The sequence below is a fragment of the Cylas formicarius genome, unplaced genomic scaffold, assembly GCF_029955315.1.
Source record: "Cylas formicarius isolate icCylForm1 unplaced genomic scaffold, icCylForm1.1 PGA_scaffold_10__41_contigs__length_53128322, whole genome shotgun sequence".
Lineage (NCBI taxonomy): Eukaryota > Metazoa > Arthropoda > Insecta > Coleoptera > Brentidae > Cylas > Cylas formicarius.
Genome location: NW_026844214.1, coordinates 41,069,660 through 41,349,801, shown reverse-complemented (window position 1 = coordinate 41,349,801; position 280,142 = coordinate 41,069,660). Strand labels below are relative to the sequence as shown.

Sequence of the window (280,142 nt, the reverse complement as noted above, 5' to 3'; positions counted from 1 at the left end):
ATGATCCCGGAGAGGATTGTCGAAATCGAGTGATTTCAACCTCCGTCGTTGATAACAACGATATAAAAAGGTAACGAGTGTTACCGTATGACGTGGATCGCATGATCCCGAAGAGGATTGTCGAAATCGAGTGATTTCACCCTCCTTCGTTGATAACAACGATATAAAAAGGTAACGAGTGTTGCCGTATGCCGTGGATCGCATGATCCCGGGGAGCATTGTCGAAATCGAGTGATTTCACCCTCCTTCGTTGATAACAACGATATAAAATGGTAACGAGTGTTACCGTATGACGTGGATCGCATGATCCCGGAGAGCATTGTCGAAATCGAGTGATTTCACCCTCCTTCGTTGATAACAACGATATAAAAAGGTAACGAGTGTTACCGTATGGCGTGGATCGCATGATCCAGGAGAGCATTGTCGAAATGGAGTGATTTCACCCTCCTTCGTTGATAACAACTATATAAAAAGGTAACGAGTGTTACCGTATGGCGTGGATCGCATGATCCCGGAGAGCATTGTCGAAATCAAGTGATTTCACACTCCTTCGTTGATAACAACGATATAAAAAGTAACGAGTGTTACCGTATGGCGTGGATCGCATGATCCCGGAGAGCATTGTCGAAATCGAGTGATTTCACCCTCCTTCGTTGATAACAACGATATAAAAAGGTAACGAGTGTTACCGTATGCCGTGGATCGCATGATCCAGGAGAGCATTGTCGAAATCGAGTGATTTCACCATCCTTCGTTGATAACAACGATATGAAAAGGTAACGAGTGTTACCGTATGACGTGGATCGAATGATCCCGAAGAGGATTGTCGAAATCGAGTGATTTCACCCTCCTTCGTTGATAACAACGATATAAAAAGGTAACGAGTGTTACCGTATGCTGTGGATCGCATGATCCAGGAGAGCATTGTCGAAATCGAGTGATTTCACCCTCCTTCGTTGATAACAACGATATAAAAAGGTAACGAGTGTTACCGTATGCCGTGGATCGCATGATCCAGGAGAGCATTGTCGAAATCGAGTGATTTCACCATCCTTCGTTGATAACAACGATATGAAAAGGTAACGAGTGGTACCGTATGACGTGTATCGCATGATCCCGGAGAGGATTGTCGAAATCGAGTGATTTCACCCTCCTTCGTTGATAACAACGATATAAAAAGGTAACGAGTGTTACCGTATGGCGTGGATCGCATGATCCCGGAGAGCATTGTCGAAATCAAGTGATTTCACACTCCTTCGTTGATAACAACGATATAAAAAGTAACGAGTGTTACCGTATGGCGTGGATCGCATGATCCCGGAGAGCATTGTCGAAATCGAGTGATTTCACCCTCCTTCGTTGATAACAACGATATAAAAAGGTAACGAGTGTTACCGTATGGCGTGGATCGCATGATCCCGGAGAGCATTGTCGAAATCAAGTGATTTCACCCTACTTCGTTGATAACAACTATATAAAAAGGTAACGAGTGTTACCGTATGGCGTGGATCGCATAATCCCGGACAGCATTGTCGAAATCGAGTGATTTCACCCTCCTTCGTTGATAACAACGATATAAAAAGGTAACGAGTGTTACCGTATGACGTGGATCGAATGATCCCGAAGAGGATTGTCGAAATCGAGTGATTTCACCCTCCTTCGTTGATAACAACGATATAAAAAGGTAACGAGTGTTACCGTATGCTGTGGATCGCATGATCCAGGAGAGCATTGTCGAAATCGAGTGATTTCACCCTCCTTCGTTGATAACAACGATATAAAAAGGTAACGAGTGTTACCGTATGCCGTGGATCGCATGATCCAGGAGAGCATTGTCGAAATCGAGTGATTTCACCATCCTTCGTTGATAACAACGATATGAAAAGGTAACGAGTGGTACCGTATGACGTGTATCGCATGATCCCGGAGAGGATTGTCGAAATCGAGTGATTTCACCCTCCTTCGTTGATAACAACGATATAAAAAGGTAACGAGTGTTACCGTATGCCGTGGATCGCATGATCCCGGAGAGCATTGTCGAAATCGATTGATTTCACCCTTCTTCGTTGATAACAACTATATAAAAAGGTAACGAGGTGGATCGCATGATCCAGGAGAGCATTGTCGAAATCGAGTTATTTCACCCTCCTTCGTTGATAACAACGATATGAAAAGGTAACGAGTGTTGCCGTATGCCGTGGATCGCATGATCCCGGGAGCATTGTCGAAATCGAGTGATTTCACCCTCCTTCGTTGATAACAACAATATAAAAAGGTAACGAGTGTTACCGTATGACGTGGATCGCATGATCCCGGAGAGGATTGTCGAAATCGAGTGATTTCACCCTCCGTCGTTGATAACAACGATATAAAAAGGTAACGAGTGTTACCGTATGACGTGGATCGCATGATCCAGGAGGGTATTGTCGAAATCGAGTGATTTCACCCTCCTTCGTTGATAACAACGATATAAAAATGTAACGAGTGTTACCGTATGGCGTGGATCGCATGATCCAGGAGGGTATTGTCGAAATCGAGTGATTTCACCCTCCTTCGTTGATAACAACGATATAAAAATGTAACGAGTGTTACCGTATGGCGTGGATCGCATGATCCAGGAGAGCATTGTCGAAATCGAGTGATTTCACCCTCCTTCGTTAATAACAACGATATAAAAAGGTAACGAGTGTTACCGAAAGGCGCGGATCGCATGATCCAGGAGAGCATTGTCGAAATCGAGTGATTTCACCCTCCTTCCTTGATAACAACGATATAAAAAGGTTACGAGTGTTACCGTATGACGTGGATCGCATGATCCCGGAGAGGATTGTCGAAATCGAGTGATTTCACCCTCCGTCGTTGATAACAACGATATAAAAAGGTAACGAGTGTTACCGTATGACGTGGATCGCATGATCCCGAAGAGGATTGTCGAAATCGAGTGATTTCACCCTCCTTCGTTGATAACAACGATATAAAAAGGTAACGAGTGTTGCCGTATGCCGTGGATCGCATGATCCCGGGGAGCATTGTCGAAATCGAGTGATTTCACCCTCCTTCGTTGATAACAACAATATAAAAAGGTAACGAGTGTTACCGTATGACGTGGATCGCATGATCCCGGAGAGCATTGTCGAAATCGAGTGATTTCACCCTCCTTCGTTGAAAGCAACGATATAAAAAGGTAACGAGTGTTACCGTATGACGTGGATCGCATGATCCCGGAGAGGATTGTCGAAATCGAGTGATTTCACCCTCCTTCGTTGATAACAACGATATAAAAAGGTAACGAGTGTTGCCGTATGCCGTGGAACGCATGATCCAGGAGAGCATTGTCGAAATCGAGTGATTTCACCCTCCTTCGTTGATAACAACGATATAAAAAGGTAACGAGTGTTACCGTATGCCGTGGATCGCATGATCCAGGAGAGCATTGTCGAAATCGAGTGATTTCACCCTCCTTCGTTGATAACAACGATATAAAAAGGTAACGAGTGTTACCGTATGACGTGTATCGCATGATCCCGGAGAGGGTTGTCGAAATCGAGTGATTTCACCCTCCTTCGTTGATAACAACGATATAAGAAGGTAACGAGTGTTACCGTATGACGTGGATCGCATGATCCCGAAGAGGATTGTCGAAATCGAGTGATTTCACCCTCCTTCGTTGATAACAACGTTATAAAAAGGTAACGAGTGTTACCGTATGGCGTGGATCGCATGATCCAGGAGAGCATTGTCGAAATTGAGTGATTTCACCCTCCTTCGTTGATAACAACGATATAAAAAGGTAACGAGTGTTACCGTATGGCGTGGATCGCATGATCCAGGAGAGCATTGTCGAAATCGAGTGATTTCACCCTCCTTCGTTGATAACAACGATATAAAAAGGTAACCAGTGTTACCGTATGACGTGGATCGCATGATCCCGAAGAGGATTGTCGAAATCGAGTGATTTCACCCTCCTTCGTTGATAACAACGATATAAAAAGGTAACGAGTGTTACCGTATGGCGTGGATCGCATGATCCAGGAGAGCATTGTTGAAATCGAGTGATTTCACCCTCCTTCGTTGATAACAACGATATAAAAAGGTAACGAGTGTTACCGTATGGCGTGGATCGCATGATCCAGGAGAGGATTGTCGAAATCGAGTGATTTCACTCTCCTTCGTTGATAACAACGATATAAAAAGGTAACGAGTGTTACCGTATGACGTGTATCGCATGATCCCGGAGAGGGTTGTCGAAATCGAGTGATTTCACCCTCCTTCGTTGATAACAACGATATAAAAAGGTAACGAGTGTTACCGTATGACGTGGATCGCATGATCCCGAAGAGGATTGTCGATATGGAGTGGTTTCACCCTCCTTCGTTGATAACAACGATATAAAAAGGTAACGAGTGTTACCGTATGCCGTGGACCGCATGATCCAGGAGAGCATTGTCGAAATCGAGTGATTTCACCCTCCTTCGTTGATAACAATGATATAAAAAGGTAACGAGTGTTACCGTATGGCGTGGATCGCATGATCCAGGAGGGCATTGTCAAAATCGAGTGATTTCACCCTCCTTCGTTGATAACAACGATATAAAAAGGTAACGAGTGTTACCGTATGACGTGGATCGCATGATCCCGGAGAGCATTGTCGAAATCGAGTGATTTCACCCTCCTTCGTTGATAACAACGATATAAAAATGTAACGAGTGTTACCGTATGGCGTGGATCGCATGATCCAGGAGAGCATTGTCGAAATCGAGTGATTTCACCCTCCTTCGTTGATAACAACGATATAAAAAGGTAACGAGGGTTTCCGTATGGCGTGGATCGCATGATCCAGGAGGGCATTGTCGAAATCGAGTGATTTCACCCTCCTTCGTTGATAACAACGATATAAAAAGGTAACGAGTGTTACCGTATGACGTGGATCGCATGATCCCGGAGAGCATTGTCGAAATCGAGTGATTTCACCCTCCTTCGTTGATAACAACGATATAAAAATGTAACGAGTGTTACCGTATGGCGTGGATCGCATGATCCAGGAGAGCATTGTCGAAATCGAGTGATTTCACCCTCCTTCGTTGATAACAACGATATAAAAAGGTAACGAGGGTTTCCGTATGGCGTGGATCGCATGATCCAGGAGGGCATTGTCGAAATCGAGTGATTTCACCCTCCTTCGTTGATAACAACGATATAAAAAGGTAACAAGTGTTACCATATGCCGTGGAACGCATGATCCAGGAGAGCAATGTCGAAATCGAGTGATTTCACCCTCCTTCGTTGATAACAACGATATAAAAAGGTAACGAGTGTTACCGTATCCGGCGTGGATCGCATGATCCAGGAGGGCATTGTCAAAATCGAGTGATTTCACCCTCCTTCGTTGATAACAACGATATAAAAAGGTAACGAGTGGTACCGTATGACGTGGATCGCATGGTCCCGGAGAGCATTGTCGAAATCGAGTGATTTCACTCTCCTTCGTTGATAACAACGATAAAAAAAATAATTTCACTCTTCTGTATAAACATATGCCTGGCAATAACTAATAATTTGCGGATTCCTAAAAGGTAAGTGCTGCTCTGTATTAGGTAAGTTACCTGATGTCTCACTAGATGAGGGCACACTCTCGAATCGCTGGATTCCAAACATTGCGGTTAGCTCTGAATTTTCTGAAGTGGTTTCAACTCTCACATTTCTTACTATTGGTTATTTTGCGTTTTGGCATTTTTAAGGAGGCAAATTTATTTCGTCGATTTACAAGAACGCGACAAAACGGAATGATCCACAAGCCCCGCCAGCCGGCGTTCGGCGGAGACAAAAAGCGAAAAAAAAAACTCGTTTTTTGCTTTAATCGTCGTGATCGAAAACATGATTAACGGATACTACAGTGCGAAGCGAAGGGAAACTATTATTATTTTGAAATAAAAAAGCACGCTAGACTAGATCTCGACGAAACCCTATCTTGGGAAACTCATTGCCAATTACTTTCTTCAAAGTTGCATAGTTATTGTTTCCTAATAAAAAAAAAAATAACTGTTTTGACTGGAATGTGCGTGATAAATTTCTACTATGCTCACATCTATTCGAGATTACTCTATGCTATCTTCCTTTTAGGGAAATTCAAGTCATGCGACATCTCTTTTCAAATCCCAAAAAAAAGTCCTAAGGTGTATTGCTGGAGTGTCGCCAGATAGTTCGTACAGGTCCCTCTTCCGGGAGATTAAAATATTGCCTTTAGCGCGTATATATTATATTGTGTATATTAAAAGTTTGTTTATGGGTATATAAAAATAAAATTACCTTACAAAAAAACGGAGATTTTCACGACTGTTTCTCCATATAAAAAAATAGACACTAAATTTTGAAAAAAATATTTTAGGAACACCGGCATTAGAGTCTACAATAGACTGTCCCCAGAGCTAAAGAGCAGTAGTAATGTAAACATTTTTAAATCCAAACTAAAGTTTTTCCTCCTAGAAAACTATTTATATAATTTAAACAAATATTTTACCTATTAATGTTTGTCATCACTATATTGTTGTGCTCTGTCCTAAATTTTTATTATATAAAATTTAATATAATTTTCTGCCTCATTTGCATGATCTATATTGACCTACTTGACGCAATCCATAATACACTGATTGTATTCTAAATATGTGGGATAATAAATATATTATTATTATATTACTATTATTATTATTTTTCTTTTTATTATTATTATTATTGTTATTATTATTATTAATTTTCCACTCCATGCTCTAGATTATTTGATTATGCACTTTAAGAATTAAAACAATATAAAAATATACAAGTGCCTTTATTATAGCAGATACCATAGCTCCTCTTAAACACAATCATTTCACTGGATATAATTTCTACTTGAGACTTAATGTCTCTTAAATAGGGATGTTGATGGTAATTTCGTAGTACTGGCTCTGTGCTCTGGTACGTGGTTAGCACTTGAACGGGGGAAGACCTAAAAAGAACTAAGAGAACAATGAAGTAAACTCTTATCAGAGCGTTAAATTCAGAGTGGTCAGACTATAATTGTACTCGGTGAGGGGGGTGGGTGAAACATAAGCAAGTGTTTAGTTTTCATTTTATTATTTCTTCGTGTTTTTATGAATTTATATATATATATATATATATATATATATATATATATATATATATATATATATATATATATATATATATATATATATATATATATATATATATATATATATATATATATATATATATATATATATATATATATATATATATGATGACACTATATTCCGGGATGTCATCCGTTCGCTCGTTGAACTCCGACTGGAATCCTGCATCCGACTGGAATCCTGCAAATCTTGCATCCGACTGGTGTCCGAGTGTTCGAAGTGTTTTCGGAGCGCGAGCATTGAAGATGCCAAGTGAGATTTTGGCGAAACGTCTGCAGGATTCCAGTCGGATGCAAGATTTGCAGGATTCCAGTCGGATGCAGGATTCCAGTCGGAGTTCAACGAGCGAACGGATGACATCCCGGAATATAGTGTCATCACATTTTTCCATCCGTGAATCAATACGTGAGAATATATATATATATATATATATATATATATATATATATATATATATATATATATATATATATATATATATATATATATATATATATATATATATATATATATATATATATATATATATATATATATATATATAACCTATAAGTTATTTATTGGCCGCGAGTACAGCACCAAGAAGTTATTCTTCTACTTTTCTTCGCGGTATTAACTGGCCAACTGTAGCCGCCAGCGCCCTTAGGCGCATGCTTCACTAAAAATCAAGGTGAAGCGCTAAATCGGTCGCTCTCATCGTTTGGTTCAAAAAGCGCCGTTGAACGCATCAGGTCATACGCATGGTGATCAACAAATTTCCTCACGACCCAAGGCACAGAGGACGCAGCACGGGCCGGCCCCTCCGGAACGAAGAGCAAAAGCGAGGTAGGGTCAGTTAAGTTCCATAATCAAAAATCTTTTGACCTGTCTCGAATAATTTTTGCGACTTCTTGCTGTGCCAGCTGCGGCCAAAGTCCGTTTCCGCGCGGACAAATCACTGGTTGTCCGAACAATAGTACCCACTTGCATCATGGCACGCTAGAAGAGGCCACGTGATAGGAAAAAAAACTGAAATTTGAAGGTTTCTATAACTAGCTTACCAGGTTTTTAGCGGCCTTCCTCGCTAGTTACCCGGAGTTCTTTAAACTCGCTTTACCCAATATATTCAAACTCACACAACGTGATATCAGCTGAATCAACCTTCGAATATGGGTGCAAAACTCTGATAGGTTATATCCGCGTTAGCGTTTTAAATCGAAGAGCTCGGTGCAACAAAAAGACGTTATTGGTTGAGGATAACCATCTAACCGATTTGATATTCTTTGGCGATGACGGGCGGTTGCCGTGGTTACTTCCGGACAAATTGACCGTTTGTGATGGACATATCGATGCGATCGATCAAAATATTTTCGTGTTTGGAAGATGATTTTTATTGAGGAAAATGCCATTTCAAGTGGATCAAATAGGTAATTTGCTTCCCTTTACTTTATGAGAGAGTGCTTTGACTTGAAAGTTCTTACCCTAATTACTTTTCTTTGCAATGTAGCTGGGATAGGTTGGAAATAAATTGAGATTGCGATCGCTAGCCTATTTTCAAAGCACGACTAGTGATTCCGGGACAAGGTAATGCAACTAGTAATTAAAATTTCCGCCTTAGCGTAGTTAATGTTAAATATTTTAGCAATTTCGATTGGAAACCTCGATGTCGCCAGTGAAATTGAGCAAAACCAAATATTATTTATTAGAATGAACACTGTAGTGCGCCCGCGATAGTCGATGGAAGTTAAAACGGTAGCGCTGGAACGGACAGGTAGTATGTAGTTACTAGGTGAGGAGGTCGGTTCAACAAATTAGATTTTTCCATTTTTCACACACGGACACAGTCATACATATCAGCTCAAATTACCCTTATGCACTCAAAATGGCTTTTATACACAGACTTCGTAATACGCCACTCTCAACCGAAATTACAACAAAGAACTTAATATCATTAAACAAATTGCACTGAACAACGGCTGCAATCCGTCTATTATAGATAAAATTATAAATAAAAAACAAATCTAGACAACAGTAAACTCTACTCTTTCGAAACCTAATACAGAATATGAACAATTTAAAACAATTACATACATAGGAGAACCTAGTGAAAAAGTTTCAAAACATTTGTCAAAATGTGGTTTAAAAATAGCTTTCAGAACTAACAACACAATAGGAAATTTTTAAAAAACAAACAAACAAAATCTCAAAAATGCGGATCTTGTCCTAAAATTTATATTGGACAGGTAGATCCTTCAAGAAACGCATTAACGAACATAAAAGAGCGTTTAAAAACAATAGCCTAAATTCTAATTATGCTACACACTTAAACACAGAAAAACACATTTTTCACGAAAATTGATATTTTACATACAGCCACAAAAAGTAGAAAATTAAATTTATTGGAAGCCATGGAGATTAACAAAATGAGACATTCAAATGCATTGCTTAACGATCAATTAGGTTTAAATACCTCTCCTTTATTGAACTTAAATTCTCACAACAACATTAATTAAGGTTTTATGGTCATTTTTCGGTATATATAATAGCAGGTAGTTTGGAAATATTACATTTGATAAGACACGGTGTTGTCGAAACAATTGTCATGTCAAAATATATAATTTCGTGAAAATCTGAACTTTTGGTTCTTATTTATGTTGATAAATGGATTTTCATCAAGTAAAAGCCACCTCAGTTCGATTATAAATATGCTTTCTGTTTTTTTTTTTAATGTTTTACTGCCGCATGCACCATAGCTGAAATATAGAGGAACCGAAACTAATTATTATCTTTTCATATCTATGTGTATGCCTATTATTTGGTATACTGTGTTAATCTCCATCGTATTGGCCTTCGAAGGGCCATCCAAAATAAAACTTTAACCAAGTTATTACCTATTGTTAATGGGTAACGCTATTAGAGAAAACATTTTCTTACGTCAGTGACATGGCAGGGGTGGGCCAGGTATATTTCTTGAGTGTTGACGAATTGTAGCAGTGTTGAATAATTGTTTTTAGTGTGCGTTTCGAAAAAGGTATTTTACGAGATTATAACAATATCGCTTCGAAATCATTTGTTAAAACAAGTTGTGGAAAATGTGAATGAAACTTCAAGCAACTCACAAGAAGCCCTAAAAGAAAATATAAGCCGTGCCACCCTACATAGAGTTGTTTGCAAAATTGAATTTAACTAACGCAAAATAGACAACGGCAAGTAGTAATGGAATCACACAGATTACGCAATTGAAGATTTAATTACCTTCAAGAAATTAAAAGATATAGATTAGACAACAGATTCATAACTTACCTTGATGAAACATGGTTCGATACACACGACATTGTATCCAAACTGTCAGACGAAAGCACCTCCAAATAAAGGAAAACGAAATAATGAAAATTATACACGCTGGATCAGAGGAAGGATTTGTCCAAACTGCCTGCTGTTGTCTACAAAGAATATTAGGGATTCTAGCTTGGATTATTTTGGTTTTAAAACAATCTTTTAAACAATATTCCCAATAACAGTGTTATTGTCATAGATAACGCAAAGCACCAACCTCCAGAAATATTTGTTAGAAATCGATATTTATTTTGAGTTCAGTTACAAAAAAACGAACCTTTTGGAAGTCCTAAACTCATGCGCAATTTAAAAACCGTATACATTTCTACACAAAACAACATAAATGACGACTCAGATAGTGAAACAGAATTAGATTTAGACAGTTAGAATAAAAATGTAATTATATATAGATATTCCAAGCTTTGTATATTGTATTTATTTATTGTATATATTTAATGTCATTGTTTTTTCTTAGTGTAATTTAATAAGATTATAACCACCTAAATTAACAAAAAAAAATTATTACCAAAACTTTGAGTGTCCGTCTCTAATGTTCTGTCCTTTAATATCTACCAGAGCGGAGATTTATTGCCGTCGGCAAATGCCAGCACGATTAAGACTGAACCAGACTATACCTGTTAAAATTATGTTAATTGTAGATTAAACTTGGATATTTAACTAAAATGACAAAAAATAAAAATAATTTGTGATTTAATCAAATAACTAGAATCTAATTTATGAACGACATAATTGATGATTCGAACGAATTAGTAATCTTAAATAACAATAAAAACTATTTAAGAAACCTATAAAATGCCGCTTATTTTAATAAAAGCTGAAACGGCCGTCCTGCTATTTGACAGTGTCCTAAGCGATCTTATATACATTCCCGTGCGGTGTTTTGGACAGCATTCGTTGTTATAGATCGAATTTTGGCTCTGTTCCGCTCTTCAAGATGGTGGGTTTGATCTTGTAGCCTTGAGGTTACCCTAGAAAAAAAAATCTAAGCGATATAAATCGGGCAGTTGACTCGATGGTGTCTTCGTTCGATTTGGAAACATTTGGATCACTTACTTTGTTGAAACCATATGCGATAATCAATCATCCCTATTTCACTATTTCTGTTTTTCGGATATAGCAAAGCTAATTGACGGATAACTTTCGTCCTTATAATGTTTAATATTATAATTTAATATATAATATGTAATTAATAATATATAAATTATAATATGTCCTTATAATCTTTAATAACGAATAACGAAACCATTCAAAGAAAAATTCGCTCAATCCGAAAAAAATATAAAACTTGGAAAATTTTAAATTAAAATCAATTCATCAACACGACCACAAAATTACATCCGCCGATCTGGATCACCTTCAGAGGAATCCTGAAGGATATATAATGGGTGTTTTTTTTCGATGTATAGAACTTTAAGTTGGCATTACTGTTCAAGATGGCGACCGATTTCACAGCTGTCAAGTGATTTATTCTCAGTTTGGTTTGGCAATTCATCATGAATAGACTCACGCCTGAACAACGCTTGCAAATAGTGGAATTTTATTTCGAAAATAATGGTTCTGTGCGGAATACGTATCGCGCACTACGTCCATTTTATCGTCGACAAAATCGTCCGTCAGAGCAGTTAATTCGATTGAGCATGGAACGTTTTCGCACCACGTTTACTCTTATTGATAACTCGCACCCCCGAGACGCCGTACGGTGCATACAGAAGAAGCTATTGCTGCTGTAGAGCGTAGCATTGAGGAAGACCCGAATGAGTCCATTCGCCATCGAGCACAGGAATTGGATCTGTGTCCATCCACTTTATAGAAGATTTTGTGGAAGGATCTTGGTTTAGGTGGTTACAAAATCCAACTCGTCCAAGAATTGAAGCCAAACGATCATCAAGTAAGGCGTAGATTCGTCGAATGGGCCCAAAACGAGATTGCTGTTGTTCCCGATTTTCATAAGCGAATTTTGTTTAGCCATGAAGCACACTTCTGGTTGCATGGCTACGTCAACAAACAAAACTGCTGCATTTGGAGCGAAGCTAATCCTCAAGTATATGTCGAAACACCGTTACATCCAGAAAAACTGACTGTTTGGTGCGCTTTATGGGCTGGTGAAATCATTGGTCCGTACTTCTTCAAAAACGATGATGGCCAGAACGTTACAGTCAATGGTGATCGGTATAGAGCTATGATTACTAACTCTTTCATTCCTGAATTGAATAACCATGATGTCCAGGAGATGTGGTTTCAACAAGACGGCGCAACATGTCACACAGCTCGTGCCACAATCGATTTATTGAAAGACACGTTTGGTGACCGCCTAATTTCACGTTTTGGACCTGTGAATTGGCCTCCAGGATCTTGTGATTTGGAAGACAACATTTGCCGTGTTATTGCCGATATACGGCCACAAATATTGGAAAAAGTCATCGAAAACTGGACGTCCAGATTGGACTACATCCGCGCCAGCCGTGGCGGTCATATGCCAGAAATCATATTTAAAATGTAATGCCACAAGATTATCTTTCGGATAAATAAAATTCATGTCAATCGAATAATCCATCGTTGTTTTATTGCGACTTGTTCTATACATCGAAAAAAAAACACCTCTTATAAATAAGTATCCTTTCTCTTTATTTTTAAATAGTTTTATTGAGTGTTATTGAAATTTACCAATTCGTCCTATTCATTATGTCGTTCGAATTCAAATGTCGTTGAAATGAAATGAAATGGAAACACAGTTTTTCTATTTAAAATAAGAAAGTTTGGAAACTTAGGGAAAAAACCATAAATATGGTAATTTCATAAATTTAAGTCAAATAATTCCTGAGATATAAGGCCTTTGCCCGACTTTTGACTCACCCTGTATAGTCAAACTGTTTTGAATTGGAAATAAATAGAATGCAAGGAATTTTTGATCATCTGCAATCTTTTTTAATCTCGATGAAAGAGATGTCAGACGTTTCCGGTGTAGTATGTTTCAAAGTATAACGTCTTGGCTTTTCACTGCAATCATCACGTTAACAAACCGCCGGCAACCAACAACCAGTCGGTATTGTAGGACAGAGCTTTAAAATTTTAAGGTGTTTTAAAAATACAAAGACTAAATATTATATTTTGTTTATTTAGGTATAATAAGTTGACATTAGACCAATAGAAATTGTTGATAATTACCTAAGTAAATACATTTTTATTCAAAACCTAGTTTTGTTTTACTCTTAGAGTCGTTTATTGTCTTTTTTGTAGTATTTATTAAAATTTAAATGATACGACATAACGAACAAAATAGTGATATATTCGTCAGAAGTTGCTTCGAAACGCGGAATAACAGGTTATTCAACACTACCACTGATACCAGCCGGCGTGGTCGACATCTACAGGACTAGTTTTTTTTTTGTCCCTTATGGATGACTAAAGCAACAATAAAGCAACAATAGGTAAAAAGATTGTAATTAATTTTTGATGACATTTTGATGTTTGTCCGGTCTCATGGTCAAGTCAAATGACCCTTAGCGAATATATTCGGGCTGTTTTGGAAAAATGTACCCAAAAACTAACGGTTCGAGAAAAAGCAACGCGTCGATAAACTTTTTCAGACACTCATTAATTAAACACTCGCTCCGATCGCACCAAAACAAGCACGTGATTAAAATGCTATTTATCAAACTTGTTGCGTAATATACTATTCAGTTTTTTAGTGAGAAAAGAGTAAATAAATTAGCGTCACCTGAAAGAAAGTCTCGCCCACGGAACGACAACTATGCTAATCTCCTTAATCTACCTAGCGGTACCCAAACTGTGGCCGATCTACGCGTATGTTTATATATTAATTTAATATTTATATATGTATATATCCCTTCCACGAGCATACCGTTATCATTCGCAGAAAATTTACTGCATCAACCGCAACCGCTTAGACGTAAATCAATAACAGTGGATAATAGAATAACAGAAACAAAAAGCTTGGGCGTTGTGCCAGGGGATGAATAAAAGCAGTCGAGCTTTGGGATGCTAAGCGAGGAAACGTAGGTGACGTCATTGGTCCGGTTTACACGGACCTTTTCGACCGACCGACTGACTCGAGCTAAATAATAAATACCGGAAACCATAAGTAATAAAAATGTGTTTCCGCCACTGATTTAAACCTCCACTCAAAAAGTGAGCAAATTGAACTTTACCGGGTTCGAACAAAGGACTTGTCGACACGAAGCGTTTTACAAAATATTTTTGTGCATGCAAAAGTGAGCTTTATTAAAACAATTAGGTGTATCAAGACCCATCTCCATATCGATGATTCTGTTTTAACTGTGATTTTTTAGGTCTTGTACTGTTTGTTCTCACTGGCGATTAATTAATAATCTGATAATGAAATTTATGGATTAATTCGATGATCATGAATATATTTCATCCTATTTTTTTATATAATATAATTTATCATTCAGAGAAAACCTACAATATATCAGCTAAATGTCAGTACCGTGCCATGTCGATTTCTAAAATTTATCTATAAATTCTTATCTTATTTTATTAAAAATGGCCATAAAATCCTATGCATAAAAAAGTTTTAAAATCTAGTTTTAAAGTCTTACAAATTTTAAGTAAAAAAGTAACAGTTAGAACGAAACCACCCCCATAGCATTTTCGGTAAATTTGAAATTAACTATAAAAGACAGAAAAGTTTGAATTCCCAGTATAATGACTACATTTACGAATCTACGTTTCTATGAAATTTTTTTGAATGTCTGCTCTTAAATTTTCTTCTCATTATCAACATCAAGACATTTTGCGTAAGGGCATACTTATGCGCATTCTTTTGTGCATTCTTTTAATATATCCAAGAAGTCTAACCGCCTCGCTCACCATCAGAACCCACCACTTCGGGTTTCTATTTCTATTTAATTATTTTTATTATAGTATTATTTCTTACGGTCTCCGACATCAGAAGAGGGATCTGGACTTTTCAGTAACATTCGGAGAGTGAAAGTGATTATAATGACAGCGATTAGTGCAGTGCTAAATAGATACGCTATGCGCTACCGTTAGACAGACGAACTGAATTGTGCATTTATGAGCTCTACAAAGCAGAAGAAAAAACAATGGGATGCAGTTCTTAGCAGTCTTCGCAAATCTGGTAGATTTATCAGAATTAAGAGGAATATTTTGTCACTTTCAAAATTTTTGTTTTCTTTTGAAAGAAACTAATTCATGTAAATATGATGGCAAACCCTTTGCCCACTTTGAGAGGCAGTAGTAGCTCTTGAGGATGCAATAAGTAAATGTTGAGTTTTGTTGGAATTCAGCAAATTTTATTTTTTATGGATGATCGTCTTTATGACTACCGATATTATCTTAGAACAAATATTTAATCAAATTGGGTATCGCTTTTCTTTTTTGGGTTTAATTTTTAATTGATTTGAATTAAATTTAATTAGTTTGGAAAAAAAATATTAGTTTTTGTAACATGAATAAACAATTTTCATATCAGGAGTTCTACTTGTTAGTGTAAACTCGGGTAGTCTGCAAATTTGCTTAAAAGAGACAGCCGCACTGATTGATGGCGGCATTGGAAATTGGGAATTTTCGTAATTGAGGATTCACTTAAAGCCAACATAATAAAAACTGATTGTTTATCTTTCTTTTAATCTCAAAATTCTATTAAGGGAAAAGTATAGCACCGCACAAATTTTAAACCACTTAACGTTATTCGAAATATCGAATTACTGGCAGGAGCTCAACTACCCGAAAAAATCCTTTTAAACGTTATTGTCCCAATAAATGGAAATGAAAACCATATGATTCCAAACAATATTTTTTTCAGTAAAATGGAAGGAAATTATTCTTAGTGTTTTATCTCAATAATGACATTCGGCATTGGGGAAAACTTTATAGAAAATTTTTAAATGTCATTAATTGTGTATAGTGCAAGTGAGAAAATGTTTTGTTAATTGTTTAATTTATATAAAATAAATAATAAAATAAAATAATAAAAGTATCTCAATCCAGGTATACAATTCCCACTTACATTTACGGCAAATGAACTGGCAAAAGTCATATCAAAGAATTAACTGGAGAAATAGCTGTTAATTGTTTAAAAAAACTAACAATTTGTTTGGTGTTCTTTCTGGCATAATAAAGTTGCTATATGGCAAGTTTATAGTATATTATGCAACAACTGCGGTAAACGTCATTTGACTCACAAGTCTATTTGACACGAACGGAGCGCAGCGGAGCGAGTGTTTAATAAAAGAGTGAGTTAAAAAGTTCACCGAACGTCTGCATACTATACTTTTTCTACGACCGTTAGTTTTTGGTTACATTTTCGCAAAATAACACGAATACATTCACTGACATGACCGTCAGAAATGACAAACGTCAAAATTCAGAGCGTGTTAAATATCTCCGAAAACATCCGATTGCTCCCAAATCCGTGCGGTAAAATCCCGGAAATGTTCGAAGTGGCTCGGATTCCTGGGACGCTAGATCGGTGCGTAATTAGGTATTTTACAGACGGGAGTAGAAAAAAGTTAGTGCCCTTTTCAGTAGTCGATTTCATATTCGGTAAAATAAGTGAATCAATTATTTTCAAATTAGCCCATCAATGTCGAAGTCCAGCTGTAAGTGCAAAAGTACGTTTTCCGAATTTGCATTTCGTCAGTTTATTCGTGTCCCTGATGAGCAGCGTTTTGGTTTATTTGACGAATGCCAAGCAAGGGTTGGTGGCATATATTTCTGTTATTTTACTTATAGGGTCTGTGTGGTGGAGGCATATGTTTGCCTAATTTTGTTTACCCAGATGTGGGTGTGTCGCATTGATTTATTGGAGAGGCGTGGGTCGCCGTAGATGCAATCCCTATAAGCATTGCGTTATTACATGGGTGAAGATTTGTTGTTGGATGGTTAGATTTACATGAAAGTAGACAGTGTGACCAGCTGATGAGTGTGTCGCCGCAGTGCTCTGCTTTATTGGAGAGGCGTGTGTCGCCTAAGGTGATTATCCCGATAAGCATTGCTTGGTTGGAGAGGCTTGTGTCGAGAAGGTGATTATCCCGACAAGGATATTCCAGTGACTTACTGAATGATGGTAGTGGAACCGAATTGCAATGTTCTTGATAAGTTTGCAAGTTGCAAGTAAGTTGATTTTGGTTTCCTACTAAAAGAATTTGCATATTGATAATACTGATAATAATAACAATAACGGAGGATCGCATTGCGGTTTTTATTTTTCTTGGTTAGTTAGGATGGACTAGTGAAGATCAAGCTTTCAAGTTCTAAATGACTACCAGGTGCCCGAGGACGTGCACTAGTCAGTATGGCCGTATCGGCGCCCTTAAATTTAAGTGATCGATACTCTCCAATATTTATATTTCGGGTTAGGTGTTTCTTTGTTCGACTAAATAGTTATGATTTTGTCATTCGTAATATTGTGGACCCATGGGAACTCACTTTGGTATTTTTCCGAATCACTGATTAGATCGGATTTTGAGTAGCTCCGATGGTTTTTTCTATTTTGTGGTTGATCTAGCAGATCGCGGATTGTTGGATTAAGTTGAATTAAGTGATTTGATTATTCATTTGTTGGGAGCCCTGTACTGCATGTCCAAGAAATCTAACACTACGTCTCCTCGCTCACCATCAGAACCCACCCCTCTGAGTATATATATCTATCGGTTTTTAAAACGTCCTCCGACGTCGTCCGATTCCCAATCTCCATCGGTCTCCATTGTATTTCTCTATCGATGCCCTCTCTCCAGCTCTTTCTCGGTCTTCCCCTCTTCCTTCTTCCTGTAGGTGTCCAGGTGAGTATTTGTTTAGGCAGTTGCTGTTCTTCCATTCTTTGAACGTGACCGTACCACTTTAACTGTTTTGTTCTTATTTCATCTGAAATCGTGTGTCCCACCTTCATGGTTGTGCGAATTACTTCGTTTGGGACTCTTTCAGTTCTTAACCTTCCTGCCGCTCTTCTCCAAAAGTCCATCTCTGTTGCCTCCAGCGTTCTCATGGTTCTTTCTTTTAGTGGCCACACTTCACTGCTGTATGTGACTATGCTTTTAATGATCGTATTGTATGTTAGGTGTTTGTTTCGTATCGTGATTTTTTCGTCCCACAAGAGGGTGTTCAGCATAGTAATGGCCTTTCTTCCTTGATTATTGCGTTCTTTGATGGCGTAGTCTAACGTCCCACTGCTGGATATGTACATTGCCAGGTATTTGTAGGTTTCGCAGCTTTTGATAGCCTGACCATCCTCTAAGAGGAGGTCGCGTTGTGCTCCACCGATACACATATACTTTGTCTTTGGTAAGTTTACTTAAAACCCCCATTTCTTGTATTCTTCGATGAGTTTTCGCATCATGTATTCTACATGATCGTAGTCTTGCGCCATTATAACTTGGTCATCTACGAAGCTTAGGGTGTATATGTTTGCATTATTAAAACGAATGCCCATATTTCTGCATTTTTGCTTCCATTTCCATAACGCTTTTTGAAGATATATCTTCAACAGGTGGGGGATACAGAACACCCTTGTTTGAGTCCCTTGTTGGGTGTAAATCCATTGGATATTTTTTGGCCGACCTTGACTTTAATGTGGCAGTTTCTATACAGTTCTTTCACTGATCTTATTATGTTGACGCTTAGGTTTGTCTTGTCTAATGCCTCCCAAAGTTTTGTTAGCGGTATGCTATCGTATGCCTTCTTCAGATCCACGAACAGGAGACGTATGTAGATTATTGAAGGCTGACATTTTCTCGATAAGCTGGGTGACACAGGTCACCACAGATGGTCAACGACGGATCTTCCCGCGCGAAAGCCCGCTTGTTCTTCTGCTTCACTGTTTATGTATTCGCGTTCTATTTTGGCCTTTAATATTTTACCGTAAATCCGACCAATTGAGCTCGTAACTGCGATACCTCGATAGTTGTCGCAGTTTTCCTTGTTGCCCTTTTTGTGGATAGGGGTAAGCAAGGATAATTTCCATTCTTCTGAGATATCTCCGCCGTTAATACAATTTTGAAAGAGCTTTGCTAGATGTTCATACAGTTTGTGTGTTCCATATTTGATTAATTCTGCGGGAACATTACCTGACCCTGGTAATTTTTATTTTTTAAGTTTGTGCAAATATCTTCTACCTCATTAATGCTGATTCTGGTCGGTGAAGCCTAAACCTGTATTATGCTAGGGCTGTTGTCTTCAAGGAACTGTTCTCAGTCCTCTGTTAAAAGCTTACGGAAATATTCATCCCATTTATTCGTTGTGACGGGAGTTACTATCTCTCTCTTTGTGTTTTGGCGTAGAGATTTCAGAAGCTTCCAGCTTTCACTACTTTTTGTTCCGCCCAGGTAGGTATTTATTTGGTTGCATTTTTTTCCCACGATTTGTTTTTCTTCTGGGTTATTTTTCTTCTTACTTGGGTTTGTGCTTCTTGGAAGACTTATGGTAGCTTGATTTGCTGGATAGGTAGTGTTGGTACCTTTGTCTTTTATCTTCAATATCTTGTTTAATTTCCTCGTCCCACCAATAGGGTTTGTTAGATTTCCGGTCATCGCAGTATCCTATCTATTCTTGGGCTGCTTCTTTCAGGCATTGTTAAATATATTCGTAATGTTCTGTATTGTTATTAAAGTGTTGTGGCTGGAGTTTCTGGTCAAGCCTTTTTTTGTATAGGTCTTTCGTACTTTCCTGCTCAAAGCTCTCAAGATTATATCGGGGTTGTCTCATTTGAGTATCCTGGTCTTCTTTTAGTTGGGTCTCTTGTCTTTGTTTTCTATTTGATTTTGGTAGCGACAAGATTTTGGCCTTGAGTAAATTATGGTCGCTGCCACATGTTGTACTTCTAAGCACTCTAACGTCATACGTCCTCGTCGATGTAGTTTGTCAGACTTTTGTTCCCATGTATACTTACGGATCATTGGGTGCTGGAAGAATCCATTCGTTATTCTAAGTTCGTTTTGTTCGCACAGTTGGATTAGTCTGCGGCCGTTGTCGTTTGTTACATTCTTGCGGAATCTACCCACCACTTTGTCGCCTAGTGTGGATCCGGTTCTTCCGTTTAGGTCGCCAAGGATTGTGACCTCTCCCCAATGTTTGATATTTCTTGATGCAGCTGTTCGAAAAATTCGTCTTTTTTGTTCACTGGGGCGTCGTCGTTGACTGCGTGCACCCCGACCATCGTTAGCCTAAGTCCAAACAGTGTCAAGTTCATTTTGATAATGCGTTAACTAATGTCTTCCCATGATGTTATAAATCTTGGCAACTTTTTCGCAACTAGAATAGACACGCCTTGTTGTGCTCTCTTGTCTTTGGCCACGCCACTATAGAAATGATCGTAGTGTCCCAGATTTTCGGAGCCTTGTCCTTTCTTCTTTGTTTCCGTTACCACTGCCACCTGTATTTCTAGTCTCTGGAGTTCATAAATTACTTCGTTTGTTTTGTTGGAGATTCCTTGGATATTCCATGTACCAAAATTCGTTATCATTTTCCGTAGCTTGGGTCGTCTTAAGGGATTCCGTCCTTTCCGAGGCTGTCGATTGGGTTTTTTAACAGATTTAAGTTTTTACCAGTAACGGGGAGTTGGGCCGATATCTCAACCCCCTACCAGGAGGGCCAGGTGATTTGTACTCAAGGTTGTCTTCCTCTAGCCTTTCATGTACCATCATCCCACTAAAAGGCAGTAGTTTCTTCGCCGTACAGCACTTACATCCGAGCCAGATGAACCCTGGTTTTTTAACGAGGTTGTTACTCCTCCCCCTCCTCCTTTCCCAGAAGTGCAATGGGACCCCAGGCTTGGGACTGGCATAACGGAGTTCCACTCTGGGTTACTATTTCTATTTTATAGTTTTTATTATATTATTTATTATTTCTTTATCCAGAAGCTATATGATTGATTCCTATCGCCCGCTTCAAATCACTGTAAAGCACGTGCTCTATCGTAGTGGCAAGCACGTGGCTGTCATTTCTATAAGTTGTTGAACTCGAAGTCCTTGCATAGAACAGTTCACAGACAAACGGTGGAAGTTCCACTACAATTAACAATATCAATATCTGTATTGTATAGAAACCACATATTTAGCATAACTTAATAAGCACAGATTTTATTTTTACGTATGCATGATTAAGGACTCTTTATTAGGTTCTGTTGAGTTTGTAATGAAAATAGCATAAAAATAAAATTTAAACTTTTTCAAATTTGATGACTTTTTCCTACCTACGTTTTTAAAAATAAAATAATTAAATAAAAGGTTCATTAATGCACTCAATCAGTAATACTCTATTGTAAAAAATTTATAAATTCAACGATGAAATAAGCCAACACCCCGTATACATTACTCTCCTCCCGAGGGATAATCCCGTAAAACGCACAAAAAGAGTGTTTCTCTTCAGTCTTATCGCCTTATCCCATCTATCCTTAAAACCCGAACTGCTTGTATCCGTTTTCCTTAAAACGGGATAAGGTTCCCGCTGCCGCCGCCGGCTGTTTCCAAACTAAGCTTTTTGCATGGGGTAGGCTTATCTGCGAAGGCATACGTTTGTCTCTGGGTCCCTCGAGAACCGAAGAAGTTATAAAAGTGGGATTTTACGCTCCCCGGTAGCTTTAAAACGTTTTAGGGGGGACGCGTACGTGGCGACTTGCTCCCATGCCCGATTTAGTTCGCTTCGAGGCAATTAGAATAATTGATGTGGCATATCGGTGTCGCGAGAGATTTAAATGGCATTTAAAAACTTTGACTGGAGTTGTTATAAAATGTTCGATTGAAGTTAGCGAGAATTTTAAGAGCTGACGATGTGTATCGTTAAAGTTGTGGAGCCCCACACACGTGTTGTGTAGAGTTTTTCGCCCTACAAACAAGTTAGTCCTTTAAACCTGCCGAGTTGTGTATAATTATCACAGACGTCTATCTAAAAGAGACCGCATAAATTATTCATATGATTGCTGTTGCTGGAGTAAAAAATGTTGCCTAAATATGATTGGGTACTATGGTAGCCACGTAAGATGGGACAAAATAATAATAAAAGAAAACATAAGAGTTGGGGTACTTATTCCTAGAAGCACAGAGGATATTTTTTAACTAATTCCTCGGGTAGTACCTCAAATTTCTTAATTAATACAGCTAATACCTTGACAATTACTACTAACTGCTCGATTAATGTCAATAATTTCTTCTAATTTTAGTAATCCCTCTATTGATACTAGGAATTCCTCTACTCTTATCACTAATACCCAAGATTTGAACACCAAAATTCCACCAAGTTATGCATCTCGGTAGCTTGCGAATTTTCAAAGTTACTTTTCGTTAGCCCTGAACATGTTCGCAGCTTTTAATGTAACAATATTAAACTATTATAAAGGATAAATGGATAATGACAACCACATGCGGTGCCTTTGAAGGTTTTTGAAAAGTTTACACTAGATAATTCTACAGAAATTCCCAGAAGAATAAAAAGTACCATCGTCTATAAATCATGCCTTCGATTTGTTTATAAAAACATAAAATTATACTTCGGAATTCATAGCAATATCCAAAAACACCTTTTCACTTTCAAAATGTCACTTTTCCTCCCAAACATTAGTAAACGCACACCCCCATGATATGGAGGTGCCTTTTTAGATGTCAGTGTCCTGTTAGGATACCTACCAGGGTTCGTAGTAGCGCGCAACTGAGACTGAGAGATCACTTTCGATCCTCGTAGACGTAGACGGTCCCGCAATTAGAACCCTCAAATGCCTTAGTCCCTGTAAAGTGGACAGCAAACTATCTCCCGAACTATTGGGAATTGGTGTGCGCGCTGTGCTCGCCCTATGTGGTACTTTTCTTTTGTCTGAATGTTTAGCGTATTTAACTCATTCGGAGTGCAATTTAATTTATCAAAATTAGTGCGGAGTGTATAGTAACATTTTTCTCTTCGTATTAAGTGTTAGCAACAACCCCTGTTTTATCAGTAGGCTGTTTAAAGGTTGTGCACGTGTGTTGTCATTGCGCGGAGTCAGATTAGTTTTTGTCACCCCGGTGACGTTGATCTGTTGGGAACGGACTGTGCGCACGGAAGCTTTCGTCTATTTGATTGGTTTATTTGAGGCTGAAGACCGATAGTTGCTTTATCATTGAAAAATGAGTGAAAGTTTGGGAGTATGCAAAAGGTGCAAGAGCAGCTCCATTAAATCTGGTCTTAGGTGCGTTAGATGCGGTGTTTTGTCACACGTCAGTTGTCTAAAGCAGATAAAAACTGCGAAGTGGTCTGTTAATGGTAAATCGGTTACATGTTGTGAAGATGAGGTTGCCAAAACTGCAAAAACTGACGTCGTCTCACCAGTTGAAATTACTGTCGAGGAAGTTCATCAGGATGGCACAGATAAATTAAAAGTCTATTATTTGGAACAAATTATTAAACAGCAAGAACTAACGATTCAGAATCAAGCTATTGCAATCGAAGCTTTGACAGATCAGATACGATTGTTGAAGTCTGTCCAGCCTGCAGAAACCATTTCAGTGATGCATGATCAAAACGTGCCTGGTAAACTGGAGCAACCTAAAACACACCATAAACATAACCATAAACATCGAAATCAGCGCAACGATCCGCCTCACAATTCAAAATTTAGTCCTGAGGCTGTGGCAGTTGCGATACAACAAGCTGAAGCGACGACTATTTGTAACCAAGTACAAAATCTCGTTACCGGGGATAGTTCTAAGCAGTTTTCAAGGGCCCCTAGAGCCACGAGGTCCACAAATGTCTTGATCGGTGCAATGGAGAATCCAGTTTGTTCATTAAAAGCTGTCCAGAAGAGCCATCAGTATCACATTACCAAACTTGACCCTCAAACGTCCGAGGATGATCTCAGTGTCTATTTGAATCAACTATCTACCAATGCGTCGGTGTTCAAACTACAATCAAGATTTCCAACACAGTATTCTTCTTTTAAAGTCACCATCCCGGAGGTAGATTCGAGTAAGATTCTTGATCCGAATCTTTGGCCTGTGGGAGTGAAGATAAACAGATTTTTTCCATCTAAGAAGTTTGGGTCCGGAGCAAGTGAGGTTTGTGCCACCCAAGGGAATGAACAGTGTTAAGGCTTGGGGAAAAGTGCAGGAAATCCATTCTTTGTCAACTAATAATTTCTACAATATTTTACATATAAATATTCAAGCGCTACATAATAAAATTGATGAAGTTTCACTGTTTGCAAGATTAAATAATATTGATATTTTGTGCCTCTCTGAGCATTGGCTGGATGGCGGTGGGCTTGAGTCGGTTAAAATGAACGATTTTACTTTAATTTCGTCATTTTGTAGACCAAAACTTAAACATGGTGGCGTTGCTATTTTTTCAAGACCGCATATCAAATACAAATATCTAGATGTCGGCGGATTTGCTATTCAAACTCATGCAGAATTTTGTGCAGCGGAAATTATTGATAATAAGACTGTTTTACTTGCTCTTTACAGATCTTCTACTTCAGGCAATGTATCCATTTTTATTGATCATTTGAACAGAATGATAAGTTTTCTTCATAAACGTTATGACAACTTAATTATTGTTGGCGATTTTAACGTAGACTTAACACAAAAAACCTCACAATCAGAGGAGTTAAAAAATATATTCATTTCGTTTGGCTTAGAGTTCTTTGTAAAAGAACCTACCAGGAAGTCTAAATCAGTAGATTCCTGTTTGGACAATGTAATTTCCAATTTTCCTAGTGACCGGTTAAGTGTCCTAGTCTGTGACCCCGTTTTGTCAGATCATTTGGGACAATTAATAAAAGTTAATTCGTCAGTGCTTTGTCGTAATCATGATAAAATTAAAAGAAGGTTAATAAATAATAAACGTATAACTGCGTTAGGCAACAGTCTGGAGCACATTGAGTGGTCCAAACTTGTCAGTAACGAACAAAGTGGCGTTGAGTTTTGTTCTATGTTTATTGAACAACTTAGGGGAGCTGTCGACAGTTTCTTTCCCATTGTTAACTCTACCATCCATTGCTCGCCAATTAAATGGTTCAATGAAAACCTTAAACAAATGCGCCAGCATCTTTTATGCCTTAAAAAAAAATACCATAGTTCAAAAAGTAACCAAGACTTTCATGCTTACAAGCGGTTCCACAAAGAATATCGTCACACTATAAAGGTGGAGAAAAAGAAGACTTATGATGACATAATTCTGAGTTCAAATGATAAATCTAAAACGACATGGAATATTGTTAATTCGGAGAGACGGTCTAAGCACAGTAACTCTATTCAATCATCTATTACTCCGTTGGAGTTCAACAGATATTTTGCTTCTGTGTCAGCGGAGATAACGAAAACCATCACACCTTCAGTAGTAGATGCTATGACCTACATCTCCAGATCATCTAGACCCAATTTCTCGTTTTTTATGTCGGCAGTTGTGGAGAGTGATGTTAGGGAAGCGATTTTAAAACTAAAAAACTCTCGTTGTCTTGACTATTATGGTCTAAATGCCAATATTATTAAGCAATCAATATCTTCACTTCTGAAACCTATTACGTTACTAATAAACAATAGCATTGAAGAGGGATGTTTTCCGGATGAATTAAAAGTGACAAAAATTCTTCCACTCCATAAAAAAGGGGATACTAATATCTTAGATAATTTTAGACCAATAGCAATCGTTCCTATCATTGGAAAAATTTTTGAGTCGATAATAAAAGATAAACTTATTGCTTACTTTGAGGGAAGGAAATTGTTAACAGATTCCCAATTTGGTTTTCGGTCAGGTAGGTCCACCATCCGTGCCTTATACACAGTGATTGAGCATGTGATTGATGGGTTTGAGGAGGGCCTGTCGACTTCGGTAACGATGTGCGACCTCACCAAGGCATTCGACTGCGTGGATACTAATATACTTCTGTCTAAACTTGAGTACTACGGAATTCGTGAAAATACCTTAGCCCTTTTAAAATCTTATTTGACCGGAAGAAAGCAATATGTTGTCTGGAATAATCGGGAATCCACTCTGTTGGACATTACTAATGGAGTGCCTCAGGGTTCCATCCTTGGTCCACTTTTGTTTATAATATATGTCAATGATGTAGTATTTGCAACAAATGCTGCTCGCAGTATACTCTATGCGGATGACACATCATTGATTGAATCGGAGAAAGATCTAACTAATTTAAATAAAAAGGCTGTCGCTACACTCTCTATGATTGAGCACTGGTTCTCTGCAAATAAACTTAAATTAAATTCCGATAAAACAAAGACTCTAATTTTCAATACCAATCGAAGAAGTAAAAAATCTGAACCGGTCAAACTCCTTGGTGTTTACCTAGATGCGTTTTTAACGTGGTCGCCTCATATAGACTACCTGTGCGGTAAATTGTCATCTCAGGTTTTTGTTCTGAGACAACTGCGAGGTTCGATCTCGCAAAGCACTCTCCGTATAGTTTATTTTGCACTGTTTCATAGTATCTTATCTTATGGTCTACTACTGTGGGGGAACGCGACGGAGGCCGAGAGAGCCTTTAGATTGCAGAAGTCTGCGGTTCGGGTTCTTGGGGGTGTTCCGCCGTCCAGCCACTGCCGCCCAATATTCAAAGAATTGAAAATACTTACGTTACCATGTATGTTTATTCTCCAAACTTTAGTTGAAATCCACTCAAATTTGTCTGTTTTTCCGACTCATGGTGGATATCACAGTTACATGACGCGAACAGCTGACAATATCAAAACATTAAGATCGAGGTTGTGTACTACACAAAAAAATAAACTTAATCTAGAATTGTATAATATTTTTGCAAACACTATTTTTCGGTCCAAAAATATTGATATTAAACGACTTTCCATCAAAAAATTCAAACAATTATCAAAAAAGTTTTTTGAAGAGCATTGTTTCTATTCCATAAACGAATTTGTTACTTATCGGGCACAGTAGATCTAAATTATTTTAAGTTATTTTATAAATTGTTATTCTTTTGCTGACTTTAAAAATACGTTTTGTATTTGTAAATGGTCAATAAACGATATATATATATATTAGCCACATGAGCGGATACCAAAACCAGATGGACAGAATTACATTTCGCCAGTTTGGTCAGCGTTCTTTGACAGTCAAGTAGCAATCCCAAGTTCATCTTCATAGAGGTAAGAGCCTGAACAGCCACTCCCCACAAGCTTCCTGTTCCTGCGTCTGTTTTAGACCCGACCGTATAGCAGACTGTACCATGAGGCACAAGATAATTATGTCCCGCACAGATCCGTCCTTTGTAGGGATTTTCGCTCCGTCCAAACCTGTCCCTCTTCATTTTAGCTCCCGCCTGAGACAGATGGCAATTGTCTGTACTTACAAAGTAGTATAATTCGTAAATTGTAATTTAATCAGTTTTTACTAGTTTTCATTAATTTACAAATTGCAATAACTACAACTTTGTTAATTGATCGGCTACACGTGTAATGCACTTACTAAGCCCTACGAATTAACTATTAAAACTGGTCGAAAATTGTCGCTGAAGAAATTGGTCGTCTAGAATTGTGATATATACAAATTGAAAGCTCTACAACTGAGACTTAAAATTTCGCCTAAAGCTATTGAGCCCCATCACGAAGTATTTAAAGATTGCAAAAAGGTTCCTTACAAATTATTCTTTCAAAATTGTAGTGATTTCTGAATCTTACGACTTAATGATCAACCCTCACAGATTAAACGAAAGAATTGACTGGCGTATAAATTCAGACATTTGGGTCTGTCATTTAAGGTTGTAACTCCAACTGTATAAACTGGTGCTTACAAGTTAGTTTATTTATGTATTTAGTTAAGGTTTGGGTCGCTTACAGTACTTAGTACCAAAAAATAGCAGCCACAATGTTAGTTCAAATCGGTGGATTTATACAAAACAAACATAAGTCGGATGTAGAACATTGTACAAAAAGAGGAAGATATTTAACACTCATACACTGCTAAGTTACACTATAAGACCTAATAATGGAGTATTTGATATATCGTTTAAACTGCATCAAAGACATTGAAATGATGTCGATGCTAAAATTCGAGTTAAGTGTATTATACGAACTTTGCATTCTTAGCAAAGGGGAATGCTCTCCTGTGTTGGTTCTACTATATGGGATTTCAAAGAGATTAGCGTATCTTAAATCTCGAGCGGGAATTCTAAAGTTAAGTTTCGACAAAAGATATGGAGAATCAATTTGTGAGTTTGTTATTTTGTAAAGCATACACAAGTCTGCCACAGTCCGTCTATCTTCCAAACTATTTTTAATTGGGCGATAATCTCTTTCTTCTATACGAGTGTGGGTCTTAAGAGCTAGAAATTTTAAGAATTTATTTTGAGTGTTCTCGATTCTGTTGATATGAACTGCGTAGCGTGGATTCCAGATAACAGATGCGAAGGAAATCCTACTTTGAATAAAAGCATAATATAAGGAAATAAACGTTCTGGGATCATTAAAGTCCCGGGAATTTCTATTAATAAAACCAACCATTCTATTAGAATCATTTATTATTCTTTCTATATGGTGTTTAAATGACCACTTTGTGTCAAGTGTAACTCCCAGATCCCTTACTTCGTTTACTTTTACCAGGTCATTATTATTTATTTTATAAGTAAAATCTATTTTGTTGACTTTTTTGGTGAATGAAATATTGTGACATTTTGCAGGATTTAGAAAAAGCTGATTGTCACTGCAGTATCTTTCAAGCCTGATGAGATCCTGCTGCATTTTAAGGCAGCCCCTTCGGGTCGCTACGATACGAAGTAATTTCAGATCGTCTGCATAAATCAGTATATTGCAGTATTGAAAACAGTTTCTTATATTGTTGACATATGTATAATAAAAAATAGTGGGCCCAGGTGACTACCCCGAGGGATTCCAGACGTTGGATGAAACGGGTCTGACACATGTCCAGTAATCGACACAGCACTCTCTCTTTCTCTCAGAAATATATGATTGTGACCACTTTACAAGTGGGCTGCACACTCCCACCTCAGCAAGTCTCGTCAACAACAGTTAGTTGGTGGTTAATTTTGTCAAAAGCCTTGCGGAAGTCGGTGTACACAGCATCGATTTGAATTTCATTTGAAATTGGCCGTCTATATGGTTGGATATGTAATCGGAAAAGCGCAGCAAGTTTGTCTCTAAAGAACGTCTCGAGAAAAAACCGTGGGGCTCCTCAATGATAATATTTTTAACGGTAGGTAGTATACGACTGTAAACTATTTTTTCCAACGTTTTACCAAACACACATAATTTACGTATTGGTCTGCAATTTTCAACATTATTTTTTGATCCACTCTTAAGGATTGGAGTTACTTCCGAGATTTTCCACTTTTTCAGACAAATGCCTGCACTAAGGGATATGTTATAAATAACATTTAGGAGTTGGACAAGGTTAGAGGCACATTTTTTTATAAATATTGGGGGGAATACCGTCAGAACCCGCTGACTTATTTGTATTCAAGTGTTTAATTATTTAGAGAATGTCCTTGTTTGTAATACGCTCGATAATATCAGAATCATTGTGACCATTGTTACTGTTGTTATTTATAGAATTGGGCTGAACATAAATGCTGCGAAAATAATCAGCGAACAAGTTACTGACTTCCCTGCTTCCGGTAGCTGTTCTGCCGTTGTATATTTCTGTATTTGGTATTGACCCGTTGTTTTTTTTTTTTATTGGCAATAAATTTCCAAAACTTTTTGTAGTTTTGTGAAATTTCGTACTCAATATTATCAATGTAATTTCTGTAATCACTTTTTTTCAATTGTTTTGATAGAGACCAGAGTTCGCAAAATCGGTTATAGGCGGTTTGATCGTTAAACTTTTCTATATCTTTTATGGAATTTGTTTTTTTGTTGTATTATTTTTATGGTTTGGTATTGAAAGTATATTGGAAAACGGCCTTTAATTTTACGCACTGGGACAAACCGGTGTATGCTATCATTTATTATGTTATAAAATCTTTCGACCAATGTGTTGACTTCCCTATCAAGGAGCATTTGTTCCCAATTAATTTGTGCTAAATAATTATTAATCTCATCGAAATTAGTTTTATTAAAATTAAGTACCTGCACATTATTTTGAGAGGCTCCCTTAGAATAAGATGTATTCCATAAGAACTCCAGTGCGCTGTGATTGTGGTTTTCTTTAACTAAACAGTCATGAGATCGACCTACTTGGGTAACAAAATCGCTTTTATTGTTCAAAACTAAATCAAGAATTTTATTGTTATTATTGTAAACATTATTAAATTGCATTAAGCCCAAATAGGAAGAGGCATCAATAATGTCGGTAAAATTGTTTCCTGTTGGAACAGGTTCAAAAACGATTCCTTGGTAATAAGAAGCCAGTTCACAGTGCTAAGGTAAAAATCCCCCAGAAGCAGAGCAGCATTTTTTTGAAAAATGTTTTCAAGCAAATATAGGTTAGTTCTATAAAATTGTAGATGAATTCACAATATGATCGCCTTAACATTTCTAACTAGTGTAACTCTAGTCATTAAAAGTTGTAGAAAAGTTTTTCGAAGTCGTAGTCTAATTCTTTACGCCGTTTAATGTACCGGACGCTTCTCAAGACCAGTGTCGTCCCCTTAAATCGTTTAGCGCAAATTAATAACCGCTCGTCAGGGCGACCAAATCCCGCAAAACTTCAAACTCATCATGTCCATAGGGGTAAGATTACGAGCGTAATACCTCGACGAAACTTCCTCCAAATTACTCAACTTTGGCCCCACCGTTACTTCCGGGGGGGTGTTTAATGAAAATTTAAGCCGGCTGCCCGGTCGAACGAGCCCGCGTGTTTCGCAAGTCACTCCCTCTTTCGATGTTCAAGATCGGCCCGCGATGACGCGTTTTTTCTTTTCTGGTCTGAAAGGTAATTGGGTGGGGCAGAAGCTGGTGGAAATTCGCTTTGCCTTTTCAACGCTTTCGCAATTTTTTTAGCTAATCTCGTAAATCCTCAACAACCATTTTGGTGCCTGCGATTTTTTAACTGTTTCTGGCTAATTTTTGGGTACAGAATTCAAAAAAGCACCATTTTGTCTATCAAGTTTAGTTATGACGTCTAGTTACATTATAATTGTTATATTAGTATTGCCAGTCAAAAAACACAAGGATTTAAGTATTAATTACACAAACAAAAGTCTCGCTCCAGCAGTAGTTCAATGGGATAGCAGAGCAGATCATTATTATTAACATTATTAGGAAGCAATTTGTGAAAGCTTTGAATCCGTATTCGGAACCTTTTAGATATTTGAAAGAAATTTTTCCTATGTTATTTGAAGCTAAAGTTAAAGGGGGTATTTTAGTTGCATAACAAATAAAACTAAGTTTCTTAGTGCTTAGTGCAGAAATCAGAGCTGACAATTATGGGCTGCAGAATGTCTCATAAACTTCATATGCGACATCTTTGTTTAGAGGAATTTAAATATTACATAGGTGCCGACTTCGAAGAACAAGGAGAAGGTTTTCACCAAGATGTGATGGACTTACGGCGTTATAAAGGGCAGTACAACGAGAATATGATGGAAAATTACATTTGAGATTTAATCCGAGAGAGCCCATACGAGCATAGCTAAATACTAAAACCATTCATTTTTAGACACTTATTTCTTATTTTACATTTATATGCTAGTGTTTAGTAGAAATGTTGAATTAAAAAAAAAGGTTTTTTACCATAACTTAAAGTAAAACTACACAAGAAAGTGATTTTTGCGGAAAAAATGAAAAATTGCTCTAGTTTCTAGAAAAGCAAACTTTAATTTTGAAAAACAAGTCCTTGTTTTTAGTGTAAGAAAAACTGAAATATTAGTCCAGTCAGAGCAGTTACGTCGCGTATAATGACGCAATCAATGATCGTATGTCTTATGTATGTCATGTATATTTTATTTTGCAAGGGTTTTTGCAAAGTGGACGTTAGTCATCGTGTGATAAATGGTAGAACCTACTAGAAATGCACTCATAAAATCCAAAAAATGCCGTCTACTTAGGTATATATTATTATTTTGTTGAGATTGATGAGATTATGGCAACTTGGTTTAGTGGCGTATTTATGCGAACGGACAAAATCAATCCCATATAGGAGAAAACAAATATCGATTAGACTTTTGAAAAACTGTCCATGCTCCAACCATAACGCAAAGAGGAACAAAAACTAGTCATAATCGGAAAAGATATCTTCCACCAAGTCTGATTTATGCATATTGATAACAACTGGGAGAATATTAATAACAATGTCGTTAAATTAAAGCAATATTTTAATAAATGTGTTTTTATTATATTTTTATATATCGCAAAACGTAATATCTTAATTTTTAACGGAACATAATCAAAGAGTATCAGGTTAAGTCAGTAGGTAGACGACAATGTGGAGTTACCTGAGCTTTTCTGGTGATCATGTATATCAGAATGTAGAGTTAACAAATCTCTCATCCCATGAATCTCCAGAAAACTGTGGTAAATTGGTAGGAAGGGGCCTAAAAGAACGAAAAAACCTAATAGCTCTCTTTTGAAGGCGAAAGATAAAAAAAGGCCTCGCTGGAGCTCCCCCAAAAACTACCCCGTACGAGATGTGGCTGTAGAAAATAGCAAAGTATACCATTTCGAAGTAATTTGCGTTCAAACAGCCCTTCAATTATAGCATGGCAAAAACTAGACAACTTCGACTTCAAATTATCCATCCTCAATCGTAATCGTAATCGTAACTAGCAATAAAGATACTTTAGATGCATCAATCAACTTTTCCAATGAACTATTCTTCGTTATAATCGCCTTGTTTTCTGGAAAACGATCTGTGGAAGTAGTGAACTTTTATACTCATGTTACAACCAAGAATATTTAAATTTAAAAGCAATTCTATGTAATTATTTGCTTTATAATTACCAAAAACATTAACCACTTGTTTGATATTCATTTACATTAAACGTTAGATTCAGTTTCGCTCATTGATGTGGTATATTGTGGATCACGGACAAGTTGCTCTATTTGCGGGCCGTCCAATATACCCGCTTTTAGTGTTGGTACCAATCCTAAGAAATTTACGTGACAGGTAAGGTCTGTTCATAGGTATAGGTATACATTGTTACGACGAATGGCAGATTTCAGTTGGTGCCAAACATGTTCAGTGGAAACAGTGGTAAGGTGGAAGCCTTAAAACTGTGCGCCCTAGATTTTTTGCATAATTATCACAGTCGTATTCCTTTTGTAGGTTCAAGCTTTGCAGAACTTAAATTAATTGCTTTTTAGTATAATGTTCTTGAAAATAAATGTCGTTATTATACATGTAGTTTTGGATTGTTGCTTTTGAGTCACATGAGGAAGGGGTTTTAGTCAGTTGTCCACTGTGATAACTTGCATTGTCCATTAGGGGGTATGCTTGGAACTAGTTTGTTTTTAAACCAACTTTCAAATAAATCAGCGGTGGTGTCTTCATGGTAATCCAGAGAAGAATCTTCAATATTTTTCGCAGACAGAGAAAGTCCATTTGGAATCCAACCATCTTTAGAGCCAGCATGCAAAATAGTTATTCTTTTACCTCTTTTTGACGGCGCGTTTGTTTTACACTTATCAGTTGAGTCAACGCAACCATTTTCCGGGGTATCATAAGTGTCGAACCAGACTTCATCCAAGTAAATAATTGACCTTTGTTGTTCTCTGTAAATCCTAATGTTTTCTAGATATTCCAGGCACCACCAATGAGAATCAAATTAACATTGTTTATAACTTCCTTAGTCTCAATAGAATAGTGTTTCCTAAATTTGGGCGGGAGCATCTCCTGAGATCCTGAAATACACTAGACTCGCCCATATTTTGCATAATTCGCACACGATTCAACACACGCTGTATTACACACGAAATAAGAATGATTACTAATAAACTTAAACTAAGTAGTATACCAAACTAAAGAATATTAAACACAGGTAGGTATAAAGTTATTTTCTATTACAGACCACAATTTTACCTGAATTTAAATTCCGAAACTTTAGGTAATAATCTTGTTGCATTGTATGTTGAATAAACCCATTCAAAACAATTAGTCGCTTTCTTATATCTATGAATAGACCATACCCAAAACAATTTCCATATCGATTTAAATACTTCACAAATTGCTTCATCCACAGCTTGTTATGCAAAGGCGGAAGTAGGATTTTCTCTCTCGAAACCAATCTATGAAAGTCAATTTTTGTCCCAAAGGCATAAAAAACAGGCACCTTTTTGTATAAACCACTGTGCTGTTCAAGAAGTCGAGGCAAATTGCCCAGTGATGTTCTTCGTAAAATACGAGCCAGTTTCAGTCAAGCTCTGAAGAAGCCAACAGGATGATTGACGAAACGTCAGCAATTTCGACTCGACAAAAACCGACGCAGGAGGAATCCAGAAGTTTTGTAAAAAGATGTTCTTCCTATTTAACTTTTTTTTAAACTAGTACGACCGGTATCAATTAATCTGTACTATGAAAACTAAAAGCACAATAAAAACATTTAAAATCAGTTGTTGGGTTTTTGGCAACATTTTTTTAAACTTTGTTGCCGTGTGTAATAATTAGACGTGTATTATTTGCTAAAAAAATATCATGCTGGCAATTTATTTGGAGAGAAAACAAAAGGAACTATTTTTGTGAGTTAAATCCTTTTATTCATATTTTAGGTTAGGGTAAAGTTATTGAGTTGCGGTTTGCACCGGGTTGTTGGTCCCTTATTTGACTATCTAATAGCATAAAAAAGTCATATCTCTGCGTTTATGCTTTTTTTCAGAAAATTATTTTTTGCGATTATGTACAGAAAATCCCTTTCAGTTGCACGGTCAATCAATCGCAATCGCAATTAAAATGAGTTAGGCATTTATTTCCTTGAAGAGAGAGAAAACAGCATTAAACTAAAAATCATCTGAATTTGTCTCAGCTTTAAAATAATATTCACCTTAACCATGCTTAATTTTAGAAATTTTTGTAGAAACCATATTTTAAAATTGAAAATCACAATTACCCCCGCCTCTGGTGACTATTTCAGAAGCTCGAAAATAATTTCCAGCAAAATTATCAAATATTAATATCAAGAAAAAATTTTGGAGAGCCTCTTTGCATAGACGTAGTCAGTCATCCATTTGGGAAAACAAAGAGTAGCAATTTGTTGAAAATTTAGTCACTAAGGTTAATGACTCTCCTCTATCGATGTAAAATGCCGCTTGTGTCGAAACAATTTGTACAATATCTACCAGTAGCTATTACTTATGTTTTATTCTGGAAACAAAAACACTTAACTTCGACATATTGCAAAACTATTTACTTATTTGAAAAGAACTAAATTCTTTGCTCTGTTATACTTCTTACAACAAGTACCGTTTCCGCGGAACTTAGTACAGTTGCATCTTTGGTAAACTGGCATAGTATCAGAAGCAATTGCGGTTGCCTTCCTAAGAGAAGTTGTTATAGCCAAAAGCGTGTCGTGTTAGTGGTGCTTCTTAATTTCTGACAAACACTGGGCCTAACCTACATAAAACACGTGCTCAATACTCACTAACGTCTAGCCAGCCAGAACTTGGACATCGATCTTTAGCTGGACCATCAAAAATTACAAAAATTTACAAAAAGGCGCCGTTTGTAAAAATTCCGGAGTTCACCAACAAGCCCGATTGTTGTCAGCACTTATGCTTCAGTGAAATTAAAAATGTCTACTAACTAGGAAATATACAAAATGACTAACTGTTTCAGATATTACGAATAATTCCTGTAAATTTTGTAATTATTACAATATTAACGGAATATCCTAGATAGGTAATTAATATAATTAAATATATTTAAATATAATTAATACATAATTCAAAGAAATAGTTTGAATATGTTTAACATAATGGTCTACAACTAAACGAGTATGTTTCGACAAAGGATTTTGCAAGATTTAAGCGACAGACCAATAGTGTAAACTAATCTGACTACTACTGATTTAATAAATAATTAGGTAATTAAACTATTGCGTCGCAGCTGAAAAAAAGTCGGCAACCGCTGGCTACTGTGAGGTAGTGAGGTAGTGAACCCATCTCGCCCAACGCCCTATCTCCCCAATAGGACAGCTCGTAATCTCCGGCGATTAATAACCCGGACTGCGAGAGAGTGAAACGCGCCTAATTTGTCCGGCTAACGGGCAAACGGCCCTTTGTCCCGCAGGAAGTGGCCCAGGATTAGGTCGCCCCCCCCCTTCCCCATGGATCCACACTGGCCGGGACCTTATCTGTGTGGCCCGAAGGCCGATGTCCCGATTTCCCGCGGATTACGCGTTTCGACTAATTCCCGGAAAAGTTTTTCACCGCTGTCCCTGGTTTGACGGGTTTAGTGCCACGTTCCCCCAGTGAACCCGGTCGAGTACAAGGGCAACGGCATGACTAATAAAAACTTCGAAAAAAGCACTCAAAAATTGATAAACTTTGAAATTCAGAACTTTTTGGTCCTTTTAATAAATATATTTCAAAAATGAATTTAGTGTACTTAAATATGGTCACTTAATTCTTGTAAAAAAGCACAAATTCTCAAATTTTGTGACTAGATCAACAGTTGCTGTAAAACAGATGGTGTGGTCTACTTTCTCTATGTTTTCAGAACAATAACATACCTACAAAAAACAAAACAAACGGAACCGCAGGTTCTCTGGCAAATAAAATTCTTCTCGGTAAGGAGAAATCCAACGCAATAGGAAACTTGTCTATTTTTACAAAATTTTACTGAATAATATGTTTATATATTAAAACACATTATACCAAATCTTCTTCTTCTTTGACGGCCTTATCCGTTCCGGATGTTGGCTATCATCATGGCTATTCTTATTTTGTTGGCTGCCGCGCGGAACAGATCGACGGAAGTCACGCCAAACCATTTTCTCAAGTTAGCGAGCCAGGATATTCTCCTTCTTCCTGGTCCTCTTCTTCCTTCCACTTTACCTTGCAGGAACAGCTGTAGTAGGCGATATTTGACGGGGTTTCTCATAATATGGCCCAAATACTCAAGTTTGCGTTGTTTTATGGTATTCATGAGAGTTAATTGGCAGTTCATTCTTTGCTTTGTTTCATTTTTTGTTTCTCTGTTGATAAGTTCTTGCAGTCCCTCCAAGCTGTCGGCCAATAGAACCGTGTCATCTGCATATCTGATGTTGTTAATTACTTCGCCGTTTACTTTAACACCGTCTGTAGTGTCTTCTAGTGCCTCCTTGAATATTTTCTCAGAGTAGAGATTGAACAACAAGGGTGACAAAATGCAACCCTGTCGGACACCACGCTTAATTTCCAAGGCTTTTGATTCATCATTTCCAAGCCTGATGGTTGCTTTCTGGTTCCAGTAAAGATTAGAGATGATTCTTATGTCCTTTCCATCCAAGCCCGTTTCATGTAGGACTCTTACCATTGTCTCGTGTTGGCAACGATCGAAAGCCTTAGCATAGTCTATAAAGCACATGTGAACGTCGCAATTCATATCCCTACATCGCTGAATAAGGACCTGTATTGCAAACAATGCTTCTCGAGTTCCCAAGCCATTGCGAAACCCGAACTGCGATTCGCCCATGTGTTCTTCGCATTTTTTATACAGGCGGGCATGAATTACCTTAAGAAAGATTTTTAACACGTGTGACATAAGGCTGATGGTACGGTAGTCACCGCACGATTTGGGGCTGGTTTTTTTTGGTATGGTGAGAAACGATGAAATAAGCCAGTCAGTCGGGATCGTGCCACTTTCATATATATTATTAAATAATGACGTCAAGGTGGTAATACAGTGTTGATCCATAATCTTTAGTACTTCCGATGATATATAGTCGGGACCAGGTGATTTTCTGGTTTTAGCGATTTCAATGGCAAATTTAACTTCATCCATTGATATAACTGGCCCTTCCATATTCTTTGCTTGCTCAGGTTTCACTGGACGTTGATCGTTTGAAGAGTTCAAGTATGTATTTCTGCCATGCTTTTAGTTTTTCGTTCACCTCACAGATAAATTTCCCCTGTTCATCCATAATGTTTTCTGGTGTTCTTTTTCGATGTCTGCCTGTAACTTGTTTGATTTTTTTGTACATATTAAACGTGTCATGCCTACGGTCAAGTTCTTCTATCTCCTGACATTGCTCAATCATCCATCTTTCTTTAGCTTCTCTAATTTCCTTTTTAATGGCGTTATGAAACTGTCGATACTCTGTGGTGTTCGTAGTTTTTACTTTCCTTCTGTCCTCCATCATCTTTAAGATCTTGTCGGTCATCCACTGTTTCTTCTTTTGCTGATTTTTGTCAGAAGTCAGATGTTGATCACAAGCTTGGGTCACTGAATCCCTGAAAGTTGTCCACGTTCTCTCTATCTGAGTATCATCTAGTGGTGTCTTTTGTAGTTTTTCACTTATTGTCTTTTCCACTGCCTGTTGTATTTCCTTGTCTTGGAGTTTGTCGATGTCATATTTTTTCTTATTCTGTGTGGTTCGGGTGATATGAGCTTTTCGTGGTTTAGCTCTTAGTACACATACTATGGGAGTGTGATCGGATGGAACGTCAGCCCCTGGGTAAGATTTGACAGAGACTAAACTGTTTCGAAATCTCTGGTTGATTAGGATAAAATCTATTTGATTTCTTACGATGTTATCTGGCTTGTCCGCTGGGGCTTTCCAAGTGTACAAACGTCTTGGTGGGAGTTTGAACCATGTGTTCGTTATTATCATACTTTCTTCTCTGCAGAACTGTACGAGTCTATCTCCTCTTTCATTTCTCTTTCCCAACCCAAAGTCACCCACTATATCATCCTCTTTTCCGCGTCCCACTTTGGCATTGAAATCCCCCATTATTAAGTTTACCTCTCTTGCTTTAACGTTCTTAAGCACTTCTTTTATTTGAGCATAGAAGTCTTCCACTACTTCTTCACTTTTGTCCGATGTGGGGGCATATATTTGAATGAGATTTATGTTAAAAGGTCTCTCTGAGCTTTAGCAAAATAACTCTGTCACAGTATGGCAGACAGCTAATAATTGAAGACTTCAACTTTTTATTTATGATGAAACCAACACCCCCTAAATGGTGTCTCTCACTGTTTCCAGCATAGTAGACTATGTGATCTTCCATTTGACATTCTCCGTTTCCTGGCCATCTCATCTCACTGATACCCATCACGTCAATATTCAATCTGTTCATTTCGTTTATTGTGTTATAGATCTTTCCTGCCTCAAACATACTTCTGATATTCCAGGTGCAAATTTTCAGTGCTGGCCGGGAGATTCTTCGCACCCTCTGACCATTGAAGGTCTGCCCGGGACTGAGGGCCGTTTTTGAATAGTTTCCAGCCATGAAGATTTTCCTGGGAAAAGGTTAGTGTAGTGGTTTTCCTTTGCCTTCTACACCGCTGTACAAACGCCGTTTCAGTGGATGCCACTACGCCGTCTGTTGTCTGAAACACAGCCAAATATTGTTTCTCAAACTATCGCCCGTGTTCAGTTTTGAGACAACCAGCTGCCGTTGCTCAGTGCTAGTTTTGGTCCGCCCCAAGTATTTCATTTCCTCGGTACCACTCATATCTGAGAGGCATTCCCCTATCCGCCACCTGGGGAGGCGCCCGATGGGGGACTAGCAACCCCACACGGGTTGCTAGTCCATATACCATATACCATATACCAAATATGAACCCTTAAATCTTAATACTTATTTCACAATAAATAATTAAAATTGGAGTCGCCGACGGGCATATTCAACAAAATGCGAGGCAGTCAGCGTCACGTCACACCGCAGGAAACTACACGATTCATTACGAGTATAATAGCCATTTCAAGCAATTCTCACGAAATTTTCTTACCAAATCTGCATAGTTAGTATCGGGTTATAGGTTTTTAAAATGTTCAATTTTTGTATTTATTTTGTATTACAAAAAAGTAATTTGTACCTATGTGTATAAATGATAATAAATCAGCACTAGTGTTTATAGAGCTCATTCTAAACAGTGTTCTACTTAAATGCAAACATCAAATCAAGCAAAATTAAACAAAACTTTCTCTGAAAATACCTAATAGCACGTCCTCTCAATGAATATTATTTATTTTAATTGTTATGTCAATGTCTATATACGTGCGCCTAGATCGAAATACAACGGTCTGACGTCAGAACCAATGGCAGCGCATTTAATAGCATGTAAAACTATTCAAATTTTAAACCTTTTTTTTTGATTTTACGATTACGATTTTAATTGTTTTTAAATGATTTGATTTTTTGAGCAAGTTCCCTATTGGTTGAGATGCCAACCTACACTGTCTTGCAGTCGCGCCTGATCAGCCGCAAATCGTTAGAAAAATCAATTTATAATCATATAGATTATGCAAGGGATAAAAGAAGATATCCTCGTATATCGCCTTGTTTAGCATCACATTTAAAGAATACCAAAATGTTTTGTTATTTGCAAATCATAAGCACAAATATACATTATCATGTTATATAAATGACAATATCCCATAAACAATTTTCGTTGTTATATACATGAAAATATATTAGATAATCATATACAAAATAAATAAGAACTAAGAGTTCAGATTTTCACGAAATTATACATTTTCACATAACAATTGTTTCGACAACACCGTGTCTTTATCAAATCACATTTGATAAAGAGACAGTGTTGCCGAAACAATTATCATGTGAAAATATATAATTTCGTGAAAATCTGAACTTTTAGTTCTTATTTATTTTGTTAAATCGATTTTCATCAAGTAAAAGCCACCTCAATTCAATAATCATATACATTTATTTATTGAATTTATATATTATATCATAATATGCCAATGGGTGTTAATGTGTTACACGAGCCCCAACTTAGGGACACATTCCTCAGCATGATAAAAGAAAAAAGTTCGAAAATTTCGAAAACGCTTTATTTCGGATTTTTTTTCGATCGACTTCAAACAATTATTAAAATAATTAACTGAAATTTGTTTCGTATCAAAAAATGATGAACAATTACAAAGATATCTCAAAGTACCCTCTGACAAACGATTTACCCTCAAGAATGCAGACAGGTAGAAAAATTGAGAAATAATATAAAACAATTTCTTATTACACCTCGATCGTTAGTATAAAGGTGTAGATACCACAAAGAGAAGAATCCCCATTACTACCGATCTCTCTCTTAATAAAATTTGCCTCATAAAGTCGGTATTGGCTATTGGCTGCATTACCGGATACTGGAACTCTTCCAGTTTAGATCGAGTTTACGGCGAATCCCAAACGACCACTTCCAATTAGGGTTCGTTTATGCGATAGAGGATAAAGGAAACCATAGACTTATTTTTATGTTTATGTATTAACAGGGTTAATACAAACAGATATGTCATAGCTATCTTAGATTTTTAGATACAGGTGATTTTGGAAATTTTCAATATTTAGACCCCGTTTGTCTTTGTATTTATAATTATCGAAAAGGTGAAAACTGGTCTGTAAGTAGTAAGTTTTCTTCTAAAACAAATTTTTATCTAAAGTAAAATTTTTATTTATTTATTTGGTTTGTTATTGGCTTTAAAAAAATATATAAACACATAAGAACTATTTAAAATACAAAATAATTGTATTCATTTTTTGGAAAATACAGCTATTTTTATATAAATTACAATAATGTATCATATAAAGTTAGTAACTTGTCAATATAAGCATGCCAACGTGCGCATACCCGAGATTTTAAATCTCGTTTTTAACCAATGACCTTGCGGGATGCAATAACCAACATAGCCGCTGACAGATCGTCAATAAGTTCAGGTGCGGTATTTTTAAGGCAGTATTTCCTGTATATTCTAGGTTAGTGTCAAGTTCTTTTTCTTGGTCTTTAACTTTCTCAGAGCGTTGGGGCAGTGTGCCAGGGTCACTAATAGAGTCACTAAAAAAAACAAGAAGCGGCGTTTCGCCGGTGCACGATCTATAAGCCTATGAAATGAGAACGACGGTGGCTAATGGGGAGAGACGCCGAAATAGCAGAAACGATCCCCCCCACCCCGCCCCCACCGGCAATCTGCCGAAATTAATCGTAAATCGGGTTTTTGTATTAGGCTAGCACGCAATTAAGATATTTGTTTTGCTTTTTTTGACATCGTCTCTCCGACACCCGTGATTGATCGACCCTAATGTTCCATTGGAGTATAGAGGGCGGCAGAGCGAATTCGCACTAATTACAAACGCTAACGCCTCGTTTGTTTTTCGTGTCGTTTCCGGTGGGGGTGATGAAACTTATTTTGTTTAATAATCGCGAGTATATAATTAGGATTTTGCTTATGATTGTGGTGCGGAGCAATTTGATTTTTTTTCTTTTGAACACTATGTCACTGAATGTAATGCAAGCATCTAGTACCTCATAACCTAGGCTCGAGGCTGGGAATATTTGTTCGGGCTTTGGGTACCTTCGAGAACTATATAAATGTATTTAGTGATTAACCTGTAGCTGCGCGTTCCATGTCAATACATCACACTTACCAAAACTGTTTTCCACGAGTGTGCAAAGTAATGGAATTTTTTTGCTGCGTTAATTAGGTTTCAGTTAATAATCTGTAATCTGTTAGTAATCTTTATATTATTTATTAATTTTAGCAGTGAATGGTCTAATTAATGGCCGACTTTTCGTACCCATAGTATTATGAAAAAGCCAAATTTGTTTATCGATTTTGTCGGTGCTAGTTCCTTTCTTAAAAAAAATATAAACGGTTGAATAAAATAAGGAAAAACTCTCGCACACCCAAATTATTTTTTTGGGTTTTTATTTAATAAAAAAACGCCACATTTACAAATATCGTTTTATTACCGCTTATAGATAAAAACAAATTTTTAAAGACACCATATAACGTAAGATTTCGCGAAAAAGATTTATATAGAAAAAGAGTCTCTGTACATGGAAATGTCCCGCTACCTAGCGGCAGATAACACTTTCCTGGACAACCTCATCAGTCCGGAAACTGGATCCCTGCCGAAAAATTTTACCTGGATCTCTTGACCCACGTCCAACCCCAACGCCGAGGGATGAGCCACCTACAACCGGAACCAAAAAATAAACAATCATACTTAAACCTACCCCCACCCACAAATATCACACCTTTCGTTGATCAAGCTGCGAATTATGTACTAACGCGGGAGGCATGCCCGGGTAAAGAGTAACCATCACCCCTATATCCCTGACTTCGACAATTTTGGCCTTGTAAATCTCGCCAAACTCCAGCTCCGGAGCGCGTTCCGACGTCAAAATTGTGTTGATCATTTCCTTCGCTTCGTCCATGGCATTTTGATTCGGCGCGAATATTTGAAACGTCGTGTCTTCTATTTGAGAAACCTGTAAAACGCGAGAACAAACACAAAACCTCGCTTCCATCGTTCAATTGACTGTTGGCTGAAAGATTAACATTGCTTCTAACATACATTTTATTTGGCCAAAGCCACAAGTGTCAATTCGGCCAGCTTAGAACTTTTATTCAAATAACGTAGGGATACTAAAAAAACACGGATTTTAAAAGATACTGTCTAAACTTTATTAACTAATACATCATTTTGACCAAAAACATGACTCCCACACTCTTCTTAAAATTAGTAAAATAAGTAAATAAAACGGGCGTTTGACTGTACGAACCACGAAATTCTTTGAATAGGATGGAACAATATGGAATTCGCGGAATGGCTCTGAAGTGGTTTAGATCCTTCCTAACAAACCATAGGCAGTACGTTTAAATAAGGCAAAAGGGCAACTTGTTTCAAATTAAAAAATCTCAAGTCCAATCGGTTGATAGAAGCGCACCGCAAGGGACAGTACTTGGCCCTGTTTTATTTATCCTTTTTATCAATGAACTTTCTGCTCACCTGCCTAATTTGGGTTTCTCAGAGTTATCAAACTCGTGAAAACAGAATTAATTCAGCAATTCTACTGCTAAATATCTGGTTTAACACCAGCGAACTATTTTTGAATGTTCAAAAAACAAGTGTTCTGATATTCAAATGCCTACAAAACAAAAAAAGTACCTTTCTGTGAATGTCCACTTGGCAGTGGAAATAAAGAAGCATGCTAAATTTTTTGGACCAGAACTCGAGGAAACCCTATCTTGGGAAACTCAATGCTAATAAAAATATTAAAGATTGTTTTGAATAGGAAATGCATAATAAATTTCTACTATGCTCACATCCATTCGAGATTACTAGGTATTCCCTTTTGGGGAAGTTCCATGCGATATCCGTTTTTAAATTCCAAAGTCTAAGTCCTAAAGCACAATAACGCGTTTTACCACAAACCGAAACTCAATTTTACGTACTCGACGTGCCTTTCGCCAACCAAGTTGGCATCTTCAGGAGAAGATTAAAACTAAACTTAATAGAACAAATGTTATATATATATATATATATATATATATATATATATATATATATATATATATATATATATATATATATATATATATATATATATATATATATATACATCGGGAAGTGGGAGGGGGAATTACGCACTGTTCACGCAACCAATCAGCGCGTATAATGGGCTAAATGGGATTAGACCTCTGTCCTTGTTCAGTGCCTTATTCCCTCTCTTAACAATGTCTAAGCTTTCGTAGGCATCTAATTTTCTACTATTATTTACATGTTTAACTAATTTTAAATTACCTATATCTACCTTATGATTATTGTTGAACATATGTTCGGCTACACTTGATTTTTCTAATCTAGCAAATTTTAAATGAGCTAAATGTTCCTTAAATCTAACATTAATTGATCTTTTGGTTTGCCATACATATGACTTGTCACAATCATTACAACATATTTCATAAATTCCCGACTTTTCAAGGGTATCTAGTTTATCCTTGGGATTACCCAAGAGATTTTTTAATTTTGATCCGGACTGATAGACACTTCGAAGACATGCGGCCCTGAAGACTCTATCAAGTCCACTTGTATATTGGGGAGAGAAAGGAATTGAGACTACTTTTAAATTTTCCTTATCAGCTTGAAAAGTCGTTGATTTTTGAAGTTTTGTTTTTAAATCTAAATTTCCTAATTAACTTATCGATAAAACTATCTTCATAGCCATTGATTCTAGCCACCTTTTTTATAAGGCTTTTTTCCACCTCAAACCTTTCTTGATTTAAAGGAAATGTGACAAGTCTATGGACTAGAAAATTAAAACTTGCCATTTTATGTTGAAAAGCAGGGTTAGAATCATTGGTTATGTATCTTAAAGTACTAGTGTCTTTCCTAGAAATGTCAAAACCTAATCATTTTCACTGTTTTTGATGACGAGAACGTCCAAAAAAGGCAACTGCATGTTACTTTCTATTTCATATATGAATTTAATAGATGGGAAGTAATTATTCAAGTTTGAAACAAAATCATTTAAATCCATGCAAGTGTATCAAAAACCGCGAAAACATCGCGTATCTATACCATATCCTAGGAAAGTACTCGAAATTTTCTTTAGAATTATGTTCAAAATGATGCACGAAAAATTCAGCCAGGAAAGGAGATAAACAATTTCCCATGGCCGTGCCATTTTGTTGTTCATAATAGTTGTTATTATATAGAAAAATATTTTGACTCATGCAAAGCTTTGTCAAAGTGATTAGCTCTTCAATTATATCTTTACTGTAGTTATTATATTAGAGTAATTTCCTGAATTATTCCAAAGTTTCTGGTATAGGAACGCTTGGAAATAATGAGGAGACATTAAAAGATACTAAAAGTTCATGTTCATTTAGCCTTACATCTTTGATTTTACCAATAAACTCTTGCGAGTTTTTTACAGAAAAACTTTCTTTCTGATGTTTTAAATTTCCAAGTTCTGCAACCAACCACTTTGAAATATTATATGTTAGAGAACCTATAGCTGAGACAATAGGTCTCATTGTTTTTCCCACTTCCCGATGTGTATATATATAGAAAACATTTGTTCTAAGTTTAGTTTTAATCTTCTCCTGAAGATGCCAACTTGGTTGGCGAAACGCGCGTCGAGTACGTAAAATTGAGTTTCGGTTTGTGGTAAAACGCGTTATTGTGTGTTAGTACAGTGCCGACGGTTCCAGTCAAGAGTTTGAATAAGTCCTAAAGCTGGAGTGTCGACGGATACTTCGCGCAGGCCCCTCTTCAGGAAGCTTAAAATACTTAATTTAACTTGTATGTACATATTAGAAGTTTGTTTATGGGTGTATACAAAAAATAACTTACGAGAAAACTTAGATTTTCACAACTATAATATACATAACAAAGACTATTTCTCCATAAAAAAATAGAAAATATTTTAAGAACACCTGTGTTAGAGCCTAGAACAAACTTTCCCGGAAGCTACAAAGCAGTAGTAATATAAACATTTTTAAATCCTCACAAAAATTTTTTCTCCTAACACACTGTTCTTATAATTTAAAGGAATGTTTTACTCATTAATGTTTGTTTTTTTTATATAAATTTTTTTAAGTAGTTTTCTGCCTACATTGTGTACCTAATTTTGACCTACTTGACGAAATCTATAATACAATGGTTCTAAATATGTGGAATAATAAAGATATTATTATTATTATAGTCACCTGCACCCCGGTCTCCGCAAACAATTTCTTCAAGTTTATACCGCCCACGCCCAGCAGTCTGGCACGTTTGTGCGGCTCCACCTCCAATTTTTCACACACAGGCCTGTTGTCCTTCTGCTCCTTGCGCGGCTTATCTATGCAATCGTTCATTATCCCTATAATTTGAACCTTCGCGTTCGTCGCTTTCTCTAAAGCCTCCATGACGATTTTCAACGGCAATCCGGGCACCTTCACGTCCGCCTGCAACGCCGTCACACCTTTCTTTGTGCCCGCCACTAAAATTGAGGTTATGTTTCATCGGAAGCGCTTGGTCACAAAGATACCTTTAAAGTCCATATCTCCCATATAATCTTCGATTCCAAGGATATCGGTCAATAGTCTATAATCTTCGATGGTTTGGTTAGCGTGGTCGTAACGCGTCACCAAACCTATAGCGACGCCGGCCGCCGGCGCTTGAATGGGCACTCCGGCATCCATCAATGCCAAACTGCCGCCGCAAACACTGGCCATCGAACTGGAACCTACACAACGTTTCGGATCCATTACAAAACCGCATCAGTGAAATTGTCTTACCGTTAGACTCCAGAACTTCTGACGTCAATCTTATGGTAAAAGGAAAATCGGAAGGAATGACGGACATTAAGCCCTTCTCGGCGAGAGCGCCGTGGCCCATTTCCCTGCGCCCGATTGGCCCCATTCTCCCGACCTCTTTGGTCGCGAACGGCGGGAACTCATAGTGAAGAAAGAAATTCTTCTCTTTCACGCCACTTAAATATAACCCCCTCGTTAAATTCGGTTGACGATTTTTTTTAATTGATTCGAATCGGTTTTAAGACTTTATCGACAGATCGCAACGTTTTGGGTTATTGTTGCATTTTAATAAAACATGCCAAACTGACGGAACGAACAAAAACAAACTGAAATTGAAACAAAATGAACTTAATGCCAGGGATGCTAAAAAAACTCAATCTCAAGATTTCAAACGAAGACGAAACCTGTTATGGATGCTTTGGAAGAATTGAACCAAGGTTAAGCAAGAAGATAATCTCTGGTCTGCGACGTCAAATATTTTTTAGCCTACCACTGGCATACAATATACAATATAATCTAAATAATAATAATATAGTTTTAAAATTAAATTCATAGACATTTTGTAGAGCTCCAGTACTATAATAGCGATTTATTAGGTGACACATTTTTTTCTCACAAACCCTTCTATTGCCCATTGCATCATTTGATAGAGGGCACTAAAGTGCAAGTAAGTAAGTAAACATAAATACATAGAGCAAAAATAGATTTCAAAAAGTAATTCCAGTCAAAATTAGACCACACACGCATCAGTTAACAGGTGTTTGATTTGATTGTAAGGAGCTCTGAAATAATTCTCCCACACTCTCGCGTTTATTTTCATGTAGTATTGTTTTTAATAAATAACATAAATTCTCTATTCCATTCTTAACTGCATTAGTTAATAAAATAAAACAAACTACTCCAAAATAATCTTCCTTAACTTGAGTGGCAAAAACATTTGGCATATCTCTTACCTCGTCACCATACTCAAAGGATCCAACTTCAGAGAGCTCTCGTGAGAGTCCAAGGTAACTGTGCAAAACACTTGGGTTTGTCCCCTTTGGAACACCGCCGATCCATGTAGCGGCTTATACAAGTTGATAGAGCACGAAATTGGTCTCAGTTCATCCAATTCTCTGCCATCGCACCTTTTATCATTCTCAAACAGTAAATCACGAAACACACTCTTAACAGTCGAATTATAACCATCGGCGGCCAAATTCACGTCTACATCTGGGTAACTCTGTCTAATTTGATCTAAAACGTTCACACGCACTTCACTGAGTGCCTCGTCCCGCGCGATCTTGTCCAAGGCCGAGTTTTGCAATATTTCGCGCACTCGCATCTCACTCAATGACCTGAAAGCTTCGCTTATCTCTAAGCTCAGCTCTGCTGCAGGCTCGACTATTCTTTTCGACTTACCAAACTGTTTCTGCAAACTTTCAATTGCAGTAATTATATGCTGCGCCTCTTTGGTGCCCTGCTTGATTGCTTTCTGTAGGTCGGGCAACAAAATGTTATTGGCACTGCCTGAAAATGATTAGCAAAACATCAGACCACCTGTGAAAATTACTACGGAAAACTCCCAAACCTTCCAACATGACAATTGAGTTCCTTTTCGTCGCCGAAATGACCAAATTCAAGTCAGACTCTTGCAGTTCCTTCCTAGTTGGGTTCAATATGATATCATTACCGATCATACCTAACCTTACTGCGCCGACCGGACCATTCCAGGGTATATCGCTTAACGCGAGGGCCGCAGACGCCGCGTTTATAGAAATCACGTCTGGATTATTTACACCGTCCACCGCCAGCATGTTACACACTATCTGCATCTCATAGCGATAGTTATCGTTAAACAATGGTCGCAAGCTTCTGTCTATCAGCCGAGACGTTAAAATTTCCCTTTCCGTCGGGCCCAGTTCTCTCCGGAAGAAGTTGGTGGGAATGCGACCTGCAGCAGCCGATTTCTGCCTATAATCGACCACCAATGGCAGGAAATTACCGGGACTCGGTTTTGTTTTGGAAACCACTGTAACCATTACTGAAGTGTCTCCTACGGTGCCAATGGCGCATCCGTCGGCAAGTTTGGCGTACTTTCCGGTGGACAAGTTCAAATTTCGGCTGAAAATTTGATATAAACAATGGTCTACATAACCTAGACAAGTTCTCACCCGTTGGGAAAATGTACAGTGACTTCTGAAGTCTTGAGCGCATCAGTGGAATAACAACATGCATAAATTGAGTATTTTTTGTACAGCAGCAACCTTACGAAGCGTCCCGACAAATTTTTGGGGAACATTTTCGGCTTAACCAACCTAACCTATCATAGCTAGTTTATTACTTTTAATGGCCATAATTCCATAAGGTCGTTCGGCCAGCTTCCAACAACAGATAACTATATTCCAAAATTCCTAAAGGATGACTTCATAAATAAAGGGTCTGGAAAGCTCCATCATCCTCTAGGTGTTTTGACATACAAAATGACGAATGGCTCCAGCAATTATCTCATACGGGATATCCGACCCATCTGGCCTGCATCCCGGAAGTCGGGAGTGGACGAATGATCCTAACAACTTTGACCAACCAATACTTTGAAACGCAATATTGAATTGATTCAAAATTGGGATTTTATTAGGTCCAATCAGCTATCTGTGAAACGCAATATTGAATTGAATTAGGTCCAATCATATAGTTATTAGATAATATGGTGGCCGTACTGCGGTAAAAATTGTTGCACCGCAATCGGCATTGATATTTTCGTAGAGAAGGTAATAATTTTCGTCGCATGCATATAGCAACTAGACGATTAGAGGCCCTGCCTATGCTAATAATACAGGAACTCGTGAAGTGTCTCAAAATTTCTAGATCTGTTGAATATGCGCATGTCCAAGATTTGAAATTTTTTTGAAGCTAGTGTTGTGTCAATCTTTCTTTTAACGAGAACCGAATCAATCAGTTGCCGATTCCGTAAAGGGCCGAATTATTTTAATCAACCATTCATTTCAATACTTTTTGTTGCCAACAGAAGCGGCAATAGTCACTGAATCCGAACAGTCCGAACGACCGATTCAGATTCAGTTGTGTGTTGTGTCTATGTGTTCTGTTTGCTGTTTTAGTTAGTATAATATTTATCTGTGTTCTGCTTTTTATTGCATCATGATTTTATGAAAATAGGTACTACGTATTGGGTTGTACGAGTAATACATTAATTTGTTTAAATGAAATACCTGTGTGGAACTGAATATTTCATTTAATATTCAATTCAACACATAAACAAATCTACCGATCGATGTCGCAAGTCAATGCTAGAGAAAAATTATAACAATATTCCCATCCCTCTTCCGTGGCCTGTCTCAGTCATGCATTTAAATCTTAAACCATTCAAATAAAACGTATTCCGCACGGCGAATTCGATTTGTTTTGGTACGGTCAATCAATGGGTCGTTCTGTAGTCGGTCACTTTAAACCGGTCAGGGCGACAGCGAGAGCGAACAAGGTGATCGAACTGTTACGAACAAGCGGGATTCGGTCGTTTGATACTATGAAGTGATTGAATCAAAGTGACCGAATTAATCGCCATTGACACAACTCTACTTCCAACAACCAACATGGCCACTGCCAGGTCGTCAGTGTTTGGATGCTGCATTTTTGCGTCCGTATTTTCTCAAAATATATCGAAATTCCATTAAATTTTCAGGCAAAACAGGAATTAAGGGTGGAAAGCCGTTGTTTAAAAAATTATATATATATATATATATATATATATATATATATATATATATATATATATATATATATATATATATATATCCGTTCGCTCGTTGAACTCCGACTGGAATCCTGCAAATCCTGCATCCGACTGGAAACCTGCAGACGTTTCGCCAAAATCTCACTTCAATGCTCGCGCTCCGAAAACACTTCGAATATATATATATATATATATATATATATATATATATATATATATATATATATATATATATATATATATATATATATATATATATACATACTACGGTGGTTAAGTCTTCCTTCAATAGACCTTTTACATTGAATAGCTCCTCCGGTTGCGTTAAGTCCTCCGTATACGGAAGACCTAACGCATCCTACGTTAAAACAACCGAAACATCGATCTGGTTCGTCTACCAAAATTTGAGAGGGATGAGTTTTAGCTGTTTTTCGGCTATTTTGTATATATTAGTTCAGCGGTTTGACACCTCGACGATCGTCGCTAGCGGCACTCGTATATTTTCATGCGTATATGTTATAACTACACTTCGGTGAATAGGTCCTCCCATGTATACAAAATTGTCGTTTTACAGTATGTTACTCCTCCATAAAAGTGACAACACTGTTTGACGTGGTATACTTAAATATACATCTTTTGTATTTGTTATTTACATTTTTTCAAATTTTTATTGGTAGGTATATTGTTATTTAAAGTTTAGAGACGAAATAAAATGAACTAACATCGAAAATAAACGAATCTTTATTTAGAATTTGTTTGTCTTTGTAACACAATAAAAAATAAAATACAGATATCCTTTTGGATTTTTTGGTGGCTAGGGTATGGTATATAATAAAAGTACCTATAATATGCCATATAATCCAAATACAACACATATACAATATACCGAGAGAATAGTTAAACTGAGGCCATATATTAAAAAAATTGCAGAACTTAACATAAGTACTGTTGAAATGAAAAATTCCTCTAAATTAATGGGTTTATAGATTACTTTTTTGTATATTGATTCTGAATGAAAACCTTTATTTTTAACCAGTTTTTATTGTGCAGAATTTTAGGATTTCAAGAAATAAGATTTAGACATTCACCTTTTTTAGGAGGACATTTCATTTTAATGTGACCTTTAAAAAAATTCATAACTAAATTTTTCTGCTCTGTTGTCCATGGAACTAGCTTTCGAATTTTTGGTTTTTGAATACTGTCCGAATCCAGCTTACTTTTTTCAGAATTTCCAAGTAGATCCTGCGCATTTGACGTGTCTAGATGTGTCTCGTCATTTTGTTTTTCAGTAGCCTCCCAATTTTCGATTCCATGCTCATTTTCTTTTGATTTTGGTTTATCAGACATATCCATTAAATTTTCTTCCAAATTTATCTCAATCTCATCTAGCGATTTGCCTTTAAAATGACCAGCTTCACCATTTTCCATAAGTATAAGTAATTTGGAAATTCTAGAAGTTTGATAAATATCGTCGGGTAGGCGATACGACTGTCGATGTATACCCAAAGTGTGACCCATAAATGAGGCCAATTGCTCCATGTCGTTTTCAGACATGTTAAATAATTGAGTTAAAGTTGCCAAATGTTTTCGAAGTCGGGTACAGGTTAGAGCATCCGGGTTTTTAGCTCCACAGAGTGAAGCGTGTTTTCTTAATGCTTTATAACCCACAATTGGCTCAGATGACTTAGGATTTGCGAATAAGTAAATATTGGACATTTTCAGAATCTTACTTCTACACCTTAAAACCATGTTTAAGTGTTCTTGTACATCCTTGCTAATTAATATTGGCACTCCCCTTCCCCTTTTACCTCTTATGACAATACGCTTAAAACTGCTCATTAGAATTTTTTCAGTTTCTGAAATAACTTCGCCAAATTCTTCATATGCCTGAGAATTCTCATGATGAATTATTGATTTGTAAGTGTTTACTAAAAGTCTCTGCAACTCTCCCGGACGTCGTCTATTCAGTAAAATTATTCTGCAGTAGATGGTTTCTATTAAAGTAGTATATGATTTTTCATCACTGGAGTTTTCTTGCAATTTGTAGAGTGCATCATCAGCTTTTTTTATCAAGTAATCTTTTAGTAGTTTAAGATCAGTGGCAAGGGGTACTAGAGTGACTTTATTCCATTTATTTATATTAAGATCACTAGAAGCTTGGTTGGAAACATCAAATTTCCAGTTACCATTTATTAACTGTATTAGAGTTTTAAGGTCAGCCTCTTGTGTTGCAGAATATGTAGATGCAAGGTAATCAGATTTTTTAAAGCTGTATACTAGTGCGATATCGCAACACTGTTTCAATGTAGTGCCCATATTTAATGCAAATGTTGGAGCTCGATATGTTTTGGAATCCTTGTCAAATCGAGATGCAGCTTTAGTTGCCGAGACTAAAATATCGTAGTTATCCGGTTTAAGGGCCTCAAAGAGGTGCGATATCTTATCGGCCCTCATTCTTGGGAAAACATTAATTTTTAGTTGAGAGTCCACTTTTAAATTCCGAATTAGAAAGTTTTGAGCTTCAGCCTGAGAATTTCTCATAGAGTATCCTTTATTTGGATTTTCGCTGCAATTTTTGCGGTGTCTCCATAAATTTTTAGACGAATAATAATATCCTAGGCGATGTACGCATGGTAAATAATTTGTATCTTCATTACCTTTTCTAACTGGTTTACTGATATCGGTACTACTCTGCAGGTAATTTCCTTTCTTTCTTAAAGCAAAGAGTAATTTTTTTCTGTCTTTGCTTTGCTTATCCAGTGATAATATTTTTTGTACATCAATTTCAGATTTATGGTTTCTTTCCGTATGTCTAGGAAAATTTAAGACCTCCGTCTCGCAATAATAACAAAACGTACTTTTTTTAGATTTTTTTTTAGAAGTTGTTACAGTAGTTGGAGTCGTATTGCTAATATCCTTATCTAAATTCAAATCTTCGCAGATTAAGGGACTCTCGGGTGGCGTGCAGCAGATTAAAGGGGAACTAACGTTAGAAAATATTTCCTGAAAAATCATTCATTTGATTTTTCTTACAACTTATTATTACTAATGCTGCCTAAAAATTTGGTAAAAATTAGTTTAGGACCGAAAGAGCTGGTATTTTCATTAAATACATAAGATTTTCTAAAATGAAGATACTTGGGTTATAGGTTACCATGAATTGCGTGGGATGGTTTTATTTTATACTGCAAATATTTTTTTTACTTTATTGAAAATTTTATTTTTCCAATTAATTTGTTCAGACGTTCCTTTTTATACTTTTTATACTTTTATATTGATTGTTATTGATTTTGTATGATTGAATAACTATGAATATTATTTATTCGACAATTTATAGTACCACCATAAATCATTCGATTCTTGTGGCTTCAAAAACAAATTGACAAATTAGTCAGATTTTAGTTGGAGACAAGAAGAGCAAAATTACATACAAATTCCCACCTCTGCGTTCATTACCGACCACTATCTCGAAACTATGTTGCGCTATCAAATTTCATGTTTCTAATCAAGCATTAGTATAAATAAACCTTAATATTCCACGTCAATATTCTTCAATATTTAAATATTAAATAAAACTGATTGTTTGTAAAAGATGTAGGAAAACGTTCTTTAGTGCAGAATAATCTAACGTAACAGATTACTCCGGGGAAGCAGGGTATGCAGGCTAGTTTGGTGAATATTTATAATCACTCTGAGAATATTCACGCAGATGAAGGATTTGGTGAAATTATTTTAGTGAAATTATAGAAAATTTATTAGATATCCCAGCAAAAAGGAAAATTTCATCTACGAGAATTGATGTGGTCTATTAGAAAACTACAATAAAAGTCAAAAAATTCATACGTCAAATTAAAAATTGTTCCCAGTATTTTCTTATCGCTCTCTGTCTACTGAGTATTTTAAAGGGAAACCTTTAGCCTATTTCTAGTAAACGCTCTCCAACGTGGCTTATTTATTGTAGAGAAATGAATCAAGGCGCCTATTACATTAAAAAATGTTTCCATTTTAACAAAAGCGGAGAAACATAAGTCTGAACAGATTAATTATATAAGGTTGAACATATCATAAATCTTCCTCCGAAGATGGTAACTTAGTTTTTAAGTAAAATTTGTAGAGATTTTAAGAATTTATATCATTTCATGCCTTTTGTTTTTCAAGTAGCATAAGTTACTAACCGACTCATTATCTCTAGGAAGATATTCTGGAACTGCTTTGGAATTATTTGAAGGCAAAGAATTAGAAGAGGATTCGTTTTCCTAAAAACATATTCCTTTTTGAATATATATAATAAATTTACGAATAGGGCAACTTACGTCATTGATGTTTGCCTTAAATGAAAATGAAGCTCCAAAATCCTGCACTGGTTGCTGGTTTGATAATCTAATTTCTTCACACTATAGCAAAAGTAATCGCTTAGACGCAAATATAAATAAAAACATACTGTGTGTTGGAAGAGAAAGCAAAGCAATATCCATCCTTAAAATTTTATCTGAAAATTAGAAGCTATAGTGGAAGAACGTATTCAACGTTCACTTGCGTTTCACTATGAGATGTGGTTTTAAACAATCGATGAGAATGTTTAAGAATATTTAAATAGTTACTAAAACTTCTTAATTGTTTCTAAATCTAACAATATTTTCAAAAACTTTTAAATACGAATTTATAAAAATATCTGCAATTTCCTATCTCTTCAAAACGTACACTTACACTTTCAAAATCATTTGTGTTTAGATCTTTTGAAACGGCATTCGGTGTCAGAGGTGATGGTTTGTCCAGGGGTTTGTTACAAAACCACCTATTTTTTTTCTTTATTGAGTTTGCACCACAAACTGCATACTATAAAAAGTTATATTTAGATATGGATATTTAACAATAATGTAATACTTGCGTATTCTTCAGGAAATAACCTTCGCGCCATGCTGAAATAAGTATCCCATTAATGTTTTTTACTTAATAAAAATCATTCAACAAAAAATAGCAAATTTGCAATGCCTAAATGGAGATCACAATCTCAAATTTTAATTACTTACCTAACAATTTTCCTACTACGAAACATGCACATAACCGTAAAAACACGTGAAAATTAAAGGACACACACAGCTTCAAACAGAAGTAACCGCCTTCGACGCTCTAATAAACGGTTCCAAATTCTGAGACATTTGGCAACGCGGGTGGTGAACTTATCCACCGTAATCTGTAATATTTAAATATACTCGGAAGACCAATATTGCGTAATATGTAATCCATTTATACATGAGGAGGATTCTTGACTGTATTGGATAAGGAAGACGCATCCGCTGGAAAATATGTGAAAATTGAAAAAATAAATAGTCAATTATTTTGCAGAACACGTTTGTATAGTTCCCAATTATCCAGTATACGCGCAAAAAATTTAAATATACACTCTCCTTCTGGGAGAAGACCTATTGCTGCGCCACATGTGAACGAGCTATATCATTACGGATGTAAATATATATATATATATATATATATATATATATATATATATATATATATATATATATATATATATATATATATATATATATATATATATATATATATATATATATATATATATATATATATATATATATATTATACAGCACAAGATAATTTAAATTTCGCACATGCACTTTTTAAATGGACCTTCTCACAATTTTTTTCATATAATCTGAATTATCGGTTTTCTATATCTCTAGAAGCTATATCATTGCACCAGATTTATAGAACACACCGTCGAATTATAACTACCAAAGAGAGTTCTTGCAATATATCAAAACCACAGGGAAAATATATTATTCTCGAAATTCAGAAAGATGACGACTACGTCATAATAATGACACCCGCAAATGCCGTAAGAATACGGTGTCATTGCTAATGTAACCGTCATATTTCTTTACTCCATGAACACTAGACTGAAATATTTTTCACGTTTTATGCTTATGAAAATTAGATCGATCCATAGGATAGCTCTCTATGCGCAAGTTAAAAACCACGCCAAAAAATTTGAAGCTAAAGTCGAAAAATAAGGAGTAATTTGGACTAAGTCAAACAATTTTTGGGTTGAGGATGATTGATTGAATTTGTAACGCAGAGTACATAAAAAACTTGTAACCTCAATTTGTGTGGCAGTTCTGTGGTCTGAACTTTTTGAAAAAAGTCTATTTTTTTAAAGATAAGGTGATCTTTAAAAAGTCTTATGAGATTTGCGGATTTGGTATTATCCATATCGTGTTGTCACTGTTATGTTTGCGTTTAATTACTCGTGAATCGCATTCAAGTCGAAAGCAATGTCGGGCCCCAAAGTAACTACCAACTTACTGAAGCAGTTGCGGAATTTGATGCAAAATGCAAAATACGCCAACGAATCGATTCAGGCGTATATAGTCCCGTCCATTGACGCCCACAATAGTGAATATTTGGCGGAATGTGATAAATTGAGGTCGTTTATATCGGGATTTGATGGTTCTGCGGGTACGGCGCTTATCACGCAAAACAAGGCACTGATGTGGACCGACGGCCGTTACTACCTCCAGGCGTCTAAGCAGATGGATTCTAACTGGTTGCTAATGAAAGAAGGTGATCCAAACACTCCCAAACAAGCCTCCTGGCTAGTTAAGAACCTACCATCAGGCTCGCGAGTGGGCGTCGACCCCAAGCTTATCACCTACGATAACTTTGTTAACTTGAAAAAAGAACTAGAGACCGTAGGCCACAAACTGATCCCTGTCAATGCTAACCTGGTGGAGTTGTTATGGGATGACAGACCAAAACGATCCTTGAACCCCATTGAACCCCTCCCGCTCCTGTTTTCTGGTAAACCAGTGGGTGAAAAGCTGAAAGAAGTGGTGGGCTCCATGCGGGAGGAAAACGCCAAGTATTTGGTTTTGACCGCGCTGGATCAGATTGCGTGGTTCCTCAATCTTAGAGGTTCCGATATAGAATTTAACCCTGTGTTTTTCTCCTATGTAATTGTATCATCGGATTCGCGGTTAGTGCTGTTTGTCGACCCCCAACAGGCAACGGAAAAAGTGCGCAGGCACTTGTCAGATGAAGCAGGGAATATTTTCGAAATAAAACCCTACGATTCTATTGAAAACCACTTGAAAGACCTCGCTGGTTCTCTAGACCGCGGCTTCGTGTGGTTCAGCGATTCATCCAGCTATGCTTTGACTAGCATAGTGCCCAAAAAACACCTCCTGTTGACAGATACAACTCCTGTTGAACTCATGAAAGCGATAAAGAACCCTGTGGAAGTAAGAGGGATGCGAAACGCTCACGTCAAAGACGCCGCGGCACTGTGCTGTTATTTTGCCTGGCTGGAAAAGCAAGTGCCAAAGGGTACGGTCACAGAGATCTCTGGAGCGAACAAACTGCATGAATTCAGGAAGCTGCAGCTCGATTTTGTTGGCGACTCATTCGACACAATCAGTTCGGTGGGGCCCCATGGGGCTATCATCCATTACAAGCCCGATGCGAGCAGCGACACGCCCATTAGGTCTGACTGCTTGTATCTGTGCGACTCGGGGGCACAGTTCCGCGACGGCACCACCGACGTGACCAGGACGTTGCATTTTGGTGAGTTTTTGTTTCCCTACAGATGGTTGCCAATAATAGGTGTTGCGGTATGTTTACTTAAAATTCTGTATGCTAGGGAAGCCTATTAGAACCACAAGTAACAGTGTTTTTAAATTTGCGACGATTTGTAGTGAAAAATTGATTTAACATAATGGGGGCTATTCACATGCAGGCGAGCAAGTGCGAAACGAATTGCGGCCACACACTATTCAGGTAAACCTCGAGGTTCTTCATTTGGTGGGGCCTACTGCTGTGCAAAAAATGAAGTTGGCCTTCGCACTTCGCTCTAAAAATCAGACACAATCTGATTCGCTTCGAGTCGCGCTTGGAACTGAAAGCGCCTTGAGTTTTGACCCATACACATTCGCACTTACTCGCGTGCCTCGACCTGTACAGGCAAGTCTTAACACTTGCCTGCATGTGTATGGGGGCTATTAAACCCACAGCATGTAAGACAGATAAATACAGCAATAAAAAAAAAATCCTATTGAACCAACTACATAAATTTCTTAATCCGCTTTTTAAATCTAGATAAGTAAAAACCACATATTTCGGTTTCACTGACTAAAAAAGACTTTTTTCTTCTCTGGATAGGAGACAGCTAAATAATTACTGCTAGGAAACAGTATTGCAGAGATTCAGTTTTATTAATATTTCTTTGTGGAATATGGAAAGCTGGTGCTTCACGAAGTTCTGGACAAATTATGAGTCTATTTTTATATTATAAGTTTGTTTTAGACATAGACTAAATATACATAGTCACTTTCAAAATTTACTGTTTGTTTGACATTAAATAAACTCAATATACAGGTACTCCGACCAATTACGAGAAGGAATGCTACACGAGAGTGCTGAAGGGTCAACTGAAATTAGCCAGGAGCGTGTTTCCAATGAAAATCAAGGGCAACTATTTGGATTCGTTCGCTAGGGAGTACCTGTGGGAAGCTGGGCTCGATTATCCTCATGGTACTGGCCACGGTATCGGTCATTATCTGAACGTCCACGAGGGTCCCATGGGTATCTCTTGGAGGCCGATCAATCAAGACCCTGGCTTACAGCCAAATATGTTCTTGTCCAACGAACCCGGCTACTATGAAGACGGTAAGTTTGGCATTCGCATCGAAGATATCGTCCAAATAATACCAGCGCAGACCCCATATAATTATTCTGGCAAAGAGTTTTTGACATTTGATACCATTACTTTGGTGCCCAAGATTATCAAGCTAATTTCTGTGACAATGTTGACTAATGAAGAAATCACACAGCTCGACGGGTACCACAAAAAGTGCCGCGAAATTGTTGGGCCTTTGTTGATAGAACAAGGTTACACAGACGCCAAAGAATGGTTGTGGAGGGAAACAGAGCCAATCCGCAAGTGATGATTGATGTTTATTGAGATTTTCTTCAGATTCTGCCAGGTTATTTTAATAAAGAAATATTTTACCACAGAAGTTTTGTCTCTTTTTTAAGCCACGACTGACTATAGTTACAAATGAAACTAAACAAATATTTGCTTATTTCTACACAGTTAAAATACACAAGGCCAGCAGTAGCATTAGACCACCCTCAAAACATTTACCACCTTCTAGGTTGGTGGGTTGTATTACTATTTCATTTTTCAAAGAAACTTCCACAGGCTACTGTCATACTTTTTACAAAAACTTCCGATGATGCATGATTCGCGAGCAAAAACCGACGCAGGAGGAATCCAGAAATTTTGTAAAAATGTATTACTATTTGCTTATTAAAAAATAAGTGTTAAACCCGATTAGGGACAATAAAACACACATTTATCTTTTAAATCCCATATTAATCTGCAAGATTAATTTTATTACAATAAATCCTTAATCTTCCACATACTGGTCTATAAAATACATAAAATTTCGAATAAATATGATTGACTAATAATGAGAAAATATCACCTCAAACCGCCGTACAACATTTCCCGCTGAAGTTGCTCCGCAGTGAGAGTGCCATCTAGTCGTTCACAGTTTTTATTAAACACGGAATAGGCACTAACCTCATTTTTCTTCTTGGGTCCGGTCCTGGTGTTTAAATACATTCCCACGATACCCGAAACTATCAAATACACAACACCGAATTGATAATGTATAAAGATCGCGAACAAAATTGTCCACAATATAAACCACAACAAGTAATAGATGTAATCTAGAAATGTTAAGGGTGTGTGAAAAGCTTTTTCACATACAAAAGACTCTACATCGGATTCTTTATTGTCGTCCCCACTCTCATTTTCATCATTAATGAGGGGCTCTTGCATCTTTGGAACCTGAAATATAAATCACCTATATTACACGTTTTTTTCACTTACAACGGACTTGCCTTTGCGGCTTCCAGATTGTCATTAGCATTGAAATAGGAAAACACTGACTTGATTTTAGCTTTACACGCGTTCAAGCGAACCTCTCTCTGTTTTTTTGCCCTGTACTGCGCTAGTTTTTTCTCCACTTCCGCGTTAGCCATAATTAACGGTTAAAACATGATTATTTTGACAATCAGCTGTTGCCTAGAATGAACTTGTTAATTCAAGGTGCATCGTCTCTAATTAACTTTGGCTTAACCTCTAGTTAATTTATCTATGGTTCTACGTTCAGTGGTCAGTGGGGCATTCTATCGATTGGGTAGTAAGTTTTGATATACTGTTATGCCTGTGTTGTTCGATTGTTCCCAGCCGTATTTCTGCTAATTGTTGGAGTGCTGCTCGTAGTGGCGTCAAAGCATCGTCGGTTAAATTTGTTTGCGATAACCCTGGGAATTAGAAAAGGAATCTCGGGCGCTTGCTTAGTTAACGTATGCGTAAAAAATTAACGGAAACGCGTGCGATGCGTTTTTGTGTTCGATCGACTTTCTTCTAAACGCCGCCCACAAGCTTCGCCGAACAATTGACAGTTGCCGTTGACGTGTGCAGCGCAATATGGCTGGTGAGGACGCTATAAACCAAATTCGCTCTTTCTAAGCGTTCATATCCTGGTTTTCTGTTTGCAGATCTTTTCGCCAAAGTTAATTGCACGTACTGCCAGGAGGAAATTAGTGGGGTGCGGATTCAGTGCTGCGAATGTCCCAATTTCGATATTTGCCACTTGGTACGTCAAGGTCATGTGACGTGACCCACTGCCTTTTGTCAATGGCCCCGCGAAATTTGAATAATTTTTGTTGGTTATGTTATTTTAGTACGCTTTTTGTTCCAGTGTTTCGCGTCGGGTGCCGAAATAGGTCCACATAAGAACGACCACTCATACAGATTTGTGGTAAGTTTTTATTATTACTCCCTTTTTGATAGGATTTAAGTGAAAATTTTGCTGTGTAGGACAACTGCTCGGTGAGTATTTTCGGCGGTAGGGGCTCTTGGACCGGCAGGGAACACCTGCAGCTGTTAGACGCGGTCGAATTGTACGCTTATGGGAATTGGGAACTTGTCGCTAAGAATGTTGGTACCCGTACAGCTGAAGGTATGTCGGAAATTTTCCTCACACTGACGATTCGGCTCAAAATGCGTTTGTAGAGTGCAAAGAGGAGTATATTTCGCGCTACCTGGACGGGAACATCGGCAGGGCCACCTGGGCCCAACTGGCCAATCACAAATTGAATTTCGTCAACCACGTTCCAGAAGATAATGGTCCTTTATCCCAGAACGCCCTCTCCAGGCTGCCTCCGTTGGATTGCACGCCCGAGGAGGCTGCGTGGTTGGGGTATAAGCCACACAGAGACGATTACGAAAGGGTAAATGATTATTTATAAATAGTTTAGTTGTCTTCTGTAGTCCCGTGCAAAAGCTAATTTAGCTAGTTTGATTGCATCTATTGCATCTGTGTATACACTGGGTAAGCATAGTTTAAACTTTTTCTTTCTCAAAAATCCGTAAGATATAATAATCACTCTGCCTTTTAAAGGAATATTCTCCAAGCTCCGAGCAACTCGTCGCCGAGCTGCAGCTCGAGGTGGAGGACGAGGGCGAGGTGGAGAAAGCGTTAAAACTCGCCATAGTTGACATATACTCAAGACGGCTGCGCGAGCGGTCAAGAAGGAAAAGAATCGTTCGCGATTACCAGCTTGTCCGAAAGTTTTTCAACAATTCGAGGAAAGACCAGATGAAGGCGCAGGTACCCAAACAACAAAGGTGAGGGACCTAAATTTTGGTTGTTTTGCTTGTATAGTATCATCTTTGTTTTTCACTAATTCAGCAAAAAATGATTAAAGTTCCCACTCCTGGGTAACTTTTTCACGCAAGGTTCAAAGCAGGTCAAACCGAAGAACTCATAAGACGTCTTGCTACATCATTTTTTTATGTGTAGAATACCGCCTTTTTTACGCTTAAATAAACTTCAACAATAATTTTTTAGCAGTCCCTTCATTTAATTTCGTTTTAAATTTTATAACAGTAGAAAAATTATCATACAATTGTATAATGTAGGCGCCAAATATTGAAAATTATTTTTATAGAATTCACTTCTAGGCATCCCTACCTATACTTGTCTATTCGTTTTTGTGAATATTAAATTAATTATGTATTTAATTGGTGAAATTATAAGATTGTGAAACATTTTAATATCTTTGGACATTATGCCGTCATTAAACTGTGAATATGTTTCACTGGCTCCAGAGACGTTGATCCACTGATTCCTGGAAAGTCAAACTCCAAACTGTCATTAGATGCAATTTTTTTGTTGATTTCTCCGCCTATATTTGCAAAGTACTGGTTACAGAAGTTGGCCATGTTAATATCTTTATCAAAACTCTCATTATTGTGGTTTACAATTTGAAAATTATAAGTTGATTTCGACTATCTTCATTAAACGCATCTGAAACTACTTGATTTTCCTGAGATTATTCTTGTTTTCTTCGATTTCATCCTTATAATAGTTATTCTTAACATTAGACAAAAGAACTTTATGTTTATTTCTGTAGTTCATATATTGATTCTCTTTAGCAATGCTGTCATTTTTCTGGAGTTGTTTCAATTTATTACGTTCTTTTATTTTAACTTCTCTTCTACATTGATTTAAATAGGACTGAAAAGTTTCTATAAAACGGTCTGTCGCAATCTGCGGATTCCCCTCCTCTTGGAATTTTTGCCAGTTTTCAGATTCTAATTTAAGTCTCAGTGCGTTATAATTTGTTCTATATATAGTCTTTACTCTCACATTGGGTTTGCTATTTTGTTGCTCTGGATTTGATATGTTTAACATGATGGGATCATGATCTGTTATGTCATAGTTGATTACATAAAAGGTAAAATGAAGATTTTCGACCTTCAATCTATTTTTAAGAAAGATATGATCCAAATATGTCCCGCTAGCTAGTCGAGTAACACGATTTATATAAGACTCGAATCCAGAACCCGACAGTATGGTACAATATTCCGTATTCAGCAAATTAATGTTATTGTCGCCCACAAGAATCTCGACATCCCCAACCATCCTACTTATGATGCCAATAGAACCCTGTGGCGATCTGTACAAAGCATTAACTCCATATTTTATTTTATTAATTTTTAAGCTTATTCTACTTACTACAATGTTGAATGTTTCCAGCTGTGTTGTTATGCACGGATTCAAGTCTGACTTTATAAACACAAGCACTCTATTATTTCTATTATTCTGACTAAACTTATAATGCGTTTTGTAATGAGGAATATTAAAATGTGAAACAGATTCAAGCTGAAAACACTCAGTCAATATTATGACATCGCAAAAATGTATTTTAAATGTCTCTAAAAATGTGAGTAACTCCTCAATTTTTTTAAACGCTTCTTATATTACTAGGCATGATGTTAAATTTTGTTCCTTTTATTGCACCTATTGCTGCTGAAATATCAACTTCACCAATCACCTCACTATGCATGTCTTCACTTATGATGTCCAACAACTCTGCTTCATTTACACTAGCCATTTTTACAACTGTAGTCAATCTTGCTTCGCGTGACATGTAGGTGATACTGGTACGTTGGACACTGTAGATCATCAGCAGAGTGTTTTATTTTGTGTTTTTTGTTATGTTTTCCATTTGGTTCAACATAATTGACACACTTCTTAATCTGTGCAGAACATTCTTGCTTTGGGTGACTACACTACTCTTATGATAAAATATCTGACGTTTGAAACATCTTGTAAGACACAAATCATCTATGGCAATGTATCGCTCCCAACCAATGTTTTTTTCTATTATATATTAGCTTGGTAAACAAATTGGGAGAACACTCCACAAAAATTATTGACTCTCTGTTTTCTGTCCTTTTTATAAAATTCACTTCCAGCTTATCTTCTTTATTCATAAACTTATTCTGCTTTTTTATAGTTATAGTTATAATTTAATATTTTGATCCACGGGGGCTTTAGCTTAACTTCTTCTACTTCGTAATTCTGAAGATTTTCCTGGGCACTTTTCTTCAGCTTTTCCATGTCTTTCTTTGATCTACATCTTATTGATACTTTTCCAGATGCAGTTGTTCTAATTTTATTGACACCGATACTTATATCTGCTGGTTTAATTTTATCATTTTCCTCAACTCACCATTTCACCTCCTCTACGGTTTGATTTTCTTTTGGTTTTATTATCAGACCAGGCATGTTGATTATGCTTAATGTTTTAGGTGAAAACATCAGTCTCTTAAGCGGTTATGTTTGCGTTGGTAGTTTGCACCTGACTAATTTGACTTACTTTTTCTTTCAAACGGTCTATATCATCCTTAAAGAGATTAATAATTTCATCCCTACTTTGTATAAGTCGGTTCTTAGCCTCAAGCAAAATTTTGGGCAAAAAAAAAAGTTTTTGTTCTTTTAACTGCATAACTCTTATCGCATAAGACGCCAATTCAATACATTCTTTACAGAATGGCTGCGAGCATCCATCACATCTGTGCGTCTCTCTCTTATTTCTACAGGCGCTGCACTCTATGGTTGTTATATGTTATTTTCAACCATCCATGCAGGCGGTTCGCTCCCCGGCACCCACACAAAACTTTATTTTAATTGTGGCTGTTTACATACTTATTCGTAATCCTGTCTGAGAAAGAACACAACCCGACCCCCACAATAACTTGAACAACCGCCAGCACTGCCCTGACTAATTAATTCTATGGTATATCTCAACTAGCCCGTGTTTCTTTGGGACCCGCGCAAGGCTAGACCAGCGGGACAGGGATTTTTATTTGTTAATTTGGGAAAAAGCATACTCGATTTTGTTCAAATATTTCCTCAAATTTCTTATTATGAAAGTGTCTCTTTTTTCAGAGAGTTGCGTGACAAGATGCGGGTATTTGCACAGTTCCTGTCGTGCGGCGAGCACGAGAGGTTAATCTCGAGCATGGAACGGGAACGCGAGTTGCGTCACCGGCTTGCGGACCTGACGCGTTACCGCAGCCTGGGCCTCCTCACGCAGCAGGATATCATCCACTTCGAACAGCATGCGGCCTATCAGCGGCAACAGGCCAGACAAAAATCTGTGAGTTTTGATTTTTGGACCCAGCGACGGACGACTACGAACGAAATCTGCATTTGGTTTGTCTGTGTCGCAAAATTATGACAACAAATGCCCCCCAAATTGATTAAAAAAAAATTACTTGTCAAACAGAGTGCATAATTTAGCTTTACGATTTCCCGGACTTATTTCACTACCACGATAGAAACTAAAAAAGTTTGAAGGATCTTTTCAATATTTACAAACTTTATAATAATGTTGGCAATAAACTAGTTTAACTTAAAATCAAGATATTTTTTGATGTTCATTGTTTTTTCTTTTATATGTAAAAATGCTAATCCATTGCTGTTGTTCAAGTATTCCTGGCTCAACAACTAGTACACATAATGCAAGAATCTAAAACTTTCAACTGTATTTCTTCATTTATTATCTTAAAAGTTCATTTAAACTTTCATTCATACTTTAAGTACAAGGGTCAAAAAAAAATTGACTGTTATATATACATGTAGGGTAAATAAATCACTTATTTATTTATGTTAATTAAGGAGTATGCAAAAAAATAATTAGCTTCTATAGTTCACTTATAAGAAAGTCAAATCTAAACAGCTCTTTTTGTTTTCTGTTTTGGGAAAATTTAAGAAAATGTGTTTGATACCAACAACACGAAAATAGTTTTAATTTTTTCTTAATATAACAGGACACGGTAAAATGTAAATTTGTTTTCAAGTCCATAAGACTTCATTTTCCGAAAATTAGACCAAATGATTTATAATAATTTTAAATTTTAAATTTTAAATAATTTTTCAATATATTAAAATATGCATTACATATTAAAATATTCAGAAAATCCATGCTTTTCCAAAATATGAATTAGGTTAAAAAACTAAGGTCCAATATACAAGTTAGTTTTCCCCTTTTTTGTTGAGGAAATTTAACGAATTTTTTGTTTTATTATTTTTAAGTCTTCGATTTATTTATGATATTTAGTGCCTTAATAAATGTTGAATCGCCTACATAACAATTTGGGACAATTCATTCATTCACGCCAGAAGAGGAACATAATCGAATCACATTGTATCAGTTTTCATTTCACTTAGGGCAGCAGTGGATCGGTGGCGACGCGCACGGAGCAGCGCTCCGTAAACGGGTAAGTTGGAAAAGGGGTGTGGTCGTTCACTGCCACCACTGACTGTCCTCTTTTTTGGGTTGCAGAAGCGTAGAAAGCGATCAAGATTTCACCGGCGAAAAATCCACGTCGGATCCAAGCGGCGGCTGCGCTTCATCCAGCAGCAACGACAGCAGCAGCTTCAGCAACAATTCGAACTGCTCCAGTAGCCAAGAGGCGGCGGTGCCGGCCCCCGATCTCGCCAAACTGCCGATGGGGTCGTTGCTGTCGCGTAACGAGATACAAGTACTTCGGCAACGAGTTACATTTATTTCTATTTATTTTTTATTTTCGTTGCAGCTCTGCACCGACCTCAACCTAGTGCCCATGGCCTACGTCACCATGAAGTCGCTCATTATTATGGTAGGTAAAATTTCGTCTTGGCCCTTGGTTTTTAGTTTTTGACAAAAATCAATAAGAAAAGTTGTTTTTATAATCCAGGATTTGGAAGATGTTTGAAAAGTCCTTCATTTTCTTTTGTTTTTAGTGGGAATTTAAAAAAGCCTTTTTAAGTCAATAGATTTAAGTTTTTTTTTTGGCGAAGTTATGGAATTTTAGTTACTTAACTGGACAAATATTTTTTAGAAATGAAAAAATAAATAGACGGTGTATTTTGTGTCAATAATATTTGTTTGTGTATTTATGGAGCCACATCATTTGTTAGCGTGAGTACCCCGCAGTGAAATGTTAAAAACATCGGCCAGCTGATTATCAACCTGGTTATGGAAAAACGTTTTTTAAAATTTGACACTAGGTATTTTAAAATTAATTAAATCATTTTCAAACCATTACATCACTTGAAAATACCTAAAACACAACTTCTGCAATACAATGCCCTAGTCTAGACCAGAAAATAAGTTTTTTGTCGCCACGTGGATTTGTAGTAGAAGATCCGAACTAAGATCGACCATTCACCATAGTGTCAACCAGATAAAAATAATGTTTTATCAATTAAAAACAGTTCTGAAGAAATGTTCAAAATTATTTTTTATTAAAATTATAAATTTTTTAAATATCTACCAAACGAAAATAACTCCAATGACAAGTATATACTCTATGCAATATGCAACACCACAGTAGCTTACTTTTTTTTGGTCCCTATCACTTGGTAGCTGCAGTCAAACAGATAAGTTGATGTTAATAATTGCACTATTTTGTCAACCAATCCGGACTAGTCTTAGAATAAAAGTAACTTAATCATAAATATTGTACTATATGGTTGCCTCAAAAAATTTGGTCATAGACGCTAGTTCTAGAGACATTTAAATTACAAAATTGGGAGCCAGAGAAGTGCAAGACAAAGAAAGACTGTACATACTTATCGTCGTTAGGATATAATTGTCTATAAAGCAATGTTTTGGAGTAGATAAGATGATGATAAATTAATTAGGATCAGAATGAGTCAGAAAAATCTTCTTTATTTTCTTTTTCTGTCATTTCTAAAATATCATGCATTTTTAAAGGCTGGTCTCCCTCAAATCCATTCGCTTTTAAATGGCCATCTAGGAACCAACCACAATTTTCAGGGTTCACTTGATTTGAAAAAATAGTATTTAATTTTTTTTGTTTTAATGATTCGGAGATAAACGTCCGCTTCATCCGTTAGTGAAGCAAAATATTTTTGGTATGTTTGGTTCTTCGAAAATAGTTTGAAAGGTCTTATTTTTCCTTTATTATAAAAAGCTGCAGTATAATCTGAACCAGTGTATGTATGAAAAGCAGGTAGACCTAGGCAAAGATCAAGTCCCAATTTTGATGCCAATTCGGTACAATTGATGCAGATCATTGCTATTCCATTTTTCTTGCTTAGCAAAGTCAGACAAATTTCAGGGTCTTCAATTTTATGCATGTTACCAAGTAAAATTATCAAGACATCTATGTCTGCTGATTTTATTAAAATTTTAGATCCTGATAGTGAAAAACTCTTGTTGTATTGTACGGCCAGAAATATTGTGCGTTTATTGTTTTGACTTTTTAAGTATTTTACAGTAACTTAACCGCAGACCTTCGCAGGCAGGACCGTGGTAAAACCCATCCCAACAGATGTATATTCTGCATTAAGTAGGTCTTACCTGAGATGGTCCCTAACGAATATTTGTAGAAACTTGAAATTTTTATTTGAAACGTAAATGGGTAGCTTTAAATTTGCTGCAGGTGATATGTATTGTTCTTAAGAATTTAATCTAAATTGTATATGTTCGTTTATATTAGTGAAGTATTTGAATGTGATCCTCCCAGTAAGTACGTATTTAAGACTAGAGATTCGATAACACAACAAAACGGATATTAAATCTTGACATTACTCCCGTATCATTGTATATTTAACGCGAATGAGATGATTTGGTCCGAATTAAAAGCGCATATAAGAACTAATACTGCACCCAAATTTAATGATAGTACCATAAACTTAATTCGGCAAGAGCTAAATAGGTAAAATTTCAGTACAAAGTTGGTCTAACTGTGAATAACGAGTAATAAAAGAAGAAAATATTTATCGAGAACGATTAGTGGCGGAGTTGATCATTGAACTGACACAGTGACGATTTTTTAAGTGACTTTTTTATTGTATTTAATATTTTGATATATGATACTACGTAGAAATGTAAAGAAATATAACGTAATAAATCGTTACTTTGTAGTAATGAAAACACACTTATACCCCGCTTGTGAATGTAGATCGATAAATTCCTAGGACGAACCTGGAATGGTTACGGGTAAGGGTCTGCTCGGCAGGGTGTTCTATAAGGTTTGCGGTTTTGCAGTAATAAACAGTAGGCAAAGTTCATCACTGAGTCGGTTGTAAAAACACAATATTTGTGTGTGGTCATGATATATCCGCCACTTCATGAAAACATTTACTTTTTTTTGTAACAAGCGGACTGATAACCTTCAAACACAGTTGAATTTGGGTTAACTCAACGTCAGCGTTTAAAACCTGATTCATCAAAATGCATATATTCAAAACACTGCTCTGTAGCATTGCCATCTCTCTCTCTCTCTCCCACCATATACTACAATATTTATGATTAAATTACTTTTATTTTAAGACTAGTCCCTAGGGACCAAAAAAGGTAAGCTACTGTGGTATTACGTAGTGTGTAAAGTATATATCTTCAACATTTCCGTTGATAAATTATTTCATAAAATGTCATTTTCATCCAGTTGACACTATGGTGAAGGTCGATCTTAGCTCTAATCTTAGACAGGCGTTTTGCAGGATAACCTGCTGTCGCCAGGAAAGTACACCGCAGAGGCGGATGATTCCGACGACTCGGGGGCAGAGGACACTCCCATCGAAAAGGGTGATTCTAAACCCGACAGCGAAGAAACGAACGTTCAGTTCGAAGTGATCAATTTTCTAAGCCGCAGCGGGTGGCTGCCCAACGTGTCGGTTAATTGAATGTCGCGTAGACGATGGTTTAGTTTCCAGTTTGTTTTTGTCGGTAGGGTTTAACGGGCAGAGTTGTATTTCGTCTTTTTTCTTCTTTCCTTTCGTCTTAAATTGTACGGAAATCGCTTCAACATTGCATGTGTACATAACAAATTATTTAGTTGTATATAAAGTGATAATGCAAAGTGTTTTTTTATTATTTTAAGATGTCCCTGTCCCGTAGAATGTGTTTCACTAGATAAAAGAGACTCGATTTACACCAATCAAAAAAACCTGAAAAGGTCAGAAAATAAGAGTCAAGGAGAGGCACTAAGCATACAATTCTTTCAAGGAAATACAGATCTTTTAAAAGACTGACATGAACAATTTAAACAAATTATAAAGTTATGCTGTGGGACAGATTCTATATAACTATGTTACAAACTATTTCTTATAAATTAAGTCTATCCTACGTTCTTTTCGGGTCGCACATTTTGTAACCACTTTATCATGAATATTTTCTATGAGAACAGTTTTAATTCGATTTAATGTGGAAAAACTTTCTGCTGTTGCTGTTGTCGTGTGAGTTGTTATCACAATTTCTAGTAATTGTCTATTGTCCTTAAACGTATCTCCTAGATTATTTTTTATTAAAAATTTTAGAAGAGGTGTTTATCTTAAATAAATAATAGACAGTTCAGTTCGCGATCGTTCATCAAGTGTGGGATAATAGGAACATGCTGAAATAAATTTATCGTCAGGAAATTTACTGCAATACTCTCCAACGTATTCCGAATGGAAAAGTGATGCGACTATTAGATGCTCTTTAAAATAAAATCTCTTGCACAATTTGGAATAACATCATACACAAGTCGAAACCCCGTGATCAAATCTACTGTTAGATTGACGTTTGCTTTTTTCTGCTGGCGGCTCATTGCTTATTGTATCCGGATGCTTCACCTATGAGTTTATCGATATTATTTCGAACCTCAGTTATGTTGCGTTCAAAATTATCGATAGGATCTCGTACTAGAGTCGGTTCAATTTTTCTTTGCTGCAATTGATTGAACAGTGAGGCATCAAAAGATGAAAAAAGATCAGCCAAAAATGAAATATCAGATTATTTAATGTACGGCGAATAGAGGCAGCTGCACTACAGACGGTAGTGTTGGAGAATTATTCCTCTATTTCATGCATATAGTCAATTTTCGTACATGACATATAGCGCTGTGGGGATCCTGTTCACAATCTTGCTTAGAACTTCCACTCGTTGGGTTCAATTATTACAAAAGTCAGTAATATCTTGTAAATTTCCAAAATACATACGTACTTGCCTTAAACATAATCAAATTTTACTGATGTACATAATGAGCATAAGGGTACTTTCTTTTAATGTGTGAACGCGTGCGTGTTGTCAGCTGTAACCGCTACTCTCGGCGCAATCAGTTTGTTAAGTGAATTTTGTATTAAAGGGTGTATAACAGTCAACATTTACTTACTAAGTGTCATCACATCTTTCAGCTATTAAGTAGCCCAAAAAATGTTCAATTGATTAACCATCGCGAACATATCTAAAAATAATTACCGTTTGAGATTCCAGAAACTTCCATTGTTTTGTCCACCATGATTACCAAAAACGGACAATTATAATTCAGATCAGATCATTCTGAATTTCTTTGACAGTGGCCTTAAATATCCGAGAATTTTTTAGGTGCTCACTTACAGTTGTATATAATTCAGCTCAAAAATTAATAAGTGCGAAATATTCTGGGATTTTCGGAACTTTCGCTCCCACCATGTCCGCGGAGTTCCAATTTAAACGCTCCGCAAAGTTTAGTACAATTAATAATTTTTCATTAAATACTTCTATTCTTTCACACATTTTCATTATGTTTCTGTATATTTGCCCAATAAGCAGAATCTAATTGAGCCCTAATAACCCAAATTCAAAAGGTGTCTTAGAATTTTTCAGACTTGGAATGTTCTAGATCGGTGGCCCCTATTTGTGCCCAAGCTTTATCGCCTCCAAACAGTAAGCACGGAAAACAATATGGAGTTTTTTTTTGTTACATAAACATACAAACATAAAATACATTCATTTTTTGAGTAATATGCAACAAGTGCGGTAAACGGCATTTGAGTCGCGCATCCAAGTATATTTGGCACGAGCGGGGAGAGTGAATTAACTACTCGGGACGACCGTTGCCTTTTCTAAAAAACTTTAATTAGATTTACAAACCGTTTAAAATTGTCTGTTACAAGAACATATGTAGACAGAACTCTGCATCCACACCGTTAAACTACGTTTTTATATGTAGAAATAGGACTCCGCTGGGTCAGCATTCTTGGATCTTCGCTAGTGAGATAACTCCTCCCCCGTAAGCTTCAACTATACCGTCAAGAGGGGAAGTAGAACACATTTTAGATCTTTAGGTTCTTCGACTTCTTGCTGCTGTTTCTTGCTGGATTTGGTGCATTTTGGCTGTAACAATCTTCTATAGGAAATAAATAGACACAAACTGATTATTACTATGTATACAAGGATGGTCCATTGCTCGGATATTTGTATAACTCCGAGAACTTCAGAAGTGGGTAATTTAACTGAATTTAATCCCTTAAAAGGTTTAGTTCATCTAACTTAACTTCATTTAATTTGGCAGTTAAATCCATCTGGCTTTGTTGTGTTGGAATATCTGGCAGATCAGGAAATAATATTGGCTGAGTACTAAGGTTGACATCACTAATTGTTTGATGATCAATTTTGATTGTCCCCATTGATCCCATGAAGATTCTGAATCTCATCCTGAGCGTTGCATTTAAGTTTAACGCTCTGTACATCTGGAACTACTAAAGTCCATTGATTGGAATTTTCTAGTTGATTAACTATTAGCTGGGTGATTTTGAGTTGTGTTTTGTGGCAATTTATGATTTGTGGATTTGTGCTCAACAAGGCTATTTCGCAAGGACTGCTGTTATCGTTATTCTTGATTTCTTGTTGGGTGCAGACGAATAGACCTTTAGTAGCGTCCTTGCAGGGCCCATTATAGTATGCATGTTGCAATTCACTTTTTTTAAAATATTTTGCATGCGGTAAAACAACCCTAAATCAACTCTCGTGTCTTATGGGGATTGAGTAGAGATGAAAGTAATCGAAAATTATTGGATTAGTCATTGGTATTCTCAAAAGGTAATTGATTTTATTATTCAAAATAAAACAATCAATGGTAATTAATTTCTCAAAAATAAAAGTGTTTTCTAACGTTACAAGTATAATCATTTTGTGTTTTCCAACTTTGGTTTGCAAAATAAGATGTTCTCTAAATAAGTCGCTAATCTTAATTATACTTGGGTGAATAATTTTAAATTTTGAGAAAGAGTTATTAAATTTTCTAAGTCTTGTAAAATTGATAAAATTACTTCATAGGTGTTAATCATTTGTACCAAAATATCTTTAATAATTAGTGCGTTCTCCCTATAGGCTGACTTTTGAACAATAAGTGCTATTTGATTGATCTTTGGCTCTAAGTATTTGTAATTTTGACACATTTTCTGCCAAGTCTGGTAAAATTTTATAAGGATGTTAAGGGATAAAGAAATTTGTTTTAGAATGCCTTCGGCTAATTCATTTTGGTTGCACTGCAAGTTTTTAATAAGCTGTTCATAATGCTCGCCGTCAGATGAGTCAAGATTTTCTGTGAGAGCCTTATTAAAAACAGATCCGAGTACATTTATTAGCCCTCTCTTAGATATTTTTTGATGCGGAAGGATTTCTATAATTTTATTTTCAATCCTAGATTCCAAAATGTTTAATTTTTAATATAATTTTGACTATCATTGTAATATCCCGGGTGGCTGGATATTATTTTTGAGACATTTTCCTTTTTTAAATATAATTTATTAGTTTCCAATATTATTGGATTTAAATCAAAATAATGGACTAAAGTGTAAGTGTATTCGATTGATTTTGCATTTCCCAATTTTACTGGCATAATTCCGGGGTTGTTGTCCAATTTTCTTGAAGTTATTTCATCATAAAGGCCACAAGTAAAGCCGACAAGCCTGAAATGTAAAACCTAATGTTAACGGAATTTAATCAAAGCTGTACGTGTTTCTAAGCGGTTTTTATGTAATTTTGCTTGCGTATCTGTTGCTACCGTACGTCACTCGGGGCCGCGGATATAATTTCAATGGATTTTGAGAATTTGTCTCCAAGTTCTTTGCGTTTATGTTTGGTTGGTTGGCTTAAAACAGGTCCGGACTGTCACGGGTTTCGTTTCGTTTTTCAATTATTTTTGTTTTATTTTCGATTAGATCTTGATTGATTTTTGAATAGAGTAATTTTGATTTTTCTTTTTTGCAAAATTTTTCAACTGTGATTGGTTCAGAATAATCTAAAGTAATGGGATCGCAAGTATTATATAAAATGGAGGTAAGAGCCTTTCCATTTGGCGTTATAGTCAAGCATTCAGGAATCTCACAGTTATTAATTTTTTGGTGTGGAATAATTACTTTTCCATTCCTAATTCTAGTTTTTATATTAATAATTTGTTCACAGCGAGGTGCAATAGTTATAAAATTTAAATTGTTTTGTCTTGTTTGGTGAAAAGATAATTTCATTTCTGTAATATGGAGTGATCAGATAAGATTTTTCAAAGTTTAGACTTGCTTGCAGTAATTTTAAATTATCGGTTCCGATCAAGGTAACAAAGAACTATATTTGTGGGCGGATTTCTGGTAACATGTAGAAACAATAAATGGGTCATAGCGAACGCAATTTGGATAGAATTTCTGTGCTAAATCAGGTCTTATAAAGGATTTTGTTGATCCGGAATCTATCAATATTTTAAAGTTGTGCTCGGGAAAAATAATATAAGGTAACTCTCTTAAATTTGACATATTTAAAGAAATATGCGTGGGTGTTAAGTTTTCTTGTCTAATTGCGGAGCTTCCGTAAAATTTACATTTTCACATAACTCGTTATCATTTTCAGATAATGACGTAGTGGGTACCGACTGAAAACATTCAGAGTGCAACTATCAGACTGAATTGCGGGTTGTTCCAAAGGTACAAAATACTCTGGATTATTTTGCTGATAATGGCTGTTAAAATATGAACAATAGTCAGGGTAATATGGGTCATAATAACATTGATCAAATTGATTAGATTGATCGAATTGATCGAGTTCCTTGTTGTACATCTCCTCGACTTATATTTTTTTCGGTTTTTGATATGTGCTGAAACGGGAGTATTTTTAAAATTATTTTGGTTATTGAAATTTGGTCTGCCACTGTTGCGCGTAGACACAGACATAGGCATAGGTGGAGGTAGATTTTTAATTTGGTTGGGTCTAAAGACATTCTGGGGTCTGCCAAAAACTTGTGAATTTGTATAGTATTTTTGCGGGGGTTTATAAACTGGCCTAATATCAGTTGGACCGGTGGGAAATGCTTGTTGCTGATGTCTAAAATGATTTCGGTTATTCCCATTAAATTGTATATTTTGTTTAGGACGAAAATTTTGGAAATGCTGGTTATTATGTTTTAAATTCGGAGGTGGCTGATTTTGAACTACTTTGGTCATATTTTGAAAATATTGCGTGTTACTTTCTTGCATTACAAATGTTAAGGCTTTCGACAGGTTGCATACATCTAATGGTTGTACCAATAGGTTCTTTTAAGCCCGACAAAAATGTTTTCAAAGCACGGTCGTTATAGAGTTTACGTTTTATTTGTTTTACTTCATTAGTCGTTTCATACATATCAATAATTGAACAAATCAAATTTAGGATATGCAAAACTCGATCGTAAAATTGAGTCGGTTTTTCATTTGGCTGTTGGCATCAATAAATCTGTGTTAAGACGTGATTCGTCTCTTTGGTCCGCGAAATTTGTATACAAAATATTTAGTACTGGATGTTTGAAGATTGATCACAACTTTTGCATTTCCTTTCAATTTACTAATTAGACAATTCAACAGGTAAATATTTTCGAAAGAGTTAGGTTCTCTAACATTATAAAATTTATCAATAAAAGTTTGACAAATAGTTAGGTATCTAGATAAATCGTTTGGGTTCCCATCGAATTCTGGGATGCAGTTGAGATATTCAGATTTAAAAGTAGTAGTAGACCTGAGCTGGTTGAAGGTGTATTATTACTTGAATCGATAGCTAACGTTTCAATATTATCAGTTATTTCGTCAAATTCCGACATTAACAAATAATTGTAACTTACAGTACTAGATAAGGGGCGGTTCTGGTCATCCCTTCTATAAGAACAAGACTTCGATCGGCTATATTGGTCTTCACAAAAATTCTTGTCCTTGCGAAACTAGACAATATGGTTTCTAGTTTCCGATGATCGTGTTCTGTACACGTCTTCGATAGATTTGGGTTTTCGATTTTCAGAAATCCACTCTGCCAAACACTAATCACCAATAGGTCCGATTTCCAATTAATCGATGATACGAAAAAAAATCGACGTCGCGACGCGGTGCGCTAGTCAATTTCTGGAAATCCTACCGACTGCGCCAAGAAACTACTCGGGACGACCGTTGCCTTTTTTAAAAAACTTTATTTAAATTTACAACCGTTTAAAATTTTCTGTTACAATAACATATTTAGACAGAACTCTGCGTCCACACCGTTAAACTACGTTTTTATATGTAGAAATAGGACTCTGCTGGGTCAGAATTCTTGAATCTTCGCTAGTGAAATAACTAGTGTTTAATAAAAGAGTGACATAAGTTTTCCAAACGTGTTGCATACTATACTTTTTCTACGACCCTTAGTGGTTGGGTACATTTTTGCAAAACAACACACACACACACACAAACAATACATTTACTGACATGACCATCAGAATTGACAAACGTCAAAATTCAAGCCGGGCTGTAAAATCTCAGAAAACATCCAAATTGCTCCCAAACCCGTGCAGTAATATCCCAGAAATGTCCGAAGTGGCTCGCATGCATAGGACAAGAAATTGATGTGATAAAGTGATGCTTCCCGCACACTAGATCGGCGTATAGGTATTTTACAGAAGAGAGTAGTACAAAGCCTTTTAAAAACCAATATATGGCGCGAAACTTAAAAATCGAATTTTGGAAGAAGGGCCATCGCGGAACTAAAAACCCTGACCACACTTAAAGCGAATCTGTAGAAACGTCACCAGAACTATTTTTGATATTATTCCCGAAGGTTCAAAGAGCCCGTACGTTTTCGAGTACCAAACCCTAGACATGCGACGTCAAGACAACAATCACCAAATCGTTTGTAACCTTATTTTTGTGAATGACCACTTGAGACATCAATAAAACAAAAACGTACGAAAAAAAAATAATTTATTGACAAAGAAAAACGCACATATCAAAAAATCCACCTTACGGGTCAGTCGTAAAAGTATCACATCGAAATGGAGCGCGAGCATCTTCGCTAACGCACTTGTCATGTTTTTTTCAATTCTCTAAAATCCGCATCGACATAAACAAACACACACAGTCACGAAAAGCGGCAACATCGAGCCGGTGAGCACACGCGGAAAGCTACAAACTGTGATCAGTCTCCAACTTATACTTGATATGACCGATTCAACGCCCCGCCCACCGGACGCCTAATCGTGAGCACGAGAGGAGTGTCGTCTCGGCCGTCAGTCGTCGGGAAATCGCAGCACCCTCCCATTTTAAACCTAATGAGCGTGGCCTGACCCATAAACAAGTGTTTTTGCTGTAACCAAGGCACCAATATTTTTTTGAAAAACAGACGTTTTTGGTGAAATAAACAATGGTAACAATTTGGAATTAATATTTTTTGCTAATCAAGGGGACAATGTATTCAAAGTATACCAAATTTGTCTGCTGTTCTATCCATGGTTTTGCTAATAAAGTTCGAAATATCTATGTTCTAAAATGTAATAGAATATGAAAAACAATAGACAGTAGTAGTATTATTGGGTCAGGTCAGCCCGACGCATCGTCGATATGGTAACAAACGTCCACTATAACCTAATCTAACCGCAGTCTAACCGCCTTATACGCTAGAATTCGAACCAGCAACACGGCGTTAAGTGTTCCCTGCGCCTCCGCCCATACTGATGTAATAACTCTCGACGGCATTGGCTTTGAACATGGGGACATATACACCTTCCACGACAGACCTTGCAGGACTCATCACCACGTACTCTGAATCGGCCATGAACCTCTGCGAAACCTTTAACAGATCCTTCGCGGGCAACGTATTGCAACGGGTCTTGAACTCCGCCCACCTCGAAATGGGCCGGCCCAACGTCATGGTCCGCGGCGGCAGAGGCGGAGGCGGGCTGAACAACCGACCAATCTTGTCGCCAAACACCAGCTCCGCGGGATTCTCGTAGATGTGGCAAACAGGCGTGGCAGGTCGGTCCCATTCGTCAAAATCAGGAATCTCCTCGTAGACCCCCGATGATAGCGACACCTCGGACTCGTTGCGTACCATTCTCGAAGCGCTGCGAATGCGACATCTGCCGTTAAACGAGTGAACTTTTACGCAACACGCGCAGACAATGAATCCGGTTACGCGTAAATAATGGTTATACACATTGAGTTGCGACCTATGTATGCCTTTATATGTACTCGTTGCAAAAGAAGACACAATGTTGGCTATTTACTATTTGTATTAATTGTATTAATTATTGTTTTGTTTCATACATATATACAAAGGAAAAATAAACAGAAACTCCAAAACACAAAAATAAAATGCAGGGTTTTCATTGCTTTAAGATTTCTTTTCCTATAAATCGTGTTTCATTAACAATATTTTTTAGCTTAATTATGTGTGTGTGGAGAACATATATTATATATATACATGTACATATAGTATGTTTTTGACGTTTGACAAGGTATAATGGTGGACCACCATTTTATGCATACAAGACAGATCCCAGAAATATGGGCAAATTAATCACCTCGACAGCACTTAATAGTGACGTGAACACAAAAAAGAGAGGATAAGCCTTCCTATGCTTTAATATAACTCACAATCTATTAGGGGCATTAAAGAAGAAATATATAACAGAACACTTTTTCCACGAAGATGAAATTGAATTCCTAAAGATTGAAAATTTTGCAGTGGCGACTTCATTCTGTAGAAATAAGGATGGACCCGTGTTACTTGATCAGAATTTTAATTTTAGGGAAATAATTGAGCAAATAAGTGTGCCGAAATGTATATTTGGTAAAATGGTTAGGAGTAAACATCACCCTAATTTGTGAATATAGAAATTTGGACATTTTTCTTAATATCATAAATAAAATTGGATAAAAGTGTAATTTACCATGGTTCCTCGGTCAAATCAACAAAGGAGTCTTCGGTCTCGCTGCCTCCCGGCGTTTTGGCTATCATACTGACGCCAAGCTGGGCTCCACATTCGAGGTCCTCCGAGACGCTGGATATGGGCAAACCCGAGTCGTCGCTCTCGCTCTGGCTCCGGATACAATGGGGACTGCCCGTCGGGCAACACCGACCCCCCAAGCACAAGTCTCCCTCGCTGAGACTGAACCTAAGCACATAATCTTTGTGAATCGGAGCCTGTCCCAGCGACGGGAATGTGTTTACCTTTTTGCGCTGACGAGACCTGGGCCGGTCCCTCGGGAAACCAGATACTGAAGCAGGCGCGGTCCGTCACCGCAGTAGAGATGCAGCTGACCAGGTCCCGCAGGAAAATCCCTTTGAGAAAACAGAAATAAATGCATCTGCGGAAAGCTTCCGCGTTCTCTATGCGGATAGCAACAACTTTTCACATCGTAGGCACAAGGGACGCGATTTGAGATTTTTCAGGCAATTAGAACATTTTTTTGTCAAATAAACTTCAAATAAAATAAAAATTGATTGTGTAAGACTTAAAAGAAAGTCTATAAAATGGTTCAACACTTATCAAAATTTACTATTGCACACTCACCCACTGGTATGCACCACGACAATCTTTTTATCGTCCAGCTGCCTCAATGATGCCTGCATGTGGAACTGATGAAACTGGTACCATTTCCATGTAATTTTTGGTTCACCTGTACATGGATCGCACACCGCAATACCCTGAGGGCTCACGCCTAACACACCAAATAGTCCAAGCAGCCCAGCCGCCCTCGAATGCTTATTGTCAACAAGGGATACATGAAAATTCGAATCTCCAACTGGTATATAAGAAGCGATCGAAAGCATCTTTCTTATAGACAACATCCACTCTTGAGAATCGCTCTCCGAACATCCCGATAGAAAAAGAAGTGGTTTCTTGCTTTTGGTCAGGTTAAAAACACCGAAAGCGTATTGTTTGGTGCGCGAATCCGTGCGGCAGAGGGTTGCCGAACGTGGCACTCTGAGGCAATTGAGAGGGTTTCCATCGGCACTCGATTTGAGCTTGAGTTCCACCCCATTTTCTATGTCATCAAGCCGCTTAATTTCGCACCACTGCCGTTTCCAGGCCTAAATAAACAGCGACTAAGTACACTTGCACTGTAATCCTAATTCCGAATCATCTTTCAGATATTCGAAGCACTTGTTTACTGAACCAAACCGTATTACGTCTATTAACAAAAGTCGCTACACAAATAAGGAGTTATTTGAACTTTAATCCCTACAAAATTCGTCATTCATAAAATATTTAACCCAAAAACAAATTTTTGTTTTCTAATTCAAGAAAAATATTCGGATACTTAACAGAACCTCTTTTTTTTTATAAAAACGGATCGTTTTCTATCGAAACAAAAAAAAACGAAATTTGGCGCAAAAACGCTCAATAAAAATGCTTTTTTTTCTATTGAACGGTAGCTCACCTTCCAGGGCGTTAACCCTCGTTTGCTTCTCGAAGATATTTTCACGTCCACGTAGCCCCGAAGGATGTTTTCACTCATTTTCGGGCCATTTACTAACTATAACCAACGTCCATTATTGCTTGCTGCTTAAATGATAAACACTAGCAACGAACTCGTTTGACCTCTCGTTTGATTTAAGTTAAGGGATGCACAGTTTATTGTAGAAGTGTAGCTAATCGGCAGAATTTATATTGGTTTTTGTTCTCTGTTCTGATTCACAAACCTTTTAAAATGGTTTTATTAATTTTAAATTTGCAATAACCACCAATACATGACGATTGATTTTGCATCAAGCAGAAATTTAAAAAAACTAACAAACACCTAGTAGGAATGAAATAAACATATCTTTTGGTCGGTGGAACTTACGGCATTGACTAGTCGTGTAAAGAAGAAGAGATCCGTTTTCGGTGGCGTCATTTTTATTGTCAAATTTTCAAGGACAAAGAAAATGCTTGTAAATGGTGAATCGTTTGTAATTCGTTCATTGCATCGAATAACATGAAAATAGCGTGCAACATTTGCGTGGTGAACCGGTCGTTGCCGAATTTGGCCCACCTAAAAAAAAAACATGTTAAGTCGACACTGGCCTTATGCAGACACCCCAAAAACAAGGAGTACTGTTTAATGTTGTTCTCAGGGCACAATAAAAACGGCACAAAGTACCCCGTTAATCAGAATATCAAACATGTCCTGACTAAGTTCATACACGAGGGCAAGTGCACAATCCAAATAAAAAATCCGGAGCATGATCTCTATATCCAGGGAGATGCGATACAAATCAAGGGCTTTTTGCATTTATTTAAACGAGCTTTAGAAGGCAAAATATCTGACAAGGAACTGACTTGCTCGAGCATGGCCGTGACGCCTATTAAGGCGAAAGACATAGCCCAGACTAAGCTCATCATTTCTAGGAGGTCTGAATATCCCATTAAGGGTTTTCCAAGGACATTGGAGGTATTATATGTAAACAATATCGACAGATGCGCCTTAGATAAAGGTATCCTGCAACTATTTAAGTTAAGAGTGTTAAACTTAAGTGGCAACTTGATAGAATACCTCCCAAATGAAATTAACAAGTTGGCCTGCTTGAAGGAATTGAATGTGTCTCGCAATTGTCTCGGCAAAGCGTCCTTGAGCCGGTGGTCTTGGATAGGAGGGGAGTTGTGTAAGTCTTTAGTTCTTTTAGATCTTAGTCGCAATGAGCTAGGCTTTGTGCCCGACCAAATTGCCAAACTACATTCTCTGACTACCTTACACCTTAACGACAACCACTTGACCACTTTGCCCACCAGCATTGGTAGTCTCAGACACTTGAAGGTGTTCTCAGCCGCTTATAACAGGTTAACGATTTTGCCCGGAAGTGTAAAGATGCTTCGACTACAGTCAATAGATTTATCTAACAATAGGTGAGTAAAATTGTACAGAAGTCACTTAAAAAAAAGTCGCCATTAAATATAATAAAAAATTTGTGTTTTAAAATAAAAAAGTAATAAATTATAATCTATATCATAATAGTGCTTAAACTGGCACTAAGTGAAATGAGCTAGGGAAAGTCAGCATTCCTCTATAAATATTGAAATTAACGCCGTCAATGGGCAATGTTGAATTACGCGCCCAATTTATGGAAATCCTACAATGGGAACCATAACTATATTTAAATGTTGAGATGTTCTGTGGTAAACTTTAATACTGGGTGTAGGTTGTTGGAAGGTACCTGCATTATCTATATTCTTTTTGCTATTTTCCAGATTCGAGCAAAATGTCCCGAACGGCGCGGGCATTTTTCCGAGACCATTGCCGGCGTGCTCGCTTAAAGAGTATGCTGGTAAAAAAGTGTTGTGGGCTCGAATCCCGTTCCCTCCGGGCTCAATTCCCACTACCTTGATCGATTTTCTCGATCACGCCAAGTATTGTGTCTGCGGCAAGGCGTGTTTTGGCGTGTTCGTCCGACATTCGCACAATTTGCTGCTGTCCACCATATCCGAGATGGTGAGCACTTCCGCCGACGAGACGGTCTATGTGCCCATCGACTGTCACTTTTGCAGCCTCAAATGTTTCAGTTCCGCCTTCCACAAGAGGAGTCGATACCCGATCGTCAGGTAGGACGCGTTTGATTTGAGTTAAAGATGCGTGGTGTAATATCTTTGCCATTAACAATGTAAAAAATCGTGCCTTACTAGGTTTAAGATTTTTAAAAGAAGGGGTTGTGGCATTTTTCAAGTAGTGCGTTTTTGGTGTCCTCCCCTCTTGAAGTGTGTTTTCGATGACATTTTTTGACCCCTTTTTGATGAAGCTTTTGCTGATCAGTGTTTCATTGATTTGAATAAATTAAATTTAGAAATAAGTTCATCAATTCCCGCGATGGGAATATTTATTGTTGAATTGCTCGTAAATCAGACATAAGATTAGTTAGGTTGCGAATATTTTTTGTACCCGTTTAGGGACAACAAAACCGAAAAACACAATCAACAGTTTCTTTCTTGCTTTGTGGTCAGCTTAATTATTTACCCGATTCTAAAAAGAAAAATGGCTTCTTTTTTTAACAAACTTTTCGGCATAGTCGTAATATATTCTTCGCTCTTGATAGGTACACACACAGTCACCTTTTTTCAAATATTTGTAGTATTGTAATTTTTCAGCATTCTACGCATAATTTCTTCAATGGCTTACATGGACTGATAAAATTTTACGGTTTCTGACGTTTCTCTCTAATTACTTATAGGGAGTGAGTGAAAAGTATGCTTATGCTCCTGAAATAATTTTAAACAGTTATATAAAAAAAGTTTTTATTATAAAAAACGAAAACTTAAACCTATATAGAAAATGTAGAAGTATATCCCAATATATAAAATTTTCATGTAATTTAATAACATGTCTTGACTTGGAAAAGTTGTGATTAATGAAGTCTGATAGGAACTTTTAAATTTTGCGTCACGATCTGAAAGAAAGGGAATGTCCAAAAATAAAAATAAAAATAAAATATTGTTATAGTTGTTAGAGCACATTTTTCCATATGTTTCACTCACGCGATATAAGCGCTGACGTGTACTTTAAAAAGAGTTGTGATTCGATATTGTGATAACATTAAGATACCTGTCCTATTTATTGTAACTGCGTCTTTCACAAGTTGAGTTTCACGCGGTGCAGCGTGTTTCGCTTTGAAACCATTCAGTGGAAGTGATGTAAATCGCTATTTTTGTTGCTGTTAATATATCAATAATTTATTGAGCAAATAAGCTCGTCAACAAGTGAAATATTAACAGCTGAATTCTGTAACGGTTTCTATTCTTCGCAACAGTACTCGTGATCAGAGTTGTGTCAATCGCGATTGATTCAGTCACTTTGATTTAATCACTTCTTAGGATCGAACGACCGAATTTCGCTTGTTCGTAACGATTCGATCACCTTGTTGCCTCCCGCTGCTGCCCTGAGCGGTCTGAAGTGACCGAATACAGGACGACCGACCGAATTCGCCGGAATACGATTCATTTGAATGGTTTAAGATTTAAATGCATGACTGAGACAGGTCACGGAAAAGGAATGGGAGTATTGTTATAATTATTCTATAATATTGAGTTGCAACATCGATCTGTAGATTTGCTGATGTGTTGAATTGAATATTGAATGAAATATCTATTTCCACACAGGTATTTAATTTAAACAAATTAATGTATTACTGGTACAACCCAATATGTAGCACTATTTTGATAAAATCATGATTCAATAAAAAGCAGAACACAGCTAGATGTTATACTAACTAGAACAGAAAACCTAACATATAAACACAACAATAATTCAAATGGATCTGAATCGGTCGTTCGGACTGTTCTGATTCATTGTCGTCTATGTTGGCATCAAAAAGTATTGAAATGAACGATTGATTGAAATGATTGGGTCCTTTTCGAAATCGGTTACTGATTGATTAAGTCCTCGTAAAATCAACGATTGACACAACACTACTTGTGATGAGTGAGGAATGACGGAATAACCAAGTAATTTATTATTTCGCCCTCGTTTCTATATCGATGTCAATTTATTTTTTGATAAAGTCTGCATATTTATAAAAGCCGGGCGTAACGAAGCTACTAGCGTGCTATTTTCTATTCCGTGACTTGCGTTGGATCTGTGGTGTCGCTTACCAGTCAACTACGAATTTAAATCGCGGGCGGTCTCGGCGTTCTCGATTAACAACGTGTTTACAACAATACATGAATTTTTCGGCGCATGTGTTTTTCGCCACTTTCCACGTTCGAAATATATAACGTTTTACGGAAATCATATCATCTGGTTTTATTTATCCGAACAGCAATACCAGTAAAAACAGATAAAGATGGCGCGCGCGCGTGCGCTGTTATTTTTTCAAGTAGCCGACGATGAAAACGTAGATGGCCGTGTGCGCCGCCAAGTACCCATTGATTATGAAACCGATCGCGAAGCAGATTGCTCGCGCGGGTTGGGGCACCACGTACACGGCGTAAACGAACGAATGCAAAGCCCTGGCCACCAAAAAGGCGTAGTAGACAACATGAACGAGTGTGGAAATTGGCCGCGTCCACAGGTAGGCGAAGCTGAGGAACAGGAACGCCGGGATGTTCTCGAGGTCGTTCAGGAACGCCCTGCGGGAGAATCTGGATCGATTAACGCCATACAGCTATTAGATTTTAAAGACTTTTTGCACCTTCTATGAAATTTCACCCTTATGGCACTATATTGGTTATTAACGGGTTATAACCGAATTTTTCTGATCTTATTTTGAAAGGCCAGATGAAGCCTGGATGTCTTACGTTATTTAAAAGAAAAAATTTTATTTGTCGTAATGTAAAATGCGTTTGATAAGTTTTCAGATGCAGAAGAGCACTTGTCGTCAATCACCATCACAACCTTATAAGAAGTATTATTTTGCCTCCTTTTAATTTAGAACCTAATATGTTCCTAAATTATAACACGCACACTAGGTCGGCATTATCACCAAACTCCATTGGCTTTCCAATATTTTGCGAAAAATCAAAAAGGAAACCATAAATAAATCTGCTACAAAAATTTACCTTCATAAGCAAATTTAACAATCATAGAAACGACTTTTGACGAAAAAAAAGATGTTTTTTTAGAATAAACAAGAGAGAAACTAGTCGAATAAAAATATTTAAAAGGTGACAGTTCAAGTACAATAAAATAAAAACAAATCTTTATTATTTAAATTCATAGCTCACAATATTTCCTATTTTCGAAATTTATTGTATGACTACTGACAACACCGCCTACGCTTCAAATTTTAGAAACTTGACTCTTATTCTGCTGTAGGTAGCGCCCAACTTTATCGATTAACTCATCAAGTGCGCACGTTTTAAATAAGGGATAAAAACAACATCAAAATAAATACAAAAAGTCCCTATTATAGTAACTGTGAGGACTACATAGCTCTTAGATACCATACTACGGTAAAAAGTGATACGCCACAGGCGACGTTGAGAGAAGGTAATGATTTTCCGCGCATGACTCTGCATTTCACCCACTGACTTGCACTAAAAATGAAAATTAAAATTGAAAACTATTGAATTGACATATGGTTGTTGCACGTCGCTAGGTATTAATAGTATACGGCAAAATTGAAAGGCGCATCAATTTTTACCGTATTAGGGCGCCACTATATTATCTAATGGCTATATGCTTGAAAACGGGAGTTAAAACGAACTGACTTCAACAAGTTTCTCGAAAGTATTATCAGCGTAGGTAGGGTCGCGATATATTTAGTAGCCTAACCAAAATAGCAACTGTGAAGAAAGAAAAGGTAACGAGGTTACTAGTTTTTTGGTTTTAAACACTGGGGGAATTATGATAATATAATTTGAATTTATTCTTCGAATTAAAATTTAAAATTTCCGTAATATTATAATTTTCAGAGATTTCAATGGTACAAGAAGATTTTCATTTGGTTGAGGCCGGGGGAAACATAACATAAACATAAGTTAAGTGTTATCACTGGGGGGTAGCTTATAAATTTTGGGAAGTTGTAACTTTGTCTAAGAAGGTGAGCAAAATTTCAAATTATTTGTGCAAAACTATGCAAAGTTCAAATGTTCTAATGTGGGGGAAAGTCTCTATTGTGTTGAAGAAACGTCAAGTTTATACTAAAAAACTTCATTTAAAAAAATTTCTCGTTATTTGGGGTATTGTTTGTTGAATATAACATTCGCCAGCAAAATTTCTAACTAACAGGGCGCAATTGACAATTCGCTTGGTTCGGCTGGTAATCAAAGGTGCGTCAAAAAATGACCGAGGCCCTCGCACTTACCTTCTCGTGCGTTCTACGTTGGGATGGAGGGCTACTTCCATGCCGAACCGGGCGTCTTCTTCGCTGATGCCCACCTGCTTAAAAAAAGTGCTCCTCTGGCGTCATCGGGAAGATTTTTTGATTATCGTGTTTCGTGTACCTTGTTCGTTTGCCTGTGGAATATCGTGAGGAGAACGAGGCCCATCATCTTGAGAATCAGCAGGCAGCAGCAGATTACGTAAGTGCAGAACGCCGGGTTGTCCAGGCTGAGAATATCGTTGGCGGAAGTCCCGTTGTTCGTCTGCATTTTTTTTTGTTTTCGGGAGAAAATTAATCGGACGATTCTCACGCGTCGTCAGAGCGAAGTTGTGGCACGTATTTTGAACATTGGTTTTCAGTTCATCATCATGCGACGGCATCGTTAAGCGAAAACATCAATTAAAGCGTTGCGTAAGGCCAACAGGTTTGGGTCGCCTGCTCGGCGCAGAGTTCGAATTGCGGACGAGGAAGCGAAAGTTGATGTACAGGGTGGCCCGTTTATTATGAGGTTATACCTTATCTCAAAATCTGTAAGAAAGGTTGGGTTTTGGAGAACTAACGAGTTTGTTTTTTTCGACAAATTCGGTATATGGCTATAGTGCTTCACGACCTATTTTTTTAAATATTGAACTTGAATATTTAAAAACACTGGAAATCCACACGCTTTATGAATACATTTCCGGGTTTTACGCAAAATTCTGAGTAAATTTTTTCCTCAGCCTATATATCTTTCTGCATAAGTGAGCTAAAAATTTTATAAACGTTAGCTAAGACACTTGTTTGAATGGCGAATACGCAACTTTGATGGTAAATTATACAGGGTAACCCAAAATATACATTTCTGGAAAAAATATTAACAAGAAAAACCCATTTTTTTAAAACGCAATCCTACACATTTGACATTACCCTAAGAAGTTCAATATTTTGTCTACCAAATGTCGATACACATCCACATACCCATCACCAATCCTTTGTTAGATTTGAGTGAATAAACAAAATATGTACAAACTTAACACAACAAACAAAAAAAACTTTCAATTATGATTATCGATTCAATAATATATTATTAACCGCAAAAAAGCAAATTAAATATCGGGGGGTAACCTTTGACACAAAAATAACCTTCGAAACACATATACATAACACAACAAAAAGGGGCGTATGTAATGTTGAGTTTTATTCCCCGGAATGGATCAAATTTTCAACAAATAAGAACTTTTGAAACCTTGTACCGTGCGTTCAATTTATCTTGATAACATTTTAATTGGCTGTAGCTTTTTTGTTTTTAGAGATATCAAGGTAAATAAAAAAACAAAATGTAGAGTCAGTAGTCAATTTTATTCCAAATGACCTATACAACAAAAAAGTAGCAATTTTCTGACATATAAGCCTACATCATATATTTTTTAATGAAACGCCCTGTATATTATATATGTGTTTAATATAATGCAGATTTCTTCCGTCTTGATTCTAGTTTTTCGTAACGAAATTCTTGGAGTAAAGTTTGATATGGTATGTCAAATATCCATGTTTGTTATGGTATTAGAAGCGTAAAAATTTCTTCTGATTTTTTTCTATTTCTTCAGTATATTTTTAGTAAAGTAGAGACCAGACCAACGAAGCACACTCAAGTATACTTTTACTAGTGAGTTGTAACGTGCGTTCAATTTATTTTCATAAGATTTTATTTGACTGGAACTTTATTGTTAGAGATATCAAGTTAAACAAAATAGAAAACAAAATGTAGAGTTAGTAGCCAAGTTTTTCCAAGTGACGTAAAAAACAAAACACCATCAATGTTCTGATATATAAGCCTACATCTTTTTTTTTTTAATGGAACACCATCTATTTTATATTTGCGTTTAATAGAATATCTTTATACATCTTTTTTGACAAATCAGCAAAAATAGGAAATTTTTATATAACTTCAAAGAGTGCCCTGACTGACTGCAACAACAATAATTATTTACAAATTAAAGTAGAACAAAAACACTAAAAAAGACAGACTAAACTAAAAAATTCTTTAACCATTCCAAATACTTGCTGTATGTGACCATAATTTTCAATGTTTGATGTCTTGCATTTAATAACATTTCCCAATTGTCTCTTAACTGATTGATTGCCTCTGAAATCTTTTGCCGAAGTTCCACGACATTATTACACCCCAAAAGAAAAAATCCATTAAAGTTAAGTCGGGGCTGTTGGCTGGCCAATCCAGAGTTCCGCCGTTCCCTATCGCTTGAACACCTTGAATATTCCATGTTAAGAAAATTTTTAACTAACACAACATTGAGAGAAGGGGCACCGTCTTGCTGCCATATAATCAGCGTTAATATATTTAGGGGTAAATCTTCTATATATTGTTCTATTTGGTGCTCTAAGAGTTGCAAATAATGATCTCCAGTTAACTTTTGATCTATAAATATCGGACCCAAAATATGCCCATCTATGACACCACCGAATTGATTGGTATATCTGAGTTTTTGATTTAAAGACCAATATCGCGTATTTTGTCTATTATAACCCTTGCTTGTAGTGAACGCACTTTCATCAGTCCATAAAATGTTTTTCAAAAAGTTTTTATTCTCATTATGTCTATTTAAAAAATCCAAACAAAACTGCATCCTCCTTTGACATTGTTCTGCACTTAGTTTTTGAAAACTGAGTCGATTGATCCCTGAGAAATACCTGTCATATACTCTAGTAATAGAGGAAACTGGATGTGGCATACCTTTTTAGCATTTAATACGTTACCGTTTTCTGCAAATTTCTTTTCCAGCCTTGGATATACCTGTTTTGTAAAGGAGCTCGGCGCTGTCTAAAAAGTCTAATATACTGACGACTAGGTGCGATTGCACTTTTATTATTTATAAAGTATACTTGAAGCATATCACTCCTTTCACAGATGCTAAATTTGCGAAAACGCATTTTAACAATAACACCTTGCTATTATGTCAAACATAAACATATTTTTATTTGTCATTCAGGGCACTCTTTGAAGTTATATAAAAATTTCCTATTTTTGCCAATTTGTCAAAAATGAGTGGACTAAAATGCAAAGTGTGTTACATCATTATAATCGGAGTAAGATAGTCTATTAAACACAAATATATAATAGATTGTGTTCCATTCAAAAAAATATGATGTAGGCTTATATATCAGAAAATTGATGGTGTTGATGATTTATCAAACATGCTGCCACATTTTTATTAAATTTGAAAGTTATATGAAAAACAGTGTTTTCAATAGCAACTCTTTTATTTTATTTACAATTTTATCTCCTTCCGTTCACACTAAAATTACAACTGACGATTAAAAATAAAAAGGTTACGCGTTTGCGGCGCCACCTCACGATTGACGTCCGAAGAAAAATTGAAAAACGCCTCCTCGCCGAACCGGGTCTCCGTATTCACAAACGTTTCGGTATTGTTTCGCGCCACTACCATCATCGCTGGTCGTAAAAGTAGTTCGAATGATCGTCCCCTGGGGCGTAGTTCTGTTGCCCCTCATAGTAGCCGTCGGACGGCGGATAGTTTATTTGTACAGGCCCCGTGCCGCCGCCCGGGTACTCTTGGTGGTCATACCCGTCGGGGTTAGTATGAGAGGGTAACCCATGACCGTCTTCCCCGTACGACGGGGGCGGCGCACTCACGTCCGGCGGGTAAACCGCGTCGTAAGCGCCAGGATAAGTGACGTCGTTGGCCTCACCCATATATGCAGGCTGGGTGTCGCCGTTTTCCTCATTCCCAACGAGGGCATTCGGGTATCCTGGTGGTGATGGGATCTGGTCGCAGATATCCTGCCCTGCTACCCCGCCGTTTTCGTCCGCCACGGGAGCTACATCATCGACCCTAACCGGCTCCTGTTCGTCTTCTTCCTCCTCATCTTCTTTGTTTTTAACATTGGGATCGACACCGCGGTCAGTATCGTCGGATGACGTGCTCGATTTCCTTTCCTTTTCGCCCCGCCTCTCTTTGGTGACTTCTTCCTGCCTGTCGGCCACTGTCTCAGGCACCGCCTCGTTCTCCTCCTTTACCGTCGTCGTCGCCATAATCGATTTGCCGTCGCCGTTGTTTTTCGGCGAGTCCATCACGATGTCGTCGAAGTGACAGTCGAGCTCGGTGTCTTCTTCGGCGTGATCGACCTCTTGTTCCGCGACGACCGCCTCCTTGTCCTTCGCGCCGAATTTGTGCTCGAAGTTGCGGCGCATGCGGTCCTCGATCCGTTTCAGCTCGTCCGCCACTGCCGCGCGTTTCTTCTCGATTTCCTCTGCGAAATGGAAATGGCTACTTATAATTTGGTACTTATATAGGTATTAAACTTTATTCAATTACCCGGGGTTTACTAAAAAAAAACTTTTGAAAACCTAAAAACACATGTACCACCCGCGAATCTGTAATGAAATAGGTAGTGTTCCGATTGAAATTTCAAATTTTTCTTTGGCACTGTGTAGATCTTGCAACGACGCACTTACAAGTACATTTCCATAATATAGACAATTACCGCAGATATATCGCTCACTGGGTGTACTAATGACACATATCAGAAAATACCTATTTTTAGTCAATTGTGAGAGAGAGAAAAAGGAAGGGGCGGGGAGGGGGAGGGAGAGAGAGAGAGAGCCACTATTGAATTTCCCGCGTTTTTTAACGATCTTACGCCCAAAACCGGGACAGAATTCCGCGTGTCTGTAATGGCCGCAGAGTACGTAATGTTGATAAAAAGACCGAAGAAGGCGGGAACTCGTAGTCGTAGAAATGAGTTACGATGATTTTTTTGATTTTAAAAAACTAGTAACTCAACTTCTTTTAATGACTCGCGTCTTTTCAAAGTAGAAAAAGATGCTCCTGACACATTTTTATATAAAACATCTTTTAGTGAAACTGACTACAGAAGCATAAGTATTATGCAAAGAAAAATGCGAGCAGACGTGATATTTATATTTTTTGGAAATGTGAATCTAGACCGTGCTTATGGAGATGTTATACCAACTCCAAAAAAAAGTTTAATGACTTAATGGATTTGCTAAAAAATAATGCTAAACGTCACAGTCACTTTTATAATAGCCTGAAAGGTGGCAAAGACGGTTTTTTTGTTACTTTGAAATTAATACTTTTATTTTCAAAAAACCAGGTCAGTTGGTTGTTGCTTTTACTGTAAAATAGCTTAGCTTTTGTTTACGTGCCATGATAATTCTTGTTTCTTTTAATTTTAACAACAGTAGCTCTCCACCAAAAACTGTAGATCCCTTGTTTTGTTGTTTACGTATTTGTTGTTACGTATTATCTGATAGCTGTGTCTTTCATTTTAGAAATAATACGAACTTCGACATGTATCAAAACTATAGGTCGGTTGTTTTTTAGTTATAGCGTTTCGATGTTTTTTTTGTAGTTTTATAGGCATATAGCACATAGCAATATAATCAAGCGTGATAGTACTGCTTCCACTTTAACGTGATGCAAATATCTTGACGGGCTGAGATAATGTTGGCAGTGCTGGATATCGCCGGGGTTTTTTGCCGATACAATATACACAGAATACTAGTTTTATGTATTAGAAAGGTAAATGAGAACTTCAATTCAATATACATTAAGAAAAAGTCTCGCAAACATTTCATTAAATAAATAAAATATTCCTTTTTTTGTGAAAAGGGTACAACGAATAAATGCTTGCGCTAATGTAAGAGGCAGTATTTAACCTCGATTTCAAATGCGTCTTGTGCTACTTCTGCTTTTGCCTATTTTTTGGAAGAAAGGGGACTTTTGGAAAGTGAAAAGCTGTTGAATATTGCTATTACAAAGACTAATAGCTAAACTGCAGCAATATTGTAAAGTTTGCAATGAACTATTCGGTTTGAATTCCGTGTATGTAAACGTGTATAGATTTCCAAAGAAAGCTCAAAGACATCCGATGTTATTTGCATCATCCATAAAAGTGTTTTATAATATTACGAATATTTTAATATTATAATCTCACATGCCAATGATATACCGTCGCAATCCTCAAATTTAGACAACATTCCTCAATCCATATTTGCAAACAGCAGCAATTTTATGAATGGGGGTCTCTTTTAGTTGGACGTCTGTGACTATCACCTAGCCCTCCAACAAGTTTTGAAAAAAAAAACTGTGCTTTTAATACGACATTCAACGTGACTCACACCATACAGGCTAGTAAAAATTGTGTTGCCAAAACTTATAACAGCCAAAACCACACCTTTTAAAAAATAAAGCATTTAACATTAAATGACAAAATTTTTCTCCAAAAAAAAATTAATTATGCAACCAGCTTGATAAAAGCCATTGTGGAACTGAACTGTGTGGCTTATTATACTTTTTCTAGTCGGTGTCTCATGGCTTAAGTCTACCGAAAATATCTGATCGCTTCCATACTAGCGCCCGTGTGTGCAAAAAAAAATCTGCCAACAATATTGGTTAGTTTGGTTTCGGGGACGCCATTGAAATTAATAATTCTAATCCCACTGCCCTAAACGCCACCTTCAAATTTAAGAAAAATCGACACAAAAATATTTTCTCTATCATAAAAACTATGCATTTTGGGACATACATAGGTTTATATAAACTTTTTTTCTACACATCCCAATTTTTTTAACCCTGGCGACCTGGGGGCAACAAACAATTAATCATAAGGGCCAGACCCAATTTTATTACCCAAACTGAAACCCCTTTTTTTATGATTACTATCCTAGGAATTAAGAAACATCCAATAAATCTTACTCTCTACTTCACTCCGCGACACTTCAAGCAACTGCCTCGCCTTGTCTGTCATTCTCCTCGGTAGGTAATGCAAATGAGGTTTGGCTTTGCTGATAATAAAGTTCATCCTCGGTTTTTGTTTCTCTTCCCATGCTGTGTGCTCTCTCATCCTCAACATCTTGAGCTCGAGCATCTTAATTTCAGCCTGCTTCTTCCGCCTGTTGTAAAACAACTCCTGCCGTTCCTTCCGTATTTCCTCTTTCTCTTTTATCTCGTGCTCCTCGATTTTCTTCTCCACCTGCGCCTTCTTCTCCTCCCTCTTCTTCAGTTTGTTCTCTTCCTGTTGAAACTTTTGCAAGGTGCCCAACAGCGCGCCAAACATCCTCCGGTTTCTCTCTTTGAATTTTTCATCTTTGCTTTGTGCTTCGAGCGCTTTCTGCCTGCTCGGTACCTCCTTTGGCGTGACGATTACCTTACTAATGAGGCCCTTCGCAGGTTTCTGTACTTCTTCATATACAGGCCGCTCAGATAACCTCTGAAACACGGATATAGCGTTCGGATTTCGACGTCTGGGCGGTGGGTCGTTGTTTTCGAAATTTCGACGGATTATTTTCGCCCCTTGACGCGATAATCGATCGTTAAGGGGCCTTTTAACGCCGCCATCGGGCCTGGCAGGCAGCTCCGACGGGTCCCTTCCTATAAGACGTTTCAAGTTCTCGTCGACGCCTTTCAAACTGTTTTTAGCTTGCTCGAGTTCGCTGCGCAACGCGTCGAACGATTTCAGAATTTCAGTGGCCATTTCTCTAGCGGGTTTCCTCAAAAAATCGGCATTGATTTTCGTTGAACTGTCGGGCACGCACTACATGTAAACGAAGCGAGATCTAACCAAAGCCGATTCGACAAATGTCAAATTATTAACTTTCGGTGACGAAAGTTACTAAATCGCGGCGACGTTGTCGAATCGTCCGAATATACGGCCGGCTTTTTGCCGAAAATTTTGATTTCGTCGTCAGTTATCAACAAAATATTTGCATAGACGGACGAAAAGTCAAAAGACTGGCGAATGTTAGCATTTCTAAATAAAAAATCAGACGAATGAAAGGATGTTATTTAATAACGGTTTTGACAACTCTGCCTTGGTTGGAGTTGGCCAGCGTGATGCGCAGTCTTTGACCCAATGTTTAAACCATAGTCATTAAGTTATAATTTTATCGAACTGGCGATTTATTTTTTTCTGGTTTTGTGCCAACATATAGTCGCATTTAAAGTTTATTATCCGCTGGTAAAAATATTTGAAAGTTTTGCAAATGTAGGATAAGCAAGCATTTGTCCAAGTATAAATATAAAATTATAGTATTATTTACTATAACACGCTTGCCAAATTCTGCTTAGTATTGGTGGTGGTCTGTGCTAATTGTCAATTTAGCTGTATGCCAATTTTGTTAGAGTTTGAAGTGTTCCTTTAAGGTGAAATAAAGAACTACTAATTGAGAGAATATTTTCGAATTATTATTAGAATGACAAATTTATAAAATTTATAAATCAAAACATTTATTTAGCCTTCTGGCACTCGAGGGAACATTTATCATCCCCTTTGGAATCTCGCTGCTCGTTCGGCGGCATAACGCTCTCTTTCGCCAAATTCTGCAAAAATACAAAACATTGCGCTTTAAAACTCATTCTACAAACAGATAACCAACCTGCGTATCTTGTAAGGTCCTTGTCCAATCTTCTCCCTTTAACCTAGAAACGGCGGCCAGCAGCAAACTGGTAACTTTCTTGACGTTTTCCTGGAAGTTCTTTACGACAAACTGATGGGACACTTTCTCTCCACTATCCCGCCAGCAATCGTAATCAGTCGACAACGCAATCACTCCATAACACAAGCCCGCCTCTTTGGCCAAAACCACTTCAGGTACTGTAGTCATGCCCACCAAATGGGCCCCCCATTGCCTGTATAAGTTGCTCTCTGCTTTGCTCGAATAGCGAGGGCCCTCAATAGCGACCACAGTGCCCCCGTTGTGAACCTTTAAGCCTAATTTGGAGGCAGTTTCCAAGAGAACTTTGCGTGTTTGGGGACAAAAGGCAGGTTCCATAGGAATATGGCACAAACCGGGCAGACTATCCGGGCCGCTGCCGTAGAAGCTCTGTATTCTGTTTGTTGTTCTTAAAATTTAAAAACCAAACATACAAAAATCCTATAATACATTTACATTATTTTGTATACCTGTCAAGAAAACTATCAATTATAACCAAATCACCAGGTGGGATGTCTTCTCTCAGAGATCCACATGCATTACTCGCTAAAATGTGAGTGCAGCCCTCTTGTTTCAAAGCCCAAATGTTAGCCCTGTAGTTAATATGACCTAAAAAATTCAATGCAGGCTCTCCTAAAGTGAGGTTACCATAATTCAGCATTAAATTTACCGGGGGCAACGTCGTGTTTGCGTCCATGGCGCGCCAGCAACACACATTCAACACCATCAATTTCTCCTAGGAGAAGGCTGTCGGAGGGAGCTCCGAACGGAGTTGTAACGCGTTTCTCTCTTCGGTTTTTGAGTATATCCGGGTCGTCCAGACCAGTGCCCCCAATAATAGCGACCTGAATAGAGGGAATATTTTAGGCTTAGGAAATAAAACATTTCGCATTTGAAATTACTTTGATGTCAGGTGCCATCTTCACTCGTTTGGATTTAATTTTGGAATAATTTGTTTCCTACTTTTGTGTGGTCCGGGCGATTTGGTAATCTAACGTAATTTTACAACTTTGTAATAAAAATTCACTGATACTTAAAATTTACATTATCGTGGGGGTCGAGGACGAGTCAAAAGTCACTCTAAGTTCTAAAGTTTTCCGTGATCAATTTAATCACAGCCAACTATCGGACCGAATTAGAAGTCGACACGGAATATAATATTTTCGCCAAGTTGGGCCGACTGCTTAGTTTCAATTCTGTGATCTGAGACAAAAGGTCAGTTTTTATTGTTAATAGAAACTTGTTTTGTAATTAGTTTTTTGAATGTGAAATGTGAAAGTCTATGTGATAAGGGTCTTGCGTCCATTGGTGTGAACATGTGACGGTTTTCCTTGATCGAAAAAACTTATAACCATCGGTAAATTTTCACATCTGCTTTGTTGAAAATGTACTCTTACACATTGTTTAGTTTTTTGGTGATCCTCTTAAGCTTCGTTATTGTTGATATAATCTGTAAGTATTGACTTTAACTGGGTGGCCAATGATTAAATCTTGCATTTGTTATACAACTACACGCGTGAGGTTAGGATTCTATTTTTAATGCTAAACGCGAACTTAATAGGTGGAGATGTAACTAACGTTAGGCAGGCCGCTGTTGCACCCCGAAACGGGAGCGTAATTAAAAGTACCACTCCTTGGCCATCACTTGGTCAAACACCCAATAGACGCATGGTGAATAGGCGCCCCACCCAGGGTACCGCTCCAAAGTGGATCCAACAAAACAACATTTGGATTAAAAATGAACAGGCACAGGCAGCTTCCGCCCAAAGCCAAATAAGCGGCACAGAAAAAAACAGTAACAACAATGGTGCTGCCGCCAATGGCGCCATAATTAGTAATCCCAAGCAACAAAGGTTAAGTCAGAACAATCCCGATTCAGGGACTACTGCCAAATCGGTAAAACACTTTGGTTATCAAATAATGTGCTTCCTGGACAAGCCTGCGCTTTTAAATCTTTATTGCTGTTGCAAAATTTTGCATGTGGGCATTTAAACTAGGAACCAGAATTGTTTTACTTTTGTGCCCTTTCTTAATATGACTTTGCCGGCATAGGGATAGGGAATTGATAAATACAAAAGCTTTTCAGATGTTGTGTCATAGAGGAAATTGAAAAATAACTAGTTTTATGATGCACGGGGTTGCGGACGCTGATTCGATTATTCATAAAATAATCATAAGCCACCGTCAAAATTTGTACCATACTAACCTATAACCTGCCAAAACTAATTGTCTGTGTTCTGTGACGAACAGGATCTCTATATCTATCGGCTGCAGGATGCGGTCATTAAACACATCTAATTTGTAGGCGTCTCAAATCACAAAAATTGACGATAACCAAACCAAACCCTCGTATTCTGGCATCATTCGACAGAACTCGGCGAACAATTTCCCGGCGACGCCCGCGACCCCTGAAGGCAGTCGTCGAGGTTTCGTGAAAAATTCTCCCACTCCAGTCGTGGGTGGTCAAACCCTACCAAATGTTTCTCCCTCAGGGCCGGGTACAGAAGTTGATGCTCCTGATGAGGTTGTCGAAAAGCCGACGAGCGGCGACTCAGCTGTCACAGATGATGAGTTGCGAGAATTTTCCGAAACGCTGCTGAAAAAAGACCTTAACAACGCGGCAAAATATGTCGTGGCGAATTTTCAAGGCATGACCAGCTCCAGGTCGGAAAGGGATGAAGCTCTGCAACCGTAAGCCCGCTTTTATCTGAACCTGTTCCAGCCCATTGTTTGGAATAACTTTTCAGACTCCTTGTGGTCGACCCTGCCGCTTACAAAATCCCCTCCGTCGAAAAAATGGCGCTGTTGTTCAACAATTACTTCCTCGATGCAGGTCAAAATGAGGTCTACACTGGCCAGGAACGCATTGAGGAGAATAACCTGCTTGATACTGTTCTGGCAACCCCTGTGATGCAATTCGCAAGAAGTTTTCTAATCCAGAAAGGTAAAATTAGGATGAGGTGAGCCAACTTAGTATTTGGTTGTATATTTATTTACAATATACAATTAATTCAAAAAGAAACACAAGAAAAAATAGAGTTAAGCTAAACTCAAAATTGTCAAATGACAATTGTAAACAATTAAGTAATTGGGTAAACTGTTTCGAGATTGCGAATATATTTAGGAAATACGAAGTTGGCTACTCCGGGCTTAATATTTTGTTTAAGTAATATTCAAGTTGGTCCCTGTGTGCTATAGAACAACTTACCAAATATTTTTTGTGTCCATGACACTGCTGGTTTTGATTTTAGGCAAGATCGGCAAAGATCCGCGGGAGTTTAAAGATTTGCTGCGGCTGATATGGTTTAATATGTACTCGAGGGGTGGTGGACGGATTGGTTCAAGCGGATTCGAGCATGTATTTCTCGCGGAACTCAAAAACAACATGGTTTCCGGTCTGCACAACTGGCTGTACTTCAGTGAAGAGGAGAAAGAGAACAGGGCGAACTATTTGGGTTACATGAAGAAAATTGACTTGGGAAACGTGAGTGTTTCAACAACGTGTTTCAACAATTTGTTAACATTGAGCTTACGTCTTGCAGAAAGGATCTATTTTAAAGTACCACTTTACCTTCCATGGGGTGGACAAACCCGTGGGCTCAATGTTTATTGGAACCAGTCCCGAGTTGGAGATGGCATTGTATTCAACTTGTTTCTTGTTAAGAGCTGATAAAATATGTCCATTGAAAATGAATGGCAATCGATTTATTATAAGAACTTATAGTTATCGGTACAGGGGAAAGAATATGATCGGAAGCGCTTTTCCAGAGATTTAGGTAAATTTTCACTATACTCGCTGGTTGTGAAGTACGGAAATTTTTTAAAAATGTTAAGGTAGCTTTTTCTCAAGTGCCAAAATTTAGATTTTTTGATCCTGCTCTATTTTTGTATGTTAAATATATGTTAAACATGGCATGATTGTTTTACTTTAATGCAGAGTCAAACAAGTTTTGGCACACCCCACCACTTAGGTTGGTCCGAATTATAAAAGAAAACTTTGACAGTAAGTAAAAAAGAAATGCTTCATTTCAGAGGTATAAGGTGTTGAAATATAAAAAAATTAAATCATTTTCCTATTTTAAATATTCTTCTCTAGATTTTATTTTAAAACTATGGTTATTATAATAATTATAATTAAATTAATGAAATTAATTATTAAGTTATTATTCTTTCTGGAACCTTTATAAATAAAAACGAATTTAAGTAGCTCGATATTAGGTGCACGCGAAAACAAAAGGGGACCTTTTAGTAAAAAACTGAAGACACCATTTTTTAAGAATTTATTAAGATATATCTAAATTTAGTCATTGGCGTTCCCCCTTTTTTATTTAAATTAAATAAAAAAATAATTAAGAGGGTCTCACTAACACATTCAGTTAGCAAAAACCAGTTTATATAGGCTATTATTTTGTTTTTACCTTGTAATAATACCTACCAAGAATTAAAGCAAAATCTATTTTTTTTTTCAAATGAATTACGAATTTCTTTTCTTCACAATATTTTAACTTGAACTTCTTTGATTATTTCTCTGGGCTCAATAGACTTTATAATTCAAACCATCCCGCATGTGTTCGAATTTTATATGCTTGGGATCGCGTGCGTTAGATCTTTGCGACCAGAGAAGGGCATTTTCTGGAATACAAGTGCAGCGGGGCTTTAGAACATTTAAGCCAAAATGGGGCAATACAAGTTTATCCGTTTGTTGGTGCTGATGTTGGCATTTTAGTTTTACTTCTGACTATGCTTAGCGCAACATTAAAAGTACCCATGTGAGTTTCATGATATATCTGTAATTTGAAGAAAATAAAAAAAGTTACTCTATTAACAATAAATTACATCGAAACCAACCAATTTTCTGCAACTTACAGTGTCTTCTCATGGAGTCTTGTTTCAACAATAAAAAAGTCTACATAAAAAAAACAAATTTTCACAGGCCGACCAGGAACTTGAAATAACATGACAAAAAAAAACTAAATCTTTAACTGGCCACAACTCGTCTCCGAGTTTTCAGCTGCTTCTTGTTGCTTTGTGTCTGAGAGGCACTGGCACCAGCATTGTTACCTGCCAGATAATTGGACACCATGTCAGACATCTCGGGCATCTCAAACTTGGTCATGCTCTGGATTTGTTCCATTTCCTTCTTAGTTTCCGGATCATTCATCATTTTTGGTAAAATCATGATGAGCACCAAAGGCAACACCATCATCATCACCATTGGATTGAACAGGAAATCAGTTATACGCCACTGTTCACGTACTTGGAAATACCTATCGATTCCCAATATTATGACACAAGCACGAATACTTTGACCAAATTCCTACCTGGTTTTGCCCAAGGCCTTCATTTTCAGTGGGTAGGGCACTTGAACAACCTGCGAGGTTTGGATATAGTTTACCTTGCGGGCTCTAAATTTACCCTTTGAGTTGATTTCCACTCTGACCGGTTCAAACATCAAATCAGGGTTGAGAACTTCAATCACATAGGATCCCGATGGTACATTGTGGACGACAAAACTACCGTCCTTTTTCACAAATCTACATTTAAATTACTTTAATGAATCTTTTAACACTCTTTCCAAACGCAATACCCTATATATTCGCCCCCGTTTACGTGTATCCTTGTGGTAGCCTGCCAGTTTGATTGACTGACTTGATCAGACAAAGGAAATACTCGGCCCTCTATGGTATACCGCCCCGATTCTCCGTCGTCCTCTATGCTGTTATCGGCATTAGCGAGCAACAATAGCGACAAGCAAGCGAATAATTTAACAAGAACCATTTCTAACAAACGAATCTTATCGAAACAAAGGCTATGGTTAAACTTCATCTCCATTTTATTTAAAACTGGCTAAAAATCGGCCGAATTGCAAAAGAGGAAGACTGTTGACAAAACCAATTTTCGAGAGAACTGTTATTTATTCCAAAATGACCCAGAACCAGCAAACTGCAGTTCCCAAATACGGTTTTAAAGTGAAATTAGACCACGAGTATCCGGTAAAATGCACTCCCACCTTCAAACCCTCTTTGAAAATTATTTGGGGCATGCTACCTTTAATTTTAAGGTTTACTTTTGAGCAATATATTACTTGTTATTAAAATCCGATTTGCTTTAGATATCTTTGGTATTATGTCGTACACAAAATCAAAGGAAAATCCATAGTCATGGACTACGTTAACTTGCAGGACTCAAAACAAATTTACGGTAACTTAAACGAATACTATATGATATATGTTACCGGTTTTCTTTCAGGGGTGCCGATCGGGGGTATCGGATCGGGTTCAATCGGACGAGGCTACAAAGGGGAATTTTGTAGGTTTCAGTTAAAGCCAGATAAATGCGATTGGAACACTGTGGACGCGAATCAGTTCATAGTAACCATCAAAGATGAAAACCACAAAACGATTTTCCAGAGTCTTTTGTCAACATTTAAGTGAGTCATGCATCTATTAAGTGTAATAAAAAAAAAGGATCAAAGGTCATAGTCGATTTATCGGAACAAAGGAAGATTGTGTCAGATATTCCATTTTATTACAGGAAAAAGAGGTTAAGGTGTTGGCAGAGTAATATAGATGGCGCCAAGTGCACATATACTGGACTGTACCCGAGATCTTGGACGGAATACGATTTGTCAGAATACGGGGTGAAATTGATCTGTAGACAAGTCAGTCCGGTCATTCCGCATGAGTATGAGGTATAGTTAATAAAGTTTTTTTAAAGGAGGTATATTGTTAAACTCCTGTTTCAAACTTTCCCATTCTTTTATAATTTATAATAATCGTTTCATGTTAATTATCTTCTTATTAGCTTTCTCTGGGCGCAGGATTTTATAAAATCATTGGATATATGTTTGAGGTCTAGGGGACTAAATGAAAAAAATTCTGTGTTTCAGGCGAGCTGTTTGCCTTGTGCTGTGTTCGTTTGGAACGTAGAAAACGTGTGCAAAGTAAAAAGAACGGTAACTATAGCTTTCACATTCAAAAATGGAACAGGGTGTGACAAAACCGACAAAAATTGTACGTAGGTCCACTACGCGTTTTTATTATACAGAGTGTTATTGAAATCACATATAATTTAATGAGTGCATCTCGAAGTCCAGCAACAAAGGACAAAAATACTCGTAGTGACAGTGTTCCCTAGTATTCACAGAAAATTTGTTTCAAGATTTGATATAATTAAAAAAGAAAATTACTCACCAGTTTCACTACTCTTTCTTTCAGGACTTCAAAAAGTTCTTTTGTTTTTAACTTACTTTAAATTACTAAATTTACTAAATTCACCGTCTTCAAAATTCCAGAGGAATCTCTGAATTGTCAGAGCAGTGCTTACAGCATAGGTTCAGAGAATGGTATAGTTAAAAATAATAATAATATAATTCAAAAATTAATTTTTCCTGTTTTTATCGGAAATCACTAAATTAATCTCGGCATCTCCGCGGGGTCGAGATTCGTTCATTAATTTATCCGACGTCATTTCAATAGCACCCTGTACACATTCACTCGAAGCCTTTGTTTTGCTCGCGCAGCGACTTGTAGCACCAAACCGTTTGCTTACCGCAACAAAGAGGGGGTTGTCCTCTACCACACGATCAACAAAATCAGATGTACGTACACTTTAGCTGTCAAAACAGCGCGCGACGTTGCCGTATCGCAGTGCTTATATTTCGATCCGGGGTCGGATGGCTCGACGGTGTGGGACCAGCTGGCTAGGGAGGGGCAGTTCGACAAAAGTCCAGAAAAGAATCGCGGCCACGTCTTCGGAGAAATGGCATGCGGGGTTGCGGCCAAAACTACCCTAACCGGTGACGGCGGATCGCAGAAATTAGAAATGGCGCTCGTGTGGGACATGCCTGTGATAATGTACCCAGTTTCTCGGAAACGGTACTACAAGTACTACACGGAGCGGTTTGGCAAAGAGGACGCCGCATTAAAGATGGCCGACTACGCGTTGGATCGATATAAGGAGTGGGAAAGCCGGATATTCCGGTGGCAGGGGGATGTGTTGGACGATGGGTGGGTCTTTTTTTTACAATCGTTTGGGCGTATACTTTTCGTTTCGAAACGTGTCAATAAAAATGGATATATATTGATCAAGTTTTGAAAATGGGTACATGCAAGGACAAACTTTTTTGTCAAACAAAAGCATTTTCTCTTTGCCTTGTCGGTTCTATTGATCCATCTCAATATATGTTAACTTCTACTTAACACCTATAATCTAAACTAATCTAAAGTTTCTAATCTTAGGGCGTTACCGGGCTGGTTCAAGGCCGCCCTCTTCAACGAAACATATTTCGTTAGCGCCGGCTCTTCTGTAAGACTATCTGTTAGCGATGAGGACGCCGAGACCTTCGAAGAAAACGATCCGAGGTAGCGTCCCGCCCATTTTTCAAATTCCAAACTCGTGTCGCCATCTGTCGCATTACAGGCGAAAGTACGGCAGATTCGCTTATCTCGAAGGTTTAGAGTATCGCATGTACAATTCTTACGACGTCCATTTTTACGCTTCTCACGCGCTCAGCGTCAACTGGCCCGAGTTGCAGAGATGCCTCCATTACGACCTCAGAGATTTCGTTTACTCGCAAATACCGGAAAAGATGGAAATGCTCTATGACGGTGCTGTGGTCGAGAGGAAAAAGTCGGACACGGTGCCCCACGACGCCGGTGACCCGGGCGAGGCGCCCTTCCTGTCAATCAACGCGTACAATATACACGACGTGAGTGGTTGGAGAGATCTCAACCCGAAATTCGTGTTGCAGACGTTCAGGGACGCGAACGCCCCGCCCCGTTTTGACCGGGCGTACATCGACGCGATGTATGACGCGTGCGACAAGGTCATGACAAGGTCGTTGGCATATGACCAGGACAACGACGGCCTGATTGAGAACTCCGGTTTCCCGGATCAGACATTCGACACATGGGTGATGAGCGGCGCCAGGTACGATTTTTCTTAATAAAATCCTACGAGGCACAACGTCATTTGACTACCAGCGCCGCCGCGTACTTAGTTTGTGGTCTGCGCAAACGTTTGTATCGCTGAGTAGCAATCAGGTCAGTTGCTTTTTACAGATACCCCTCTCCATTCACTGAAGCTAATTCTATTCACTTTAGTCATAGTTTGACATCAATCAGCAGTTTAACCTGTCTAACAGGCTTTAAGGCGCGATTTAATAACGTTACATTTTCGTTGCAGAGGTTTATTTTTTTTTTACTTGCACAAAAGAAGGGACCGCAGCGACATTCGTCAGTTGCTGTTCAGATTCCGATTTTAAACATTCGATCATAGAAAGTTAACCTGAAAGCGCACATTTTCCACCTGACCAAAACGCATTCTTGTTGCTTTCGAAAATCGATGAAATCGAATTTTTCGAAAGTATCTAAGCTAGTTATAAACATTTTATATCTCGGTGACGGTAGGCCCTAGGAGACCGTCCTTGGTACAGAAGTGATCAGCCTCGAAAAGAAAAAAATTTTTTTTGTCTGTTGGACGTTCTTCGTGCTCCGTTCTCGTCTTTTGGTTTTTCCGGAATAACTTCGTAACCGTTTGGGCTATGAAAATGAGATGTACCTCCTCCTACACGAGATATATAAATAAGCTTATAATAGCCTCGATCTAACGCCGGCATCCACCTTTTTTTCACGATTTTCGACTGGTTTTTGGGCATCGTTATGAAACACGATAAGTGTTTCATAACAACGACGACACGATAAGTGTCCATAACCGTTCACCCGATCGGCAAACTTCTTTAACCAGGAAACGCGGAAGTCCCTCTAGGACAAGGAAACGCGAAGCGACTTATTTTTGAAATACAGAGTTGCTTCGTAATACGCGCTACGAACTTGCCCCGTCCACCGACGATTTTTCGATTTTTACCTACTACCTCTCTACATCGCTTATTCGTTTTGCAGCGCCTACTGCGGAGGCCTGTGGCTGGCCGCCCTCTACGCCATGGTCCGGATGTCGGAGGCAGTCGGAAAAACAAGGGACACTGAAAAGTACTCGAAAATCCTGAACCGGGCCAAGAAGTCGTTCGAGAAGAAACTGTGGAACGGTCGGTACTACAATTTCGACTGTTCCCGTGACCATGCGGCCACGATAATGGCAGATCAGTTGAACGGCCACTGGTACCTGTGCTGCGCGGGCGCAGGACACTCTTACCCGGTAAGTGGGCTGCACAGAAATTCGGCGCCTTAAACCCTGCAATCAGATCCTGCCGAGGGACCACGTGCGGTCGGCCCTGAAAGCGATCTTCGAGAACAATGTCGTGAAGTTCTGCGACGGCGCCAAGGGAGCGGTCAACGGATCTGTCAATGGCGCGCCCGACACCAGCACCATCCAGAGTCAGGAGGTGTGGACAGGGGTGACTTACGCGTTAGCGGCGACCATGATTTTCGAGGTAAGCAAAAAAAAATTACACGAAACAAGTAAGACTAATTCAATTACGGCCGCCCTTATCTATGCACAGTGGGACATCTTTATGGAATGTACTGGGCATTGGATAGTCATGGCGACATTCTTTAGCTACATCCTAAATAAAATTATATTGAAATTTGGTTAATTTGACACTAGTTTTGGTTAATTTTTACAATATTTTTTGTTTATTTTTACAATATTATCTCTTTACAAAACTTCTGGATTCCTCCTGCGTCGGTTTTTGCTGAGTCGAACTTGCTGACGTTTCGCCAATCATCCTGTTGGCTTCTTCAGAACTTGACTGAAACTGGCTCGTATTTTACTCTGTACCTGCTTAGATATTGTTTGAGGGGGGCGCTAATGGGAGGTATAAATACCGTCTCGGATGACTGATTCCCAAATTGGTGACAGGTAGAGACCTGAGTCGCGGTTAAGATTGTTAGATTGTTTATAGATTTCTATAGACTCTCGGATTTTTCTTCGGTAGAAAAACTGATTACATGCAAGAATTTTAGTTTATTCGAATAAAATTTTATGCCCGGTTTTATGAGTGTGTTCGGCAACAGCGGATGCGTTTATTTGTCTTAGTCGTAAGGCTCTTTCGTGTTCTTTGAGCCTAGTTGCTATTTTTCGTCCGGTCTCCAATGTATTTTTTGCCGCATATGCATGGAATGCTGTAAACTCCCGGCGTCTCAAATGGAATTTTGTCTTTGACGGACCGCAGATGTTGAGAGATTTTTGGACAAGTGGTAAATCTGGTTTTGACGTTATACTTCTTTAGAACTTTTGATATGTGGTCAGTGATGTAAGGAAGGACCACAGTGGCAATTGCAATGAGGCTTTCGGCTGAGAATTTTATGGCTCTGTAAACAAGAGAGTTGATAACCGATGATTTTTGGGCCGGATGGTGATGTGACCATGTATAAGGTACAATGCTCAAAAAATCCGAGAGTCTATAGAAATCTATAAACAACCTAACAATCTTAACCGCGACTCAGGTCTCTACCTGTCACCAATTTGGGAATCAGTCAACCGAGACGATGTTTATACCCCTCATTAGCATATAAGCAGGTACAGAGTAAACTACGAGCCAGTTTCAGTCAAGCTCTGAAGAAGCCAACAGGATGATTGGCGAAACGTCAGCAATTTCGACTAAGCAAAAACCGACGCATGAGGAATCCAGAAGTTTTGTAAAGAGATAATATTGTAAAAACTAACCAAAACTATTTACTAGTGTCAAATTAACCAATTTTTTTGTAAAAACCATTAGAGTAGCCTATGGAAGTTTCTTTGAAAAATTAAAAATTATCTCCTTTACATCATCAGGATAGGCTTAAATCATACAACTATTAAAGATACAGGGGCCCTGCCTAGGTCGCAACTCTGCAATTTTTTTTAAGGAATTTTCGTTATTAACGAATAAACTTGCGGCATTCAACAACCAACATGGCAAATGGCAGATCATCAATCAGATGGATGCGGCATTTTTACGGCAGTATTTTCTTAAAATATGCCTAGATCTCTATATGTTCTGGGAAAACGAGTTAAGTGTGTGAAAGTGCACGTTACTCGGAGTAGCGGCATGCGCCGAAAATATCAATGCCATTTGCGGCGCATCAACTATATTATGGCTTAAATAAAATCGAAAATGAAACTTATTCATTTTTACCCTTAATGTTAAATTTAGTTCAATACCCGATATTCATTTTTCTATTCTCTTTTTTTTTATATCAGCTAATAGAACGTTTAAAAAATATATTTTTTTAACAATTCAAAAACAATCTTGGTTGGTAAGAAGCGTTGACGTCGAAAATATTAATATTAATTTTGTGTAATTGTGGTGTCAGCAAAATTACAAAAAAAAAATCAAATTTATCATCAAAATTACGAAAAAAAATCAAATTTACTTATAATTAAACAAATTGTGTTTTTCTAACATATTATATTTAAGGAATTATCTATGAAAAACTCAAAAGTTGAAAATGGTTTAGAATTTAGATCATAAAAAAATATTTAAAAACTCTCTCAGCCAATATTTAAAAACTTTCACCTATTTGGGAAAGACGCACATAAAGGCTTAGTGAAATATGATTTAATTCTATGATTTTTATGTGCTTTGTATATACTTGATTTATTAGTTACTTAACCATATTTGTCATTAACTAGAGCTTAAATAAAATATTTTTAAAAAGCCGATAAAAGACGTTAATATCCCCGGAATTGTTTTGACTGCGCATCTGCGCAGCATTCCGTCACATGTAACGCGCAGCTTCTTGCAGGGCATGACGGAGGAGGGCTTCCGGACCGCCGGCGGGATGATCGATACGTTGACATGCATGTACGGCTTCGCATTCGACACGCCCGAAGCGTTGTACGCGTCGGACCACTTCCGGTCAGTGGCGTACATGCGCCCGCTGAGCGTATGGTCGATGTACCTTGCGTGGAAGTCGCTGAGAAATACCTCAGAAGCCCATTAATGGACCAAAATATATTTTTCTTTCGACCACATACGCCAAAGTATTAATTAAAAAGTATTGTCTGGCAAAATGGTGCTTTATTTATTTCTGGGGGACTACGGAATAACGACGACGATTAATCTTTCTCTCCGACTTTATACAAGATCAAACATTCCAGAGTCATGCGAACGTCGCGCCTTTATCAGGTTACTGACGCGACGGCGTTGTCGGTGTTTTCTACGCCAGGAATCTGCGTGTATTATTTGGCTCCAGCGCAGTTTTCTAGCCCATTAATGAATACAGCGCTTCCAAGTTAAGTTATGAAAAAAAAAAAAAAGAATTGTAAAATGTTTAGATTTTATTTCCATGGCATTATTTGAAAAAGAATTTTGAAATATATTGACCAAAAGACAAATGGATTAAGATTAACATCATTTTTTCTTTTAATTTTTTTGCGGTTTTAATTTTTGGTGTTGGTACTTAAAAGAATTATATTCGCGCCTTTTCTACCAGATCAAGATATGTAGTCAACCCATATTTTAGAGATTCAAATTGATAATTTTTGGTATCCATGATTCTAATTTTGGCCCACAGTTTAGTGTGATTGGAAAGAAATTTGATAAATTTACTATGAACTTGACTAAGAAAGTGTACCCTGGTGGCAGGTGTATGTAAAGAAAAATCTTACAACAAGGAGTCTCATTATGTTCTCTGGGTATTATAATTACTTCGGTAACTGTCTCAACATTAGAGCAATATAATTGTACTCTTATACTTTAGTGTGAATTTTGCAAAGAACATGACCTACAAATTGTCGCACCCTCTGTTCCTGCGATTTTGCATTTTTTTACCCAAGAATAAAGGCAAATCAATTGGTTCTCTTAATTGTTTTAAAGCAACTCTGAGTCAATGACTTTACAATTAAGAGATTCTTTAAGGGAATTTAAAATTTTTAATTAAAGTTAGGTTTAAAGACCTTACTTTAAAGTTATATTCGTTATATTAGTTGCCTCGGTCACAGGCGATGCTCTTGCCCTTATTAAACTATAAAATAGAAACATTTTGGAAGGCATAGAAATTAAAATACCATATCGTGTAAAAAGCTCTGGACAAAACACTGAACAACTTTTGCTATATTTATATATATATTTTTTAATTAAATTAAATTTGAAAATAAGACGGTTTGTTCTTATATGTTCCAGAAATAAAAGTAAAAGATATTTGCAGAAAAATTACCTGAAACATCTGGACATCTTGATCTTTTAGAAAAGGTGCGAATACAATTTATATATTAATTCTATGAAGCGTCTATTCCTAGAGACCAGTCCTGCGCTCCTCAAAATCACTTCTTGAGGATGAATTTCCCTCGTTTTATTTTCTGCAAATTTGCATTTTGTGTTCCTCTAAAGTTCCAGTAACGAAGTCTCTTAAAATGGAAATGATTAATTTCTTTAATACATAGTACAGACCGAATCGATACCGAAAATTTTCGATTCGAATCTTTAAAATTGTAAGATCTTGGTGGTGGGTTGACTACATATCTTGATCTCTAGGAAAAGGCGCTTTATATAATTAAGATTGAACTTCATTTAGAAGTTTAATCTAATAATTAAAGATCCGTCTCGGACAACACTGTATGCATATACTATTACATTGGTTTCTACTTTATAAAAACGATCCGCTATTATTATAATAGGTCACAGAATCTGAAATAGGTATCAAAAAACTGCAACATTTGTTTTCACAACATTTTTAAAATCGTTTTAGGGTCCGGTCAGATATATAGCGGGTGTCACGTTTTACGGGAAAAGTGCACTTAACGCTAAACTTAATCTAACGCCGCCATTATCCATCTTTGTATTATTTGCAGTCATTTAAAAAAAAAAAAACGAAAAGAAATGAAAACTAACCACTTTTGGCACACCTGCCGTCTGTACCTAATGAAAAAATTTGGTAATTGTGAAAATTACAAATTGAAAATACTAAGTTGGGTAACTACGGTCGACTTTTAGGGCAGTATGGCACGTTTCCTTCTCCCTTTTCATTGTCGACATCACGAGGTCGACAGTGATAGGCGATTAGCTCGAGGCAAACTTTTGCTTTTCGATCTCGTGGGCGCATTTGAACTACTAAAAAAAGTAATGAAACCCTCCAACTATGAGTAAATTTAAGACGGTCTTCCGACTCTTGCGCAGACGACCTCCAAATTCTTTGACCTCTTCAGACTCTTCTGGGTTAGTGGTTATCCTGGTTTTGGTTATGCCACATCAAAATATTCAGTTCTCTCGCAACAAACAAAGAAAAGTGCATCTTTTTTTTACTTTGCGATAAACATGATTATTGTATTTATTTCATCTACTTTCTTATGCACTTCTATACAAGTTCCCGGGTTTGTTAAATGAATCCCAAAGAGGTAACATTACGAAGCTCAGTGTATTGTTCAGCTTCTTATCTTATTCATATCGCACGGCTTCTCTAACTCAAACCGGCTTCTCTAACTCAAACCGGCTTCTCTAACTCAAACAGTGCGCATCTTTTTACCATTGAAAAAACAATAAATAAATAAATAAATACCTAATAAAAAACGCGAGCCGTCGAGACTCCCTTGCAGCAATATTACTTGATCGGAAACTCTGGCCAGTAATTGATGTGGTAGCGCTGTGTGCTGCCCTCGAACAACCGATCCAGCCAGTTGGGCAGGCCGTCGAGCAAGCTGCCTTGCAACAGCACTTCCTCCGACTCGGACCCCGACGATGCAGAGTCGAACCCGATGAATGCGGCACCGCTCTCGCAGTCCTCCCCTGTGGCAACAATAAGGGCAAATCCTTTTGTTAACCCGAAAATGGAAGGATAATATAGTATAGAATTTCGATACTATTTTGCCTTTTCATAACATACATTATCATATAAAAACAACATAATCCGAAATCAATTTTAAAAGGCGTCTGTCTACTAATAAAAAAGAACCAACCTTCATTTCAATAAAAAATTGCTTTTATGATATTGCCCTGCGCAAATTTGAAAAATAAAAGTATTTGTTAAAACGGTAGATAAACCATAGACAACATATTTCCAAATTCCGAAAAAAATATAATAGATAAAATGGCAGCCTTGGCCACATTGGGTCAGAACAACCTTTGAAGGAATTTATTTCTATCAAATGCGAAGGCAACGCAAACAGAACGTACATTGATGCAGGACCACTAATTAACAAGCGCACCTAACCCACCTTTCTTCGCCGCTTTCGATCGCCTCCTTCTACTGCCGCTCTCCGTGTGCTTCGCGTGAAACACGCAAAAGTACTTCCGATGCCCGTTCAGTGCCAGCACCGTGCCCACGCAATTTCGCGGGTTGATTTTCAGCTCACGTTCCTCCCCCAACGACAACTGCAACAGCTCGGCGTACCACGCGAGTCCGCGCTCTATGCACATGTAGGCGAACATCAACGTTTTGTTGCGACGATACGGCCACGCGGCTTTGTGATATGGCGGTATCAGCTGACGTCTGGATTCGGCGTCTACGATCAGCAAGAGGGTACGGCATCCGGGTTTCAGCAACCGTACCAGCGCGTTGTACTTCTCCGATCTTAGTTCGTGGAGCTTCAATTCCGGTTGGTAACTGGTGATGGTGGCGGCCCCGCCCCCGTGCCCTTCATCATCATTGTTGTTGTTACCAGATTTTGCCCGCTCCTTTTCGCGTCTGATTTGCTCCTCTTCCTTCGCCACCAGGTACGCCATGAGGTACCCAACCGCTAGGATGAACAGCATCGTGCCTACTATGGATAAGGCTGGCAGGATCTGGTCCTTGTCGAGGCTATCATAGATAGATTCGACGAAATGGGACACTCTGCGGATGAGACGCGCGATGGCGCCCGTGGCGTGCTCGTCCAGCAGGTCGGTGACGTACGCCTCGTAGGTGAATGCCTCCGATGTCTTGACGAGGCGCGATATCGTGTCGAGGAGTGAGGTGCGGTTCGGGGGTGGGGAATCGGCAACGTCCCATTGCGCGCCAAACCACTCGTACATCAGGTGAGAGGTGTCGCGGCGCCAAAATATGACGACGCGCAGCGTCGGCTCGACGCGGGTAGATTTGTAGCCTGCGACTAGCGACGCGATGAAAGTCGACTGCTTGCCATGGTAGATGTAAGCAAAGCGGACCTTGTCCGCGTTGTAGGGTGCCCTGCGGCAAGACCCTCGCGTTATTTAATAATAGTGTGAGAGTATGATTTTTTCCCTAGAATAGTATCTGGGCCGGCTCTCAAGTCTAAGTCTAAGGCTTAACGTAAATAGCCATTTAACCCAATGTAAAATCGGTTTCTATCCCAATCTGTAGTTACCATGGGGTTCAAAATTCATGAGAAGAAGTTGCAATGTTGCACGTTATCGTCCTTTTGGTTAAATAAGGTTAGCTAAAAAAAATCAGGGTAAAACAATACCTTTCTGATCGAAAAAGATGATCTCTGATTCCTGAACTGGAACTCTCACATAGAGAGTACAATTTGAAAAGAGGAAGCAGCGCTTTGGAGATGCCGTCAGCTAAATGGTAAGATCTGGGCAACGCAATGTCATAAAGCTTTGATACTTCGCCAAAACGATAAGAAGTTGTTTTTTCATGTTCTGCAGTCGAAATAAAATAACCCTAACATGGAAAACTGGACACTAAAGCCTGGAGGGAGTAAACAAACAAAAGCAACCCTCCTGACGGCGGAGCAGAGGAAGCTCACCTACACCGGCTATGATTATCAGGGCTAGTCCATTCGAAGACATACATAGAATGCCCCATGAATAAATGCACAACTGACACCTAGTTGGAGATGAACAGGGCCGACCTGAAAACATTGGTGGGGATATCTACCAGGATACTGCAACCTCAAACACCACAAGCACAAAATTGATGAGTGCATGATATGCACGAACTATGATGAAACTGCTAAGGTAGAGTACATATTTTGTGGTGGAAAGGATCAGAGACTCACAACGAGAGGCTGATATCCTGGAGCTTGAGAATCTGAAGGACATAGTGCATTCACTCGAGGACTGAACTTGATTTAAGAAGTATAAAATTGGGAGTGTGAAACAATTTGTCCCTGCAAAAGGCATTATTTTATGCAAATTCTAAGCACATAGTTATTTTTTCTCACCTTATAACAAATAAAAAAGTGAAAACAACTAATACTAACCAAAACTAGCAATAATCGAAAAGCAGGCAATCTTAATGCAAACTTACTTTTGGGCAAACTGGCGAAATGAGTCCCTGTGTGGGTCATGGTTAGGTGTGTCCTCAGTCACCAGTACAACACACAGCCTTTTTCGCGGCTTGTGCCATTCGCAAGGACAGAGCGCTTCTAGGACTCGCTGCGATGACAACCTAGGCAAAGCCAGGTACTGATTTGATACTATGACATCGTGCAGCCGGATCATCGGTATGTCAGGCAAGGTAACTTTAGCCACAGGGGTACTGGTGTTCTCATTGAACAACATCACGGTGTCCATATCGCGCGGGACGCCGTACTTGAGCCGGATTTCGTCTGAATCGACGAACGCAAACGCCACCCGATGTCTAAAATGGTAAGCCGCGATGAGGTATCGTAATCTCAAATTCGGCCGCGGCTCGAAGATCAAACCGCGCACTCGATTATCCTTCCAACCATCAAGGAAGGTGTCTAAATCACCCTTATTGATCCTCGGCACTAACTTATATGGCAGTTTGCTCTTGATAAATGCCACAATCTTTGGCACACTCGTGAGGGTTTCTTTGTACACATAAACATTACCATCTAACAGAAGTACCAAACAAGGCAGTGCATGGATACTAAGGCGCCGGTTGAGGTTAGGTTCGCGGCCTGAATGCACTGTGACGAAATTAATCCCTAATGGTTCCAAATATTCGAGCAGTTTACGGCAGTATGGGGCAGTTTGCAGGCACGGGAAGCAAAAATCCGAATAGAAGTAGATGAGGTGAGGAGTCTTTTCACTCTTCGGTACCACAATTTTGTCGTACTGCCGAGTAGTAATCGACAACTTGTGGAAGAAAACAATGTCATTTTCTTGGAAGTTGAAATATCCCCCGTGATGTGAGAATAAGTCGTCTAAAGGGCTCGATGTGAAGAACGTGGATCTTTCGGGTTTTTTGTGGGCATCCTCGTCCGTAATACCTTGTTGGTCGTAAAGTCTCCTTCGATCCGAGTCCGACAGGAGCTCGTATGCTTGTTTGATCTCGACGAAACGCGACTCGGCGTCTAATTCTTTGGATTTATCGGGGTGCCATTCTTTGACAAGCTGCTTGTACGCTTGGCGTATCTCTTGCTGCGAGGCCTTACGATGGACGCCCAGTATTTGATAAGGATTACCTAATTCGCTTAAAACGGTGCCGACAAGGTACAGCGTAAGGCAACTCCGGTACAGCCAAAGTTGGACCATCCATATCATTTTCGGACTCGACTGCCGCTAGTTTTATAATTTTAAAGTTCGGCAGCGGGCCAAGCGGAAGAAATATTGATTTTTTTCCGGAAAATGTGTTACCGTGTCAAACGTCACATTTTCCGACCACGGCATGTGCGGTTAGTGTAATGGGCTAGTGATTAATGCGGGCAAGCAGAACACAGACCATGAAATCGGTTTCTGACGAAAGTTTGAATCAAAAAATTTACCATCGGCATCGCTGTTATTCACTGGCAGATTTATTTTTAAGCGCCAAGCGAAGAATCAGCGGTGGGCTTAAAAGGAAAAAAAAACTGCCAAAAGGACAGGAAATTTTAGCGGTCCGTGGCGTAATTTCCCACCGTTGCCACTTTGGCTCGAAACGAAACCAGTCAAGAATTGACCGTTACGCGTGGAGGGACTGTAGTATCGTGTTTGTTGTAATCTCATTCGACTTAACCTGCGTGTGTGCGGATATTCGTTGCAATGTTTTTGGCCATAAAGGACGAGAGAAATCGGAACTGACGCATCGGATCGCGACGCGCCGTCTGTAATGTGAGAACATTGAGATAAAATTCGTGTACCGATAACGGAGACGCTGGTGCCAGAGGCAGATACGACACCGCCGCACGATAACAATAACAACAAATTACAGGTAGGCCGTGGCGATCGTTGACGTGATGGGCGTTGACCATTCTTGCCGATTAAATTTTCAGTAAAAAAAAATGCCCGTCTTTTCGATCGCCGGTAGTTCGTTTTCTCGAACATTTAATCGTTAAAGGGCATAACAGGCCGCCGTATCAGGTCTTTATTAAACAAACAAAATGGAGAACGCGCCACAGGTAAACTGTGTCAAACCGTAGCTGTTCGAAGCTTTTTCTTCCTCAAGAGCGGCGTGCTCTACGATTGTTACGAAATTCAAGCGCGCCTTCAGGCATTCTTCCGTTGTAAAAGCCAGTTTTCATCGATAAATTTTTAGCGTCCAATTGACGATATAAAAACGACTAATTAAAATGCAAGCGATCAAGCTTGCGAGAGTTATACGCCTGTCGAGTGAGTCACTGATTGAATTAATAATCTTTTTTCTTTCGGGCATTTTCATTCTGTGCAAAAATAAAGGTTTAATATGGGTAGTGCGTTTTATCTTGGTCGGTTTGAAAAACTCCGGATGGTTCAGGCAAGATATAGTTAAGTTTGTAGCAGAACTACGTCGATTTTCAAAAATTTTAAGGAGTTTTAAATTATCGGTCATTGATCAATAGCTTAATGTGTCGTGGTTTTACGTGCTTTAGTTTCGATATTCGATCAGACCGGTATCTATAAGACAACGAAAATGGCAATTTTATTATGCAAATTATTATAGGATGCTTGATAAAGGGTGCAACGGCGAGGGAATCAATTTGCTTACAGGGAATTTGTCGGGGGGGCTAGTTTTAACTCTAGCTGCGGATAGGCACATTTTAAAAAAGGGGTAATTGAACTGAGCTGAACTGAACTTTTACTTAATGAAAATCCATTTAACAAAATAAATAAGATCTAAAAGATAAGATTTGCACGAAATTATATATTTTCACGTGACAGTTGTTTCGACAACACCTTGTCTTTATCAAATGTGAAAATATATAATTTAATTAAAAGGGGTAAACCGATTTCAGAGATTTAGAACCAAAGAACCGAACATCGGTTTTTCGTAAAAATATCGGTTTCTTTTGTCGAGTTTTCGCCGTATAGTATTACGGACTCCCTCGTGCCGCTAATTCAGCGACACGGGCCGACATTGGCGGGCGTCCGGGGTCGAACCGCGAGACTCTGAGGGGGTGGCGTAACGGTACACCTGTGCGGGTAAAGCATAGCGTAGCCAGGCGGGTTTGTCCTCGTATTGAGACCGTACTGTTTTCCGGGAAATCCTTAGTCTATTTTTGTTTTATCGGAATAAATTTACGCGAGAGTGCGTTATCCCTCAGTAGTTCTCCGACAATGACGTACCGACAGTTAATAAACAGGGCGTTGCTCGGAAACGCTTTGTTTTCAAGATTCAGGGATATATATATATATATATATATATATATATATATATATATATATATATATATATATATATATATATATATATATATATATATATATGCGTGCTATCACCGATGTTATTTAACCTTTACTCAGAGGAAATAATGAAACGAGCATTGGACGATGAAACGAAAGGACTAAAAATTAACGGAGTGCCTATCAACAATATAAGATATGCGGATGATACGATCCTGATAGCTACCAACCTAAACGAATTACAGATTGCAGTAGACAAAGTTAATACATCGAGTGAAGAGTTCGAACTGTCACTAAACGTAAAAAAGACAAAATTTATGATAATATCAAAAACAGCACAAAACAATTCACAAATTCATATAAATAACCACTCCATAGAAAAAGTTGACAGTTATAAAAACTTAGGTACAATTGTAAATAAAAATAACGACTGCTCTGAAGAAATCAAAAGTAGAATAGGACAGGCGAGAACAACATTTGTGAAAATGAAAAGAGTGCTCTGTGGCAGCGATCTCAGCTTGGATTTAAAAATCAGAATGATGCGATGCTATATTTTGTCGGTACTGTACTATGGTGTAGAGGCTTGGACTCTGAAGAAACTGGACATAAGGAAACTGGAGGCGTTCGAAATGTGGTTGTACCGTAGAATACTTAAGGTAAAATGGACCGATAAAGTGACCAACATGGAAATCCTGAAAAGAATAAAAAAGGAAAAAGAAATTATCATTACGGTAAAAAAGCGTAAACTTCAGTACCTTGGACACGTCATGAGAGGAGAAAAGTACCAACTACTCCAACTGATATTACAAGGAAAAATTCAAGGAAAGAGAAGTGTAGGAAGAAGGCGTCACTCATGGATGAGAAACTTACGTGACTGGTTCGGGTGCACCACAAACCAACTATTTCGGTCGGCTGTGTCACGAATACGAATAGCACTGATGATTGCCAACCTTCGCAACGAAGACGGCACTTAAAGAAGAAGAAGAAGAAGCAAAACATAACATTCTTCATCTCCTCTTAGATCATTTCATAAGCAAAGAATAAAAACGGTCGTAACACTTTCTAGTCGGTCCTTCCAACATATTTTTTTTAAATCTGACATTTTTATCTTTTGATATTTTTTTGAGGCTTGTTTATGTTCTTTTTTTACATATTTCGCTTGTTTTTCGGGGTATTAATAAATTAACCAAAATAATAATGGAACTGACACTCTACAACTTCAACTTCAATTACTACACAAGGTCCGAAAACATAACCAAGTAATTTTTTGAACAAAGCGGAAGAGAAACCCTTACTCTTAAGGGGGAATCATATGATTCTACTCTTATAGTATTCAATCTTGGTGGGGCGAAGGGTAAGCGATAACGGCCTACTGTCCTAAAGAATCGGGAAGGATCCCGTTAAGTTGAGCCGGATATTTGACGTCAATGCGCTCGAGCTCCCCCCGAGAAAACATCTCAGACAGGAAACGCCAGTCTCCTTTTAAACAAAACCCCCTCTTTTATAATCAACCCCTCAGACGCGGCGCGTGCCTTTAATTTACCGCCCTTCGGTATTCCGCAGATTCTGGCTTTCCGCGTTTCACCCTTATTTACGTTTTACGCTCTCGACGTCTGGTTTCCAGATTGCCAGAACAAAAAGCGCGCCAGTTAATGTTTATCGCTGTAGGTAATCGGGTATTTATTTTTCTCCGTCTAAAATAAGCCGACACCCGTGGAAACACGGGGGGCACAATTAATTGCTTGTACAAAAATATACTCTTCTAACTCCCTACCCCGAAATATTCAATTATGTACGGATCAAGCGTGCGGAAAGTGTTGCTTTAAGACGTCCGGTACTTTAGTCACAGGTTTGGGAGCGATCGCATCTTTTTGGTAGATTTTAGCCATGGCATTTTGACGTTTGTTCTTGTCACGTCACACATCACTCAGTGAAAATAATTGTACTCTTTGCGCATAACATGCGCCATCCAGAATACATCAAGAATTTCTTCTTCGTGCTTTCCCGATGTAAACTTACGTGTACACTGTACAAGACTAGCTAGATTTAGCTTACTCTAGCGAGATAGTATCTATTGGTCGTGTAAATTGTATACATTTTTTTGCTAGCCAGCGTTTATGTAGACGTACTGAAAATGAATCTATTCGATTCCTGTCTGTTAAGTGTGTATTGTGCGAGATCGGGAGTGTACTGAGAGTTTCACTGATTTCGATTTATTTGTACTTGAGTCGCTGATTAAAAAACAAGATACCTATGATTAGCGATTTTACCATCTGAAAGACTTACCGTTACTTTAAGATACTTGGAAACAGCTAAGAACTCCAACTACTATTACGCAATAAATAATTATTTGCATTTATTTTATGTACCACAAAATATAAACTGAAACATTTTACAACATTAAATTATACGCTCTACCTAGAGTAAATGTATCTATTTCACCCAACATATAGACCAAGAATAATCTCACAAGTCATTCCACGAACTGTGTCCACCGGCGCTCTCGTTAGACGATCATGATCTAGCCAGATCATAGCCTAACTCTAGGTAGAGTGCTCGCACAGGTGTATTTTATTTAAAGATTTGAATCTAGACAGCCCTGGCGTGGACAAATCTACGTGAAAAGTCTGCAGTGTACACATACCTTAAGACTAGCGTTGTGGAATTGACCGGTCAATTTTTTTCTGTCAATTGACTAGTCAGATGACCGAAATAATTTTAAAAATACAATGAAATTTATATTTATTTATATTGTGCGTTAAGACTAGCGTTGTGGAATTGACCGGCCAACTTTTTTCTGTCAATTGACCAGTGAAATAATCGAAATAATTTTAAAAATACAATGAAATTTATATTTATTTATATTTTGCTTTGCGTCGTTCGGAAAACTAAATAGAGTCGATATTTTTGTGGGGATTTGAATCTAGACAGCCCTGTTGAGGGCAAATCTACGTGAAAAGTCTGTAGTGTACACACACCTTAAGACTAGCGTTGTGGAATTGACCGGTCATTTTTTTTTGTGTCAAATGACCAGCCAAATGACCGGAATAATTTTAAAAATACAATACAATACAATACAAATCGGGTATGATATTCGGGTATTCCTTGAAGAGGTAAATTGGACATCACAATCGCATAATAATTTATTATAAAATACGTATTATTATGTAATTTAAAACATTTTGATCGAATTTGATTAGTCATTTCAGAAGTGGTCAATTGACCGATCGATTGTCCGACCCCATCACTACTTAAGACACTTACAACTTGTAAACTGAGAACGAAACGGAACGTTATTGTACTGCCTTAGCATGAACATTGTAAGGTGTAAGCAAAGATTACATGTATGAAAGAAGCTTCCCAAAAACAAATGAAAATAAGTATTCATAAAGATCTTGAAGCACTGTGTATGTGAACGGAAATACTGTAATGACCGCTCCGTATCTACAGTTATTTCAGATCTAGAAAAATCATGCCTGTTGGAGGAGATTCATAGATATCTTTGTATAAGATTCTGAATGACATAATCCAGGGCAAATTTAGTAGTATAGTAGTTTAAGCTTAGCCTCCAATAGTATATGATTCCGTCGATTCACAAGACTATATTGGTAAAAACACTTTTCTGTGCACGCCTCTACATTTCGCCCGACATTTTCTTAGTAAACAGCGATTTCCACACATTTAACTAATTTTCCAAGAACATTTAAAGAGATATCGCATATTTTGAGAAAATACTGCCGCATCCAAACTTATTTACGATCTGTCAGCGGCCATGTTGGTTAGGCATGGTCATTCGTTAAAAACGATATTTTGAAACCGCAGCCGACGAAAAAGACCGGCCCTGCCGCGCGAAAGTCACGTGACTTTAATAGATCCAGCAATTTCAGTCAGTCCGGCTGCGGTCCGGGAAAACATATATGTTTATGTAGGTTACCGGCATATTAAATTGTTTAAAACTCGGGTTTTTCATTGTTTTCTTTTGTATCAGTAATAACTGGAATGTTTTAAAAACCCGTGTGGATTCGTAATAAAATTCAAGTGACATAAATCGGACAAACAACAGTGCAAACTGCCCGCGAAGTTGTGTCTTTTGGATATCGGTGTTTGTAGGTTATACCGCCGTATTTTAAACTTTGGAGCTCGGTTTTTAACTGTATTTTTTTGTGTTATCAATAACTAAAATGTTTGAGAAAACCCGTGGGCATTTGTGATAAAAACCAAGCACCAGAAAGTACAAAGAACAGTGCAAACATGCCGCGATGTTGTGTTTTTGGGTGTCGGTCAAATTACAAGTCCGAAGAAACGGGACCCGTTTCCACTTTCATTTTGCCATCTGACCCGAATCAAAAAGAAGTTTGTCTAAGAAAGATACCTAATCATATTAGGCAATTAAAGAAACCAGCTGTCTGTATAAAACATTTTGCAGAGAAAGATGTTATTTGGATCGACAAGTGCCTAGTTAAAGGAGAGTACAAAGAATATGCTTGTGAGAGGCCAAAATTAGCGGAAACACAGCCCAATGTTGTTCGTTTAGCTGATGTCGAAGCAGAGCAAATGGAGGCAGCGATAAAAGCAAGCCTAGAGACACAGAAAACCTTTGAAAATGCCAAAAAGGTTTCATCTGTGGGAGATAAGTTTGTTTAAAATCGATTGTAAGATTTGACGACAATAACACCTACATTGCTTTGCATGTTAAATAAAAGCTGTAGATCGTAAAAATATGTTTAGAACAATTGATACTAATACAATAAATAATACCTGACTCTAAAATAAGTTTCCAAATACTTTTAGATAATTAATATTAAAGGAAATCTTTAGGAAACCATTTTATTGCAGTGTAACCACCAATGTGACCACCAATACCGGCAATAAGCGCCTAGGTAGCTATTTTTCGTCGGCTGCGTTTGAAACTCGCTAATGCGCATGTCAGGCATAGCTGCTTCATAAGTTCCTGTTTTATCGGCATTGACAGATATCTATATCTCTATGTCTCCACTAGCTACGTAGTTGATTCCGTCGTTCGTGTCTCAGGCGGCTACCCTAAAATTCAATTATCCCTCATTCGGCCGTGACGTAACATTCAATAAAAGCGGAGTCGGTCGGATGACCAATCGACATCGATCCGATCGGACGTTTTAAACGAGTTCTTCCTGTTGCCGTACGCAAGGAATTGTTAATAATCCGCCGCGTGTATGACAAAAGCCGGCGCGAGGTTGCCAAACGGTTCGTTTTATCCCGGCGCGATTTTTGCCGTTGGCACGCTTGACCGAAAGGTTACGCGACACAATCACTCGGTAATTAGGCAAACGAACGCGGAACCGACGGGGACGAAAATAGATTAGGGCGTTCTTTGACCCGATCGACAACTCGGGCATTTTTCAGACAGTCCGCAAGGCGTCGATGTTATGATTGATTTGACGACATAGGCGGTCCCTTTAAATTTTGCGACGCGCCGTGAAATCTAAACGAGAAAAACTTTGTTTTAACTCTCTGCCCGCGGAACAATAGATATTAGATCTGCGGTCCGTGGGGCACGAACACAACCTCTATAACAAGGCGGTGAAACGATGGACTGTAAACAACCAAGGAGTCATCACGAATGGGAGAATAAATAATGGTTGCTAAAGAGTTATCTGTTCGATTATAAGTTTGAATTAAGATCAAAATATTTGTAATATTTTCATCTATGCGAAGTAATTATTTATAAATCTTCTGAAATCCTCTACAACCGTCACACTTAATAATTATAAAGTCTTGTGTTTCGTGTGTTGCTATCTTTTTTTGCATACTTGTAAACATTAAAAATGGAAATTTTCTCATTCCCACAAGCGGAAGCCTTGCAGCAATAAAACAATAAAAAGGGAAAATTCGTTTGACAAAACAGAAAGGCTAATCTTTGTGAAATAGTTTTCGATAAGTGTAGAGATCTTTAGAATCTACCTACTTCAAGATGGGCTAGCAAGTGGAAAATATTTTAATCTTTTAGGGTAGGTGAGCTACATTTTCAATCCCATGGAATTGAAAGAGTGACAAGTTGCACTGAATCATCAGGTGAACTAATGACCAAGTTACAAACACTTGACCAAAAGTAACTTTCATTCAGTAATTTTTTTATTTAGTGCTGATAATACAATCTCTACTGTTGCAGAATCTTCTGTTCTAATTATTTTTACTGTGTTTTACACGTTAAAATGATATAAAGGAATTAACACGTGTTTTTTTTTATCTTCTTTGATGGCTATGATATTTCTGTAGAGAAGGCGTGGATCTTTTGCGCATGCGTCCCCCCCAACTAACTGAGTCGCCACATTGCCGTAATTTTTCTGAAAAAATTGACTAATTTTCATAAGAACGCAAAATCACTCTCTGAAATCTGAATATAATTGGCAACGCCGAGCTAGGAATTGGTATTGCCAACTAACCAAAACTAATTAATATACTATTGTTGTTTTACATTTTTGGTTGTTATGATTCTCTCCGTACCTTTTTCGTGTTTTTGTGAAAAACTTGTTGTGTTTGTGGTCAAAACTGTAGTGAAAAGAATGTGCTTATATACGGGTAAGTATTGCCTTATATACAAGTTAATTTAAAATATTTAAAAGTGGTTTCTATTGGACTCCCATTCGCAAACTTGTATAATTTGTGCTTTCAATACTTGCTCCTTTACAAAATTACAACAAGTGTGGCAAATATGAGGACCTAATAGGATTTTAGACAAACCCGAGTGATTTAACAAACTGTAAGGTACACTTATATAGCTACATAGGAAATACGTTTGGGAAATATGTTTTAGTGTACAAGAATTGCAGGAAATATAAGAAAACAATTAAGCTGCAAGTTTTACTAAAACAATCACAAGAATTACAAATCCTTGTAAAACTCAATGTTAATGAAAATGAATCGGTCAAAAATTACACTTTTAAATTCGACTTTAAACTTAAGTTTAAGTTTAAAAAACAAACTGTCTGCGCCAATTTACGGGCACAAATTCGGGAAAAATTAGCTGGTACCGTGTCAATAGCTCTTAAAGAATAAAAACGCTAAAATATTTACAGAATTATACTAAGGACGCCCATCCGTGTGCTGTAATTCAACATAATATTAACTCTACACTTGTCGCTAATTTCTTTAACAACGCTTTCCACACCTCAATTCCTTTATTGCGTGAACATTTAATGGGATTTCGATATATTTTGAGAAAATACTGCCGCAAAAATGCAGTATCCAAACATTGACGACCTGATAGCCGCTATGTTGGTTGTTGGAAGCCGCAAGGCCTTAAGGATCGAACGTCAGAAAATGCGATGGTTAAAAACGCGATTTCAAATCTGGCGCATGCGTATTTTGAATGGACCTTCTCAAAATTTTGTTACATAGTTGCTTCACGAGTTCTTGTACTATTAGCATAGGCAGCGCCTCTATATGTCTAGTAGCTATATGTATATGCAGATTTATCGTTTAAGTTCTTCCTGTTGCAACTGAATTGAATCTGGTAACTCCCCACTTTCTGCGGTAATAATTTCTGTAATTTTTGACCAACCGAAAGGCAATATCGTTTTCACTAAGTGTGATGATGACAAACGAAAACTTTCCACCACTGAGGTTTACAAGAAATTGTAATTATCAAGGAGTATTTCTTATGAATGTTCTAGTAAAACTTGTAGCCTAATTGTTTTCTTACATTTCCTGTAATTCTTGTACACTAAAACATAAAACCCAAACATCTTTCCTATGTAGCTATTTAAGTGTACTTTGCAGTTTGTTAAATGACTCGGATTTGTATAAAAATCTTATTAGGTCCTAATATTTACCTTATTTGTTGTAATTTGGTGAAGGAGCAAGTATTGAAAGCACCAATTCAAGTTTGTGAGTGGAAGTCCTATAGAAACCACTTTTAAATATTTTAAATTAACCTGTACATAATGCAACACTCACCCGTATATAGGCACATTCTTTTCCTTAGAGTTTTGACCACAAACAACAAATTTTTCACAAAATTACGAAAAAGGGACGGAGAGAGTCATAACCACCAAAAATGTAAACAATAATGTCACAAACTGTTAGTTTTGGTAATAGCAATTCCTAGCTCGGCGTTGCCAATTATATTCCGATTTCAATTTTTTCAGAAAATTACCTTCTCTACGAGAATATCATAGCCACCTGCGGCGCATAACTTTTTACCGTAGTAGGGCCACTATATGATTTCACCGCACCAGAACAAATAGTACACAAAATACTACAAGCCCACAGAAGCAAAAGAATGCGTCGGTTTTACTTTAAAGTGAAAAATTTGCGGTTATTACACTGTTACAAGTTACGCTGCCCATACATTGCAAAAATGTTTGTTGTTTTTACATACAAATAATATTTCAACTAACCAAAGTTTGCAAAAGTGTGTATTTCTCTAATTTTAAATGTACTATATTTAAATTAAGTAATCTCTATATTGGATTAAAAAATATATAGTGTCATTTAGGTATATACTTTTCACCAAAATGTTTTTCACGCATAATAACTTGTTTTTATATCTGACAAAGATGTTTTTTACAAGTCTCAGACACAGAAGACATTGAGAAAATATTTCTGCTTTCAGCACAGCTAAACTACCGACTTTGCGAAGCATTTTAATATTGTTAAACAAAAACTGTTCACTACTAGCAAAAAACAAATGATTGATCAATGATCAATGATGAAAGTCAAAGTTAAAATTAATGACTAATTACTAAATATAACAATGATACAAATATAAAATTAGCTGAAACCTTACAAACGTATACGTTTTGCTTGTGACAGGTTTTCCGGTTGTACAATAGGCGCGGCTTTCTGAAATTTGTCCAACTGCCATTCTTTTGTTTCTGCGCTGTTTAGTAGTCTGTGCCTATAGTGAATAGAGTAAAAGTTGTGGCACATTTTTCTTAATTCTGCGTCCTCACTATTGTTGCATTCGACATAATAAGTGTTGTATCTTGAGGCCGCGATCTAATTATTACGAATATAATCAAGCAGTCCGTTGAACTTGTTTAACGTAGTTCTGTTGTGGCATTAATGAAAAAAGTGCCGCCGGGACGAGAGAAAGACTCCGAATGATGGACGTCATTAAACCGGACATTTATTTTTGCCGCGGGGTTCGCTTATTTTTAAATTTTACGCCCGGCGACTTCCACAGCGGTTAACGGCAGCAGACTCGAGGTGATCGGTAGGTGACAATTTCTGTACCTCATCCCACAATTTGGGCTCCGTCAAGTTTCCCACTCCATATATGTTCGATGTCACCATAAACGATATCTAAATAACGCCCGCATTTTTTAAATGAATTTTGAATGTTTTTAATATGAACTCGATGTTTCTCGGTATCAAATAAAGAATCTCCCGGTCTCCAACATTAGATTACATTAGATTATTTCAATTTTGCGCAGTTTTGCGATATCAATTTGAAATTTTGCGGAGCTGCTTGCTGCTGCTTGCTCCAACAAAAAATCCCCATGTTAAAAATCAAATTTAAACGTTTTGTCCAATTAATTTATAATGTTTGCGCTGCTTCCTAGAGTAAGTTATGATCTCCAGAATTGAAAAAATTGACTTATTGACTTATTCGGCGAAGAGACCAATTTAATCAAATTATACAGAGGACGGCGTAAGTGGGTTGCCCAAAATTTAGGCATTTTTTGTTTGGTTAAACACCAGGGCACTATAATAATAAGATAACTTAAACTTAAAGAAGAGCAAAATTTCCAATCGGTTGCGCAAAATTCATAGATTCTAATGGTAACAAAAAGTTTTAGTTTGTTTGAAGCCCGGGGGAATTTTAAAATGTGGAAAGATCCTAAATTTCCCCAGGAAGGGACGCAAAAATTCAGGATGGTTCTGCAAAAATCAAAGAATATAATTTCGAAGACCAAAGACTCTAATTAAAAAAAAAAAACTCTGACTACTGTAATACTATTTACTAATCTTCTGGATTACCCCTGCGTCAATTATCGTGTTGGCTTCTTCAGAGCTCAACTGAAACTGTTTCAGTTTCACTGGAACAGGATGACGCTAGGGGAATCTAGGGAAAGATTTGTAAATAGTATAACAGAAGACTCACTTTTGCTAATGGGGGTAAAATGAAGTTTACATGTATTTTATTTAAAAAAAAGTGCGCAAAATTTCGTTTGGTCGCGTAATTTGGATATTGCTCGACTTAAATTTGTAATTTCTGGTGCGATTTTTTAAACTATCAAACGCGTGCGTGCTTTTACTGCTGGGGGATTAAAGCGTTGAATATTCGCCCTCCCGGAGACTATAAATATTTTCACGACAGCGACCGGTTAGTTTGCAGAACGCGTCGATCGTGGGGAACAGTGGCGGCGCAACGCGCCCACGACAAGTGTCGCGATTAAGCAAACGACGGGATATCTTAATTAGGGGGTGATATTTCGGGACACCGGAGCTCCCCCGTCCCCCGTCTCTGCAATCGGCGTATCGCCGCCCTAATCTAATCGCAATTATAAATCAGGATACGAGGGGTGGGAGAGAGTTGCCCCTCGTCCGGGGAACGTTATATTATTCAAGCTTTACATCTGCGCGGTTATGACGTCACTGGACGTTTGTCATAACGTTATAAGTCTCGGTCCAATCGATTGTACAGGCTTTTAAACAAAAAGTCGTTCTTGTTTAGAAAGATTATTATTCACGTCGTGATTAGTTGGAAAATTTGCCGTTATTTTAAGCATAGTTAATGCTATAGTTTTAAGTTACACCCCGCACAACTACTAAACAGAGTTCAGTGATACTCAAAGTTTACAGAGTAAAATATCATATGATTAGGTAGCTACTAGGCATATAGAGGCCTTGCCTATGCTAATGGCACAAGAACCCATGAAGCAACTACCTAATTTTTTTTGAGAAAGTATATTCAACAGGCACATGCGCAATGACCTTGCGGCATTCAACAGGCAAAGTGGCCGCTGTCAAATCGTCAATAAGTTCCAACACATTTTTTTTGTTACCTTCAAAGATGCCTGTATTATATACAGTGTGTTATTAAAATTACATCGTATAATACAATTTGAATCTAGGCACCACCCTGATGCCGAATCGATATTTTGATTGATCCAAATCGAATAAAAAGGCTATTTTTTCGTAACCTTATCCGGATCCGGACTAACAGATGCCACAATCGGGCATCTCACTGTCAAATTGACAATCGCGATCCCTATCAAACAACGCAACGTTTGTAAATGATCACAACATGTTTGCGTCTTATTAATTTCGATAAATACGTTGCAGAATAGTATATTATGCAAAAAGTGCGGTAAACGGCAATTGATTCACGAGTGTTTAATAAACGAGGGACTTAAAAAGTTTATCGAATACTATACTATACTTTACTATACTTTTTCTACGACCGTTAGTTTTTGGCCACATTTTCGCAAAACGACACGAATACATTCACTGAGATGACCGTCAGAATTGACAAACGTAAAAATTCAAAGCGCGGGAAATACCTCCGAAAACATCCGACTGCTCCCAAACCCGTGCGGTAAAATCCCGGAAATGTCCGAAGTGGCTGGGATTCGTCAGAAACGAAATTGACGTGGTAAAGTGACGCTTCCCGCACGCTAAATCGGTGTGCAATTGGGCATTTTACAGACGAGAGTAGAAAAACGTATGAAACTATTCATCAGGTACATGGTAACATGATTATGGCACAAAACTAACCAAAAATGCCGTTTGTGTTGTTATAATTCTGGTTATGTTTTGTCTACATAAACGTTTTTTAGATTGTTATTTAGAACTTACGCGATGTAATTTTATAATGCATCGATTCCAAAAATGCTTAAAGTTTTCGGTAATTTCTCACTTTAAAGTTATCACTCCTAAGAAGTATTGAAAAGTGATAGTTTCTAAAATAACGACAAAAATATCAAATTACACAAGAAATTTTAAATGTTTTCTTTTCCCAAGTTAGTGAGTTGTTAGTGATTTGGTTAAACGCAAGAACCTTGTGCGGCGCTAAAAGAATAAGTACATTAAGTAACACAATAAGAACTTATTAAATACGGGGTTGTACGATTTAGCAACCTGGCACAATAGCAAATGTTTTTTCGTGCCTGGTTTATGCTGTCATTTATACCGCCCAAATATCCAGTGGTATGAAAATAAATTCATATCAAATATCAAAAAGGCGTTTTCCTTGGTTAACCCCAAGAAATCGCCGTTTATAGTTTCGATTCTTTCAGGTGAAACAGATTGAAAGCCTTATTTTTGATTTATTAGTAATTCGCAGAACTATAAAGGAAAACGCCAAAATCATTTTCTAACCACAGAAATGCGAGTTTCTATGGCTTGACTATGGTTTCCCCACACATACAGGAGCGGTCGTGACGCCACAGACGTGGTGAAGACCCTCGTTGTTTCGAGCACCCTTTATTCACACGTAAATTTACGTCTGTTTGTAGATTAAAGAGTTATTAGTCGTTGATGTTTTGAATGCGACGTGTCGGCTCTTCGTTTACCGCTGCTTCTTTTCTTTCACGGCCCATTTGGCGTTCGAAACGGTTCTCGACGACAGACACCGAGACCGACTCGCTTTCGGCTTGATTGATTTCTCCGAAACGTAAATTTACTTTGGTTTCGGCCTTTGTACGTTTCTGTTTCCACGATTGCAGATATTAAAATGCCTCCGACTTTGATGTTTGACATCTCACGACAGACGGATACATAAAATGTTATGAAAACGCTCTAAAACGATTTGCTTTGATATGACTTACCAATTGACATTCGATGGTGACTTTAGGCGGCTTGATTTTGGCTATTGGGTCGTTTGACGTTTGTTTTTTCGGATATTCATATCAAAATGAGTGTTGCTACGCCAGATTTACAATTTAACTGACAGTTTTTTAATTCTCAATATAAACTAAAAATTAGTTTCCCGGCGAGAGGCAAAAGACGGAGGGAAAAAATCAGCTAACCACAGACGGCGTGGTCTATTCGGGAATTCTAACAATAACAGTAATAATCATAATAAGTTGTATAGAACAGAATTACTTTTCAAAAACCTTCAAATCATACTGATTTTAGCAACAATGTCAAAGAAATTGGATGCTCAGATGTATTTAAATTTTTCACATAAATATTAGATAATTTACTACGGTAAAAATTGATGCGCCACAGGCGACATTGATCTTTTCGTAGAGCAGGAAGTTATTTTCCGCGTATTTCTACATTCTACATTTCATGCACTAACCTGTACTTTGCGCGATTTTCTGTCTAAACGGCGATTTCCACGCACTTAATTCATTTTCCGAGAACAGAGCGACATCTAGGCATATTTGGAGAAAATACTGCCGTAAAAATGCCGCATCCCAAGTTATTAATGGTCTGTCAGCGGCCTCGTTGGTTGTTCAATGCCGTTTCATAAGTTTCTGTATTATCGGCATTTTTATATCAACAGACATCAAAAAATTGTATTCACATCCGATTTGCTTAAATCTTCAAAATATTGCAAAATACGCTAATGATACACCATTTTGTCACATTCAAGTAAATAATTTAAATAATTTCAGATCTGGAACTTATTCAGAAGAACATGTGGTGAGTCTAAATTCTAACAAATCTAAACTATTAGATTTTGGCAAAAAGACTGTACAATTCTGTGATTATACGCGCAACCTTAGTGTACTACTGATTTTTGAGTTTAAGTTTATTGATCATGCCAAAAACTCTAATAGGCATATATTAATTTCAAACTAGAAAACAATTATGTTAGTTTTGGTCTTTCTAAATTCAACTATGCCGAAAAGTATACAATAGAATACATGAACAATACATGTTGTCTCCTCATTTTTAGATTAAGATACTGCAACAGAATATCGCTATATTTTTGCTTGGTACCTTTGGAACAATTTACAACTGCTGAATTTTTGCCAGCGCGCGGAGTGTAGAAAATGATTTATAATGCAAGCTGTAATTTATTAATTGCTATCTACTTAACTAATTTTAATTATAAATAAATAGCCATTGGCATACCTCAGTGTATTTCTTTTTTTATTTTTATAACTCTATTATTAGTTTAGTTTTTTCGAGAAGAGCTCCACTTAGGTACCTGGAACGTACAAAAATTAATATGTCAAACAGGAAAACTAGCACTGATTGAGCGGGAAATGTCAAAATATAAGCTGGACATCCTAGGCTTGTCCGAAACACACTGGATTGGAACGGGCCATTTTAAAACAAGCAGCAACACGTATATTTGTCAAGCAACAATGACCAAACCTTCGCTGGCGTAGCAATACTACTATCCGTAAGAGTCCAGGCATATGGGAGAGACATACATAACGTCAATGATCGTATAATTTGCATAAGACTAGAAGGATCACCTCTAGTATTAACAGCCAATTCTACAGAAACGGATATTATGGACTTCTACGAGAAATTAACATCAACTCTAAGAAAAATTCCAAACAGAGAATTTATAACAATCTGCGGTGACTTCAATGCAAAAGTTGGCGATACAAAACTACTTGAAAAACATCGTTGGAAAATACGGCATAGGTACCAGAAACGAAAGAGGTGACCCCCTCATACAGTTCGCTGTAGACAATCACTACACGATTATGAATACCACTTTTACCCACCACCCACCATATTCGCAGATTATATACTTGGAAAAAGTCCAGGAGACAAATCGAGAAACTAAGTTGACTATATTCTTATGAAAACTAGATGGAGAAGTTCAATATCAGCTAGCAGAACTTTTCCTGGAGCATGTTGTGGCTCTGACCACCAACCCTTGGCAACTAAAATTAGAATGAAGTTCAAGAAAACAACAACTAACAATGTCCCTGAGAGATTTCAAATAGATTATATGGTACAGTTCCAGAATAAATTAGAACAAGAACAACCAACAATAACTAAAACTATGCCTCCGCAAACCGAATGGGAAACAATTAAAAACTGGATAGTCAATGCAGTGGGAAAACCGAAAAGAATAACAAAACGAAAACATTGGATTTCAGATGCAACACTGGCACTCGTAGAGAAGAGAAGATACATGTCAAAAAAAAACTAAGATAAAAATAATTATTACGCCACCATATGCAGCGAAGTGGAATCTCACGCCAGATCAAACCAACTAAAAGATCTCTTCCGCAAAATAAAATATATAACCAGAGATTTCAAACCCAGAACCTGGTCATTAGAGGACACAAACGGAAACCTTACAATGAACAATACATCGAGTCTCAACAAACGGAAGGATGGGAAGAAGAACCGGATATTCTTAAATGTGAAATAGAAGCAGCCATTCACAAATTAAAAAATAACAAAGCTCCAAGCCCCGATAGACTAACAGCAGAGATACTCAGAGCAATGGACGAAACGGGAATAAACCTATTTCTTCACCTATGCAACCAAATATGGAAAACTGGACAATGGCCAAAAGACTGGACAAAAAATGAAATAATAACGATTCACAAAAAAGGTAAAAAAACAAAATGCGAAAATTATAGAACAGTTACCCTTATTTCGCATGCTAGTAAAATCATCCTACATGTAATCAACGAGAGACTTAAAAACTATTTACAACCCCAAATACCAGAGAAACAAGCGGGGTTTTTCAAAGGAAGAATCACTAGAGAACATCTGCTCAACTTACGATAAATTATAGAAAAAGCTGGAGAATTTAACGTCCCTATGTCATGTCATAGACTGCAAAAAAGCCTTTGATAGAGTCAAATGGAGCGAGGTATGGACTGTCCTCAATGAAATGGGAGTGGCACAACATCTTATTTTCCTAATAATTACATTATACCAAAACACAAATGGTAATGTCAAGATTAATAACAGATATTCTCGAGAATTTCAACGAAGATATGGAGTGAGACAGGGATGTGTATTATCACCACAACTATTTAACATATACAGCGAATACATTATTAGGAAATCGCTCGATGGTTGGATGGGTGGAGTCGCAATTAATGGCAGAAAAATTAACAATCTTCGATTTGCTGATGACACCGTCTTATTGGCAAACACTGCAGATGAATTGTTGGATCTCATTCATAGGAATGAAAAGGAGAGCGTGTATCTAGGTCCGGAACTCAACACTTCCAAAACAAGAATAATGATAATTGACCGAGCTAATTTGATCAGGATCACTAATCACAAATACCGGTACATTAGAACAAGAGATCAAAAGAAGATGCGAAATGGTAAAAATAGCGACCAAAAAAACTGGATAAAATCTAGAAAGACAGACAAATAACAACACAAACAAAAATCAGAATTATGAACTGCTTAGTCTTTCCGATACTTATGTATGGTTGCGAAGCCTGGACTGTTAGAATGAGTAAACAACACAAAATTGATGCTACGGAAATGTATTGTTGGAGGAAATTACTAAATATTTCATGGACACAACACCGGGCTAATGACTACATATTGAAACAACTAAAAGTCAAACAAAGATTGTCTAGCCTGGTACGATTGCGTGTCCTATAATATTTTGGTCCTGTAATGCGAAGAGGTCCAGAGTGCTTAGAGAAAATAGTCATTCAGGGAAAAGTCGAAGGAAAAAGAAACCGTGGCCGCTCACCGACAAGATGGATTGACCAATTAACAAAACCTACGGGGATGACCATGCATACTCTCATCACCGAAGCCTAGAACCGTGAGAGATGGAAGACTCTAGTGAACGATGTCGCATTAGCCGCTATATCCTCACAAGAGGATACAGACTGAAGAGAGATTATTAGTTTTATTTTAATAATAATAATAATAATAATAATAATAATAATAATGATAATAATAATGATAATTTTTCAACTTTTACAGGCTTTTGTATTCCGTGTTGTTTGGCAAAAATGGACCAAAAAATCAACGGTCGTAAAAAAAGTATAATATGCAACATGGTAACATTTTTAAATCACGAGTTTATTTGGCACGAGCGGAGCGCAGGGGCGCAAGTGTTTAAAAAACGATGTTTACCGCACTTGTTGCATATTATACTTTTACAAACCTTCTGCGTTCCTCCTGCGTTGGTTGTTGATTGGTGAATAGTAATAATTATGTTTATTTTCACTGACTTTTATACAAAAGTATAAGATATTGTCCCAAGTACAAAAGCAAAAGAAAACACAAAGTTTATCGCGTTGTCAGATCGGCACTACTTGAATTAATGTTTTCATCATTCTTGTTTAAAATATGCTTCAAGTTGTTAATGAGCAGAGTAGGTTATTATATAATTTTTTGCAGCTCTGGATAACCTATGACTGCCATGTTACAAATTAGGATTCGTTCTAAAATTAGAATCAATTCTAGCCCTGCAATAATTAGATGAATTGATGTTTACATAAGTTATTTAATAAGCGATATAATATAAAGAGAAACGAAAACGTTAAAAGTTTGTGAGGAGTGACTACCAGAGTTTCCAACATTGCTCGACTGATCGTCACTATCAGTGAAGCGCATTTAGATTTTAACAAGTCCTTCATTTTTGGCTTTATTTTACTTATTCTCATTTAATACAAGAATACAAATATTTGAAACATTTTTTCTCTCTTTCAGCTCAAAATTTTGGCATGCATTTGGTACACCCGACAATATGGACTATAATAGCTTGCGTCGCGCCTTGTCTATGCCAGGACCTACCCCCGTACAACGACCCGTACAGGTTCGGCCAAACAGGTAGCCCCCACGAGGCGACCGGAAACCCCTACAACCCGCAGGAACCGCCCCCCTACGGCAACCCAAACATCGATCAGTACGGCAATCAGCTACCGGGCCAGTACAACCCTCAGCCTCCCAACCAATTCGGCCCACCGGATTCCGGTGGCGCAGGAGCGGTGCAGGATATCTATGCCAGGGACAGGGACAGGAATTTTCAAGTAAATACACGAGCCGCTTCTAAGTATTAACAATAATTCCAATTTATTTGTACAAAAGTTGTACAGAAGCAAAAAAATTGCTTCGTCCGTTGGGATTTTAACAATACCCTGTATACATATTTTTTTTAGAATGGACAACCGAACCCTCAGGATTCGTATGACATGGATTTTAACAGAAACACTCAGGTAATGCGTTTTTTTTTTAGATCGGGATTTTCTTATTTTTGTACGCAGTTAAAGATAGTTTAGGTTATGATCCGATTTGAAGGACCATAAATGGGATAAGGAGAGAACTTTTTTAGATGCAATTTCATATTCCCTGTATTTTTAATTAATCAATTAATTTAATTTAGACGCGTATCGGTTTGCCAAAAACAGTTCGCTAGTCTCGCTGGTCGGATCATAGTCTAGAAAATTGTGTCAACTAACCTATCCTCGTGTAAAAAAAAAACAAAATCTCAATGTTCGATTTGAAAAACGCTTGAAAACGTTTTCAGAACGGAATCGATCAGTTCGGCTTTTCGCCGGACCCATATGACAGGGATCGAAACAGAAATACTCAGGTAAGTTCTCACCGGCCTGCTCGTTATGGTACTGCATCACGTTCGCTAATTTTCGTGCAGGGAAACCAAGACGGTTTCGACTACTTCAACAACGGCTATGGAGGCGGAGCGCGGTGGAACAACCCCTACGGTAACAACCGCGGGGAACACACCACCATCATCAGGGAAGCGTGAGTGTCGCAATTTTCCGTGAATCCGACTCTAAAGACCGTAAAAAAAAACGTTTTCTTTTTCCTCTGCAGCACCTACTTCGTGGTTGCTTCCAAGATGGTGCGTCCCGGTCAGCTGTACCGGGTGTCGGTCACTGTGCTCCGGGAAAAGCAGCCGCTGACGGTTAGGGCTTCGATACAGAGAAACGGGGTAGAAACTTCGGCCGACTTCCGAGCGGTCAAAGAAGGCGTGCCCGAAACACTGCTGATGAGGGTACCACCCATCTTACCGACCAACGATTTTTAAATAATTTTTTTTGTTGGTCAGGTGCCGACCACTAGCGCGCCAGGCGATTACAAACTGAGGGTGGAGGGGTTATACGAGGACGTCTTCGGTGGGGTGGCATTCTCGAACGAGACCCGGTTGACCTTCTCGCAGAGGTCGATGACCATATTCGTGCAGCTTGATAAGCCCGTCTACATGCAAGGCGAGACTGGTACGGGCGGGGTTTTAATTAGGGGCGTGGCTGTGTGCGAGTGTGGTGTCTACGTGTGGGTCTTAGGCGGATGATGGTGATAAATCTTGGTGGGTGTCTAGAGTGAAATGGTTATCTACAGACGAGTCTTCGACGGAATTGGGTGTGGTTTGGTTCTAAATCTAAGGCAGCTTTTCATAGAAATGATCTCGTGCCATCCAACTAACTTTGCCCACTTTACGCGTCCATTGAACGATTGTATTCGATAAATCCTGTATCTTTCAGTGCGATTCCGTACGATACCGATTAATACTGAGCTGAAGGCGTTCAACGACGCCGTCGATGTCTACATGCTCGATCCTGCGGGTCACATAATGAAACGCTGGCTCTCGCGCCAATCGAATCTGGGCACGGTAAGCCTTGATTACCAACTCTCTGACCAACCCGTCTTCGGTGAATGGAAGATCCGTGTGATTGCTCAAGGCCAGATCGAGGAGTCGACCTTCCTCGTCGAAGAGTACTACCAGACAAGGTTCGAGGTGAACGTGACTATGCCCGCGTTCTTCCTCGGCACCGACCAGTACATCCACGGCATCGTGATGGCCAATTACACCAGCGGCGCGCCCGTAAGGGGCAACCTGACTCTGAAGGCTACCGTGCGTCCCGCGAGGCCGATAAACGTGAACAGAATGACCAAGAAGTACCGCGGAAGAGGTAGACGTCCAGTTAATGGTTTTCGCGACCCCAATCGCGAATACGACCCAGGCAGACCGTCCGATCAAAATAATTATCCGTACGACCAGAACCAAAACTTACCGTACGACCAGAACCAAAACGTACCATACGACCAAACTTCCGGGTTCGACCAACGTTTCGACGGCGTCAGGCCGTACGATGATCCGTATTTCTATGGTGAAGATATTAGGCCAATCGTCGAGAGGTATCTGGACTTTAGGGAGGAGATACCTTTTTGGATGGACCCGGAGAAGTTCTACGGGCAGGTGCCGAGCTTGAAGTTTGTGAGTGAGCCGATTGGCAGTAAAGACCTCGTGGTTACAATTTGGTTTTTCAGTTCTACGGCGTGTACGAGTTTCGGTATCCGGTGCAGGAACTGCTGCGGTATGGCGCGGACCGCGAGGACCTTGAGCTAGTTGTCACCGCGACGGTAGGCGATGTCTTTCTTGACGAAGTAATTGAGGGCTATTCTATGGCCAGGATATTCAACTCTTCAATCAGGTTGAAATTTTTGGGTAAGTGACAGAGTAGTTCGAATCTTTACGCGTACGAAAAGATTCTAACGATAAGCACCAGCGTTTTAACTCTTTAAAAGTACCGTAAAACGCAAAGCGCCGGCGTCGGCAGTAATTAACAAGCACCGCGTCATTGTTCTTAGGCGACTCACCTCAGGTATTCAAACCTGGCATGCCCGTTACCGCCTACATCGTCGCCTCATACTACGATGGCTCTCCCCTCTCCGACTCGAGTCTCGCGAACAGTTACCTCGAAATAGGCGCGTCGGTGGACATGCGCAATGGCGGCCGCAGGGATCTACCGCCCCGCCGCCTCTTTATGATGGATGACCAACCGGGCGTATGGGAGTATAAGATCGACCTGAAGAGGGAGCTGGGCTACTTCGGACCGCGCGCTTTCGAAGAAATGAACGAAATCGGCACGCTGCGCGTCCACGCCAGTTTTCGTGACGAGTATACCGCACAGTCTGCTCAGTCGGAACTCCTGATGCTCGCCCACTATAGCGACACCGACAAACACATCAAAGTCACCACTAGTACCGTCACGCCCAGGGTCAGCGAATACATGATCTTCCATGTACGCAGCAACTACTACGTCGACCGTTTTAATTACGTCATCATCGCCAAGGGTATCGTGCTTGTGATCGGCGACGAGGACATGAACGACTTTGTTAGCACGATGTCCATAGCTCTGAGCGCCGAAATGGCGCCCGTCGCGACGATAGTCGTCTGGCACGTGGGGCGTTATGGCGATCTAACGGTAGACAGTCTAACGTTCCCGGTCAATGGTATCAGCCGCAATAAATTCAAGGTGTTCATCAACAACAGGAAGGCGCGGTAAGTAGTTGGAATGAGCACACAAAGTCGAGCGGCTCGGTGTTTAAATGATCCGATATCTTCGCGTTCCAACCATTCCAGGTTATTGTCAAATGGTTCTTGTTTATAGCACGGGACACAAGGTCGAGGTTGCCATATATGGCGAACCCGGTTCATACGTCGGTCTGTCTGGCATTGACCGCGCCTTTTACACTATGCAAGCCGGAAACGAGCTTACGTACGCTAAGGTCATCACGAAAATGATGACGTTCGACGAGAACCTCAACGGCAGCCTGCTGCAGCACGCCTGGTTCTCCCACGAAGGATATCCCGATGAGCTAATCTATTTTCCTTCGAGCACTTACGGCATAGACGCCAATCGAACCTTCGAGTACGCTGGCCTAGTGGTGTTTAGCGATTTCGAGTTGCCTCGTAGACCCTCCTACTGTAACCACACCCAGGGATATGGCGAATGCCTCAACGGCCGATGTTACCGATTAAGTAAACGTTGCGACTACTTCCGAGACTGCGAGGACGGTACAGACGAGGCAGGATGTAATTACGACAACACTACCGAACTAGCCATATTCCGGAAATTCCGTTTTAACCGCATACAACGTCATTACGAGAACGTGTGGTTGTGGAGGGACGCCAACATCGGCCCTCACGGCCGTTATATTTTTAACATCGACGTCCCACCGAGGCCGGTCCATTGGATGGTGTCCGCGTTTTCAATGAGTCCTACTCTAGGTTTTGGTATGCTCAACAAGGCGATTGAGTATGTGGGCGTGTTGCCTTTCTTTATCAACGTCGAAATGCCAGCGACGTGCATGCAGGGTGAACAGGTAGGCGTTAGAGTTAGCGTCTTCAACTATATGATGGACGATATGGAGGCCCAAGTCGTACTCAAGGGATCCCCCGACTATAAATTCGTCCATGTGGAAGAGGGCGGGGTCGTTAGAGCCTACAACCCAAGGACGTCATTTGGCGAACATCAGGTAAAGATTTCCTATTTTCTGCCTTTTAGCTTCATTATGTCAATTCTAGAATAGCTTGTACAGTACTCTCATAAATTTACATTTTTTTTAGTTCTTCATCTACATCAAGTCGCAGGACGCCTCCCAAGTGCACATTCCGATCGTACCCACCCGTCTGGGCGACATCTACATCACGCTGTACGCATCCACCCTCATCGGTACAGACCAGATCATGCGGAAGCTTCACGTTGAGGCCGACGGCCTGCCGCAATATCGTCACCAGTCGGTGTTGCTCGATCTCAGCAATCGTGCATACACTTTCCAGTACATGCATGTCAATATCACCGAGTTCCCGATCATACCGTACGAGTACGACCGCTACTACGTGTATGGCTCGAACAAAGCCAGAATCTCAATTATTGGCGACGTTGTCGGTCCCATTTTCCCGACGATGCCAGTAAACGCTACCTCGTTGCTCCACCTGCCGATGGATTCGGCGGAGCAGAATATGTTCTCTTTCGCCGCCAACATGTACACGTTGCTCTACATGCGCTACACCCAGCAGAAGAACAAAACGCTCCAGAAACAAGCGTTTCACTACCTGAATGTGGGGTACCAAAGGCAGCTCTCGTTCATGCAACCGGATGGTTCTTTCTCGACGTTCAGGAGCGACTGGTGAGTGCTTGACGATTTGGGGGCGTGGCCGAGCTCAAGAGTATAATCTTTCTCTCTAGGAACCAATCTGCACCCTCGGTATGGTTGACAGCATACTGCGCGCGCATCCTGCAAGAGGCAAGTTTCTACGAGTGGGAGAACTATATCTTCATTGATCCCGCGATCATAGCGAAAGCCATGGACTGGGTGCTGAGGCATCAGACGGAAGATGGGTCATTTTACGAGACCACGTGGTTGCCGGATCGGAAGTACAACTCGTCTTTGAACCTCGACAATGACCCTATAGCAAACCGGAACATCACCCTGACCGCCCATGTGCTGATCACCCTGGAGTCGGTGAAAGACCTGACAAGTATGTGCGACCGAAGATGAGGTGGGTGGGGATGTAGACGATAAAGCTATGTTTTATTTTCAGGTGGTTTGAGTTCGCGCGTGGCCATCGCGGCTAAGAAAGCCATCTCATGGCTCGAACGCAACATGGAATTGATCGAGAATAAGGGCGGGGCGTTCGACGTCGCCATAGTAGCCTACGCCCTGATGAAGATTAAAGCGCCAAACGCGGAACAGGCATTCCTAGCACTCGCTAGCAAGTAAGCTGACGTCAGTCACTTCCCTTTGTTGGGTCATCAGTTTCGTTGTTGTAGGGCCCGATTAGAGGGCGGTTTGCTCTACTGGGGTCGCGAACCTGTACCCCAACCACCGTCGAAAATTGAGAACCAACGTCCGTTCCTGTTGCCCCGCCTGCCGTACAAGTACGACTCTGAAAATATCGAGGCGACCGCGTACGCCCTGATGGTATACGTCGAGCGGCAGGAATTTGTCGTAGATTTCATCGTCAGGTGGTTAAATACGCAGCGACTGACAGACGGGGGTTGGGCATCGACGTCGGACACGGCAAATGCCATGAAGGCGCTGATTGAGTACACGTCAGCGCAACGCATCAGGGACATATCCAGCCTGTCGGTGAAGATCGAGGCGACAGCTTTGCCTGGAAAATCGCACGTGATGAAGGTGAACGACGAAAACAGGGCGCGGCTGCAATACTTGGACATACCGGATGCATGGGGTAAGTTGCAGTCATCTGAAACGCCGGTTTAGGGCGCTGCGTCGGGAAATGGTTTCCCAAAATGGGATGTTTAAACTACTCGAGTTTGGGGCGTTGTTTTTTCTGCGTATGGAGTTTGCGAAGTAGTTGCTCATCAACGGCTCGGTTTTAGAATTACTCCACGATCTGGATCTTTTGAACTACCGCTCAATGGTGGTTTGGGTACAAAAGTGTATAGAGCTTCATCAAAATTCGGTTGGGTAGTTCTGGAAGTGTGGTACTTAGCAAATATAAAAGCAGCTTGAATTCTTCGAGCTATGTTTGAACTGCTTGCGAATGCGGGACCCACTCAAAAGTCACCGACCTTACGGCATCCACTAACGAAAGTAATTAATCAACTCGCCCGCAGGCACTGTCAAGGTCGACGCCCGGGGCACCGGCTACGCCATCTTGCAAATGCACGTGCAGTACAACGTCGACATCGAGAAGTTCCAGACGCAGCCGCCCATCAAGGCGTTCGACCTCGTCACTAAACAGTACTTCTACGGCAGGAATCAGTCGCACATCACGTACGTCAGCTGTCAGAGGTAAGTTCTGCCAGTCGACTCGTGTGTCTTTCTCAATCGCGCGTTCCGCGTCGTCACCAGGTGGATCAACCAGAACGAATCCGAACGATCAGGACTGACAGTCCTCGACGTCACGGTGCCCACAGGCTACATCGTTCAACAGCAGGACCTTGACGCCTACATCCTGTCCGGGAGAGTTCGTAACCTGCAACGGGCCAGGTTCCAGGAAAGGAAGGTGCTATTCTACTTCGACTATGTAAGGAGGCGGTTCTTTTTTCCCGAACTTCTCTTTTAATTCTGAAATTTTAGCTTGACAAGGAAGAAACCTGCGTGACGTTCACGGTTGAACGGTGGTACCCGGTAGCGAACATGTCGCGGTACTTAGCAGCCCGCGTTTACGACTATTACGCACCCGAGCGGTTCAACGAGACGATCCTCGACGCGTTGTCGTCTTACGTGTTGGACATTTGCCAAGTGTGCGGCAGCAGTCAGTGTCCTTACTGCTGGATATATAATGGAGCTCCTGGTGCGTCGCGAATTCCGGCTCTCGCGCCCTCGCTAGTCGCTGTGTTCGTTTACCTGACGGGGAGGCGAGGCCACGTTTAACCTTGTAAGGCACGTATATACGCTTTCCCTGGAAGGGGCGTGGTCGAGTCGTTGATATCAAAAGTTGCGTGTCATTCGTCAGGATTTGTAGTACAAAGCATCGTCAGTTTCGTGCCTAAACTTACGGACTGTGTAATTGTTTTCGCCGCGGTCTTTTAAGGGGGGGGGGGGGATGGGAACGAGAGGAAAACATATCGTGCAGCTTATCGGCGCCCGGAGGCTTGGCTAACGCGTATTGGTATATTACAAGTGATACGAAGGTGGTTTGGGTGAATCATATCGGAGCATCAAAATCATCACCGAAGCTAATAAACTCGCACCTAACAGGAATATAGGTAGGCGCGGCCGCAGTACGGAAAAGTTGGTTAGTTTCTGCCTCGGGTTTTCTCATAATAAAAGTATTCTTAATTATATTAGAGGAGGAAAATCGCGAACGAGTGGAGCGACTCGCTCGTTTAGTCTCAAATTATACCGTCCATATGGAGCGTCTTCGGCGTCCCCGTAGAAATTGCTAGTTTGAAGGAGATTCTCTAATATATATAAATATTTAATTTAGATAGGATTTTGTTATATATTTTTTTTATTTCCGCCGATTTTTTTTTTCACATGTAAATATTTTTTCCCAATGGGTTTTGAGACCCATTTGTGTTTCGGTACCACTTTCTTGTACATAATTTTGATTTTTCGTGGGAAAGTATACCAGACGAACGGAGAATATTTGCAAATGTTGACTAATAAAACATTTTCTTTTAATACTTGCGTTGTTTTTTTTTTTGACTCCATTTTTATAAGCGACTGGAACACCAATTGTTGCACTGGATATAACCAAAAACATCTTATCCAAAGCCCTGGAAATTCATTCATCAAAGGAATCGAAACTGGCCGACAATGTTAACAAACATTTATGAATGGTGATGGATTTTCCATTACTTGGTTGTAATCATATACTAGGTCAAGTCAAAACTGGCAATTTATGCTTTACAATGTCGCCATAGGTGCAGCTTCGCTATGACATCGGAAGCTAGAATTGTCAACAGCGCAAAACAATTTTTGATAACTATTTAATTATTATTTAGAAACAAAATAGTCTTAAATCTCAAAATCACCAACAACTAACAACCAACTTCGTCGTCCATGTTCGAAATGATGATGGATTAAAATTTGTACGATCAATTGCTTATCATGCGCGTTTTTTTATTTTATTTATTCAAACATTACAAAAATATAAATACAATTCATATATATCTAACGTGCAAAAAAAGGTGGTAAGTTTTAAAAAGAAAATATAATTACAACATATTGGCTTAAGCGTAGCAAAAATGAAACAAACAAAACAAAAACTCAAAGCAAAAAAATAAATAATTTTTGTTTTAAATCCCCAATAGAGTGAGCATTAAATCCATTCCAGCTTATTTACTACAATTGGGTTAGATTGATGCTGCGCACTTTTCGCAATAATTGATTTTTTTTGTACTTTGAAGGATTCATATTGGGTCTTGTATCTAGTTTAAGATGTTAAGTCAGCAATTTCATTTATTTATTTTATTATTTATTATTAATTTTACGGACAGAGTCCATTTTTACATAAAACTTAGGCAAAAAGGATGATTAAATTACCGGTTGATACAAAAGTAAAAACTGAAAGTAAAAGTCTAGGCCTCAATCTCTAAATCTGGGGAGAGCAAAATAAATAACTAATGTAAGTTATTTTATGTTATGCTTCCTTGAATCTGATTCCTAAATGTTCTGTTAGACATGGCAACATAGCATGTTAACGTTCCTGCTGTAGAAACCCCTAGGATTTAGTCTATCCTTAGCACTCAATACGCGCGAGCGCCCTGTCCTCAGGCAACGCACGATAACCGGCATTGAAATAATTTGAAGTTGTTACAGAATAAATCTTTAGTTTCTGAACTAACGTATTCATTTAACTGTCGCACGAACCCCCGACAGAACACTAAACCTACCCTCTACCAGCCTGGCCGCCGTTGCGATGAATGTATAACGTCCATAATTGGTCCTGCGGTACGGTACAAAAAATGTACTATTTAGGCGAGTTATTCGTATTGGTGCAAAAAATCCAATCTTTGACAGAATGGACAACTGAAGTTAATAAGTTTGAACAGCAACATCAGGTTGACTTCGTCACGACGAGCCTTAAGCGTTTTCAAACCTAATGAGTTTTCAAGGGCCACCTAATCGATGTCAGCCAAGTCGACAGTCGATTTAAAAACTATATAGCTGAACTTGTTCTATTCGACGAATATCCGGATAATCCGAATTCCATAGTGATGAATTATATTCCAACTGGGGTCGAATCAGAGCACAATATAGGAGTTTTATGGAATATACGTTTTGAAAATCTAATGATGATCTTTTAATAAAGCCCAACATTTTATAAGCCTTTGAAATTACGTTGGACATATGATTGTTAAAGGTAAAACCGCTTTGGAAGGGCACGCCCAGGTCTTTAACATTTGATACCGCATTTAGGTGTTCATCCATCCAAGTATATTCGTAAACTATAGGATCGCGGAGGCGGTGAAACAAGATACTTAGGCATTTTGAGAGATTGGGATCCATACCAAGTGACACCATCGGGCTAACCGTTCTAGATCCTCATGCAAACGAACCTGACCTTCACGAGTTCCAGTAATCGAGAAGACCTTTAGGTCATCGGCAAAAAGAGTGTAATTAGCATTATGGAAACAGGCAGCTATATCACTGATAAATATAAGAAAGAACAGCGGTCCTAAGCGAGAGCCCTGAGTTACCGGAAAAGGCGCCAACAAGTATTTTCCAAATCTAAGAACCTGACGGCGACCCCCCAGATACGACTCGATCCACTAAAAAAGTCGACCCGTTATACCTTCGCCACACAGTTTACCAAGCAGCAATGCATGGTTCACCCTATCAAACGCTTTGTAAGAATCTGTGTAAACAGCGTCAACCTGATGTCCCGCTTCCAAAGCATCAACGATTGAGTCCGCGTACGTAATTAAATTCAAAGTTGTTGACCTCCCCGATTGAAAGCTATATTGATGGTCTATAATTGTATTTTTGAAAAAGGGAATTAAGAATTGTGTTATTAAGTTTTCGAACAACTTTGGGATGGTACTTAATATGGATACAGGTAACATCGGGATGTTCTCCTGTTTTATTAATCGGAACAATGTAACATGTTTTTCCAGTAATCTGGAAAAATGTCCAAATGCAGTGATTCATTAAAAATGAGAAATAGAGATCTCGCCAAAACGAACGCACAGCATCTTATTTGGATCGAGTCTACACAGTTTGGTGTAGATCTCAGAAAAGGATATTGGATGTTCCTTCAAGTCTAAATTATTATAACTTAACTGAACGGGAGGAGTTAAGTTTTTCTTCACATATATAGCTTTGAAATAATTCCCAAATAAATTCGTGCTGCGCTGTGCATTTATAAAGTTCCAAAATCATTTAATACTTTCCGGAAGATTCGACTCTGTATTCTGAACAAAGTTTCGGTATAATGAGCACGATAGATCTTTGCAAGCCAAAAATTTGTTCAATCTCATTAGATCCGTCTTGAACTAACTGAGCGATGCACTGCAATCAAACATACCACCCCCCTCTGGAGTTAGCACTAGTACTTGCTGAAAGATCCGCCCGATAGACACATACTCGTCCATACTCAACTCCGCATCAAAGTAATCGCCCGTTAACCACGTCTCTGACAAAATAATATAGTTTTTTTTGCTGAATTATGGGATTGCCCTCTTATATATTTGATGACCAAATAAGCCGTGCGACGTTCGAGCTAAGCCTTAACTGAATTAAATGTTTTTAACTGGACCGAAGTCAAGTCGTCGTGAATATATATATTCTGTCCCTTCAACTTACTTCTGTTTTTGATGACATTTATCACGTGCTCCCTACATTGAAGAGTAACTCGCAACGGACGAATGCCTTTTCCATTTGGTTTACCAAAACGTGTGACATTAATTGTGCTATAAAAGGATCAAGTCAAGTTTCTCAGTATCTGATCGATATGGAGTTTTTCATCACCCTAACAGCTCAAGTTAAAAATCAACAGATTTGCCCTATGTTCATTCATCAATTTTGAAAAAAACACTCGAACTTCGATAAATAGCATTCTAGGAAATACCTATGTTCAAACAGTAAAACTTTAATAATAGTTTTTTGCAGAACATTGAACGGTTTGAGCGCTTTTTTAGATGCTAGCCCCGGCAATGCATACGCCAGAACTGATTCAACAAGAGAAGAATAAACTGTTTTAATTGTGTTTCTATTAGGAATTTTGGCTACAAAAATAGTTTTCTCAGCATTTAGGGTTAATAGTCTTTTAATGTTATAATTTTAAGGGCTTGTCGGATCTCCGGGGTTTGCTCACCCTTAGGTAAATAAAAATTATGCCCACTCTTAATCCAAAACTTAATGCTTGCCCCATATACCCACCATCTGCTGTGCAAACTACATTTGCATGGCATTTATCCACAAAAAAAAAACCATTTTCTAATAATTTATTTAATATCATAATCAGAGAGATATCCACCCTCGGGCTCTTCATCAATAAAATCTTCATCTTCAATGTCCTCATTGGGGGTTTCTATATCTTCCAAGTGGCGATCCCTGGCCATGGCAATCCAATATTCCTGATCCGGCGTCCAATTTTTATCCCCTTTGTTCAGTTTTGCTCTCATTAGCTGCAAATCGCCAATCGTATCATGTTGTCCTCAGGGTTGAGCTGCACACATACCTCTCGTTTCATCAAAAATTCCTTAAACGCCTCTCTTTGGGCCCTGTTACTCTTGTAACTGACGGGGTTCTGGTTGATTGGCTGCATAACCTTAAATCGGCTCCATTCGTCAGAGCGCTTTCGAAGTCCGGCCTTTGACTTCTTAATGGCCTTTTTTATCTGAAATTTGAATAAGTAGCTATGGAAAAGGGGTGAGGGAGATACTGACTCGGTCCATAATGTCTGCATGGTCTAGGCCCAAGACATTTTGTGGCATGTACGGCAATTCATCGACCTCAGATGCCCCCAAAGGCGTTTCTTGAGCCCTAACTTTTTGCTAAAACAGCAGCGTCCCAGCTTATTTAGAGGCTAATTGATCTACTTACCTTTGTATCGCTGTTGAGTGTAGTCCACAGGTGGAACTCTGTCTTGAGTAGGTCTGCCGGATCAATGGGAATGTGATCTTCACCAAAATCTGCTATGCTCAGTCTGCTTTCTACTTCTGATGCATTTACCAGCAATCTGTCTGCAATTATGTCAAAGGAAAATTCATCTCGGGTACCATAACTTATAAATATCAAACCTTTAACAAATATGATGTTAGGTACGACACCCAAGACTCGCAATTGGGACAGTTCGTGACGCAAGGATCCGGCAGTCTTCCTTAGCAACTCTTCGGTCGTGTTCTCGTCTTGGTTCGCTTTCGCTACCCAATACACTTTCAAAATTTTATAATCCATTGTAATCTTAACCTAAAAGGCGCCAATGTTGATAAATGATTGCTCCCCGCAATCGTTTACCTTGTTGATCTCGACTCCAAGTCCCACTATTTGGTCCGAATATTCACCAGTAGCCATCAGGTCAGTGATGTGCCGCATAAACAGTTTGTTTAATACGAATGACCTCTTGGAGCTGCCTGTTATTTTTGTTTCAAATGATCCTACCGATAACGATCCTGTCGAAGGCAACACCGAGGATGATTCGAAGTAATGCTTTCTAAAACGCTCTCATGAAATCGAGTACACTACGAAGGCTGTTTTGTTTACTTCTTTCTAGCGAAACCCATCACTTTGCCCATTATTCTGGCCGGTTTCGCTTTGATTTGACGGGTAGTGTGAAATGTACATCTGCTTAGGTAGTTCCGAATCATTTTCAAAATTTACAAGGTATATAGATATTTATTCGTTACTATCAAGGAAATAATTACAAATTGACGGTGCGAGCCGTCTGAGTTAACCTTACTTTACCGTGTGTACTCTGTGATGCGATTGGAGTCCGCAAAAGTGCAAGGCGAATAAATAGTTAGCGTCTAATAGTTTTTTTTTAATTTTGCAATATATGGGCTCCAGATAAGGGTTGCATCTTATTGAATTCAAAATAACAAATTGTGTAGATCAATTAAAAGTTTCGTCTTTCTGTGACATTAACCTCAAAACATGGCAAAACAACTTCTGGAAGTCACAAAAATCTTTCAGAAGTTAGTGATAAACTCCAGAAAAAATGTTGCTACGCCTTTAATTAAACTACATGACGCGATTTGCGAGAAGCCGGCTATCATCACAGCGAATGCGACGAGAAACACCAATTACTTCAACAAACGTACGAATTTAGATTATGCGTGTATTACGAAATTATTGTAATTTAAATTTCTAGTGCCCGCGAAAGACCTCTGGAAGAGCGTGACGTCGGTAAGTAACGCGGGCAGAAAAAGAGGCCGAGCCAAAGCCATTTCCAAACGCAAAATCAAAGATCTTAATAAAGGTCAGATTATCGGAAGCGGTAAGTCATTGTTAAAAAGTCGACAACGTGATAATACAGGTCTTGCCGTATAGGTAAGGCGAATATATTATGGCCCGGTTTAAACACGCCGATCTTGCGGGGCAAAGAGTTGGTCGAGCAGCAGCAGTTACCAGAAAACCCGGAACGGGAGAAAATGCTGGCTGAACTGCGAGACAAAATGGGTTCATTCCGGCGTACCAAACTTAGCCCAATCGAGAGGGGTTGGTCGGGTGTCAAAATGCCGGGCCGAAGTTTAGGTCCACCGGATCCTGTGGGAGATGGTACCGGGTGTTTAGCTAAGTTTGTGTGCTATGTTGATATTGTTTTTTTTTTTCAGATACGTTCGAAGGGTTTGATTCGCGGGTGCTGGAACTAAAGTTAGTATTTAATATGAAGGGTAACTTTGGAAGGGTGAGGCGTATGTTGGCTTTAGTAGTGTCAGGTAATGGTAATGGGCTGGGAGGGTTCGCTATTGGTAAAGCCATGGACCCCAGAACTGCCCTGCGGAAAGCTAAGAACAGATCGGCTCAGAAACTTATGCACATCAAATTATTCCGGAACCACACCGGTAAAACACCTTCTCCTTACATTGCAAGACATATTCAATGTTTTCTTTTAAGTGTGTCACCATTTTTTTACGCAATTTGGTGCCACCAAAATCTACGTGTGGCAGAGACCTCAAGGACATGGTTTGGTTTGTCATCGGGCTATCAAAACCATCTGCGAAGTGATTGGCATCAAAGATCTGTCTGCTAAGGTGGAGGGCTCGACCAATATCAATCACATCGTTAAGGCCTTTTTCCTTGGTCTCATCCGACAGAAGGCGCCCCAGGAAATAGCGGAAGAGAAGAAACTTCATTTAGTGGAAATATGCCCAGAAAACAACTACTTTCCGACAGTTATAGCATCACCAACTGAATGTCGAAAATCTTCCGAGGTGGACAACACCGAAATCTTAGATTATGAACAATATTGCTTCAACGGAAAAGTGGTGCTGAAAAAAAAGAAACCACCGCCGTTTTATACGAAACTGCCAGGATATCAGAAACATCTCAACAGCAAAGAGCGCGTCAGAAACCTGGACTCACTCAAGAAAAGTTTAATCGCTGAGTATGGAGAAATCAGGACATTTTTGACCGAGAAGTATCCTGAATGCAAACCGTTCAAACGTGAGAAGAAAGTGGAGAGCGAAGCTGAAGCGGAATAGTTAACAGCTTCAGTTTAAATAAATGGTAATTGTCACATTGTCTGTTTTACAGAACCCCTGTCCTGTATCAAACAAACGCTAGGCACTTGCTGTATACAGCGAGCTAACGTCGGGCAGACACGATTGATTTGATTTAATTATTTCAACGTTTCTATTATCAAAGTGCAAGAAAGTGGGAAAAAAAATTCAAGAAGCAAACGTAGAATCTCCCAAAGACAGAACGCCCATTTCTTAATGACAAGTAATTGCAGATAAACTTTCGTCTCCCAAATAGGATTAAAAAAATGTCAATGGACAATTTGTACTGCGGGTATTGCAAACTTCAATCAAAAAATTAAAAAGTACGATAAAACAAGCCAATAAACAATTGGTTCCTGCGCGTTCGTTGGTCCACGGAATGTTTTTTTATTTAACGATATGAACTACAGGGCGTAAAATCTTAATTATATATTCCTAAAGATAAATAACGTATATCGTTGCGTCCGTTATGTCTCCGTAATATAAACAGACGAAAACGTAAACCAAACAAACCGCGGTTCCTGTTTCAAAAATTGCACATCTCCAATATGTCTCTTTTTTCGCCCAGTAAAATAGTTACAGGGTCGTATAAAAACTACATTTTTTAAAAAATGTACACTATAAAATAATGAAATAATAAAATTGAACAGGTTACTCGAGAGCGATACAATTATAGCAATAACAATACATTTTTTTTTGTTGGTTCACTTCCTAAAGCGCATATTGAGTATTGTCAAATATATTATTAGCCACATGAACTAACAACACTGCTTAAAAATCATGAAGTTACCCAATATGACTTCTTAAATTTTCTGACCAGTCATCGATTTTGCAATTCCAGTGCCTGCAAAGCACACTCTCTGTTTCGTTTTTTGATGAGTCTTTTAAGCTCTTCGCTCAAATTTCGCGGAAGCGCCAAAGTGTCGACGTCTTCCGGATCAAGCATATGATTCCTGATGCACAACAGAGAAGCGTATCTCAGACTATATATCGGAAGCATTATGTGAGCCCGAACTCTCGCTTCATGATTTTCTGGTATCGACCTTCCCGGGTACCTCTCTCGCATATATTCCCTCGTTGTCTTTGGCAGATAAATAAAGTTCTTATCGACATGTAACACGTCCTTCGTGAGAATATCTTTCGCGATCCACGGATGTGTCTTGTAAGTGTTTATGTCGACGGAATTTCCCTTATTGAGAATTCTATACCGTACATATTGTCCAGAGAAATTGATCCAAGTCAGCTCCACGGTTCTTTCAGTTGAATTTATGAAACGCACGTAACATCTTTTATTGCTGCGCAAAGCGCGCGCGTTTTCTAACCTGTCCATGTCAATAGCCGAGGTCGGGGCGGGCTTATAGGTCGCTGTTTTACCGTCAGCTCCCTTTAGGATTTCCGAAGGAAAAGGACCCTGAGTTATGGCAATTTGCGCTGCGATCGTGGGCAAAGACGTAAGTTTTGTTAAATATCACATTACGCGCGAGATCATCCGATTTTTTTCACATTGGGATGCATTGGACGATTTGTTTACCTTATTCACACGTAGCACGTATATCGATTAGACGGGAAAAGTGGTCGCATTCAGCGGACCATAGACCACTATATTATATTGGTTAGTTCAGCGGACGTAGCAAAGAACTCCCGATACGTAGCGGTAGCGATTGGGACCGTATTGGACATTTCAGCTTACAAAGTCGTAGCGGAAACGTCCGGTGGCACATGCGCTACAAACTCAACACGTCGGGTGGACGCCATTTTTATTAGTGGTTTTATTTTGTGTTAGGCAGCGAAAGTGGTGAATTTGATCAAGGTGTAATGGACAGTGATGGTGAGTATGAATTTGCAGCATAATAAATATATTGTGTTATTATTTATAATATTAGTATTTACAAAATGTACAAAAAAATGTTTCAGGGTCCTAACCTCTTAAGTTTTCGAAAGATCGTATCAAGGTATGTGTTTTTTCAAACAAACGGTAATCTTTTTTAAACGTAAATTACACTCACATGAAATAGAGATGCTGTTTAAAGTTATTTGCAGAATGAATTTTTCCTAAGCGGAGGAAATATTGGATAGGAAATGGAGAAACCTGAAAAAAACCTACACAGGCATCAAAGACTATATAGGGAAGGAGGGGCAGAATTTACTAGGAATATTATCACCAGATTGATGAAATACATAGAGAGGACAAAACAGTTAACCTGCCTAACCTAATAACCTCGGCAGCAGTTCCTTTTATAAGGAAAAAACCCCTTGCCGAAAATAAGAAAGACCCACCTTCTATCCCAGTGACTTCACAAATGGAAACCACTCCAATCAGAGCAACATCTGTATCCCCTCCCCGTAGATTAAGTTTCAACATTTTTTTTTATTGGTATAATTAGAAAAATTAAATTTAAGAAGTACCAAGACTAGGGAGTCAAAGAGTAGAATGTTTTATCTATGAAGAAGGCTGACAAATATCGAGCGAGCTCAAGTATAAGAAATTAGCCTCTCTCAAAACGCCATTGAAAGAAGCAAGAAAATCCAGGAGGAAAGAAATAAAATTTTGTACTTATGGGAATTACCAAAAAAAAATGAGCAATAATTTAAAACATATTTTTATTTGTTATAAAAGCATATTTGCTATTTGGTTCCTTCTCATTTCCCCACTCATCTGCAATATCTACCTCCAGGTGTGGTAACTCCTCTTCTAGAACCTCTTCTTAACATATCAAATGTCTGGCTGTTCCCAAACGTACTAGATGTGGTAAATTCTAAAATAGACTTCTTTTAATAAGTTTACAAATGAAGGCCTCGAAAATGTTCTAAGAATAAGTTTTGTTCATAACACCTTACTGTCTTCATAATACTTTTGATTTTTTGGTATTGGACACCTATCATCTTTATTATCCTCAAGTATAAGAATAAGTTTCCTTAATAACTCCTTACTGTCTTCGTAATACTTATGATTTGTTGGTATTGGACACCTGTCACCTTTATTATCCTCAAATATTCGAATTGGTTCTGCGAATTCCAAAGCCATTTGACCAACTTATTCTCCCTCGTTTCGTTTTGAATTAAAGTGTCCTTAACGTCCGTTTCTACTATTTTCTGATGTAGTAGGTATGTTTCCACTTTATTAACATGTTAAATCAGCAGCAGTTCACACAAACACTGAATAAGATATACCTTCGAAAAAATCTAAATTTCAAAATCAACACCCAAACAAAAATATGAAACTATAACCTCAACATATGTCAAAAACTGAAACGGTAAATGACTTCACACGTTTCCAATCTTAATCGCTACCGGTACGTGTCTGGAGCTCTTTGCTACGTCAGCTGAATGAGACCAGTGACAGATGGGGATTTTAGATGTTCACACGTATCGATCACGCGATATCGATATTGCCGGGTTTTTATCTTTTAAAATGACAAAAGTTAAAAGGTGGTGTTTCAGCATGCTTTATTTAGCTTGCACTCTGTAGAATATTGCAAGTCAAAGACCTGCGGTTTGACGTCATAGCCTGCGATATTTCAGAATTCGCCCAAATTTTTTACTTGCGTGAATCCCGAGGAAGAGTTAAGTCTTCAATACAAGGTGTTGTCGTCTTTGGATATTATCGAAGAAAAGTTGAATCCGACAAACAAAACTGCTACAGAATCCAAAGAATTATACCTGGGCATGTTGTATTCCTTAGAAAATTATAAGCTGTATCCTTTTTATGAAACTATCTTGAGCATTCCTTATTAAATTATTCCTTAATGCGATGAAGGTATGGTTACGTAACAAATACGAAAATTAAGTTTGTTATAGTGGTGGACTCTTCGAATTTGGCGCTAAGAGATAATGAAATCAGAACTGTATGTTATTAACTCATTTCTGAGCAGCGACGGATTAACGGTTTTAAAATTTCAGATGTTCCGCAAAATTCATTGCGAATACGCCGACGTTGTTAGCAATCCATTCTATACTCCAGGATCGGCAATTACTTCAAAGTTAGGGTCAAGTATTAGCATTTCAAAACATAGTAATAACGATTTTTTCAGGAATTTCGACGCAAGCATAAAGAATATTATAACTGGCACAGTATAAATCAAAACAGTTCTTATAACTTACTATTTATTAATAAAATCAGCAAAATTAAGTAAGTTTGTGTCTTATTTTCTTAGGGAACAGGCTGACATCAGGTTTTTATAGTCGATAGCTTTTTAATTGACAAACTAATTTCAAATCACGCTACAGAATATTACATGCTTTTGGCAGTAGAATCTGTCACGGACCAAAGTATATTTCTAAAGAATGCTTTTTGGGATATGGCGAAGGTTATGGCTTTGTAATCCTTAAAAATGTCTACTTTTAGCCTAATTCGCAGGGTTAAACTAGCAATTGCGGTTCCAATTTGTGGTCCTCCTGCTAAAACTATTTACACCTGTCGATTTCGTTCGACTGTATCGCGTAACCTTAAAGTAAACCAAATGCATATGATATCTAAATGTTTGCAAAGGTTTTCATCCACTAATGTTAAAAAACATATAAACGTTGGCACGATAGGACACGTCGATCACGGTAAAACGACGCTTACAGCAGCAATAACGAAAGTGTTGCAGGAAGACGGACTCGCAAAATATATTTCCTATGACCAGATAGACAGGGCGCCAGAAGAAAAGGCCAGAGGAATCACCATAAACGCGTGCCATGTCGGTTACAGCACAAAAAATAGACATTACGCGCATACTGATTGCCCCGGCCACGCCGATTACATAAAAAACATGATATCCGGGGCTTCGCAGATGGACTGTGCAATATTGGTTGTGGCCGCCACTGACGGCCAAATGCCACAAACCCGAGAGCATTTGCTTTTGGCCAAGCAAGTCGGGGTTCAAAAAATTGTCGTTTTCGTCAATAAAGCTGATTTAGTCGATAACGAGGTGAGCTTTTCATCTCCACACAGCGCTCACTAAATTAAAGCCTAGGTTTTAGAACTTGTAGAGATTGAGGTTAGGGACCTGTTGGATAATTTTGGATTCGATGGGTCAAATTCGCCTGTAGTTACCGGCTCCGCCTTGGAAGCGCTGAATGGTAATGATACTGAGATGGGTAAACAGTCCATTAAGAAGCTACTTGATACATTGGATAGGTATGTCTCTCCTCCGGAACGAGACTTTGCCTCTCCATTTATGTTACCCATTGACAATGTGTTTACTGTACCTGGACGTGGTACTGTACTGATAGGTACCTTGAGCCGAGGGGTGATGAAAAAGAATGCTGAGGCCGAACTGCTGGGGTTCGACCAGACTATTAAGACCACTGTTAGTGATATTCAGGTGTTCAAAAAAAGTGTCCCGCAAGTAAGTTTAGTCCGTTGAAGTCCCTAGTCTCGATATTTTAATTATTAATTTTATAACGCCGTTAAACAAACCACGTATGTCAAATATAACCTCACTTTAGGGGCACTTGTTTTTATCTTCTGCCTAATCCTCTCTTTTTAAAATGTTTGATTTGGTGAAATAAGTTCTAATCACCAATTTCCTTAACAATCTTTCTTAATGACATTTACGTTTCTATTGACCTTTTGTTGGTTTATTTTATTGGCTCTTGAAACTCGGAATTGTTTGTTCATATTTAGTTTATTTTCACTTTTCGCCATGCTTTTGATTCAAAGATAAGGATTAAAACCGGTTACAGAATAAAATCCCTGAAATTGACCGATTTTTCGTGATCTTTTTTTCCAATTTGACCCGTGTATATTTTTGTTGGACTTTTCTTTCCAGCCTCCTATGGAAGCAGCGCACTGCGTTTATAACCTAAAAACTTGATCTTAATTCCGGTGGTATTTTTTATTAGGCGGTTGCGGGCGAGAACGTGGGCGCTTTGGTACGTGGCGTCAAACTGAGCGACGTCAAGAGAGGCATGCTTCTTTGCGCCGCAAAGACGGTCGCCCTGAGCAACAGATTCAAGGCCAGTGTTTATTTTCTCAGTAAAGCCGAAGGGGGCCGAAGCAAACCAATTGTAGGCAAATACTGTCAGCAGTTGTTTAGCAAAACGTGGAACGTCGCGTGCCGCATAGATTTAGGTTGGTTTTAATTGGGTCTGTTTAAAATTTTCAAGCATCTCACCCTTTTTTTTTTTAGAAGAAAACGTGGAAATGATCATGCCCGGTGAACACGGCCAGGTGATTTTGACACTGTTGTCCAAAATGGTGATGCCTCAAGGGCAGCAGTTTACTATCAGGGAGAATAACATTACGGTTGCGACCGGCATTGTTACAGACACGTTACCGAATGTTAACATTAGCCATTCCTTGGGAAAGCTTTAGCGTTGTGATATAATTAAGTGTAATTGGTCGATTGGCGTCTAATTGGACCCGCAATTTTGCACACGTTTTTATTATTAAATTATTACTAATTTGACTATCGTTTTTTTTTTTAATTTTCGACCTAAAGAAATTTGACTAAACTGCCATTTCTATAACAAATTTTGTTTTCACCAAAAAGACCTTGCGGCATCAATTTGCACTTTTCAGTTAACTTAACTGAAATTTCGGTACAAGCGGGGAAAATCCTTTGTTTGAAAATGTCATAATCGCCTGTGTCGCATCAATTTTATCTACCTTATACCTATATGTTAACGCTACGTCAAGCATTTGAAGTAGTTTCGCGCAAGTGGAGTTGAAATGGGGAAGCAATTAATTATTAACATCCAAAAATTAGGTAAAAAGAGCAAAATATCTGAAAATTAATCAAAACCACCTATCAGGACAAAAAAAATTTAATCGTATTGGGGTGTGGATCGGAACGGAAAGACTGTTTTCTTTAATATACAATATATCAGTAATATACACAAAAGGAAACTACAGAATTTGTGATGCCTATTATGTACCGTGCATAATGCATAAATGTATCGTATGCTTAATAAATTAATTGTCACATTCATATACCATTAAGAAAAATGTCGACATTTAACAGTTCAAACTTTTATTATATATATGTATGTCAAATCATTTGATAAAGACACGGTGTTGTCGAAACAATTGTCATGTAAAAATAGATAATTTCGTGAAAATCTGAACTTTTAGTTCTTATTTATTTTGATAAATGGATTTTCAAGTAAAAGCCACCTCAGTTCAAGTTATATATTTTTGATTGCAAAATCTCAACGTTTTAGAAAAAGTTTATATACACAGCGCGTAATTTTGCCCGTTTCGGAGGACTGATGATTTCGATCTCACACTATTCGAAAGTATTCACGGGCCACATCGTGCTTATAGGTTTTTTAAATTCACAACTTTTTCAAAACATTTAATTTTTGACGAAATTTCGTAAACAAAAAATGTAAGTTTTGGCTGTTCTGTGTAAAAAAGTGATTCTAGACAAACAACTTTGAACGTTCATGTAACATAAATCATCCAGTTCAGATTAACAAACCACCGAAAAAGATTTTTTTAAAACCAACCAACGGAAATTGACTAATTGGATAACAATTTGACAGACATCGGAAAAGCTTTGCCAATGAAAGTCCGGCTCTTTCATATACTCTGTTATTGTTTCCGTTGATTTACAAATTTTCGTGTACAATGAACTCCTTATCAAAAATAAACTTGTCCCATTATCATATCATTTACACAGGCTATTCTTTCGTTGGAATCTATAATATTTTTATATTTACACGTTTGTGTTGCAAAAACATTAGTACAATAAAATGTAATGGCCCTCATAATTTTTGAATTATTATTATCTAATGTTCCCTGCTGGAATATAACAATTTTACGCCACACCAGCCCCACGCATAATTAAATTGCGCCGGTTGTTTTTATGTGAAAACGTCAATTACAATCGCAAACAAGTTTTAATAGTAAACAAACCGATTATAACAGCGAATTGAGCCTTATGTATCAGATAACCGTTAAATACCATCAGTCAGTCGTCTGGTGCACTGGAAATTCGTGTTTGTATCGTTAACCACCAAATGTCATCGCAAAAAGAAGAGTTTGTGATAGAGGGGCCGGAACCCGGCGTATCTCTATCGAGCGCCACGTTGGGGTTGGAGATATATTCGGTACTTTGTAGGGCGCCCAGAAGAGCAGTCGCGATGGTACGTATTGTCGTTTTTTTTTTCTATGCGAAAACCGCAAAAAAAAACTATCCGGCCGTGTCCACATATCCGGAGCACAGACTGGTGCGTTGATGGTCCATGCATCAAAATATAGAGTGTGTCGTTTATCTTGGGACACAACCTTATCTTAGAAACTATAGGGGATGGAGCCAAAAGTTAAATACAAAAGTTAATTGGGGTATTATAAACCTTCCACTTTTTTTAACCTTGTATATATACATTTTTCGTGGGTGAGTATCAACTTTCTTATTTTAATTGAAACACCTGGCATATCACTTTATTTTTGAATCTATAATGTCCTATACCTAAGCCTAACCGTTTTTGACATTTTTTTTTTTTTAGGCGAAAAATGATGTTTGCAAGACATAAAATATTTGCCAATTTCTCCATTCGGAAGCATTTATTGTTAATTGAGTAAGATTTGTTCTAGAAAAAGGAGTCGAATAACGGATTTCATTATAAATTTCCATACATAATAATACAGGGTACACGAAAAATAGGATTAAAAATGAAGTTAAAAAAATTGCTCAATACTTTTTTTTTAATGGTAACTACCTATTTTTATAATCTTGTCATATTTAGCATTCAAATTAAGGGAATTTTATATAAGTTGTATATGGTTAGTATTTTTACTTCTTGAAATATTCCCTTTTTAATATTTGTCTATCACAAAGAACATACTGTTGCCATATAAGTCCAGTTAGTGTTAGAACGCTGCTTGAGTATTATGTTTACCACAGAGGATAAGATTGATATGTTAGAAAGTTACTTATCGAACAATAAAAACCAGCTGACTTTTAGAGATTATATTAGAAAATTTTATTTTATTGATCGTTTGTTAATAAAATATTCACCAACGTTATCGCGTATCCTTGGTCTTATTCTGTATAAATAATGCAAACATACATTTATATAATCTTTGAATCTTCATAATAGCATCGGAAAAGATTAATGTCGACTATGAAATGGTAAATCATAGTGGCAGCACTTTAGCATTTGTTTTGTTCAAACGCCGTCATAGCCACCTTACACTAACTGAACTTATATGGCAACAGCAAATTATTTGTGATAGACAAATATTTAAAAGGGAATATTTCAAAAAGTAAAAATATTACGCATATACAACCTTATATAAAATTGCCTTAATTTTTATTGCTAAATATGACAAGGTTTTTAAAATAGGTAGTTTCCATTAAAAAAAAAAAGTTTTTTGGCAGCTTTTTAATTTTATTTTTCGCGTACCCTGTATTGATATGTATCAAAATCTTCTTTTGAAATCCGTTATTTGAGCCCTTGGTCTACAACATAACTTACTCAAGTGAAACAATAAATGCTTCCGAATGAAGAATTTCGCAGATATTTTACGTCTTACTGACGTCATTTTTGCACATAAAAAATTAAAAATATCAAAATCTATCAGACTTTGGTATAGGAAATTATGCACAAAACATGTCTAGAATTCAAACAGGTGTTCCATTTAAAATAAGCAATTTGAGACTCGCCCATGAAAAATGAAATACCCTGTATATACAAAATTAAAATAAATTGAAGGTTGTAATACCCCAATTAACTTTTGTATTTAACTTTTGGCTCAATCCCTTACAGTTTCTGAGATAAGGTAGTGTCCCAAGATAAACGGCCCATCGTATACATTTTAGGGTATCAAAATAGTTCACATAAAATAAGAAACTTCCGTGTTATAGTGGTTATTATTAGGCAGTGCTTAATAACCATTTTTTTTATCAAAAACCAGGACGTATATATACATGCTGATAATTCAGGAATAAGATCTAGAGACAGACAACCAACATGGCCACTGACAGTTACATCAATTCGATAGGTTTATTTTATAAGTGGCATCTCTCTAAATGTTCTGAGAAAACGAGTTAAGTGGATGGAGATCATTGTTTAGAAAGAAAATGGCGCACAGTGTTGGTTGAATCTGTTGGGCGTTTCAGCCAAGCCTATCTCCTGTAGTGTAAGAATCTCGTTCTCTCTGTCAAATCAAAAGGCTGCAATGAAATTCACTTCTTTAATCGTATTTTAAAAGTTTCAAAAAAATATTGCAAGATTATTAAAACTCAGTGCAGAAGAATGGAGGTTTTGCACCAGAAACATGTTGCAAGGGTCCGTAATTATCACACGAGCCATAACGGTTTAACTTGACAACTTTCGATCGATTTAAACACACGACCTCTAACAATAATATATTAACAGCAATTGCTTTAATGAGGGCTTCTTAAACTTTTTTCATCCACGACCCGAGATTTCCGGCGACGCGATATAAGTATAAACGAAAGATCAATTAATATTTTTTGATGATTTGATGATGATTATATTTTTCATCAAAATTGCATTTTTTGACATGATGTTGTTCTCTATGAGTATTTAAATATCTTTCTCCAAAGGCGCAAATAACAGAATCTTTTTTTGCAATAAAATATATTTTGTCACATCTCATGCGTGGAAATACCTTTCCTATTAAATCAGAATTAATAATTTTCTTAGAAAGAAGGAAATTGTGTTCATTATTAGATGATTCTTTTTTCTCTGGACAGCTTTTTATATGTCTCCAAAGTAATTTACGTGAATAATGGCCATAGCAATAATTACATGCAGAGCGTAGCTTTCTTCAGACGTGTCAACATAGGTTCTGTGAACAGGCTTAACCATAGAATGACAGTTTTAAAATGTGATTTCCTCTCTTTCTTAAAGATGCAATAAGACTTTTCCTTTCGATAGTTTTTGGCTTCAACGTAAGTATTTTTTGCACTTCAATTTCCTGCGAATGATTTCGGAAAATATGTCGAGCAAAATTCAACACATCAGTTTCACAATAAAAGCAGAAATCTGGAAATCGAGTTATTTTATTTTTCTTATAGTTTTCTTTGCCGAATGGAAAACGTTTTCAGTTGCAGGACTGGAAATTACTGAGTTCATTTCTTTCTTATCCTAAAAAGTAGAAATGAAAGTAATATAACATATTATAAATATTTAACAATACAACAATTATTCATTCTCTAAATTATTTTGCTTCTAATTTACTATTTATTTTTTTTAGTTCATGTCATAGTCGAAATTTGGAATAATTTTGCTTTTCGCGATAAAATATAAGCATTTACACTATTTTTTTTGTTTTTTGATTGTTTCATTTAAAATTTTTAGACTATGGAAGCTCAAACCTCGCTCTAAACTTAATATTTCAATAAAAAATGTGAGAAACTATTTTAATGAGCAATTGCTGACAAAATATCATTTATTTAGAACCAGAAGCTATGCAAAGAAAAATAAGTATTAGAACTTCAACATGTTTGCTACACAGCAAAATGCTTAATCTTTTATTTATTTTTATTATTTTTATTTATTTAATTTTAAAACGTTGAAATGAAATGGCATTTAATGTTGATATTATTGCGACTGTCTTTCAAAACTAATCATTCGGTTTATATTTAGCTTGGGTGATGTTAACAATAAGTTACTTGAACAGGACTGTTTAGCATCGAGATGTCTAGAATAAATAATTCAATTTTTGAATTGTTCAGAGCTTGACTGAAACTGAAGAAACCAACAGGATGGTTGGCGAAACGTCAGCAATTTCGACTAAGCAAAAACCGATGCAGGAGGAATCCAGAAGTTTTGTAAAAAGCATTACAGTAGCCTGTGGAAGTCTCTTTGAAAAATTAATTGAATATGCACTTAACAAATTTCAAAATGCGATTTATATATTGCTTAGTGGGTTTCAGTCTAATCAATGCTAAACTCGCTAATTAAAATCAAATTATGAGTTTTAATGTTCCATTTACTTCAAAAAGAAAATGAAATTAATTCAAATAACACTCGAATAGTTTACATGGTTATTCTGCATGAAAAAATAAGATTTCTTTTTAATATGAACATGGGTATATATAGTTTTCGAGATACAAGGTGTCATTTTTTTTTCGTTTGTAATAAATATAATAAAATAAAATAATAAATAAAGGTGTAGGTATCTCGCCATGGTCTTTATGATACAATGGGGAAGTGAAGCGACTCTTATAGCCTCTCCTTCTCAAAAGTGAACCTCACCTCCACGTGGTGCGCCCTGCTATTACAGACGAGGCTCTGACGACCGAGTCACGGCGGTATAACCGTTCTCTCGAGACTGAGAAAATGCAGTCCTCTTAATAGACCCTTCTCAACCCGCACTGCACCAGCGTGAGAAGATGGGGTCCAAAACCTTCCACAAATGGAAATGTCGAACTTTAAAACAAATATACCCCAGGCAAGTAGAGCTAAAGGAAAAACTGGATGCAAACCGCACAGCAAAGGTTGGCATGGAAATCACTGGAAGAGGCCTATGTCCGGGAGTGGATGTCTAGAGGCTGAAGAAGAAGAAAGAAGGATAAATATTATTTAACACGACTTTTGGTTGCTTTGTAAACACCATATGCTCCTGTGCTGTGATTAGATTTGTTCCAACGAAAACGAAGTTTCATTAATTTCAACTAAGACTCTTGTGACAACAAACAACGCTCCCAAATTTTAACACAAGATATTTATTAAACATCCTTTTTTTAAGTTTGCCATCCTGTGTCTTGAAAATTCATTTTCGGAATATGTTCATATGAATTTTTTTTATTTATTCATGTAGAATCATTTCTTAAAGTAGTTATTTCCGAACACTCATTTAGGAATATTTAGTCATGAAATAAATACCCTGTTTATTTAAAAAAAAAACTGGTTATTATTTATTTATTACTTTTAACGATAGTTGTATTTAATAGACTAAATTTTGCATTGACTGACAAAAAGTATTGAATTTTACTTTTTATTGAACTTCTGGATTCCTCTTGCGTCGGTTTTTGTTGAGTCGAACTAGCTAACGTTTGGCCAATCATTTTGTTGACTTCTTCAGAGCTTAACTGAAACTACTTCGCTAGTTCAACTCAACAAAAACCGACGCAGGAGGCATCCAGAAGTTTAATAAAAAGTATTGAACTTTGTCCAACAAATCTCAGAAGGCTTGAGCCGCCTGCTGCCGCTTAAATGCAACAGAATTACGGTTTCCTAATAATATAGCTTAGGATTCTTCTAAATATTTATTAACGTTTCGATCGTAATTTCGATCTTTTCAAAATATTCTTATTTTGTATAGGTGACAAAATAATTTGCCAGCGATATGGATTGGAATGGCATGCAAAGCAGGTACGGATGTTTTCTATTAGTAAATATATTGGATAATTTAGTTCTGTTTAAAATTGAATGATATATTTTGTTAAGGCATTTAGAATCGGTTTTGTAATTAATTGATTTTTTGTTGTTTTGGATTTCTATACTTTCATAAAGTTCTCTTTTTTTGGTGTTAGGTTCCGTTAGTAGGACTGTGTGTGTAATTTTTGTGGAAATTATTGAAGGAGTTTAGCAAAAAGCCTGTTTTTGTTTTTGAAACTGCAGTTGATGTCGTCGACATATCGATAAAAAAAGGTAAATTGAAATTAATGATTTTAATAACATTTTCTTCTAGATATTCCATAACAAGTTGTGCTACTATGCGACAACACCAAAAAGAGAACTTTATGAAAGTGTAGAAATCCAAAAAAATAAAAAATCAATTAATTGCAAAACCGATTTTAAAGGCCTTAACAAAATATATCATTCAATTTTAAACTAACAAAATTAAATTATCCAATATTTTATTAATAGAAAACATCCGTACCTGCTTTGCATGCCATTCCAATCCATATAAAATATTCGCTGGCAAATTATGTTTATTTTTAATATATTAACACAACATCAATTGTCATCAATTGTTATTGTTAAGGGTTGAATAACATTTTTCGGTAACTTTATAATTTTTTTCTTTTGGGTTGACCTTTTATTTTCGCGCTTTGAGTTCTTGTAATTGAAAGTAATCTCCTTAGCGAATGATTCGGAAAGAGATCGACAGTTTGTGGTTTATTGCCAAACGATTATTTGAGAAAGTGGAACCTAAGGCAGGCTCTCCGGCACCATCCGTAGTTAGTTGAGACTCGCAAAGAAATAGTAATCTCCGACTCCCCGCATTGTCATTCCGAAATTTGATGGCGACTTGAAAAATTGGCCTACATTTTGTGATATGTTTAACACATTGATCTATACTAATTCTTCCCTTTCAAATATTGAAAAATTTCAATTTTTAGTGTCTTATATGGAGAAGGATGCTCTCAGTGTCGTGAAGTATTTGCCAATTAATGATGCCAATTATAGTATAGCTTACAATGCCCTCGTGAAGCGTTATCAAAAGGATCGATTGTTGTTAACCGATTATTGGCTGTCGACCTTTCGGGCTCCGACTATGAAGAGTGACTCCGTTGTCGAACTGAGGAGATTGCTTTCAACATTTTCAGAGAATCTTGCAGCTATCGATAAATTCAATATCAACTTGTGGGATTTTGCAAAATTCAATTTGCTTTTAGAGAAACTCGACCCGATTCTCAAGACGAGGTTCGAACTCAAATTTTGTGATAAAGATATCCCAACCTTTCAAGATTTATGTGATTTTTTGGAACGGAATTGTAAAGCTTTAGAAAATCCTTTAGTTACCTCAAAAGGTATTGCCCCTACCAAGAGGTTTGAGGTTTTGAAGCGAGTTTCAACCGACACACGTAGAGCCACATCTACGATGGTGACGTCTACCCCTTCGAGTGTTGATGTGAGCTGCACCAGTGTTTAGACTGCCCTATGGGCTACCATTCTCTACCACTACCAAAGTGTGACTCATTCCTGTCCCTTGAGCCCCATCAAGGGCATGTGTTCATCAAGCAACATCGTTTGTGTTTGTCGTGTATATGGCAAGCGTCACCATACTTTAGTGCATTTTGGAAATGCTACTACCCCCTCCCCTTCGAACGAGTCTCCCCCTGCTCCCGGCGACCATTAAGGTACTACCCCTAGCCCGGTGACCATGATGAAAAATCTCGCCTCTCAAAAGGTCGTGCTTTTTGCCACTTGCTTGGTGACCGTTTCGGATAAATCTGGCAGACTTGTTACTTGTCGTGCACTGTTGGATTCGGCTAGCCAAGCCAGTTTTGTGATGTGTGATTTGTGAATCTTCCTTTGCGAAGAAATTGGAGCTTCCAAGGTCTCTCTCTCCGACACCAATTCAAGCCCTCAACCAAATGCCGACATCTGCGTTAGGGAAAGTTGCCCTGAGCCTGACCCCCTCCCAAAGAGAATCTCCTGCTCTCAAGATAGAGGCTTTAGTTATTCCATCTATTTGTGACCAGGTACCCTACCAGGTGATTGATAAGCGGAATCTAAAACATCTCCGGTTCCTACCCTTGGCTGATCCCGACTTCTGTGAACCCAACAAAATAGACGTGCTTTTAGGGGCAGATGTTTACAGAGATATTTATTTGCCTGGATTTAGAAAAGGACAGAACGGTGGCCCATGCGCTTTTCGGACCATCTTCGGATGGGTTGTCCTAGGAAAAGTAATTCTTTAGAACCATACCACTGTGAGTAATTCTATTGATGATTCTTTGAAGAGATTTTGGGAACTCGAGTCCGTCCCTTCACTTGGTGAATCTTACCCTCAATTATTTGAAACAAGGTCACATTGCACTCGTCAGCGACCTGCCCTCCTTTCCCCAAGGTTACTACATTCCTCATCGCGCCGTGGGGAAGCCACATAGTGAACCCCTTAAATTGCGTGTTGTGTTCGATGCTTCAGCCAAAACTTCCAACGGACGGTCCCTGAACGATCTTCTACTTACGGGTCCCAAGCTCCAACCTGACATTGGAGAAATTTTGCTCGTCTTTCGACTGTACTGTGTGGTTTTCACCACCGATATTCGTCAAATGTACCGCCAAATCCTAGTGAGTGACGGTGACCACCTCTTCCAGCGGATTCTGTGGCGTTTTGATCCCCGCGAAGCATTGCGAGAGTACGTCTTGTCAACGGTGGTCTATGAACTATGTTGTAGCCTATACCTGGCTATTCGCGTGTTACGTCAGCTTGCCCGCGACGAAGGAGCGCGCTACCCGTTAGCAGCTCGTCTCTTAGATTCCCAAACCTACGTCGACGACATTATCGGAGAAACATATTCGTTGGAGGAAGCCCGTGAGTTGAGGGATCAATTAGTATCCCTGCTAAAGTTGGGTGGCTTCGAGTTGCGCAAATGGGCGAGCAACTCCTCCGAGTTATCGAGTCCAATCCCCGCTTCACATCATCAACCCGTTTCCCTCTGCGGAGACGACAATCCCAGTTTAAAGGTGTTGTGATTGCAGTGGTGTCCCTTACGGGTTGTGTTCTCCTACCGCATCGAAGTGGCGGATAGGACGTGCACCAAAAGGAATATTTTGTCGCAAGTAACCCAAATATACGATCCCCTAGGTTTTTTATCCCCGGTCGTGTTGACTGCCACAATTCTCCTACAGAGGCTTTGGTCTCAGGGCGTCGATTGATATGCATCTTCACCCCGGGACGAGCACGGTCTCATTCGAGTCGGTGGCCGACTCCGGGGTTCTGCGTTGCCTTTCGACGCATAACATCCTCTTCTACTACCTCGAGACCATCGCTTTACCGCACTCGTGATCGAAAAGTTAAATAAGAGAAATTGCCAGCCGGTCCCCTAATCGTTGTTATACTAGATTTCACAACAATTCTGGATTTTGTCCGCCCGCAGGGCAATTCGTCACACCTTATCGCAGTTTTACCGATGCTTCCGTGTCCAACCTTCTTGTGTACAGCCATTCATGGCTGATTTACCCCCCATTCGTGTATCGCAGGTCAAGCCATTTTTGCATACCGGTGTCGATTTCGCCGGTCCAATTTCCATTACCCTTGCGCGAAGGCGCGGCGCTAAGACCCACAAAGCTTACATTTGCCTATTCGTTTTGCATGGCTATCAAAGTCATCCATTTGGAATTGGCTTCTGAGCTCAGTTCAGACGCATTATTGGTGCGACGACCAGTGCGAGGTGCGCTGGCACTTCAACCCACCCTCCAGTCCTCATTTTGGACGTCTTTGGGAGGCCGGCGTCAAGTCGGTAAAAACCCATTTGTTTCACGTGATAGGCTCTCAGTTCCTGGCTTTCGAGGAAATGTCGACAGTGGTAACTCAGGTGGAATCGATACTGAATTCCCGCCCCTTATGTAGTTTGAGTTCCAACCCAAACGATTTGCATAGCCTTACTCCTGGGCATTTTCTGAGCCTGGAAGCCCTACCTGCCTCTCCTGACAACAATTTAGCTAATCTGAACACTAACAGACTCACTCGTTGGCAGCATTTGCATCAGCACTTCTGGGAGAGACGGCATCGGGAATACCTAACCCTCCAAAAGTTGGTCAGTTGGTTTTAATTAAAGAGGAGAACCTCCCCCCTTTAAAGTGGCTTCTGGGCCGCATCATGCGCTTGTACCCCAGTTCCTACAAGGAAATTCGCGTTGTGCAAGTGCAGACGGCCAAAGTACTTTCGGTCGACCGTTGGTCAAATTATCTTTTGTCCCTAACTGTTAACCTGTTCAAGGGGCAACCGTGTATATAGCATATAGGATATAAGTTTATGGGAAAAATTGGGGATTTTTTGAGGCCGGAATGTTAATGGTTGAATAACATTTTTCGGTAACTTTATAATTTTTTTCCTTTGAGTTAACCTTTTATTTTCGCGCTGTGTATATAACACTCCCACCATACTCAACCTTGGTTAAGCCGCGAAAAATATAGACTTGCGTGAGCGTTCGTAGTGCGATACACGAAAAAACAAGGTCTCTGCTGTAACCGGTTCGCGAGAACCCCGCGCTGTGTTGTGGTCCTTACCACCCCCCTCCCTAAGAAGACCCGGTCGGGCAGTCGACGACGCGGGAAACCAACAAGGTGGGTGATAACCGTTTCGGGTGTTGTATGTCCTACCGTTTTCTTGCCGCTCTTTCTCGCTTAAATTTTGAGGGTGATTTACAACCAACTTCCCCCAATTACGATCGAAACGTTAATAAATATTTAGAAGAATCACATTATTTGTTTTCGAGAGACTGAATACCCAAGAGAAATTGAATATACACAATCTCAAACTTGAAAAACAAGTTCTCCACAAAACGAAAAAGGGAGGGGGGGGCGGAGAACCTAACCGTACCGTTAAAACTTTTAAAATTGCAGTGGGTTGTTGTCGTATATTATTATCTAAAAAGGTCTTTACGTTTTAGTTTTGCTAAATTTGGCGAAATTTAAAAGGCTTACCACTCTTGTAAAATCCAAATGCACCATTAAAAACAAAGTCAATATTCTCCGTCGGGACCGACGAGATACAAACTAAACGGAATAAAAATAATGCTATGTACGATCGGTTTTTTTTATATATACCTTCTAGAGACATAGAGGTCCTGTCTATGCTAGTAATATAAGAATTTATGAAACAATTATGAAAAAAAAATTAAGAAGGTTCGTTCAACATTTACATGCATGAGATTAAAATCTCGTTTTAACCCGATGACCTCGCGGCATTCAACAAACCAGCAGGGCCGCTGATAAATCATGAATATTTTCTTTAAATATGTCCAGAACCCATTAAAATAGTGGGTGAAATTTAGATCATTCCTGTCTCTACAAAAATGTCTAGGCGACACTTCTAAATTGGCGTTGGGCAAGTCCATAGGCACTCGCACACCACTTTAATCTAATCGAAAAAAAATCAACTATTTTTAGATCGACGCGTTCACGAATTCCCGAATCACGTACGGAGAAATCACGCAGCAGAGCTTCAACTTGGCGGAAGCACTCAGACGCAATGGATACGTGGGCCAAACGACCGTAATGGCTATATGCAGCGAAAACAACCTCCATTTCTACGTGCCAGTATTCGCGGCCGCATACAACCTCTCGATAACGGCCACCATCAACCCCGGCTACACGCCCCATGAGCTCGCCCACACTTTGAGCATTAGTAGACCTCGAGTGGTGTTTTGCACGGAAGGGACCGCCCCAAAACTAGTCGACATGAAGAACCGGCTCGGTTTCATTGAAAAACTGATATTGATAGGCAGCGACAGAGTTGTCACAGGCACGGAACGCTTGAGGGACTTCGTGGATGCCGCTCTTGCAGGAGCGGACGTCCAAAGTTTCCAGTTCAAACCGTTAGACGGTGACTCCAGCCGGCTGATCGCTTATATACTGTGCTCGTCGGGCACTACCGGTTTACCTAAAGGCGTTATGCTGTCGCACAGGAATATAATGCTTCGGATCACGCACTCAAGGTATGAAACGTCTTAATCTTCGATATTCGAAACGTAGATCGTTAAGCAATTGAGTCGAGTGTCGTATTTCCGCACCTGAACTTTCGCAAAGCTTGATAAAATTTATGCTTCCTGTTTATTATTATCTTTTTTTATGGAAACAGAGATCCCCGTTACCACACGGGCGAGGGAAATACCACTCTAGGGGTGTTGCCCATGTTCCACGCGTTCGGCTTCCTGACCACACTTGAGTCCCTGCTTGACCACAAAACCGTCGTGGTGCTCCGACGTTTCGACGAAGACGTCTACCTCAGAACCATCCAGGATCACAAGATACGTTATCTATATTTGGCACCGCCTATGGCCATATTCCTGGCCAAGACGCCGAAGCTTGAGCGGTATGACGTTTCGAGCGTTAGGCAGCTGACGTGCGGGGCTGCGCCACTCAGCGAGTTGATCGAGTTCGAGCTGAAAAAACGGTAAATTCAGCAGTCGCGTCAAGAAGTTTTGAAACTTGTAGATAAACGTTAATCCTATTTAAAAGTTTTCTCCTCTTTTATTCGAACATTGCGTTACTTTCGAGTTATTTCTATTGTCTTTACCAATATTCAAAAACATTACTATGATAGCAGCCAAAAACAGAGAGCTCCAGACATTGCAAAATTTTGCGGCCTGTTTTCGCATTTAAGTTTGCCGAGTTCCAGATACAAATAAAATAATGGGGCCGTAAGGAATCTCATCCACGGAAACATTTGAGATGGCTCTATCGATTTCAAAAACGGGAAATATTATGAACTCTCGGATTTAGTTTTACTCCCGCATTTTTAGGTTCGACAACCCTATAGTCAGGCAAGGCTACGGCCTGACGGAAGCGACCATGGCGGTATGCCTCATCACACACGACAAGACGCATCACGGATCTTGCGGTCAAATTATGAGCTACATGAAGTTCACCGTCAAAGATCCGGAGACCGGACGATCTCTCGGGCCCAATCAGGTGGGCGAAATATGCCTAAAGGTGAGTGAACGGAGTCTACCACGAGTCTAGAGTTTTCAAACGATATACCGTCTTTACGACATAATCCGGTATTTAACTTTGGTAAATTTTTATGAAGGTCTAACGGCAGACCTACCTCGTTTGGGTTTCTCTTTGTAACCCTCAATAAATAGATTCGCAATTCCACAGTGATGTTCCAGAACCGTACTTCGGTACTTCGTGCAAGCAAATGCTGAAATCTGACGGATTTAATAGATTGGATTGGATAAATTGTAATAAAATTTATATGGTATGGTCTGTTCATAGATATAAGAAAGTGACCAATTGCTTTTGAATGGGATTATCCGAGGATGGTCATTAACATACAATGCAACAAGATTATTACTTAAAGTTTCGGAATTTAAATTCAAGTAAAATTGTGGTCCGTAATAGAAAATAATTTTATACCTACCTGTGTTTAATATTCTTTAGTTTGGTATATTACTTAGTTTATGTTTATTAGTAATCATTCTTATTTCCTGTATAATACAGCGTGTGTTGAATCGTGTGCGAATTATGCAAAATATATGCGAGCCTAGTGTGTCTCAGGAGATGCTCCCGCCCAAATGTAGAAAACACTATCCTATTGAGACTAAGGATGTTATAAACAATGTTTATTTGACTCTCATTGAACTTGGTGCCAGCAAGCAAGCATCTTTAGAAGAAACGGCCACATTGACGATAATTCCAACATCAACTATATGGAAAATTGTGATTAATCCCATTTCAGCGAGGAAAAAAAGAAGCGATGCTGACATTTTCTCGAGTGTAGATGAAAGTGATCAAGATATAATACGGCGTAAAATTTACCAGTTATATGAGAAAAAAAGCGTGCCTACATTAGATATCTTAATTAGGAGGCTTGGAAAAGATGAAACCGTTGTTAAGTGTGGCAGAAGAATATGGCACATGGGTTTTAGATTTAAACAAAATTACCAAAGCCAAGTTATAACGGAATCTTTTTGAATTCGGAAATGGCGACTGGAATATCTAGAAAAAATTAGGATTTACAGAGAACAACAAAGGCCAATTATTTACTTAGATAAAACTTGGTTCGACACTTATGATACCCCGGAAAAGGGTTGGGTTGACTGATAAGTGTAAAACAAACGCGCCATCAAAAAGAGGTAAAAGAAGAACTATTTTGCATGCTGGCTATAAAGATGGTTGGATTCCAAATGGACTTTCTCTGTCTGCGAAAAATATTAAAGATTCTTCACCGCTGATTTATTTGAAAGTTGGTTTAAAAACAAACTAGTTCCAAACATTCCTCCTAATAGCGTCATTGTAATGGACAATGCAAGTTATCACAATAGGCAGTTGACTAAAACCCCTCCTCATGTGACACAAAAGCAACAATCCAAAACAACATGTATAATAACGACATTTATATTCATGTTTTTTAGATTTAAACATAAATACATACATAAATAAATAAATATTGTTTAGTATCTTTATCTTTAGTAGCAATGTACGGATCTTTTCGGCCATATTTCATTCTTACAGCTTGCCCGGGTATTTCCTTAATTCGTATCAGTTAGTTACTTTCTTATATCTATGAACAGACTTTACCTCAATAAAAATATCACACTGAGTCTTGAAAAATAATTAAATAACAGTAAGTTGGTAATTACTAATAACGAACCCAAAGCTTCGACGGCTAAGAAAAAATTGTTTCATTAAACTGTCAGCACACTCCGATTTCACCAACTCCCACAAATCAACCAATAGCAAACTGGGAAAACATCCATTATAAATCACTAATCTACATAAGGTTTTGTATTGCTTTCCTAGGAAAATAGTTTAGAGTCATTATGTTAAACCCTTGAATTGGTAATCAGTTCAAGCTTTCTAATGTGTTTTAAATATAGAAGATCATGGGCAAATTCAATTTGAAATCGAGCTACCTCAAGTAGGGACTGTTTTAGAAATTAGAATTAATATAATAGTTTAATCAAAGAAAATTTCTCTGCTGTTAAAATACAACAATGCCCACGGCACAGTTGTTGTCGGCTAACATTTTAAATACGGCCCTGGCTTGTGGGGCACGTGCTGAAAAGAATATTCCCTTTCGCTTTACAACAGGCGGATTTTAAACTCATTCCTAAGTCAGAACCATAAAAGATGGTAAAAACGGTATATTGTTTGGAGAACTCTACCTTCATTTGTAACTTGGCACGACTCACTCTTTGAAAACATGTTTTTATCTGACGGACGGACTTAAAATCGAAATAAACTAATTCCAAAAAGATCTGGTTTTATATGCTACGAACTGGAATATGATGTGTAATTCATAACAGAGAATGTTTACTTTTAAATCCGGTTGTGTCTATTATCGATATCCATGTAATGATTTCATTTCCAGTCAGTGCGACGTGCGTGATAGAAATTAAACATGTTAAGCATTGCGTTTTATGTCTTGGCGCCCTAATTAAAAGAAAAATTCCCTGATAATTTAAATGTCGCAAACTTGACGGCAGGGTTTACTGGTGATGCTGGGTTACTATGAAAACGAAGAGGCCACTAAGGAGAGCTTCACCTCTGACGGATGGCTGAGAACAGGCGACATCGGCTATTACGACGAAAAACATTACATTTACGTCATCGACAGACTAAAGGAGCTGATCAAGTACAAAGGGTTCCAGGTGGGTAACTGCTGAATGCAATTCTCCAGAAATAATTTTGGCCGGTTGATTGATTTGAGGGAATGCTAATTAAAAAAAAAAGTTTTGTAAATTTTGGCAGCGTTGCTTGCGTAACAAAAAGGACTAAAAGTCTTTTTGCAGGATCTAGAAATAATAAAAAAAAAAAACAACGGCCCATATCTTGGAATCGGTACATTTTAAAGAATCACTTAAATTCAAGGAAAACTTGTCTTTTTAAAACGCCCTGAGTATAACATATAAAAAAATAAAGGTGGCTCCGGCCGAGCTCGAGGCCCTGATCGTCAACCACCCGAAGGTTCTCGACGCGGGAGTGGTGGGGGTACCCGACGAACTAGTCGGTGAACGTCCGCTCGCGTTTGTCGTCAAGAAGGAGGGAGAGGAAGTGTCGGAAAAGGAATTGAGGGATTACGTTGCAGACTTGGTCTCTCCCCAAAAGAGGTTATCCGGTGGGGTTGTGTTCGTATCGGCCATACCGAAGAATCCCAGCGGCAAAATTCTACGTAGGCAGCTGAGGGATTTGCTTGAATCTCACGTGGGACAAGTCCAACTTGAAGCAAAATTGTAATTTATAACATTCATCCATTAAACTGTTTAAACAATTTTAAACGTCCCATTTTTCGGAGTTTCCTGACGAAAAGGTGATTCTGAACCTGATTATCCAGAAAAAATTGCAAAATCTGCACAACTACACGTTCGGATCGTTTGCAAAACTATAGTATGATAAGCACGATGTTACTGGAACATCCACAATATATCAGACGCGTATGTCCGTAGGATGTTTGTTAGGACATATTAAGGACATACTAAGAATATCCAGTTGAGACGTCGTTAGTATATCCGACTGTTCGGATATAGGATCTTATATAGATATACCAGTAGACCTTACTTAATAGGTTATTTCCAACAGCCTATGAAAAATACTGGAAAGGTAATGTCAAGTAGTTAGTTTGGTTGTGCGGCTACAAAAATTCTATCCGAGTATTTGGTACTCGCGTGTGATGGAATTAACCCATTGGGCATGGTCATCACTGCTGCTTTTGATGTTAAAAGTGAAGGACTGCTGTTTGATACCTTTAATAAAACACATTTTATACACTTTTTTTATTGTAGGCATGAAAAAATTTTAGGTATATAATATAGCAAAAATATAAAACAACCTAATCTAAAGTATCTTAAATATCGAGTAAGATACTATCTTGAACTAAACTCTAATAGAATAACTAATATTTGACAGGTTTTCTGTTATTCTTCGCTGAGAGTACCTCTTTTTAGCAAAGCAGCAATGGAATTCTCACATTCTTTTGATATTTGTGATGTCTTTGCCGCATCTGAAAATATTTTAGTTTTGAGAAACACAGGTTTTATATAAAAAATAAAAAGAACGAGACTGGTATCTTATATGTTTAAAAATCAGGTGTAAAAAATCCCTACACCCACTTTTTACGTAAACGCTTGATTTGAGGTTGATAGTAGTCTCATGAAAGTGATCTTAGATGCTAATCGCCAAGATGATGTCGGTATACATTTATGTATTTCATTTGATTAAATAAAAACCTCATTAAACTCTCATCGGTAAGACCTCTTTCATGAGAGTAGGTACTATTGCCGGCAAAAAAAACTGGAACAAATACCAGAACTAACCAAAACTGGAACAAATACGACTTTTCAGTTTGACATTTTGAAATGTTCCTAGTTTTTTTTGCTCGTGATGGTACCTATGGTCACTATGAAAACAAAAATTAAAAAATAGGAAAAACGTTTTTATGAATTAATCCGACGACCATTTTAATGTGAGAATTGTACTTTATGCAGGGTGATTTTTAAAATTAATACTTTGTTTTTGGGGGCTGAGTCTTGCATCCATTTTAAGAAAAAAATATACTAACTATACTATATAACTAAAAATATAATTTTGTTCTGGGGGATTTTCTCTAACATTGTTTACTTAAATAAAAAATTAGTTTAGTTTTGTATCCCTAAATTAACTACTCAAAAAACGTGAATAGAAAGTGGATTTTATTTTTGTTTTCAAAAACTAAGCAATAAGATACGAAAAGAAGTCTAGAATCAAAAAAGATATGTAATCTAAAACGTATATTATAGGTAATATAGGTTACAAAAAAGTCAGTTTTCTCTTAACTCGGTACAGAAATCATTTAAAAAAAAGTATCAACTGAGCAATCACCACAATATGTATTTTATTAATAGTATATTATGCAACAAGTGCGGTAAACGGCATTTGACTCACGAGTTTATTTGTCACGAGCGGAGCGAGTGTTTAACAAACGAGTGAGTTAAAAAGTTTACCGAACGTGTTGCATACTATAATTTTTCTACGACCGTTAGTTTTTGGGTACATTTTCGCAAAACACGAATAAATTCATAATATATAATTTTTCTACGACCGTTAGTTTTTGGGTACATTTTCGCAAAACACGAATACATTCACTGACATGACTGTCAGAATTGACAAACGTCAATATTCAAAGCGTGGGAAATATCTCCAAAAACATCCGATTGCTCCCAAACCCGTGCGATAAAATCCCGGAAATGTCCGAAGTGGCTCGAATTCGTGGGAAACGAAACTGACGTGGTCAAGTGACGCTTCCCGCACGCTAGATCGGTGCATAATAAGATATTTTACAGACGGGAGTAGAAAAATTATATTTCTTTACTTTATTTATTACGTCCTATTTATTTTTGATATCCTTAGTATATATGCTAACATATATCCTAATAATATCCTGCACATGTCCAGGGACATGCGACTTAAATGGGACATTGATCGGATATACTGGGGTATTGTGTGCTATGTGGGATAAAAATTGATGCATCTTAGGTGGCTATGAAATTTTCGTACAGATGGGACTGATCTTCCGCGAATGTTCACTAACCTGCATTTCGCGACATTTTCAGCGATCTCCACACGCCCTTCACACTCCAATGGTTAAAAACGAGATTTTTAAATATCACGCATGCGCGTAGACCTTCTCCAATATTGTTAAATAGTTGCTTCAAACCAAAAATAAATCCGGCAACAACACATCCCATAACGGTGCGCGTGCGAGAGCCATCTATTTTTCTGTTTCGTTAACACGGCGATAACCTTCAGAAGAAGGGATAGATGGCACGATAAGTATCAGCATGGCAAAATAATTACACCGTCCGCTTCGCATATTGACGCAAAAGTTCTAATTATTTTGAAAGGAACATAAACGCATTGTCTCGTTTTCGGTTGTTACAAAGTCGATGAGACGGCCACAAGTTCCGATTAATTACAACGATCGACGAACAGACGACCCGGCCGCTTCGGATTACTCAGTCTACAACTTTGCTTACGATTCAATTTGCGTAAATAATTTCGCCGCATTCGGTTTTACACTTGTGTTCTTATTTTCGATAAACGACACTCGTGTGATGAAAACAGACTCGACTTTTAATTGTATACGAACGTATAATATAATTAAACGTAGAAAAACCCGGCGACCACCAAAACGTCTGGCCATATTCTTTAAAACTACAGGGTGTTGCTCATTTGATTTATAGCTTGCTTTATAAACTGTTATAATATGTTCATATTTACGTTTAGAACTCAATATTAACACAACACGATAATGATTTCCAATTTTTGGGTGTAGTTATGTCACTTCATTCGGGTATACTCGAACATTTTACCGTGATAGAGTGATACACCAAGCAGCGTAAAACGCCTCGCTAACTTTTAGTCTAACAGTATAACACTCGACAAATCCCAAAACTCCAACTGCTAAATACATAGCTTCGAAATGTCAAACGACTGATCATAGACGAGCATAGCGGTCGGTTGGGCACACGTGATTACAATTTGGAACCCAGTAAAAGGTGTGTGGTCCCAATATGCGTTTGAGATAAAATGTTATACCGCCGGGGTCAAATATTTTCGCGCTACACTCGTATAAAACAATCGCGATGTAGCTTTTTGCGTTTTACAAGAAACTTTAATTTTTTCCTCGACTTTAACCTTACAACAGACCGTCGACAATTATTGTTATTGTCGCCAAATTATCGCGGAGGGTGGGGAATCCTCGCGGCTTCCACCATTAGTACTTCAACGTGCGGCACTGGCGGGTTGCTTTTTTTTCATTATCCTAGGATAGTTTCACACTGCGCAAGCGCGATGATAGGCCCCGACGAGACGAACGTATTGGAGCAAGCGCCATTGGGCGAGTACTTTTTCCGGAAACTCGACTCGAAACCGGACAAGAATTTCGAATTTTTGGTGAGTGTTGCACGACAAGCGGAAAAAGAATCGATAAAAAGTTATGCATTAAGGTTTAAAAAAAAAGTTTTAAGGGTTATTTTCTTTATTTCTCCATATTTTTCAACGTAATTTAGTTTCGTTTGTACGATTCTATTCTTATTGAATGACTGAAAAAAAAAGTTTTTATTAATATATAATGTTCTTTTTAGCTTTTTTTCTTTTTCTCTTCGTTACTACATACTTATTAATAAAAATGATAAATATATGTAAATTAACATAACTTAATATTGCAGATTAAATGAAATGTTTCAAATAAAAATGTTTGATATAAATAATTTTTAGACGAACCAACAAAACCGTGCCTTGGATTTTTATCTTTCATTTCCTTGGTGGTTTTCCATAATTAATATTTAAATTTGGATAAATTAGAAAGTTTAGCACACAGTGTTCGAATTTTCAGAAAAAGGCCACAAACTTTCATCATTCTCAGTAAAAACCAAGAATTATCGTATATTTTTAGCTTTATTAATAATTTTCCATTAGTGTTAGTGTTCTACTAAGCCCCAAGCTACTCTGTTTAAATAGGTATCGCAAAATTAATGTTCGCTGATAACGAATATTCCTTACGGCACGAGCCGCCCCTGCCGTGAGGGCTTGAGGGAGGGACGTAAGCATTGGTGAGAGTATGTTCACAGGTCGACCTGTCCAACGGGGTAAGCCTGACGCACCGTGATTTCCTCCAGTATTCCGTCAACTTGACCTTGAACCTGGAGAACCTGGGGGTGAAGGAGAGCGATATAGTGGGTGTATTTGCGGAAAACTGCTGGCAGAGCGCAGTCCTTCTCTTGGCCGCGTGGAACTTGGGTGCCTCCGTCGCTTTCATCAACCCCAATTTTATCAAAAGTGAGTGCGGAGTTTTCATAGCTTACCCAATGAAAACGAGCATTAATGTATCCCTCGTATGAGAAATTGTATTTGACTATGGTCTTTTAATTCAGTCTAATGACATAATATGTAATAAAAGAAGATATTTTCTTTAACATTTTAATAATCTTACATTTAAAAAAACCTTCGAGTAAAGCACTTACAAAATGATATCCTTTGAAATTCAAAATATTCAAGTGTTTGTATGATTAAAAGAAAATTTACTGACCGGAAAATATCTGATATTTTTATTTCTTGATAAAGGGAAAAATTTAAAAATAAAATAAAATAAATAAATAAAAACCAGACCATGTCATATGCAATAGGTGTAAATAATAAATAGTTACGCAAAAAAGAAACGGTTTTCTGCCTACTACTAAATTTTTTTTTCAAATTTAAATCAATAGTATATTATGCAACAAGTGCGGTAAAGGGCATTTGACTCACGAGTTTATTTGATACGAGCGGAGCGAGTTTTTAATAAACGAGTGAGTTAAAAAGTTTACCGAACGTGTTGCATATTATACTTTTTCTAAGAAAGTTAGTTTTTCGGTACATAATCGCAAGACAACAAGAATACATTGACTGACATGACCGTCAGAATTGACAAACGCCAAAATTCAAAGCGTGGGAAATGTCTCCGAAAACATCCGATTGCTCCCAAATCCGTGCGGTAAAATCTCGGAAATGTCCGAAGTGGCTCGGATTCATGGGAAACGAAGCTGACGTGGTAAAGAAAAAAATATATTTGCTCAAAAATACCGTTTTTTGAAAATACATAAGTGAACTAGCTATTTCAAAATTATACAGAGGGTAACTAATACCTTTATTTGAATGACCAAAATTTAGATTTCTGAAAAAAATTAGTAACAGCAAAAACTCATTTTTAAAAAATGCAGTTCTACATATTTCACATTATCGTTAAGACCTTTAATAGTTTAACTACAAATACTCTACACGTGTCCCTATACCCATCGGTAACCGCTTCTTGAATTTGAGTGAATGAAGACTTCTTTTAAAAATCTTCATTTGAGTCACAAGTTTATTTAGCACGAGGGGAGCGCAGTGGAGCGGTGTTTAATAAATGAGAGACGACAGACTTTGAAAGTTTACTAAACGTATTGCATACTATGCGTTTTCTATGACCGTTAGTTTTTGGGTACATTTTTGCAAAACAACACGAACACGACATGACAGTCAGAAATAACAAACGTCAAAATTCAAGTGTTCAAACCCGCACGCTAGCTCGGTGTATAATTAAGTATTTTACACAAAGGAGTAGAAAAAGAAGGTTTCCCTAAAAAATAATTTATCTATATGGGTTATGGCTCTCTATTTGAAATAACAAAGCACGGAAAAACAACACTAAAAATGTAAAATGCAAATGAATACTCAAACCATGAAGATTCCTTATTAGCTCAAATTTAACAAAAGGTTGCCGATGAGTATGAGGACGTGTATGGAGATTTTGTAGATAAATTATTGAATTTTGTCAAATATATAGGGATGCAATTAAAAAAAGAGAGATTTTTCTGTTTCCAATTTTTTTCAGATATGTAAATTTCTCGGACACACTGTGTAACTTACTATCAAAGTCATTCGAACAAATGTTTCAACTAATCCCTCTAAAATTTTGAAATAGTTTGTTCACTTGGGCAAAGCTATTAAGCTTTAATTAAGCTGAGCCTTTCTACACAAAAAAATACGTACGTAAATACGTAAATCTTTCAAAAATATATAGCCATATGCTAAGTTCGAAGAAAAAAATCTAGTTAGTTCTCCAGAACTTCTAATCGTGACACAACGTGAATCACCGTTTTTACTTCAACAACACGCAACATAATTATTTCGCTGTTTATTTTTTAAAATAATTAACACGGTCGCTAGTCAAAAGAGATTATAACCACTTAGTTCAAAGAAGGATAAATGATTGAAATGAATACGCCTGTTAACAAAGAGTTTATCCCCAAAAATAAATATGAAGTAATATCTCATTACAGTTACACCTACCCATTAGTATTCAAAGAAAACATATATGTCAAAGAAAACATTCCCCAGAAATAACTACTCGTCTCACCCTAAATAAAATGTTCCTCAGTGACTGCTCATTGGTTGCATATGAGAAAAAAAACTGGAACTTGTCTATCAGCTTGCATAGCGAACCGAAACCACCTAATTTTTTAAATCAGATATCACAATTAATAATATTACAGCTGTGTTTTTATATATTAATTTGGATAAGAAATATCAAAATGGTCGCTGACAGTTTCCACTTTGGTTTCGCATTTTTTCCGTTTTTTTCTTTATGAAAACACAAGTTGGATGTGGGGATATCATTGTTAAAAATATGCCAGAAGGTATGTAGAATTTATGCGCATGTGGGAAGTGAACTGCTTTAAGTGCCAACACGAAAAGTTGAATTTCGCGTATGAACAAACGATGGACCATGAAAAATAAACATTTACAACGTTATACTTCATTAAATTAATTAAGTACTCCCCATTATTGCTCTTGGAAATGTCGCAATTAAACAAAACATTAACAATGAAAACAATTTGATCGCGAAATTAAAGCGACAAGTTCAATTTTACGTTCTGCTTTTGAGGTCGATTTTGTTAACATTAAACTGTGGTAACAAGGCGTGATAGCGTCAGGAGAAGTTTTTCCGTACAAGTCAACGAGGCCTACCCATTTTTATTCTATGGTCTTATATTTATATATCTCTGGTTTCAAAGTTTGATAATGTAAAGGCAGTAAGTAAATGCCTTAACACTTGATGCGCCTTAGATCCGTGTTATTTTCATACGCGCATGGCTCCAAGTTTCACACACTTTGCGTCATTTTCTTTCGAGACATCGATCTCAACACGCTTAACTCGTTTTTCTCTGAAAATATCCAGGTTTATTTGGCAAAATACTGCCATATAGAAACTGAAAACTGTTGAATTGACGAATTGTTAGCCTCCATATTGATTGTTAAACGACGCAATAAGGTCTTAAATGCTTGAAAGCGAGTTTTGAAATGATTCGACTTTGCGCATATCAGAAGCCAATTCTCAACATTTTTTCATGTTGCCTGTTTTATTATCTAGACATAGACAATATCAAAAGGAAAACTATTACTTGCTCGCATGATTCCAGGCGAACTGTACCACTCGTTGCGCATCAAAGAGCCGAAGATCCTATTTACGACGACCAACAAGCTGGACATGATTGACGACAGTGTCAGCTCGATTGAACGCATCGTCCTCTACGACAAACAGACCGAAAACGGTCTCTTGGGGTTCTCTGACTTGCTGTTCCACAGCAAGATGGACTACAGTACCTACAGGCACAAACAATTCAACGTCAAGGAGACTGTCGCTTGCATATTGTCTTCTTCCGGCACTACCGGCTTCCCCAAGGCTGTGATGTTGACCCATGATAATCTGAAATACGCCACTAAGTATCTGACGTATGTGGAGCAAAATCTTCAAAAATCATTCGAATAGTATTCTTTAATATCTGGCAATTTCACAAGTCGTAACTGTCACCGATGTACAAAGGCGCTAACCAAAAACAAAAATAAATAAAAAAAAATCATAATAGGTTTTTGATATGAAAATCATGAATTTGAAACTGATTTGGACGTTGCTCTTAGACGGCGTTCGTTTCACCATTTTCTTTAGATAAATCGAATTAAAAATTTTTTATCTTTCGAGTTATGGTTGAAACATGATGAAAATAGAAAAGGTAATGTTGTTTAGGCCATCTATGTCAAGTTCATGTTATTATTTCGTTTTTCTATAGATACATAAATTATGAAAAGCTATGGAGAGAAATAAAAAATTAATCAATCAAATTTTATAATTGCCCCATATATAAGTCAATACATTTTTTCTAGTCCCTTCTGTAAAATACCTAATTAAACACCGATCTAGCGTGCGGAAAACATCACTTTATCACGCGAGTTTCTTGTCCCACAGATCCGAGCCCCTTCGGACTTTTCCTGGCTATTACCGCACCGGTTTGAGAGCAATTTATCAAATTCGCATGTCATTAAATTTTGGTTAATAATCACAAAATGCCATAACATAATAATTTTTGCTCAAACAAATTTTATTAAAGTTACACTTAAATCGGTCTCTGAAACCATTTTGTATGAGGCTTGTTATAATAATATATTGCGTCTAGTTTGAAGATTGCCCATTCTTTATGAACGACCCTGTATATTTATGTTTTGATGAGTTGGGTCCGAAATTCTGACTTATTTTGCAGAAATTCTGATTTTTTTTCCGGACTATCTGACTTATTTTGTAGAAATTCTGACTTCCTTTCCGAAAATTCTGACTTTTTTTCCAGAAATTCTGACTTATTCTTCAAAAAATTGCTTTATTAAACTAAGACCTATATTTTATTTTTCGTGGCCTTTCGTCGCTTTCTTACCAATGTCCAACGTCAAAACAACATTAGTAAATGCAAAGTTTAAAAATCATAGTGTATTTTATGCGTGCATACCTCTTAAAGTTAAGCAAAATTACGGCTAAAGATTAACACCTTCTTGAGCAATGAATGTGTAAAAAGTTTATGTAATGACGCCTGCGTAAATATATATTTTCAGAGATCCCTATGCGATGGATGTCAACCCCGAAACGGTGACGATCCTCTACCTGCCTCTTTTCCACATACTGGGTATCATGATATTCATAGGAGTTGTTTCGAACGGGAAGCAGCTGCTGATGTGCAACAAGTTTAAACCGGAAGAGTTCTTGAAGACGATTCAGAACCACAGGGTGACCAAGTTGTTTGTTGTGCCTCCAATCTTGCAGTTTCTTGCGAAAAGCCCGTCTGTCCAGTCGTACGATTTGACTTCATTGAACCACGTCCTCTGCGGAGGAGCACCGGCTGGCAAAGAGGTCGAAGTCGAGGTCACCAAGAGGTTGGTTTTGGTTAGAGAAAGAACAACGCTAAGTAGAACCCGTAAAACGTCGAAATCGAAGTCTAAACATAACTTAATATTTACGAATGCTCCCAATTTGGAAGTACGTAGATCCAACATTGGAACTTTTTTATTTTTTTTTTACAATAAATTGATTAAATAACAAAAATAATATTTGTTTTTTATCTTTATAGATAGTGAAAATTACACAATTTACACCTCAGTACAGATTTAGTACATGTAGTATTCAATCCACTGGTAAAACATATTATTTAAAAAATCTTCTATTTCTTCTTATATTTATCCCCAAAATCCATCCTATTTTTGTGCAACGTCTCGAGAAGTATCATTGGCATATAATCTGAGGTTTTTTTTTTCTAGATTAAAAAACGTCAAAGTGCGCCAGATCTACGGTATGACGGAAGTGACAGGAGCGGTGACCACGGTGCCCCCCAACGAGGCGCGGTTCGGCAGTGTGGGAAAACCATTCGGCGGAGGCCTAATCGTGAAAATCGTGGACCCAGAGACCAACCTAACTTTAGGACCGAATCAAAGGGGCGAAATATGCTTCAAAGGTAGAGTCATTAATATAAGAAAAGGCGGCAAGTGCGATGGGGTCGGGAAATTTTCAGGTCCACCAGTCATGAAGGGGTACATGAAAAACGAGGCCGAAACCAAGAACTGCATCGACGCCTCGGGGTTCCTGCATTCGGGCGACGTCGGTTATTTTGACGCCGACGGCTACATTTATGTGGTAGATAGGATCAAAGAACTGATCAAATACAAAGCTTTCCAGGTAAGAGAAGAAGAAAATTTCAAGCGACACGCAACGGACAAAACTACCAACGAATTTAGACTCCCTATAACAGACTTAATCAAATTATACAGGGTGATTCTCTGTCTCTTAAGCGAAACTCTTAAACGTGGTGTTTTTTTAATTCATTTTCATTTTCTAGATTTCCCTCTGGTTTTAACTCAACCTGTAAATGAACTTTACAGGCATCAAAAGTCATTTTCTTAATTTTTCCATCCCTTTTCCAATGTTAACTAAACCAATACCTACCATATGTGTACTACATATTATATAATGAAAAGAAAACCGAATTGTCGGAAAAAAAATCCTAAAACGATTAAAACACTACGCATTTTATTTTACTATAAAAAAACCTACCTTTCAATTTACCGTTGTTTTGGTTTAAGCAATTTTCCTTCAATATGTCATAAAATGGAATTAACTAAATTCGGTTCGATTGTCTTCTTTCAACTATCCCAGTCCAGCAGGCAGATAAATAAAGATGAAAAAGTATACATACATCGTAGCCCAATTTGTTCAAATTTCGAACGTGCTAAAACCGATTATTCTCATTTTTAAAAAAGAAAAACAGTTGCCTCCCTTATTATTTAGAATTCCCTTAAAATCAAAAAGGCGGCAAATGTTTGATTTTAGTCCATTGTTGCCAAGTTGCACTCTCCCTCTCATTTACGTATTTTTTAAATAATACGCATATGCTCCATCCCCTTTTCTTTATCCCCTTTTCTTTATCAAATCAAACCAACCAAATCTAACCCAATACTAGCTTACTTCTACACAATTAAAGTGTAGAAAACTATAAGCAACATTTGAACAAAGAACAAAGCGGTCGCTTTTTGGAACTGTTTGTTTTTTCCTTCTTAAAATTTTTTACTCTTGCATTTAGCGTTTTTGAAAAAAAATTGGTAGCAACTGTAAAATAAGTATTTTTAATTTTTCGTTCCAACTGTAAGGCAAAAGAAAAACGAAAAATACATTTTCCCATTCCTTTGCTAAACTTGTTCCATTTTTTCCGTGGTACGTCCTCGCTTGCATCACTTGTTGCAGGTCGCACCAGCCGAGCTCGAACGGCTCATAATAAAACATGATGGGGTGAAAGATGTCGGGGTGGTGGGGAAGCCGGACGATAGGTGTGGCGAGCTACCCACTGCTTTCGTCGTCAAGCAGCCCGGCGAAAAAGTTACCGAACAGGACATCTTGGATTTTGTGTCAGGTAAACCGAACGCACTCCAAATTTAGGTTGGGGTTGCGAGTTTTCTTGTTGCTCATTTCAGACAACTTCTCCCACGAAAAACACCTCCACGGGGGCGTCGTGTTCGTCGACGACATACCCAAAACGGCGAGCGGTAAAATATTGAGGCGAGAGCTCAGGAAATTGCTCGGTACCATGTAGGATCTCATCGAGCATTGAAAATAAACTTCTAGGCGACAATTTATTTTTTTCTATTTCTCCCTTCTCAATCAAAATTGATTATTTACACAAAAAAGTAATTCAGTATACAGTTAATTAATTCAAATCTGGAACCGAACTCTGGAAACTAAATTGATATCCGCGAGGAACGAATTCGAATTTAAAAAAGTTATTTTGGTCATACCGAGCGAGATTATTGTCAAAAAATCGGATTATCTTGTATGCAAAGTGCAATAACGACTTAACGATTAGTAATAAAAAGAAAAGCGGAAATTTTGATACGGGTATTTTTCTCACAAGCTTAAAACGTCAATTCTACAAGACCTTGTACGAACACATTTTTAATTTACCGCTGGGCATAGGTTCATCAAAAGGCGTTTGCGAATCTGGAATAGTTTTTTAATAACCTAACAAAATTACATTTAAAACATGTTCGGAACTTGCAACTCCTTTCGACGCTTTAAATCAACAATTGCTACGATTTCTCGCCAGGCGGCGCGCGCTACCTAATCAAAAATATGCGTTTATATTACGGCCATCAAAAAACGACCCTAATAATTTCAAATATATATATATATATATATATATATATATATATATATATATATATATATATATATATATATATATATATATATATATATATATATATATATATATATATATATATATATATATATATATATATATATATATATATATATATATATATATATATATATATATATATATATATATATATATATATATATATATATATATATATATATATATATATATATTTTTTTTTTTTTTTTTTTTTTTTTTGCACATATATACATGTATATACAATGAGCTGAATACTGTTGCCGGAAACGTCCGAATGGAAAACGATCGGCGGCGCGGAGAAGATTATATGAGGGGGGGAGGCGGACTCAAGGGGCGCCCAAAATCTTGGAAGTTTTATTTATTACAATAAACAATTTGACATCAAAATATTAAAATTAATCAATCAATCGGAAGAAGGGTAACATTTGCACTTGGGACGTCAGACAGCACATGCTCTAAAAAAAATTACTTGGGGCAAATAAAATTGAATAAAGATTCGGCGCCCGATTCGAGCCCATTTTTTCCTATTTTACTTTTTAACGAGTGAACGACGCTAAGATTATAATGCATAGGGTATTGTCAACGCTCGTCACCTCGTTGCCATGACGAAAACGCCTACTACCAAACTCCTAACCCCCCCCCAAAAAAAAAAAAAATGCAGGCAAAATATCTTCCGGGGAAAACTTTTTTTTTAAATGTAAAAATGGGCAAACACTTTTGGGAAAAAATGTTTCTAACGTCCCTAACAATAATTAGGTTTCGAAAAACATTTTTTCTACCGATTCGGCAAGGTGTGATGCACAGCCCGATGGAAAAAATCCGCTCACGCGGCACGCCATGTGGACCGCTGACAAAAGAAAAAAAGTTACCCGGAAAATGCGTCGCCGCGCACCGTCGAATCGAAATGTTATTATACTGTGTGTACTGCCTAAAGGTTTACGAAAACTGACGACCAACTCGAAGAACGAACTAGGCTTTCGAATCGATCATGTCCACATTAATCTTGTAGTAGACGTAGGGGTAGTACTCCGACTGACCGAAGCCCAAACCGGGAATGTCGACGTTCTAGAAAAATGACGCGGTCAATCAGAAATCGCATTAAACAGAGCACCGCAGACAGTACTCACGTCAACGTGGCCACCCGTATGACCAACGCTGCCGTCCAGGTGGCCGTACAGCTGGCTCAGCACGTCGCGCAGGCGCTTCATCGTTTTTTTGTGCGGGTGGATCAGGATCGCCTGGAAGTTGACCGGCAGCCCGTATCTGAGTACTGACTCGACGAAGACGCGCAGAGCCTTGACGTGGATCCACGCGCAGAAACACTCGCTGAAGTTGACCTTGAGCCACCTAACCAGCGGGCCCTGCCAGGCGATTAGGGAAATCGAGATTTTCAAAATATTTTAATCGGATGTAACAATAAGTCAAAGAAAATAGAAACAGCCTTTCGAAATTAGCGAATAGAAGGGAATTTCAAAATGAAAAGGAATGAAACTTTATGAAATATCATATGATATGAAATATTGGGGAGGAATACTCTTCTCACACCTAATATTATTCATGAAGAAGATTAGATTGGATTGGTTAAATCGACTTCTGCACTATGAACACGACGAGATGCCACAACCACTTATTTCCTGCATAACTTTAATCTATAGTCATTCTTGTCGCAATGTAGTCTAAACAAGTGAGAGAGAGAAAGATATTACTGCGTACTTCATCAGGTGGCATTTTGTAAGTTGGTTTGTACCTTCTTTCGCGTTAGCAGTTGATATGTATGCGGATTCGGCAAGGGACATAAAATGGATTTTTTTTTATACAGGCAGGAATACTATTTTCAGACCTCACTAAATGATATTGATGAAATAGTATATTATGCAAGAGTTTATTTGACACGAGCGGAGCGAGTTTTTAATAAACGAGCGAGTTAAAAAGCTGACCGAACGTGTTGCATACTATAATTTTCCTACGACTGTTAGTTTTTGGGTACATTCTCGCAAAAAACAATACGAATACATTCACTGACATGACCGTCAGAATTGAGAAACGTCAAAATTCAAAGCGTCCGAAATACCTCCGAAAACATCCGATTGCTCCCAAATCCGTGTGGTAAAATCCCGGAAATGTCTGAAGTGGCTCGGATTCATGACGCGGTAAAGTGACGCTTCCCGCACGCTAGATCGGTGGGTAATTAGGTATTTTACAGACGGGAGTAGAAAATAGTATATTATGCAACAAGTGCGGTAAACCAGTGGTGCGCAGCAGAAAGAGGGTTTAATAAACGAGTGGCCTAAAAAGTTTACCTAACTTATTGCATACTATACTCTTTCTACGACCCTTAGTTTTCGGTAAATTTTCTCAAAACAACACGAATACATTCACTGACATGGCCGTCAGAGTTGAGAAACGTCAAATTCAAGACGTAGGAAATATCTTCGAAATCATCCGATTGCTCCCAAACCCGTGCGGTAAAATCCCAGACATGTCCAAAGTGGCTCGGATTAGTGGGAAACGAAACAGACGTGATAAAGTGACGCCTCCCGCACGCTAGATCGGTGGGTAACTAGGTATTTTACAGACGGGGGTAGAAAAAAAATTAAAGTTTGCTACAGTTAAATGGATTTTTACGTTGACCTGAGGTGGCTTTTATTAGATGAAAATCCATTTATCAAAATAAATAAGAACTAAAAGTTCAGATTTTCACGAAATTATATATTATGACATGACAATTGTTTCGACAACACCGTGTCTTTATCAAATGATTTTTTTTTATAAAGACACGGTGTTGTCGAAACAATTGTCATGTCATAATATATAATTTCGTGAAAATGTGAACTTTTAGTTCTTATTTATTTGGATTGCGGATTCTGTATCAGAAACGGCAATTGAAAGGCAATCGAACGAAAACTTTTCTAACCTCGGGAAATAAAACTTAAAAATACAGTTGACAGGTCTAACAAGACAATATTATTATATTATATAGTCTTAAGGTAAACTTACGAACTGCTTCTTCTTGTCGGTAACCAGTTTTGTGATCTCGTTCTTCCCTGCCGCCAATTCTTCTTCGTTGTACGTAAAGTCGCGCACTATAAACTTCTTCTCGCGCGCGTGATGCTTAAACTCGTCGATCACCTTCTTAAAGAGGCTGACGGTGAACAGGCCATACTCGCCGTCCTGTACTATCAACTGAGACGACCTCGGCACGATCATGTCCGTGATTTTCTCGTACGTGGCGTTCCATTCGTTGAATTGCGACCTGGAACCGCCGCGATACAAACCACACCACCTATCCCGATAACCGTGTCTTACTTGGGTACAATAACGAGCAGGGTCTGCAAGTAGTCCGAGTCTAGGATGAAGTGCTCCTTTTTTACCAGATCGGCGAGGTTCCTCGTCAACAAGCTGCCTCTGTAAACGATTTAAGGTGCGGTTTGTGCGCTTTCCATAATTGAGCGTACAAACAGCAAAAGTTTGAATTGTCTAGGAAGTTAAATTCATTGGATTGGCAACGCCGCATTACCCGAGTGAGTTTAGTTAACTACTTACGCTTGAAAAAATATTTACCGTCTTATGACATCAACGAAGCAAATGTTTTTTAACTCCACTTTATGTACCCCCTTTTTTAAGAAATAGGACCTTCAAGCCTATAATTTTCGATCTCTGCTACTATACGTACGTCTGCTTTTTTTCCAAACTCTGCAGGCTGCCCTTCAGGTTATTGTACGCCGACGATTTAGTTTTCAAATCGTTTTCGATTTGACCGACTTGCTTGCTAATAATGTCGGCGATGTTCCGCAGCGACTGCTTGATCGGATACTTGGCAATGTCCCACTGGAACCGGGTCAGGTAGCTCGGCAAGTCGCCTAGAAAAACAAAACTCCCGTTCGTATATGGCACACGTGTCTCATGGCACGCACATCCCGCCCCTACGCGTCCACGTTTGCCCAAATATTTTTTATACTAGTGCGCCGAAATATAAGGTATTTAAGCGTAAACAAAAAATATATTGAAAATATACGGGGGCAAAGCCTCGTAAACGCGCACTAGGGGCGGTTCAATCAAATCGACAAAACGAAAAAAGGACAACGGACGAAACACTCTGCTGGTGCGCTGGGGGAAAAACTTTTGCAAAGATTAAACGATAACCCATAAATCCGATATCTCGAGTTGAGCGAGAGAGAAAAAATTTTAAAAAGCCGGCAAGTTGGTATTCCTGCCAGATGCGTGGAGATCGTGGCCCCTTCTTCCCACCCCCCTAAAAAAAAAACGGCGCATGCACTTCGTCGGTGAGAGCGGGAAACGAGTGCGGCGCCGGGCCACGCCTCCCGGCGAGAAAGCATGACCCGGCGAACCGACCGGACAAGCCGATGAATGGCGCCATAATACTCACCCCGATGGCAGGCAACTCTGCGAGAGAATCGTTTTTTCATGTCAAAAACACATTCGTCACAATTGGTGGGGACAAAATTTTCAAAAATAAAATCGCGGCCGGACGGGCCAGATCGGTGCTCCAGCGGGGCCACGGGACCGAAACGTGTGTGTCGTCGTTTGTGCCAGAACTTAGGCGCAATCTACGTCATGTGCGGTTTGATGTACATACTATATATCTCTAAACTATACGGCCTAGTAAGAGGGTTCAACAGTAAAAGAAAAAACAACGGAACGACGCTAGTGTCGCGGAACATTATTAGCCTGCACGGGTGACAGTTATATAAACAACGTATCGGACTACCCCTTCCGCTCGAGCCACTCGTCGTCGATCCGCAACATAAAACATAAAAACAAACGAAAACAAACTAATGATACTGAAAATATAGAAAACTATAATTGCGCCAAAGGCGCGGCCCCTATGCGCGCATGCATCAACGCTAAACTCTCTAACCCTGACGCGAACTACGCAAGCGCAGCGGTGCCCCGCCACCTAACAGGAACCAAGATGCCGAAATTTTCCGAGGCCCGAAGGTTTGCAAAACGTCTTTTCCACCATTTTTATATGCGACGAAGCTTCCAAATAAAAAATAGAATAAAATAAAATAACAAAAATAAATCGTACAACGAGCGTCCCGGGACGCCGCATCTAAAACTAAAACGAAACAATAACTATAAAAACCGTAAGTGGGATGCATTCAAGGACAAAACTCAGGCCAACACAAAGGGTGTAATGTGTGTGTGACGTGTACTCTGTAAGGCTCTCTCGCTGGTTATTTTCTCTCTTTTTTTCATATGTATATATAAAAGACGTTTCCTGTCGCTCGACACACTGCTGAAAATCAAAACAACAACGGAAAAGTTTCGTAAACTAAAACAAAGAAAAAAAAATAAAATGGCCAAAGGGGACCGGAAACAGTATGACCGGCACTATTTAATTTCTAGGATGCGGTGATAGACTAAGGGCGAAACTTTTTAGGTTAAGACTGCCTACATTGAAACGATCAACTCATTAGTAGTAAGGTTAGTAGTATTCATATATGTTAGTACTATTAAAGTCATAAGCGATCCGCCACTGATGCATAGGACATTTGTTTATTGAACGGTACGCGATCAGCTCAGTTTTACCGAGTGCAGCCGACATGTTGAGTTTCTTTGGTTTTCTTCGGCACCCGTTTGAATGTAAATGAGTAAACGTTATTTTTATCGATATAACCATTCGTACTTTTACTGCTGTCACAAACGATGGATAAGCATTAATGTTGGTAGATCTAACATTCGCCAGCACCCTTTTAGGATACCGGAAATAAGACTATAAATACTAATAATTATAGTAAAATAGCTTTCATTCTAATAGCAAATAATAATAACTTGGGGCCCGTGAGCCCCCTTTGGCGTAAAGAAAAAAAGAAAAACCAAAATATGCCGACAAAAAAAAAGAGCGTGAAAAGGCAGGGTGCGGTTCGGAGCCCGTTCGCTCGGTCCCTCGACACGGCCACCACTGACTGACCTGGCCCGACCAGCGGATGGTTGTGGTGCGCCCCCCACGCATCGTTGACAAGGGAGGGCTCGTTCACCACCGCCTCCTCCCCGTCCTCCTCGTGTTCCATGTCCGTATGGGGATCGTCTTCGTCAAGTAGAGGAGGCGGTTTATCTTCTTCTTCACCTTCTTCTTCTTCGCCGTCGTACACCCCCGAAGAGCTGGTTGCGTCACCCTCGTCGGCCATCTTCACGCCCCCGCCCCTGTCGTCGGGCGGCCTTCCACCACCTGCCCCCAACAACGCCAGACAACCGTCAAGGGCGGCGCCGCAGCTCCCGAGGCGGGAACGCAGGCCGGCGGGGCGGCGACGCGGCGCCGCCGCCCCCCTCGGCCGACCGTGACGCGGCGGCCTATCGCGCCGCCGGCGACGTTTGCCGTCGACGCCGTCGCCATCTGTCGACGCACGCCAAAACTTTATGCTCTGGCGCGGGGGCGGCAGGTTTACGTTTTGTTTTCTTTTAATTGTCGTTACACATAACCTCCTCTCCCTCACAACCCCAACTTGCCGGTGGTGGTGGTGGCACGTATCGAATCGACTGCGTATATTTAAATAGGCGAGCGATGCAACGACTGTCGCCCAACGAAATAGTTACAAACTATCGAATCATTATACTGTGGTCATGGGCTTTAAAGTGTTTTCTTCTAAAAAGTTTTACCTATATATGTTTCCAGTAGTCTGAGCAAGTGTACTTTTTCTCGTTTATATTATAATATATACTGTGGTCCTTTAATGTTGGTATCTTCGACTTCCACACATTAATATTTTTCAAAATAAAACAAAAAAATTTATTATTACACTGTGTCGCCTATTGCTCATACTTCTACTAATTCTTCATTAAATAAATGGTTTTCAAGTATTTAGTGAAAATTGTTTGCGCTGTGGTTAGTGGTTAATTACACGGGGTACATGTTTTAATAATTTACTAAAACGGCTTCCTATAATCGAAATATTTTATTTTGTCCGTGACCATAACCTCAAACTGCTACTACCTAAATTGACATAGTTACAGGGTCCTCTGACGGCGCACTTAAATGTACACAGTTAATTTCGCGACGCCCTATGTAAACGTGCCAGCAAACCACACCAAAATCCAACCTCGTTCGAGAGAAGTCGTAACACACATAATATTCTTTCAGTTAACGCGAAACCAAAGAAACCGTTTCAATGGGTTTAGGAACGACCAAAATATATATATATATATATATATATATATATATATATATATATATATATATATATATATATATATATATATATATATATATAGGGAAGGATAAGTGTAACAAATGATAGAGTAGCGCAAAAGGCGAAAAAAATCATGCTGTGGTGTATTATGTGTGTTAGGGTAGTGACGCATGCCCATATCAAGTATGTTAATATTTATCGACTATATTTCTATGAGACAACAGTGCCAACACACGGAACCTGTAAATTAAATCCGTCACATTCTTTGTTATAGAAAAATTTTCAGTGTAAAGGTTTTGGACTCTAGGTCACTGCATACATGTTTCTGTACAGGCAGGGCTGTTCGGTAATTTGGTAGTCAACATGGCAATACTGCAAACAATTTTAAAGAACACTTTGAGGTCGAAGAATGATATGTTATTTTTATGTGCAAGTTTTGTATTGTAGAATAGATGTGTTTCAGATAATTAAATATAGACAGTTATTTCAAGTCAAATAAGTTTTATAGGTTAAGTTACTCTTTTAGAGCAATATTTTAAAAGGCAATAATTATATCAGACAGTATTGACTCTTTTGATGGAATTATGACGGCACCGTATAATTTTAAAGTTAACCTGGCGTCCGAAACCTGTGGAATGACCAACACTCAATAACTTTCAAACTGTTTTCCCCCAGGAATTGTCAAGAAACAGTAAATCGCACATTAATTTTAGAATAATATCCCAAAAAACATGCTTGTTACCAAACCGCACACCAAAAAAAAAATAAAAAAGCATACTGTTGTTGGCCATTAGATTCTCGTGCAGTTTGTCTCGTTGGTCTTCCAGTACTTCGCCTAGGTAAGCAGCCACTTTACGGGTCACCTGCTCAACGAACGCGTCCAACTTGCCCAGATCATCAGAAAGTCCGACCAACTGGTCCAAGGTACCAACCTAAAATAACCAATTGCTTATTTAAACAAACACAAGGGATTGAAAGAGGAGTGTGACCTTTAAATCAGGAATGTGAAACTTGTAATTGACGCAGAGTGAGTTCTGTTTACTGGTCAGATTATTCATTGTCTCCCATGTTTGCTGACAGGTCTTGTCGCCCGGCGCCGATATCAGCCAATATTCCGACATGGTTCCAGGGTCGTCTTCTGATGACGAAGAACTTCTTCTTTCTTTGCCCTGTCTGAAAAACCACCCCATAGAGCCTGAAGCGCATAATAAGACGAAACGAGTCCTAGTTACTACACCCCTACCCCGTTTATTGGGTAAAAAGTAGGATCACCCAAGATGGAACTCATCAATTTAGTTTGTCATGTGACTTCACTTTAAAACTTTCTTCCCGACGAAAGGCCGCAAGTACTGGCACACATATCAAGAAAACTGACAAAAACAAACTAAAAATCCACTCGTTTGACACACCAACCACCCCACACCCCCACGTTCCAAGTATTAATTAATCAAAATCACCGAAAATATCGAACGTTTCCAATTTCGAAACGAACGCGGCTGTTTGAGACGCAATGCGCCCGCCGGACGGTCAAATTTATCCTTCTAAATAGGTCATGAACGGGGTAAATCGGTAAAACACCAAAAACACACTTGCAGAATACCCAATCGATAATATGGCCCGAAAATAAGCCCCGGAAATCACCAAATTATTAAGTGGCATAGATGTTTTTAAGAGCGCGTGGGTGACGATAACCCCTCGTAACGTTTTTATTTACCTGCTCGGAAGAAAATTACCGCCGAAACACCCCTAAAGTGCGCTCACAACCACTCCCGCTTGGACAGCTGATCGTTAGGTGAAGTTTCACGTGATTTGGGTATGGTGCTGTCATCTGTAGCAAGTCGACGTAATAAATTAATTTCTAAACTATCCGGTAGAGGGTGCCGGTCGGTTTTTGCATTCAATGTTTTACCAGTCGAAGATAGGTGTCAAATTTGACAAAAAAAGAATGTTAAAATAAGGCAGGGAATTAAATATCGGCGCTGCACTATTAACGTAGTAATAGTAAGTCGAACATGCGTTACCCACATACCGTTCAAATAAGATTTTGGTGTTTCTGTGGGATAAATGATGATGATCATGATTGTGACGTCACAAGACATTGTATTCGCGTCTAGCGAAACGAATACTTAAAGTCAAAACCGTTTTGTGCCGTTGTCAAGCAGATCGCAAGTTGTTGCTAGATAAGGGCGAAGCTTAGCTGAATGATTCAGCAATGTTTCATTTATACGTGCTTAATGGCATTAGACTCACTCGTGCTTGTTGAAGTCAACGCCTGCATTTGAACTATTTGCCTTGTCCGATTTACTTAATGCCGGAAACTTCCTGTCGTGCGTTGCGCATATAGGCTCGAGCGGATCCATTTTTCCGAACAATTCCCGGCATAACTTTTTTAAACTTTTCATGTCAGTTTGACAAGGAAGCTTATGAAATGACGGTACCAGGCAAGTGTCAAAAAATATATTAACATTTGGCTATTAACGCAAATTTTCAAATTATATAAAGGGAAAAAGGAAATGGTAAATTATTTTAGCCTTAGGTAATACAAGTCTTAAGTAAACATTAAAAACTACAGATTAAATACACCAGTTATACAGATAGCGAGATGTTAGCACAAAGTGATTCTATAAAGTGTAAATACGAGATAGAACCACCCTATATATTCGTTTATTTCTCCGCGAGTACATTTTGAATATTACCACATGTTGTAGTCTGAGTCTTCAGCTTCAAATGTCAGGAAAAATCCTAGCAACGTGCCATACACTATAAAGTTCCCTGCCAGGGTGAGATAACAAGCTCCCCATAGAATCTGTCCTCCTCTGGCTAATACTATTGGCAGCGCGAAAGAAGAGACTAGTACACCCATTGTCGCGAATATTGCGGCTTCGAGGCACGAATGACCGGAGTTGGAGGGATCGGAGTAGCGCCTACTCATAAGGGTTGGAATTGGGGCTAGTACATAAAAAAGGACGACAAAGAAAGGCCACCAGATGCTGAAAGATGCGCGTTAGAGTCTACGTTATCTGTTGCTAGATCCTATACTTACGCGTACTGCGGTAGAGCGCATGCTAAAATAACAAAAGTCATCCCAATTGAGCCCGCAAATGCCAGAGATACCAGTGCTATGAAAGAGACATATTAATGTATAAACTCGGTGAATGCTAATATATAATGCGTAATGAAAAAATTGGTACAAAGGAAGTGAAGTTGAAAAAATCACCTGTAATATAAAACATGAATCACCTTCAAAAATACCATCGATTTTTTAACACATTGGAGTACGTACCTTTAATGCCAGCCATGTCTGAAAATTCAAACTTTAAAATGCAGCCGGTATATCTTGTTCTAACGTTAAACTGGCGGGTTCTGTAACATTTTACCCAAAAACTATGATATTCGTCAAAATGTAAACACTATTTTCTGTATCTTTTGTCAATGTTGTCCTATGAGTGACAGGAGGTTTTTTGGTTGGTTGAGTTTGAACGTATATCTGTGAATATGGTTGTAATTTTAACAAAATGGGCTCCAAATCTGTAAATTCTCAGTACTATCACAGAATACTAGGGTTGGAGTACCATTTTACAACAATAAATATCTAAGAAATGAGTAGTCTGACTTTTAAAATGATTCGAGAAATAAATAAGGGGCATAAATAATGTGACGTCATCACCAAGTGAAGTTCGATCTTGTCAAAATGTCGAATTTATCCTTTTCGTCAGAGATTGTGAACGTGCTCTGCAATATCGGCACTTTTTGCCGATTCACGTCTTCCCCCACGTTCGGTCGGCTGCTGTCAATCGTCAGAAACCAACCATCATTAGTGAAAAAGCTACGTCATTGCAAAGCACAATTCAACGTTCGTCAGCCGTTTTCAGTTACTTACAGTAGTAAATTCGTGGTTTTGATCGCATCCAGTTTTCGGATAGTATTTGCTCGATAGTAAGTCTACCCAGCGGTATAGCAACAATGGCCGACGTACAAAAGTAAGTATCTTCTTTGTTACCTTGCCGGTTCAAACGCATTTTCTACATCTCGTTGCCGAAATAAGTCCGTTCCGCCGCTTCGATGATACACGGCTATTTTTAAAGCCACCATACTTATTTTCTGGTCCTTTCGCAAGCTCAAAATTGACATTGAGCCAATATTTTGTTATCGTCCTCCACCATTTTCATCGTTTCCCAACACCCAAGTTTTTTATCTCATATGTTCTTGTCGTCTGTAGCCCAGACGATTTGGCGACCGCGATTCTTCGCAAGAAGGACCGCCCAAACAGGCTCATAGTGGAAGAAGCTGTCAATGATGACAACTCCGTAGTGGCCCTATCTCAGTCCAAAATGGATGAGCTCCAGCTGTTTAGGGGTGACACTGTTTTGCTCAAAGGCAAGAGGCGTAAAGAGACCGTCTGTATAGTGCTCTCGGATGATTCGTGTAGCGATGAAAAGATCAGAATGAACAGAATTGTGAGGAACAACCTGCGAGTCAGATTGTCAGATGTGGTCTCCATCCAACCATGTCCTGACGTTAAATATGGCAAAAGAATACATGTGCTTCCTGTGGACGACACCGTGGAGGGGCTCACTGGGTAAGTATCTGACAATTGACTACTATCTGGTTTCACCTTGTTTTTTATTATTAGTTTTCTTAATAAAGCCTCAAACAGATAACAGAGGTTGTATTACATGGATGAAGTTTGTTTTAATAAAAGTATTTAAAAAAAAAAAAAACTCACCATTCTGAAAAAATGTGTTATTGTTTCTGTGCACTGTTCAATTTATAACAATTTTTGTGGCAACAAACCCACCGTCATAGTTCTTACAAGTGATAGAGCATTGAAAATTGTTTAGGTCTTTAGAGATGTATAAGTCTGCAATTAATTATTTTGTTTTGATGTAGGTGTTATACAGGTAGATATAAGATGCAACTTTTGGATGTGTATATAAGGTTAAATCTTCCCAGGTAACACATTCTTTGTTTTGCATTATAAATTATTGTTTCTTTATTTGCCTAAATTTAAAAAAATAATATATATAGGTAGTAGTTTTAGGTGCAATTAATTTAATCAAACATGTGCTGTTCTCTTTGAAGTTTATAAAAGAACAGCAAATTTTAATTGGGAAGTATTTGGGCTTTCAAATTAATTGAATACTACCAAAAAATGCAAGCTTACACACAGAACAGCACAGCGTCGACGCGTTAATTTTCTTTGTTCTTGTCACCCGTCGCGCAGAAAGATGCAGTTGTTGTTTACAAAAAAAGCAATTCACATTTCCTCTCGCTCTCTCTGCCAGTAACTTGTTCGAGGTCTACTTGAAACCGTATTTCCTCGAGGCCTACCGCCCCATCCACAAGGACGATGTTTTCATTGTGCGTGGCGGCATGCGCGCCGTCGAGTTTAAAGTGGTTGAGACCGACCCCGCCCCCTATTGCATAGTCGCTCCCGACACAGTCATCCACTGCGACGGCGACCCCATCAAGCGCGAGGTAAGTAGTGCTGGATGGTAAGGAGTGCTCAGATTCGGAAGGGGGCTAGGGCTAAGATTGATACAGGTTGAACAGGCTGCCTGGTAACTCCGCTAATCAAGTGATGCAAGAAAATATCCTAGAAAAGTTTGGTTACCTTTGGTAGCTGTTTTTCTGGCATAAGATTGTTGAAATGTGTATTTTTTTTGGCTGTCTTTGAGTTCTATTTGAAAAACTATTCTGCTTTGTTTTGTATTGTCTCAGTAGTGCTGAGCATACACAAATTAGTGGGTGATGTCCTACTTTTAGCTCATGAATATTGTGGTCTTTAAATGTGCAAACTAAAATTTACCAAATAGAAACACTTATTTTTGCATCTAACTACGAGTGGAATTATATTTGTCTCTCTATATACCAGGGGCCTCGCCTCTACCGGTTTACTTTTGCACGTTTTTAAATTAAATTGACGTTTAGCCAATTTTATACAATTGGTAACATTGTGTGTGTCACCGATCATATAACTAATACCCAGGATACAGGATAAACAGAATTGCAGGGTTCTAAATACTTAAATAGGAGAGCAATATGAAATTAAATTGAATTAAATTTTGCAAAAACAATAAGGAAATGGTATGAAAGCGGGGAAACAAAGTACAGAGTGTATAAGTATGATCTGTGGTTGTAGGTCTGCATAATTCTAAATATCTGAGAGTCCTCTCTTTTTCTGGTTTTTGCAAAAGTATTTTTCAATAGTTTTCTATTTCTGATTTTGATTCAAGTACAGCTCGGGATTTTAGCTCGTTTTGTAGTAAATATATATATTTAGTTGTTCAAAACATTTTAATTCTTTTTTTTAATGGGTCACTTTAATTTTTTACATTTTAGGCCAACATTTTTTGGAAGGATTATGTTCTTTAATATTAAGAGGGAGGCGAGGGAGTTGTAAAAATCTTTCGATAATTTTCAACATTACAAAAGTCGATTACAATAAATAGGTTTTCCAATTGGTTTTCAGTTTCTTTTTGGTTTTCAATTTCATTACACTCGCGATGTTATATTGTTCATAACAAGCTGTTTATGTATTATGACAACAGGCAATAATATATTAAACCATAATTAAAGGAAGTTTGAGGCTTATTATTCTGAAGTTAATTTCGTATCAAGTGATTCAAGTTGAAGTATCCTGCAAATTCGAATTCTGCGTCGACGGTTGCCAGGCAAGCTTATATCCATTAAGGTATGGTCTGTTCATAGATGTTAGAAAGTGACCAATTGCTTTTGAATGAGATTATCCAAGGATGGTCATTAACATACAATGCAACAAGATTATTACCTAAAGTTTCGAAATTTAAATTCAGGTAAAAATATGTGCCGTAATAGAAAATAATTTTATACGTACCTGTGTTTAATATTCTTTGTTTTGGTATACTACTTAGTTTAAGTTTATTAGTAATCATTCTTATTTCGTGTGTAATAAAGCGTGCGTTGAATCGTGTGCGAATTATGCAAAATATGTGCGAGTCTAGTGTATCTCAGGAGATGCTCCCGCCCAAATGTAGAAAACACTATTCTATTGAGACTAAGGAAGTTATAAACAATGTTTATTTGACTTACATTGAACGTGGTGCCAGCAAGCAAGCATCTTTAGAAGAAACGGCCACATTGACGAAAATTCCAACATCAACTGTATGGAAAATTGTGAATAATCTCATTTCAGCGAGGAAAAAAAGAAGCGATGCTGACATTTTCTCGAGTGTAGATGAAAGTGATCAAGGTATAATACGGCGTAAAATTTACCAGTTATACGAGAAACAAAGCGTGCCTACATTAGAGATCTTAATTAGGAGGCTTGAAAAAGATGAAACCGGTGTTAAATGTGGCAGAACTACCTTATGGAAGTGTATTCAACACATGGGTTTTGCATTTAAAAAACTTGACAAAAGGCAAGTTTTAAAATTCAGAAATGGCGACTGGAATATCTAAAAAAAATTAGGATTTATAGAGAACAACAAAAGCCAATTATTTACTTGGGTGGGTTGACTCAACTGATGAGTGTAAAACAAATGCGCCATCAAAAAGAGGTAAAAGGATAAGTATTTTGCATGCTGGCTGTAAAGATGGTTGGATTCCAAATGGACTATCTCTGTCTGCAAAAAATAATAAAGATTCTTCTCTGGATTACCATGAAGGCACCATCACTGATTTATTTGAAAATTGGTTTAAAAACAAACTAGTTCCAAACATTCCTCCTCATAGCGTCGTTGTAATGGACAGTGCAAGTTATCACAGACAGTTGACTAAAACCCCTTCCTCATGTGACACAAAAGCAACAATCCAAAACTACATGTATAATAATGACATTTATTTCCAAGAAGATTATACAAAAAAGCAATTAATTGAGGTTCTACAAAGCTTGAAGTTACAAACCTGTACAAACCTGGGATAATTATGCAAAAAATCAGGGCATACAGTTTTAAGGCTTCCACCTTACCACTGTATGTTTAATCCCTTTGAACATGTTTGGCACCAACTGAAATCTGCCATTCGACGTAACAATGTTTTTCCCCATGTTAACTCTAATGTCCTCAAACCTATAGAAACTGAAGTTTTTAACATCCCTCCACAAAGTTGGGCAAATTCTGTTAAATATATAGAAAAGGCAGAACAATAGTATATCCCAGGGGTTCCCAATCTTTTTTATCCCGCGGCGCAGTTACAAATTTAGTACTTTATCACGGCGCCCTGCTCTTTAAAAAAGAAGAAATAGGCACCTATAATAATTGTTTATGATAGTAGTTAGGTTAGATAGGATTATAAATTAAAACACTTACAATCAAACAGACTTTTTAATATTATAAAATAATTAAAACTGGAAATAACTTGTGTATTTCTTAAGTCTTATGAAAAACAAAAATAAAATATGTACGATTGTCAGTCAAATCAATGTGATGGGTGAGCTTGGTGATATGCACACAGTTTTTCAAAGCGGGGAATAAGACTTGACACTGCTACTCTCATTTCTTTCTCCACATTGATTCTCGAGCGATATTTGTTCTTAATTACAGCTACAGCTGAAAAACCAGACTCGCATAAATATGACGTTGCAAACGGAATGAAAATTCTTAAAGCTTTTGAAGCTAAATTTGGATATTCATTTTGAATTGATAACCAAAACTCCAACAAGTCGGAAGTGATGAATCTAGTTTTAAGACTGCTGTCGCAAGAGAGCTCAATGAGACTCTCTTCATCTTGTGATGTGAACCCTGGTGGAGCTTGTGCGTGGAAAGGATCTTTGATCCATGCAAATTTTTCAACATCATCATCTTTAAAGTACGCCGAAAACCATTCGCTGAGCTTCAATAGGTGTTCCGTGAAGAGGGCAATCAGGTCTGGTGAGACAACCAATTCATTAGATGCCGCATATTTATACAGCTGCGGGAAGCAATCTTGACCGCCGCCTTCATTCATTTTATTTATCCACAACTGTAGTTTCTTTTTAAATGCCGCAATTCTCTCCGATAGTTTCAGAATGTGCGTGTTATTACCTTGCAAAGACAGATTCAAATTATTTAGTTTCTCAAATATATCGCACAAATATGCTAGTTTTAACAAAAAGTCTGGTTCAGTAAAATATTTGGCGCTTTCATGACGTTCTTGCTGTAAAAAAGTTCGAATTTCTTCGTGTAATTCGAACACACGAAATAAAACATTTCCACGTGATAGCCACCGTGAATTGCAATAATACAGCAGGGCCGTATGCTCAGCCCCCATATCCAAGCATAGTTTTTTAAAAAGTCTGGCCTTAAGAGGCCTAGTTTTTATGTAGTTTACTACGTTAATTACAGATTCCAGTACTTGGTTAAGTTCGGAGCTCATAGATTTTGATGCAAGAGCTTCTCTATGGATGATGCAATGGGTCCACAAAGCATTCGGTGCTTTTTTACGAATAAGCGCTTGTACTCCTCCATACCTGCCAGACATGGATCGAGCGCCATCAGTACAAATACCAATACACTTTTCCCAATTCAAACCATTTTCTACAAAAAAATTGTCAATAATTTCAAATAAGTCTTGGGCCTTCGCACTTTCGGTAATGGTTTTGCAAAATAACAGATCTTCGACAATAATATTGTCAGTCAGAAAGCGTACGTAGCAAATAAGATGCGCATCATTATTACTGTCAGTAGCCTCATCAAGTTGCAAACCAAAATAATTGTTTTTGATTTTTTCTATTAATTGGTAATTGAGATCCTCAGCTATGTCATGGATTCTTCGACCGATCGTGTTGTTAGATAAGGGTACCTTGGAAATTAATTTTCCTGCCGATTCTCCAACCATAATGTTTACCATGTCGAGAGCAGCCGGTAGAATAAGCTCTTCTGCAATAGTATGAGGTTTTTTGCATTTTGCCACCCTGTATGCTACCTTGAATGATGCTAACAGTGCGTTGTTAGGTACTGAGGCTTGCTGAGTGAATACGTTTTTTGTTTTATTTAAATTTTGTAATTTTCGGTGAAAAAAATCACGCGATTTTTCAACCATAGTTGGATGAATTGTCTCAAGATGTCGCTTTAACTTACTTGGAAGCATACTTTCGGATGACAATATTTTTAAACAAAGCACACACTGCGGTCTTTCTTCATTATTAACTTCTATTGAAGTAAAACCAAAGTCCAAATAGCTATCATCGTATTTACGATATTTCCGCTTCTTTGCTTCCTTGCCATTACTAGTTGATGCATTATCACTGTCATTTGGACTGCCAACTTGTTTATTTAATAAAAATCTGTCCATTTTGCGTGAGATATTTGACGAAAAACAAAGCGAAAGAAAACACTATGACACGTCCGTCCGTCGCAGCTCGCCCGATGCTACTAAAGACTTAGGAGGGGGGGTAGGGTATCAGGGCGGCGCGGGCGTAGGTTTTTTGGCGAGTGAGAAACGCCGCGACGCGATGGTTAGTAGGTAACTATGTTTTTATAGATGCGAGGGCTCAAATAAGGTACCCGCGTATATTTGTTTCGGACATGTTTCGGATAATGAATGATGATGGACTTACGGCGCCCCTCTTTACATTCTACGGCGCACCAGGGCGCCGCGGCGCACACTTTGGGAACCCCTGGTATATCCATATTGCAAATAATATAGAACAAATAACAACAGGCGATGATAGCGATAGAGATACTGATTATATTATGTGAATAATTTTAAGTAATTTAAATAGGTAATAAAAATAATTTGTAATTTTATTTTAGATTTAAACATAAATACATACGTAAATGAATAAATATTGTTTAGTATCTTTCCCAACAAAACCCCAAATAATAAAATTCTAAGCAAAGTATGGCCATATTTCATTCTTACAGCTTGCCCGGGTGTTTTCTTAATTCGTATCAGTTAGTCACTTTTTTATATCTATGAACAGACCTTATGTTTTATTTCTCGCGGTCGCAGGAGGAGGAGGAGGCGCTGAACGCCGTCGGGTACGACGACATCGGCGGATGCAGAAAGCAGCTCGCGCAGATCAAGGAGATGGTCGAGCTGCCGCTCCGCCACCCGTCTCTCTTTAAGGCGATCGGCGTGAAACCGCCGAGAGGTATCCTGCTATACGGGCCACCCGGCACCGGAAAGACTCTCATAGCGAGGGCCGTCGCTAACGAAACGGGCGCCTTTTTCTTCCTCATCAACGGGCCGGAGATAATGAGCAAACTCGCCGGCGAATCGGAGAGCAATCTGCGCAAAGCGTTTGAGGAGGCGGACAAGAACTCGCCCGCGATTATATTCATCGACGAACTAGACGCCATCGCGCCCAAAAGGGAGAAAACGCATGGCGAGGTCGAGAGGAGAATCGTGTCCCAGCTGCTGACGCTTATGGACGGTGAGTGTTACAGGCGTCTCCCTCCTGTTACAAGCAACTCTCTCTGTCGACAGGTATGAAAAAGAGCTCGCATGTCATCGTGATGGCCGCGACGAACAGACCGAATTCGATCGACCCCGCGTTGCGCCGCTTCGGTCGTTTCGATCGCGAGATAGATATCGGTATCCCGGACGCCACTGGACGTCTTGAGATACTCCGTATCCATACGAAGAATATGAAACTGGCCGATGACGTGGACCTGGAGCAGATAGCGGCTGAAACTCACGGCCACGTTGGTGAGTGGGGTCGTTGGAACTATGTCTCACAGCAGTTTCATATTCGCCACCGCTATGTACCAAAAACTATAAAACTGGGGTTACAAGCAATGTATGTTGTTTGTCTATATTTTAATTACTCCTGAGTTGGATTTATAATGGTGGAAGCAAAGTTTTTATATTTAATAAGCGATATAGAATTCGGATTTATTTTTTAATTTCTGTTATAGGGATAAATGAATTTAAATTTTAAATTATTTTTTAATCCTAGTTAGTGATAATTTTGAATTCAAAGCGATAAATGGAGTTAATACATTTAAGAAAAACTTAATTTTGGCCTAATTTGTACTCGCTTAATTATTAAACCATCATTAAAACGTATGTATGCATTGCCTGTAAATGTAACGTAATGTAAGTGCTGTTTTGCATTTGATATTTAAATTATGCTTCAGGTTGAGTGGTCAGCATTTTCAACTTATCTGTGTATCACAGAAATGTTAAATTATTTAAAGACATAAACTGTTATGCAATCTAATACTGTTATAGTATTGCATCTTTATATATATATATATATATATATATATATATATATATATATATATATATATATATATATATATATATATATATATATATATATATATATATATATATATATATATATATATATATATATATATATATATATATTTCAAAAATTAAAATTGCAAATATTTGTATATATCAAGTCACTTGGTTAAGCATGTTAGACAAAATCACTTTGGGTTCTGATCATTCATCAGCAATTGCCTATGTCAGTAACCAAAAACGTGGGCGACCTCGAAAGATTAGTTGAATTATCTCATACAAATAACAATGATCGGTCCAACAGAGGTTGTCGCGCGTATGTCCAAAGCAAAATGAACTAAACCACTCTTAAACATATTGGGCTCTTTAAATAATTCAATTTTATAGGGCAACTCTGGATTTGACGGGAATAATAAGGAAGGGAAGTAATAAAACAAACTATTTTCGTAAAAACAAATCATAGTTGCCATTCATGGAACACCCTGTTTATATTTTGGTTATAATTTTTATCCAAATGGATGTTCTAATCATTTCTGGCCTCCATCCACAATAGTATTTCTGAAAATTTGGAAAATAAATAAAAATTCTATATTTGAAGCCATCGCCCATATACACAAACCATTATGCATCGGTTACCTTTCAACTTTGTTAGCCACATTTTAATCAAAAAACTTATACGCTCCGCAAATTCGCACATTATTATAGAAAAAGAAAAATTGATAGTGGCTGTGTGCTATGTTAAATTTTTGTTTTGTATTATATGACGCTTGAGCTACTGAACTTTATTAGACAAAATAAATGCGATATTGTGTAGTTCTAATTTATGTTATGTCTATTTATAAACAATTTTCAGCAAAGGGAAATGTGATCTTAAAAGCGATTCTTTTCTTTAAAAAAGCTAACCGGATCTCATAGATCCTTATAAAATCAATGCAGGTTCAAAGAATAACATCTAAGGTTTAGTGAGATTGAAAACATCTACATGGTTTTTTAGATCAATCCTTAAGAATTTTTAGTTACGTTAGACATATTTAAAAAATATAGCGCGATTGTTAAGATCCAGTTTTTGGAAGGTTACAAGTTTTTTTGTGCTTCCTGTACTAGGTGCCGACTTGGCCTCGCTCTGTTCGGAGGCCGCTCTGCAGCAGATTCGTGAAAAGATGGATCTTATCGATCTGGAAGACGACCAGATCGACGCTGAGGTGCTGAACAGCCTCGCGGTCACCATGGAGAACTTCCGCTACGCGATGACCAAGAGCAGTCCGAGCGCTCTGCGCGAAACCGTCGTCGAGGTGCCGAACGTCACTTGGGAAGACATCGGCGGCCTGCAGAATGTCAAAAAGGAGCTGCAGGAGTTGGTGCAGTACCCGGTCGAGCATCCTGACAAGTTCCTCAAGTTTGGTAAGACATACCACAGTGTTCACGCGCATTGCACAAAACTCTTATTTTCGTTAATTATTAGGAATGCAGCCGTCCAGGGGCGTGCTGTTTTATGGTCCGCCAGGTTGCGGCAAGACTCTGTTGGCGAAGGCGATCGCGAACGAGTGCCAGGCGAATTTCATATCCGTCAAAGGACCGGAACTGCTAACCATGTGGTTTGGCGAATCCGAGGCGAATGTTCGAGACATATTCGATAAGGTGACGAAGCTGGGGGAGTTTTTTTTTTGGATCAATATAGAAAAAAAATGTCTGACTATGCGCGAAAATTCTTCTAAAGTGACTTTAGCACTCGTGAAAGTTTTTTGGAATCTGTTTTTTAATTTAACCTAAGTGATTCTATTAATAGAAAACAAATTTAAAGTTTCTTATGATTATTGGTGCGTCGCGTCTTCGCGTATAATCTTTTCGGGTAGTTTAAATGACCGCTCCTATTGTGCAGGCTCGCTCGGCCGCTCCGTGCGTTCTCTTCTTCGACGAGCTCGATTCGATCGCGAAATCGAGGGGAGGCAACGTGGGGGACGCGGGCGGAGCCGCTGACCGTGTCATCAATCAGATCTTGACCGAGATGGACGGCATGGGCGCGAAGAAAAACGTGTTCATTATCGGGGCAACAAACCGTCCGGACATCATCGATCCCGCTATTTTGCGTCCCGGGCGCCTCGACCAACTGATTTATATCCCGTTGCCCGACGAGAAGTCGCGCGAGCAGATCTTCAGGGCTAATCTGCGCAAGTCCCCCGTCGCCAAGGACGTCGAGCTCACTTACATCGCGAAGGTCACGCACGGTTTCTCCGGCGCGGACCTCACCGAGATATGCCAGAGGGCGTGCAAGCTCGCCATCAGGCAGTCGATCGAGGCGGAGATCAGACGCGAGAGGGAGCGCGCTGCGAATCCGAACGCTGCCATGGACGTGAGTTTTTTTTAATGACTACCAGGTGTGCCTGTAATTTCTGAGCTACAAGGAAAAATTGACAAATTGGCGATTTTCAACATTTGCCATATCTTCCTTAATATTAATATTTGTTTTCTTGGAACCATCATCAGAGTCCAAGAGATTTTTTTTTCATTAATTTATGTTTTCTAATTTCCTTATATAATAAAATTATTATTTATGATTATATAAGAGTCGTTTCTCAAACCTGTGGCATAATTTACTATTACAAAATCAAAAGGAAGATAGATAATGGCAAATTTTTAAAATTGCCACATATTTATAGGACCACTCTTTCATCTTGGCCCAGTGACAATTTTGACGCTAAGACGGGAAGTAACACTCTTTGTTTTGCCATTGTTGTGGTTAAATCAAACAGTTCGAGGCAAGGGGCAACGGGTCGCAAGTCCCAGTTCCAGTTTTTTTTTATTCCCCTGATACGCACTACAACTTGTATACTCGTTGTCACTGAGTGTCGATAAGTGCTATTGGGGAGTGGGAAAGTGTAGGAAGATGGAAAATTAAGATTGTTTGCTTTGTTATTAACGTCTTTGTCTTATCTTGGACACTAAGGGTGCTATTACCTAATATTATGCAAAATTTCGTAGCAACCAGCATTAACTGGAAAACATGTTTTTTGATATCTAGCGACGATGAAACATAAACAATACCCCTACGATTTCGCCCGCTTAATGGTGCTCAGCAGGAGTTTCGTCCTATTTTAAAGAGTCGTAAATTTTTTTCTCGGCAGTTGTAAAATAGTTATTTTCGTTTCTATAATGAGGAAATCTGTAACCCTTCAGCGTTATAGGCGATCTTGCGAATGGTCTTGGCAGAGCCAGTTTTTATCAAATTGCGTTTGAGAAAGACAGTTGTCGGTAGTTCAAACGACCAAGTTTGGTTGCCTCTCGGCGATGGTTAGTATTCATTTTTTATATATATATAGCTCGACGAGGACGACCCAGTGCCCGAGATAACACGCGCCCACTTCGAGGAGGCGATGCGTTTCGCCCGTAGGTCGGTCTCGGACAACGACATCCGCAAATACGAGATGTTCGCGCAGACGCTGCAGCAGTCGCGCGGTTTCGGCACCAACTTCCGGTTTCCATCGGCGGCTGGGGGAGCGGGGGCCCCTGCCGGCGGTCAACCGCAGCCAGCCGCGGGCGCTGCTCCCGGCGACCAGGCCATATTCGACGACGGTGCCGACGACGACTTGTACAGTTAAAAGGGGCGGGGGCCCTGATGAGTTGTCTTGGCGAGTAAGCGGGGCGAGATGTTTTATACACACACACACGCGCGCGCGCATATTATATATTTATTTCAATCGTGGCCGGATTGAATTTAGTCGTTAAAGGAATTATTTCTTACTTTTCATTTTGATTAGTTTTTGGATTACAATAAAAAAATGTCTGTAAGTTTTTCACGTTTTTTTTCCACTCTCGTATGCCCACGAACAAGCGGTAGTATTCTAAGGGGTGAATTTTTACAGCCTACATAAACATTTACTAAAGTTTTGGTTCCTATCGTCAATGGAAAACTGAAGAACTGATTGTTCTTCAGTTTTCAAAGTCAGTGAAAATAACTGTTTAATTAATATTTAGAAAGAAAGTGTTAAAACATTCAATGCATCTGATCAACTGTGTTGATGGAGGCCCTCCTAGGACTCGATATCTTACACGTTAGGGGCACCAACAACTGCCACCTGCTTCAGACTCGGATGACTGTATAGGAAAAAGGATGACTGGCTCAGTGCGGGGGAAAATATTCTTGTGCCTCATGGGGTCTGGTATATGGCCGGGTCCAAAACAAATATAACATCTTGGAATCACTTCAATAGTGTTTCCAGATATATAAAAAAAATCGCTATAGGACACATTATTTTTCTATCGCGCTCCTACGGAACACTCTGAAACTTTCGAGAAACAATAGACCGCCTAGAGGAGAGTTTGTCACATTTTCGGGACACCCTGTATAATATATCTGCCAGCTATACTAAATCATTCAATTTTTTTACACTTATGCAGTGAAGAAAGCAGGAAAAACAAAAAAAATTTTAGCTTCGTCTTATGCGTAAATCCAAATATATTTTTTTACGATAACATACGTTATTTAACTTTATTTAAAATGTTCAAAAGGATCCGAATTTGAAAGAAAATATAGGGTATTCCATTTGAAAAAATAAAATTGCTTTATTATAGCAACGCTGCAATTGCTTAAATATGTCTAAAATATAAATTGTAAATTTTTATAATCGGAAACCAACTTTTGAAAAAGTTCCTTTACTTGGTTCTCTGAAAACCGACCACTCAATGTCACCCGTTTTACTAAATAAATATTTCTCCTCAATTGAAAAATGTTTACTTTTCGTCCTAAAAAACTTCAGTTACAATAATTTACCAAATTTAAGCAGCTACGACGTAAGAATATAATAAAATTAAATATTTAAAGAGTGTTGCATCCGACGCCCGAATGATTGGACTGCATAACATCTATTGAGTAAATACGAGGTATTGATTGCCGGCATTATCGTTTCAAGCAAGTTCTACAATACGTAAAAATGGTAGCCTTCTGGCAGGTATCTCACGCACCTTTTATGACGGTTGAAAACGGTAAATGCAAAAATTGTAGCCCTCGAGGCGATCTAAAAGACGGTTCAAACGGTAGCTTTTGCCACGGTTTCTCAGTTACAAAAAAATCACAATTTTCCGTTATTTGCTCATAACCGGGACACCATGTATATTTTTGGGTTAACCGTATTTTAAGGTTATTGCCCCAAATCTGGCGCGTCTTTTCGAGTTCAAGAAAATAATTTTTTTTTCGGTCCAGAAAAGTTTCCTCTGGGTGTTGAACCCTAAATTCGAATTTCAACTCGATAGTTTGTGTTTTATAGCAATTTTCCGAACAAAAACCGCGAATAGTCGACAGAATGATTGTTGATATCCAATCGGTCCAATATTTTGCGGGCCGTTGCACTTCGCCTAGGATTAGAACGGGGGGAAATTTGAAGCCGCTAGTTTCAACTAACGTTATAAGCCTTCCTGGAAGTGCGGTACGGAGAGCAAAGAACAGATTATAGATTTTTTTTTCAACGCTGAATCGTACCGACGGCGATGTACGACCAACCGTTACCGAGATTTCGAGTCGAGTGATGAGCGCAAATGCTTTCGTAAAACACGATTTCATTGGTTTCTCGAAAATAACTAGAGAAGGAGCTTGTATATATGGCAGCTAGTAGATAAATAACACCGTTTTAACGAGCAGAAACCGCACATAACTTCAATCTCCTAACCCACTCGCAGAGGGGCCCCGGCGCGTTGCGCTCTGCCCCGCCCTAGAGTCCCCCTAGCTACCAGAGTGTTCTCCTCACCTTAGAACCCCCCTTGTGTAACGCCCTGTTCGCCCCGGTGCATGCCCGGGATGGTTCCGCCCGTCGCTGCTAGATGTCGCGCGCGCGCGCGCTCGCCAGTATTCCAACCGTCGGCCGCGTAACAGCGCGGCTCCCCCGGCAGATGGCGGTGATGGTGCGGTGCGGCCACGCGGGGAGTAGTAGATATACTACCTGCGTTCAACAGCAATTTCGGCGGTTTTTACATGTAAATTCCCATAAGAAAATTTAAGATTCATATTAGCGAAAATTGGTCCGGTCAAGGTCATTCGGTCCATCTCCTATCTTAGCACCAACCTACCTACACTCACCCCATCCCTCAACCCTCACCCCTCCCTCTACTTCACCGCTCCCGTCAAACCCCTCACTCAATCCTCACCCCACCCCCCATCAACCCTCACGCAACCCATCATCACATATGGTCACGTAACTCACCTTTTTTTCGCGTCTACCGAGGATCGAACCCGGGAACCGTCTCTTGTCGAACGCAGACTTTAACGCCGAGCTAGCGAGCATATTAAAACCAATGGGTTATTATGTGTTCGATCTCGAGAATGATGACTCACTTTTTTCCTGCCGAACATCGAATCCGAAACCCGTCCGTTGTTGAACGGCCACTTTAATGCCGAGCTAATTATGTACCGCCGGTTTGCCCCGGTTCCGTCCCGTTGCTGCCCGATGTCGCGCGCGCGCTCTCGACAGTATTCCTATCAGCGGCTGCGGCACCGCGAGGCGCCCCCCGGCAGGTGGCGGAGACGCTGGGACGGGATGACGCGGTGATCGGGAGTATAGGATCGACGGTAAACACGTCGAGTGACTTATACATTGCGTCTTAATAAGCAGGTACACCCGGTGGGTCCAAGTTTAATTAAAGAAAACTATATACAATAACAAATATTTATCGAGGAGGGTCTTTTTCTTCTTGTTCTTTTTGCGTCCACTTTGTCGGTCATCCCGGTGTTCCTGTTGATGACGTTCTTGTTCCCGTTCCTTCAAGAAATCTATATAGGAAATACACTCCTCACCGTCCCCCTCTGTCGACCACCCACCCTGTTGGATGCGCCAACATTATGTGCGACTTGTCAATTTTTTCTAGATCAAACAAAAGTTACACACACATACCAACACTCACATTTATACTTCTTGTCATTTAAAAGACATTAAAAACACTATATACTTCATTTTAATTCGATTATTTTTGCAAAGTAAAAATGCGGATTATTGTCAAACGGACAAACCGTGTTTTTTCTAGAACAAACAAGATATGTTTTTTTCAGCGAAATTTTGCAAACAATCGACGAAATCTTCAAAAGTTATCTTAGTTTTGATGAAGGATTTTTTAACTCCTTTGATCCTCTTCGTTATACCCAACTTTTTAAATTCATGTTCAAATGCTTCTTGATCTGTTTCCGCAGCCATCAATTCTTGTTTTGCGGACTCCTCTTCCTCCGGTGTCTTATATAGCTTTGTGGCGTACATTTTAGCTCTAAGTCCGATAAAATGAGACATAATTCGCCCATTATTCTCATCCTACATCATACCCAGAACCTTTTTATTGACTGTGGTTATACCGTACGGATTATCCTCCGCATAGTCCGATGTATCAAAATACCGGAAACAATCCTTTTTTAAAATCTCGTACAGGTCTATGGATAATATCTTATATACAAGAGAATCCGTGTCGGTATATAAAACTCGGGAATTGGAAAATCTTTCTTGAATGTAGTGGTAGTGTTCAGTTTTGGTTATTTATTTTGTATATTGACACTAAATATCAATTCATTACCTGGGTTTTCTATATATTGATTTCTTTATGATTCGGGGTTAATCGAATACATTTATCAATTTTTATTTTAATTTAATTTTTTATATACTTTATGGTAAAAAACGCGTGTCATTTCACCGCGATAATATGAGCCCTCGGGTTTTGTTTGGCCGAATTACCGCGCATAGTTTTCGCGTGTTTGCGATTGGTAACCCCCACTACATTGCTGCAATGGACATGGTGTGGAGAAAGAAAATCCGAGAGGTCTCGGGGGTCTTACACTAGAGTGCACATAAGGTAGGCCGTTTATTTTATAATTCGAGGGTTTATTCGTAGTTTTGTTTTGTTTGTGATCAAATTTTAAATTAAGAATTTATTTCGATGAACTTGTATACTATTATTCCACACGCGTCTTCTAAAAGGAAGTCTAGGAAACATTGAGTCTCTTACATATGGTCTTCGAGCCCGGATTTTTAAAGAATCAGTAATTCAAAAATAAAATTATTTTGTCTTTTCTAAATTCATTCTAAGACGACCTTGAATAAATTTGACGAAGTATCGGAAAACAGGTAAAGAATTTAAATCGTTTAGAGTTTTTTGCGGTCTTGATTTTGTGTACGATATTTTGATTGTTTTTTGTTATCAATTGTGGTTTTGGTGGATTTTACGAGGTTGTTCGCATATTTTAATATAATTGAATTTAATTTCTTCTTTCTTGCCATTTTTTTTATGATATAGAAAATTTCTAAAAATATTTTTAAACCATGGCAGATTCAAAAGTAAATAGAAGAAGCGTTTTTATACAAAGATTGAAAGAAATCTACGATTTAGCTACTGCTGCTACACAGAACCCAGCTAAAATTAATGATTTTAAAATACGATATTCGGCGTTAGAATCAACATATAATGAGTTTGATAGGTTGCATTTGGACATAATTTCTGATAAAAGAGTAACGGATGTAATGCTTGAGCAGCAGGAGCTAATTCGAGCGGAAGTTGATGATCAATACTTTTCAATTAAAAGCATTTATAGTGAACTTTGTATAAAATCTGAAATATCCATGATGGTACCACCTTCGCCACCAGGCCAGAGCCATAATTTGCCGCCTTACCTAAATTTTAATCTTCCCCGTTTAGATATACCTGTTTTCTCAGGCAATTTAAAACAGTGGCCGACATTTTTTGATTTATACAGGAGTTCGGTGCATAATATGAACTTTTCCGCTTCACAAAAATTTCAATTACTGCTTACTCTCGTAACCGGAGAACCGCTCAGTTTATTGAGAAATATTCCTATAACTGATGACAATTACGCAGTAGCCTACGATACTTTAATAAAAAGATACGACAATAAACGGCTTTTATCGACTCATTACTTCAATGAAATAATGAACATTTCCAAAATTTCAAATCCATCGAATCAAGCACTGCGTAATGTTGTTGATAAGTTTTGTGAAAATGTGGAGGCATTAAAATTATTGAACTTTCCTACTGCGGAATGGGATTTTTTGCTTTTTAATTTACTCTTAATGAAAATCGATTCTGATACCTTACAGCGATTTGAAATGGAGCACGCAAAATTTGATATACCCACTTTTGCGCAGTTGAAATTATTTCTGAATAACAGGTGTAAGGTTTTAGATACGTTGACCTATACTCAGGAAGAAAATAAATCAAAAAATGCCGGAACCATTTATAATAGTAAGTCTTTTGCCAGTAACCGTCAACATAAGTCAGGTTCTAGGAATAATGGTGATCACTCCAAAGCATTTTTTACTAATACTCCTTCTAATAACGTTCCTACATTGAATTGTGGTATCTGTAGGACCCAGCATTCCATTATAAACTGCTCCGTCTTTTTAAGTAAGACTCCTCATGAGCGCTATTTACTAGTTAAACGCAACCGTTTGTGTGTGAATTGTTTGAGTTCGTTTCACAAATTTTCGAAATGCAGTTCTAATAAGACCTGTTCTTCTTGTACGAAACGCCATCATTCTTTACTACATTTCGAGTCGGCACATGGTAATGAACGTAGTCCACCTAATGACGATGTTTTGCCCAGTGCTAATGACTCTTCCGTAGATCAACCACATTGTGAAACCACTTCCATAAATTCTAATAGTGCATTTACGCTCCTTGCGACTGCAAAAGTGGATTTTCTGGACAGCCAAGGTTATTCCCACACAGTTAGAGTACTACTGGACAGTGGAAGCCAAGGCAATTTTATATCCGAAAGATGCTTTAAGAAATTAGGACTTTCCCGCTCTCGTTTGAACATTCCAATTAATGGGTTAGGTAATATGACATCTGTATCGTCGAATGGTGTTACTTGTTGTACGGTCCGCCCGGTGGGTAAGAACACACCTTCTTTTCCCATAGAATGTATCGTTTTACCGCAGATTTGCTCCTACATGCCTTCTGTATCTTTCAGTCGCGAGAACTGGTCACATTTGGAGAATTTAGTCGTTTCTGATGACACCTACAATACTCCTGGACCTATAGATGCTCTCATCGGGTGCGAGTTATTCCCTTTAATTTTGTTGCCTGAGAAGGTGTGCGGTAAAGAGTTGGAACCTGTCGCATTCAATACATTATTTGGCTGGGTAGTGATGGGTAAAATTGATCGTATAAAAAGCAAGTCCTCATATTCCTGTTGCACACTATTGGAAGAAAACCGGGATATTAATAAAACTCTTCAAATGTTTTGGGAAATGGAGGAAGTTCCAAGAAATTTCTTTTAACGAGACTCATTCTCGAACTCCTGAAGGACGTTTTATCGTTACTCTACCGTTTTCCAGTGGTGAGCCATTATTTTCTGACTCACGCTCCATAGCCCTAAAAAGGTTTTATAGCTTAGAGCGCCGTCTTCTTAAGGATCCTCCATTATTTGAGATATATTCCAAATTTATGAAGGAATACTTAGAGCTGGATCATATGGAACCCGTGTCTGCTCCTGTCTCTGACGTTGCCCAGCGCCACTTCTACATCCCTCACCATGGGGTTACTAATTCGAATAGTACGACTACTGCATTGCGCGTAGTCTTTGACGCATCTTGCAGTCCGCGGGATCGATCGTTGAATGACACTTTGTTGATTGGTCCCAAACTACAAAATGAAATTGTAAGTATTCTGTTAAGTTTTCGAAGGTTTCCTGTAGCATTTACTGCCGATATCAAAATGATGTATCGACAAATACTTGTTAATGACAGCCACCAAGACTACCAACGTATTTTATGGAGATTCTCCCCTCGAGAACCTGTTCAAGATTTTCGCCTAAAAACCGTAACCTACGGATTAAATTCAGCTCCTTTCCTTGCTCTGAGATGTCTTTTACAATTAGCCACCGAGGGTAGAGATAGATTTCCTAGGGCCGCAGCAATTTTAGCGTCCCAAGTGTATGTTGATGATATATGTGTATCTTGTAAATCTTTAGAGGATGCTGTGGATATCAAACAACAACTTATTGCTCTATTGGATGAGGGTTGTTTTTTTCCTTAGAAAATGGTCTAGCAATTGTGTTGACTTCTTAGCTACTATACCTTCAGATATTCTACAGAAACCTCTCGCACTTGACACTAAATCCGATCCTTACTTGAAGGTTTTGGTTAGTTTTGGTTAGTTTCCAGAGAAGGATATCTTCTCATACGACATACAATTTCTCAACTCGACATGTACTAAGAGATCTATACTTTCTGAAATCTCCAGAATTTTTGATCCAATTGGATTACTTTGTCCCATAACTCTATTAGTTAAGCAGCTAATGCAATCTTTATGGGCGAGAGGTATCGACTGGGACAGTGAAGTGCCCGCAGATATTGCCCAAAGGTGGACCGACTACAAAAATGAATTGCCAAGTCTGTCAGCATTAGAAATACCCCGTTATTGTTTTATTTCAAAGTATGTTAGTTTAGAATTCCATGCTTTTGGGGATGCTTCAGAGCTAGGTTATGGAAGTTGTATCTATTCTCGCCTCGTGTCTCCAGATGGCCAAATTTCTACTTATCTCCTCTATGCTAAGAGTAAAGTATCTCCATTGAAGAGATTGAGTCTTCCTAAATTGGAATTAAGTGCTGCATTAATGGCTTCCAAATTGCTTAAATATGCCTTAAATGTCTACAACATTCCCGACGTACAAAATATTTATGCTTGGTCTGACTCGACTATAGTCCTAGGTTGGATAAGGTCACCGCCCTGTCGTTGGCGCACTTTCGTCTCAAACAGGGTGAGTCAGATTCAAGACAATGTAGCACCTGAACGTTGGTTTCACATCAAATCAGAAGACAATCCAGCTGACCTTGCGAGTCGCCCTGTCCTTCCGTCTGATTTAGTTGACTGTCCCTTATGGTGGGCGGGACCAGCTTGGTTGTCGCGTCCCTCCGAAGAGTGGCCCAAACACGAACTTGGTGAATTGGACGAACCACTACCAGAAGAAAGAGCGACCATTCTCACGGTAATAAAAGGCTATAATCCTGTTGGTGATATTTTGAATAGGTATTCATGCTTACAGAAAATACTTCGCCTTATTACTTATTGGCGTCGTTTTCTTGGCATTCGTTTTAAAGTGGTTTCAGTGGTTAAAAGGGGTCCTTTCACGGAGTACGAGTTATTTCAGAGTCTTCTCCGCATTGTGAAGCAAGTACAAGCAGAAGCCTTTTATGAAGACATTTCCAATCTTTCGAACAAGAGTGTTTGTTCCAAGCCGTTAAGAAAGCTTGCTCCTTTCATCGACGAACAAGGACTTCTCAGGGTAGGCGGACGCCTTACTCACTCTCAACTTGATTACGATCAGAAGCATCCCGTTTTGCTTCCCAACAAACATAGGTTGACTGATCTTATAATAGAGGATTTTCATAAAAGATACCTTCACTGTGGACAGCATGCCTTGCGCTATTTTATATCTCAACGGTTTTGGATTTTGGGTGCTAAAGGAGCTATAAAACGTATTGTCCATAAGTGTTTCCGCTGCTTTGGAACACATCCTCAGGTAATAGAACCAAAAATGGGCGATTTGCCTAGTTTCCGCATTACCCAAGCCAAGCCCTTTCAATGTACTTCTTTGGATTTCGGTGGCCCTTTTCAGATACTGATGTCAAGACATAGAGGTTGCCGTACTCAAAAGGCTTATCTATCTCTCTTTGTGTGTTGTTCTACAAAGTGCCTGCATTTGGAACTGGTATCAGACCTATCCACTTCTGCCTTTCTTGCGTCATTGCGTCGCTTCATCAGTCGACGTGGTAGATGCTCCAAACTGCACAGTGATAACGGTACCAACTACGTTGGTGCAGCTCGATACTTAGCAGATTGCATGGCTAAAGCAGCCGCTGAGGAATTAATCGAGTGGCAATTTTTCCCTCCTTCAGCGCCTCACTTTGGTGGGTTACACGAAGCTGGCATTAAAAGTGTCAAAACCCACATTACTAAAATCATAGGGGAACAATTACTTACCTATGAAGAATTTTACACAGTTCTCACTCAAGTTGAGGCCGTACTCAACTCTAGACCACTTTGCGCTATGAGTAGTGATCCCAACGATCTATCCAGTTTAACACCAGGTCATTTTCTCTCCTTAGCTCCTTTATCAGCTATTCCCGATCACGACCTCACTTGTGTTCCTATGAATAGACTTGATAGGTGGCAGTTACTGACCAAAATGCATCAATCATTTTGGAAAAGATGGCATATGGAATATCTTCATTCTTTACAACAGAGAGCTAAATGGGATAAAGATACCACTCTTATCACGCCGGGTACTCTAGTTGTACTGAAGGAGGATAATTTACCTCCCCTCCAGTGGAGACTGGGACGGATTGATTCCATTCACCCTGGTGCTGACGGTGTTCCACGAGTAGTCACTGTCAGAACCCAAAACGGTTTAATCAAACGACCGGTTATTAAGGTATGTCCTCTGCCGGCCAATTAATCACAATTGATAAACTTTAATATTAGCATATTTTGTTTATTTTCTTTTTTTTTTGTTGTTTTTTGAAATACCGTTGTATTTGGTGGGCGGTATGTTCAGTTTTGGTTATTTATTTTGTATATTGACACTAAATATTAATTCATTACCTGGGTTTTCTATATATTGATTTCTTTATGATTCGGGGTTAATCGAATACATTTATCAATTTTTATTTTAATTTAATTTTTTATATACTTTATGGTAAAAAACGCGTGTCATTTCACCGCGATAATATGAGCCCTCGGGTTTTGTTTGGCCGAATTACCGCGCATAGTTTTCGCGTGTTTGCGATTGGTAACCCCCACTACATTGCTGCAATGGACATGGTGTGGAGAAAGAAAATCCGAGAGGTCTCGGGGGTCTTACACTAGAGTGCACATAAGGTAGGCCGTTTATTTTATAATTCGAGGGTTTATCCGTAGTTTTGTTTTGTTTGTGATCAAATTTTAAATTAAGAATTTATTTCGATGAACTTGTATACTATTATTCCACACGCGGCTTCTAAAAGGAAGTCTAGGAAACATTGAGTCTCTTACAGGTAGTGAAAGTCATAAATTGTTGTCTTGGCTATCTCCATAATTGACATCCCAACGTAGGTAGGTTTGTTAAAATATATTTCAAATTTTTTTAATTCAATAAGAACGAGATTTTTACTAATTATAGTTGCACTTTTAAATTCGGGTCGGGCAATCAGAGCTTCCGCACCGTAGCGACCTTCCCAGTTTTTCACAAGCTTAACGTTGGAATGGTTCCGTATGTTTTCCATTGTTTTTCCAAACACAGCATTGATCATCAATTTAAACAAGTTCTTTTCAAACTCGTTTTTGGCAGCCTGATGTAGTGCAATGTTTAGGTCGATATAGGTATTTAACCAAGGCGACTGGTTGAACGAGATGGCTCGATGTACCTTTCTTAACTTAGCTCCCAGTTGTAGCGCCTGTTTCAGATTACGATAGTGAATGACATACTCCTGCTTGTCGTATAAGGTGGTCAGTAATTTTTGATTTTCGGATCCTGGAGGGCAGCGATGTTCGGGACATGGAGGTAAATCTGAAAATTTGTCGTGCAACTCCTCGGGTATTTCCAAATCGACCTCCAAGATGTAGCCGACGCCCGACTCGTTGGATATATTTAAAATGTCAAGATATTCGATTTGCTGTTCATCCAACCAATTAAAACTTCCGTACGGTAGGTATTGAGACATTGCCCACCCGTATTGGTTATTGACGTCGAAATACATCAAGTATTTATCAACTTTGGAGGGATCGTAGCTGTGCATATATTTGTTGTTGGCTTCCGCATATCGTTTGGAGCACTGACTAAGGCCTCCTTGCATTCCTTTCTCGATAAACAAAATCATGTCGACGTCAGTGATTAGATCGAGTTTTTGCTTCAATTTATACAACATGCAGCTCCACGCGTATCCCGGCAGTGTGTACGATGGTGCAGTATCAAGTCCATAGGTCTTATGTGACGTTTCTCGAAAGCTCTCAAAAACGTCTGCCAAGAGCAGGATGTCCGTCTTCATATAAAGTTCAGAATAATCCTTCAAATTTCGACATCCAACCTTCTCCCAGACTTCCTTTGCACGTTTGTAATCTTTTTTGGTCGACGGTTTGTCATCCAATATGTTATAAAATGCCGAAATAGGAGGCAAAACAGTTTCTTTCAACGTATTCCATCCATTCATATAATCGTAGGGGAAAATGCCTTTTTGTTTCAAAATATTGACTTGCTCCTACGACAATTCACTAAATTCGAGCTCCAGTATTGGATATTCCGTTAAATTAGCCGCCAACTTATCCAGGCCACTCAAAATAAATCGAAAACTGTCGATGAATCGGAATTTCACCAGGTTGTCATTTAGGTGCCACGTAAAGGAAATATACTTTTCCTTGTTTACAGGTAGCAAGTCGATCGACTCATCACATTTGGCTAGAGCTTTTATTGCTATATTTCCGTCATACGACGAAAGATTATGAAATACTACGGGAACGGTGTGGCCATCCCTAAATTGGAGATTACAATTTTCGTGTGCGGGTCCCCTGTATTTCCCAGTCAGGTGACAATGGTCTCGAACTTTTTTGTCGTCTTCTTCAAGCGCCTTCTCGCATATGTGGCACAATTTAGACTTGTAAAATTCCATTTTTTGTCCAGCTGTTAGTTCATCCATTGATACATCACACAAGAATACAGTCTCAATGTTCTCAGCTAATTGCTCCATCTCATTGCAGAACCATTCCGCACAATCCTCTCCCCGTGTACGACCGATAATATGAAAGGGAGTCGTCATATGAACATTTAAAATAATAGTCCAGAGAGTACGGAACATGGTGCTGATACTTCTCGGTGTCGGACGCTGATTTATCACATTCGGGAACCAAAAAACATTCCGTGTCGGCATAAACAATAAAAAGAACCTTCTCTTTGTACTTAAAGTCCTTGAATTGCACAAAATTCTTGCCTTCCTCGGGAACCCTGGGAATTTCCAAATTTTTGTTTCTCTTCTCACAATCATTGGCGTGCTTCGCTAGCTTGTCCTCGGAATGAAAATAATGCAAGCAATGCTCACAACAATATTTTTTATAATGATCTTTCGAAAGTTGGGATGATAAAAGCCGAGACATACTTTTGATCCATACATAATGGTACGTAACGGGCGTAAAATCGATGGGGTCTTTTTCGGTAAAATACTGACTTTGTACCTGTAGTAGATTAACGTGTTTGACTTTTTTATCTTTTATTCACCGAAATATTATTTTGACCTTCGAATCTTGAAATTTGCCGCAATGTCATTGGAAACTTGACACCTTTATGATTTAAAGCAGACTGGAGAGGGGGGTAAGACGAAATCCTTTTAGCGCATTCTGATGGAGCAGGAAACAGATCAGAAACCACGGCTCAGGCAAAGCACATTTCATCAGAATTTTGCACGTTAATACAAGCGTGTTTTCTTGCTATCGACTCCGGTAACTTCAGGTAATTTCCGGAATCTTTTTCTTGGAACTCCTCTAATTGGGTTTTAATTGGCAACACAACGTTTCTCTCAAACCATTGTTCTAAATTAGTATCTTTGTAGATTGCTGCGTTCGAAGTTGTAAAATACTTAATTTCCGTCTGGATTTGATCAGCCTTTTGAATTTGAAATTCTCCCCCGAAGACAGCGTTTATCTTAAGGGCCTGGTCCGTTTTCAGCGAGTTGTTGACACGTCGTCGAAATAGTGCGAAACAGTCTTGGAGGAAACTCTGCACGTCCTTATGTTGAACGTTAGTTATGACGCCATTCCTGATGCGCGATTCAAATGTTGAATTAACATCATCCCAGTGAACGCGATCTCTCGCAGTTACGGGTCTACTTGCGGAACCTCTCTTCAGCATTCTTTTAAATTGACTCCGAAACGATTTAACTTGGGCCATTTGAGCTACCAGACGTTGTTTTTCTCCCACCGTTTTCGTAGCCCGCATTTCCTTTTCGATTCTTCTTATCGCTTGAGTACATTCTTTCATACCCTGAGCGACACCATCATTTTTAGGAGTAGCCAGTAAAAGAGCCAACAAAGCTCTAATGGCTCCAACAAGCGCTTCGACCACAGACAGTTTTTTGACTGTGCCGCACACGTACTAAAACTCTAAAAGCTAGAGCACAACTGAAAATCCCAATTTGAGTGTCCTGTAAGGTAAACTTTGGACGAACGTAGCACTGAACGCTATTGTGTGGTCCGGGCCTTTGATAGAAGATTTTTGTGAACTGTTGAGTAGTAACACGGAGCTAAAAACGGATTCTTTAAAATAAATCCGTCCAACGACACGTGCATACAATTTACGCCAAATCGTTTATTTAAAGCATCACAAAATTTAACTTTGGCAGACACAGCAAAAGTAAATGTTTCGTTGACATCAAACGTTAATATAGCAGCATCCTATAAAGAAACCACAATAATTTTTGTAGATCATTATTGCTAAACTCATAAAAATGGTAAATCAATCTTGTTTTTTTACATCAGAACCCTTAATACTTAAAATAAGTCAAAACTTAAGATCAAAAGGTCAAATTAAAATTTGTAGAATATAATTGAACGTTCATAATTCCAACGAAATATTGTATTCTAAATTTAGTGACTGGGTCAGAATGGTGATGCTTTATTTAATGTGAAATCAGTATTCAAACCTGTGGTACTTTTTATTTTATCGTTGTGAAAATATGAAACCATAATGAAACAGTAGGTACTTACCACTTACTATAATGACACACACCAGACTTACAGTAGAAAAAACGGAGATTGAAATTACTTGCGACTTGATACACACGTCCAATAACAACAGTGGCAATACGAAGACTCTGATAACACGCCTATGCCTGTCCGCGCACGGCAAATTTCTTCATGGTGGGGACGCATGTGCTCGCCTTAACACACCGCGTTGGCCGTAACGAGATTGAGGTGCGCCTTGCATTCTGGATGATATCGACATGGCGGCAATGAGAAATTGATCCAAGAACAGCAAAAGAAAAAACAAACATGAATATGATATACAGCATAAGAACGAAAATGTTTACAGTTTTTGAAATAAATTCGGTTATTCATTTCCAAAAACAGTCGGTTTCTTAGTTAACAAATTAAGAGCGGAATGAATGTGGGCTTGTATGGAATGGGCAGCTACTTAGTCGAAAAAATTCTTACCCAAGCTGCATTGCCAATCAGTATATAGTATAAATGTTTTTTAAATTGCAGGTGACATTTTTACCGTATTTCAAAAGACATTTCACTGTATCGATATTTGGCAATTCCTCGGGTGGGTCGTTGATTTTTCGTAATTAGTCCAAGAAAGTTGTTAAGTGTTGGATAGCATTACTATTTTATTAGAATATTAATTTACCAAGAGACAGAAACCACAGTGACTGCCGTCTGACGTACAAGTAAACACGCCTGTCTTTCCTTCGAAAAAAAAAAAGGATTTCATTTGAATATAAGCAGTTAAATATATAATTCGCATCAATTCGTCAAGACCACTGAACCAACAAAAATACCAAAAATATATCGAAAGCTGATTCGCGTGGCAGTTTATATTCAATTTTTGTTGACAGGACTTTTCGTTGACCATATCTTGTAGATTGCAAGAGCCACGCACTCAACTGTAAATGAGCAAATAACTTGCAAGCAATTCCTGTTCATACAAAAAGAAAACATTCATATATTTAGTAATTAATATGTCAACCCGTTCAAGAAATATAATGAATATACTACTAATAGATGTTTCCCAATATGGAGTCACTGGAGCCACCGTATTAGCATGTAGATAAGAAAACAACACAGCAAGGAAGAATGATGATTGTTAGGCATAACATAAAATGTAAACGGATGAGTCCAATGGATCCACTGACTGCGTTCGATGGTCTCCACATTTTTATTTCATGAAAATGATGATGTGTAACCAAAAGAGATCTATATTTACTAATTAAGAGTTCCACCGTACATAACCTCAAACTTTACAATCGCCCGCTTGCGTACGTACGTAATGTAAGTACGTCACGGACGACGCCCATTTAAAACACTTACATGACAACGTACTCCATCACAGGCGCCGTTGAAATAAAAATACGTACGTGACGACGAAATACGTCATAGACGACGCTGATTTAAAATACAATCCAAATAAATCTGTGGTCGACACAGTGGGCGGGCGACTTTTCACGTTACACACACATTACCGCCCCGTTAGATACCCCCAGGTGGCGCGTCGCCGGGACGTGGTGTCGTGGTGACAGGGAGGGGCGGATAATAGAATAAACTTGAGCCTTAATAGTCTTTCTTTTTTGATCCAATAGGTCGGGCTCCCCTCTCCTTGTTCTACCTTCTCAGTCTATTTGATCGGCAACCTCGATATTCCTGTTGCCGTGGCCTTAGTACTCTCAAAAGAGAAAAGTCGCATATCAAAGTCGTCAGTACAAACGTTACCGTGGGGTCACTATTCGATTATGGAAGAAGAAACTGTCTCCGCTTGATTATAAATGTTTTTTATCGGTTTTGCTTTGATTATTTCGTTTTTTTCCTAAAAATCGAATGAGGTGCGCTTAAGGGCTCAGTTCACGTCTGGCAGCCTCGTTAAGTTTTTATTTAAAAAATGCATGAAATAGTTTAATTTTTTCATTATATTTTGGGCATATTTAAAAAAAATGACCGGAAGCCCTTAATATTTTTCGCTTATTACCTGCAATAGAATTACTTTTATTATCTTTTTCCACTGCCAATAAAGGATGTTTAATGTGTTAATAAATAGTTTGTTTTAACCTAATTCCTGTTGCTTTTCTTTTTAATTTTGTAAACTAACTGGTAAATAATCTGCCACTGGGTCATATTTAATTCTATTTACTTATAGCCTTGTGTACGTGTCTACCATTAACTGCGATCCGATGACTCATTCACCGATTTACATGCCTATCTTGAAAAGTGTTTATCAATCTAAAAGGGATTTGTTTAAAGATTGAATGTGCTATTAGATACAATTTTTTAATATATTCCACCTTATCTGGAACTAATTTTGCAATGTCAATACCTCGCAACCGCATGTAAGAGACTACGGTGCGGCAATATCCTAGTGGGCGGATGGATAGCTTTTGATTGTAAGGCGCAAATTATATTTGCGTGTGCTATCAATAATTTTGTTGGGTGTTAATTTTTTTTGCCAAATTACGTCATGTGAAAGTCGACACGCTTTAAGCACGTGGACCTTGAGACTCCCACCTGCATGGCTCTCTGGTGACAACATACGTTCATCGTGTTTATTCAAATAGGCGTTTGTTTGTGCCTTTTTTAACTTTTGATTTTAAATTTAACCATGGAAGGGAGAACATGTGAATAAATACATTTAATGTGTATTGTATTCAGTGCAATGTCAAGTGCGATATATATTTCCCTATGACTCTACAACTGATAAGTTTTATGATTTTAATTTACCCTAATACAGTGCGAGTCTTTTTTTGTTTTGTTTTTGTGGGTTTCAGTTTTCGTTAATTTTCTCAGTGTGAATAACAAAAAACAATGATCACTTTTTTTGGTCAGTTCCTACCTGTTTTTATATTATAATAATCCACTTTTTTACGTTGCATAATAATCGAATTAAATTGAAGTATATAGTGTTTTTAATATCTTTAAATGACAGGGAATAGAAATGTGACTTTACTTACGTCACTTACTGAAAGTTTTGTTTAAAAATATGTGTTTTATAGGCAACGCGACATATACATATTTTGTTTCTTGTTTGTTCTAGAAAAAACACGGTTTGTCCGTTTGACAATAATACGCATTTTTACTTTGCAGAAATAATCGAATTAAATTGAAGTATATAGTGTTTTTAATGTCTTTTAAATGACAAGACGTAGAAATGTGTATGTTGGTATGTGTGTGTAACTTTTGTTTGATCTAGAAAAAATTGACAAGTCGCACATTATGTTGGCGCATCCAGCAGGGTGGGTGGTCGACAGAGGGGGACGGTGAGGAGTGTATTTCCTATATTGATTTCTTGAAGGAACGGGAACAAGAACGTCATCAAAAGAAGAAGAAGAAGACCCTCCTCGATAAATATTTGTTATTGTATATAGTTTTCTCGGACATGCACCGTGGCAAACAGGGCGTTACACAAGGGGGGGTTCTGAGGGGCGGAGCACACTCTGGTAGCTAGGGGGACTCTAGAACGGTGGCGGAGCGCAACGCGCCGGGGGCCCTCTGCGAGGGGGTTAGGAGATTGAGGTTATGTGCGGTTTCTGCTCGTTAAAACGGTGTTATTTATCTACTAGCTGCCATATATACCAGTTCCTTCTCTAGTTACTTTCGAGAAACCAATGAAATCGTGTTTTACGAAAGTATCTGCGCTCATCACTAAACTCGAGATCTCAGTAACGGTTGGTCTTACGAGGTCGCCGTCAGTACAGTTCGATTCAGCGTCGAAAAAAAAAAATTAAAATTTTGTCCAGATTCATACTTGTGTGAAGATTTTGCAACTTGATTCTTTCAATCAGGTCTGGATACCAGCTCATGTGGGTATTGAGAGTAACGAAATGGAAGACGGATTGGCTGAGAAAGCGAAAGAAACACCCTTATACAATTGATCACTAAAACCAGCTGTCGCCCCCCCCCTGTCCAAAAATACACGCACACAGACAATCGCATTCTTCACGCACTCGAATTTAGGCAAGATGATATATCCAAATCACAGATAGGTTAAATAAAAACATACTTTAAAATGAGAATAACAATGACAAATAGTTGGTAGTTCAAATGAGTGCAAATTATATTGCGCTTTTAACATGCGTTTGTGACGTACTTCTAAAATAGGGCACAATGGAAATACTTCTTTTCTTGGAATTGCAAATGAAACCCACAGGCAGTTGAAATCATTTTTATTATGGAAATATTTTCAGTTACAAGAAATGCCCATTGGCTAGTAACGACCTAAAATAAAATATGAGCGTCGAAAAATCAACGAGGAAATTTATCCTTCAGCTCCTTGGGGATGCGATTGATCAACGCGTCATGGTCGACGTGCCTAGAAGTCGCGAACACTCCTTGAGCATTTGGGTACTCCACGTCCGCCGAATAATCATACTCCCGACCGTGGATATCGGTGAGCTTACCCCCCAAAGCTCGCAGCAGCCCTTCAGGGGCGCACGTGTCCCACTTTTTGCAACCCTTGCTCGCGAAGACGTATGCGTGAGCTTTGCCCTCCAGCAAGGTTAAAACCTGTAATAAAAACGCAATATTCTAGTAAGGGTATTCCATTTGTTGCTAGGTAACAATCTGTGATTGGACCAAAATCCTTTGTAAGCTCAAACTAAGGCAGGGGCTTGAATTGATATTGATAGTGATTTAATACATACACTGAAACCACGTTTAAAAATTATAAGTCAGAGTTCTGGGACTAAACTTGATATATAAGCAACAAGCTGGTAAAATATAAACATACTTTGTGGCCTGCTCCGCCGACTCGTATAATTTCGTCAGGCTTCAATGCCTCAAGCGCTCTATCGACGAGCTCGTCAGCATGCATTCTGGTGGTGGTTATGATGAACTTGTTGGTGGGTGGAGTCTTTGGTATGAAACCTCCCACTCCCAACCCGACCAACCCCCACAGCGTCCGGCCTTTGCTGTCTGGTTCGACCTTGTAGTTATGGTAAGGCTGGTGGATAACACCACCTACAGGCTTGCCCTTTATCGCCAACCCTATGAGAACTGTGACGTGATCTAGCAATCCCTAAAACACCCAAATGTTTATTTAAACTGACAGAGGATTAAGAGGGGATGTTTGTTACTTGAGCATATTCTGAAGTTCCATCCAATGGATCAACCCACACGACGATGTCTTTCGGGTCTGTTTCTACATATTCGTCGGGACAATCACTGGCCAGCACTCCTGCATCCAGATCTGTAACAATCCAGTCACTAGGCACCTGGATAATGGCGGGCCTTTAGACATATCCGTACCTAACAATTAGAGGTATAAAATTCTGGGTTGAAACAAACCTCGTCGGTTTCGTGGACTGGTCCTTCCTCTCCGATAATGGTAACATCGGGGAACAACTTCACCAAAGATGCCACTATGCACCTTTGAGCGGAACGGTCCGCCTCTGTCTGAAGATCGTTCTTGCCGCTGCCCTGAAATAATTCCCTGTTTTTTCTTATTGAGGCACTGGCTAGTTGCTGCTTACTTTTTCGATAATGCCTAAATCGCCGCCTTTCATGACGTCTTTGATAATTTTTCCAGCTTTCCCCGCGAGCGTGGTGGAAGACGCGAGCAAGCGAAGAACCAAAGGGGTCTGTTGGGCCATCGCGACGTTAATTGGTTTCTGAAACTCGCTCGACTGCCGATTGAGATATTAAGACTCAAATATTTAATTTCACGGCTCGATAAGCGCATCTAATTTATAACGTACATAAAAACAAATCGAACCTAATTGCTCCTTAAAATAATCCTTGAACGGGACCAACACAATATTTGGCTTGTTTTTAGTAAGTTTTTTTTAAAGAGAAAATCAATTTTTACTTTAATTAGGCTCCCCAATCTAAAAGACACAGTTAAAATGTTTATTCACAAAACGAGTTCTTCTTTTGCTGCGTCGACCTCTTGCCTCTCCCCGCTTTTTTTGGTATTTACGAACAAACAACGCAGCTGGATGCGTTTGCTAATATTTACGGCTGGTGAACTTCAAATTTACCTTCGTTGCATAACAAACATCATCATAATATTGCAGATTTTATCATCGGGCATGCATGTTTATCTACAAATATTTATGACAAGCTTTCGGCATTGCAAAAATTATGATCGTCAAAAAATACCATACCTACAACTACTTACAATTAAGGCTGTGCACAGAACAAAATAATTACCTCAGATAGCGCTAACCTAACTTTTTATTTAATTTTTAAAAATATTTTTCTTGGTGCGTTTTCGGGAGCGTGTTAGCAATATTACTCCGAACATGTCAATGAACAAGTACATGCACCCACGAAATATTTACAAAAAACCACCAGACTTTCAACAGTTGGCCCTAGGTTATCCAGAATTTAGAAAATATGTAAAACTGGACATTTGCGGTAAGGTCTCGTTCGATTTCAAAGACCCGGACTCTCTTAGGGTTTTGTCCCGCACTCTACTGAAGAAAGATTTCGGCTTAGACGTACAAATCCCAAGAGAAAAACTCGTGCCTACTATTCCCCTACGGTTGAATTACATTTTATGGATGGAAGACTTGCTAGACTTTATGCAACTCGGAGAAAACATAAAGGGTATTGACATAGGCACGGGGGCGTCTTGCGTTTATCCCCTGATAGCAGCTAAGAAGAATAACTGGTCCATGGTTGGTACAGAAATAGATGAAAAAAGTGTCTCTTTCGCCAAAAAAAACGTGGAATCTAATAAGTTGAGCTCGTTGATTACTATAGTTCGCGTTCAACCTGACACGTTTTTAAAGGGCGCAGTCGGAAATGACCCGTACGACTTTTGCATGTGCAACCCGCCATTCTTTTCCAGTTTCCATGAAGTACATCCATTCTTTAAAAGTCGAAAAATTGATCGGCCCAGACCAAAAAACGCCTTTGTCGCGACTGCTAACGAAGTCGTGTCCAAAGGGGGCGAAGTAGAGTTTATTAAACACATTATAAAAGAAAGCAAAGAGCTTGGAGATCAACTTAAGCTGTGCAGTAGCATGGTAGGCCACAAGTCGAGCTTGCCCCATCTAAAAGCATTTCTGAGAGAACTCGAGGTGCGTAGCTTCAAAGAGACCGAGTTTTGTCAAGGGAACACAACAAGGTGGGGTCTGGCATGGACATTTTGCAATTTTGACCTTCGTAAAGCTACGGATGTGGTAAAATTAGTTGGAAGACCCGTCAAAAAGCATCACCCCATGTTCTACTTTTTGCCTGTCGCAGACACAGGCATAGAAAGTGTGAACAAAGTCACAGTAAGAATTTTAAACATATTTAAGACACTGAGGATGACTTTTGAGGAAGTCACTCGAAACAAAAGCCATCAAAGGTTCTTTGTGACTGCTCTTTTTAATACTTGGTCTCATCAGAGAAGGAAAAAAAGGGAGAAAATGCGAAAATCATTGGAGGGCAATGACACGAACAGTATCCAAGAGGAACCAATTCAGACTGAAGTTAAGTCTCCAGGAAAACGGGTTTTAGATGACCTTTGCGATGGGACTTTTACGAAGAAACTGAAAATTAACGGCGATAACCATGAAGCAGCGGTATTTTACAAGTTTTTGTTCGGGGTGTCTGTGATTGGAGGAAAAATCGCTTTGGAATTGAACACAGTGGATGGTTTCGATAGGAGAGAATACCTAAACCAAATTTTGCAGTACATTAAAAACAATTTACGGGATGAGGTTGCCCATTAGGTGTCATTTTCTTCTATATTAAGGATTGAAATTAAGTTTTTGCACATTGAAATTAGTTTTATTTTGTTCCCAAGGTTTTTTTATTGACTTGAAAAAAAACTGCCTTATAGTTTTTATTGAAAAATAACAAACATTTTGTACAAATAATGGGTTAAGGGCCCGTTTTACACAACACAACAAATGTGATGGCCTTCACTATATACAAATTTCAGGATTTATTTACACAAAGTCATTCCTTTCACAGAATAACAGCGAGTCTAAAAGTTGACATAAATTTCCATTTTTGACTCAAAACAAACCTCAGTGAAACAAAAAATCCAATTATCAATAGATGGTTTTGAAGCGCTGAGGTCGGAACAAATAATGGGACAACAATAATAAATTGTCGTTCACATTATTTGCTCTACAAGATTAAGCGTTTACCTTCACCTTTGAACATTATTAATGCTGCTGCTGACCGCTAGAACTAGGTGCAGGGTCCTCCGCTAACAACTTCTGCAAGTTTACTCCTTCAAACTTACTTGGATCGATATTGTTCGAAGCGTGGGCCAAAAACAGCTCCTTCAGGAAACTCAATTCTTTGGTAAGGGTTTTAACTTTTTCCTCTAACACTGAGTTCTCATTCCTGAGCTCAGTCACACGGTTTACCGTTTCTTGGGTTTTTTGCTTTGATTTCACTCTGCTCCGTTTAACAGCCTAGAATTTTCAGACTTTAGTTTACGTGTTTCCTAAGATTGCATCCAAGGCTTGCCAGATTGTTCCTGTCTCTTCTTTTGCGGTACTCGTCAGAATCCTCCCCAGATTCAGGGCCTTCTTTTTTTACTCGACCTTTTCGAGGCATATTTGAAATGCAAAATTTTAACAAGGTGCGTCGATATTACCGTTTAGCGCTATAGTTTTCTCTTTAGATGTAATAAACGTTGGTAACAAAGTTTGATTTACATTTCCGCAAGCGAAAACAAGTATTTTCCTCCCAAACGCTGTGCCAAACTACAAAAGCGCTTCAATGTCAACTGTCAATGTCAAAATCGTGATCGTACACTGTGGAACAAAAATTGTTGACTTGTTAACATATGACGTAAGAGATTTAGACCTCGCTCATCTCGAGATTGGTCACACCGTTTGATTGAGCTCAATACTTGAGATTCGTCAAAATGTGTAATCCACGCACCTCGGGTTTATTGAAAGTCCAGCACAAAATGAAAGGACGGTTCTTGAACTTGCTTTCGAGGCCCCTGACGCAATAATAATTATTACACAATTCATTACTTGATTTAGCATTGTAATGCAAGACAACGGGTTAGTTTTACAAATCAACCTGCTATCAGCCGTTAGACGCTGAATTCACATTTTCCATCGATTCCCCCGAAAATAAATTAATGGTAAAGTCATAAACTATTTTTAATTTTATGTCAGTATTATACGAACGACCTTCGCGTCGAAACTCATCTTCACCCGCCCGGGGCAAATCCTAATGACGCAGATCCGTCAACTATCTCACTTCCGAATTATTCAGTTCTTCGTTTCAGAAAAGGATGAGAATAACTTTTTTGCATTATCAATTTTCGCGGTAATTGTCTCCCTTCGTCTGAATCATGAGGGGCCTACATTCGCTTCGAATCGCGGGAGTCTCTGATCCATTCGTAAATGAAACGTTCATCGTGCCGTCTGACATTTTTCGCAGCGACGGTGCCACATGTAACCCATGTTTATACTAATGTTGCAGATCGGTTGACGCTTATATGCACCTTTGTAGGTCATTTCGTCATTTTAGGTGTACGGTGCGTGTCCTTAATTGCCGCGACGATCGGGGGGGCGAAACCCGACCGACAAAATTTAATGTCCGCGGCAAACAGGACGAAGCGGGGGTGCCACATCTCGAACATGAGCGCAAAGTCTTGACGTGTGCAGTTTTTTTTTCGTCCGTTTTGTTTACCACTAAATATTTGAATTAAACAATTGATAACGATGTTATCGTTGTTGTATAAATCTACATACGCGTTCGTGGTGTTTTACTATGCGATAGTACCCCTCGGATATATAACCAAGTAAGTGTTGGTAAGTGCGTGTATACATTAAGGTGGTGTGATAATGGACGTTTTTTTAACCCCTTCGAGTTCTCGAAGTATTTAAGGTAGTTGCAGGCGTTTTAACGAGTTCAAAAACTAATCTAACTGCTTGGCGCACAATCTTAATTGTTGACTTGATTTTAAAAGAGACAATTTTGTTTAAACAATTCTTGAAGCGTTTTTTTTATTCTTTAATTGTTCGAGATAATTTAATTGTATTTCGAATTAAAATCGGCGGTACTTACGCCAATCGGCACTTGAAATCGAAAAAATTATCGATGCTTATCGCAAAACCACTCGTAATAAAAGATTAAACTGGTAGACGTGTATCGCATTTCGTGAGCGAATTATGCGTAAGTATCGTCCGTTTTTTGTTTCTAACGGCCCTCCTTAAGTATTCCCGTTTATCCCTTCAGGTGGTGGGTGATCAACGATCCCGATGAAAAAATGAAAGGTAACAGCACTATTTTGGTGACCGGTGGCGCGGGCTATGTAGGATCACACACGGTGGTCGAGCTTCTTAAAAATAACTATACGGTAATCGCGGTGGATAATTTGGTCAATTGCTACGCTGAGAGGGATGGGGAAAAGCCCGAGTCGCTCAAGCGGGTTGAACAGATAACCGGGGAGAAGGTGACTTTTTACAATGTGGACATAAGGGACAAGGACGCTTTGGATAAGGTGTTTAAGGCGGTAAGTGGTTTTGGAATCTGCCAAATTTAAATGAGCCCACAGATAAGAAAAATGTTATCGTAAATTTTGTGTATGAAATGAGAGTTTTGTTTAACATTTTAGCATAAAATCGATTCGGTTATTCACTTTGCGGCACTGAAAGCTGTGGGCGAATCCGTAAAAATCCCGCTGACATACTACCAGAATAACATTTTCGGTTCGAGCACGTTGTTCGAGGTTATGGCGAATAATGGCGTGAAAAAGTTGGTCTTTTCGTCTTCGGCAACGGTTTACGGCGCGCCCCAATTTTTACCTATCACTGAGGAGCACCCGACCGGACAGGGTTGCACGAATCCATACGGAAAGACCAAGTATTTTGTCGAGGAGATTTTGAAAGATGTCTGCGCCTCAGATTCGGTACTTCCCCTGAAAAAAATCCCGTGTGCTGTTGTAATCTCACAGCGTCCAATGTTTCAGGAATGGAAAGTGATCCTGTTGCGGTATTTCAATCCGGTGGGAGCGCACGAATCGGGATTGATCGGCGAAGATCCCTCAGGCATACCAAACAATTTAATGCCTTACATAGCGCAGGTGAGATTATTTTTTGGGCACACTTTAATTAAGCGCCCACTAGATTTAGCCTTTTGTATGTGTATTGCGAATTATTCTGGAAGAAATACCGAATGGATAAGGTAGAACTTAACCCTATTTTTGGTGGCATGGCTGCTAAACCTCGGTTCATTCGCAACAGAATCCATTGTAATTGTCCTCACATTTGTAGTATGGTTCCAAACTCGTTTTTTTTCTGAGTGTTTTAAAATTGTAATCGTTGTCGGCCCCGCTGTTTTTTCCTGTTATCGCCGGTACAGACGCAGGATACCCCCCCCCCCCCCCCATTCCACGTTGTTCTGTGGGTGAGGCGGTTTTTTGCTATCGGTCAAAGTACCGTTTTTTTGTTGAAACCATTTTGTATATGTTAATCAACCTAGAGGATGATGGATTGCTTCAGACCCTTCTCTTAGGAAGGCATTCTTTAGGATTTTTGAATTATGTTCACATTTGGGGTAAGCTGGCAGAATGACCTAATGAAGTCGTGGGCATTAGCAGTAAATCCAATCCAACCCTACTTCTAAGGGTAAATTTGGGTTTAACATAAAATTTCTGAAAGTAAGTTGTACAATAAAAATTTGAGGGCTGGCAACTTTGGCTTACACCCTAAACTCTATCAAAAACTATTTATTATATTGAGTAAATTTTGAAAGTATTTCCCGTGGCTGTTATATCTGTAGTTATTAATATAGGTTATCCTATTTTTTCGTAGGTAGCGGTAGGTCGTCGCGAAAAACTGTCAGTATTCGGTGGAGACTACCATACCCACGATGGTACCGGCGTTAGGGACTACATCCACATCACGGACCTGGCTATAGGTCACCTAAAGGCATTGGAAAAAATGCTGCAGCCAGCATTCAAGTCTTGGAAAGCTTATAACCTCGGTACCGGTCAAGGTTTGTCGGTTTTGGATATGGTGAAGGCTTTCTCGGAGGCTTCGGGTCGTCAGATCAGGTACGAGATCGTGGGACGCAGGGAGGGGGACATAGCAGAGTGTTACGCGGACGCGTCCCTGGCCAGACGGGAGCTGAACTGGGTGGCAAGCAGAGGCGTGCTAGACATGTGCAGAGACACGTGGAATTGGCAACAGCGAAACCCAAAGGGGTTCCAGAATGCTCGATGAAGGCCGCCAACGTTGTCGCCTCATCAGCAATGACTGGCCAAAGTCGTTTCCTCACTCGCCTGGAAGTTCCTGGGATATTAAAGCATTTTTATACAACAAATATAGAGATATATACGGTTTAAAAAGAAATTTATAAATAGGAGATTGACGAGAAAAAAATTTTTTTTTGCCTCTTTATTGGAAAGCGGTTTTGCCAATGGATAACATTTTAAACTTGCCATTTTTTGTTTCGCTTTATTCAATGACGTCACGATTTTTGTAATTCAACTCTCATCGAAAAAAAAATACAAAAACACGACAAATGGATATTTGTCCTGAGAAGATTCTCATCCTCGTTTAATCACTTTTTATTAAGGTGATTGCGAAATTCTTAGTATTTTAAAATGTTTTGATTTTTTTCCCTGAAACTGAAAATTATTGGGAAATTTCATAGCTAACAATTAACAATTAAAACAAAATGTATATAGTATTTAAACGTTGTTGTTATTTTGTAATGATTTATTTATATATATATATATATATATATATATATATATATATATATATATATATATATATATATATATATATATATATATATATATATATATATATATATATATATATATATATATATATATATATATATATATATATATATATATATATATATATATAATATATATTTATATATGGACGACAAAAGGCCTTTCCATTGTTATACCGGAGCTTTATCGACTAGTGCGACCGGAGGTATAACCTTGGTGACGTTATCGGGTCCTTATTCAAACTCGTCAGTAATTTATTTATATTCGTGCATTTATGTTGCGTTATTTCTGAAACGCAAATCACCTTGCGAACGATAAAAATGTAAATTTTTGTAAAAGTAAAATATTTTGGAATTTTGTTGGTGTAGAGTTTCTTTATCCCTAACCCAAATCTGAATCTCTAACCGCTAACGTTGCAATCTAATAATATTTTATGGAGGGTTGAACCCGCGGTGAAGGTATACTACGACGTTGGCTTTCCTACATGACATCAACCACGATAAACAAAATAGGTTGCCGTACGCACAGCACAAGGGCTTAAACTACGTTAGTTCTCACACTAAATAAAAGATAAGAGTCCGCTATTCATTCACAAAACCCGTTAATATTTTTGTGAGAAACTCGATGTTTCCTGGACTTCCCGTTTTTGAAGCCGCTGGTGGAATAACAGTCCGCTCGGATTTTGTAGACTCAAAAGCAGTGGGGATTGAAAATCGGACACACGCGAAACTGTAAGTGCGATACTTCAGCCTAAAACAAAACCCGAGAGTTCGTAATACTATCGCGGAATAACACGCATTTGGTATAACAAATTATTAGAAAAAATTTACTTAATGAAAGATATTGGTGGAAATAAATGACAAAAACTAAAAAGATCAAAAAATCAAACACTATCCAAAACCTGATCATACCACCCACCAATTTTTGAAAAACAAAAACTAAATATTCTAATATTAGACATTATCAATTACAATTAATTATCCGATAGAGGGCATATCTTAACAACCGGTCGTTTAATTAAACCATTTCTGGTTTTGACTGTTACCGCACGTGTAATCCCGTCAGCATCAGGATGAACAGAATCAATCCGTCCTAGCCTTCACTGAAGAGGCGGTAGATTATCCTCTTTCAACATAACTAGAGATGAAGATATTCCCTACGCCATCTTTTCCAAAATGTTTGATGCATTTTGGTTAATAACAGCCACCTGTTGAGTCTATTCATGGGAATACAAGTGAGGTCGGGATCAGGGACACCTGATAGAGGAGCTAAGGAGAGAAAATGTCCAAGGGTTAAATTGGATACCGTCCGCTCCAAATTTGTTGTCTACTCAAAAAGGTCATGGCAGCAATGGAGTGGGAATTAACTATCGCGTACAAGCAAAACTCTAAGTGCTATACCTCGGCCGAAAACAAAACCCTCGGGTTTGTAATACTATCGCGAAATAAAACTAAAAAGATTAAAAAATCCAAGATATAGATATTTATTCCAACAATTCTAAGCCGTGGGAACTAATATCATAAATGGAAGAATGGAAGTACAGTGGCAGAGTTAAGGATTATAAGAACAAGAAAATTTAGAATTTAATCGGAAGCAATGAGACGAAGAAAAAAGTATGTACGGTATGTTTTCTATTAATTAAACAATCTTTAAAAATTGCCAGGTGAACAAGACAAGAACAACGTTATACACATTAAATCGAATTGAAAAGAGAGCGTGGAGGTGAGGGGAGTAGTATTGTGTTACGGATATGAGTGTCAACTGGATGGGCTGTCAATGGTATGCCAGGCAACGTCAAAACCCACGAAATTTTGAAAAACCTCCGATGGCTGGTCGGCAAGTGGAAATCTGTGTCGGCCGTCGCGAATTACCCGACGATGAAGAGCCCTGTCGAGTATACCGAAACGTTGGAGTTTCGATCGGAGGGACAACCGCTGCTCAACTACTTTTCGGTGACGAGAAACCCAAAAAACGGTAGCGTAATGCATCTCGAGTGCGGTTATTTGAGGATCGACGACGACGAGAAGACGGTGGCGTTTCTTACAGGTATTAGAGAGGGAGGTGGATCGCGTATGCGCGATAGGGTGGCGTTTATCGCTCGTTTCAGCGCAGAATTTCGGTTTGTCGACGTTGGAAGAGGGTTACGTCGAGGATAAAACGATGATCGTTGGCACGGCGTGCATAGGTATCATGAAGTTTGCCAAGCAGACGGTGCTCGGTTTGCACAGGTGTTACCGTTTGAATGAAAATGGTCGCCTCGAGTACTGCGCGATGATGGAAACGCCGCAGACGCCGCCCGTCGTGCATATAACCGCGGTTTATGAAAAATCCCAGTGTGACGCCGCCGAGCCGGACAAACATTAAATTTCTAAAGCTTTCGCCTCGTTAATTGCATAGTTTAGTGTAATTTGCGCGATTAATTAAGAGGCTTCGTGGGTGCCCGTCTTATATAAACTCTCATCGAATTGCGTGGCCACCGTTTTTTTCCAGTAGTAAGGTACTTTCCGGAAAAGTGGAAAGGCGATGCCGATGTATTGTATTGTTTACCGTTTTTCCTGCAATGCTCCTCAAAAATCCAAAGGCTTCATTACAGAACAAAAGAGGAATAAGCTTACAGAACATCAATTGTTTTTCACAGGGATTAAATGCGAGGATTGCAGACCAATGAATCACGCCCTTTTCGACTGATTAACAAAAAGACAGGCGCAAGTCTAGCGACGTTTATTCCACGAGTTACAGCTGAATGTATATAACAGTAAACCAGAATTAAAATAGAGTATGTTTGTGAGACTTTGGGCTTACTATTTCTAACCTCACTTACTCTTACATACGAAACCGCCATAACCTTACAAATTATACCACAATATTTACCATTATTTCCGATATTTATTTATTTGGAGGATGGGGATAAGTAGCGAGGTGAGACGCAAGCATCATTGTATACGGCGTTTACAGAGCCGAAGCACCGGAAATAATTTCGATCAGCTCCCTGGTGATGACAGCCTGTCTTGTACGATTAAATGTCAGGGTGAGTTTGTCGATCATTTCGCCAGCGTTTTTGCTCGCGTTGTCCATCGCCGTCATCCTCGACGACTGCTCGCTGCAAGCGCCTTCTTTCATGGCATAGAACAACAAGGAGGCCAGTGAGAATTCCAAGTAGCTCTGGACCACCTCGTCGTCCAGCGAATCGTAAATCGACAATTTCGGGGCAGCCTATAGGAATTTATTGTCGCCCATAGATAGAAATTGAAAGAAAAACATCACAAAATAATGAATAGTAGGCCACAAACAAATGAACTGTTTGCCTTGCCAAGTTAAATATTTGATTCCAAATATAAATAGGAAACAAAAAATTACCGTAACAGAGGCCAAACTGAAGACGGGCAAAGTCTGTGTCGAATAAGACACCACGGACTTGAATCGGTTGTAGACTATCTCTCCCGAGCTAAACTTGTAGTCAGATTTCAAGATTGCGTCGGCTAGTTTGGCGGCGTCCAAGAAAGTGGGTGGCAAACGCCCGATCTCGTTACAAGCCAAGATTATATTCTTGCCATACACCCTAGACAGAATTGCCCTCGATTTATCTCCGACACAAACCACCTTCAGATTCTGGTCATCCTTGGCCAGTTCTGTACGAATGTGACGGGCAACGCTGGTGTGCACAGCACCACACAGACCTGAAGCCAACAATCCCTTATACATTCAATTTTCTCTGCTTAACAACACCCTATACTAACCTCTGTCTGAGGTCATTGCTATAACAAGCTTTTGAGGAACATCCTCCACTGGAGCCACTTCAGCTTTTTCATAAAACTGCTTAGCTCCATCTCCTATTGGTCTTACTTGCTTAAGTTCGCGCTCGGCCCTCGAGTATTTCGCCGCGGATACCATCTTCATTGACTGGGTGATTTTTTGTATATTTTTAACTGATTTGAGTCGGATGGAAATTGCTTTCAAAGTGGCCATGCCTCTTTGCTGTTGCTGCTGTGTGGCTCCATTGTGGGCCAACAGCGTGGCCACGTTCCCGAACCGACCCAACATTGCGATAGTCCTAGGAAGGAAAGAAAAGTTTAACCTTGTTATGTAATGATGATTATGGAACGCGAGATTTTAGGCTGCGAGTCGAGTCGCGTCTCGCTACTTTCAAATGCAAAACAATGATTTCTAGTACAAAACAATATCCGGTGATTGGAAATATTAAATTATGTTTTAAATAATGGAATTGAAACTAAAATGTCAAGCCCCTAACCTTTTGCCACTTCACTGGCCGACTCAAAAAAATAGGACCCATAGTTAAGTGAATCATTGAAAAACGAAGAGAAGGAAGTAAAAGGAAAAATAATCTGGGACAATTGGCTAAGATTACTCGTCCATTGAAGGCTCAAAAGATGGTGTGGCAGAATAATCAAAAAAGTAAAATCTAAATACTACGACAGCAACTTATTTGAACTCTTTTAAATGTTTTCTCAAGAAGCTTTAAAATATTTTGAGAAATGTGGAGTTTACATATTTGACAGCAATTTTTAGGAATCATTGTTTAGGAGTGTTGTAATAAAATCCACATCTGTGTTAGTTAATGTTTTCAACAGAATTCCTCAACCCAAAACTGTTTAGCACTGAATTCGAAGAAGAAGTTGCTAACCAATAAGGCACATTTATCCACGGTTATCGGCAATGGGCTCGTGATCCTAGTAATTATTACCCTCACGATCCTAGTAATTAATACTCTCACGATCCTAGTAATTAATGCTCTCATGATCCTAATAATTAATGGCCTCACGATCCCAGTAATTAATGGTCTCATGATCCTAGTTATTAAAGGTCTCATGATCCTGGTAATTAAAGGTCTCATGATCCTAGTAACTAATGGTCTCATGATCCTCGTAATTAATGGTCCCATGATCCTAGTAATTAATGGTCTTATAATCCTAGTAATTCATGGTCTCACGACCCTAAAAATTAATGGTCTCATGATCCTAGTAATTAATGGTGTCATAATCCAAGTAATAAATGGTTTATGGCTTCTAGTAATTAATGATCTCTAGATCCTAGTAATTAATGGTCTCTAAATCCTAGTAATTATTGGTCTCTAGATCCTAGTAATTAATGGTCTCTTGATCCTAGTAATTTGAATCAATTTTTAGATGAGACACATTTGAATAGATTTTGTAATCTGGATATTTTGATTACAGAAACAGGATAAACGTTTCCCTTTTGAAAAATGTTGACTTTGATTCATTATTGTCATGATGCAGAATAAAACTAACTAAATTATTGTTAAAAAATTTTATTTGACACAAAAGGTGTGAGAATACAGTTCGGGGTTACATTTAGTAGACTCGAACCTTCCCATTGTCCTGTAAAAAAAATCAATCAAAACTCTGTAGAGGCACTGGAATTTCACAGCGTGTAATTTTCTGAAAACATGGAGGCACTTGACATTTTTCTTGCGTTTCGTTTCTTTTAAGTAAGTCGTTAAGTAGCGCGGGTCCATACAACACAAAGCTATCAGTTGACGCGTTATTGGCACATAACAAACTAACGGAAACTAAGCTAAATAATTACATAAAATATAAATATTTACAGGGTAATTAGCGCGAGACGCCCTGTCTATCATTTGGTTAATGGAGAGAAAAAAAAGAATTAAAGACAAAAAGCAGTAAAACTGATTAGCACCACCTAGGTCACCGTAAAAAATCGCCGAAGTGGCTGCGCTCGCGACAACAAAAAGAAGAATTCGAAAGATTAGCATTCAGGGCTCAGGGAAACTTGAACGTTTTCATCGATGACTCCTGCTTGGACGATTTAGTCGTCGTAGTCGTTTTCTTTTCGAAGATTTGTTCCGTGATCGATTTCTTTAGTGTTCTCTGCTCGAGAGTGTCGTCGTCCTTAAGTACGGGCGGCCCGTCTATGTATTCGACATTCGAAGCGAACGAAGACCTGTAGAGCGCGTCGTCGCCATTATTAAAAGAGTCAAAAGTTTTGATAGATGGTGGACTGGGCAATTTTCCGTCGCTGGACACGTAATACTTGTCGGAAGAAGAACTGTACGTTGTTTTTGGCTCAGACTTGTAGTACTCGTACTTGTATGAATCGGTACGTAGCCCTTCGGGCGTTTTATAGGTATTCGTCACGTATTCCGAACTGGAGTAGCCATCTGTGGAGCTTACGCCGCCGCTAAATGGTTTCGGAGCAGCGTTTGCAGTAGTACTGTAACTTTTATTGGGATTTACCGAAGCATAGTGTCCAGTGGTGGGTGTTGTAAATATGCTTTTGTATGGGGGAGCGGCGACATAAGTGTCGGCATATCCAGGGCTTTGATGATAAAGGCTAGGAGCAGTGTCCCTGTCGTCGCCTCGGAGTGGCGTGTGTTTGTTGCGTTCCAGTGAATTGATTTTGTCGGGGCTTTCCAGTTGACCGTAAGTATCGTGGTAGTGTTTAGGCGAACGGCGCTGATCGAAGCTGTGGTACCTGCGGAGCACGTTGAATGTCGTTTTTAGTTTATTCAAATAGGGGTTATGACATTAAAAATTTGTTAAAAAATAATGCAAGTAAATAATAAAAAAATACTAATAATATTACTCCGATCCCAGCTGACGCGATCACGTCCTAAAAAGGCCATGTTTCAATGTTAATTCATCATTATAATATTCACGTCATCTAGTAACCAATTTTTATTATAATCATCGTAATATTGTCAGTTGGGATTGTGCGATCGTTAGTGTAAACAGCGCAAACTCACCTATCGCTACTTAAGATGCATCAATTTTTAACAACAACCTTGTATCTGTGCATGCAACAGAAAAAAAAACATTAAGTGTTAGTTAAGAAAATAAATTACACAAACTAATACGTTAAACCAAGGGAGAGAAATGGAGAGAGGGAGAAAATAAAACACTCAAGCTTAAGCTATGAAAGTACAGTTAAGAAGGTTAGGAAGTCGGGTTGTCAAGTTTATCAAATCCCTCTTTAAATTAACAAATATGAATAAGGATAAAATTTGATTAACACAACTATTTTTGATTTTTCGTACGTTTTTCTAAAAATTTTTTTAGTTCGGTTTTGCCAAATAAGCGTAAACATTTGGCGACACCACATCGGATCTCTCCTATGGTTTAACGCCCGCAATAACAGGACCCCCTATTGAAGTGAAACCAATGTGCAAAACTGCTTCCAAAACGTGCCAAAAAAAACCAGATATAATAGCAACACAAGTAAACATCTTTCTCACTAGGAATTCAATAATCTTCAAAATCGCCCCCCCCCCAAAGGAAAGCGGTGCACAGAATAATAACCAGTTAGTATAACAGTGGACAGGCTCGAGGCGCAAAACAAAAGACTTGTGGCGTGCTCGACGACACCGACTCACCTGGACGCCTCCTGCTCGGGGGCGGAGCTCAGGTAACCGTCCGTTTCGTCGCCCGACGTTTCGTAACCTTTCAGCTTGTACTTCGCCTGCCTGATGGCGTTTAATTTGTTCCGGGCTTCCTCGAGTTCGCGCTCAATACGGCAAACTTCTGAACGCGCGTTGATCTCCTGAGCGATACCGCCGACCATGCGCCGATTCAGCACTAGATACCTGTCGGCGAAAATATCTAGGGTGAATCATGTCGCGCGTACCGTAAAAAAAAGTTCTCGAGTGCCGAGAGAAAAATAACTTTTCCAACCGTGAATAGAAGCGAACGCGACGTTTTCATATCTAAACGAAACCCATTGGTAACAAGTCGCCACTGAATTCACGAAATTTTAAGAATCGGCGGTTGGGGAATTTATTATCAAAGGTTGGTAATTACTTTTCTTCTTCCACGATTTTGGCTTGTTGAGCAGCCCGGACGAGGTTGTCGGTAGACCGGATGACCGCATTACCGGCAGCGTGGAGCCTGCGTGTGGCATCGGTGTCGCCCTCTGCTTTGACTTTGCACGCGACCAACAGGTGGGCGGTCGAACTGGCCACTTGCTTGGCGGCCGCAATCAATTTATCCTCGCTGCCCAATCCTGACAGTGCGAAAACAAGCATAAGTTACGGGGACGTTTGAACTACTTGTAAATCCACCAGTCTCGAACCAAAAGCAAAAATATTTTTATCGAATGTAATTCTTGTGGTAATTGGTAAATTACCATAGATTTTTTTTCTTCTATTGTTTTTTATTTTGGAATATTCTTCACAAAACCTGTCAAAGTTGTTCCTTACCTTGTACCAAAGCATTGGCGCTCTCCACCAGGCTGTGGGTCGCGGCGGCGACCAACCTTGCGGCAGATATCAGTCCTTCCGACCACTGTCCATCATCGGACGAGGATATCGGGTAGCGCGCCATCTTGCCGCTGTCGATCAGCTCTCTCTGGGCGGCGCTCGCCGCCTTTATCAAGGCGGACGTCGCGGCCGTTATCGATTTCGCCGCCTCCAAGATCATTTCGTCGAAGTTCATGGACTCGTCGAGGTCCTGAGTCTGAAACCCATCCATTATTTAATCCAACTTTAAATTAAAAATATAAAAAAACGGACAATGGACAATTAACGGCGCTTGACGACACCGCTATAATAATATGTTTGACTCCTGGGTGTTTATCGGAACTACAACCAAGAATATCAAACATATCTCATAGGGATGGGTACTCGATGACCTCTGGACGACCTTAGGATACCGACGTTTCCTTAAACCTCGAAAAAAAAGTGAAATAAACGAACCTTAACGTTTTGCCTCGGTCTGAGGCTTGCCAATTTCTTGGCGGCGGCGTCTATGGACGCTGCTGCCCCTAGCAGTTCGTTTTCAGCGATCACTGTTGGGTCGTCGGGGTCGATCCAGTCAGAACCTAGAAACCAAAAAACGGCGGTTTGACGTAACATATATAGAATTATGAACTAATTGCCAAGGCATGAACATGGTATTTTCCATGATTTAGAAAACGAAAGATTAGAGTTTACAGATATTCCATCCTTCCAACCTTTCAGCCTTTTGGCTATGGCGACAAGCTCGGTGACAGATTGCGCGATCTTCCTCGATATCATCGGTAGCGTCTGTTTCACGTCGGCGGAACCGTTGCCCTGCAAGATGACCGTCAGCAGTTGCCTGAAGTCTTTTGCGCACTCGTGTCCCGCCGCGAGAGTTTCCTCCCGCAGTTCCCGAGTCTCCGCTAAGTTGTAAGCGGCGCTCTTGCACGTCACCAACATGTCCGATACCGCCTTGCGCGACAAATTTGCCGCCGCTATGATATCGTCTTGTTTGTTACTGATTCCTGCAGCCACTGATTTGGCTGTGGCGTTAGTGATCGCTTTGGTGCACCGGATCAGATCCTCGGCGGTCACATGCTGCTTGCAACCGTCGCCGCCCGAGTAGAGGACCTGCAAAGCTACGAGGTCATAATATACACTACAGCGGCCAGAGGCCACTGACCCTCATCTCTTGGCCGATCGCCTCGACGGTCGACTCGAGAGCGCGAGTGCCGCGGGTGTGCTCGTCTTCCACGGCCTTGACGGTTTTCAGCAGTGACGTCACGTTGGTGACCATGGTCTGCAATGAAAAGTTGGTAGTCAATAGACACGGAGATCGAGGTGGGCGGGGTTAGGGTAGGACATGCGTTTAGCCGGCCGGCGGAGGCTGTTAGTGGCGAAAGTAAACGACCAAAGAGTAAAAAAAAAATGTGGGGAGGGAGAGGCGAAATCAGGGCGAATGAAAATCGAACACCTCACACATAAATGGCGTCGTTTCGACCCAACTGCTGACGATGTTATTTTTTTGAGGGACATTGTTTAGTACTATTAAGACGACAACTAAAGCTCATTTTAATGGGACGTGTCGGTTAGTAAAAAATAAATAGTAAAATAATAAAAAATATACCAGAAACAGTGGCTGAGCAAGAGACGGGCGCAAGAGAACTAACTCAAAAATCAGGTACCTACCGAAAGGGATGACGCTCGAAAGTCGGAGGGCGGGGTTTTCATTTGAAACATTCGAAAGAAAAATTAAGGCACACGACAGTTTTTTTTTATTGAAATCGAGGGAAAATCTATTTTTCTCATAGAATCTACAATTAGCAGCGACGTTTACATCGAACATTGGCAAGAAAAGAGAAGGGACACGATAAATTACAACTGAAAAAAAAAACACCGGGCGACAATGTGGGAACTCGACGTATACTAAAACCGATTTTATTTCTACACTCTTTTAAAATCGCGTTCAGCTCTAAGTTTGGGAATCAAGTAATAACAGGAAATTATCATTAATCAATTTAAAAAGAGGGCGATGACTTTAGTAAAAAAAATCCTTCAACTTACTTGAAGAGTTTTACAGCTCCATGCTCATAATTGTCTTAATGTTATAACATGTCTTTCAGTATCTGTATGCAATGTCGGGTTTTTAAATATTATTTATGCCTGTCCTTTATATATTTTAACAAATTTCTGTGAATAGGGTTTTTAACGTTGCTTAATACGATATGGTTAAACTATGGGGTTAAAAGTCAAAAGAAAACGATGATTTGCTTTGTAACTTGCGTAAACACAGTGTGTAGCGCGGTATCGAGCTTGGCCGGTAGTTTAATTGGAACTACGTGTGTTGGCTGTGGTTGACAATTCTATCAATGTTGACCGCCATTTTAGTTATAAGCGTGAGGCACGACTTGCGTTACCGAATGATATCCTAATAGGCCGGACATTGCGTAATTTATTTGTGGTAAACAACGTTTTAAATGAGAAGATTTTGATTCCATTTTAAATATTAAATCGGTCAGCAACGGGCCTCCACAATACCGCCCCCAAATATACAAAAAAAAAGAATAAAAAATCCGGAAAAACGTTCAAGAGGCGGTGACCATGCACTGCGCGATATCCGTCTGCATCGTTTCCGCGTCGGTCAGACACTCCGAGCCGACGTTCTCCCTGCTGTCGCTCAGTAGTCGCAGCAGTTCGTCTTCGGCGTCCGATATCCACCAATCGGTGTCCGAATCGGCAACCTGTTTTCAATCAAAAGGTGTGTGGTTCAGCTCCGTCTCTCTCCCACCACAAACACACACACTATTTCCCACCGCATGGGTGGACTTTCGAATAATATCCATCAGGTACCCACATCATCGATCAAAGACACTAAATCCATATGGGCGGGCGAGGACATTGCCCTCTTGTTCCGCTGGGCCTTTGCAGTTTACTAGTGTGGTTCTTGGCAATTTGAAAAATTTTAATTCCTCGACTTTTTCAGGTTTTATCTGACTTGCTTGAATAGGTGACCTTTTCCAGAGAGACTTTAATAAGTAAAACACTCCGCCCTATGGCCTAGTATCTCTTGATTTTGACAATTCACTATTCAAAGTCCACCCCGACGCGCGTGCGTGTTATAAGGCGCGGGCACTCCATGCATGGGTTAAGAGGGCGGCGAAAGCCGGGCTGTTTGGGGGCGGCGACGACACAAGCGACGACGGTAGATCTAAGAAAGAGTCGAGGGGGCCGGGTGAAAGGTTACCTTGGCGCTGTCCTTTAGGTGGGCCATGGCAGGGTCATTGATCGGCTTGCCACTGGCCGCTTTGGTCGCGTGGATAAGGTCGCCGAGGGCGCTAGCTACGTCCCTGACCGCGTTGATTAGCATCACCTGAGATTCGGGGTTGTCTGACCCGAGACTGGCCGCGCCGAATTTCACCACCTCCGCTAGTTGAACTGCAGAGAGGGGAGGAGGGAAAATTAAGAGAGTGTTGGTAAAACAATCAAAGGAACAGGGTGAAGCAAATTACAAAAATATATTTTTCAGGATATAAAAAAATCGTTTTATAAATAAAACATTTTTTTTTTCATCCAACGTTTATATGTTTTTTATTTTCAAACATAAAATAAAACCTTTTTTTTAAGTTTTGGTTAATTTTTTCGCAATTTTGAGATTTGCTATTTACTAAAGCCAGAAAATTGTGCCCATAAATAGGTTACTTCAGTTTACTTATTTATGTAATAATATTAACAAAAAATCTTTTTTTTTTCTTTTTTGTTGAGGAGACGGTACCTTAAGTATGAAATTAGATTTGAGTTCTAGTTTTAATTTATTGTGTATCAAGCGATTCCGCTGTGTCCTAGCAGACTTGTATTATGGGATGGGCCCTTATCTAACAATCTGTAACAAATATCAAAATAACTTAAAGACAAAAATTGTTTCCATGATATTATTATATGTATTATAAGCAAAACACCCTGTATATTAAGATATCTTTGAACTCCTCGGAACTTGTCAGACATGTTTTATACAAAATAAACCATACCTAAAGCCCTGTGCATCCAATGTTAAAAATATTTTTGTATGTATTTTTTCAAGTAAATATTGCAACGCGTCTACTACCAATTTGTGCGTGTAAATCGGCGCCAAGCGTTGTTTTCATTTTACAGGAAAACGCTAAAGATTATTACTCTTAAAAGTCTAAATAATGTGAGTGGAGAAAATGTTCAAGAAGCAAGTAATTGAAGATGAAAATTTTGCCTTCCAAATATATGCTTATAAAAAGTGCCAATGGAAAAAATGTTCAAACAACTGTAGCTATCGCAAAATATAACAAAGAAAATTAAATTTAGTTAATTAATTTTGTATTTCAATATATAACTTAACTTAACTTTAAATGTAAGAGAATTGCATAGAAATTGGTTTTAGAGAACACAAAAAATTATAAAATTAGTATACATTGGATTTTATTTAGCACTTTAAACATGATCGTTTTTTTCGTTTCTAGTGTTACGCCCACAAGTTATCATATGCGTCGTAAAAACATTTTTGCATAAAGTTTCACGATTTGACAGTAACAAATGCTAAAAAGTATTGTTTATTATATCAAAATTTAAAAAAAAAAAGCTTTTGAAAATAAAATTTAACAAAAATAATCAAGTCCATTATACATGGTGTGTACTGAGTTTATCTTATCTTTTTTTTTAACTTATTTTGAAATATTTGTCAAACTGGCGCTTGAAGGCGCAAAACACTATATACTTTATATATGAAATATGTTTAGAAAGTTTTAAGAAATTCGAAAAATCAAATTAAATAAAAAAAATAATAGGAAAATTGTAACTTGCCCACGAACATATAAACGCGCTGTATAAATAAATCCAAACAACTTTTGACTCCAAGTTTTTTTTGACACATTAAACAGATTCTGAAAATACGTTATCCAATAATAACGGTCACTCTGTACATTGTATTTCGAAATACTAGGTAGCTAGCAATATTTTCTACGTAGGGTATTACCGACGATCGGTTAATAAAACAAGTCGAATAAGAGTAGCCATAAAAAACGGGTGTGCACCTCTTTCGCAACGAAATATGTTAAAACTTTTGAGTGTGCTTCCTTAGCCTATGCCTACGAAGAATCAGAAAAGAAAAACTCGCTCACCGATTGTCGCAACCGAATTCTGTGCAGCAACCGCAAGCTGCTCCTGCGACGACGCGGCTCCTGCGACCAAAGTCTTCGTATCTTCGACGAGCGCCTTGGCCGTTTTCAGGATGTTCTCTCTGTGATCGGCGAAAGATTCATTCTCGTTCTCTGGGTTCAGGTTGCCGGCAGTGGCGAACATGATGGTCGTCTCCAGGTCACCGATAATACCTGACACTGTTGACGCGGCATTGATGCATGCCTGAGTACCTGACCACGCCCACATCCGTCCGTCAATACAAACTTTCTGTTTTAGTCCTCCGCACTCACCTCTCGAACCCGATTGCAACGTCGCCAACACCCTGGACACTTTCTCAGCGACGTTTCGCGAACACTCGCCCACCTCTCTTAGGATGATGTCGTCCTTGGCGACGAGACACTGTCCTCCCACCTGGACCAGCTCTACGCAAGCTCCGCCCAACTGTTGCACGACTTCTTTGAGCCGGGTGCCGACTTCGCCATTGGTGGCGGCGGCCGCCGCCCCTATACTGTCGCTAGCGAGCTGCGCGTAGCTGTGCGAAAGCTGCGCAGAAAGGGGTGCGAGCTGCTGAGTGTCGGTCGCCGCCTTTGTTGCCATCTCGCCCGAGATCTTCGCGATATCTTTCGCGCACTCCACCATACGCGTCTGATAGTCGACATAGCCGTCGCTGTCGGACATGATGAGTGACGCGCGATGGTCGGAGAGGCGGGTCATCGCGCGGGTCAGGTTCTCTACCACACCGGACACGATACCGCTCTGTGTCGAGATGATCTCGAGCGACTGCACCAGGTCTTGGAGCGCCACTTTAGTGATGTCCGCGCAGTCGTCGATGTCCGGGTGGATGTTGACCGCCTAACAAGGAAAAGGTAGTTCACGTTACAGAAAAGAAGGACAAGCGCGGCTGGTTCACAGAGCTTATATAAATTTTATAAAATAAAAATTTTCGCGAGATGACGCCTGCGATGTAAAACAACCCTCTGTGTTGATCGACAGTGTGGATTCATGACAAAAAAGAACATACGATATATGTTGCTGCCAAACTCTAAAGAAAATCAAATGACCCGGCAAAATTTTCGACCGTCCACTCACCTTGGGGTTACCGCCGCAGTCCTTCGTCGCGTAGATAAACTGCAAGGCGGATTCGGTGACCGACTTGGCCTGGTTCAGCAACTGTTCCTGCTGCTTGGAGTTGGTCATGTTGGAGGCGGCTCCGATCGCACCCTGGACCAGCGGCTCGAAGTACTGCACCATCTGATTGACCGTGTGGCCGATGTTTTCCGCTTCGAACTTGGCCGCGTGTCGCAGCGGTTCGATCGTGTCGGTCAGCCCTGCGGCCGATCGCTGAACCTGCTGACTGAAAGCCGGCAACGTAGCGGTCTTGCGCGGTTGGAGCGATTGGGAGACCGCGTCCATGTAGGCGGCGTCCAGCGTACGCAAGTGGTTGGTTAGGATTTGAGCGGCGTTCTCGCACTCGTTTCCTCCCGGTGCTTTGTCCCTTGGGAAGAAAAGTTCGCAAATTTAAATCTTTTTTCATGTTCTTGCTAACCAAAACTCCCGTTGACTTATACACCTCGTTTTTGAGTTGTGCAGAGACAAAATATGTAATGAACTTTGTTTAGACTAATATTCACTATAAACTTGCACTTCTGTCTTTTTTGTGTCAACTAAAAATTTGTTATGTTTACCGAATATTGACAACCAGCTGTTTCATGGTGTCCGAAACGTTCTTGGAGCAGCTGGCGAACTGTTGCCAAGTCGATGGGTCCCTCGGCATCACGATCAGATTCTTCGCCGTCCCGATCACCGACGACGAACTGTCTATTAACCGTCGACCAGATTCGAGTATTGGCCGTTGGGAATCGCGCGCCTGTGCCGATATTTTGGCCGGAATCGTGACGAATTCGCTCGAGCTAGCGTACACACACAGATCCTCCACCGCGTCTACGAAAATAATATAATGCTCCAGAGAAAACAAATAAAAAAAAAACACATTCATAATATAAAAAATTAATAAAGCTAGGCTACTTTTTACCTTATAGGTTTACATACAGTGTGATGTAAAAAAAATGCACTCGTAAACTCCTTTTGTAGTTCGGTTATGCCTGCCTTAACATTGAAAAGATGAAAACTGGTATTGATAGAATTTTTTTTTACGTAAGATCCAGTGGCGTAATGAGTTTTTTCTAAAACTCACAAATGTTGATATACAAACACTTGTTTTTTTTTCTAATGCGACATCCTATTTTTCTTTAATAATTTAGTTTTGTTAGGAATTTCTAATGCACAACACATATCTTAATTTTTTTTATGAGTCATCACCATCAAAATCCAACGTTGTTAAAAACGTGTGGTGACCATTTTGTCTTTTATTAGATATAGTCGGCGTATAACTTGTGCGACATTGAGACGCCATCTATCATAATTTTTGGCTTCCTGTGTTGTTACTTTCAAACCAGATCCTGTGAGCTTTATTATACACGTTCATCCGGCAGGCGAGTGTATGCGACTTGTTTTTTCTTCCCCGCAGGCATGCCCTATTAGTTGTTCCATTTCATCATGAGTAAGTGGAAAAAAGACGTTCATTTCGTAATTATTCATTTAATTTCTGGCTCCTGTTCCTACCACTTCTTAATTGACTAGTCAAATTCGATCAAAAAGTCTTAAATAACAATTGTAGAGTGCTATCGTATCAATATTTAATAATAATAAGCATAAAAATATCTACTCCATTTAGTTCTCGGAACACGCGATGGCGACGTAACGCACAATTTAAATAAATATAAATTTCATTGCATTTTTAAAATTATTTCAGTCAAGTGACATAAAAATGTTTGACGGGTCAATTCCACAACAATCATATAGAGCCAACCAAGTAATTATTATTGTGTTAGTGAAGGCATGTCCCAAAACCTTGCATTGAAGAGAGCACCACAAGCCCCACAAGACGTAATTAACTTTTTGTAATAAATTATGTGATTTATGTAAAAAAGTCTGCATTTTCTATGGCCTACCAACAAAAATAATTAAATAATTTATTCCATAAAGAAGCAGCGTTGTTTCACGAAAGATGCAGTACGTCAATTTTATTAATGAGGGAGAACTGTCAAAATTGGGACACACCATACAAGGCAAAAAATGCGACGGACTGGACGGAAAATAAAGGAAACAAAAAATCCACTCACCCAGCAACGGCCTGGTGGCCTCTGCGCATCGTCTTCTGTTCCCTTCCGAGTAGTCGGCGTCTAGGGCCTTGATCTCCTTGACTAGAGCGGCAGTCGAGTTGGCGACAGCCTTTGCGCTCTGCACGAACTGTCTTTTCGCGACGGGATTGGTCGTTTTCGAGCTGGCCACGCGGCACGAGTTGCAGAGGGCGCTCGTGTGTTTCGCGATAAGGGTAGCAGCTTCCAGAACACGTTTCTGAGGACTGGTAGGGGACGAGAGCGCCTCGCAACCGCCCCGGATGGCCTGAGAGGCGCGAGCGAATTGCGCTTGGTCAACGAGACCGGGTCGACCCGCTATGCTGGTGCTGTCGGACACGCCCACCTACGAGATGATCTTTGGATGTCGGTCCGAGGCAGAAGTTCGATCACTTACCAGGTAGCCGGTTTGTGCCGATGTCTCTACCAGGGAGCAGATAGCACTGCTGAAACTCTTTACGTGCTCGGTGAACTTTTCATGTTCGGAGTTGCGCGCGCTGTTGGTCATGCCGGTCAGAGCTTCGCCCAGAACCTAGTTATGTAAGGTTAAGAAAAAATAAAATACGAAATGACTCCGCAGGACAAAATGGAATATATAAATATAAAAGTACGCAACTGAAAAATCACAGAGCTTCTAGCCAACTAATTGAGCCATAAAAACGGAATAATTGTAAAAATTAAATCCTCTAGGCAGAAAAATAAGTAACACAGCAAAAGACAATTTAAGAAATGCCAAAGGAGAAATAAAAATAAAAAAAGACTCCTGTAAAGGAAGTAAAGGAAACAAACAAATTGGTGTAACCACTGAAAAAAAAAACGGAAATTAATCACAATTGAAAAACAAATTTATTGGTTTATGACAGCTGTTTCGGCAACACCGTGCCGTTATCAAATAATAAATATGACAATATTCGACATCTATATACAGGTTACGAAAAATATTATTCTGGTATAGAAAACAATCATTTGGTGCTAAATTTGGGAATCTAGGTGGCCATTTGATTGTTGCCTGCCCACTTATTATGTGATTAGGAAACGTCGGATTCAGAAAATCCTAAACCCTCCTAGCACCATGTGTAGGGCAACCATCTTGTTGGTACCAGATTTTTATGAACAGGGAACAGTATGGTTTCTTAAAATACTAGCCCATATGCTGACCTTTTCCGGACACTAAGTCCTTAAAGTGTTAGTTCTCTTGTGAATACCCGGATTTTGACGACCATGTAACGAAAATGAAGATTCATCGTTGAATAAAATATTAGCTCATTTCTTCACAGAATACCACGCGTTTCTCATTATTTGCTGGTAAAAACTGCTGCATGATCTGTAATTTATAACACTTGTGTACCCATTTCTCATGAAAATATTCTAAACTGTTCTTAGTTTTATCTCAAGTTCCTGGATAATTTGAATGCCATTGTACGGAAAGTTTATATTATATATTTATATATATATTAATTTCCAACTCTCGGCGTTCCCTTTGGTTATATAAGGGACATAAAATTATGCTGTTTGCAAGAATTGGCCTATTTTCAAACAAAAATGCAAATCTGCCAATAATTTCTCGGGCCAAATATACTACAATTAAAAAAAAAAACGAGTGATTTCTGGCAAAGAAATGACTTTCACTTCAATCAAACGCTAAGACGCCTTCCGCTTTTCCTTTCCCCGCCACACGGTGGTGAGAGGGGGGACCAACAGGTTTTTATTTAATCTCGTGGCAACAGCGTACATTTCTTGTTCTCTCCAACATTCCAAGAGTCTGTATATAAAAAGGTAGTAATAGATTCTGAATTACTGTTTTAGAGTTATAAATTTACATTTAACAAATGAGACCCATTTAAACCCAATTGGTGATTAAGTAATCAAATTTCAACAAATTTAGTTTTTTGCTTTGTGATTCATTATGTAAAATTTCTGAATTTAAATGAATGGCATAGTTAGAATAAATAAATTAATCGCAGAGTAGAGTAGTTTAAATATCTCACCTTACTCTTCTCGATTACGCTGTCCAGCGATTCGAAGTATGAACAGTCATTCACGGGCTCACTGGGGTTGTCCAGCAAGTACTTCATCGCCTGGATTTTCCTCACCGCATTGTCGCACTCTGTCTGCCCCGGGGCGGCGGACGTGCAGACATTCACCAGGTGATTGATGCTCTCGGTAACGGCTCTGGCGGCGGCCGCGAGCTGATTTTTGCCGTTGGGCAGGTTCGGATCGGCAGACAAGGACTTGGCGGTGGTCAGTAAGGCGCTCGATGACGTGGATACACCCTTCAAGGACCTGACCATCTCCCCGCGGGCGTTGGCGTCGCCTGTCTGACCTGCCATCTCCATTGAAACGTCGAGTAGTTCGCGGAAAGCGGACGAGAAGTCCTTAGAAGACGATGCCAACTGCACAGGACTATGAACCGAATGAACCACACCGGAGCTGGCCTCGTTCAAGTTTGCCGCCGCCGTCGTCAACTCCTGTTGCAGTTCCCCGTAGGTTTTGTCGGTGCGTGGGAACTGACCTGAAGCTACGCTTGACGTCCACTCAATGATGTCAGTGATGGCGGTGTCGACGTCCTTCTGACCAGGCAAGTAACCGGCAGTCTGTTGCAGGGCCGCGGTGACGTCTTTAGCGGCTTTATGGAGACCAGGGGTAGTGTCGACGGTATGCAGACTCCTCTGCGACTCGTCCAACAGCCTGACGGAATGAGTCAGTACGTCTTGGCCTAGAAAGGGCGGAGGGGTCATCAACTTTGACGATGGGCCTGGTTAGGACAATCTACCTGAGTGAATTAGACGTCGCTGCAGTTCCGGGTTGTCGCTGGTCGCGGCAATACACCTGACCGCCCCCGTGAAGTTCCTCAGGCTGTGGGCGGTGTCGCGGGCCGCCTGCGAGCTGTACATTTCATTACCCTGGGCGGTCGCACTCAATAGCTGCGCTACCTGTAGGTAAGTAAGAACGTTTGAAGCGGACCCAGTTATGTTACACAAAGTAATAATAATGATAAGAAAATTTTATAAAAAATGGGAAACAAAGCGGGCAAAGCAACAATGGAGAAAAATGGGGAAAACAAAATTACAGCATTGTTTGGTCTCGGGTGGGGTTTTCTTGGGAAAAACTTACCCCTTGGTTGACCATCTTGCTACTGGCGATGAGCTGATGAGCCCCCTTCTCGGTTGTATCACCCGGTAGTGGTTTAAGCCTGTGCGAGTCGACCGCGCGTTCGAACTCCCTTAGCTCTTCCTGTAGATCCTCGATTAGCTGCGCGGCCGCGTTAATGCCCAATCCTGCATTCAAAAATTATGCAATTGTTTCAAGTTTATTTTCTTATTTTCCCCAAAAGGAAAAACTCATATTTTCCGCCGCCTTTACCTTGACACGCCGGTTTCGCCCGACCTATCGCGCCCCTTAGCTCATTCAAATCTGTGTTCAGTTTCTGACTTGTGACAGACAGCTGCTCGGTGATCGTCTGCTCTGTCAGCGTCGGCAACACCGCCCTCGATGACTGCACGAAATGTGTCGCGGGCTACAAATACGACAATGTGAGGTACGATGACCCCGACCACAGGCGGGAACGCCCTTACGTGCAGAAACACTTCCGCGACATACATCAGCTCGCTTTGCGCGTTTGCGTCTTCGGGCTCTGCGCAGTTCGCTCGAATAGCTTCGACGAGGGGCGGGACCTGCTCGGCGACGTCCCGTGCGTCCTGTTGCAACGCCTCGCGCGTAGCCGCATTCTGATTGTAGGAGTGGCTCGCCTGGGCTGCCGTTATGCACTGCGTAGCGGACGAGATAGCTTTTTTCGCGCACACCTGTACCCTATCGACGAGTTTGGCTCTCAGAGCGGGCGTGGTCGCAGCCACGGTGGTTACGTCTCGCAGATCTTCGGCGGTACGGCGCAGCTGATCCTGGCAGTCGACATCGTGGGGCCGGCTCGCGCACTGTCTGGCCGCCTCGACCATCTTGGCGGTAGCATCGGCTAACGTTTTGGCTGCCGCCAGGAGACGCCTTTGGATCTCTGAGTCGGGCAACCGCTCCGCCTCGCCCTTGATGCTCTGGATGAGCTGTGCAGTCGCTTGGCCCAGGCGTCTCGCCTGTCTCACCTGCGCGCATCACGTCAAATTAGCACAACGCTTTTAACCCCATTTTGAGAGGTTTCCTTCAATTTTGCAGGCATTCGGAAAGCCCATATATCGGGTCAACTAACCAAACCTAATATTTGCAAAATATCCGACTTTTCCAGGTTAGTAGAACCGATTTTCTCCCTGTAGATCCTTACCATTTCATTAGGATCCCCGGTGGCCGCGGATATCTTCTCCGTCGCGGTATAAATTTCCTCAACGCTGTGCTCCTGGACCGACTCCTTAGCTCGTTCGCGACTTGCCGCCAATTTGATGTGGTCGAGGAGGTCGTTGAGGGACTTGGTGACCGCGGCCGCAGCTTCCTTGAGTTGTGCATTGAGGTCATCGTCGCGACTGGCCTCGTTGCATACAGCCGCCAATTTCTCCACCGCCTTGGCCACCTCTCTCACCGCACCGGTCAGCTGCTCCTGGCACGCCGGCGATTGGATGGTGGGCGCGACTACCTTGGCACACGCGACCAACTGCGAGGTGGCGAGCGCGCATTGTGTCGCGGCCCCAATCACCCTGAAATGAGCGGTAGAAATCGCATTTGAATTACCGCACAGATCTCAATATGTTTGCATTAGGTCTATTTACTATCGGCACCACATTAGGAAAATCGATTTTTTAAATTACTCCCTTACCTGTTCTGCATCTGCTGATCTTCGCACGTGGCCGCGATGTTCTTTGCTTTGAGAACCAACGCAGCAGTTGTGTTGGCCACCGCCTTGGCCAATGACAGCAGCATGTCCTGCAGCTCCTTGTTTTCTGCTGTGTCCTCACCTATCGTAGCAAGTACTTGGGTGCTGGCTTCGCCTACGCGCGACGCTGCGTTCAGCAGACTCTGTCTGGGTTCTTTGGACTCGGGTTCCGCCGCTTTGAGCAGGTCACTGAACGCGCTGCACAGCTTCCTGGTCGCGTCCAATAGTTTCTCGCCCATGTTGCCGTCGTCCATCAAGGCGGCAATCATTTTTACGTCTTTGGTCATCTCCGGAAGGTTGCTGCCGATTGTGGTGATCGCACCGGCCACTGCGTGGTGATCCACTTCGTCGTAAGACGCAGACGTCAATGTCACCACCTAGGCGAAAGATAAATAGGATCAAAGGCCAGAAGGAAAAATGAAGGGAGCCAATGTCAGAATAACGAAGAAGTGGGTGGCGGTACCTGAGCGGTGGCGGCGTTCATTGCGGCGATCTGCGAGCCGACGTTCTGCTTGCTAGTATCCAAAGTCACCTGTTTCCATTTTTTCGCCGCAGGATCGGTGCCGAGCTCAGGGATGTGGGCCTTACTCTCGAGCTCGATCTCCGCTTCCCTGATCTTGGTGTGGGTGGCCTGGATTGTGGAAATCAGCGCCCTCTGGGGTTCGCTCGTCACGTTCGTGATTTTTGTTTGTTGCATGCCGCTCTGCAAGGGTTAAACAAGGTGGTTTTCGGAGTTTCTCGGCCCAGACGCTAGAATTTTGCATTATTTGGGGGGCTATTTTTGGCTAAATCTTAGTCGGGAATATTTATGTACCTACTGTATCTTCTACTCCGCGTCAAGGCATGAAACAAATAGATGATTAGTTAGTAAAATGGTTCTGACGTTTATTAATTGTCGTAGGTTGGGCGACTCGTTTTTATAGTCAAGGTGAAACTAAAACCTATTTAGTTCATTGTGGGCAAATATTTAAAAATAATTCGCCGTTGCTGAAATTGCGCAGGCGAAAAAAGGGCGTCGTTTCAACTACCAGAGCGGACATGAAACCAAACGGGTCGTTGGTTTAATAAAATAGATCAGGCCAGGTGAACTATTTCAACCGTTTTTTTTAATTGATAGACTTTTTACTTGTGTTGCATTGCTTTTTTCTGCTAAGAATCTTCTTTTTTTCTGCATTCCAATACTTTGCTCTAAACTTTATACTTTTCCTAAGCGAGAAAAAAATGACGACTTATTTGAACTGAGACAGCTGTTTAATAAAAAAAATGGACCTATTTCTATATTGAAGTTTCTGCTTACAAAATGTGAAGAAGGAAGGAGTGAAGTAGTACATTAACGAAGAATCACACAAAAACTCATATAATTTTTGAAATAGAACCCGTTGCATATTACCAATCCTCCAAAAAATGCTTTAATGAGATTTTGCCAACTTATTAAGAAAAAATTGAAAATATTAAAAAAACATGATTTCCTATTATCTACTATAACCACCAATTTGGACACTTAATAAGTAAAACACGTAAGTAACAATTTCATACAGGGGGTTGTCCAAAGTCTTGTCAACTCCATGAATTTTAAAGTAATTTTTCTTATTTTTTAAATGAAATACTATGTATCTAACGCTAACGCATTTATCGTTTTCGCTATTGCTTCTCTATATGTTAAGCTTTTCCTATACCTACCGATTCAACTTTTTCCGTAATATTCTGTTTTATTATCATTTACAAAAGTCCTTAAACTTATTACTTACTTAAACTATTGACATTTAGCTCTAGTCTTGAATATAAAGTAAAAGTAGTACATTTACATTTTTAATTTAAATAATAATAAATATTAAAATAAATTTAATAATCGCTTTAATTCGCTGAAAAGCATGTTTGTCATTATAAAATAATAAGTATGTATTTGGGCATCAGCCGATAAAGAACGAATAAATAAGGATGAAGTCGATTCACACATAACAGTGACGTACCCGTTAATTCAGCGGTAATTTATATTCATATTAATCACTCTTTCATTAGTGTGGTTAGTCATTAGTGGTTAAAATAGCAACGTTTCCATATGAAGAACTTATTCCGTTCCTAACGATTTTGTATGAAAAAATTGAAAAATGGGTAAATGCAATTACCCTAAGGCATGAACAGACGACGAATTTATTATTAACTTGGGGTTGTGGAATTGACCGGTCAATTTTTTTTTTAATGCAATGAAATTTATATTTATTTATATTGTATTACATCGCCATGGCACAGTTCTGAAAACTAAGTGGAGTGGACATTTTTATTGGAATTCCCAGAATCTAAGCATCGTATTCCTTCATGGGGGTTATAGGTAAATTGGACATCACAAATGCCGAATAATTTATTATGAAATACATATTATTATTAAATAATGATAGATAACACTCTATAATTGTTATTTAAAACATTTTAATCGAATTTGACCAATCAATTAAGAACTGGTCAATTGAACGATATTGGGACTGGTCAGACAATAGCAGAGCAGTTTTTGGATGCTTCAAAATGTTAGAAAATTAATTCAGTAGTTGTTTACAAGTTCGCGCTGGAAAAAAGCTGTCACAGAAATGAAAGGGCTTGATGGTTGTTCGAGCTAAGTATTTTTTAAAATATGTAGAGACGAAATGCGCCGATTGTATATACTGAAAAATATAATCGGAAAGTAATCTAACGATTATATTTTGCATGCATGATTTGCATTTTACTGTTACCGAATACGGTCGTCAAATTAGTACCAAGAATAATTTTGGTTTTATCGCTGAAAACAAGTGATAACCACGACACAGTTGCATCAAATTTACCGTCTAATTGAGTGGTGCAATGAATTGAAATTGGAGTTATGATTTCACGAGAAGTGTATTGTGAAGGGATTCGAGTAGGTTTATTTTACAACCAATTTCATAGTACCATTTTTTTTAATAAAACTTCTGGATTCCAAAAGAATTACAGTAGCCTGTGGAAGTTTCTTTGAAAAATTGCTTAGTAGCATTTTAAAAATTTATATAAAATTTCTAATTTATTTCGAGTAAATCGTTCTTTAAGAGCATATTTATCAAAAATAAATAATTAATCACTTTTTCATGTTTGGTTCACCAAATAAAATTAAAAACTTACAGGTACCACTTTTATTTTAAATTCAAGGCCCAATGAGCAATAATATCACGGAAAAACATGAATCGATAAGTATAGGGAAACGCAACAAAAGTGGCAGAGCGGCAGCAGATGATATGACGATAACATGCGCACACAATTTAAACTTCAAGTTGGTAAGACTGTAGAAAACATCATCTTTGAAATAATTATTTAGGCGCTTCGCTGAACTCTTATCAATAAGTTGGCAACGTAGCATTAAAGTTTAAAAAAATATACAGTGTTATATATACATAATTTCACAAAATATATATCACTTAAACAACATATTTTCATATTCATGGTATCACGAAACACCACGTATAATTGAAGTTTTTTTAAAAATTTTCATGTCTGTCGATTTTATGCAACACCCGTTAAAACGATTTTTCCAAATTGTGCTAAATAAGAGCGGTATTGTACTTTGTCACACTATTGCGCTACCATGTAATTGTGTACAGGCCCCATCTCCTAGGGTTAGAAACAAATTTGAGACAAAAAATATCAGCTTCAAACCTACCGCTAGGGTCGTTTGACCTACCGGGGCGGTCAGTAGTTCGGAGTGAACCCATAAACAGGTGGTTAATAGCTTAGATTACATATTCCTATAGATAAGTAACAATTATGAAAATTCATTGCTGTTGTTGGTTGTTGTCTATAACATACACACAGAGACCACATACGAGTAACGAGTAAAGTGGAAATACCATTCAGGGACGAAAACAATATTAATTGTTTATTATATTTATTTAGGTACACCCAAGTGGTATTGGGAACAACATCACGGACAACCAGTGGATAATGCGGTCTTCAAAACAAATTAGATACGTAGTGTTGTGGTACGTTACTCATCTTTCTGAGTATATATAATCTAAAGTTAGTAATGACGCGCGACAACAGATGGCAACGCGATGCAAACTGTCTTACCGAGGGCGGGGCGTGCACCACGTCCACGGATCCACTGACGGTGGTTTGTTGCGGGCCGCTCATAACGCCCATACCGAACGTTTTTTCGCCTAATCAATCGGAAAAAAAAAACAAAGGAAAAAATGGAAAACGAAACACGAAAAACTACTAATACAAGAGGGAGCAAGAAAAGGGACGCGATAACTCACCGTCGGCAGCCCTCATAACCGCGGGCTTGGCCAGGGACTCGGTGTTGACCTTGCCAACCTTGCTGGTCTCGTGTTGCAGGATTGTCGCCCTGAAAAGGTTATACACCGTGAGGGCGTAGTTATCGCGAATGGGCGTGACGGGTAGTGAGGGACTCACTTGTGAGGTGCGACGCTCTCCTCGAACATGGTCGAACCTTCGTCCCCGTCAATGCCGAAATGGTCCTTGGCTTGTTTCTTCTTCAAAATAATGTCTATGTAGCCGGCAATGATCTGCTGAATCTGCTCCGCCTCTGTCGTCTGTACTGAGTAGTACTGATCCGAATAGTCGCCGAAGTCGAGCGTAAAAGTGTTCGGACTCGCGCCCCACCTCCTGACGGTAGTTAGAGGCCACGTCTGCAATGTTTCTTTCGTTTTCTCGTCCAGCCTGAGAACAGAGTCCTTGGTGACGCCCAGCAGTCGCGGTACCAGCTTATTTTTGCCCTTCATCTTTTCTTTGACGAGGAAAAACGTGACGCCGTAGGTCGGCAGCGACCGCGCCGTCTTCGTGTACTTAACTTTGGCCTCGAGCTCACTCAGGCCTGTGCATTTTTTGTGCTCATTGAACACCTTTTTCTCGACACCTTTGATTTTGGTGTAGGACTGCGGCAAGAATTCTTTCAAGCTGGAAAAATACAGTTGACTCTGAGGTCTGCTCTTTGGGGGATTTGAACTACTACGCCCACTACGCATTTTAATAACTAATAAAAATTACCTTATATTAATAATACAGCCTTTTATTTCCAATTCTTATTTTTTTTTATAACTTCGCTTTCACAGATAAGAAACTTGCAATTTGCCTCCAAATAGATTTTTTAAATTTTCACCAGTCAATTTTCTAATCCAATTACAGAATACATGTTTTCAGTTTCTTTGCCGTTAGCTCCACCTTCGTTTACTGAAAATTTAAACGGAGTGTGTGAAGTCAACTGAGTCATTTGAACTACTCAAAGAGGACCTTTCAGAATGGCGTTCGATCTCATAGATATCCGCGCGAGTAGTAGTTCAATTCGCATTTTTTCTGTCCCTTTATGTTTAAATACTCACTCCAGGAATCCGGGTTTGTGTTTGCTTTCCACGTAGTCGCCGAACTGGATCTGGCACTGTATGCCGGCAAATTCGCACGCCTTGTCTTGGGTGATCGGATGAGTGCCGTTCAAGATGGCGTCTCTCGCTTGGACGTAGAGCAAATTCAACTGGACGGGGTCCCTCGAGTCGATGTTCTGGTCGGAGAAGAAAAACTTTCTCCTCAGCAGTACCGTCTCGTTCTCGTCGACCCCTTGCTCGCGCAGCGTCTTCGACGGGTCCAGCCAGTTAACTTCGTCGTCCGTGTGGAGCTTCTTCCGTAGTTGCTCCATCTTTGCATCGCGCTCGCGCTCCTCCTTCTTTCGTTTCAAAGTCAGGGTGCCGTAGTTCCGGTTCTCGATGTTCTCCTGATTCTCAACGTCCTCGAGCACCAACGAGTACTCGTCGTGATTGGTTATGCCCAATTTCGCGCATATTACCACCATCATGTTCTGGACGATGTGAGAGTCGTCGACAAGCATAGTTTTGACGGTACCTGCAACGAGCAAATGGAGGGAATTCCCATTCATGCTCGGTTTTTGAGATAGTGCAGAAAAGCAGGATCAAAAAGAGTAAATTTAGCCGTGTAACGGAAACGAAGGCGATATCGATAAAATTAGCATACCATCGAGCATTTTGACCCTCAGCGTCCTCAACTTCTTTCTGTACTCGACGGCGTCGCCGTTTCTCAACAGGTAGTACTCCAAGTTACGGGCAGGTTCTAACCATACCCCCGTCTTATTGTCTTCGTCGGTGAGAAATAGTCCATAATCTTTGGCTGTGTCAACGAAATAAATAAATAATAAAAATGTTAAAAAAAAGAAATGACATACGTTGTCCGGCGGCTTCGGAGCATTTCTCGCGGATAATTTTGCACGCGTCGTGGACAGTAGTGGATGGGTTGAAGACGATCGTCTTTGTGACATTGCCGTCGACGATGTGTACACGCAGTGATAGGGACATGCTGGATAGAGTTCGATTTCGATTCTGTAAGAGTAGAAAAAATATACAGCCTTGTACAGAAAAACACCATTTTTGTTTCGTATATTCCCTCAATATTCCAAATAATTCCAATCTAAATTATGCGATACTAGTTACTGTACTGTGCAGTCATAACCAAACGTCAATTAAATGTCCAACCAAATTTGGCCAAGGGATTTGAAGCTACACTTTTGCTTTCTGTAAATCTACATAGTGTTAAAAAAATAAACGGAGATATTTTAGATATTAAAAATATGAAAAAAAGATTTGCACAATAAAAAATAAATATTTTAGAAACTGCATTTTATAAATAAGTGCAAGATGTTCAATTGAAAATATTTTTTATTAATATCTATTAATATTTACTCGATCCTATTGAAATTTGGCAATATTGTTTGGTGTATTAAGAGGCTAATTAATTAGGACAAAAAACATTTGTTGTGGTGCACTTTATGTTTGTTTAGATATTAATATACATTTTTTCTAGATAACACTATAACATTTTTCGAAAATCCTGTATTATTTTTCAAAGATGGCTGTGTTGGCAAGAAATCTATTCTTTGATTGCCGTCAACCGAAACTAGCCACTTTATATTCTATGGTACTATCGAAAACGACAAACCTTTTTTTTAATAACTCTAACCCTTCATAACATTTAATATTTCGTAGTAATAATCCTACCGCGTAGTGCTTTTCCTTGTTATTATGCAAAGATTTGTATTAGTCCCGGGAATTCACAAATTCGCAGGCCCCGCCAACATTTATTCCATCCCCCTGCGTTTCCACTGCGACACACACGCCGGCTGCGATCATCTCCCAATTATTTTAACCAATTTGCGAGCGACGTACGTCAGGCGACCCGGTTTTTCTCTCGCGTTAACCACCGCCGACACAAGCCGTGCGATGGACGCCGCCGTCGCTAAGCGACGCGACCGGCCGGCGTCAGGACCGTCATCTCGACGGCGACGCCACGACGCCCCAATTTCAATCGATATGTCGTGACGACGGCGGCTGTGACTATCACGTGTTGCGACGATGCTGAAGCCCAAAAGACCCAAAGAGACATTTGTCGATTGTTACATCAGCAAATTCACGCCCGGTACTGGGAATTATTACTTAACTGCGTTTCCGTGACCAGCGTCTTCTTCTTTTGAGAAATTTAGGTCAATTGCTCAGTCTCCCAGAACATAAAAACGCGATCTGTCCGAAATCCAACTAATCAGCGCGATGAAATGATGCACCGCTTGCTCGTTCCAAGAAATAATCGTGCCGATTGACCCCCGCGACGGCGACAAACGATAAAATATGCTAATGCGGGTCGGTCTGAATTTGCCCCTGGCACGCGCGCTCTGTAGTTTAGCGTGCGGGAATTTAATTTCGGGCGCCGATTTTAGACATTTTATTGGGCATTTACGGCCCGCGCTGTTGCCCAAACGCGCGTTATACGGTCCCCTGAAAGCATTATTAAAGACTGCCTGGGGACCGGTTTACATTTTTTTTATTATATAAAAATGAATATTCGTCACTGGAGTTCTAAAACAATATAGCCTAAGGGCATGATTGTGTTATTTGGTCCACGTCTAACCTCATAGAACGAGACCGTTTTATTAATAATTGTTAATTAATCGGCGTCATTTTACTCGCCGCCACTGGAAGAAACCGCGGAAGCCACTGCGAAATGGTTTGAGATTACTCGGCCGATATTTCGATAATGCGAAAAATAGTAAAACTTAAAATAAAGCTGACAATATAAACAAACGAGGACCGTCAGACGTGGACGTGGGCCAAACGATTCTGTTGTAAAATTCTAGTTTTCCATCAGATTTCAAGCTAGTTAATTTTTGTTAAGCATTAAATACTGTATTTTGTGCCAAATCTACATTGTTAAAAGACTTTCCTTTTTTCATGTTCTAGAACACTACGGAATGGTTCGCCCGTTTTTATAATTTCTGTTCCAGGCCGCTTTGAAATGTATTGAGCCAGTGTTTACACAAGGATTGAGCAAATCCGTACTTCTTAAATCTTGAATGGGAAAAATTTTTCTATTTGGAAAGTAGTCTCGAAAATAAATGAATTAATTAAAGTGATTTAAAACGAATCAAATAAAAAAATCAAAATTCGCGATCGACAAGTGTTTCTCAAAATTTTGCCACCAACATATTAAAAAAAAAACAATAAATTTCGATTTGCATGTTTCTTGTATTTTAAACGTTAAATCGTGAGTATAAAATTCGAGGACTTTGTGTTGTGCTTTTCTAAGGAAACACAAGCAAGAAAAATTATAACATATCAAACTTTGTTGGCGGACTACGGAAACAGGAAAACTTTAAAACCGCAAGAATAACGCCGCAAAATTGTATACATGTATTTCCATCCGACATGATTAATACGAGAAAATGGATCAAAATTTGCCAGTAAACAACTATCGTTGAATTGAATTTATGCACCTACATATTATTTATAGTTATAATTACGTGAATAATAAATGATGAAGTTAAGAATTTGACGCCCGCCGTTGATAATTTACAATAGTTTAAAATGTGTAAATGGCATTTTTTTTTATTTTCTTTTCTTATACTTAAATATTTTACATAAAAAAAAATATGTATAAAAAACACAAGGACAAGAAAGGGACTCGGACGACATACATCACTTACCCTTCCATCGCGCAGACGACCACGAACGAAACTATCCGACTCAAAAACCACCCTTGGTCTTGCATGGGAGCCCCGTGTTGCGAGAGAGCGAGTTTTACCCCCCCGAGAGAGAGCTTTCAACCCTACCCCAAAGAGCACCGACTCTGAAATGGAACAAACTTGATCGCATGCCAGCGTGATCTCGAAAACCTCGCAGAAAACAACCCCATTGGTCGCGAGCGGGGGTGGGAGATGAATCGAAGCGGTGGGGGAACGAGTCCGACCCCCATTGGCGGCCGCGGACCGGCGCCTCTTTGGCGGGACGCTCGAAAATACCGCCGGCGGCGGCAGTTTTTTGCAAGTTTCGGGGTTTTATGAGATTGGGAAGAATTGAGTTGTTGTGTAACTTTGGTGGGGGTTAGGGAGCTTTTATTTGTGACTCTAAATTAGGGGAAAGCGTTGAAAAAAACTTTTGTAAAATAGACCAAATGCAATTTTACCATAAATCTAATACCCCCTTTGTGTGGACTTTCTTCCAACCTTTAAACCCTGTTGTACCTTTCTAATTCAGTTTATTTTTCATATTTTGCCTTTTTTACACTAGATAAAGTTTTCAGTGTACCTCTTAAAAATGCTTCCAACTGGTAATTAAAATAAATCTAAATAAGATTTTAAAAAAAATCTAACACGAAAAAGCGTCCACGATGTATAGACGTATTAAATATAGGAATTACAATCAAAGAAAAGAATATATAGTTGCTACAATTTGCGATGGCATAGTCGGTCATAAAATTCGTATACTAAGAATGGCAAAACCCACCTATTTACCTGCCAGTGTACTCTTGTCTATTACGCCCCCGTGTCCTACATTCGACAGATGGAATCAATTTCCGGATAATTATTGTAGTTTTGGTTACAAAACAGGTTTACTTTTGAAAAACTGCTGCATGCATGCTATCATTCTAGACTTCGTAAAACGCATCGACAAGAAAAAAAGAAATTATCAATTGGCTGTGCAGTAAGCGGATTAATTACCTAGAAAATGGACTAAAATGTGAGTTGTTCAAAATCGTCAAATATTACAAAAAAAATATTGCTGAAATTGGTCATAAAGTTTTAAGATTGCCTCCTTACGATTGTATATTTAATGCCATAGAATTGGTATTGGGCGCAGTGCAAAATATTTTTTAATAAAAATGTTGTAAGTGAGGCAAGGCATATTTTATATGGTATTTATTTTTTTAAATTTAATTTATTAATTTTTTTGGTATTGGTTTAATTTGCAGGGACGGAGTTTTCGGCCAATAGTTTAAGTAACAAATTATCATAATTTGCACACGCACATTCACTTACTTAAATATTCGCATATCATTAAGGAACATCCCGATCTATCATTACACAGACAATACATGAATCCATCTCTAAGTATGGGCGTACAAATTAAAATAATAAGTGCCAAGTACAATTAATTCTGTCTCTCTCACTACCAAGCAATTTCATGGTGATCGTTAGAGACGGCCGTCTTGCATTGATCACATAGATATTTAGGCCGAAACAACATCTGTTGAAGTATAAGTGGAAGCAATCTGAACAATCTATTTTGTTCGGTGCGGCATTTTATTGCTATAAAAATTCCCCGTGTATTTATTTTTGCATTAATACAAAATTGCTTTACACGTGTAAATTCAAATTGGCAACGAATCAACGAAATCAAACACATAAAATCAATTTTTTTAAAAATTATGCAAAGCTGTTTTTTTCCCGCTGCTTTTTTAATTTTTTTATATTTTACGCCCGATTAGGATGCCCAGTTTTTATTATTACTATTATCATATTCGTCGGCATTGATGTTTGTTACTTTATAGTCTCCCTCTGTATGTATCCCCTTTTTACGAGAGACCGGCGTCGCCAGCGGGGACGAGGCCGCCTGGCGGGCGCCGCGACGCTTCGCGACCAGCGGGCCGGTTGCCCCCGCCAAGAAACCGCCGCCCGCCGCGACCCTTCCGTCGATTACCGAGATAAGTTCGTTACGTAAGAAAGGACGAAAATTGGTAACCACCCCTGCCACTACGAGCGAGCACGTCTCTGCATCCCACCCCTACATTTTACGGCTAGGAGAAGCGACGGCCGCCCACCAGTGGTTAGGAACATTAGGCCATTGGATAACAATAACATTAAAAAGGTTAAGAACAAATATACATACAACAAAAATCGAAATCACGATCAAAATAGTTATATCTTGAGTGTTAGCGTTAGTTAAAGTACCACTTTTGTAAAACTAACACTCCAGTAACGCAGATTGCTATATTTTTAAAATTTTACTGTACTGTAAACATCGGACATTAAAACTTTATAAAGAAACCATAACCTTTTTCTGTTTTCTTATTTAGTCGTGAGTGAGACTAATAGTTCTGTTGGCAACGTTTCAAGGACAAAAGCGAAGCAGGGAGTAAAATATGGTGGTGCTGGAAAACGTATTTGCACTTCAAGACATATAGCTACTCCAAGGACTACACGAAAAAGCAAAAACAACAGTATGCAACCCAAGTTGCACCATTTTTTTGCAAAAAAATAACATTAACGTTATAAGTTACACAACATATACAACGTTATATAACATATGACTATTTACTTTTTACTTTTTTTGTACAGGGTATTGAATGTCAATAATCATGGGGGCGATTTTTGGGTCCATTTTCAAAAGAAAACTTCATATGAACATTTGTCCTAAACGTCTTAGCTTTTAAGATACAGGCGCACATTTACTGTGTATCAAAAGGCATTATTTAGTGCACCACGATTTTTAAAAAATACACCAGTGGAGGCCGTACGGAATTTTACTTGTCTATTTTGGCAGACATAAATAAATAAATAAAAATTATTCTTACAATCTCTAATCAAATTAATTTCTTGATTTTTTTCAATCCGATGTACAGTTTTCGCTTAAAAAAATAAAAATTTCTTCTCTGCATGGTCAAAACAATATCGTTAATATGACAGCTTGCAGAGAAATTAGTTTTTATTTTTAAGTGAAAATCGTGCGACGGACAAAGAAAATTATGAAATCGAATCTGCTGATAAATGAATGCAAATGTCAAATTTTTTAAGGGAAATCAGTGGGGTGCAACTGACTGTCTATGAACAAATAATATTTCGGTTAATTAGGTCGCCACTACACTGGTTAAATCGAGAACTGTTTTTTTTAAATACAAAATATCTAGTTTTTAGATGTCCATTAGTGTCCTCCAGAAAAAAAATTAGAAGACTGTTATACTTTTTATAAAACATCTGAATTCCTCCTGCAACGGTTTTTGTTGAGTCGAACTAGCTAACGTTTCGTCAATCATCCTGTTGGCTTCTTCAGAGCTTGACTGAAACTGGTTCGCATTTTACTCTGTACATACTTATATATTATTTTCGGGGAGCGAAGTTAAATGAGGGGCGTAAACACCGTCTTGGATGCCTGATTCCCATATTCGTGACAGCTATAGACCTGGGTCGCGATTAAGATTGTTAGGTTGCTTATAGAGTTCTATAGACTCTCGGATTTTTCGTTGGTAGAAGAATTGATTACATGCAAAAATTTTAGTTTTATCGAATAAAATTTGATGTCCGGTTTCGTGATTGTGTTCGGCAACTGCTCATGGGTTTATTTGTCTTAGTCTTAAGGCTCTTTCATGTTCTATGAGTCTAGTTGATATTTTACGTTCGATCTCTCCAATGCATTTTTTGCCGCAATCTGGTTTTGACGTTATATTTCTTTAGAGCTTTTGATATGTGGTCAGTGATGTTTTGAATATAAGGAAGGACCACAGAGGCAATTGTGGGATTGCTTTCGGCTTGATTGCTATTGGAAGGTTGTGGTGAAGTGTATTTTGTGATGGAAAGCTTCATATCTTTAATGTGGAAATTATTGGAGAGAAGAGCAGAGGTAAGGAGTTTTAATTCTGGGTTCAGTGACTCGGGCTGAGATAGTTTTACGACTCTGTAAACAAGAGAGTTGATAACTGATGATTTTTGGGTTGGATGATGATGTAACAATGCATTATCTGTGTGCGTAGATTTACAAACCAAGATTACCCCTTCGACCTCTTGTCAGCACCATTGGTTCTCCCACATATTCTCTAGCAAAATATCTAGCTTCCTTATTAAAACCCTTTGCAGGGAAAACTGATAGTTTCGTACTTAATTTTTTTCACTTCATTGAACAATTGAAGATCAGTTTAGTTTTCTTATAACGGCCAAATTTTTGAACAAATGTCGGGAACAGCTATGGGTTCTCCACTACCACCAGTCATAGCGAATATAGTTATGGAAGCCTTTGAGAAGAAAGCTCTAGACACCTTCCATCTAAAACCAAAATTATGGAAACGCTAATTTAGGGACTTCGTATTCGTACTTCGATTTTTTTAAGTATTTTAATAACACAGATGGACAATTACTTAAGTAAGAAATAATAATGTCATTTTAACGAAATTGTTATGACCAAAGAGGTTTTTATTTTCCCCAGCGAAAACCGTACATCGGATTGAAAAAAATCAGGAAATTAAATTTCTTTAAAAATAATTGGAGATTGTTATTTTATGAGAAATCCGTACCCCCACTCCACTGTGTATTCTAAAAGAATTGTGGTGCACGAAATAATGCCTCTTGATAGATAGTACATGTGTGCCAGATTTCATTAAAATATCTAAAATGGTATTGCAGATATTAAAAAAAATATTTTTTATTTTTCAAAACTTACCCCCCACCCCCCTGTATCCAGAAAGTTAAAACGTTAAGTTCATATGAAGCTTTCTTCTTAAAATGGACCCAAAAATCGCCAACTTAATTATTGAAATTCTGTTAGAAAACACCCTGTATATATAGACATAGTTTTATAAAATAAATAAAAAAATGAATAGAAACATTCATCCATTCTATCAGATACTGAGGTGAAATATAGGTTATACAAAAAGCTCACCAAACTTACAGTATCATTTATCAAAACATAAATTTAATTTAAAAAACGGGTTATAATCGTTAACCTATTTAATTAATTAATCTACGATTCTTGTATCGTTCTGTTCATGTGTATGGTTTGTTTTTAATTTGTATTGATGAGCTTTCTACAGGGATAAGATTTTCCATGAATGACGCCATTTTTGCTGTTCGTTTCAACACAGCTGTAATTATACCTAAATAAACAATAAATTACTAATATTATATTATTAATAAAAACTCTTTAAAAACTCGTCCCTAATGTTCGTTCTATCCTAGGGCATATACATAATGTTCTATCCTACCAGTCTGGTGGTTTATTGATGTCGGTAGCTAACTTCGATAAATTCAGGCAAAGACAACAAAAGTTACGTATACCACAAAAAAAAGCAAAAGTTAAAAAAAACTTTAGAACTTAAACTAATAAAAATAATTATCAAATATTTTTTGCAAATAACGCACAGTGCTTTTCGAAAATTATTTTCTGCCACGCTTCACAATTTCTATCGAATTTTCATTTTGGGCGGATGTGCGGTCCTTTGATGTGGACGGCCGGCTAATTCAATTCGATTCGCAATTGTTTGCTGGTCGAACACTATTAATAGACATTGTCGCTCACCGCGGGATGCACCCACACTCCAACTCACTCCATTTTGCATAGAGGTAGACTAGGAACCACCTAAGATGATGCCGCGTGCGTCCTAGACTAATTACACAGGTCTATGGTGATGTTGATGTTTGAAAGCTGTTTGCTTATTTGTATATTTTTGGGGGCCCCTTTTTCCAAAAAACGCCATATTTTTCTTCTATCACGTCTTTTTTTTATAGCGCTCTATATTTTTAAAATATGTTTGTTTCACGTTAGGCATGATGATTGATTGATTTTTTTGAAATTAAATGTGAGTTGGCAAGACAACGCTGGATAATATTAGATTTCTCTACAAAGCAACAGAGTTGACGCAGAAGTGTCGATACAGCGTTGTAACCTGCTTATGTGTGGTTTGGTTGTATTCGTTGTCGTGTTCGCGGTTGTTGTTTTCATTGTGGCGCATTTCTAGTGTTCCAGAACGTATAAATATGGAAAGAAGACATTATGTGACCAATCCAAATAACTTTTGTTATATCTGTGGTAGTTAAGCAAAGGTTAACTACAATTCCTTTTGTGAAAAATGTATACCACGCTTATTTATTTATTATACCGATTATTATTATACCGAGACGCCTACCGTATAAAAAAAAACTAGAAAGTCATATCGTCAGAACGACAGGAATCTTATTCCCAGATGACTCAGATTTCAAACCAGATTTCAGATCCAAAGGATGCATCTGAAATGTTAGCATCCAAACTTCGTGACAAGCATTTACTGGCAGCTGGCCTGACATCAAGCTTTTACCGGGATCGCGGAAAAGAGGTCAACATTTTACTCAGGAAGGACCGCTAGTGTCCAACAAGCATTCCAATTTTTTACTGAATAAAAAATAAATTATTTTAGATTTTTTTCTTTAATATTTGCAAAAAACCTCACATGATACAAATAAATGCATTGAATTTTTGATATCAGCCTACCAAAATGATATAAAATCAGTTTTCAAAATAAAAACATGTGTCAAAAAGTTTAATTTTGTACACCTGTGTTCTCACTTGTCTCACTTTACAACATAGCGGTTCTCGTCACCAAAAAAAAAAAAAAAAAAAACATTGGAACATTATTATTTCAACAATCGCTTTACATGTAGTTACGAAAAATTGCATACGGGGTTTATGGGTAGTACCGGATCTAAAACTAATATTTCCTACGTTGCCAGTTTCACAGCTTTTCCTAAGGAGCCATCAACTTTATTTTTTTAAATGTAATGCTCGATTTATTTTTCGAGCATTCGCAATTCAACATTTTGTTAAAAAATATCTCAAAATTTCGGGAAGTTAGTCAATCAATATGACAATTAAATTATTAGGATTTTTTTTTTCAGGCTGGATCTAAAAATACGTGTTATAAAAAATTGGCAACGTAAATATGTTTAGATCAGACTTGCCGAAAATATCTAATAAATTAATTTTCCCTATCATGTTTCACGAAATATTAAAATTTTCTGATATTTTTTGGGTAAATGTTGATTTGCGATATTTGCCAAGTTCAACAAACCGTCCCGGTTTTTTAAGAAAACCCTTAAAAAATCATGTTTTTTCACTTAAACATCCTCAAGATACGATGGCATACGCCACTTGAAACATATACATAACGTACAACAAACCGGATGAGTTACAAAATATGGCCGCCAAATTTTGGCAAGCGTTCCGGTACGCATCCATCAAAGCCTTAAGGTAAACTTTGAGTCATCATAGAGGCGTTCCCAAAATAGACCAATTATTTAAATACGCGGGGCCCCCGGATGCCTATTTCCAGGTTAGTCTCCGTCTAGAGATCGTTTCTTGACTAAGGTTAAGCAAGTATTTATATCCACCGTCTTATATACAGGCAGGTCAGTAAACCCGATTATCCTTTGGAAGAAAACGCTATAGCTATAGAAAATAGAAAAAATTTTTTGGAAACATTTCCTGCGATCTATGTCGATATACAGGTTACAAAAAATTGCCTTGTCTTGAATAATTTCAAACACCATTGGAATTATAGCAAAAAACTTTGGTCCGAGATAGCGCACATGATACATGCAGATCACTTTTTTCGGGCTTTTGTTGGCGTATAAGTGTCAAATAAAAAATATTTGAAAGTTCCGTAAAAGGTCTCCTATACTTTCTTCTTTATATAGGGGATGGATCTTCAAATTATTTTAATGTTGTATATACAGGGTGTTTCATTTTTCGTGGGCGAGTGTCAACGTTCTTATTTTAAATAGAACACTTGGTATATTATTTAATTTTTGAATTCCATACAAAATTCTTGGCATATATATGTATATTGTCCTATACCTAAGACTAACCATGTTTCATATTTTTAATTTTTTATGCGAAAAATGACGTTTGCAATACATAAAATATCTGCTAATTTCTTCATTCGAAAGCATTCATTGTTTCACTTGAGTAAGTTTTGTTGTAGACAAAGGATTTGAACGGATTTCATAAGAAATTTCGATACATATTAATACAGGGCAAGTGAAAAATTAGATTAAAAATGAAATTGGAGAAACTGCCAAAAGACTTTTTTTTAATGGAAGCTACCTATTTTTATAATCTTGTCATATTTAGCATTAAAAATTATGGCGATTTAATATAAGATTGTATATGCCTAAGAGTTTTACTTTTTGAAATATTTCCTTTTAAACATCTGTCTATCACAAATAATTTGCTGTTGAAATATAAGTTCAGTTAGTGTAAGGTGGCTATGGCGGTGTTTGAACAAAACAAGTGCTAGTGTTAATTAAAATATTTTTTGGCACATTATTTATTTATTTATGGTTTCCAAATTTAATTTATTTGCTTGCTTGGGTATCATGTTTACAACAGAGTAAAAAATTTATATGTTAGTAAGTTAGATATCGAGCAATATAAACCGCACCCTGGATCTTAGAGATTATAAACAAAATTTCCATTAAGGAGGCACTCAGAAAAAAAGATCCTCGACAGGATTTACCAACACTTTAGAATATATGGAACCTTGAAGAAAGAATAAAATAGACGTCATCATATTTTCAATGATGAAAAGCAACTTAATATGTTATTGCATTTTGCAGATACCCTTAAAAATTCAACCCGAAATGCGTCTTTAGATTTAGATGTCAAAAGAACAACGTTTCGAACGACCCTTCAAATAAGCAACTGTAGAGCAACGGGATGACAACATTAGGTTAGATTTTTTTATGGAGACACACTTTTCAGAAAATATATTTGCTGATATTATTTGGACAGATGAGTTCATATTTCCAACGCCAACTAAAAGTTTTTAATAATAAAAATACCTAATACATAAAAACATATGAAAGTTACAAAACCAGTTAGAACTTCTGTCAAAGTATGGTGCGCCATTTGGAGGTTCAGAATAATACTGAGAGCTTTTAAATATTATCCATCCCTTTGTTGAAAATGAAGTGCCTGAAAAGGAGCGACGAAACTTAATTTGGCATCAGGATGGCGCTCCTTATCAGACAAGTCAAGAAATTAGCAACTATTTAAATGCACACTATTGGGGAGAATGGTAGTTACGCCTGATCTCCAAGGAGCTTCTACGTATGTCTACGTATATTGATTTCATAGATAGAAGAGGTGTAACATATAATTCGATGATCAAATGAACTTACCTGGTAAGTGAAGTTCGATCGTAATTATATGTTACACCTCTTCGTAGAAATCACCCATTCCCGCCCAATGTACTGTTCTGAACAGTACTAAAATGCCCTTTGGCAAATTTATTATAAACGGGCTTTAAAATAGAATGAGGTTAAGACCATAGATGGCGAATATACCGTGCATGGTAAGTTATTCCACAGTTTTTTGGCTCTGCTTTAAAGCTGTGGTGCCACCTAGCGACTAGAAGGGGGACTACGTATATTGATTTCTACGAAGAGGTGTAACATATAATTACGATCGAACTTCACTTACCAGGTAAGTTCGTTTGATCATCGAAAAAATCTTTATACGAATTGTATTGCTCAGAGTGGAGGACATTAATAAAATAAAATTAATAAAATATTCCCCAACATTATCGCGTACCCTTGGTCTTATTCCGTATACATAATCTTCGATAAGCGCATCGGCAAGATTATGGTCAACTATGAAATGGTAAATCATAGTGGCAGCACTTTAGCACTTGTTGTTCAAACGCCGTCATAGCCACCTTACCCTAACTGACCTTAAATTTCAACAGCAAATTATTTGTGATAGACAGATGTTTAAAAGGAAATATTTCAAAAAGTAAAAATAATAGGCATATACAACCTTGTATAAAACTGCCTTATTTTTTAATGCTAAATATGACAAGATTACAAAAATAGGTGGTTTCCATTTTAAAAAAAAGTTTTTTGGTAGATTTTTTTAATTTCATTTTTAATCGTGCACCCTGTATTTGAAAATTACATTTCTTACGAAATCCGTAATTCGAGTCCTTTGTCTTCAGCAAAACTTATTCAAGTGAAACAATAAATACTTTTGAATGAAGAAATAGGCAGATATTTTACGTCATGCAAACGTCATTTTTGAAATAAAAGAATAAAAATGTCTAAAACGGTAAGACAGGTATAGGACATTATACACCAAATATGTTGAGAATTTTATACAGAATTCAAAAATGAAGTAATATGCCAGGTGTTCCAATTAAAATAAGAAAGTTGTTATTCGCCCACTCGCAACTAAATACAAAATTAAAATAAATCAAAGGCTTGTAACACCTCACTTAACTTTTGGCTCCATCCCCTATAGTTTCTGAGATAAGGTACTGTCTCCAAATACATTGTGAATACTCAATTTTGCTCTTTCACAAAAAAAAAAACTTATCACTGCCGGAAGGCGAAAAAAGATGTATAGAAAATGGAAGCCGCGCAAAAACTTTTATGCTCTTATGCTCTTTTCAAAAGGAATTTATGGTTTCCATTGACACACACATTTTTTAACTTTTTCCTAATAAAAAAATTAGGAAACAGAAAAACGATGGTTGATACATTTTATTGTTTTATTAACTTTTTATTAATTATGAATAAAAAAACACTCCTTTTCCATTATTTTCAAAATATCAAAACATAGTGTCAGAGACCCTTTTATGCTACGCTTTTTGTCGGGACGCCTCTGGCGCACGGTTTTTTTCTTTCCTCCGGACGATAGCACGACAAATTATCGCTGCAACTTCCGTCGCATATAATGTAAATACAGACAACGTTCCTATAACGAGTTACAATTTCCGACGTTCATACACTTTTTTTGTTACCGCCCGATTTTTTTTTTTGGAAAATTACTAGAACCAAATAAAACTTCCGGTCTGGCGTGGCGATATGGGGGTTTCAACATTAAATGATAAATAAAGTTAATGTTTGAATATTAACAGTTATTTTCCATTTTACTGTTAAACAGATTAAAACAAAATTAATAAATACACATAACCTGCCTTTCAAATAATATGGAAATGGATATGGCAGTCATTGTCATTGTTCAGTTAAAAATTTTATTTCAAATGAACGGACACCAAGAATGGTATATTATGTAACAAATTTTATAAATACACTTGCCGTTCAGCAATAGAATTACTCAGTGACGTGTGACATGAACATCAGTGGCTAAAATCTGCCGAAAACATCCGATCGCTCCTTAAACCGTGACCAAAGTACCGGAAACATTCGAAGTGGCTCGCGACGAAGCTGAAGCTTAAAATGACCGTCGCATACACTTGAGCAGCACCTAATTGAGTATTTTGGAGAAGGGAGTAGGGAAATGATTTCAATTTTTTTTCCGGGTGGCAAACACAGAATCAATTACAAGAGACTAAAAAGTTTCTAAATAAAGCCGAAAGCTCATTTTGAATTTACCAGCGGCGCACGGTAAAAAAGTTCAGAGAGAGAAAAGAGGGCTTGACCCCTACAAAATAATAGACGACGTAAGCCCTAAAACGCATCATACACATTAACTTTGATATAAATATCACAAAAACTAAAATTTCGGTCACGAAGCATGTGTAAGAAAAGAAACTTATTTCAAATTAAAATCTGGGTACAACATTTTAGAACACCCTGTATACTGGGTACGCCATAAAATGATGGAGCGAAGTGAAACATTTTGAAATACATTTTATATATGGACTTTTATGTTTTATCGTTAAGTAACATTATGTACATCTGCGTCGTTAGGCGTTAGGCGAATTACTTGGAAAGTTGCCCCTAATAATAAATTATCAAAGAACTGGCATGGGAAAAAAACGCCACTCATTTAACGCATTTTTGTCTTACGCAACTGCGACGATAAATTACCGGCCGGTATGGGACCGTACGACGTGGGACACTTGGGTAATTGAACGATATCGGTCAAGCCAATTAAGATCGATGCATAATATAGACATTTACACAATAAAATACTAGTTGCTGCACTTCCTTCACCGCACCGCAGCCAGTTCCATTCGGAGCTGCCTTTCGATACTACATAAAGTTCGCCAGCTTGGCAACTCCGCATTTCGCTTGGAACTACTTAGCAGTAGACTTACAATTTTCATTGATTACAGGATTACGCGCGGACTTTGAAATCGATGGTCGGGCACAATGTAACGTCACACAATGTGACGTCAAAAGCTGTCAAATCGACATTGTGTCGTTTACTCGTAAAATTACTTCTAAAAATGTAGGGGAGACAAATACCTATTAGATTTCTTGTTACTCTTCAAATTCGTTTTCGTTAAATACCATTGCCTTTTTCTTATTTTAACAGCCGCGGTCGCTTGGAATATATGGCGAATGTAGTGGTAATTGTAGAAAAGGTACAACTGCGAATTTCAGGCCCGTTATGTTGACACCGCGATTTATCTCTTTTTATCCCTGCATTCATTTCCTGAGAAATACTACCATCCGCGCATCTTTCGAAACGTCCCGTACAATCACCGACACAGTTTCAAATGCCAACAAATTTGAAGGCCGTGCGTACAAACGAAAACAATTTAAAAGACCTGTCCCGACACATTAGAATAATAATTAGTCTCTAGTCTCATTAAAAACCGATTCGCTAAAAACCCTTATCGACCAAATGGCTTTTGAATCACGCATCCGGTTGACTCACGTCCCATTTTCCAGGTGCGACCTAAATAAAAAAATTAACCTCAAACGAAGACCTGGAATCCGCCGTCCCTGCGTTCGAACCCACCCCCGGACGCGACGGAATATAAATAAAGCCGACAGCGACGTCAGAAATATCGATTGGCCCTCGAGAGAGAAACATTAAGGGAAAATTTTTAGATGAGGTTCAATAAACTCTCCCTCCGGGGCGGAAAATCAATGTTTTGCGAAACCCTATCTGTCACTCGGATCCCTCATCGAGAGCCAGATTAAACGCCAGATTTCGACCGCTATTTGACAAATCGATGACACGAAGTTTGCGAAAAACGATGAAAACACTCACCGATATATCACATCGAACGTATTTTTAACCACAACAGCGCGCACAGATGATACCCGAACGGGTCGAATATCGGCGAAAAACGACCCGGAAAAGGCCGTTGGCGTCGCACGAGGCGACGGCGACGTGTAAAAATCCACCACTCACCTTTGCAAGCATTCAGGACTCACATTATCTAGAAAAACACACACTTTTCAACTGGATTTTCTGCGAAACTTTACACGCCCAATCGTTTCCTAGTCGGACTGACTGCGCGACTGTGGCGCCGCCCGGCCGTGTGTTTCGGAATCGATTAGAGCAGCGGCGGAACGAACGGATTCGTCTCGCCGAAACACCATTTCGGAAGAATAATAAATGCTTCGCACGTCTGATTGCGATGTCTTGTTCGGTGTTTGTTGTTTTTCCGTACAACTGTTGGTGTCGCCCTTCTGCGGATTGTAATTTTACTCCCAAACGCTCGGAAAAATGTTCGTTTTAAAAGGCGGAAGAAGTCACTCGACGCGCGTAGAGGGCTGTGCTTTTCTCAAGCGGCGTTGCCGCGCGTTGTTGCAAGTCGACCCCATTTGGAAAATCAGTCTATATTTGGCTTTGGCAGCCCTACTGTGATAAGAACTTGATCGGGGTTGCGTTTTGCGGCTCCTGGATTTCGAATAATAACTGAAAATTCGTA

At 38.7% G+C, this 280,142-nt stretch overlaps 31 protein-coding genes across 57 annotated transcripts; 14 read left to right on the top strand and 17 right to left on the bottom strand.

Annotated features, from left to right (window-relative positions):
* Positions 1–18,108: 18,108 nt before the first annotated feature.
* Positions 18,109–18,777, bottom strand: LOC132701394 (uncharacterized). The gene has a single exon (XM_060669302.1). The coding sequence runs from the start codon at positions 18,775–18,777 to the stop codon at positions 18,109–18,111; it is 669 nt and encodes a 222-aa protein (XP_060525285.1).
* A 24,439-nt stretch (positions 18,778–43,216) lies between these two features.
* Positions 43,217–49,913, bottom strand: LOC132706565 (polyribonucleotide nucleotidyltransferase 1, mitochondrial). 2 transcript variants are annotated; one of them, XM_060677951.1, is made up of 8 exons: positions 49,731–49,913; positions 49,148–49,680; positions 48,531–49,086; positions 47,560–47,753; positions 47,310–47,507; positions 46,987–47,261; positions 43,527–43,760; positions 43,217–43,462 (listed from the first exon to the last, which is right to left on the bottom strand). In XM_060677951.1, the coding sequence occupies exons 1-8, from the start codon at positions 49,856–49,858 to the stop codon at positions 43,340–43,342; spliced, it is 2,241 nt and encodes a 746-aa protein (XP_060533934.1). In that variant the 5' UTR covers positions 49,859–49,913; the 3' UTR covers positions 43,217–43,339. The 2 variants fall into 2 exon arrangements, with proteins under 2 accessions (XP_060533934.1, XP_060533943.1); XM_060677960.1 differs by having other exon boundaries at positions 43,328–43,462; positions 43,516–43,760.
* A 7,331-nt stretch (positions 49,914–57,244) lies between these two features.
* LOC132698565 (xaa-Pro aminopeptidase 1) lies at positions 57,245–60,358 on the top strand. Of its 2 annotated transcripts, XM_060664742.1 has the most exons (3): positions 57,245–58,888; positions 59,699–59,989; positions 60,154–60,358. In XM_060664742.1, exons 1-3 carry the CDS (start codon positions 57,601–57,603, stop codon positions 60,282–60,284), a joined length of 1,710 nt encoding a protein of 569 aa, XP_060520725.1. In that variant the 5' UTR covers positions 57,245–57,600; the 3' UTR covers positions 60,285–60,358. The 2 variants fall into 2 exon arrangements, with proteins under 2 accessions (XP_060520725.1, XP_060520715.1); XM_060664732.1 differs by having other exon boundaries at positions 57,248–58,888; positions 59,699–60,333.
* A 319-nt stretch (positions 60,359–60,677) lies between these two features.
* LOC132704231 (SAYSvFN domain-containing protein 1) lies at positions 60,678–61,589 on the bottom strand. Its single transcript, XM_060674120.1, has 4 exons — positions 61,471–61,589; positions 61,232–61,415; positions 60,811–61,178; positions 60,678–60,752 (listed from the first exon to the last, which is right to left on the bottom strand). The coding sequence occupies exons 2-4, from the start codon at positions 61,370–61,372 to the stop codon at positions 60,698–60,700; spliced, it is 564 nt and encodes a 187-aa protein (XP_060530103.1). The 5' UTR covers positions 61,373–61,415; positions 61,471–61,589; the 3' UTR covers positions 60,678–60,697.
* Positions 61,554–71,058, top strand: LOC132704213 (transcriptional adapter 2B). 2 transcript variants are annotated; one of them, XM_060674117.1, is made up of 11 exons: positions 61,554–61,830; positions 61,895–61,992; positions 62,098–62,157; positions 62,217–62,358; positions 62,412–62,629; positions 62,800–63,026; positions 66,139–66,349; positions 67,423–67,472; positions 67,538–67,736; positions 67,791–67,853; positions 70,697–71,058. In XM_060674117.1, exons 1-11 carry the CDS (start codon positions 61,824–61,826, stop codon positions 70,838–70,840), a joined length of 1,419 nt encoding a protein of 472 aa, XP_060530100.1. In that variant the 5' UTR covers positions 61,554–61,823; the 3' UTR covers positions 70,841–71,058. The 2 variants fall into 2 exon arrangements, with proteins under 2 accessions (XP_060530100.1, XP_060530092.1); XM_060674109.1 differs by having other exon boundaries at positions 61,556–61,830; positions 70,708–71,058.
* Positions 71,059–78,181: 7,123 nt separating this feature from the next.
* LOC132700259 (uncharacterized) lies at positions 78,182–81,838 on the bottom strand. The gene is made up of 5 exons (XM_060667438.1): positions 81,661–81,838; positions 80,790–81,310; positions 80,447–80,557; positions 80,166–80,390; positions 78,182–79,337 (listed from the first exon to the last, which is right to left on the bottom strand). The coding sequence occupies exons 1-5, from the start codon at positions 81,736–81,738 to the stop codon at positions 78,917–78,919; spliced, it is 1,356 nt and encodes a 451-aa protein (XP_060523421.1). The 5' UTR covers positions 81,739–81,838; the 3' UTR covers positions 78,182–78,916.
* Positions 81,839–82,107: 269 nt separating this feature from the next.
* LOC132704143 (leucine-rich repeat protein 1) lies at positions 82,108–85,836 on the top strand. Of its 2 annotated transcripts, XM_060673963.1 has the most exons (3): positions 82,108–83,105; positions 83,448–83,688; positions 83,760–85,836. In XM_060673963.1, the coding sequence occupies exons 1-3, from the start codon at positions 82,198–82,200 to the stop codon at positions 83,811–83,813; spliced, it is 1,203 nt and encodes a 400-aa protein (XP_060529946.1). In that variant the 5' UTR covers positions 82,108–82,197; the 3' UTR covers positions 83,814–85,836. The 2 variants fall into 2 exon arrangements, with proteins under 2 accessions (XP_060529946.1, XP_060529940.1); XM_060673957.1 differs by having other exon boundaries at positions 83,448–85,836.
* Positions 85,837–85,974: 138 nt separating this feature from the next.
* On the bottom strand, positions 85,975–88,547 carry LOC132704150 (microsomal glutathione S-transferase 1-like). Of its 2 annotated transcripts, none has more exons than XM_060673973.1 (3): positions 88,131–88,547; positions 87,992–88,068; positions 85,975–86,315 (listed from the first exon to the last, which is right to left on the bottom strand). In XM_060673973.1, exons 1-3 carry the CDS (start codon positions 88,275–88,277, stop codon positions 86,051–86,053), a joined length of 489 nt encoding a protein of 162 aa, XP_060529956.1. In that variant the 5' UTR covers positions 88,278–88,547; the 3' UTR covers positions 85,975–86,050. The 2 variants fall into 2 exon arrangements, with proteins under 2 accessions (XP_060529956.1, XP_060529966.1); XM_060673983.1 differs by having other exon boundaries at positions 87,992–88,065; positions 88,131–88,534.
* A 2,655-nt stretch (positions 88,548–91,202) lies between these two features.
* Positions 91,203–95,615, bottom strand: LOC132708047 (pinin). The gene is made up of 2 exons (XM_060680149.1): positions 94,747–95,615; positions 91,203–92,278 (listed from the first exon to the last, which is right to left on the bottom strand). Exons 1-2 carry the CDS (start codon positions 95,522–95,524, stop codon positions 91,455–91,457), a joined length of 1,602 nt encoding a protein of 533 aa, XP_060536132.1. The 5' UTR covers positions 95,525–95,615; the 3' UTR covers positions 91,203–91,454.
* A 603-nt stretch (positions 95,616–96,218) lies between these two features.
* Positions 96,219–97,580, bottom strand: LOC132704428 (S-methyl-5'-thioadenosine phosphorylase). Its single transcript, XM_060674425.1, has 5 exons — positions 97,385–97,580; positions 97,153–97,327; positions 96,953–97,091; positions 96,426–96,891; positions 96,219–96,369 (listed from the first exon to the last, which is right to left on the bottom strand). Exons 1-5 carry the CDS (start codon positions 97,400–97,402, stop codon positions 96,277–96,279), a joined length of 891 nt encoding a protein of 296 aa, XP_060530408.1. The 5' UTR covers positions 97,403–97,580; the 3' UTR covers positions 96,219–96,276.
* Positions 97,581–97,680: 100 nt separating this feature from the next.
* Positions 97,681–100,532, top strand: LOC132704408 (endoribonuclease CG2145-like). 3 transcript variants are annotated; one of them, XM_060674405.1, is made up of 6 exons: positions 97,681–97,934; positions 98,044–98,378; positions 98,854–99,173; positions 99,230–99,426; positions 99,734–99,966; positions 100,025–100,532. In XM_060674405.1, the coding sequence occupies exons 1-6, from the start codon at positions 97,868–97,870 to the stop codon at positions 100,256–100,258; spliced, it is 1,386 nt and encodes a 461-aa protein (XP_060530388.1). In that variant the 5' UTR covers positions 97,681–97,867; the 3' UTR covers positions 100,259–100,532. The 3 variants fall into 3 exon arrangements, with proteins under 3 accessions (XP_060530388.1, XP_060530379.1, XP_060530396.1); XM_060674396.1 differs by having other exon boundaries at positions 97,682–97,934; positions 98,788–99,173; positions 100,025–100,529; XM_060674413.1 differs by lacking the exon at positions 98,044–98,378 and having other exon boundaries at positions 97,685–97,934; positions 98,975–99,173; positions 100,025–100,523.
* Positions 100,533–100,744: 212 nt separating this feature from the next.
* Positions 100,745–102,314, bottom strand: LOC132700513 (ER membrane protein complex subunit 7 homolog). Of its 3 annotated transcripts, none has more exons than XR_009618658.1 (4): positions 102,070–102,314; positions 101,804–102,016; positions 101,331–101,749; positions 100,745–101,269 (listed from the first exon to the last, which is right to left on the bottom strand). XR_009618658.1 is itself a non-coding variant. In XM_060667919.1 (3 exons), exons 1-3 carry the CDS (start codon positions 102,312–102,314, stop codon positions 101,461–101,463), a joined length of 747 nt encoding a protein of 248 aa, XP_060523902.1. In that variant the 3' UTR covers positions 101,253–101,460. The 3 variants fall into 3 exon arrangements, 1 of the variants encoding a protein (XP_060523902.1); XR_009618666.1 differs by having other exon boundaries at positions 101,349–101,749; XM_060667919.1 differs by having other exon boundaries at positions 101,253–101,749.
* Positions 102,315–102,406: 92 nt separating this feature from the next.
* On the top strand, positions 102,407–109,652 carry LOC132700283 (non-lysosomal glucosylceramidase). The gene is made up of 11 exons (XM_060667491.1): positions 102,407–102,543; positions 102,595–102,683; positions 102,732–102,912; positions 103,017–103,173; positions 103,372–103,495; positions 104,005–104,491; positions 104,723–104,845; positions 104,904–105,413; positions 106,385–106,637; positions 106,684–106,872; positions 109,169–109,652. The coding sequence occupies exons 1-11, from the start codon at positions 102,407–102,409 to the stop codon at positions 109,364–109,366; spliced, it is 2,448 nt and encodes an 815-aa protein (XP_060523474.1). The 3' UTR covers positions 109,367–109,652.
* On the bottom strand, positions 109,520–115,903 carry LOC132700343 (dnaJ homolog subfamily C member 16). 3 transcript variants are annotated; one of them, XM_060667712.1, is made up of 4 exons: positions 114,572–115,903; positions 112,575–113,524; positions 111,920–112,146; positions 109,520–109,650 (listed from the first exon to the last, which is right to left on the bottom strand). In XM_060667712.1, exons 1-3 carry the CDS (start codon positions 115,771–115,773, stop codon positions 111,962–111,964), a joined length of 2,337 nt encoding a protein of 778 aa, XP_060523695.1. In that variant the 5' UTR covers positions 115,774–115,903; the 3' UTR covers positions 109,520–109,650; positions 111,920–111,961. The 3 variants fall into 3 exon arrangements, with proteins under 3 accessions (XP_060523695.1, XP_060523777.1, XP_060523607.1); XM_060667794.1 differs by lacking the exon at positions 109,520–109,650 and adding an exon at positions 110,511–111,858; XM_060667624.1 differs by lacking the exon at positions 109,520–109,650 and having other exon boundaries at positions 110,511–112,146.
* A 243-nt stretch (positions 115,904–116,146) lies between these two features.
* On the top strand, positions 116,147–143,535 carry LOC132700007 (CD109 antigen). Of its 2 annotated transcripts, none has more exons than XM_060667052.1 (18): positions 116,147–116,419; positions 135,358–135,677; positions 135,807–135,863; positions 136,175–136,240; positions 136,301–136,410; positions 136,483–136,663; positions 136,718–136,886; positions 137,151–137,884; positions 137,938–138,115; positions 138,259–138,952; positions 139,062–139,929; positions 140,021–140,583; positions 140,643–140,935; positions 140,999–141,173; positions 141,228–141,649; positions 142,038–142,215; positions 142,276–142,450; positions 142,504–143,535. In XM_060667052.1, the coding sequence occupies exons 2-18, from the start codon at positions 135,372–135,374 to the stop codon at positions 142,798–142,800; spliced, it is 5,466 nt and encodes a 1,821-aa protein (XP_060523035.1). In that variant the 5' UTR covers positions 116,147–116,419; positions 135,358–135,371; the 3' UTR covers positions 142,801–143,535. The 2 variants fall into 2 exon arrangements, with proteins under 2 accessions (XP_060523035.1, XP_060523042.1); XM_060667059.1 differs by lacking the exon at positions 116,147–116,419 and adding an exon at positions 130,531–131,385.
* A 3,770-nt stretch (positions 143,536–147,305) lies between these two features.
* Positions 147,306–148,722, bottom strand: LOC132697222 (putative ribosome-binding factor A, mitochondrial). The gene is made up of 7 exons (XM_060662549.1): positions 148,582–148,722; positions 148,336–148,531; positions 148,119–148,287; positions 147,922–148,061; positions 147,765–147,872; positions 147,557–147,715; positions 147,306–147,503 (listed from the first exon to the last, which is right to left on the bottom strand). Exons 1-7 carry the CDS (start codon positions 148,683–148,685, stop codon positions 147,321–147,323), a joined length of 1,059 nt encoding a protein of 352 aa, XP_060518532.1. The 5' UTR covers positions 148,686–148,722; the 3' UTR covers positions 147,306–147,320.
* Positions 148,723–148,971: 249 nt separating this feature from the next.
* On the top strand, positions 148,972–150,572 carry LOC132697216 (small ribosomal subunit protein uS5m). Its single transcript, XM_060662537.1, has 5 exons — positions 148,972–149,134; positions 149,189–149,314; positions 149,368–149,595; positions 149,652–149,882; positions 149,935–150,572. The coding sequence occupies exons 1-5, from the start codon at positions 148,972–148,974 to the stop codon at positions 150,519–150,521; spliced, it is 1,335 nt and encodes a 444-aa protein (XP_060518520.1). The 3' UTR covers positions 150,522–150,572.
* Positions 150,573–150,884: 312 nt separating this feature from the next.
* Positions 150,885–151,869, bottom strand: LOC132697230 (von Hippel-Lindau disease tumor suppressor-like). The gene has a single exon (XM_060662563.1). The coding sequence runs from the start codon at positions 151,867–151,869 to the stop codon at positions 151,360–151,362; it is 510 nt and encodes a 169-aa protein (XP_060518546.1). The 3' UTR covers positions 150,885–151,359.
* LOC132697235 (trafficking protein particle complex subunit 2-like protein) lies at positions 151,869–155,271 on the top strand. The gene is made up of 6 exons (XM_060662575.1): positions 151,869–151,990; positions 154,062–154,234; positions 154,297–154,384; positions 154,440–154,519; positions 154,571–154,668; positions 155,132–155,271. The coding sequence occupies exons 1-5, from the start codon at positions 151,958–151,960 to the stop codon at positions 154,614–154,616; spliced, it is 420 nt and encodes a 139-aa protein (XP_060518558.1). The 5' UTR covers positions 151,869–151,957; the 3' UTR covers positions 154,617–154,668; positions 155,132–155,271.
* On the top strand, positions 154,783–156,923 carry LOC132697211 (elongation factor Tu-like). Its single transcript, XM_060662523.1, has 4 exons — positions 154,783–155,452; positions 155,498–155,872; positions 156,369–156,597; positions 156,656–156,923. Exons 1-4 carry the CDS (start codon positions 154,871–154,873, stop codon positions 156,838–156,840), a joined length of 1,371 nt encoding a protein of 456 aa, XP_060518506.1. The 5' UTR covers positions 154,783–154,870; the 3' UTR covers positions 156,841–156,923.
* A 1,390-nt stretch (positions 156,924–158,313) lies between these two features.
* On the top strand, positions 158,314–185,841 carry LOC132701328 (uncharacterized). Its single transcript, XM_060669180.1, has 14 exons — positions 158,314–158,615; positions 169,296–169,843; positions 169,987–170,301; positions 170,651–170,840; positions 173,339–173,503; positions 173,775–174,085; positions 177,410–177,782; positions 178,460–178,667; positions 181,829–182,141; positions 183,288–183,605; positions 183,987–184,180; positions 184,238–184,401; positions 185,464–185,629; positions 185,691–185,841. The coding sequence occupies exons 1-14, from the start codon at positions 158,490–158,492 to the stop codon at positions 185,807–185,809; spliced, it is 3,510 nt and encodes a 1,169-aa protein (XP_060525163.1). The 5' UTR covers positions 158,314–158,489; the 3' UTR covers positions 185,810–185,841.
* A 781-nt stretch (positions 185,842–186,622) lies between these two features.
* On the bottom strand, positions 186,623–195,399 carry LOC132702747 (V-type proton ATPase subunit C). 2 transcript variants are annotated; one of them, XM_060671484.1, is made up of 9 exons: positions 195,281–195,399; positions 194,556–194,739; positions 194,345–194,498; positions 192,351–192,608; positions 190,089–190,275; positions 189,722–189,820; positions 189,413–189,668; positions 187,543–187,776; positions 186,623–187,480 (listed from the first exon to the last, which is right to left on the bottom strand). In XM_060671484.1, exons 2-9 carry the CDS (start codon positions 194,685–194,687, stop codon positions 187,385–187,387), a joined length of 1,416 nt encoding a protein of 471 aa, XP_060527467.1. In that variant the 5' UTR covers positions 194,688–194,739; positions 195,281–195,399; the 3' UTR covers positions 186,623–187,384. The 2 variants fall into 2 exon arrangements, with proteins under 2 accessions (XP_060527467.1, XP_060527457.1); XM_060671474.1 differs by lacking the exon at positions 192,351–192,608 and having other exon boundaries at positions 186,627–187,480; positions 195,281–195,398.
* A 610-nt stretch (positions 195,400–196,009) lies between these two features.
* Positions 196,010–197,175, bottom strand: LOC132697910 (leptin receptor gene-related protein). Its single transcript, XM_060663670.1, has 3 exons — positions 196,850–197,175; positions 196,610–196,685; positions 196,010–196,556 (listed from the first exon to the last, which is right to left on the bottom strand). The coding sequence occupies exons 1-3, from the start codon at positions 196,863–196,865 to the stop codon at positions 196,259–196,261; spliced, it is 390 nt and encodes a 129-aa protein (XP_060519653.1). The 5' UTR covers positions 196,866–197,175; the 3' UTR covers positions 196,010–196,258.
* Positions 197,176–197,318: 143 nt separating this feature from the next.
* Positions 197,319–209,511, top strand: LOC132697905 (transitional endoplasmic reticulum ATPase TER94). The gene is made up of 9 exons (XM_060663655.1): positions 197,319–197,546; positions 197,786–198,145; positions 198,852–199,044; positions 204,478–204,901; positions 204,955–205,176; positions 206,827–207,123; positions 207,185–207,360; positions 207,602–208,072; positions 209,040–209,511. Exons 1-9 carry the CDS (start codon positions 197,530–197,532, stop codon positions 209,316–209,318), a joined length of 2,439 nt encoding a protein of 812 aa, XP_060519638.1. The 5' UTR covers positions 197,319–197,529; the 3' UTR covers positions 209,319–209,511.
* An 18,071-nt stretch (positions 209,512–227,582) lies between these two features.
* LOC132698920 (3'(2'),5'-bisphosphate nucleotidase 1) lies at positions 227,583–229,283 on the bottom strand. 4 transcript variants are annotated; one of them, XM_060665266.1, is made up of 6 exons: positions 229,145–229,283; positions 228,903–229,040; positions 228,718–228,849; positions 228,507–228,644; positions 228,161–228,448; positions 227,583–227,937 (listed from the first exon to the last, which is right to left on the bottom strand). In XM_060665266.1, the coding sequence occupies exons 2-6, from the start codon at positions 229,020–229,022 to the stop codon at positions 227,677–227,679; spliced, it is 939 nt and encodes a 312-aa protein (XP_060521249.1). In that variant the 5' UTR covers positions 229,023–229,040; positions 229,145–229,283; the 3' UTR covers positions 227,583–227,676. The 4 variants fall into 4 exon arrangements, with proteins under 4 accessions (XP_060521249.1, XP_060521233.1, XP_060521239.1 ...); XM_060665250.1 differs by having other exon boundaries at positions 228,903–229,055; positions 229,145–229,280; XM_060665256.1 differs by having other exon boundaries at positions 228,903–229,055; positions 229,128–229,263.
* A 366-nt stretch (positions 229,284–229,649) lies between these two features.
* On the top strand, positions 229,650–231,111 carry LOC132698883 (U6 small nuclear RNA (adenine-(43)-N(6))-methyltransferase). Its single transcript, XM_060665210.1, has one exon. The coding sequence runs from the start codon at positions 229,674–229,676 to the stop codon at positions 231,093–231,095; it is 1,422 nt and encodes a 473-aa protein (XP_060521193.1). The 5' UTR covers positions 229,650–229,673; the 3' UTR covers positions 231,096–231,111.
* An 83-nt stretch (positions 231,112–231,194) lies between these two features.
* LOC132698943 (CCAAT/enhancer-binding protein gamma-like) lies at positions 231,195–232,111 on the bottom strand. The gene is made up of 2 exons (XM_060665286.1): positions 231,847–232,111; positions 231,195–231,791 (listed from the first exon to the last, which is right to left on the bottom strand). The coding sequence occupies exons 1-2, from the start codon at positions 231,934–231,936 to the stop codon at positions 231,537–231,539; spliced, it is 345 nt and encodes a 114-aa protein (XP_060521269.1). The 5' UTR covers positions 231,937–232,111; the 3' UTR covers positions 231,195–231,536.
* Positions 232,112–232,644: 533 nt separating this feature from the next.
* On the top strand, positions 232,645–236,066 carry LOC132698897 (UDP-glucose 4-epimerase). Of its 4 annotated transcripts, none has more exons than XM_060665221.1 (6): positions 232,645–232,793; positions 232,852–233,153; positions 233,581–233,857; positions 233,960–234,253; positions 234,314–234,427; positions 235,158–236,066. In XM_060665221.1, exons 3-6 carry the CDS (start codon positions 233,612–233,614, stop codon positions 235,566–235,568), a joined length of 1,065 nt encoding a protein of 354 aa, XP_060521204.1. In that variant the 5' UTR covers positions 232,645–232,793; positions 232,852–233,153; positions 233,581–233,611; the 3' UTR covers positions 235,569–236,066. The 4 variants fall into 4 exon arrangements, with proteins under 4 accessions (XP_060521204.1, XP_060521196.1, XP_060521221.1 ...); XM_060665213.1 differs by having other exon boundaries at positions 232,852–233,143; positions 235,158–236,064; XM_060665238.1 differs by lacking the exons at positions 232,645–232,793; positions 232,852–233,153 and adding an exon at positions 233,162–233,229.
* Positions 236,067–237,662: 1,596 nt separating this feature from the next.
* Positions 237,663–238,684, top strand: LOC132707975 (peroxynitrite isomerase THAP4-like). Its single transcript, XM_060680023.1, has 2 exons — positions 237,663–238,141; positions 238,203–238,684. The coding sequence occupies exons 1-2, from the start codon at positions 237,877–237,879 to the stop codon at positions 238,457–238,459; spliced, it is 522 nt and encodes a 173-aa protein (XP_060536006.1). The 5' UTR covers positions 237,663–237,876; the 3' UTR covers positions 238,460–238,684.
* Positions 238,685–238,980: 296 nt separating this feature from the next.
* Positions 238,981–240,382, bottom strand: LOC132707974 (ATP synthase subunit gamma, mitochondrial). The gene is made up of 4 exons (XM_060680021.1): positions 240,345–240,382; positions 239,833–240,146; positions 239,453–239,772; positions 238,981–239,308 (listed from the first exon to the last, which is right to left on the bottom strand). Exons 2-4 carry the CDS (start codon positions 240,134–240,136, stop codon positions 239,045–239,047), a joined length of 888 nt encoding a protein of 295 aa, XP_060536004.1. The 5' UTR covers positions 240,137–240,146; positions 240,345–240,382; the 3' UTR covers positions 238,981–239,044.
* A 998-nt stretch (positions 240,383–241,380) lies between these two features.
* LOC132708411 (talin-1) lies at positions 241,381–279,774 on the bottom strand. Of its 8 annotated transcripts, XM_060680737.1 has the most exons (30): positions 279,620–279,774; positions 263,671–263,824; positions 263,463–263,615; positions 262,820–263,333; positions 261,894–262,397; positions 261,737–261,825; positions 261,549–261,637; positions 257,941–258,180; positions 257,421–257,854; positions 256,935–257,301; positions 256,240–256,758; positions 256,028–256,181; positions 255,779–255,942; positions 255,438–255,597; positions 254,653–255,380; positions 253,062–253,196; positions 252,650–253,010; positions 251,153–251,408; positions 250,557–250,962; positions 249,758–250,319; positions 249,449–249,697; positions 247,549–247,739; positions 245,488–245,604; positions 245,039–245,435; positions 244,782–244,906; positions 244,287–244,542; positions 243,889–244,090; positions 243,465–243,674; positions 242,838–242,882; positions 242,427–242,566 (listed from the first exon to the last, which is right to left on the bottom strand). In XM_060680737.1, exons 1-29 carry the CDS (start codon positions 279,629–279,631, stop codon positions 242,858–242,860), a joined length of 7,773 nt encoding a protein of 2,590 aa, XP_060536720.1. In that variant the 5' UTR covers positions 279,632–279,774; the 3' UTR covers positions 242,427–242,566; positions 242,838–242,857. The 8 variants fall into 8 exon arrangements, with proteins under 8 accessions (XP_060536715.1, XP_060536717.1, XP_060536718.1 ...); XM_060680732.1 differs by lacking the exon at positions 242,838–242,882 and having other exon boundaries at positions 241,381–242,566; XM_060680734.1 differs by lacking the exons at positions 242,838–242,882; positions 279,620–279,774 and adding an exon at positions 279,476–279,606 and having other exon boundaries at positions 241,381–242,566.
* Positions 279,775–280,142: the final 368 nt, after the last annotated feature.

What these genes read in the sequence shown, in the direction of transcription:
- LOC132701394 (XM_060669302.1), bottom strand. Translation starts at nt 18,777, where the DNA reads ATGTGTATCGGTGGAGCACAACGCGACCTCCTCTTAGAGGATGGTCAG.
- LOC132706565 (XM_060677951.1), bottom strand. Translation starts at nt 49,858, where the DNA reads ATGTTCCCCAAAAATTTGTCGGGACGCTTCGTAAGGTTGCTGCTGTAC. An exon ending in AGAAGTTCTGGAGTCTAACG is followed by an intron (nt 47,508 to 47,559) that starts GTAAGACAATTT and finishes AACGTTGTGTAG; the next exon opens with GTTCCAGTTCGATGGCCAGT. An exon ending in CGCAGCTTGATCAACGAAAG is followed by an intron (nt 43,463 to 43,526) that starts GTGTGATATTTG and finishes TTCCGGTTGTAG; the next exon opens with GTGGCTCATCCCTCGGCGTT.
- LOC132698565 (XM_060664732.1), top strand. Translation starts at nt 57,601, where the DNA reads ATGTCGGGCCCCAAAGTAACTACCAACTTACTGAAGCAGTTGCGGAAT. An exon ending in GACCAGGACGTTGCATTTTG is followed by an intron (nt 58,889 to 59,698) that starts GTGAGTTTTTGT and finishes CTCAATATACAG; the next exon opens with GTACTCCGACCAATTACGAG.
- LOC132704231 (XM_060674120.1), bottom strand. Translation starts at nt 61,372, where the DNA reads ATGGCTAACGCGGAAGTGGAGAAAAAACTAGCGCAGTACAGGGCAAAA. An exon ending in ACAATCTGGAAGCCGCAAAG is followed by an intron (nt 61,179 to 61,231) that starts GCAAGTCCGTTG and finishes TTTATATTTCAG; the next exon opens with GTTCCAAAGATGCAAGAGCC. An exon ending in ATGTTGTACGGCGGTTTGAG is followed by an intron (nt 60,753 to 60,810) that starts GTGATATTTTCT and finishes TGTATTTTATAG; the next exon opens with ACCAGTATGTGGAAGATTAA.
- LOC132704213 (XM_060674109.1), top strand. An exon ending in CAGGTACCCAAACAACAAAG is followed by an intron (nt 63,027 to 66,138) that starts GTGAGGGACCTA and finishes CTCTTTTTTCAG; the next exon opens with AGAGTTGCGTGACAAGATGC. An exon ending in GAGCAGCGCTCCGTAAACGG is followed by an intron (nt 67,473 to 67,537) that starts GTAAGTTGGAAA and finishes TTTGGGTTGCAG; the next exon opens with AAGCGTAGAAAGCGATCAAG.
- LOC132700259 (XM_060667438.1), bottom strand. Translation starts at nt 81,738, where the DNA reads ATGAGTGAAAACATCCTTCGGGGCTACGTGGACGTGAAAATATCTTCG. An exon ending in GAGGGTTAACGCCCTGGAAG is followed by an intron (nt 81,311 to 81,660) that starts GTGAGCTACCGT and finishes CTGTTTATTTAG; the next exon opens with GCCTGGAAACGGCAGTGGTG. An exon ending in GTCGTGGTGCATACCAGTGG is followed by an intron (nt 80,558 to 80,789) that starts GTGAGTGTGCAA and finishes GTTTTCTCAAAG; the next exon opens with GGATTTTCCTGCGGGACCTG.
- LOC132704143 (XM_060673957.1), top strand. Translation starts at nt 82,198, where the DNA reads ATGAAAATAGCGTGCAACATTTGCGTGGTGAACCGGTCGTTGCCGAAT. An exon ending in ATAGATTTATCTAACAATAG is followed by an intron (nt 83,106 to 83,447) that starts GTGAGTAAAATT and finishes GCTATTTTCCAG; the next exon opens with ATTCGAGCAAAATGTCCCGA.
- LOC132704150 (XM_060673973.1), bottom strand. Translation starts at nt 88,277, where the DNA reads ATGCAGACGAACAACGGGACTTCCGCCAACGATATTCTCAGCCTGGAC. An exon ending in TCCACAGGCAAACGAACAAG is followed by an intron (nt 88,069 to 88,130) that starts GTACACGAAACA and finishes ACTTTTTTTAAG; the next exon opens with CAGGTGGGCATCAGCGAAGA. An exon ending in AACGTAGAACGCACGAGAAG is followed by an intron (nt 86,316 to 87,991) that starts GTAAGTGCGAGG and finishes ATTCTCCCGCAG; the next exon opens with GGCGTTCCTGAACGACCTCG.
- LOC132708047 (XM_060680149.1), bottom strand. Translation starts at nt 95,524, where the DNA reads ATGGCCACTGAAATTCTGAAATCGTTCGACGCGTTGCGCAGCGAACTC. An exon ending in GTCGCGGAGTGAAGTAGAGA is followed by an intron (nt 92,279 to 94,746) that starts GTAAGATTTATT and finishes TCCATTTCGCAG; the next exon opens with AGGAAATCGAGAAGAAACGC.
- LOC132704428 (XM_060674425.1), bottom strand. An exon ending in CAAACACGACGTTGCCCCCG is followed by an intron (nt 97,092 to 97,152) that starts GTAAATTTAATG and finishes TGAATTTTTTAG; the next exon opens with GTCATATTAACTACAGGGCT. An exon ending in GGACCTTACAAGATACGCAG is followed by an intron (nt 96,370 to 96,425) that starts GTTGGTTATCTG and finishes GTATTTTTGCAG; the next exon opens with AATTTGGCGAAAGAGAGCGT.
- LOC132704408 (XM_060674396.1), top strand. Translation starts at nt 97,868, where the DNA reads ATGTACTCTTACACATTGTTTAGTTTTTTGGTGATCCTCTTAAGCTTC. An exon ending in CAGGGACTACTGCCAAATCG is followed by an intron (nt 98,379 to 98,787) that starts GTAAAACACTTT and finishes TCTAATTTGTAG; the next exon opens with GCGTCTCAAATCACAAAAAT. An exon ending in AAGTTTTCTAATCCAGAAAG is followed by an intron (nt 99,427 to 99,733) that starts GTAAAATTAGGA and finishes TTTTGATTTTAG; the next exon opens with GCAAGATCGGCAAAGATCCG.
- LOC132700513 (XM_060667919.1), bottom strand. Translation starts at nt 102,314, where the DNA reads ATGGAGATGAAGTTTAACCATAGCCTTTGTTTCGATAAGATTCGTTTG. An exon ending in AACGGGGGCGAATATATAGG is followed by an intron (nt 102,017 to 102,069) that starts GTATTGCGTTTG and finishes ATTTAAATGTAG; the next exon opens with ATTTGTGAAAAAGGACGGTA. An exon ending in AAGGCCTTGGGCAAAACCAG is followed by an intron (nt 101,750 to 101,803) that starts GTAGGAATTTGG and finishes GGGAATCGATAG; the next exon opens with GTATTTCCAAGTACGTGAAC.
- LOC132700283 (XM_060667491.1), top strand. Translation starts at nt 102,407, where the DNA reads ATGACCCAGAACCAGCAAACTGCAGTTCCCAAATACGGTTTTAAAGTG. An exon ending in GGACTCAAAACAAATTTACG is followed by an intron (nt 102,684 to 102,731) that starts GTAACTTAAACG and finishes GTTTTCTTTCAG; the next exon opens with GGGTGCCGATCGGGGGTATC. An exon ending in GGGGATGTGTTGGACGATGG is followed by an intron (nt 104,492 to 104,722) that starts GTGGGTCTTTTT and finishes TTCTAATCTTAG; the next exon opens with GGCGTTACCGGGCTGGTTCA.
- LOC132700343 (XM_060667712.1), bottom strand. Translation starts at nt 115,773, where the DNA reads ATGATATGGATGGTCCAACTTTGGCTGTACCGGAGTTGCCTTACGCTG. An exon ending in TTTCGCCAGTTTGCCCAAAA is followed by an intron (nt 113,525 to 114,571) that starts GTAAGTTTGCAT and finishes GTCTTGCCGCAG; the next exon opens with GGCACCCTACAACGCGGACA. An exon ending in ATCGAAAGCGGCGAAGAAAG is followed by an intron (nt 112,147 to 112,574) that starts GTGGGTTAGGTG and finishes TTGTTGCCACAG; the next exon opens with GGGAGGACTGCGAGAGCGGT.
- LOC132700007 (XM_060667052.1), top strand. Translation starts at nt 135,372, where the DNA reads ATGCATTTGGTACACCCGACAATATGGACTATAATAGCTTGCGTCGCG. An exon ending in ATCGAAACAGAAATACTCAG is followed by an intron (nt 136,241 to 136,300) that starts GTAAGTTCTCAC and finishes ATTTTCGTGCAG; the next exon opens with GGAAACCAAGACGGTTTCGA. An exon ending in ACGTACGTCAGCTGTCAGAG is followed by an intron (nt 142,216 to 142,275) that starts GTAAGTTCTGCC and finishes CGTCGTCACCAG; the next exon opens with GTGGATCAACCAGAACGAAT.
- LOC132697222 (XM_060662549.1), bottom strand. Translation starts at nt 148,685, where the DNA reads ATGATTCGGAACTACCTAAGCAGATGTACATTTCACACTACCCGTCAA. An exon ending in TTGGAGTCGAGATCAACAAG is followed by an intron (nt 148,288 to 148,335) that starts GTAAACGATTGC and finishes GGCGCCTTTTAG; the next exon opens with GTTAAGATTACAATGGATTA. An exon ending in AATTTTTGATGAAACGAGAG is followed by an intron (nt 147,504 to 147,556) that starts GTATGTGTGCAG and finishes GGCGATTTGCAG; the next exon opens with CTAATGAGAGCAAAACTGAA.
- LOC132697216 (XM_060662537.1), top strand. Translation starts at nt 148,972, where the DNA reads ATGGCAAAACAACTTCTGGAAGTCACAAAAATCTTTCAGAAGTTAGTG. An exon ending in CACCAATTACTTCAACAAAC is followed by an intron (nt 149,135 to 149,188) that starts GTACGAATTTAG and finishes TTAAATTTCTAG; the next exon opens with TGCCCGCGAAAGACCTCTGG. An exon ending in ATTATTCCGGAACCACACCG is followed by an intron (nt 149,883 to 149,934) that starts GTAAAACACCTT and finishes TTTTCTTTTAAG; the next exon opens with TGTGTCACCATTTTTTTACG.
- LOC132697230 (XM_060662563.1), bottom strand. Translation starts at nt 151,869, where the DNA reads ATGGACAGGTTAGAAAACGCGCGCGCTTTGCGCAGCAATAAAAGATGT.
- LOC132697235 (XM_060662575.1), top strand. Translation starts at nt 151,958, where the DNA reads ATGGCAATTTGCGCTGCGATCGTGGGCAAAGAC. An exon ending in TCCTTAGAAAATTATAAGCT is followed by an intron (nt 154,235 to 154,296) that starts GTATCCTTTTTA and finishes AATGCGATGAAG; the next exon opens with GTATGGTTACGTAACAAATA. An exon ending in GAGATAATGAAATCAGAACT is followed by an intron (nt 154,385 to 154,439) that starts GTATGTTATTAA and finishes TTAAAATTTCAG; the next exon opens with ATGTTCCGCAAAATTCATTG.
- LOC132697211 (XM_060662523.1), top strand. Translation starts at nt 154,871, where the DNA reads ATGTCTACTTTTAGCCTAATTCGCAGGGTTAAACTAGCAATTGCGGTT. An exon ending in CTGATTTAGTCGATAACGAG is followed by an intron (nt 155,453 to 155,497) that starts GTGAGCTTTTCA and finishes ATTAAAGCCTAG; the next exon opens with GTTTTAGAACTTGTAGAGAT. An exon ending in CGCGTGCCGCATAGATTTAG is followed by an intron (nt 156,598 to 156,655) that starts GTTGGTTTTAAT and finishes TTTTTTTTTTAG; the next exon opens with AAGAAAACGTGGAAATGATC.
- LOC132701328 (XM_060669180.1), top strand. Translation starts at nt 158,490, where the DNA reads ATGTCATCGCAAAAAGAAGAGTTTGTGATAGAGGGGCCGGAACCCGGC. An exon ending in GAAGTCGAGGTCACCAAGAG is followed by an intron (nt 183,606 to 183,986) that starts GTTGGTTTTGGT and finishes TTTTTTTTCTAG; the next exon opens with ATTAAAAAACGTCAAAGTGC. An exon ending in GGGCGAAATATGCTTCAAAG is followed by an intron (nt 184,181 to 184,237) that starts GTAGAGTCATTA and finishes GGAAATTTTCAG; the next exon opens with GTCCACCAGTCATGAAGGGG.
- LOC132702747 (XM_060671484.1), bottom strand. Translation starts at nt 194,687, where the DNA reads ATGTCGGAATATTGGCTGATATCGGCGCCGGGCGACAAGACCTGTCAG. An exon ending in GAATCTAATGGCCAACAACA is followed by an intron (nt 192,609 to 194,344) that starts GTATGCTTTTTT and finishes TGTTGGGGGCAG; the next exon opens with GTGGTGGAAGGCCGCCCGAC. An exon ending in CCATCCGCTGGTCGGGCCAG is followed by an intron (nt 190,276 to 192,350) that starts GTCAGTCAGTGG and finishes TTGTTTTTCTAG; the next exon opens with GCGACTTGCCGAGCTACCTG.
- LOC132697910 (XM_060663670.1), bottom strand. An exon ending in TGCGCTCTACCGCAGTACGC is followed by an intron (nt 196,557 to 196,609) that starts GTAAGTATAGGA and finishes CGCATCTTTCAG; the next exon opens with CATCTGGTGGCCTTTCTTTG.
- LOC132697905 (XM_060663655.1), top strand. An exon ending in TTCGAGACATATTCGATAAG is followed by an intron (nt 207,361 to 207,601) that starts GTGACGAAGCTG and finishes CCTATTGTGCAG; the next exon opens with GCTCGCTCGGCCGCTCCGTG. An exon ending in ATCCGAACGCTGCCATGGAC is followed by an intron (nt 208,073 to 209,039) that starts GTGAGTTTTTTT and finishes ATATATATATAG; the next exon opens with CTCGACGAGGACGACCCAGT.
- LOC132698920 (XM_060665266.1), bottom strand. Translation starts at nt 229,022, where the DNA reads ATGGCCCAACAGACCCCTTTGGTTCTTCGCTTGCTCGCGTCTTCCACC. An exon ending in GAACTTCAGAATATGCTCAA is followed by an intron (nt 228,449 to 228,506) that starts GTAACAAACATC and finishes TGGGTGTTTTAG; the next exon opens with GGATTGCTAGATCACGTCAC. An exon ending in TCGGCGGAGCAGGCCACAAA is followed by an intron (nt 227,938 to 228,160) that starts GTATGTTTATAT and finishes TTTTTATTACAG; the next exon opens with GTTTTAACCTTGCTGGAGGG.
- LOC132698883 (XM_060665210.1), top strand. Translation starts at nt 229,674, where the DNA reads ATGTCAATGAACAAGTACATGCACCCACGAAATATTTACAAAAAACCA.
- LOC132698943 (XM_060665286.1), bottom strand. Translation starts at nt 231,936, where the DNA reads ATGCCTCGAAAAGGTCGAGTAAAAAAAGAAGGCCCTGAATCTGGGGAG. An exon ending in GAAGAGACAGGAACAATCTG is followed by an intron (nt 231,792 to 231,846) that starts GCAAGCCTTGGA and finishes TGAAAATTCTAG; the next exon opens with GCTGTTAAACGGAGCAGAGT.
- LOC132698897 (XM_060665213.1), top strand. Translation starts at nt 233,064, where the DNA reads ATGTTATCGTTGTTGTATAAATCTACATACGCGTTCGTGGTGTTTTAC. An exon ending in CCCCTCGGATATATAACCAA is followed by an intron (nt 233,144 to 233,580) that starts GTAAGTGTTGGT and finishes TTATCCCTTCAG; the next exon opens with GTGGTGGGTGATCAACGATC. An exon ending in TAATGCCTTACATAGCGCAG is followed by an intron (nt 234,428 to 235,157) that starts GTGAGATTATTT and finishes ATTTTTTCGTAG; the next exon opens with GTAGCGGTAGGTCGTCGCGA.
- LOC132707975 (XM_060680023.1), top strand. Translation starts at nt 237,877, where the DNA reads ATGCCAGGCAACGTCAAAACCCACGAAATTTTGAAAAACCTCCGATGG. An exon ending in GACGGTGGCGTTTCTTACAG is followed by an intron (nt 238,142 to 238,202) that starts GTATTAGAGAGG and finishes CGCTCGTTTCAG; the next exon opens with CGCAGAATTTCGGTTTGTCG.
- LOC132707974 (XM_060680021.1), bottom strand. Translation starts at nt 240,136, where the DNA reads ATGTTGGGTCGGTTCGGGAACGTGGCCACGCTGTTGGCCCACAATGGA. An exon ending in AGCAATGACCTCAGACAGAG is followed by an intron (nt 239,773 to 239,832) that starts GTTAGTATAGGG and finishes TGTTGGCTTCAG; the next exon opens with GTCTGTGTGGTGCTGTGCAC. An exon ending in TCAGTTTGGCCTCTGTTACG is followed by an intron (nt 239,309 to 239,452) that starts GTAATTTTTTGT and finishes AAATTCCTATAG; the next exon opens with GCTGCCCCGAAATTGTCGAT.
- LOC132708411 (XM_060680732.1), bottom strand. An exon ending in GGTTATGAGGGCTGCCGACG is followed by an intron (nt 261,638 to 261,736) that starts GTGAGTTATCGC and finishes CCGATTGATTAG; the next exon opens with GCGAAAAAACGTTCGGTATG. An exon ending in GAATTCGGTTGCGACAATCG is followed by an intron (nt 247,740 to 249,448) that starts GTGAGCGAGTTT and finishes CCCTCTCTGCAG; the next exon opens with TTCAACTAGCGGAGGTGGTG.